General features: G+C 40.9%; 1 protein-coding gene across 2 annotated transcripts; it reads right to left on the reverse strand.

Moving 5' to 3' along the window:
• Positions 1–40,878: 40,878 nt before the first annotated feature.
• TPRG1 (tumor protein p63 regulated 1) lies at positions 40,879–235,276 on the reverse strand. 2 transcript variants are annotated; one of them, XM_089330863.1, is made up of 6 exons: positions 235,162–235,276; positions 165,047–165,276; positions 153,599–153,690; positions 122,994–123,170; positions 56,706–56,859; positions 40,879–41,249 (listed from the first exon to the last, which is right to left on the reverse strand). In XM_089330863.1, exons 1-6 carry the CDS (start codon positions 235,184–235,186, stop codon positions 41,055–41,057), a joined length of 873 nt encoding a protein of 290 aa, XP_089186989.1. In that variant the 5' UTR covers positions 235,187–235,276; the 3' UTR covers positions 40,879–41,054. The 2 variants fall into 2 exon arrangements, with proteins under 2 accessions (XP_089186989.1, XP_089186990.1); XM_089330864.1 differs by lacking the exon at positions 235,162–235,276 and adding an exon at positions 196,081–196,307.
• Positions 235,277–288,358: the final 53,082 nt, after the last annotated feature.

Genomic DNA, 288,358 nt, shown 5'->3' on the forward strand with positions numbered 1-288,358 from the left:
TTGCAGATCAAAACCACAATGAAATATCACCTCCTTCTAGGCTGATTGGCAATTATCAAAAAGACAAAACATAACAATGGTTGGCAAAGTAAGTGGAGAAAAGGGAAGCTTTGCACACTGTTGGTGGTAATGTAAATCAATGCATCCATTGTGGTGAACAGTATGGAGATTCCTTTAAAAACTAAAAATATAATTGCCATATGATGCAGAAATTCCACTACTGGATATTTACCTAATGGAAATGAAATCAGTCTGTCAAAGGGACATCTATTCTCCCAAGTTTACTGAAGCACAATCAAAAATAGCCAAGAAATGAAAAGAACCTAGGGAGTGGCGCTGTGGCACAGTAGGTTAATCCTCTGCCTGCGGTGCTGCATCCCATATGGGCACTGGTTTGAGTCCCCAGCTGCTCCACTTCTGATCCAGCTCTCTGCTATCGCCTGGGAAAGCAGTAGAAGATGGCCCAAGCACCTGGGCCCCTGCACCCACGTGAGAGCCTTGAAAGAAGTTCCTGGCTCCTGGCTTCAGATCAGCCCAGCTCTGGCTATTACTGCCATTTGGGGAGCAAACCAGCAGATAGAAGACCTCTCTTTGTCTTTCCCTCTCACTGTCTATAATTCTACCTATCAAATAAATAAATAAATTCTTAAAAAAAAGGGGGAAACAACCTGTCCATCCACTGATGAATGTAGAAAGAAAATATGGGTCAAATATACAATAGAATACCACTTACCCATAAAAATGATGAAATTTTGTCATTCACAACAACATGGAAAGAAGTGGTAATCATTATGTTACATGAAATTAGTCAAGCACAGAAACATAAATCTAACATGATCTCACTTATATGTGGGGTCGAATGAAAAACGAGGGTGATCTCATAGAACTTATAAGTAAATGGTAGCTAGTGAAGGCTGGGGAGGGAAGAGAAGGAATGTGGAAGCATTGATTAATGAGTACTAAGTTATAGCTAGTTAGCAGTAAGAAGCTATTGGATTCTGTCACCCAGTGATATAACTATAGGTAATGTACTTCATATGTATCTATAAAAAAACTAGAAGAATTTTGGATGTCTTCACCATAAAGCAATGATAAGTGTTTAAACAGATAAATATACTTACTCTGATTACACCTTCACAATTGACACATGTATTGAAAAGTAACATAGTGCCTCACAAATATGTATATGTCCTATATCTTTTATATTTTAAATAAAATTTAGAAAAAGAATCCAAAAAGAAAAGGTTTATATCAACACAATATTTGAATTATTTAAATGTTAGTTTTACAGAAACTTTTCATTGATTTTTCTTATTCCTTATTTATTTGAGATGCAGAGAGAGAGGAAAAGAGAGAGAGAGAGAGAGAGAGAGAGAGAGAGAGAAATTTATCCACTGATTCACTCCACAAATGCCTGCAATGGCTAGGACTGGGCAGGAGTCAAAGGAAGGATCCAGAAAACAATCTAGAACTCCCATGTGGGTAGCAAGAATTCAGTTACTTGAACCATCAATGTTGCCTTCCAGGGTCAGCATTAGCAGTAAATTGGAGTCAAGCACTAACGCCAGAGCCAAGACTCAAATTTGGGTACTCCAATAAGGGATGTGGGTATTTTACCACTAGGACAAACGCCTATACATTCATTGATTTTTAATGTAGAAAAGTAAAATTATTTTTCAATTATTTAACTGATGCCTTAAAATCTCTGTGGTCTTCTACTTTTGTCCATATATTTATTGGCCATCATAACTCTGTATTGTACATGTTTGTATATACACACACATTTTGATATGCATGCTGTTATAAAATGCTAAGTAGAAGCACTAATCAAAAGTAAAAAGTTCAGTAGCTGATTATCAACTTCTTCTTGTTTCTATTTATATGACCTTGGACAAGGTGTTTAACAGTTTTAGTCCTTGGTTTCTATGCCCATGCCTATAAAATGGACACACTTGTGATAATTTCCACCCCACCTCTTTATCACATTACAGAATTTTTCTAAAGATAAAAAGAAATCATTGATATTAAATAGCTTTGCAAAGTGCAAAAAATATGGTATTGTGTACATGAGGCATTTTTACTAGGATTATCTTCATTTTTTAAAATCTTATCCTCAATCCCTATTCCAACTAGTATGAGTCATCTGCTATCATATTATAGATTTTGCTCTCCTTAACTGCCTTCTGTCCTAAGAATCTATGACTATTGAGCTTGTTAATTACATGCGTCTTTTTGTATTACTTTCTCAGTTATAAGAATTTGCTATTCTTATGTCATTACTTCAAACATTAGACATTCCCAGTCCATCCTTATTTAAATGATGCAAGATATAATGTTTTATTTACTTATTAGTGATTAAATATAATTTTTATTTTTATTAATCCTTCTATTATTTAGGTAATTTATATTTTTATCAAAAACATCACAATCAGTATTTTAATCTGAACACAGCTCAAGCTATTTCATACAGCAGTTTCTATCCAGCATTTGAGAGTAAAGTTTTAGTCAAACCAAAAACAAAAACCAAAAAAAACAAATCCAAGAAACTTTATTTTTATTTTGAAGAGAGTCAGGGAAGAAGGAATGACTAAGGGCTACCTTAGATGTTTGCTATGACAGCCACCTTAAATCCACTATATTAGCAATTACACATATACATATGCAAAAGGTAAAATCATACCCAATGCAAACAGCCATTTCACTTTTACAGTAGTGGCAACTGTAAGATTTGGGGTAGGTCTTTCATCTCCATGCCTCAGTTTCTTAGAGTGAAAATGAAGTCAATAATATCCCGCATCGTATGCCTTATAGTTTACTGTCGGTAATGACTATAACGATGAATGTCAGCACAATTGATTAACAGGAGCAAGTTACGCACAATGAGAGAATCTCTTCCATGAATCTGTTGGCTGTGATGGGGTTTGCTGGTAGACCTCAGTTAGGGACTAGAATTTGCATTTGCAGTCCATGAATCATCAAACTCTCAGTCATAAAGTGCAAGGCAAGTCTAAGCTAGTCTTTGATTTGTTGTGGTTTTATGCAGCTTAAAGCCATGCCTCCATATATAGGAACCAAGAACTTTTGAGAAATTCATTTCAAATGCTAAACCATTGGACCCAACCCTTTCACCATAAGCCCATGTTGATTTTATTAACAGCTTGCAACTGGTTTCCACACTTGGCCTTACATAACTTCAGTGAGTCCTAAGTCAGTCTCAAAGTTTAATGAAGACAGAACCTTTCCCATCAGGGCAAAGAGGATCTGTTCTTACCAACCTCCAATCTGCACAGCTTGGACTTCCAAAGCTACACAAAAGATGCTCAAGTTTGAAGTTTCATCAATTTAACAACCAGGCAAAGGCACACAGATCCCACCCTAGACTCATTACCATAAGCAGGTTTCAGAGCACAGAGACAGCAAAGCTACTGCTGTGTGTGCTGCAGCAGGTACTGCACTAATGCCGGCCACCCGCATCACTGGAGGGCCAGGGAAATGTTACAGGGCATCAGGCCTGGGGTTGCCTTTAGGGGAACTACTGGAATGTTGTTTATTTTCAAACCACAACAACTGCTGCAGTGTTTCACAACAGGAAGATCTGTCCCAAAGCTCAGACATTGAAGGCTGAAATAAAAATACCACCCCCTTTTCTTCCACCTTCTATCTCCCCACCCTGCTGAAACCCTCTCCAACCAATGGCGCAGCTGAAAAAAAAAAAAAAAAAAAGAAAGAAAAAGAAAACACAGCCAGAGCTGTGACCTTGAAATAGATACAGCTTTCTGAGTAGCTTGCAGTTAACTTAATACGCTAGCTGAGATGGCAGACAGTGTGATCTAGGGGGACTTTAGGTGATAGGGAAACAAGAAACTATGTCTTCTTTTATTGTCTTCCTCCCTTGGCTCATAAAAATTAGCTTTTCTCACACAGCATCTGTGCTTTTAGTTCCAATATTTTCTCTATTTTATGAAAGAAGAGGATATGATTAAATTCTAATAGATAATACCTGTTAAGTTTGATTAAAGCTCTATGTGATTGGGGGACCCCATTTTTTAAAATCCTGGGAAGAAGCTGTGTTACTTTCCACAATTCAGTTAATGTCTCTTACACTCTATGCAAATATTCAGAGAAATTGTGAAGCCTGTATTTGGGCCATAGAGTGAGGAAGTTGTCTAAGCTTCTGGGATCTCTGGGTCTCCTTGGCAAAGAGCACAGAATTAGGCAGACTCTTGGAGGTTATATCCTTCAATGCAGTGGCATCAGGTCGCTGTTGAGAAGTAATCTTGATGTTCCAGGCTATGAGGATGGGCCTGCACTTTGGGGAGTTGCAAGAGGGAAAGGCTGGTCTGTATTATTTATGAACGCGTTCCATCACCACAACTACAGTTGCACAACCTACTTCAGCTCAGCTCTTCTTTCCTCTGAAAGAGAAAGAAAAAAGCTGTATTCAAGAAAAATTCAATTTTTTTTTCAGGATATGGTAGGATAGACTAGTATTTTACCTGAACATGGATGATTGTTTTATAATAAAAGTGTGCCTATTTCATTCTCAACTTCTTCTTGGTAACATTTAACCCTTAGCAGTCTGACAGGTCATAGTATCCCTACTTCTGGACAATCTGACAAATGAATTCATTCCATTACTCAGAGAGCAGTGACCACACCTTGTGTTAGGAATAAAATATGAAAATATTCACCTTTGGCACAACTCTAACTAAATAGAAATGCTAAAAAAGTCAACTTTAACATAAGGCAAAATAAAATACAGATAAAAGTAACGTGTCATGGTAATAGAATACAGAAAAAAAAAAAAAAAAAAAAAAAAACTTGGTTCTGGGTGTGGCCATTTGGCCTAGTGTTGAAGATACCAATTGCAACATCTACATCTCATGTCAGAGATCCTGGGTTCGCCTCCTGACTTGAACTTTCTGCTAATGTCGACACTGGGAGAAGTAGTGATGGCTCACTTAGTTGGATTCCTGCCGCTTACGTGGAAAATCTAGATTGAGTTCCTGGTTTTGGGGGAATGAACTAGTACATGGGAGGTCCCTCTCTCTGTCTCCCAAATTAATTAATGTTAATTAAAAAACAATAATTCTGTCTGTAGTTTTCAAGAAATAAGTGCCATTTGGCTTAAATCTTAAAGGACAAGCAGAATTTGATAAGGAGAATACAGGAGTGAGCTCTCATTTCAAGTTGACATCAACGTAGCAGCAAAAACAGAAAAATGTGAGAAAATAGGTGGTCCATGTGTAAAATGATGAGCAATTGAAGTCATCGTAGATGGCTGCCCATACCTTTCCCAAAGTCTGCAGAAGGACTTTGACTTTCAAGCCACCAGTAGCACTCATGAAGTTGCTGCATTCTTTTTGGGTGCAGCGTAGAGAGAAGATTAAACATACAGGCCCTTGGATTAACTGCTGGATTCAATCTTAGCTTAGGCAGTTATTCATTGTGCTACTTTTAACAAGTTGGATAACTTCTCTATAACTCAGTTTCTGCTTGGGTAAAATGCGGATAATCATTAGGCCTGCTACGAGAATTAAGTAATAAAATAATATAAAATATTTGTCATGGCCCTGGCATCAAACAAGGATTCAACATGACCATTGTTGTCTGTTTTGTCTCTGTCATTGGACAGGTAGTCCTAAACACCAAAGAACAATTTGTTATTATATTAACCTCTTGACCTAGAATCTAGAAGAGTTTTGTATCAAAATAACTTTTATAGCACATGATGAATAATTGAATTCATAAATAAGAAGTGGAAGTGCAAATTTCAGATCTCGACTTTCCTACTACCAGGATTTGGATTTGCCTCTTCTCACTGAGCTATGGATCCATCCAAAGGCATTTATGGTTTTTAGATGCCACAGGCATTCCAGTTGTGGTGATGGGAGCTCAAGTGGAGAGCGTGGGTGCCAAAATGTGGGCACAGCATCCATGGACTCATTGGTCTGCTTTAACCTGGACTTTCACTCTAAAGGATGTTTGGTCTATATCAAAAACAAAAATAATTACAATGTGCACTTAATAGGGTGGATTCATTTAGAGGACTCCCAAAACTCTCAGAAAAAGGCATTTGGTTACAACCCAGTTGGCTAAAGCAATGTCCCAGAATACCAGAGGGAAAGGCGAGAAACAATAACACTTTAAACAAGTAACCGTGTGATTTCTTATTTTCTGCCCAAATTTAGAACTATGACAAAGAAAGGTCAAAAATAGTAGCTGTGAATCAGTCAAAATGTTCAGACAATTATAATATAAAATCATAACTAGATACAGATATATACACAAAGTTAACTGGTACTTTCGGATAAGAAATTAGCTACATGAAAAGCTGTACTCTTTCGTAAATTTTCACACAGGCTAATTATTTATCCAAGAAGTAGAGTTAGAGACAGACATAGGGAGAGACAGAGAGGGACGGTCTTCCATCTGCTGGCTCATTCCCCAAATGGCCGTAAAGGGCCAGAAATGGGCTGATCTGAAACCGGGAGCCAGGAGCAAAAGATTCAGGGACCCAAGCACTTGGGCCATCTCCCACTGCTTTCCCATGCAATTAAGCAAAAAGCTGGATCTGAAGAGGAGCAGCCAGGACAGGAACCGGAGCCCATATGGGATGCTGGTGCCACAGGCAGAGACTTAGTCTACTACGCCACAGCACAGGTCCCAACATACAGGTTAATTAAAGAAGTTTAGAACCAAGGAGCAGTATATGATAAAGATGCAGAAGATAAACCTTGTATGAAAATTTTCAGAGGAATGGATGTAGTGAATTACCAAAACTGTTCAGTGGAAAATATCTTTGTAGCAATGGCTTTCAATACTTACGCAGACATTACTGCTGCGACATATTCTAAAGACTACAATTGCCAAATTTTAAAAGTTTGCAAATTTTTAAACTATAATAATTGTTTCCAAGTTGTCCTTCAGAACTCCTGTGGCAAGTTACACTTACTATCTTATGTGTGAGAAGTCCTGTCTCTGACCCCAAGGTCAATAGAGTCCAGCAGATTTTAAAGCATTCCCTTTAAAAATAGAGTAAGTCGGGACGGCGCCTGGCTCAATAGGCTAATCCTCCGCCTGCAGCACCGGCACCCAGGGTTTTAGTCCCGGTCCCGGTTGGGGTGCCGGATTCTGTCCTGGTTGCTCCTCTTCCAGTCCAGCTCTCTGCTGTGGCCTGGGAGGGCAGTGGAGGATGGCCCAAGTGCTTGGGCCCTGCACCCACATGGGAGACCAGGAGAAGCACTTGGCTCCTGGCTTCAGATCAGCGTGGTGTGCCGGCCGCAGCAGCCATTGGGGGGTGAACCAACAGAAAAAGGAAGACCTTTCTCTTTGTCTCTCTCTCTCACTGTCCACTCTGCCTGTCAAAAAAAAAAAAAAAATAGAATAAGTCAAACAGTGGAAAAAAATGTACTTTGCATCAGTAGTTTAATGAATCCATAATTTTTCATACAATCATATGGTGGATCACTACTCTGTGCTAATGTATGCAGCAATATGGCTAAGTCTCAAAAACATATACCAAGTAAAAGAAGCCAGACAAGAGGAATGTACTCCCTGCATGAAATCCTAGAAGAGACAAAGCAATTCTTAGTGACAGCAATCTGGGTCTGGAAGTGAATTTAGATTGTCTACAAAGCGGCACGGGAGAACAACTTGGGAGGATCGTGATTGAGGTGGTGGTTGCATGGGTGAATACATTTGTCAGAACTCTAATGGCATCTCTATCACGTCAGCTGAAAGAAAAAAGAGTAAGTCAGAGGGGAGAGCATATGACACTGGAATTTAAATGCAGCAGTTTAGATTATATCTGACCTTGTATTCTACTGTTTTTTTTTTTCTTATTGAAACAACTTCCGTGTTATTTTATTTTCACTTCCCACTATTCTAAATGCTGAAACTGGATTTGGCAACTTCATAATTACAGCCTTTGAATGTCTCCCATGACTTTCATAATACTGTTCTAACTCCTTGGATTGACATCCAAGGTCCTTTCTGATTGATCTGGCTCTACTGTAGCCATAATACCTTTTCCTAACCCCTGACCCTGTAAATCCATCAGACTTTTCCTCTAGCCAGTCAGAAATAGTCACTCTGTCTCCTATTTCATTCTTCCTTTCTTAACACACCTGTTACCTCCTGCCAGATACTTTCCTCCATTTTCCCCTTCTTTGCTTAACACCCAACTACCTCTAAACTTTGGCCCATCACCTCTCTAAAATCTACTACCACCATGTCCTCTCACACTTCTGTTGTAGAATGTAACACCTAGCACCCTTGGTGTCAATTTTCTGGATTTTACCTCCTACTAAGAGCTCCTGGAAGGCAGCACGTTGCCCTAATTAACCTATAATCCCAAATTGTCACTAATACAGCACTTAATGGTACATACTGAAAAAAAAAAAGCATTTATTGAACAAACGGGCATGAAATGCTAAATTGATGGCAGGAAAACATACAAAACAAAGCAAAGCAAAGCAAAACAAGAAAAGGAATGACTGCCCAAAATTCTAAACTCCAAATTCCACACTCAGAGTAGGATGGTATGCAATTGAGCTGAGATCCTGATTCTAACTTCTACATACCCATTAGTGGCATAACAGTAGTATTTTTGTTTGTCAAAAAGTGTCTGAGATCAACTCAAGGACAAGAGACAGTAATTTTGCTGTGTGGCTCTCAGCTGAAATCAAGATGCATTTGCATGAGACAATAATCACTTAACTGTCTTGCTGCTAAGAACACTAATATTCTGGCCCTTCCAGACAGGCTCTGCAATGTGATTAGGAGCCGTTTGAAAAATGACACCCCACAGTAAAATGGGGCTTTGTGGCCTCTCCTTCAATCCCAGCTGCTGATCCTTTAAAACCTCCTTTAGGAAATTTTTTCTTCTTTCCCTTTTCTTGTGTATGTTTGTTTTAGAAAGTGAGAATAAGAACTCTCTTCTGAAACTATCCCTACCTGCCAAATTGTCTATTACTTATTTAGACAACATTTAGCCCTTGTGTTTAAAATACACCTAAAATCTTTCTACTAAGTCAGCCAATAAAAGTCTATAGATTAAGTGGCCAATTATGGTTTTTCTTCGCAAACGTATATAAAATGGCTTCATGACTTTTGTCTGGGATTTTTATTTTCCCTGGTTTCTGCTGATGCTTCAGAGATGGCATTTGTCTTAGTCAATTACCATGCCATTGTTGGCAAACTCAATCCGAGGTTTAGGAAACAGCTTGATGCCACCCTTTCTATATAGTCCCTGCCAAATGACTGTGGAATTTCTGTTTGGAATCTCCCTTCAGAAGCACCCACACACTCCCAGAGGCAGCTCATCACATCTTCAAATAACACCGGCTATTTCACCTTGCAAAACCATTTCCTCTGAGCTTCCACAACGTTAGTCTAACCTTCAGAACCACAGAGCACAAATACAATCTCATCTCCACGCCAACTCTTCAGATATATGAAGATGACAAAGATAATTCCAGGAGAGTTCTCCAAGTTACTCCCCCACAGGAAGTCTCTGAAACTTCCCCAGATTGTCAATGGCACTCAAAAGTCCCTGGGTATGAGAGCTATCATCCAGATGTATTCTGACAAAACAAGGCCGGCGCCGCGGCTCACTAGGCTAATCCTCCGCCTAGCGGCGCCGGCACACCGGGTTCTAGTCCCGGTCGGGGCGCCGGATTCTGTCCCGGTTGCCCCTCTTCCAGGCCAGCCCTCTGCTGTGGCCAGGGAGTGCAGTGGAGGATGGCCCAAGTGCTTGGGCCCTGCACCCCATGGGAGACCAGGAAAAAAGCACCTGGCTCCTGGCTCCTGCCATCGGATCAGCGCGGTGCGCCGGCCGCAGCTCGCCGACCGCGGCGGCCATTGGAGGGTGAACCAACGGCAAAGGAAGACCTTTCTCTCTGTCTCTCTCTCTCACTGTCCACTCTGCCTGTCAAAAAAAAAAAAAAATGGGAGCAAGATAATTATATATTATATATTTCTCGGATCAACTGGACTGGTGCTCCACATCTATATCCTTGGTCTCAAATGTGCCTTCTAGTTTATTCTTTCATTCAGCTCATTCAATCATTATATTGAAATTCCTTCAACAATGCTGTTAAATTTAGCATGGAGTGGGTGTTTGAACTAACAGTATGTTGAAGGCTAAGAAGCCTGCCTCTCATATTTGTGTGCTTGGTTTCAGTTCCTGGCTCCAGATCCAGACTCCAACCTTTGGCTAAAGCTTACCCTGGAAGGCAGTGTTGATGGCTCAAGAGATCAGTTCCTGCCACTCATGTGGGAGACCTGGATTGAGTTCCAGTCTTCCAGTTTCAGAACCTGGCCTGGCATCACTGTGGGTATTTGGGGAGTAAAAGAGTATATGGGAGTTCTCTCTGTCTATTGCTTCTCTCTCTCTTTTTCTCTCCCTCTTGCTATCTCTCATCCTCTCACAAAATACAATGTAGCAATATGATATTTCCATTATGCAAAACAGATCCACAAAGAAAACTGTTATGTATTCAGGTATGTTTATTTAAGCCAGCATTCTGTCGTTGACAAAAAATAATTTAATTTTTGGAACTCAGGACTTTAGCAATTTTAAATTTATTCTGCCAATTAATGATTTACCTTCTGTCTTTGCAAGGAGGCAGCTAAGCTCAGAGATGTTTATGTTACATCACGAGAAATATATCTAGTCCTTGACTGTATTGACACAAACTGGCATTAGCAGAGATGTTTGCATTTCTACCTACCAACATCACTGCCCGCGTGCTCTACTGCCTTCCCTACTCACTTGTACACTAGACCCCACTTCCTCCTGAAAGTGAAAAACATCCTACCCTTAAGGTATTCCAGATGAAGCCCTAATGTCTCATGACCCAAACCACCTCTTTTCTCAGTCTTCCAAACTCTGTAAGTGGCACCTCTGTCTTTTGTTCTGGCCAAAAATTGTCAGGTTAGCTTTGACTTTTCTTTATCACAACCCACGTGTATTCTCTCATAAAATACTTTTTTTTTATTTTTAATTTTTTTGACAGGTGGAGTGGACAGTGAGAGAGAGAGAGACAGAGAGAAAGGTCTTCCTTTTGCCCTTGGTTCACCCTGCAATGGCCGCTGCCGCCCTCACACTGTGCCGATCCAAAGCCAGGAGCCAGGTGCTTCCTCCTGGTCTCCCATGGGGTGCAGGGCCCAAGCACCTGGGCCATCCTCCACTGCACTCCCGGGCCACAGCAGAGAGCTGGCCTGGAAGAGGAGCAACCGGGACAGAATCCGGTGCCCCAACTGGGACTAGAACTTGGTGTGCTGGCACTGCAGAAGGATGATTAGCCTGTTGAGCCGCAACGCCTGCCCTCATAAAATACGATTGCTTCTATCTTCCGAAAGTCATCCATAATCCAACCACTTGTATTAATTTGTGCTGGAGCACCCAGTTCCAAGCCACCTTCACATTTCACCTGGATTCTTGCAGTGGCCTCCTCACTGCAATCTCCACTTCCCCCTTGATCCCTACAGGCTATCTTACTCTAGACTACAGGCTATCTTACTCTAGACTACAGGCTATCTTACTCTAGACTACAGGATATCCTACTCTGAACATCTACAGTGATACCACTGTTGTCAGACCATGTCTCCCTTCTGTTAAAATAGTGAGAGGCTTCCTCTCTCATTGTGATAAGCATCAAAGATTGCAATGACGTAAGTGGCTTTCTAGGGCCTGGGCACATGTGACCTGTCTGACCTCATCATCCCCATTAAACCCAGATTTACCACACAGTAGCCATATTGGCATCCTGTTCCTTCCAACACTTCAAAACATACTCCTGCCTCAGGACCTTTGCACTGTTTGTGTCTAGGTGTCTCCATGGTTTTCTTTTCCAGCTTCCTCTCGTCTTTGCTCAGTGAGACCATCTGTGATTATCCTATTTAAAACTGGCCATTTCCCTTCAGCACTTTCCTTCTAACCATTTTTTTTCTCCATAGCATTTACCATCTTCTCCCCAATCTTTCACTGTGTTTACTTTCCATTCCTCTCCCTCCCCCATTAACAAAATACTTCATGAGGGCAAAGATTTTTGTCACTATTTTTCCCTTTTACTGTAATCCAAGAGGCTAAGACAGTGTTCGGCACACCGTCAGTGCTCGATAGTTTTTACTAACTGATGTCCCACGCTTGTCTTACCATAGGTTCTGCAACACTTTCGGCTTGGTTGTTGCCTTTTCTGACCATGAAATTTTTCCAGGCCTACAAATTACGATTCCCAAGCCCTCAAAGGGTAGCATGGAGAGTTCCTGGATCCCTTCCATGCTTCTCTGGGGTTGCAGTGACTTCCAGAAGATAAGTCTTCAATCCTTTACCCAAATACAATGTTGTCCCACTCCAGTGTTGCTCCCTTCTGCCAGCAAAGGGTACCCTAGGACCCCAGCAGATTCCATTCAGGAAGCTAGTTCTAGTTCACCCATAATCTCATATTGCACCATTTTAGAGACTCATCCCCCAATTCCTTCTTGCTAATCTCTGAGTGGGAAATCATTTTCTCACAAATTTTTGTCAGCTTCTTATAAGCTTATTCACTTCTCTAATTACATATTTTTATCTAGCTATGAAAACCCCTCTATGAAAAAAATCATGTCTATTGCTCCTATGCCAAAATCAGTTAATGCCAGAATTTTCACTGGTGATGTTTAAAATACTAAGGCTCTTGTAAGTTCTAAAGAATTTTCTTTGGAGGCTTTTATTTCTGCCACTGTCTTCCAAACGCCTATTTTGTAACTCAGAGGTGGAGTACTTCCTCCTTTTTTATGTTTGAGCATGTGCAGTAGCAAGTCAGTGTGAGGTCATGAGGTTAGAGAGAATAGGTCCAAGATCCAAGAAGCTGGAAGGTGGTGAACACATCAGCTAATGTTTTAAAAAATCTTAAGTTTCCTAAATAATAGATTGGCTTGGATTCCTTGCCAGGAAGGAAGAGTAAACAAGCACTTATAGTCAAGAATCCCCATATCCACAAACTTTAAGTCATCTTGGTGTTCCTGCTGCAGGATCCTAAGAGGCATGCTCAGACGACCTTTTAGAGAGATGCACAGAACTGTTTGTTTTATTATTATTTATGAGTCTCCTGGGCATGTGAAATCACAGGACTCATTATTCCAATTTGACTTATCTCCTGTCCAGGTGAGTTGAGATAATCATGTTTAGGTCACAAGAATTATTTTTGTTCCTAGGATCTGATTAATTGCCACTTGAGAAATATCGGGAAAGTCCCAGAGCCCAGGATGAATGGTCAGAATGGGAGAGACAACACAATGGCTCAGATGGGAGGGTACATGGAAGTGGTGGAAAAGAAAGCTCAGTGGCTGGAAGAGTCAAGAGGCATCAAGAAGGAAGTTTTAACATGGGGAGTGACTTTCATTTCATTTACAGCACATTCCTCTTTTGCATCCCAATTCGGTTATAATCCACTGTGAATTCAGGTAATGCGAACTCATTTTGATATCAGCAAAGGGGATTAGGAAGGTAAATCTTCAGAGGAAAATAATATCCATGATGTATTTTGAAGCTGAATGTGGTATAAATGATTTTTATATCCACTCTTTTGTATTATTCATGCCTCAGCTCCCCATCATGGCTGTGAATACTTGAAATTTACTAATGTTATTGGGTCCATGGTGGCCCAGAATACCCCCAGAAACCGAAGATCACTTGCAGCACTTCCAGGGACCCATAAAATGTAGATGCGAAAACACTGTAGTTAACCAAAATCAAAAGACTTCCACATCTTTTAAAACTCCTTTCATAAATAAAAAGAAACCACAGACCTACACTTAATTGCATTTGAAATTCAAAGTAAATTATAGATTGTGACAAAAGGCAAATAAGATCAGTGGAACAGAGTGTGCTCCTGAGTTTTTATACCACACATCTCCCTTGATCTTTTATAGACTCCCATCTGAGAACCCTGGTGTAGCTTAGGGATTGGAAAAACACAGCCCAGTGCCTACTTAAGTGTGAGCAAACAATGGTTTTTCCACATTTAAATGGCAAGAGGGAAAAGGAAGTAGAATACTTTGTGAAACATTTATATGGAATTCCACATTTCAGTGGCCATCAACACAGTGTCATTGAAACACAGCCACAGCCTCATATGTTGGCTGTGGCTGCTTCAGTTGCTGCTACAGCAGCCTGGGAAGTCTGTCATATCTACTATGTGGCCCTGGACAGACACAGGGATGTGAAGCATTTCATGCAATGGAGGGTATTGGGGAATACCAAAAAGGGAAGAATCTGGGAATGGGGCAGGGATTGAGCTCAATTTCTGCTTGAGGCTACATTTTTATTTTTATTTTTTTCCAATTGGCACGCGTCTCCTTTGTTTGGAATAATGGAGATAATTATACATTCAAGAGATCACAGTCTAAACCCCAGGAATGATTAAGAAATCTTATTGCAGGCAATCATGAGAAAATGTAAGGGAGGATTACCCAGAGAGATGATGAAAATCATACTTGTACAAGTTCCTTGCTTAGTGCACACATCTAATCACCATTCTCCTCCCTTTCCCATGGCCTACTTGTTGATACTCCAGATTTCTCTCAGGGCAAGCTGATTTGCACTCCTAAACCCTGATAGTGCAGTCAGAGGCCTGAATGGGTCACTACTGGGAAAATGCTGCTTCAGTGATTTTTAACCCCAACCTGTAAGGGCAACTCTAAGTGTGAAGGCTCCAGTCAGGAGCAAGAGGAAAACAAAGCTTTCGTTACCTTCAACCTGCAAGAGGCTTTGTGTCAGGAAAAGTGACTTGTAAATCATTCACTCAATCCAACACATCTTTGAGCAGCTTCCACAAAGTACCCCAGAAACTGGGAATTTAACTGTAAACAGGATAGAGTCACTGACCTGAGATTTGTCAAGCTAGACAAGGAAATAGGAAATTCAAATCTATGTCTTACTGCATGTGAAAAAAGTAAGCATAGATTTTTCTAAGGTGGCCTCAGTGAAGCTAAGGGACTTAAAGAGTAAATGGTATTAACAAGGAGAGGTAAGAGGAGGCATTTGTCAGGCAGCGAGGAAGAGTGTGAAGCCCTAGGATGAGGAAGAACACAGATTATTCAGAGAATCTAGATGGGGCTAATCAAGGCCTAGGAAGGGGATCTGTAGGCAGGTGAATCAGGAGGGAGAATGGCTATAGAAAAGTCTATAAGTACCAATCAGGAAGGGCCCTGTGAGCCATAGTCTGAGGATAAAGAATGCAGCCTTAGTATGAGGTGGAGCCTCAAAGTGTTCTGAAGAGTGACAGTGGTGATAGGATCAGATTTGCCATTTCCTTTTCCTTGTGACCATAAAATAACACCTCCCTCTCTGAGGACTATCCCTTTTTAACTACTATGCTGTCAGATTCAGGTCTAACAATAATAACAGTGGCAATCATAATACCGATAGTGTTGTGTTAAAATGTACTTGGCATTATGTTAAGCATTTTACCTATATTGTATCACATAATCCTTAACACTATTCTATAAATAGATATCATTATCTCTAATAGGCATATGAGGCTATTAAGATAATGTAAGCTTAATTAGCATACCCAAGCAATACAACTCTTAAAGAACAGAGGCAGAATTTAAATCCAACACAGTTTAAATCTAGACCTCAAACTGAGCAAGGGCCTGAGAGTGGAAACATCAAATTCAATGTCTAACTCTGATTCTCAGTGACCTGTGATCATGGGCTTCTATTGGCTCAAGTTCTGATGTTTAAATGAAAAGGATGGGCTACATAACTCCCTTCATCAAATTTAATATTAAGATATTTTATTTCTTGTAGATATCAGGAGAAAAATGATTCAGTTTAGTCATATGTCTCTTACTGTTTGAAAGGCAAGAAATAAAGTTAACTGGGGTAAACATTTGGTGGGGCCACTAGAGTGCCTGTTTTGAATCCTGGCTCAGTTTCTGATTCTAGTTTCTAGCTGAAGTGCACTCTGGGAGGCTGCAGGTGTTGGAACAAGTACTTGGGTATTTGCTGTCCATGTAGGAGATTTGTATGGCATTCCAGCTTCTTGCTTTAGCCTGGCCAGACCCTGGCTATTTGTGGTCATTTGGGGAGTGAATCAGCTGATAGGAGATTTTTATCTCTAACTCTATCTTTATCTCTACCTCTATCTCTCTCTGTCTGCCTTTCAAAGAAATAAAAATAAATAAATGGATTTTATAAGATTTTATCCATTTATTTGAGAGGCAGAATTACAGACAGAGAGAGGGAGAGACATAGAGAAAGGTCTTCCATCTGCTGACTCACTCCCCAAATGGCCGTAATGGCCAATCCAAAGCCAGGAACCAAGAGCTTTTTCTGGCTCTTCCAAGCAGGTTCAGTGGCCCAAGCACTTGGACCATCTTCTAGTGCCTTCCCAGGCCATAAGCAGAGGTGGATAAGAAGAGGAGCAGCCAGACATAAACTGGTGCCCATATGGGAAAGCTATGAACTAGTGCAGATCAGGGGCTTGGCCTACTATGCCACAGCACTGACATCAAAAAATAGATTAAAAAACAAAAAACAAATGAGCTAGCTGAAATCAACCCCAATAAAGGACATATGATTTTCCTGAGGAATCATTCAGAACTCTCCCTCACCATCACAGTCCTCTTCCCTAAGGCTAGAGATGAAAATCTGGCAGCAGAGTATGATTTCCATAAACACGTGTTGACTGTCAGGGCATCAGAAACTACAATATCACTGAAACCTCTCTGCTACACATCACTGTCATCAGGTTTTGTCTCCTTTATGGTCCATTGACAGTAACAATAATCCAGGCTCTGTTTTCTCTGTCAATTACACTTTAAGCTGATCAGGGTGAGACTTTTCATTAAAGAAAAATCAACAGTTCTGAAAAGGCAGGCATTAAAAGCTAACAAAAGGATTCAATGTGAAAAATGACTAATATTGCATTCGTTGTATTTGAAGTGGCCAATAGATGACTTTTCCTGACTTTTATACCACTATCGATATTAGAATGGAATTGTAATTGATGAAAAATAGCTAACGAGGGGTAGTCATCGCATCTTATTGTCCTCAACTTTCCAGAGGAGTATCAATATTCAGGTTGCCTTTTGATTCTGGAAACATAACTCAGGGTCTCAGTTTCAAAATATGTAGACTTCCTGGAACCACAGGTTTAAAGTCTTGGCAAGCATGAGTCATGGCTTCAGTCTCTGTCTCCTTAAAAAAAAATATGAAGAGTAAGTGATTTATAATATGTTATTCCTCTCAACTAGCCCTCCTCCAATCCATGGCCACAGCATGGAGGTTGAAATATGCCCACAGGGTCCTTTATTCAAGGACAATCTCTGAGTGCTTATTATTCACTTTACTAGGGTAGAAGCTCTTTAATCATTGTCTCCACATTTGCTTTAATCTAGAAACTGTCAATTTATTAGCTCACAATGTGCCTGAAGCTTCTCACCATCCTACTGGAGAAAAACTAACATAAATTTGGAAGTCGATTCCAAAAAAGTAAAAAATCGGTGTGAAATGAGGATAGAAAGAGACAAAATAAGACAATTATACTATAGAATTAAAGTTTGTTTTTAAAATAGAGTACTCCATATTTTCCTTCAAGTGTAGGAAGGGAGTTTTTAATTCCAGTCCATATTGACAATAGTTGAGAAAGTAAAGGATTATTTTTCACAAGCCCAAAGTTCTCAATTCCAAATTTTCAACACTTAAGTTTTTAGGAGTTACCCAGGGGGCACGTTTGAGAGATACTCTTGAGAGCAAAAGTGGTTAAGAAGCCAATCCAAGACCATAAAGTACATTAAAAATATTTTCATGGAGAACACTCAAGAGAATGTCAAGAAAATAATGTTCAGTATACATGGTGAGCTAAGGAGCCTGGGGCAGCACAAGACCAGGGCACTGGGCAGGGAATGTTCTAAAGAGAAGATGGCATTAAAAAGTTCATGGAGAAAGGACGGAAAGGATGACTTCACTCTGAAATGACACTGCAGGAACTTTGGCTTGTGGATGACCTACACACTGGCCACAATGAATCTAATTACTATAATCACAATGCACTCTTCCGATTATATTCCTGATCAGCCGGTGCTTATTTCAGGTTTTTCCTTTCAATTTTGCCTTATTATGCAGTAAAACATTTATCTTTCTTACAGAAGAAATCTTAGGATCACCTGGTTCAACTCATTCACTTTACAAATGAAGAAATTAGAGACTGAAGAGGTTTGAGTGAGTTGGTCAAAGTCATCCAGATAGACTAAACAGGACTAAAATCCTGAATTGTCCAAATCCCAAACCAAATTTCCTCCCAGAGCCCATTTTTCCTCCCAAGTAAGCACCACTTGCCTCTTAATCAAACTGGTAGTTTCTGTTAAGGCACAGAAATGCTGGACATGATTCTCAAAGGTTGTTTTTTTTAAAGCTAGCATTTTTGAACTATGTATCAGAAATTCAGAGGAAGATAAAACCATCACATTTTGTTTTAGATTTATTTTTATTTATTTGAAAGAGTTACACAAAGAGAGAAGGAGAGGAAGAGAGACTGAGAGAGAGAGAGAGAGAGAGAGAGAGAGAGGTCTTCTATCTGCTGGTTCACTCCCTAGATGACAAACAGCTGGAGCTGGCCCGATCTGAAGCCAAGAGCCAGGAGTTTCCTCCAGGTCTCCCATGTAGGTGCAGGAGCCCAAGGACTTGGGCCATCTTCTACTGCTTTCTCAGGACATAGCAGAGAGCTGGATCAGAAGTGGAGCAGCCAGAACTAGAACTGGTGCCCATATGGGATGCCGGCACTGCAGGCGGCGGCTTTACCTGCTCCACCACAGCGCTGGCCCCATCATCACATTTATTCTGAAGAGGGATTCCATACAACCTTTGAAGCATACTGGCTGAACATAGTAATTTTTTTCTGCCTTGCCAATTAACCACCTTTGTTGTTATTCTCTTACAATAAATTAAATTTGGATATTTAAAAGAACTTAGATATCACCCAGATCTATTTTCTATTTTATGAATGAGAAAGGTGAAGTTCAAAGTGGGTGCCTTACAAAATTCTGACTTTTGTAGCATTGCAAGCATCAATGAATAGTCAGCATTATTTTTAAATTTACAGAAACAGAAATACAAAAATAACTGGGTTTCCAAGTATTCATAATTGAAAAGTTCATATTTTGTCATAGTTACTTCAAACATTTTTATTTAAGAAACAAAACTATGCAACTACAGCTTAAATAATTTTCCAATGCCCTGGTCTTACTCCCTTCCTGTCAACCCAAGGATAGTCAGTATTACATGGTTGTTGTGAATCCTTGCAATCCATTTTGTGTAATTTCAGATGCACATATAAATGTCAATGAACCATACAGATTTTCTGCTGGCACCTGGGTTTTCAAGAGCCTTTAACCAAAACAATCCTGATCTTATGTGGTTACATATAATGGGGTGGGGGGAGGGAGTCAGAGGTTAAGTGATCTGCCCCAAGTAATACCACATCACCACCCAACCTCCAACTCTATGTTACTTTTTGGCTAGACAACACTGCATATTTGCTGAGTTCCTCCTATTTTACCTGCTGTGGATGTTTTTATTCTTCATGTTTAGAAAGCCATGTTTGTCCCCCATGCTTCCCTTCAGAAAGAAAAACAATTCTGGGGGGTTGAGAAATTTCATAGCAGAAACAATATACTCTTTAACTTCACACTTTGTTCTGAGCAGCAGGCCCAGCCAGGCAGACACCAGGCCTCACACACCATTATGAATCTGTCAGCAATTAGAATTCTAAACCTTATTCGGTTTTTACTTGCTTCAATCAACTTGTCACTGCCGTGAGGATTATCTACTTTCTCAACATAAACATCAACACAAGCGAGTGTGATGGCTTGCGTCCTTGGCGAAGGCACTGCCAGGGAGAATGTTAAATAACACACTCGGCAGACAGGAGGGATCTGGTGCCTTAATGGGCCATAATTAAAGGGGGCAGAGCCTAAACCACCTTTTGTATAAAACTTCAGAATGCTGCTCTCGGGAGATGCAAGGACAAAAAGAAGAAAATGAGTCTGTGCCATGTTTCCACCCAGAATCAAAGGGCATTGGGGATCACGTCCAACCCTCTCATCTGCAAGATTAGGACACTGAGGTCCAGAGAGGGAAGGGTGGTGGCCAAGGTTGAGGCTGAAGCAGAGCCCAGTGTCCTCTCAGCCTCATGCTCTTCCCATCCATCACACTACCTCCCGCAGGAAGGGTGGGAAGGAGGAGGGGAAAGGATTACCATCTCTCATAGCTTTCCAAAGCATCCAACGGTACAAAAGACTCGCAGCACAATACAGGAAGAAGTATGAGAACAGAGCAAACCCAGGGACCCATGTACATCGGCAGTGAGTCCAATTCCTCTTCAAATCCTTTGTGATGATGAAGAGTGTGTAAATACACAAGAGACACCAATATGATTCCGTTCTCCCAAGCCATTCCTCCCCTCCCCTCCACTCCCCCCCTCCCCTTCTCTTCCCTCCCCTCCCCTCCTCTCCTCTCCCTTCCCTTCCCTTCCCTTCCCTTCCCTTCCCTTCCCTTCCCTTCCCTTCCCTTCCCTTTCATTCTTTCTTTAAAAAAAAGCAAGATTTATTTGTCAGAGACTTCCTGCCAAAGTGGCCAGGAAAGGGGGGTGGGGCTCCAAGAAAGGCAAAACCCAAAGGGGTTGTTGGTAGTGGGACTTTTAACCACAATTTTGGGGAAAAATGACAATTGGCTAGCAACCAGTTACAAGGCAGGGACAAAACTCATCAAAAGACCTGATTTGTAATCTTATTTGCCCGGACTGGCTTGTTCATGATGAAACAAAAGAGGCATCAGAAGGATGGGATAGGTAACTTGTTTTCACAGTAAACTGGGAGCTCAGAAACATGGAATTATCACTCCCTTGCTAGTCTCCTGATAAAACTGGAAGCTCAAGTAGTGGGACCAGACACTTTTGTTTTGCTTAAGGCATCATTCAGAGAGAAACACACAGAGGGATTCAGCACTTTGATCTCGCTAAAAATAACTTTTAGGGGAAGCAAGCATTTTACATACTCTTAGAGGGATTCTCTTTTTCCTCATTTCCCACCAGGACCAATCTAACTGCCTATTGACCTGTCTGACCCCTCACATCCCCTCCCCACCCCCAAGAATGGACCCTAACTTTTGTTAGGAGTATGGGATAATGGCCACTCTGGCTTCTTCAAGCTGAGTAGGGCCGGATTAGAGATGGGCAGTCAAGACAGGGTTCTAGCAGGAGGTGGTCCCTCCAGGGGACCGCAGTGCCATCTAGCAGAAACCGCTTCCATCCAAGGTTTCTTGTACAGAGTCATCTAGAATTTCATTGCTTCAAGTCTGGACAAAGTGAATCTAAGAAGCAGATTAAATGCACAGGGTCTAATATGAAGGACAGTCATTATTAGAGGACCTAAGAAAGGTGCCATCCAAATAAGGAGAAAAATTCCCCATTGAGAGGCAAACAGAAACTGACAGGAGGGCCTTGATGATAGTCATTGGGCATTAAGGCCTGGCCAGGTATATGTGAGGCCCAGACCTATCTATCTCTTCACAAAGGGTACTGAAGAGGCATCACAAAGGGGATGTGACCCTCCTTGAGGAAGGCACCCTGCTGACTCCTTCTAGCTGGCTGGCCTGGGGAGAGAGCTGGCCTGAATAGCAGGTATAGAATAGGTGACATCTCTAAAAGGAAATGTATAGCTCTGCCTGCAGTGTTACTGACTAGGCTGTACCTCTGATGGCAGTGGTTACTTTAGAAGCTGGGCAGAGTGAAGGGCTTTTTCAGCTTAGGGAGGGCCATCAGGGTCTTCAGCACTGGTCTGGGAGTCCTTGGATCCCTGAGCAGTTCTATTCCCAGCGGCCCAGCTCTTGGCGGAGCTGACAGGACTCTTCAGAGGTTGGTTTCTGTCATGACAGCTCTTTGTCCAAAGCCCTGGCTTTCCATATTGAAAATCAGTACTGTTTGGGGTAGACTGGCCTTGTTGGGTCTCCTTCATGCTAATCATTGTGTAAAGTTGTTATTAATTGGCCTGCTACCCACCCTTACATTGCTCCTACTGCCTAGTTCATACCTCTTCCTCCTGGTCTGTTAAAGTAGACCATGGAGGCCATTCTTTAAATGATTGGCTAAAGGAAGCTACAGTTAGGAGAGTGAAGACAAAGTTTGGTATACTCTATTATGAATAATATTTAGCATTACATATATTAAATCAGTTAATTTTCAAAACCAAAATTTTTTTACTGCTTAGCACAATTATTATCCTTATTTTACAGATGAAGAAACTGAAACTTAAAGCATTATGCAACTTGCTCCAAATTATGCCCATGGTAATGGCAAAACTAAGGTTGGGACATCTGAGGTTTTGCTCTAGAACGTCTACTCTTTTTTTTTTTTTTTTGACAGGCATAGTTAGACAGTGAGAGAGAGAGAGACAGAGAGAAAGGTCTTCCTTTTTTCCATTGGTTCACCCCCCCCCCCATGTGGCCACTACAGCTGGCGCATTGCTGCCGGCGCTGCGCCCATCTGAAGCCAGAAGCCAGGTGCTTCCTCCTGGTCTCCCATGTGGGTGCAGGGTCCAAGGACATGGACCATCCTCCAGCGCACTTCTGGGCTACAGCAGAGAGCTGGACTGGAAGAGGAGCAACTGGGACAGAACCGGCGCCCCAACTAGGACTAGAACCTGGTATGCTGGCGCCGCAGGCGGAGGATTAGCCTAGTGAGCTGTGGCGCTGGCTAGAACTTCTACTCTTAACTGCAAAAGTAACATGACCAACTGTCTTGATTCACCTGGGACTGTCCCAGTTTTAGCAATTGAAGTCACATGTCCCAGGAAAACCTTCAGTGCTGGAAAAAGCAGAGTTGATTACCCACTAGATCACTCTCATTTGTCAACAAATTCTGGCCTCAAGAAGTGATCCAACCAGTCCAATTGCCATGCCTGTCTCCATACCCTTTGGAGGCATGTAAAGAAGAATTTAAATATTACTATGTAGGAAGCACTAGAACAGCAGAGTTTTCAGGCTTTGTCATTTTAATCACCACATGAATGAGTTATATAGATAAGAAAATGGAGGCTCTGAGTAGAGTGTGTCAGTTGTCTAAGGTTCCAGAGTAAGCAAGTGGCAAAATCAGAATTGGAGTTGCAGAAAGCCAGAATTTCTTCAGACTTCTTTATAGGGAAATGGATAAAACAGGAAAGTCTCAGAATCTGAAAATTATACTTACTTAGTATGTTTGCCTGAATACAAAACTCACACCTAGAAAGTTAGGTATAACTCTTTGAGAATTCTCTTTTTCTGAGTAGAGTTTTAAATTCCTCCTTATGGCCAACACTTTCAAAGTCTTTTCTTAACTCCATGATATATTTCCTCTTAGATTATCAGTCAGCTACCCTATATGCATGTAAAATTTCTTTCCATCCTTTAAAACGAGTTCAAATACTACCTCCTACTATGGACTTCTCTGGAGATCCTCGCTAAAGTAACCATCCTCTCCTCTTCCTTCCCTCTATAAACATTTTTTAAAGTTTATTTATTTCACATGCAGAGTTACAGATAGAGAGAGGGAGAAACAGAGAGAGATAGATCTTCCACCTGCTGATTCATTCCCCAGTTGGCCACAATGCCTGGAGATGGGCAGATCCAAAGCCAGAAGCCAAGAGCCACCAGCTTCCTCTGGGTCTCCCACATGGGTGCAGGGGCCCAAGCACTTGGGCCATCTTCCACTGCTTTCCCAAGCCATAAGCAGAGAGCTGGATCAGAAGAGGAGTGACCAGGACATGAACTGGTGCTCATATGGGATGCTGGTGCTGCAGGCAGAGGCTTAACCTACTATACCAGAGAGCTGGCCCCCTCTCTATATACGTACACCTGTTTTTTTTCCCAACTAACAATATGTGAGAAACACTTAAAACCTAGCAAATATATTTGTTTCTTTTTTTCTTTTCTTTTTTTCTTTTTTTCTTTTTTTTTTTTTTTTTTTGACAGGCAGAGTGGACAGTGAGAGACAGAGACAGAGAGAAAGGTCTTCCTTTGCCGTTGGTTCACCCTCCAATGGCCGCCACGGCTAGCGCGCTGAGGCCGGCGCACCGCACTAATCCAAAGAATCCAAAGGCAGGAGCCAGGTGCTTCTCCTGGTCTCCCATGGGGTGCAGGGCCCAAGCACTTGGGCCATCTTCCACTGCACTCCCTGGCCACAGCAGAGAGCTGGCCTGGAAGAGGGGCAACCGGGAAAGAATCTGGCGCCCCGACCGGGACTAGAACCCGGTGTGCCAGTGCCGCTAGGTGGAGGATTAGCTTATTGAGCCGCAGCACTGGAGCAAATATATTTGTTTCATCAAGCTCCCCTCCCCTAGATTTTGTAGCCATCAATGCTTCTGGCCTAAACCATCTTGACCATGATGACTGAAAAGTGAAGGCATTCAAATCTCAGCACTCCCTCCATATTGCCCAGTTAGCCCCAGCATTCTAACATGCGCAAGAAGTGCTTCTCCCATAAACTTACAGCTTTTAAAAAACGTATCTCAGTCTGCCATGTTCTACTCACAGAATGCAAGGGTGGGGGGGTATCTAGCCCTCTTGTTTTCTCAGTAATTCACTTTAGTATAGATAGCACCTGCACACATATGAATGCATCTGTGTATTTAATTATGAACTGTGATGTTTGTACATGGAGATTTGGACAACAAAAACAAATATTCAGATGTTTGTATACATCGGGCGATAATTCCATTGACACTTGTAGCCCATCCTCTATTCTAAAATGAAAGCAAGAGATAAAGGCAATTTGTTAGACGATTGTATCAGGTTCCAACTTCTACAAAATTTAAGCACATTCACAATATTATTTGGTGTTAGTAATCATTATTTTAAAATCGTTTAATGGAAATGAACGCATGACAAGAAATCAGCTTCCAGTTTCTTGGTTATCAGGCAGCTCACTGTGTAAACTTTCATCCTCTTTTTGCCCAAACTGTAGGGTAATGGTGGTAAAACTACATGCCTCCTAGAATCTCTTCTTGCTCTTCATGCCTATAATCCTGTAATTCAGATAAAGCGGGCAATTCTTCCTTTCACATGCACATTCTGTTCCTCACTAGTATAGCCTTGGCATGCAGAAAATACTGGATGAATAATAATAATGTCAATAACAAATTGCTAAAGAACAAATCAAGCCACTTGAGGAAGAAAAGGGCATTCTGGTTAAGGAAGCAAGCCAGAGATTCTGGAGGGATGTGATGTGTGAAATGCAAGCCAGGGCTTTAATGAGTTTAAGGTGCGAAAAACTCAAGCATCAGAGCTGCATTCCCTGGCAGCACTGGGCACGGCACGACATTTCTGCATGCCCTCTGTGGCCAAGTTCTATTTTAGAATGTACTCCGTGCCTGGATCCTCACATGCAGCTGTGACTGTCCATTAACTTTTAGGCACGGCCTTTCATTCACGCAAATGGTTCTTGGTCTTCTCTTGTCCGATCTAAGGAAAAGGTGGCTAGAGGAGGACAGGCTCAGAAACGGTAAGACAAAGAAGTGACAGTTAGGAAGGCTGAGGTGTAGCAAACTTAGGCCAATGGGCCAGGGCAGATAGAAGACCACCCTGTGAAGGCCAGAAGCAAACAGTGTCGGCAAGTCTCAGTGGACAGCCCTACTCACTGAGATGTCTCTTTCTGCCTTCGATAGTTCACTCAAGACTCCTTTGCTGTTACCATTCCGTTCTAGCTAGGACTTATCTCTTGAGACCTTAACCATGGAAAAAATGAGGATGAAGATGAGTTGTTTCACCAAGCTCCCACCCTTCTCCTTTGTGTAATCCTTCCAGGGCCCAAAGTGCAGAGCTGTCAAGTCCTGCCCTGCATGCTTTAGTTAAGTGGATGCCCAGCCCAACTGAGGAAGCTGTGTCAGAGTTGGGTTAATCTCCCCAGCTGCTAGGTAGGATAGACAAGGTCACCATGGAAACAAGCCCTTCATCAATCATTTGGTGACTCACGAGAAGATCACCAGGATGCAAAGGGAACTTCAAGGAAAGACTACACCCTTTTCCTTGAAAAGAGCTGCATCATTGCATTTTTAAAAGACAAAGTGCTGAATTTAGGCCTTGAGGCACTATGTCCTAAGCATGAGAGGAAGGGAGACCCTCATATGTACAGATTTTGCTACTACTGCCAATTCTCTCTGAACAACTCAATGTCAGAGATAGAAGAGACTCTGAGGTATTATATATTGAAAATGCTTGTTTTTAAAAGTAACAATTGAAGATTGGGAATGAATAACCTGCTCAAGGCCCATATATTGAGTCAGGGGAGAGCCAAGACCAGAATCATGGCCTCACACTACAAAGGTATTACTCCTTCCACCTTTCTGTAATCAGAATGAATTTTGCTATGTAGCTAATGAGGGTTTCAGAATACCTCCCTTTCTTGGCTCCTTCTGAGGCCCTAGGGAGGGCATTAACCATGTGTTCCTATGGTCATTTTTCTTTTCTCTCTTTTCTTAAATTTTCACAAGTAAAATATTTTAACTGCCGTTGATAAAGAATGCTGTTCTTTCCATTTTGTCTTCCCATCCATTACTCTTTCTTCCCTGTTGAGCATTAAAATGGTCATCAATATTTGATGATTTAAGGACAATTGAGTTAAGTTTCCATTTAGTTGGAGTTTTCTAGAATATAATTATGTGGTTCCTAATCACCTTCATGAAGAAGTAAGCTATTGATTAGGACTGGCCTCTAAAAATACTTCCACAGGAAAGGCAGAGTCAAAGTTCACCTTGTATGGAAAAATAAATGTGTCCTATGGCATGTAGCATGGGAAGCCTGACAGTAGTTTTAGAAAAATATTGTTGAAAATATATGGAGGCCAGTGCTGTGGCATGGCAGGTAAAGCCACTGCCTGCAGTGCTGACATCCTATATGGGTGCCAGTTCGAGTCTCAGTTAATTCACCTTCCATCCAGCTCCCTGGTAATGTGCCTGGGAAAGCAGCAGAAGATGGCCCAAGTGCTTGGGCCTGTCCACCCATGTGGGAAGACCTAGAAGAAGCTCCTGGCTCCTGGCTTCAGATGAGCCCCGTTCTGGCCATTGTGGCCATTTGGGGAGTGAACTAGTGAAGCACATAAAGATCTCTGTCTCTCTTTCTCTATTGTTCTCTCTCTCTCTCTCTCAGCAGCTGTTCCTTTCAAATAAATAAATAAATCTTTGAAAATATAGAAAATATACAGGGGCCGGTGACGTGGTATAGTGGGTAAAGCTACCACCTTCAGTGCCGGCATCCCATATGGGTGCCGGTTCAAGTCCCAGCTGCTACAATTCCAATCCAGATCTCTGTTTATGGCCTGGAAAAGCAGTAGAAGATGGCCCAAGTTCTTGGGCCCCTGCACCTGCCTGGGAGAGCCAGAGGAAGCTCCTGGTCCCTTGCTTTGGATCAGCCCAACTCTGCTGAGGCCATTTGGGGAGTGAAGTAGGGATTGGAAAATTTTCTCTCTCTCCCTCTCCCTCTCCCTCTCCCTCTCCCTCTCCCTCTCCCTCTCCCTCTCCCTCTCCCTCTCCCTCTCTGTAACCCTGCCTTTCAAATAATAAATAAATAAATCTTTAAAAACATATAGAAAATATACAAAACCAGGAGGTATTGTGTGGTGATTCTTCCAAATCTGGTATCTCATCTATGGAAGAAAGTTGACAGATATCCTAGCAAATTTGAAAATCATTTTTAAACTTATAATAACATTGCCAGTAATGAATTATGAATAATGAAACTTTCTTATCTATCAATAATAGTTTTATAAAAACATTCAACTAACTGAGAAAATACTAAACTATCTGTTCTTGTTCCTGAAAATGACAAATCAAGAAAATGTATCATCATATGAAGTGTTAGCTGACCAGTAAGTAGATAACAACAAGCATAAATAAAGCATTATGTATTAATTAATAAGACATTATGCTATTTTCTGTATTTTAAATTTTTTGTAATATTTGTTAGGCTTGTAATATCTGTGATTGAGATTTATTTTGTCTTTCAAAAATATTTATTTTTGTAGCCTAATTTCATATTTATAATATTCTGTTCCTTCTTCTTAGAGAGCTCTCCCCCTAGGTCATGTAAGTTTTAGGGTTCCCAGGCCAGTTTTATGGTATAGCGGGTTAAGTCTCCAACTGCGATGCCAGAAGGACCACTGCTGTGAGTCCAAGCTGCTCCACTTCTAATGCAGCTCCCTGCTAATGGCCTGGGAAAGCAGTGAAAAATTCCCCTGTACCTATATGGGAGACCCAGATTGATTTCCTGATTCCTGGCTTCTACCACTCTAGCATCAGTCTTTGTGGCCATTTGGGGAGAGAACCAGCACAAGGAAGGTCTGTCTGTCTGTCTCTCTCTCTCTCCATATCTATCTATCTATCTATCTATATGTATATATGCCTTTCAATTAAATTAATTAATCTTTTAAAGTTTTTAGGCTTCCTGTAATTTGGAACCACCCATCCCTTCAATATCTCTTTGATGAGTTTATATTAACCACAAGATTACTGAGAATCACTGGAAGAATCTTGGATGGGTTTTGTAGAGAAGGAACCATCTTTGTTACACAATCGCTCTAGCACTATCTTCACTGAAATTTAGCGATTTATGAGACTGTTCAGTGCCCTTTACATTGTGCATAGCAATAGTTCCTTAATGCCAATCCATTTGGGTCATTTCCATTGCCGGTAACAGGAACAAAGCCTTTTAATACTTCACTGTTACTCATCGGTATTATGCTTGTATAGTACTATCTCCCAAGCAACCAAACTAATTAATCCCACTTGATTTTACTACAATTGTCTTTTGGATATATATCTGGAGCACAGTTTATTCTACCCCATTTTACAGAAAAAAAAAAGACTTAATTGTTAAAATTTTGACTACTAAAGGCTATCTGTGATGATAGTCTTCTAAACAGAGATGCTCTGAGAAGTAAGACAAAGTATATAAGATATCCTAGTACAGAGGTTAGCACACAAGTGCATGATAAACGTTAGTTTAATGTTAGATGATTCTTGACCCATTGGTGAGCATTTGTCAACCTGGATTCATGAAGCACCAGATGCCTGAAGGCATTTCTTGAGTTCCTTGAAAGAATGTGTGGTCGCAGCACACAGCTTCGAATGTCTTTGCTTCAACATGCACTATGAATTGTAAATCTGAATCAAGAAAAGCAACCTGGACCTTTTTTTTGCAAACTTGGGTGGTTAGGAAAGCTTACAAAGAACAGATCTGGGAGGTGATGTGTCATCAGAAAACTTAACTGACTCTCAAGTTTCCAAAATCTCAGTTGCCTGAGGTTGGCCACGTCATATTATCTCTCTCTGTTTTGATTTTTTAGTCTACAAAATTAGGCTATTCATAACTTATAGACCTGTAGGAATCACAAAAAAATTAAAATGTATGACAGATGTTTGTCATCTGAAACATAAGACAATACATACCATCAACTTTTTTAAAAAGTTTATTTATTTATTTATTTGAGAGGTAGAGTTACAGTTAGTGAGAGGGAGAGACAGAAAGAAAGGTCCTCCATCCGCCAGTTCACTCCCCAAATGGCTGCAAGGGCCGGAGTTGCACCTATCTGAAGCCAGGAGCCAGGTGCTTCCTCTGGTTTCCCCTGTGGGTGCAGGGGTCCAAGGACCTGGGCCATCCTCCACTGCTTTCCCAGGCCACAGCAGAGAGCTGCATTGGAAGAGGAGCAGCCGGGACTAGAACCGGCACCCATATGGGATGCCAGTGCTGCAGGCGGAGGATTAACCCACTGGGCCACAGCACCAGCCCCATATCATCATTTTTATAGCATCAAACTCAGATGGAGAACTAAGGCAAACCAATGACTCATCAAAGCCTCACATACCTCCCTCCATCGGCTCCACCAGTAGCTACCTAAGAATCATTAACTGTAGACAAGCATGAAGCACTTCCTATGGGTGCATCACAGCATCACAGAATGCAAATATTTGCAATCTGGATCATGTAGAAGTATGTATGTATAAGATGGAGGGGTAAACAAATACATAAGAGTTGCTAGAGAAAAATCTAGATTTATATAACAAACATCTTTATTTCCACAAAAGCTAGTTGAAGTAGAAACTAGAGTTGATAGAGAAATAGAAGTGAAAGCATTATTATTTAGGTAACAAATATTGTAAGTAGTAAAGTGAGAATAATAAACATTGAGAGAGTGAAGGAGGGAAGTATACATTTTTAGTGGAGGCAAATTGTCTTATTCTTTCAGAAAAGGAAGTTAGTAGATAATATCTAATATTAGTAAATCCATGCTTTGAAAAATAAAAATAATTTTTAGAGTGATAGAAGTAACCCCTAGCAGAACCAGAAAGAAAGGTTCTTAAAATAAATTACTACTAAGTTGGAAATTGGAAGACATGGCTAGGAAGCTGTTGCTTTCTAACACAAACTAATTTGTATCATTTTATTTTTTTACCATTTGATAAAATAATAAAGGTTTGTGTTCCTGTGTGTCTTTGGAATTACCAAGATAACATCAGCCACTCAAAATTGCTATTATTAAGGATTTAATTCTCTGTCACCACTTCTCTTCATTATATATTTGTGTTGTTCAATAAGATAGTCTTTAGACATCTTAAATTTAAGCTGATTAGAATGAAATAATTCGGTTCCTAATTCCTATCTGCTATATCATGGCTACTTACTACTGTGTTGGAGAGTGCAGAACTAAAGAACTATAAAATTCTCCATATGTGCAGAAAGTTATACTGGGTAGCACTCTTTTATACCTTCACTCCAAGCAATTTCATACATTCTTGAAGTTTTAACTACTACTCATTCTTGCCTGATTTGCTAACCTTTACCTCTAGGCAAAGACACTGTCTCCTGAGCAACATGCCTTCACATGCTACATAGACAGGAACTTTTTCACTGAAGTTCCATAGCTCTTCAAACTCAACTTATCCACATGTGAGTACTGCATTTATTTCCTGTGAAAAGCATCGTTTTGTCCTACATTTCCTTCTTTACTGTTGAGCCATTATCTGGAAAGTCACCAGAGTCAGATGGCAGTTCACGCTCTCTGAAGCAGATAGCAGGCCAGGAGAACCTCAGCTTATCACCTCTTCCTGAGACACCTCCACCTCTTCTGTTCAGGGTATCTGCCCGGTCATCATGTTCTGCTCATTCTAGGTGTGCTGTACACTTCTGCTAACTGACCTCTGTCCTGAAATTCACAAGCTCCTGACTGACACCCTGGACATCACTCAATTAGCCTGTGTGATTTTGTTTTTCTCTAGTAACATGTCATTCTTCACTGTCTGTAGCTTTGATACATTGAGTGTGTGTATTTTTGATGTAACCACAGCAGTCTTTGGGAGAATGAAAAAGCCTTTGGTGCAATCAAAATACTATTTCTTTTGAAAGTCATGGAGAATGCCTAATGTGGTCTGCTGCTCTGTAAAACCAGACCACAAAAAGGCAGTGGTTTCACAGGGGCTTAAGCATGTGCTACTGAAATGGGTTGAAACCAAAATGCCTATGGCATCAATATCAAAAACACATTTACTGGCTGCCTAATACAAGTAAAGGGGTTAAGTAGAAATTGGGAGATTTTCAGAGAGCTCACAGGCAATCAAGGAGAAGTCATTTTAACAGTTATCTACAAGATGTCAGGTTGTGGATCCAATAGAACAGTCACCTCAATATCTTTTATACTGCAGAGGTTACAAAGCTAAATATTAAAATCCTTAGGTTCCTTTGTAGTTAGATTCTGGATGTGATTACATCATAATTTAGCCTAAATCTGCCTCCCCAGAAAGAATGTTGGCCAAGTTTCTTACCCTCATTGATATTTCACTTCCCTCATCTCAAAATCAAAGAGGTGGTATCACAATTACATTCTTGAGAAAGATATATGATGATCCATTGATACAACTAAAGGAAACATCTTAGCATGTTGCCTGATATCTAATGAGCACCCAACAAATTCTACTTCTATTAAGAGGAAGACATGAAATGCTCTTTCTTGGTCCTGCTTCAGTATAAATGAGGAAGGAGACAGATGTGCTACATCCAGTTTGTTGATGCAGATCTAGCAGGCCTAGTGTGGTTCTAGAACTGCCAGTTCTAACAGAAGCTCCTGATCATCATATAGTAGCTAAGGTGGTATAATCCTGGTGCTTGTTGGTGGGATAATGCCATTGTAATTGCCCAGCTTCCTGCACAAGGTAGGTCACCAATACTTTGTGGGCCAGTTCTGTAGTGTTGTTCTAAGAGTCACTTTTGGAAACCCAGTCTAGAGTTTTGCCTCCATTTCTAATAATACTTTAACTATTTGATTCATATATTAAAAATACCTTATGTTTAATATAGTGAAATCACTTACCTTATGTGAACTTGAATTCAGCTTGAGATAGTCAGAAGTTGTAACATGATTCTACCACTAGCTAGCTCTGGTAGCTGCTCAGGTGTGTATGGTAGCAATTATGTTACGTCGCTACTAGTTTCTTGATTTATAGAGGGGGTCCTACTCAAAGCTGACAACTTTTTGGGTTACTTGTTCAATGGATTCAAGTAACAGACTGAAATGAGTTATATGTTGGCTCTAACCTAAACAACACCATTAGGTTTTGAGGCTCTGCCTTAACCATGCAAGGCAAAATTTTTCCATCTGCCTTAGGAGGCACATACTGACATTTGCCAAATGACTGATTCCATATAAAAGTCCTCAGCGTAACTTTTAAAAAATTTTTTTAATTTTTTTTTTTGACAGGCAGAGTGGACAGTGAGAGAGAGAGAGAGAGAGAAAGGTCTTCCTTTTCCGTTGGTTCACCCCCTAATGGCCGCCTTGGCCAGTGCCCTGCGGCCGGCGCACCACACTGATCCGAAGGCAGGAGCCAGGTGCTTCTCCTGGTCTCCCATGGGGTGCAGGGCCCAAGGACTTGAGCCATCCTCCATTGCCTTCCTGGGCCACAGCAGAGAGCTGGACTGGAAGAGGAGCAACCAGGACAGAATCCAGCACCCCAACCGGGACTAGAACCTGGTGTGCTGGCGCCGCAGGCAAAGGATTAGCCTAGTGAGCTGCGGCGCCAGCCCTCAGTGTAACTTTTGATGACAAAAGCCCCAGAATTTTGAGGATATGGACTAACATGTATATGTCTTAGGTAACTAAATAGTTAGTATTTCTGCTTACTTGGTCTATTCAATATGCCATCATCAATGAAATGGACTCATATGATGTTTTATCAGGCAAAGAGGCAATCAAGCTCTCTGTTACTAGAATAGGATATAGCATTGCAATGTTGGTGTAACCCTGATGGTATTGCTGGTCCTGCTAGCCAAAAACGAACTGCTTCTGATGATCTTAACAACAGGTCATAAAGAAAGAAGAGGGAGAAAGTAAAGAAAAGTAAAGGGAAGAGAAATGAAGGAAAGGAAGGAAACAGAATGGGAAAAGGAAAAGTCAGTATTGTGGCATAGCAGTTAAAACTGCTGCCTATGATGCTGGCATCCCATATGGGCACTGGATTCTGTTCCAGCTGCTCAACTTTCAATCCAACTCCTTGCTAATGGCTTTGGAAACACACTGGAAGATGGCCAAAGAGTTTGAGCCTCTGTCATCCATGTGAGAGACCCATATGAAGCTCCTAGCTTAAATCTGGCCCAGCCCTGTCTGTTATAGCCATTTTGGGAATGAACCAGTGGATGGATGATTTCTCTCTGTGTCTCTTTAACTCTGATTTTTAAATAAATAGATAAGTCTTAAGAAAGAGAGGAGGCCGGCACCGCGGCTCATTAGGCTAATCCTCTGCCTGCGGCGCCGGCACACCAGGTTCTAGTCCCGGTCGGGACGCCAGATTCTGTCCTGGTTGCCCCTCTTCCAGGCCAGCTCTCTGCTGTGGCCAGGGAGTGCAGTGGAGGATGGCCCAAGTGCTTGGGCCCTGCACCCCATGGGAGACCAGGATAAGTACCTGGCTCCTACCATTGGATCAGCGCAGCGCGCTGGCCAAGGCGGCCATTGGAGGGTGAACCTATGGCAAAAGGAAGACCTTTCTCTCTGTCTCTCTCTCTCACTGTCCACTCTGCCTGTCAAAAAAATAAAAATAAAAAATAAAAAAGTTATAAAAAAAAAGAAAGAGAGGAAGAAGGGAAGGGAGGGAGGGAGGGAGGGAGGGAAAAAAAGGCAAGGGGGGGAAAGGAGAGGATAAGAGATGAAATGAATGGAAAATGATCTCCAGATCAATAAATTCATATGTGTGCCAGGACAACACATCTGCATTCACAACTGCAGTTGGAGTCAGTATCTAATTCAATGTGTGATAATTCATTCTCATTCTACACTATTCTTAGACTCATACTCAAAATACTAAAAAGTAAGTTTCAAAGTGTGATTCATGTGAAGGTTTAACATATCTCAAAGTATTGTGAAGTTTTTCCAATTTGTATCAACAAAACTGGAGAACTTGTATGTTAACTGATTCTAAGGGTTTTAGATCATAATGTTTGACCAGTTAAAATTTATTGATTATCATGAACAAGGCCAAGATACTGGATTCAATGTATCTGAGACACTGAGAGACTAATAGTTTACCATGTTCTAGTTAGTTAGAACATGGATCCAAAGGAAGAATAAGTGAGTGAAGTTGAAATGCTAGATGAAGTCATCCAAAGGCTTAAAGAATTTGAGATGCTAAAGCGAATTTATTATATAAACCTTCTCATCTAGACTCTATATACCCTAAGAAGATAGATGTAGAGATGCTTCCTGGTCCAGGAAAATAGAAATAGATTTGTGAGAAGAATCCCAACATCATGAACACCTCCATTGTGGTTGTTTACTGTAGGAAAGAACGACAGCAAAAACTGATGCATTGAGTCTGGACACTTGAATCCAATGACTATGATGGTATTCTGGACTGGCAGGTGCTGATTCAAGTCAGACTTCAGAACAGTTCTGTTTATACAGATGAATTAAGACTAGAGTGGATTGCCTATCTATTTTTGCCATTAGGACACCACAATTCATTAACTGATGACATCAAGCCATTCTACTATCAATTAAAATAATCATGCCCACTTCATCCTCTAGAGAGAAGACAGAAGAAGTCTTATTGAAAAATAATGCTGATTTCCAGATACTATGGAAGTCTGATACCAGCTTGGACAGAACTATAGGACAAAGTGTTAAGCAAATATTTTAGAAAAAAATTAGCAAAGTGTTTTTTTCTTAAATGCAATGATTCCTGTGAGTAAATACAGGTTTGCTAAGAGTAATTCATACCAAAGTGGTCTCCTCTGTTTCTTGAATGGGTTTACTAACTCATACAAACTATCCGTTTTCTAGAATATGAAGTTGATGTTAAATTTCAAGTGAAAAAGCAGTATGATCAAGAAAACCTAGATTTTATTACAAACATTAGTGGCAAACCAGAGAAAAACTACTCTATTGTTATCTGCATGATCCACCTACAGTTAAACTGTGAACATATTTTAAAAGAAATGTTAACCAAATAGAATAGTCCACAGCAAGAAACACACTTGATAAAGGCTCTAGATAATGAATCACCTGAAAACTGGTGTAGTAATTGGGAATTTTGTATCAAAAAATAAAAATCCTATCACTACCTGTTGAGAGAACATCAGTTAATTATATTTTTTTTTAAAGCTTGAGCATATGAAATAGGAAGCTCAGTTGTTTTGGGTGACTTCAAACAAAGCTCTAAGAGTAAATCAGTACATTTCCAGGGAGGAAGTCTTAAAGGGTACAGTATTCATAACAGACTTTTACTTGCTGCAGCTGCTTACTAATGGAATTAATAGCTTTAGAAAGCTAAGGGTTCTGGGCTCTGGGAAAGTCCATGCAGAAACTGGCTGTCCACATGCTATAAATGCCTCTGATGAGGGCATTCAATAGAGAGGAGGTTGAATTAGATGAATTCAAGACCTCTTCCAATCTCAGAGTCAACTGCTTCACAAAAGACGTGAAAAGAAGGAAAATGCACTTCTAAGATGCGTGGCATAAACGTTGTGGGCAGGACATGAGAGGCACACCGGTGGTTCAGAATGCTTGATCCCAATACATTCTGCATCCATGAAATACCATGATGAGCTCTCCTATCTAATTTAAAACACAAGATTTAATTAAATCAGACCTTCACATTCCATTTGGCTTCACTGAAAGAGAGATTTGTTAGTTGTTTATAAAGAACTTGTTTAAAATTGAGTATCAGATAGGGTACAAGATACAAGATGTACATTGAGAAGCAGCCTCATGACTTTATTCCTCATATTTCACACTGGCTGAAGCCCTGAAATGAAATACCGCTCACTTGTTTTGTCTTGGGCTTTGAGGATGAATTTTTAGAGGAAGATGTCATAATTTTTCCTCTGGCTACAGAATTATCCTAAGGTGTTGCCACAGTCAGGTGGAATAGGTTGGTATTGGTCAACTCTCAGTTACTTCCAAGGCCTCAAACCGAGTTCTTTTCTTAGCCTCTGGGGAACTGGTATCTGCAGGGAAATCAGGAGGCTTGGCCCCCTAACTGCCTTCAGAGCACATTGTGGGAGGTGTAGACCAAAGGTGAGTTTACACATCAGTGACTAAGGTTTCCTGCCACTAAGCATAAGAAGTCACTCATGAGCAGCGTCCCTAAACCACAGCTACAGGATGTGGGCACAAGCCCTTGTATAATTGTTGGCCAAGTGCCAATGAGCATTCATCCCTGTGCAAATACTTGGGCTTTTTTTTTGTTGTTGTTGTTAACCTTTGAAAACCACAGGCATTAGTCTCTCTCTTTCTTCCCCTTTGGCACAAGTCTTTTTTTTTTTTTTTTTATCCAACTTTGTCTCTTGTGTGTAAAGAATTTCCTAGGAGGTTTTAAGGCTAAATTTAATATCTTTGCCCTCCCCTCAACTGCCCCAGAATATGCCAGGCAGGGGTAAAGCTGCCTTACAAAATACCTGCTGGCTGTGCTGGCTTCCGCAGCTTTGTTTGGGCATTTTGATCAGATAGGAAATCACAGAGTTCCACGAGTGACCTTAGCCTTTAAGAAAGTCAGGGTAACTTCTGGAAATTCCCCCTAAACAACTATGATCCATTGTTTCCTCACCTCAGAACTAAACCAGCAACCACAGCACATTGACTCAGGTAACTTGCTTTTCCCCTTGAAAATGAAGATATTATGTTGGAAAGAGCAGTAGGCCAGGAAAAAGAATTGGAAGAGTTAGCCTGATCCCAGTATTGCCAGAAACTCTTATTTCTGAGACATTTCTTCCTAGTTTTTAGTTCTTTGCTTCATGTTCTATGAAATAAAAGTTTTAGATAAGATGGTTTTGGTGTTTTTGTGGCTCCAGGGCTCTGTTAATTGGCTTTCTTAGTAATGTTCCAGCAAAAGGACAATAAAAGTGGGTGCCAAGGCAAGATCTGAAAGTAGCCAACTCATAAGTTAGCTTCTCTTTTCTGCTTTAGAAGACAGCCAAAGGTCAGAACTCTAAAGAGGCCCAATTGACCCTGGCAGGTCAGGAAGGGTGATTTTTGACATGTCTCCTCATATAAATACTAGAGAATCCATCAGCCTTGCCTCTGTTCCCAAATGTCTTACATCCCACCATGGAAACCCAAGCCAAACTTACTCCAGATCATAACATATATTTTAAATGGAGATGGCAGACAGCTGTCACAGGTTCTATGTGAACAAAAGGAGAACTATCTATCAGAGCTGTCCAAGATGTATCAGAAGACTGTGAGGAATATGTCTATGGAGAAGTTCAAATGCTTTCTTTCACAAAGGAGCCTTAATGGAGATTTTCTATTGGGAATTCCTGAATAATATAAGGATCAGATGAAGAAGATCACCAACCATGACATTGTGTGGTGATTTTCTTTGTCCTTAGTGCTTTCTATGTCTAATCCTGTTTCTTATCAAATTTTTGATGCCCCTTTAGGAAATTCTAGTGGTACAGTTCAGATGATACCCTGAGGGAAAAACCTATGAATGTATGTAAGTTCCCCTTTGAAGCTTAAAACAGAGACCAAATGAGAATACCAAGTGTGAAGAAGACAATTCACAGTCAGCAGGACCATGGTGACCAAGATTTAATTACTAGAGAAAACTAAATTTCATTTCCTTGGATAATTCCTACAAAATCCACATCAGTCTGCAGGCAAGTATTTTACCTTGTAGTTAACAAAATAATTTAGGCCGGTGCTGCAGCTCAATAGGCTAATCCTCTGCCTGTGGGGCTGACACCCCGGGTTCTAGTCCTGGTTGGGGCACTGGATTCTGTCCCGGTTGCTCCTCTTCCAGTCCAGCTCTAGGCTGTGGCCTGGGAGTGCAGTGGAGGATGGCCCAGGTCCTTGGACCCTACACCCCATGGGAGACCAGGATAAGCACCTGGCTCCTGGCTTTGGATCAGTGCAGCACCGGCCGTAGAGGCCACTTGGGGGGGTGAACCAACGGAAAAAGGAAGACCTTTCTCTCTGTTTCTCTCTCTCACTGTCTAACTCTGCCTGTCAAAAAAAAAAATTAACTTTGCTTCATTAAGTCCTCACAGGACCTTTATGAACTAGGCAGAAGTGGTTATCACTCCCAATTTGGAGATAAGGAAATTAAAATTTAAGACAGCTAAAGTAAATATTCAGGGTCTTATTTAGAAAAAAAAAAAAAAAAAGATGTAATTATCTAATCATTAGCCACAATTGTTTGGAGAACCAGAAGGGCACTGGTCTTAAAGGAATATACCAATCATCTGGTCCCTCTTTTAACATGCCAAGTGATGGTGGGCTCATTATTTCAAGAGGCAAACCATTCCATCATTGGATATATGTAACTGTAATAAGTTCTTCTTATCTTGAGCTACTACTCAAATTCCTGAATTTCTTCACCCTGTGGTCATAACCTTGCTTTCTAGATCCCATTTAACAGTTCATGGAATGTCCAATATGACAGTCTTAGTGAAATGTAAAGATGGTTCTCACATCATCTTTGAGTTCATATGAAACAGTTTGGGTTCCATTAAATGCTTACCCTGTTGCTACAGACTGGATCTCAAGACTAAGACATCTCTCCCTCCTCCTATCCCTTCTAAGCTGTTTCCATTGATGATGGTCCATTGGGTACTTTAGAAGGTCATTTGGGAGCAGTCTGGCTTAGAGTACAAGGGGGACAAATGTGCAGAGAGAAGTCAATTGTCATGCTGATCTTAAATGGTAACTCCAAAGAATGTGCAGGACATTTCTGAGATTTCTGTCAACAAATGCCCTATCTTGAGGCGTGTGGGGGTTTTTTGGAGAGCAATATTATAATAATTTGCCAATAATGCCTGCTTCAGAACCACTGCCAAAACAATCCAACGACTTTTCATTCCACTACTGTTGACAGGACAGCTAAGGATTTCAACATTTCCTTTTACAGTTTGAATAAAAGTTCCCTGCCTTGGGGACTATAACAATATTTGCCATCATAAGGGTAAAAATCTGGAAGCTGTGAAGGGGAAAGATGGAAAGGAAAGAAGTATTAATGAAAGTAAATAAAGACAAAGTCAAAATGAAAGTTTTCAAGACTTAAAGTTTTGAATATCTGCATCAAATTAATGTTTATGAATGCATCAAAGAATAAACCCTGAAAACTAAGAAAAATAATCTATTTGAAGGAAATATTTTAAAGTAAACTTCAACTAAAAAACTAACTGGAATTGTAACATTAAATACCAAGGAGGGTGTCAAAGAGATATTGAATTTCAGAAAAGGCGAAAAGCTTACTGTAATAATGTTTATGGTATTCAAATTTGAAGCTTATTCCTCAATAAATTTAAATAACATAAAATTTTCACCTGAAAAAGAAAAGAAACTTGAAGAGACAAGAACAGAGGAGATAATGTCCTGAGGTTTTTCAAAATTAGATCTAACTCAGGAAGAGGGGGGTAAAAAGAATTAAAAGGAAAAAGAGAAACAGAAATAAAATGAGTTAAGACAGCATTTTTAAAATATGGTCATCAAAACTCTGTGAAATCCTTGGACACTCTAAGTGTTGCACTTCTGAGATCTTTTAAAAGAAGGAGGTTTTCCCATCTCCACTGCAAATATAGCGGTCCTACTTTTATCTGTTTTATATATTGGGCTTCTGCAAAAGTTTTCATTAGAAGAAAGTGGTCTGCTAATGAAAGAAATACTTGAGGGAAAAACTACACAAGGACATGACCCATTGAAAGTTCCTCCTTAGGGGTTGATACAATCAAATTGTGCTTTAGGAGATGGCAGTCAAGTGCAGGATGGATTGGAACAGGGATCCCAAGTAAAAATCTGTAGCAATAATCAGGTGAGTAGAATTAAAAACTTGATCAAATGACATAGTACTGAGAATGGAAAGGAGACATAATAAATGAACAATTTTAAAAGAACAATGATCTCTGAGTTGGATATCTGGGCATTGGGGTACATGTTAAGCCATATGGGATGTATTTGACATGGAATGTATTTGACAAAGAATTCAGAGAACTATGAATTGATGAGTATCAGGGATGGATTACTAGCACCACAAAAATGTTACAGGGAAATACAGGATTTTGAAATGTGAATATGAGGGGCCATTGAAAGAGTGATACGTAGATTACTGACAGATGAAAATGCAAAACTGAATTTTGGATAAATAGCAGAGATGAGCATGAGTATATAGAAGTCATCCCCTTATAACTAGTGGCTAAAATAATAAAGATGGTGGCACCTCAGTGAAACATTAAATAAGAGTACAGAAGACTAAGACCTGGAAAATGCCTACAATTAGGGAGCAGGATAAACTATAACTCAGACAGTCTACCTTAAGTTTGTAATAAAGTCCTCATGTGATAACATTTTTTTGATGGGCTCAGAAGTATTTATCTTCAGATTTTAAGGAAATTTGATTGTTTTATTTATGATCAGAAGGATGTATCTATCAATCAAGGTTTTAGATTTCCTGAAATATCAAATATTCAAAATCATGTAGCACTCTTTAAAAATAATCAGTCAGTCCAAAAATACAGTGGGCTGGAACATAATCTTCACTTATGATGGATAAAAGAGTCAAAAACCAATACTTCCACGGGCAAGGGAATACCCCAGTTTGTTGCGGTTTCCAATGAATGACATTAGGCCTGTGTAGGTCTCGATCACAATGGGTTCAGTTAACACCACCAGGCCCTTTCCTCTGCTGGATCCAGTGGCGTTCTTGTGGGCATTCTGGATAGCTGGAACAAGCTTAGACGTGAACCCAGACAACTGAAGAAGAAAGGGAGAAGGCACTGAGTTAGTGAATGCAGAGTAGGTCTAGGGACTCCCCTCCCCTCTGTTATTTATCTTTCTCCTAGAGCTGTAGTTTTCCTTACTTCTTTTTGTTTGTATGTTTGTTTCTTTAAGATTTATTTATTAATTTGGCAGGAGTTTCTTCCGGGTCTTGCATGAGGGTGACAGGGGCACAAGCACTTGGGCCATGTTCCATGGGTGGCAAGGACCCAAGCCCTTGGGCCATCTTCTGCTTCTTTCCCAGTCCCATTAGCAGGGAGCTGGATTGGAAGTGGAGAAGCTGGGACTTGAACTGGTCGCCATATGGGATGCAGGTGAAGCAGGTGGTAGCTTAACCTGTTATGCCACAATGATGCCCCCCTATTTTTTAAATTAATTTATTTATTTGAAGTCAGAGTTAGAGAGATCTTCTACCCATTTGTTCACTCCCCAGAGCCTGTAACACTCAGGGCTGGGCTAGGTTGAAACCGGGAGCTAGAAGCTTCATCAGGGTCTCCCACATGAGTGGCAGGGTCCAAGCACTTTAGGCATCTTCTGCTACTTTTCCCAGGTCATTTGCAAGGAGCTGGATCAGAAGTTGAGCAGACAGGACTCAAACAGGCACCCATATGGGATGCCAGCATCATAAACAGTGACTCTACCTGCTACACCACTTCTTATTTCTTATACATAAATTTATTTTCAGAATAGCTAACATTGCTTCTGCTAGTCTTTTAATAAATTAATCAGTTAAAAAGCTATGTACATAATAAAATTGCCTTCCTTGTCTTCTTTACTTTTCATTATTCATTATTTGTACAACATTAAGAAGTCAATTTAATAAATATTTGCTGATAATCTATTATTAATCAGACACTTCTTGGGTGCTGCTGAAGATTTCAAGTAAGATATAGTCTGCCCTCGAAGAAGATTCACTATAACAGAAAATCTAGAAATGAACTTGTGATGGTTAAACAAAGTCCACTAATATAAGCTGTAAAGAAAGTATTAAAAGGTAAAAGAAGTCAAAAGAGGGAGACATGCACATGGTTAAAGGATCAGAATTAATTCAAAAGCAGATAATTGATATGATCCTTACAAGAATAATAGGATTTCAACAGATAAAAATGAAGTTCAACAGGTTAGAACAGCCAAATGGATACCTGCTGTATTTGCCAGTTCAGCATCCTTTCCACGAAGAATATCTAGATTTCTCTTCAGAGACTTACCATCTTCCTCTTAGTTCAGAAAGTCGCATATCACCTAGCAGCAGGTATATTAATTTATTTCTTTTTTTCAAAAAGATTTATTTATTTATTTGAAACGCAGAGTTACAGAGAGGCAGAGAGAGAGAGAGAGAGAGAGAGAGAGGTTCACTCCCCAAATGGTTGTAATGGCCATAACAGAGCTGAGCTGAAGCCAGGAGCCAGGAGCCAGGAGCCTCTTCTGGATCTCTCAAATGAGTGCAGAGGCCAAAGGACTTGAGACATCTTCCACTGCTTTCCCAGGCTACAGTAGAGTTGTATTGGGAGTGGAGCTGCCAAGACTTGAATTGGTGCCCATATGTATTGGTGGCACTGCAGCTGGTAGCTTTACCTGCGTGGGCCCCATTAATTTGTGATAAATGCATCACTAGCTAATGTCATTTTTTGAACATAATAGGATATTCTCAACACAAACTAAGACAGCTGTAATGTAATCAATTAAGACAAATTTATGAGTCCACTGTTGCATATGTGATCCACTGCTGACTGAAACATTGTTAGGCAACACATCAACAGTTTAAACGAAGTTGATGTTCTCAAGCCTAACTAGAGAAATCCACTGGTCTGGTCACAGAGATTGATTTAGGTATGGGCATATGACAAATTTGGTTGTCAAACTGATAGAATATAAAACTGGAGGTTTATATAGTTATTTTTTTTTTCATATAGAGTAAACCTGACTAAGCAGGAAACCAACAAAGATGAAAGAACAAAGACATACAGAGAGATGAATTCTCGCAAAACTCAATTAAATTACTAAATGAGCTCACTCCTGTACTTTTAAGTTCAATGAGTCCTCCAAAATTATTTTTCAACGGGCCATGTTGCACTAAAGTTCCTTATTTTCCTTAAAAACAGGAGAGTAATTCAGGGAGAATTCCAGAGATGTAAACAAGGGTCTAAATGAGGAAAGTCCATCTCTTTGGATTTTCAGTAAGCCCTTTTACATCCATTATCTCATTCCGTGGCCAGGGAGTGCAGTGGAGGATGGCCCAGGTGCTTGGGCCCTGCACCCCATGGGAGACCAGGAAAAGCACCTGGCTCCTGGCTCCTGCCATCGGATCAGCGCGGTGCACCGGCCGCAGCGTGCTGGCCGCGGCGGCCATTGGAGGGTGAACCAATGGCAAAGGAAGACCTTTCTCTCTGTCTCTCTCTCTCACTGTCCACTCTGCCTGTCAAAAAAATAATAAATAAATACATCCATTATCTCATTCCAATAAAATATATCAGGTGAATCAAAAAAAAAAAAAGTGTCATCACTTCCTTGCTAGAAATGTAGAAGGTAAATGAGTTATCTGCAGTTACTCTACTTCTACATCATGGTGAGTAGAATACTAGGAATATTGGTCTTAGCCTATTCACAAAGAGACCCAATCTATTTCCTAGGCAATGGCTCTCTGTTCTAAATTAAAACAGAGTTCATTCCAAGTCCAACCCAAATTATTAAGTATTCTCTATAAAGAGATCATTGTTCTTCCTTTTTTCTTCACAAAGTGGCCAATTTTTGCTTTATGTGATTAACACAAGAGTATCCACTTGTGGTAATTCATTGAATTCCAGTAAGAGAAGCCTACAGTCTTTCCCCATAATGTATATTTTTCACATTGGTTTTATTATGATTTTTTTTAGTAAATTGACATCTGGTTCCTTGATAATGCACCTGAGAAAATCTTTGTCCTGGACCAACCCTGGCCATTGTGGCCATCTGGGGAGGGAACTAGTGAATGAAAGATTCCTTCCTTCCTTCCTTCCTTCCTCTCTCTCTCTCTCTCTCTCTCACTCTCACTCTCACTCTCTTGCTCTCTGTAAGTCTGCTTTTCAAGTAAATAAATATTTTTTATAAAAAGAAAAAAACCCTAAAACTTAGAAGAATTTATTTATCATTACTAGCTGGAATAACTCAAACGAAAAGAAAATGTCAAGCAAATGAAATTTCTGAAGCATACTAGCTGTGTGACATTGTACATTCAATTCCTCTTTTTGAGTCTCAGTTTGCTGTTTTGAAAAGCATTGAAATCATGGCTTTTAAAATAACATCAGAGGTAAAATAAATTAATTTTTTGATGATAAAATAAGATAGAATGTACTAGAGTACCTCAACATCTGTGAGTTCTCAAAAAGCAAAATATTTTCCCTCTCTATTTTATTTAAAGTGACATTTATATGGGTAACATTTATATGACATTTAATTGGGTAACATCTATGTAAAAGAGAAAAATTGGATCTTTAGTCATTAGAAAGCATCAGGCAAACCAAAATTGAGAGACATTCTAAAAAATAACTGACCACAGTCATCAGAAGCAGAAGGTCATGAAAGCAAAGGAATGTCCAAAGGAATAACTACAGATCCAAAACTCAAAAATTATATTCATAAAGTGTAGTTAGTAGCCTAAACAAGATAGGTTATGAGGGTACTTCAAAAGATTCATGTGCAATGCATATTATGAAAACCCATGCATGGACTTCAAATTATGTTTGCACCAAAATAAACATATCTTTTAATTCCATATTTCCATGATCTTTCTGAAGTACCCTTGCATAGGACAGGGGATAGAAATCAACAAATTGAGAAAAATGTTATTGAGCAAAGTATAGGGGATTTAATAGGTAAACTGAGAGTCCAAGTGTTTCAGAAATCTGTCAGTGTCAAATGATAAGGCAGCTGAGCAGTGGCTTGAATGTACATCTCCTCACCTAATCCCCAAAGTCCTCCCTTCTATACAATACTGCTATTATGAGCAGTACAATTAAAATCTAATACTTAGTAAACATAGTATTAAAATCTAATTTATGAAAGGACTGATTTTTTGTTGACAAAGAAATAGAAAAATGTGGAACTAAGTAGTTTTTTATTTTAAAAAGTTCATTTATTTATTCGAAATGCAGAACTACAGAGAAAGAGAGAGAGAATCTTGCATCCACCAGTTCATTCCTCAAATGGCCACAACAGCCAGGACTGAGCCAGGATGAAGCCAGGAGACTGGAACGCCAAAAGGACCCTAGTACCTGAGCCATCCTCCACTGCTTTCCCAGACACATTAGCAGAGAGCTGGATCAGATGTGAAAAAGCTGGGATTCAAATGGGCACTTCAATATGGGATACCAGTGTTGCAAGCTGAACACAAGATTTATTCAAAGTTTGGGTGACCACAGGTAATTTTTCATCCAAATCTTGATTCTTTTGAAAATAGAGAAGGTGTCATTGTTAATATCTTTGGAACAATTGGTACCTGAGAGTCTAGGAAGAGGATGTGGGAAGAAAAGGCAAAAGCCAAGCAAGTTACTTCTTCAATCCCATCAACCACATCACTGAGAGCTTCTCTCTCTCTCTCTCCCTCTCTCCCTCTCTCCCTCTCCCTCTCACTCTCCCTCTCCCTCTCTCTCTCCCTCTCCCTCTCTCCAGTTTATATGTTTTATTTCTGAGTAATATTTAATTTTAAAAGATTTTAAGATGAAAATCACTGGACATAGATTGCCTAGGAACTTCTAGCTCTAATAATCTATGATTCAATCTACAAAGATCTGTAATACTCATATTCCTATCCATCTTTCATAACCAAGCTCAAATCCTATCTCCTGCATAATGCATTCCCATATACTGAAGGCTAATCTTTCCTTTTAGTACAATTCATTTACACCTACACTTAAATATTTCATCCAGTTTTTTTAAAGATTAATTTATTTATATGAAAGGCAGAATTACAGAGGCAGAAGGGGAGAGAGAGATAGAGGTCTTCCATCTGCTGGTTCACTCCCCAGATGGCTGCAACAGCAGGAGCTGCGCTGATCTGAAGCCAGGAGCCAGGAGCTTCTTCTGGGCCTTGCAGGTGGGTGCAGGGACCCAAGGACTTGGGCCATCTTCTACTGCTTTGCCAGGCCATAGCAGAGAGCTGGATTGGAAGTGGAGCAGCTAGGACTTGAACCGGTGCCCATATGGGATGCTGGTACTGTGGGTGGCAGCTTTACCCGCTAAGCCACAGTGCCAGCCCCTCATCCAGTTTTCTAAAAGCTAGAGTCATAAATAGGACTGCCTTTATACCTCTATATGGCTAAGACAAAGTCTCCCCACCTTGGTACTATTGCTATTTGGGGGCAGATAATTCTTTACTATGGAGGAGAATGGCTTTACATGTTAGAGTGTTAAGCAGCATGTCTTGCACCTACCCACCAGATATCCATAGCAATCACACTCCAAGCGTGACAACCAGAAATATCTCCAGGCATTGCCAAAACCTTCCTGGGGCAAAATCACCCCCTCTTATGGACCACTGAACTTCAAGGTAGTGTATATTACATGATGTAACTTGAGTACTGGGATCACACACACCTGATCTTAAGTTGTAGCCGTGGCATTCACTGGCTGTGTGACTTTGTACAAGTTATTCAACTTCTCTAAATTTATGTTACCTTTTTCCATAATATAATTAAATTGATCACATAAAACTCACAGTGTCGGCCGGCGCCGCGGCTCACTAGGCTAATCCTCCGCCTAGCGGCGCCGGCACACCGGGTTCTAGTCCCGGTCGGGGTGCCGGATTCTGTCCCGGTTGCCCCTCTTCCAGGCCAGCCCTCTGCTGTGGCCCGGGAGTGCAGTGGAGGATGGCCCAGGTGCTTGGGCCCTGCACCCCATGGGAGACCAGGAAAAAGCACCTGGCTCCTGGCTCCTGCCATCGGATCAGCGCGGTGCGCCGGCCACATCGCGCTGGCCGCGGCGGCCATTGGAGGGTGAACCAACGGCAAAAGGAAGACCTTTCTCTCTGTCTCTCTCTCTCTCACTGTCCACTCTGCCTGTCAAAAAAAAAAAAAAAAAAAAAAAAAAAACAAAACAAAAAAAAACTCACAGTGTCATTGTAAAGATGAAGTCAACTAAAGAGTTTGTATGTAAGTTATATGTGTCTGTGTGTGTGCGTGGCTGTGTGCTCATGTATTGCAGGAATGGAAGTAGAATGAGATGAGACTTGAACTGGGAGTCATACAGCAAAGGCCATGAAGGAAGCTTTTGTCAATAACCAAGAATATTAACTTTGCGGGTTTTTTTTTTCCATAATTGATATCATTATCAGCATCATTGAATCCTGATCTCCTAAAAACTGCAATTCATCTCAACATTTCCATAGCCAACATGATCTGAATTATCAAACTGCCTTTTCACAGATCCACAACTGTTTGTCACATTGGATTATTGTATGTTTTTCATCATGTGCTCCATTTCATGAGAATCCTTTGTGGCCTCAAAATCTAAATGCTGAGAAGAAAAAGTTGACACTTCTTCACACTCAATGAACTTGGCATTTCATTAGAGTCAGATGCACTTCACTTCCAGTCATTTCTGGGGTGCGTGTTTGGGGCGGGAGGTGGGGGACATGCTTATAGAATAAGTAGTGCACTGAAGGAGGGGCAGACAAAAGGCCAAGTCCCCAAGCTGGCTCTTGGAGCATTTTAAGCACCTGAACTCAATCTGTGTGACAGGAACGCTGTGTCATCTGATATGAATGCCACCAGCCACATACTTTTCTCTAAAAGCTTTTATACACCCACCTCTGGCTCCTTCTTTTATTCCAGTTTCCAAAATGGGGGGTTAAGTTTTAACAACTCTGATTACACAGGGGCTGGGTATTGGTTAGCGTAAAATATAGCAGTGGGCATGGGGGTGGGGGGTGGAGTATTCTTGACTTTAGAGCAATTATTTACCAGCTGAGTGCCTGGGCCCCTGGCTCCTTCAGGTGCTGTCTGCCAACAGTTCACTGCCTACAGTCTCAGTTTTCCTTATTACAACCGTCATTTGCTTCCTGTTTACACTGGGCAAAGGGACTAGGTTTCATGCCTGCAGGCTCACATTCCTCTGCTGAGCAGGTTTTCTAAGCCTTCAGGCTACAGGTTTTCAGCTGCCTTGTGTAGAGAGGAAAGCATTCTGAAATCGAGTGCTCACCCAGTACTCAGTATTTGATTCTCCTTGGGAAGTCACACTGCAGGATGAATATATACACTATCCTTGCACATACTCCCTGGAATTAGCTTTGCTAAGATACCATGAGTGTGGGTAAATTCAGGTGTGTAGAAGCTACATTTTTCCTACACAGGAGAGGTTTCCAAACATCATCCTACCCCACTCTTCAATCCTTCAATGAAAGTGAGCCAAATTGTTAGCAAACAAATTAACTTTATATTCTTGCTCCCTTGGTTTCATGATCTCCTTAAGAGGACAGGTCAAAATGTCAGGAAAGAAGCTGTAATCCATTCATGATTATTCACCAGCTTTGGGCTTGGTCACCAGCTCTTCCCTGCAATATTGCCTACATAATCCAGGAATCCAGCAAAACTAATGATTTAAAAAAAAAAAAAAAAGGAAAAATAAGGCTACAAGTTGCAACTGCAAAGTAGATAAAATAACTGAAAAAAGTTGAGCCAGGTTGCAATGCATAGTATCATACCACATCAATAAATATGAATACACACATTAGTCTTTCTCCTGTTTTCTCTTGCATTTACAGTCACATACATACATTCACATACAAAATACACCCAGACTTATACCCATTTTCCTGCGTATTAGCAAACTATTTGAGTGTGCATCTAGGGCTATTATTGCATGGATTTACTCAATACACTTAATCCCTATGATGAAGTGTTTTCAATTTTAAAGCAAAGATAGGAGTGGGTATTTAGTGCAGCATTTTAGCTGCAGCTTGGGCTGCCCACATCCTTTATCAGAGTGCCTGGTTCAAGTTCCAGCTACTCCATTCTAATCCACTTTCCTGCTAATGGGCACCCTTGTAGGCAGCAGATGATGATTCCCACCTATGAGACAGAGTTTGAATCAAACTGATTCCTGGATATTGGCCTGGCTTAGCTTTGGTTGTTATGGACTTTTGGGAAGTGAATCAGTGAATAGAACCAACAAAGTGAGTCTCTCCCTCACCATTTTGCTTTAAAAAAATAAAAGAAAAAGAAGAGAAGAAAGAGAAATAGAAATGTTTAGAAAAAATAAAATTCTATTAGAAAAGTAAAATGAAGATAATTATTTTGATCTTCTAGTGTTTAATTGAATTAAATGAAAATATCAATTTGTAATCCATAAGTATAAAGCTCAAGAGAAGAAATTTATTTATTGTTACAGTAAAATCAATACCAAAAATTACTATTTTATGATTTTATAATTGTTTTATGACAGTAACCTAAGAGCCAAGCAATGTGGCATAGCAGTTAAAGCCGCTGCCTGTGATGCAAGCATCCCATGCGGGTGCCTGTTAGACACTGGTTGCTCCACTTCTGTTCCGGCTGCCTGCTAATCCACCTTGGAAAGCAGCAGAAGACAGCCCAAGTTCTTGGGTCCCTGCACACACTTGGGAGACCTGAATGAAGCTCTGGCTCCTGGCTTCAGCTCTGCTCAGCCAGAGCCATTGCAGCCATTTGGGGAGTGAACCGGCAGATAAAAGATCTCTGTCTGTCTCTCCCTCTCTCTCTGTAATGCCTTTCGAATAAATAAAAAAGAAATATTTAAAAAAGAAAGAAAGTAACCCAAGGAATATGTGTGGACAGATAAGCGCGACTAGAAAAAGGCCATTTAGCTACTCTATTTGCCAGATGTGTGAGGAATACAGAGTTCATGAAATGCATAAGGGGAGAAATAACACATTTGAACATTGCTGCACAAATTTGAGAGAGATTATGTAGAGCAATGTTGAAGTTTAGAAATAAATAAATTTAAATTTGAATGCAATTATATGTGTTGATGCTCCTTCCTTGGGTACTTTCCTGAGCAAGCAGCCCTATAGTTCAGCTCTGACCCATTGTTACATGGCCTGAAGCTGAAACTTCTAGCTCAGCTGTCCGTCCTGAGCTCAGACCTACTTGTCTAACTGCTTGACAACCAAGCCAACCCTGTGTTCTATGGATATTTCATACTGCAAAATGTCCTCAACTAAACTAAACCCTAACCTATTCTTTTTCTCGTTTTAACCATTTCCATTTAATGGAATCACTCTCTTTCTAACCCAGAACTCTATCAACGTTGACTTCTTATCCAACACCTTCTAGAGCTTATCAGTTACTTGATTCTATTAATTCTATATCTTGAGTAACTCAAAATTTCCTTACCTTTGTTCCTTTCTACTCTCCCTAACTTAGGTTAGGCTCTTATTTATCTGTTTTGTGAGCTCTTATAATTACAGTGAGGAATATCTAAGATAGAACTTTAGTTATTATACTTTATACTTTATCTATAAATATTCCATATACCTTCATGAAGATGTATTTTCACTTGATCCAAACCTTTGTTTTAGACAGTTAGTATTCTTTTTCCTACCATTTGATTTAAATGTGTCTCTTTTTTAAAATAATTGTATCCACAAAGGCAAAACTATTGTATTGTTTATGTTTGTACCCTCAACAATAATTCTTTTTTTTTTTTTTTTTTTTTTTTGACAGGCAGAGTGGACAGTGAGAGAGAGAGACAGAGAGAGAAAGGTCTTCCTTTGCCGTTGGTTCACCCTCCAATGGCCGCCGCTGCAGCCGGCGCACCGCGCTGATCCTGGCAGGAGCCAGGAGCCAGGTGCTTTTCCTGGTCTCCCATGGGGTGCAGGGCCCAAGCACCTGGGCCATCCTCCACTGCACTCCCTGGCCATAGCAGAGAGCTGGCCTGGAAGAGGGGCAACCGGGACAGAATCCGGTGCCCCAACCGGGACTAGAACCCGGTGTGCCGGCGCCGCAAGGTGGAGGATTAGCCTATTGAGCCACGGCGCCGGCTAATAATTCTTTTTTTTTTTAAAAAAAGATTTACTTATTTTATTTGAGAGAGAGAGAGAGAGGTCTTCCATCTGCTGGTTCACTCCCCTATAGGCCGCAATGGCCAGAGCTGTGCTGATCCTAAGCCAGGATCCAGGAGCTTCTTCTGGGTCTCCCACGTGGGTGCAGGGGCCTAAGGACTTGGGCCATCTTCTACTGCTTTCTCAGGTTATAGCAGAGAGCTGGATTGAAAATGGAGCAGCTGGGACTCAAACCGACGCCCATATGGGATGCTGGCACTGCAGGTGGTGGCTCTACCCTCTACACCCCAGTGTTGGCCCCAACAATAATTCTAACAGGTGTACTTGGTGAGTGTCAGAAAAGCTTTGTTGACTAGCACTTGTTGTTCCAGGTGCTATAGAAGAAAGACTCTGGGTAAAAATAAGTTTGAATATTTTTATTAAAGTTACTTATGCATTTTTATTTATTTGAAAGGCAGAGTGACAGGGAGAGAGAGAGAGTAAGAGAGCCAGTGAGAGTTTTCCATCTGCTGGCTCACTCTCAAATAGCAGCAGCAGTCAGGGCTGGACCAGATCAAGGTCTGGAGCCTAGAGCTCCATCTATGTTTCCCACATGGGTGGCAGAGACACAAGTACTTCATCCATCATGAGCTGCCTATTATGTGGAAGCTGAATTTGAAGCAAAGCTGGATTCTATCCCAGACGCTCAGGTATGAGATGTGGCATCCCCAGTGGCAGCTTAACCCACTCATCACAGTGCCTGTCCCTGAACACTTTAATGCATTCCATTAGATTGCAAATAATTTGAAAAGGTTGTCTGTGTGTAACTGAACTCTACATCATTCTTTCATCTCTACAACAATAGGTTTGTTAAATTTAATTAAATTGTTTCAGGTATTTGGTTTAATTACATATTTCTCCCCATATTCTTCTACTTTTCCCTATTTCATTCATTACAGAGATGAAAAATAAAAGTTTATAACACTGCTTTAAAATCTTATGTTATATAAAAACACTCACATAAAAGGGAATCTAGATCTCCCAAATTATCGTCTTATGTATTTATTCTTTTACATTAATATAACTGGGTCTTAATCAAAGCCAATCTTGGAAAATGTCCTAAACACAGATAATATTGTGACATATAAACTAACAACAAAAAGGAAACTAATACTCTAAGAACTGGATCAAAGTACTTATCATCTCACATCCCAGATGGAGATCATTTATTTTCCTAGAGAGCTGGGACTTGGGGTGGCCTTTGAATAATAAATGATTTGGCAAGTGAAAGTGCCAGACTGCTGCCAGGAAGGAAAAAGAAAATCTGGAATAATAATTGAAGGAGAAATATTTTAAAGGAAATATACTTAACAGACCCACAACATTCATTTGTCTGAAAACTAACCAACTAGCCACCCATCCGATTCACATGCATGTGTGCACACATACCCCTGCTCTTCCTACTTCTATCCGTTAACAGCTAAAAAAAAGTGCTAAGATTCCCTTTTAGCCATTGATTTATGAAGGTAAAGATAAAATTAGTCTACTAATTATATTCATTGATATTTGGAAAATAATCATTCCATAATTTCTTTGATACTTTATTTTCTATCTTATTATTGAAATTATTGTAATTAAATGTAGCATTATCAATCAAAGCACTATCAGATATTACGAGATTGTGGTATTTCTCTGCAGTTCATAAAGCTTGTTCTTTTTTTTTTTAACTTTTATTTAATGAATATCAATTTCCAAAGTACGGTTATGGTTTACAATGGCTTCCCCCCATAACCTCCCTCCCACCCACAACCCTCCCCTTTCCCACTCCCTCTCCCCTTCCATTCACATCAAGATTCATTTTCGATTCTCTTTATATACAGAAGATCAGTTTAGCATACATTAAGTAAAGATTTCAACAGTTTGCTCCCACACAGAAACATAAAGTGAAAAATAATAGATGATTTTTTAAATGATGATGAAATCAGATCAGACCTATTGTCATGTTTAATCCCAGTGAGCGTCAAGTTGGGAGTTGATAATTCCTTCTTTTTTTTTTTTTTTTTTTTTTTTTACAGAAGATCAGTTTAGTATACATTAAGTAAAGATTTCAACAGTTTGCACCCACATAGAAACACAAAGTGAAATATACTGTTTGAGTACTCGTTATAGCATTAAGTCTCAATGTACAGCACATTAAGGACAGAGATCCTACATGAGGAGTAAGTGCACAGTGACTCCTGTTGTTGACTTTACCAATTGACACTCCTGTCTATGGCATCAGTAATCTCCCTATGCACCAGTCATGAGTTTCCAAGGCTATGGAAGCCCCTTGAGTTCTCTGACTCTTATCTTGTTTAGACAAGATCATAGTCAAAGTGGAGGTTCTCTGCTCTCTTCAGAGAAAGGTACCTCCTTCTTTGAAGACCTGTTCTTTCCACTGGGATCTCACTCACAGAGATCTTTCATTTAGGATTTTTTTTTTTTTTTTTTTTTTGCCAGAGTGTCTTGGCTTTCCATGCCTGAAATACTCTCATGGAAAGCTTGTTCTTAACTCTCTCACCCTGAACTTCTTCCAGCAAAGGACACTCGGGGAATAAGTACCTAATGCACCAGGTATGATGAATAAGAGAAAACTTGGCCCAGGAATAAATGGATGTAATAACCAAGGCAGTTGGTATTTATTTTGACTTATAATAAAATACAATTACTATTAATTCAATAATATTTATTATTTTAACGGTTAGAACCAGTTTTCCTTTATAGAAGGGAAATATCTTTGGGACAAGATGTTATTAAGCTCTTTCACTTGGATTAGCAGATGTTTTAATGAAAAACAAACTGCTCTATATTGTTAATAATAATAATAGAAGAACAAAAGTTTGTGAGGGACAACGGCAGGAGAAAAAGGAGAGAGAGGATTATAAAACAATGTGTCAGAGTACTGTTATTAGTTAGAAGTTTTAAAAACAGGGAAATCTGATTTTGCATTTGAAGTTAAGGGGATTTGTAAAATGCAAACTCACACATTCTCTCCCTGATGTTCTCAGTGAATGTATTCTCACATAAATGCCTTTGTGCAAGTGTTATGGTGTCCTTACTGGTTGTCATTTTAGTTTGTTTTCTTGGCTTTGGATTGTGAAGCGTTAGGCAAGCGGCTGATGTAGACACTTCTGCGGAGGCATTGTGCAATAGCAGTATCACATGAAGAGTAGCAACATGACCCACACACTGAGCTAATTTAGTGTCGGCAGTAGCTTGGAGCTGGAGGTAACCCATGGTACCGTGAGCCTCTGCAGACATTAGCGTACTTTTTGAGAGGACCCTGGACTTATTCCGGGAGGAGAATGGTATTCGAGGCATACTTACTTCTATATTAACAGAAGTGAAGATCCTATCTAGCCTCTAATCACATATAGGTTGCCTTGAATTATTTTTAAAGATTTATTTATTTGTTTGTTTATTTGAAAGGCAGAGTTATAGAGAGGCAGAGAGAGAGAAGTCTTCTGTTCACTGGTTCACTCCCCAAATGGCCACAACGGCTAGAACTGAGCTGATTGGAAACCAGGAGCCAGGAGCTTCTTCCAGGTCTCCCACTCAGGTGCAGGGGCCCAAGCACTTGGGTTATCATCTACTGCTTTCCCAGACCATAGCAGAGAGCTGGATCAGAAGTGCAGCAGCTCGGACTTGAACCGGTGCCCATGTGGGACGCTGGCACCACAGGCAGAGCCTAGCCCCCTATGCCACAGTACTGGCCCTGAACTCTTTTTAAAATAGGGGGATTTATCAATTTAAAATACATATTTTCATTAATATACATACCCTGGCATGAATAGGTATATTAAAATAATACATGATAGCGGCCGGCGCCGCGGCTCACTAGGCTAATCCTCCGCCTAGCGGTGCCGGCACACCGGGTTCTAGTCCCGGTTGGGGCGCCGGATTCTGTCCCGGTTGCCCCTCTTCCAGGCCAGCTCTCTGCTGTGGCCAGGGAGTGCAGTGGAGGATGGCCCAGGTGCTTGGGCCCTGCACCCCATGGGAGACCAGGAAAAGCACCTGGCTCCTGGCTCCTGCCAACGGATCAGCGCGGTGCGCTGGCCGCAGCGCGCCGGCCGCGGCGGCCATTGGAGGGTGAACCAACGGCAAAAGGAAGACCTTTCTCTCTGTCTCTCTCTCTCACTGTCCACTCTGCCTGTAAAAAAAAAAAAAAAAAAAAAAAAAAAAAAAAAATACATGATAGCCTATCAAAGAAAGAATTACAAAATTTTATATTTATAGTAAGTAAAGAGCTATAATATTCTGAAGTAAACAACAGAATATAAAGGCAGATACCAAAGGATCCAGAAGGTAAGGGTTTCTAGGCTTATCAGTGCAATCTCACGTGCCTCTGTTGTTTTGTTGTACCTGCAAAGATTGACCTTTTTTTTTTTTTTTTTTTTTTGGACAGGCAGAGTGGACAGTGAGAGAGAGAGACAGAGAGAAAGGTCTTCTTTTTCCATTGGTTCACTCCACAATGGCCGCTGTGGCTGGCGCACCGCGCTGATCCAAAGCCAGGAGCCAGGTGCTTCTCCTGGTCTCCCACACGGGTGCAGGGCCCAAGGACTTGGGCCATCCTCCACTGCACTCCCTGGCCACAGCAGAGAGCTGGCCTGGAAGAGGGGCAACCGGGACAGAATCCAGCATCCTGACTGGGACTAGAACCCAGGGTGCTGGCGCCACAGGCAGAGGATTAGCCTAGTGAGCTGTGGGGCCGGCCCAAAGTTTGATTCTTTACTGAACCTTCACTTCCAACTGTTTCACTTCCTGACTACTTAGGGTGTCCCAGCACGACTTAAGATTTCTGGGGAAGATGAAAGAATGAACAGTAGAAGTTACTGTCCTGGCCACTAATGAGTTTAAAATATGCTTGAAGAGATGAGACTTTAGGATATAGAAATAATCCTAATTGCTTTACCCTTTGTGGACAGTACTTATGAGCATGCTATCAAACGTACTAGACCCAACAAAGCTGTGAGGAAGAGCAGTGTTTACCATCTCCATTTTAGGGATGTGGATACCAGGATGTAAAGGAGAGAAATTACTTAAACATGACCACAGAGCCACCTCTGACTACACATAGTTTACTCTATTCTACATTTCTTCCTTGAATAAAATTATTAGGATGTACTTATAAAAACTACATATACTCTATAGGCAATACATGCAATCAGACAACATGCAATTTTCAAACAATGTTACATTAAAGGAATTTTCAAGGGAGAAGCATCATGCTACTTACATATGAGTAAAAAACAGCTCCGTTGTTTACTAAAAATGTCCACATACTTCAGGATTTTGTCTATAGAAACCCCAGGTTGTATCTTGTCTTTTTTGTTTTATTTTAACTGCACACATTCTAGAACAACCAATAAAGCTAATCTAAGAGTAGTGCCCCACCTGCTTCCTACCTTACAAATTTCGAGGAATTTCTCACTGGTGTATTTCATAGGGTGCTCAGTGAAGGTAGCATAAGGAACCTGAGTGGACCATGGGTTCCAGCGTGATAGCAGTGACTGGTCCTCTGGACTCCCCCAGTAGATCCTAAGGCCTTCTCCTTGTCTCCTACAAGGAAAGGATTTTCCATTAGTCATTTTCATTAGAATTAAAGCAAAAAGAAAAGGGTAGGAGGAAATAAATGCAATACTTCAGTTAGCCTTATATTGCAGCTGGAATAAGTAAGTGGTTTATTGCCCATCTAGTTGAATTGTTCAAGGGAATTTAGGAAAAGAGGAAAAAAAAGAATGAATCTGGTTTCAACATGGTGAGTTCAAGATATTACAAAGAAGTCTACGTGGAAATGCTTAGAAATATGCGTGCAGGACAGTGGCCTGAGCTGGAAATATGGACTTCATGTCCACATCCTGATGGGAACAATTAGAAGAGAAAGAAGACAGGAGATGTCAAAGAGGTGGACAGGAACAGTCAAAGTGGGAGGCAGTTTTGAGAATAAAGGAGATGACATGGCTACAGTGACAATTCCCACAAAATAGTCAACATAGCCAAGAGCTGATGAGAAGATACATGAGACTTCCTAAATGGCAGGTCATATGTGATCTCCAAGAGGAATGGTGATCGCTTCAGAACCTCCTGTAACCTCAGCTTCTGTATCTCAGTGTCCTCTATTCCCTGCCCACATTCCATCCAGTGAAATTGTAGCAACAAACATGTCAAATTTCCTAAGCAAACTGTGTCTTCTCTTTGCCAGTAAATTCACAATCATTGCCTACAACATATGGGAGGACCCAGATCCCAAGAGCCTAGCAAAATGAAGTCAGCTTAAGAGCGTAGGAAGTATGTTATGGCAGACGAATGTGGCTGTGCTGAAAAACAAAACTGCCATCTCTGTGTCTTCTTACAGATATGTCTGGAAGAATGTATGGTTTGTGCTTTTAGACATCTCTGAATGCAAGTAGATGCCTGGAGGTTAAACCAAGCTCAGGTGACTTGCATTCATTCAGCTTTAAAACTGCATTGCCTGTAATTCTAAACAGCCCTATGGAACATCACAGGGGTTTGATTTTTTTTTTCTAGAAATTAAATCCTGGATTTCTAGAATGAAAAACCAGAGCTTAATTGTGGTGCCTTTGCAAAGCTGTCACTTCCTGTATTAAGGAAGGATTCCTTTGGGAATGCTATTGTGGTTTCTGAATGTTTATCCATGGAGAGATGTGTATAAACACAACCTCACACATGTGCATATAATACCCACTCCCGCGTCGGCTGATCCCTGAACTGCGTCTATCAAAAGGAATGTAAGAAAAGAGCCTGGCACACTCTGCTGCTCAGTCCTCAGATTTTTCATGATTATATTTGACACCCAACTTTTTTGTACTTAATCCTTTGCCCAAGAAGAATAAAATAAAAAGAATAGGAAAGAAAATAAGAAAGAGGAAGAGGAAAAGAAAAATATTGTATACATGGCTAAAGTTCCCTTCCCAGCCCCTCACCTTCCAGGCTGCCATACTGACATCTGTCATCCTCTATTCTGGATTTTCGTGCAGTCTTTTACTTTTTTGTCCTGACACCCTAAATTCAATGAATATTTCATGTGTGCTGGTTAATAGATCCTTCCTGTTTGAGTCCATTAAAACAATTTGCACAATGAAATTATTTACTGCTTCATATCTCAATTTATGTGCTGGGTGTAATTTTCTATTTTATCCAAAGGGGATGAAAATCTGCCAAGATAGCTTCTCTGTTAAGTACACTTCACATTTTTTTACCAAAGGGAAGCCCCAAGTGAAATTTAAGCCTGAAATTTAAGAACCCTGATTTCTAGAGAAGCAATCAATTTGACCATAACAGAGACCTTTCTCAGAGATATCATAAACTTGTAAATTTATAAGTTCAGTCAACCTTCTTTCCTGAGCTCCTGGGGTAAAAGGCAGGAAGATTAATCTAAAACTAAGTAATGTCTACAAGAAGAAAACAAAGGTGGGCCTCTCATGCCCTCCTGCAAAGCCTTCAGTGTAAGAGGGCTGTTAATCGTCATCTCTTTTATCAAATGTCATTGCGACAATTGGGAAGACAATTGATGCTTTTCTGATCTTCTGAGAGGGAGAGGGAGAGGGAGAGGCAAAGAGAGAGAGGGAGAGGGAGAGGCAAAGAGGGAGAGGGAGAGGCAAAGAGGGAGAGGGAGAGGGAGAGGGAGAGGGAGAGGGAGAATCTTCCATCTGCTGTTCACTCCTCAAATGGCTGCAGCAGCCAAGGCTGGGGCAGACCGAAGGCAGAAGCCAGAAGTTTCATCCAGGTCTTCCATGTGGGTACAGGGACCAAAGTACTCAGACCATCTTCTGCTTTCCCAGGTGCATTAGCAGGGAACCAAATCAGATGCAGAGTAGCTGGGACTTGAACCATTGCCCATATGAGATGCAGGTGCTGCAGACGGTGGCTTAACCCACTGTGCCACAGTTCTAGCACTGCCTTCTTTCTATAGATGAGCAAATGGAGACTCAGAAGATACCACGGCATTCCATAACGCTCACTACCAGACAGAAATGAGCTGATGAGAGTTGTGGTCTCCTCAAACTTTATCCAGGTATCTTTTCCTCATTCTGGGTTACTGTTACCAAAATGTTTGACATTAAAGTTCTTCTAGCACACATGTAGTCTTATTTCCCATAGAAACAAAGTTAAAAGAATTATCCTAAGAAGTCTGCCATTAATTATGAACAAAATACTTACCCAAGAATCCCTGGTAAACATCAAAAACAGAATCTCTCTCTCTCAAAATGACTGGATTTATATATAGACTCAAATTAGCAATTATGAGATACTATAATATAAAGTAGGATTGACAGCTAAGTGGGAAACTATAAACAAGTTACATGGTCAGGATAAAAGGACTGGATTTTTCTCATGGAGTTACAGTGTTAATCAAATGGGGATACAGTGCTAAGTCAGAAATGCTAACACAAAATTAATAAACAAGGAAAAAATTGGCAACTTTCTTTCTGAAACCATATCTGGGTGTTACCCATGACTGGCACTAGCTCTGTGTCTTTGGGCATTTCACATCAACTTTCTAATGTTTAGGTTGCAACAACTCCATGAAGACCGAGAGGAGAATGCATGTGTGCTATAAAGCACTGCCCAACCAACAATATAATAGTTAGAGTCTACTATATACTATAATGCCTACTATACTGCCAGTGATTTGATACTTTTAATTAAGTTATATAGGAACTTTTTATCTACTTTGGTAGACATAGAAGTAGGTACAGGAAATTAGATACAGAATATGACCAGACTTTATGAGATTACCAAGAACCACTGGTGAAAGAATTAAAAAGGGGAAGGGGAAATGGCATGATCCTTGGACAAAGATCAAACAGAGAAGCAAACTGTAGCACAAAGGAAATTCTAGGAGAGTCTTTGCTTGTCTTCAGCTGTTGATCCCTCTCTTTCCATCTGATTCTGAGTCCCAGGATACACCTGTGTCCAGCCTCTGTTTTCCATCAGTATTTTTAGATGAATGATTTCCTACTTTAAGTTCATCAATGAGATTTCCATTCAGATAGTTCAAATCAGCCCTTAGTTCTCTTTTCTTCAGACTGAATAAGCATAGCTCCTTAATTAGTTTTTGTAATGAGTTAAAAAATCATCTTTTCAATCCCTTCAGAGGTGGCATCCCAAAACATTCCCGGGTTCCCTTTCTTCAATTCCACCATTTACATCACACATTCTCTGTGCAGGGTATTATTGGAGGCAGAGAAATGGAGGACAATCAGTCCCTGAATTCCGGAAGTCCATGACCTGATGACCTCTGAACCAACTTGACAGACACCACTTTCCCATACCTCAACCTGCTACAGAGAGAAAATTGCAGTTCTCTTCACACAAGCAGAGGAGCCTCTGTGGCATCGTGATTTATTCCTGCACTCTGTCCTCAAAGAAACCAGCTGTATCTAGCTCCCACTTCCAGTGTGGAAGCAAGAAAAGTAATGTATTCTTCAGTTAAAGTTCAAAGCCACTGAGAAAGAGGCAGAATCAGAGGAAGGACTCCATAAGGATACGGTGGAAGGAGATTTATAACAGGAGTTTAGGATCATAGACTATGTAAGTTAGGAGACCTCTTAGAGGCCAATGAGCATTTTAAAAATTTTATAGATGCATGTATTTATAACCGAGGATCAGCATTTTCAAAGATCACAGTTGTTGGTTCAGTTATGTTAATTGCATGTTGTTCGCAGTGACTCAGACTCAGAATTCTACTCAAACACAGTAGTTGGCAGGATGGAAGGCCCAAGTAATTACTACATTAAGTCATCATAGCAGACCCATAGAAGGTTTGCCTTCCACACCAGAACAGTAAAGACATGCTGAAAAGATGAGGCCGCTACAGAAGACGCTATTCAAGTGGCTAAAGATCTGATTGTGAAAAATAAATGTGTTTGAACAATGCACAAAGTTGCTCCCAGTGGAGTGGAGGAAAACTTTTGTGGATGATAAGGTTTTTTAAGACCAGATATTATTTCTTCTGGAGGGACCCCTTCCTTGAAGACAATTTTAGCTGCTAGCTGGTCCAACAGTCTGGGTGAATTTGCTCTTCCCGTCGGTTCTTCTTTGTGCAGAGAAGCCAAGCAGCCTTTGACCTGGGACAACACAGCCAGCTTCCTTCCCCGGGCCACACTCTCCTGCTAACCTGCATTGGGAGTGTTCTCTGCAGAGCTTTCAACTCCCTGTTGGCAGAGCCGAAGGAGCACATGGGCTCCAGCAGGAGGAACGGCAGCCTCCATGGTTGCCTCTCAGCCGCCCCTCCTTTCCACTCCTCTCACAGCTCAAAGCTCCACCACAGAATTAAAAACATAGCTCGAGGCACCACGCAGAGCTTTATGAGGAAGCACAGACATTCACTCTTGCTCTAAACCCAGGGCGTGTGCTTGTAAGTATGGGTGAGCAAACAGAGGGAGGCCACTGGGGTTGGGGAGGTGGGGAGGAGAGCGTGAGGGGAGGAGGAGAGCGCAGTGCAGAACAACACCAGGTATTTTCTTAACTGTCTCCTTTTTCCCCTTCCTTACAGCCTGTATTGTTGAAAGGCCAGCCTTCTACCCCCCATGAAACGCTAGTCCCTTGCTTATTTATTCTGGACAAAAGCAGGGACAGAGTTGGCACCCTGGAGGGTATTCAATGCTCCTTTGCTCATTGAATGACCTCAGACGAAATATTTTCCTGGACAAGAACCCAAAAGAGGCTGGCACAGAGTCAGACAATAAGATTTGCAGAATGTGTTTACATTCTCTCATGTCCCCAGGCTGTTCCAAACCCATCGGGCAGGTGCTGCCTTTATCTTCTCTCTTTGCTCACCTGGCTCCCTCCCAGAAGTTTCCAGGGCCTTGGGCTCAGTGAGATTAACCATTTACTGGCATGGGTAATGAGAGACCCTGTGGATTCTATTACTTGAAGGGTGAGTTAATGATGAAGTAGAATGGATCCATAGTGTTCACAGGACAGATTCATGCGTGCTGTGTGCCAGGGGGTAAGAACCTTCAGTGGAGATTGGGAGACATGGGTTCAAAAGTCACTAACTTGCTGGATAATTTAAACACTTCACTTCTTCTCTGTGGGCTCTACAGGTCTATCTAGAAAGCCAGACGTTTCAAACTAGGTCATCTCTAGGATACTTTTCTGTTCCCAGCAAGGCCCAAATAATTTGTTATACTCACTAGATAAAAAGCCAATGGATAACTTACTGAATATGAGAAATTCTTAGAAGGAGAGGAAATTATCTTAGCCTGGATTAGAAAAGACTTAGGGTTAAATAAAAACAGAGGAAGTGAGAGAAAATAATTGGAAAAGGCTTCTCAGAAAAGACTATGAAACCTCTTGGCCTGCAGGTGCTTAAAGCAGATGGTCATCTGTTTCAAAAGTGTTTGTTGAGTTTGCCCTACAGGTGCTCATGCTTGTGAGTGAGGGGAGGAAGACTTAGGTCCAGAACAAAGACCCAACCTGAGACTTCACGACGCAGTGACGGATGTGCTTGTGTGTGCACAGAAAGCGCTTACAGTGAAACATGGGCACTGACAATACCAGGTTCATTGTAACCATAATGCATCCTTCTTTAATGAAGATGGATAAGAGCATGAATTCCTAGACCAAGCTAGTGTGTGAATTTCAATGCCATATTATCCCATTTTTAGAATGAGATGTCTTCCAGTATGAAGATTGCTGGACTGGTAGACAATAAAACCAGGATCCCATCCTAGCACTTTTGTGACTTAGATGTAGGTACATTGCTGGGCCTCCATTTTCCTACTTCTAGAGTAATAGGGTTCTTTAGAAGATGATCTAACTTCTTCAAACTAACACTTCTGACCACCAGACAGGAGGATTACCTGCTTTGGGTTTCGGTTAAATAACACACAGGAGGTTTTTAGTTCGTTTTGTTCTTTGTTTTCACAGAAGCCACAGGGGTGGATTATTTGAGTAGAAGTCATTTCTTAAAGATTATTTATTTATTTTTTTGAAAGTTAGAGTTATACAGGGAGAGGAGAGGCAGAGAGAGAGGGAGAGAGAGAGGTATTCCATCTGCTGGTTCACTCCTCTATTGGCTGCAATGGCCAGAGCTGTGCCAATCCGAAGCCAAGAGCCAAGAGCATCCTCCGGGTCTCCCATGCGGGTGCAGGGGCCCAGGAATTGGGCCATTCTCTACTGCTTTCCCAGGGCATAGCAGAGAGCTGGATTGGAAGTGGAGCAGCAGGGACGCAAACCGGTACCCATATGGATACCGGCACTGCAGGCAGTAGCTTTACCCGCTATGCCACAGCGCTGGACCCAGAAGTTATTTTTAAATTTGCATATTTATTTCCTTAAGTAGATTTTACTAAAAAGAACTATATATTTTACTATTTATTATAAGCTATCACAAACCTCATATTTTAAGACCTGGAAGAGATTTATTACTCATCACTTATATCCTTTATCACTGACCCCCTTAATTTCACCAAAACAGAGACTAAAGTCTAGCATATTATTCAAATTACTATCCAAGTACATTTTAGTGCTTTCTTATACTTGAATACTTCCCTTTATGGAAAGCTAGCTGATATATATGAAGAGTAAGACTATTTGCCCACAGCTCTAAAAGATGCTTGATTGCTAAGTTTATTAGTTCTTATGTCAGCACCCTTCCATCACCATCAGGATACTATCAACATTCCCAGCGCTGGCTGCTGTTGTGATTTGCTTTTTCCAAACAGAGAAACTGGGCATGTATTACCATAAGGGTTGAGGTCAAATAAACAAAAGGTCCTCTTTCTCAGGCTGTTTCCTATGATGGAAATGCATCCATTTTTCTGGTAAAAGCTTTGGTTTTTCAGACATTATGTAAATGGACAGTTAATCCAGTGAAGACAATGATAATTAATCTTTGGAGAAACTTTATGGTTCTTTTAGTCACGAGCATCTAAATGGCTCATTGGAATCTATGACTGACGGAATAGAATAAATGTGATCCCAGGATTAAAAAGGGATAGCCTCCTCTGCTCTGATGGGCATGACATGAAATGCTGTCATTACTACTGTCGTTCCTGGCAGACACGGGCTTTGTCACATTTGGGAAAAGGAACCTCCTGTTCTGATCCCTTCACTAAATCTTTGAGGGTGTAACTCCCAAAGCATTTAACAATTACTGCAGTGGCAACATTCTAAGTAAATCCCTGATACCCTCCTTTCGGAGAACCCAGAGAAACAGCTCTGGGTAAACCCGAAGTGGGAGCAGCCGTTTGGCCTAGTAGTTAAGTTGCCTGCATCCTATGTGGAAGTGCCTGATTTTGAGTCCCAGCTCCAACTCCCAATTCCAGCTTCCTGCCAGTACAGACTTTGAGAGGCAGCAGGTAATGGCTAAAGGGGTAGGGTCCCTGCAGCCCATATGGGAGACTTGGCTTGAGTCCCAGCTCCTGGATTTGGCCTGTCCCAGTTAAGGTTATGGCAGGCATTTGAAGATTGAAAAGCAGCAAGTGAGCTCGTGCTCTCTCTTGCTCTCTCTTTCTCTCCTTCCTAGATAAATTACAAAATAAAAAGAAATAAAATTGTTTACTGACCTTCAACTTCGTAGAAGTTGCACTGTGAAAGAATCTGGATAGAAACATAACAAGCCCCAAGGGAACTCATGGGACTCTAGTGGCTTCATAAACAGAAGGTGCCCTCTTAGCTGGAGTTTGATGGATATGAAGATTTTGACAAGCTGAGAATATGATTGGAAAAGAATAGCATTGAGTACACAAAAGAAGAAACAACAGCAGCAAAGGCCCAATAAGATAGTTTTTGTTTGTGCCATGTTTCATGAATTGTATTTTCATGATAACTGCATTTGTTTCCATCTGGGTTACTTTATTTAATAAAGATTTTATTTATTTATTTGAGAGGTAGATTACAGACAGTGAGAGGAAAAGACACAGGGAGAGGTCTTCCTTCTGCTGGTTCAGTCTCCAAATGCCTGCAAAGGCCAGAGCCACGCCTATCCAAAGCCAGGGGCCAGGAGCTTCTTCCGGGTCTCCCACATGGCAGCAGGGGCCCAAGCACTTGGGCCAGCTTCTACTGCTTGCTCAGGCCACAGCAGAGAGCTGGATTGGAAGAGGAGCAGCTGGGACTAGAACTGGTACCCATATGGACTGCTGGTGCTGCAGGCAGAGAATTAACCTACTGCACCACAGTGCCGGCCCCCAGCTGGGTTACTTTTGAGCTGGCAGAGTGGAGGTAGACAAGTCAGAAGTCTACAGAAATTAGTGGAATTTATTGTTGTGATTTAACAGGGCAATGAATGAATGACCTGGAGTAGCCTAACCCTAACTTGGAAGCAGGTGGGAATCCCTGGAGCAGCAGTCGGGAGTGGTTTTGAACTGAAGGACTTTTTCTCTGACTACCAAACTCAAAACTACAGAGGCCTGGGAGGAGTGGGAGGCCTGGCTCTCCCAGCTGCCCTCCTTGGGCCCCAGGCCACGAATAAGACTGAGTCTGGCTCTCTGTCAACCTCCTGCTTAGTGTCAATAAGAAGACTAGCAGGCGCTGCAGCTCACTAGGCTAATCCTCCACCTAGCGGCGCCGGCACACCGGGTTCTAGTCCCAGTTGGGGCGCCGGATTCTGTCCCGGTTACCTCTCTTCCAGGCCAGCTCTCTGCTGTGGCCCGAGAGTGCAGTGGAGGATGGCCCAAGTGCTTGGGCCCTGCACTCTCAAGTGGTAGACCAGGAGGAAGCACCTGGCTCCTGGCTTCGGATCAGCACGGTGTGCCGGCCGCAGCGCGCCGGCCCCGGCAGCCATTGGAGGGTAAACCAAGGGCAAAAGGAAGACCTTTCTCTCTCTTTCTCTCTCTCTCTGTCCACTCTGCCTGTCAAAAAATTTTTTTTTTAAAAAAAGGACAAGACTAAAGGCAAACAAGAAAAAGAACAGAATCGAAGGTGGAGAGTAGTCTATGGCCCTACCACCCTGAACATGCCTGATCTCATCTGATCTCAGAAGCCAAGCAGGGTCGGGCCTGGTTTGTACTTGGATGGGAGAAGGTGGATAGTAGTGATGGTGATGACAGGAGCAGAAAACAAAAAGAGAAACAGCAAATGAAATATCATCTTTATCTTGAACATATTTAATTGTGGTTGTTACTTAACTGTATTAGTATGTTTCTCAATGCTACCACATCTCAATTTTCTCTTCTGTTAAATGGGGATTGTGACACTTTTAAAAAAAATATGCCATGCAGATTAAATGTAATTAAAATGTAAAGTGCCTAACTATGCTTGGTACATTCAACATTTGCTAGTTGGACAGTGCCATCAAGCATACAAAACATTTTCTTAACCATTACATTGTTATTCTCATCCATTACATTTCTCATCAATCACATTGTTCCTCAGGAAATTGTTGTCACCTGAAAATTAAGAAAGGAAATGTGAAATACCTGGAGACAAAGAGCTGTAGAGAGCTGGAATTCACACATGGATATTTCTGATCCAAAGGTAGGACGCTGACCCAGCCTCCCAGTCCAGAGCCCTGAGCTGCATTTGCAAGTTACGAAGATCTCAGTGCTGGTTAGCAAAGGGGGCATATAGTGGGCATTGCTGGTGCAGGTTGCCCACTCCTTGCAGTGCTCAGAGCACAGGTGTGGACCAGGGCTATGTCTGCACTGAAGGAAGAAAAAAGTCAGATGCAGGGATCCAGAGCTTATCTGGTCCAGCTCCAGTTCTCTTTGCAAAAAGAAAGGCAAGTTTGGCAACAGGAAGAATAAAAACTTAAAGAAGCACAACATTAATCCCGCTTCCTTTCCAGTCCATTACCCTGGCACTAACCCTAAGTGGGAATCACATAAAAAGATTGAAACAAACATTCTAGAATACTCACACTATTGGTAGAACTATGGGATCACTTCTGTCTTCTTGGGAAAAGTTTTGCTGTGAGGGGCATGTATGTTTTACATGAAAAGCATAACCTTCATGTTTAATGTACTGTCATCCCTTCTCAGAGCAAGGACTAGGAAGTGTCCAGCAGTGTTTTGGTTCTTCTGCGCTCGATATCCTGAATCCTACTACAAGCTCACGAGAGGGATAGAGATATATGTAATGTCCATTTCACAGATGAGAAACCTGAGATCCAAAGCCATCAAGCAGTAAGTAATGAAGCCGACTCTAAAATGTAGGCCTCTTTGATTCCACATCCCCTCATAATTCCATGTCTCCTACATCTATATAGGACCACGATGAAAGGAAGCATTTGTACCAATTGGTCATTCATTTTCCGGGTAAACAGATGGAAAGACAATTCAGAGTCCCCATTTCATAGTTGGTTTATCTTTCCTTAAACCAGTCGTCCCTCTACTTCTCTCCATATGGCTGATTCAACCAGCTCAGAAACCCAAAGAGCTTCCAGTTGCCAAGCCATCTGAGAAACACTTCATCAGCCTGCAACTTCAGGCCTGCCAAGTACAATTCTAGCGCACACTCCCAAAACTCAGAACCACAACTCTTCATGGCTCCCACCAAACAATTCCACACACCGAACCTGGGTTCCCATTTGCATTGATATCATCAGTGTGAAATTATTCTAAATACTTATTTTCTATCATCAAAGGAATGGTAAGTTGGTCAAGACAAGGCCCATGCCCACATCATGTCGACTGTTCTCATGACGCCATTTTGTAGTACATAGCCAACAGTTTGAAATGAGTAGACTTAGGATTGATTTCTATAAAAATACACAATTCAAAGCAAAATATAAGTGCTCAATCCTTAGACTAGAGCAATCTAGTTGCTGTTGCTTTTTTATGAGTCTATGTTCTGAATGCAAAGTTTAAAAATCAGTTTGAAGTGTTCCCTGTTTGTTTAAAGGGGAATGGGAGAGATCCTTTATTAATATTGAGATCTACATGAAATCATGTTAGAGAAATGCCCAGGAAGGAAGTGGCTGTATCTTTGCAGGTAGCTTGTCTCTGACTCTGTTGCGAAAGCATTTTGCTACAGATGCTGGCATGCCCATCTACGGGGAAGCTTTCTATGCCAAGAGGTTGCCAGGTGGAGAGAGAAGGTAAGTCTTGCAAAGCTACCAAGAAAAATGCCACACCATGAAGGACACATTTGGAGGCAACTCACTCTATTATGAATTGAAACATTTGGCAAATCACAAGAGCCTCTGATTTGTGTATGCTTGTGTCTCCCCTTGTAAAAGGAAGTAACTTTTGAGTGCCCCAAATAACCAAGTTTCAACATGTACAGAGTACCTTGGTTTAAAAAAAAAAAGCCTCTTCTGTGAAAAGCATTTTTCTGACTCTCATCTGTTCCCATTTCCGCTCAAGAGAGAGTCAGGGTAGAAGGCCTGGAATACGTACACAGGCAATTAGAACCAGAGCTCCACAAACTCTGGCCCAGCTCCCCATGGCCCTGGTGGAAACAGCCAGGATTGTGTAGAAAGGTGGTTTGTAGAGATGGTTCTGAGACAAATCAAGAATCCAAGTTTTCTCTCCCAACACTTTCCTATGGATCATGCTCTTGAGGCTAAAAAGATGTTTACTCTCCTCACGTTGGAGGAGTTTGAAATAGAAATTTCAAGGGATTATATGTGATGGACTATTTTATTTTTTCTTTTAGTTTATTGATGATATTTCATACCACAAGTTATATAGACAAAGCAAAAATGCCCTTCTATAAGTTCTACATGCAAATACAGTCCACAATTAACCTTTTTCCTCCTGCTATTGGTCAATGGGAGTCATTGAAATGATTCTGTGAGATTCAGATGCCCCATGGCTTATCTTCTAAATAGCAGAGGTAAAATTCACACAACAAAAAGGCCATGCTTCATGTAGGTACACTGCTACAATAAAAGAAGTTGCGGAGTTCAGAGGATGCAGATGTGGGCTTAGATCTCAGTGCTCATATTCCTCCATGACATTACAGAAATCCCTTTAACCGAATTGAGCAGACCATTGTAGGGCTGTGTGTGGAATGCCTGGAACCACTAGAGTAGATTTAAAATGCTTCACCAAGCACAACTCGGAAAAGCAAGTCAGCAGAAAAGGAATTTCTGAATTCTTTTGCACTCCTGGTAGCTTCTTTTGCTCTGACCAAAACCTGCCAAATCAGAAATTGGGAGGGTGTAGGGGGAGGCTGAAGAAGGAAAGTGATGTGAAATACCAAACTATGTACAAAGTCAGGAAGTTTCATACATTTCCTGAAATAGAACTGATTCACCTACATTCCACAGTTTTTATTTGCTTTGGGGTAAGTAAGATAAAGTTTACTCTTTTTTTTCTCAAGTTGTTCTTGTTTTTTAATTTATCTTCATGTGGCAGAAGTATTGCTTTGCATATACATGGGTTTGGAATTTTATGATTTTGCCTTTATTGGTGATTTCTCTTTGTCACAGAGTTTTGCGTCTCCAACCCAGGCCCAGAGCAACAGCATCAGTAAATGCTGCGATCCTCCCTTTCTTGCCCAATCCTAGTAGCTTTTATCTCAGTGTGGCAGACTTTGAATACATGAGTAATAACAATCAACCATATTTCTACATTCCTTCCGGAGGTCCACTCCACAGATGATCACCTGTCACCCCTCAGGCCCAGTATATGTGCATCAGCAACTCAGTAAGCTCTTGGAGGGACAGACTCATTGAAGAAGCTCATACAAGCCCTGAAAACAGGGGCAGGGCCATTTGGACAGGGAACTTCAGGATGTCAGGTACTCAGCATGGTATGGAACAATGCTTGATAAGCATTAAAGTGCATTCGAATCACCCTGGCCCTTGCATAAATTCTGATTCAGTCAGTCTGGAGTAGAACTGGTGGCTCTGGACTTTATACTTCTAACAAGTTCCTCCTGCTACCAGTTCTAAGAACAAGTAGCTGGCAAGGGAGTAGTGTGGGTGCTGGGTCAATGAACCACTTGGTCACTGAGGGCTAGCTCCTCACACTATAGGGATGAGCACAATTAGAAAATGATCAAAGAAGGGCTGTCTGAAGTGTGGGCCCAGGCATAGGTCTTGGTTGACTAATGAAAGGCATGATGGTTGTTACCTGATTGTAAACTTAGAATCTACACAGGACAGGTTTCTAGCACTGAATTACTGTTTCAGGCAAAATTCAAAGGCTTTAATTCATACAACTTCCCTAATCTACAGTAAAATTATCAAATAAAATTTGTTTCATTATTAAAGCACACTGAGGTTTGCTTGATGATTATTTAAGTATTTAAAATGGTATCAATATTTGTCTTATAGTTAGTCCTTCTATATGCATGGTATGCATTTGTATATCTGGGTATATACCCTGCTTTATTTTAAAAAACAACAACAACTACAACAAACACCTACTTCCTTCAACCACTCCTCAATTGACAAGGTTCAAATCCCTTCTCCAGCCAGGTTCCCCTCTTCTGAACATGTTCTAGTTTTCTGAAGTCCTTATTAAAGTATGTGGCCAAGCAAGGAAAACAATATTCTAACAGCGATCCAGTCATTGTGGAGTATGCCATGACGACCTCCCCCTTCCTTTTAGAGGCTGCATGTGTGCTAAGCCAGCCAACAACAACACTAGCTGTGCTGGTGAATTAAGACACTGCCAACACACTTCGTGTTCACCATCAAACACATTTTCAAATGTCTTTTTAAAAAAATACTATCAAATATAATGGATTATACAACAAAGGATGTAAAATAGGAACTGCAGGAAAAAGTTTTAAGTCTTTGTCACACCTACTGCTGCTAAACTATATCATGAAGAGTTGATTTTCAAACTGAGATTTGGAGAAATTAAGCAAGGAAAATATAGCTCATAGTTAAATTCCACATTTGGCACCTGATCTTTCATAAAGAAGCTTTTGATCAAAAACTAAAGGTAGAACAAACAAACCCTCCCAATGACTTATTTAGGCTAAATGCTCAAGGCAAACGCAAGAGGAATTGCATGTGTAATATCTTAGTAAGACAGGCACTGAGTTGCCAGCTCATCAGCAAGTGTGCCTCCACATAGTTCTTAAATTAAGGGAGATAAAACCCCAAATGAGTTTTTAAAAATCTATCCTGGTCAAAGTTTAAGAAATGGCTCATGTGTTTTAAAAAATGCATCTTTTAAAAATGAAATAAAATAAATCCCCTTTTCACAACATAATTTAGTAGGAGAACATTTAGAGTCTAGCAAATTAATTCTATTTACATTGTAAATAGAATTATCCAAGAGACTATTAAGAGCCAAAGAGAAAATTTGAGCATGACCTTTTCTTAATCCTGCATCATGACCAGTATAGCAGCATGTACCACTGGGAACTAACTTCTGATCATTTAAATTAAAGGTATTTGGGTACAAATGAAGACTTCTTCAACCACATCCCCACATATATTCCCTACAGACAGCAAAGAAGAATTGAGTCTTAGAATATCAAAGAGGCATCTTCATAATAGTCTAAATGGGAAATAAACCAAGCGCTCCTTTGCAAGCTCTCTTTTGCAATCTGAGTAGTGGGTAACAGAGTTTATGTTGACTAAAGTTCTGAATACTATGCAAAAATGAATTCTTATTTAAAGGCTTAGAGTTATTATTTAGCAACAATATCATCCATTCATTCATTCAAATGTATGCTGAGTGGAATTTTATGTTAAAAAAAGATCTTCCATAGGCAGTGTTCATTGGAGATGAAAAAGGAAATTTTTCTGCATTCAGGGTGCTCACAGTCTACTAGGAAGATATGTGTTCTAAGACAGGAGGAGAAAACCACAAGAAGCAAAGTCTGTATTACAGATGGGGAGACTCCTTGTGAGTCTTCAGAGTTAGTTAATCACTAAAGAAGTGACAATTTCATTGGAAAATCAAAATTTAATAAGAAGTGGGTATTGAAACACTAGGCAAAGGTTATTGCTAATAGAAGGACATATGGGAAAGTGTTGGAGTTTTTCTACATCTCACCCTAGGCAGAGTGAATAATGAGTGTCACTCTTTAAAAAAAAAAAAAAAAGATTTTAATTATTTGAGAGGTAGAGTTACAGACAGTGAGAGGGAGAGACAGACAGAAAGGTCTTCACTCCCCAAATGCCTGCAAAGGCCAGAGCTGCATCCACCCGAAGCCAGGAACCAGGAACTTCCTCCTGGTCTCCCACATGGGTGCAGAGGCCCAAGCACTCAGGCCATAGCAGAGAGCTGGATTGGAAGAGGAACAGCCGGGACTAGAACCAGCGCCCAAATGAAATGCTGGTATAGCAGGCATAAGATTAACCTACTACATGCCAGCCTCGTGGCTTAGAGGGTAAATAAAGCTACCACCTACAGTGCTGGCATCCCATATGAGCGCTGGTTCAAGTGCTGGCTGCTCCACTTCCAGTCCAGCTCTCGGCTATGGCTTAGGAAAGTAGTGGAAGATGGCCCAAGTCCTTGGGCCCCTGCTGTACCCGCAAGGGAAGACACAGAGGAAGCTCCTGGCTCCTGGCTCCTGGCTTCAGACAGGCACAGCTCTGGCCGTTGCAGCCGGTTGGGGAGTGAACCAGTGGCCTCTCCTTCTCTCTCTGTGTAACTCTGACTTTCAAATAAATAAATCTTAAAAACAAAACAAAAAAAAACAAAACACTGTACCACAGTGCTGGCCCAATGAGTATCACTCTTAACCTTCAAATTTTTTTTTTTTTTTTTGACAGGCAGAGTGGACAGTGAGAGAGAGAGACAGAGAGAAAGGTCTTCCTCTTCTGTTGGTTCACCCCTCAATGGCCACTGCAGCCAGCGCACTGCGCTGATCTGAAGGCAGGAGCCAGGTGCCTCTCCTGGTCTCCCACACGGGTACAGGGCCCAAGGACTTGGGCCATCCTCCACTGCCCTCCTGGGCCACAGCAGAGAGCTGGACTGGAAGAGGAGCAACCGGGACAGAATCTGGTGCCCCGATCGGGACTAGAACCCCGTGTGCCCGCGCCACAGGTCGAGGATTAGCCTAGTGAGCCACGGCGCTGGCTAACCTACAAATCTTATTAACAGATTCCTTCTGCTTCAAAGAATGGGATGGGAGAGGGAGTAGGAGATGGGATGGTTTGCAGGTGGGAGGGAAAACCGCTATAATCCAAAAGTTGTACTTTGGAAATTGTATTTATTAAATAAAAGTTTAAAAAGAAAAAAAAGAATAATGATGATATTCCCCCTGGCTTTCTGTGTGTGATTCTAAATGTTTGGCATATGAAAATGGGCATTCATATTCTGCCTGTAAGTATACAGCTTACACACAGCACACTTCCTATGGTAGTAATGTCCTTGTATGACAAGGCACAGAGGTGATATTTATTAATCAGCCACTTTACATTCATTATCTATATATCTTGTAGTAATTTGCAAACAGATACTGTTTTCTCTGTCTTTGAGTAAATTGGAGTTCAAAGAGCCTACTCAAAATTGCTAACGAATTATTTTTGGTCTATTTGATGCAAAGCTTATGTATTCCCCCCCACCCATAATACAGGTTTGCCATCTCTCTAAAAGGGACAGATGAGATTGACACTATAAAGGCACTTCAAAAAAAGCTTATAGGAAAACGAAATAAAAATATGAGTAGATATGGATGCAATAGAAAATGAAATCTATGCATAATATTTTATACACATTTTCTATGAAAGTTTGAAGACCCGTTCTGTTTTTCCAGAGAAACTTCCACAAAAAATCTTGTAGAACATAGAGTATGTAAATAAACTTGTTTCATCATTCTTTACCCTACCACATTCTCTTATACCCAAGAAGCAAAGTGGGACCCACGCATAAATTTTATATGTCTCCTGTGTAATGTTATACCCTTTATAGGATATTACATATCACTGTTGAGGCAAAATATTTTCTAAATATGTATTTCCAAATCTTCTTCACTTTTATCATTCCATAGAATCTTCAATTTCAGTCTTCAAAATCTCCAGTCCCCTACAGGCATAAAAATCTAGTGGTATACCAGGAGGAAGTTATGTTAAATGTTCTAGTTGACTTAAACTTGGTATCCGCGGGGGAAGAATTCATCCAGAAGGTTGGACAAGTAGATTGCAGTCAATAATAGATTTTGAAATCTAGTCTAAGCAGTGTATGCTTATTCTGTAAAGTATTGTTCTCTAACAATAGGGGACTAAGGAAAGCTTTCAATAAAGGAAGAAATGTGAACTTGACCATGATATGTATGTATGTATTTATGGGGCAGAGAGAAAAGATATAGACAAGCAGAGAGAGCTCCCATCTGATTCACTCTCTCTGAATGCCCACAATAGCTAAGACTGGGCTGAGCCAAAGCCAGTATCTGGTATCTCAACCCAGGTCTCTGATGTGTGTGGCAAGGGCCCAACCACATGGGCCACTGCGGCGGCCTCCTAAAGTGTGCATTAGCAGGAAGCTTGAGCCAACAGAGCTGAATCTCAAACTCAGGTACTCTGATATGGGACACAGGTGCCTTAACCAGTATCTCAACTGCTTGTCGAAATGCCCATCCTGAACATGGCTTTGTTTCCCGTAGATTGAATGATCACAACTTGAGAGACAGGATGGATTTGGGAGAGTACAGAGTAGTAGAGAACAGTTGGAAGCAGAAAAACTGTGAAGACCTGGAATATAGCAGTTACAATGAAAAGAAAGAGAAAGGTTGACTTCAAAGTAAAAGATAATAGGGTCCTTTTTTTTTTTAAGATTTTTATTTATTTATTTGAGAGGTAGAGTTACAGACATTGAGAGGGAGAGACAGAGAGAAAGGTCTTCTATCCACTGGTTCACTCCCCAAACAGCCACAATGACCAGAGCTATGCAGATCTGAAGCCAGGAGCCAGAAACTTCTTCCTGTATCCCACGCGGGTGCAGGGGCCCAAGCACCTGGGCCATCTTCTATCTGAAGCCAGGAGCCAGGAGCTTCTTCCTGTCTCCCATGTGGGTGCAGGGGCCCAAGTGCTTGGGCCATCTTCTACTTTCCCAGGCCATAGCAGAGAGCTGGATTGGAAGAGGAGCAGCCGGGACTGGAATTGGCTGCTGGGCTATGGGATGCTGTCGCAGCAGGCAGAGGATTAACCTTCTGTGCCACAGTGCCAGCCCCAATAATAGGGTCTCAATCTTTAATTGATTGTCTCTTTGGAAAATCACATCATGTACCCTTCTACTCCATGATTCTGAGGTTCTATTCATTCGTGAGTGATAAGACAGTGGTGCCCCTAACTAGGGCAGTTAGCACAGGTTTGAGAGGGCAGATGACTTTATTCCTGAACCTGCTGAGTTTGAGGAATCTGTAGCAAATCCTCTTCTGATGCTTTCTGCTTGCTTTCCTTCCACACTTGCCCCCACCTTCCTTCTGCCAAACCTCCAGAGCAATGAAAGAGCTGTTTAGCTATTCCAGAGCCCAATCAGGAAGGCTTCAAGTTGAACCCAGGAGACACAGAGTGTCTAGCCCCTTCAGCTGGGTGCACCAGTGCTGTTCCTGATTTGCCAAGGTTGGGGTGGGCGGTGAGGGCCTCCCAACCAACCAGCCCAGGCCTTCAACTCTGTTGAAATTGGGAGCCAAGCTAAGGACACTGCCAGAGGAGCCTCTACATCACCTGCTTTCTAACTGGAGGAGCAACAAAACAGATATGGGTGGTACGAAATCTCTCCCCACAATCTGGCATCGAGTCACCAACTTTAAAGAAAAGAAATTCCTGATGAATGACATAAACCAATTAGAGAGCTGCCTAAACGGAGCCTAAGCTCCCAAACAGAGAGACTGCAGCTTCCTACTAAGCAGTGCGAGCTGAGGAAGGGCCAAAACAAGCACCCAGCAGGACCCTGAAACGTCCACCTTCTGCCCTGTCCCGGAAACTGCAGAGGCCTCTTACCTGTTCCTCACCTCCACGGCCATCTTTGTAGACAGTGCTCCCTGGCCTTCCTTTTGGGAGAATCTGACCATGCTTTTCTGCCTGCTATCATGTAGCATTTAGTTATAAAATCTTGTTAGAGCTGGTCATCAAACAACACATAAGGAAGAACTGAGATTTGGAATAACGGCTCGATTAAAGATTTTGCTTACATGATTTACAAATTTCTATGGTTCTTCCCATACAGAATTTAAAACCACTGCTGATTTTTTTCCCCTGGCCTAAAGCTAAGAACAAAGAGATATGAATACTGGTAGACCCATGGGTATGCTAACTGAGCACCTATCATATCCTAGGATCTGTACATTCAATGATTTCTTGCTACCTCCCCATAATTCTACAAACTGTGTACTATTATTATTATTTCCACTTCATAGATAAGAAAATTGAAAGTCAGGGAGGCAAAGAAGTTTTCCAATGTTCCCCAGGTAGTAAGTGGAGAAAATACGTGCTAGTGACAGTATGGTACTGTCACTAACCTAATATAATCACTATTTTTACATAAAATGTAATGGGAGGAAAAAAATTGGTAGAAAGTACAGATAAGGCAAAATTAAAAAAGGGAAAATTATATATAATCTCACCAACCAGAGGCAATCACTCTTACTGTTCTATGTAAACCCTGTAATTGCCAACATTTTAATGGTCTTTTTTAGAGTTCCTACATAGATGCTGTAAAAGTTTTAAAACAGATTACAAGTTCTTTTTTTTTTAAAGATTTTTATTTATTTATTTGACAGGTAGAGTTACAGACAGTGAGTGAGAGAGACAGGGAGAAAATGGCCGCAACAGCCGGAACTACAAAGCCAGGAGCCAGGTGCTTCCTCCTGGTCTCCCATGCGGGTGCAGGGCCCAAGCACCTGGGCCATCCTCCACTGCCTTCCCAGGCCACAGCAGAGAGCTGGACTGGAAGAGGAGCAACTGGGACTAGAACTGACACCCATATAGAATGCTGGCGCTGCAGGCGGAGGATTAACCTAGTGTGCCACAGTGCTGGCCCCTAAAACAGATTACAAGTTCTTATTGTAGAAAAAATCATAAGGAAAGAACATGGAAGATGTTTTCACATTTTTTAAAGGAATGAGTTCAAGAGGCAGTCCCCAAGTCCCACGGCCTGCCATCTAGAGAATCAGAAAGTATTTGTGTTCTTTGAGTGCCTGGCCTTCAGGAGGTCCCTTGAAATGACAGCTAGCGGTAAGCAGAAGTCTGGCCACAGCTCTGAGGAGCTGTGCAATAGGAGCTCTGAGAGGAGCCCTCCATAAGAATCCCAGGCTTCCTGTGTGAGCATGGCCAGAAAACAAGGTCCCCAGCTTCAGTTTACCCATTTCCTGGTTGGTGATTATTTCTCTTGCCTTGTTTAATAATCAGGGTTGTTCTTATGAGCTAATGGGATGAACATTTGCCAAAGTCCTTTGAAATGACAAAGAACTATGCAAACAAAAGATGATAGTTAAAATCAGTAATAATTAAGGCCATAGCTTCTAAGGTGCAGAATTTTCCAAGGGGAAAATGATTCTACCCATATGTAGCCCTAAATTTTAAGTTGGTGTTAAAACAATAATCCAAATGCTACCTGTCGCTCCCCCTCTTCGTGGAGGAACGACACTAAGCCCTGCCTAGGCTTCATATCCGAGTCACGGCACCATTATGTCGCTCCCCGTCTTCGTGGAGGAACGACACAGGACCCTGCGCTGTTCTTTCGTCTGCTCGGCCCTCCCCGGGTTTGCTGCTGGTTCTTCCCGGGTTGGCTACTATCCCTTCCACCTCCGTGGAAGGGCAGTTCCCCCTGGCCACATTCCCCACTTCCGCAGGGGAGCGGCACACCGCCGGCCGGCTCTTCTCGGGGGCTGCACAGGTGTTCCTTCAGCTAGATGTTCCCCTTAGATGTTCCCCATAGATGTCCCTGGTGCATGCCGTCTCTCTCCTCCTTTATAGTCCTCCTCCGCCAATCCCAACTCGGCTGCCCACACGCCGAGTACGCTGCTTTCCAATCAGGAGCAAGTCCTACAGTTTATTGGTTGAACTGGAGGCAGCTGTGCGGAAGCTGTTTACTTCTCTCCTAGCGCCATATTGTGGGAGAGCAGATGCATAGAATAAGTCTTAATTCCAGTAACTCAGTCCAGTCCGGATTGCTCCCCACACTACCCTAATGATATCATGCCCTTTTATTGTTGAGGAACATGAATAATTATTATAACAATGATAATAGTCGTCTCTAATATGAGGGTACTTTAAAATTTGTGGAGAAATGGGATTAAAAAATAAGCTTATTTTGTTGCAACTTATTTTGAAATACATGCATACTTTTTATAATACAAATTTTTCACAAAAATTTAAAGACTTCTTGTATATACAATTTCAAGTTTTTACACACAGATAACCTTATCATTTAATTCTATATTTTACAAACTTTTTTAATCCCCTCATACTTATTCCTTTGGGCACCATATTTTTTAAAGATTTATTTATTTATTTAAATGACAGAGAGAGGGGGAGGGAGGGAGAGAAAGAGAGAGAGAGAGAGAGATATCAATCTTCCATCCTCTTGTTCACTCCCCCAAATGGCCACAATAGCCAAGCTGACGCCTGGGGCCTGGAACTCCATTTATGTTTTCTATGTGGGTTTTAGGGGCCCAAGTAGTTGGGCCATACTCCACTGCTTTCCCAGGAGCCTTAGTGGGGAGCTGGATCAGAAGAATAGAAGCCAGGACTTGAACTAGCACTTCTACAGGATGCAGGCATTGCAGGCACTGGCTTAAATGCCTATACCACAACACTAGCCTCTGGGCACCGTATTTTCAAGTACCTTGTAAATGCTTTGAATACTTTCGCGTTTATTTCTCAGAATAACTCTGTGAAGAAGTATACTATATTCTCCTTCTCACTGATAAAGAAACTCTATTAAAATTTACAAAGTGCTTTTATATATGAACAGATTGCTTCATTTGATTCCCAGATTAATTATTATTTCTGTTGGAGCTATAATCTAGAAAGGTAATTCCCCTCAGGTCACAGAATTTGTAGAAGTCAGGTCTGGGTTTAGTAATGGGTCTAAGTAGGTTTTCTTGCTGCAGTTATTTTGTTTTGTTCTAACAAAACAACAACTGTATCAGTATTCAGTCACATATTCTTAGAAAACTTCCCCTCTAGTTACCTCTTCAAAAACCCCAATGTCTGACTTATAACTGACTGTTTTGAGAATGGCCTGCCTACCTTAACCTTATTCTGTATAATCCAAAAGACATTTATAATGGTCTTCCAAAATGGCCTCATCCCAAAACTCTTCTATACCTACTCTTGTCTTCAATAAACACAACCAAGCTTCTCTGTCGAGAAACTATACAGTCTTTTCCCTTCACAAAATATTACTCCTTCCACAGAAGATCAAAAACTTCTTCGCTGATTTTGTTGATGCAAGTTTATCTATGTGCTCTATTTATCCCTATGGAGTTTAAGACAAAGCTTTCTACATTTAGGTGCTCAGTGAAAGAAACCTGCAAGTCGTTGTCCAGATCTCTTAACTCTGTCACACTCTACTAATTCATCAACAAGACTTGGGCTTTAAGACACGCATGAATATAGACACAGAGCATGTGTGAGTGGGGAGATGGATGTGTTGTTTAGGACAGGGAAAGGAAGAAAGCACATGAGTTCATTTCACTGGCAGAGGCAAGATAAAACATATATGGGAAACATCAAAGTATTTGATTCCATAAGGTTATGAATTATACAAATGAAACACAGGGCTAGACACACTAGGAAAGTATGTTTAGACCATGTCACAAAGGCCTTAGTGTAAAGCTGTGAAGTAGAACATATGCTTCTTACATTTTGTCACTAGAATATTCCCACTTGGTGCCTCCCACAGGGCCAAGGTCACTTGTCATAAATGTATACAATCTCTATTTTATCATTTAATTCATAACATTATTAATATAATTATGCTTCCTACTGCATTTCACTTACATTGGCTGATTTTAACATAAAAATAATAGTCTAAAATATAAATTTTTAACACTCATTAAAATTCACACTTCAGAGAGTTACAGGATGTTTCTGACTTCTCATAGTCGCTATCACAACTCTGTCACCTGAGATTTCCTTGTAATATAGTTTATAAAGCATATGTAGATACTGGGGCATCAGTGGCAAAATTTCGAGCATAGACATGAGTTGATCAGAGTGGTGTTTATGAGATAATATGATAGTGTTAAATTGAATGATTTTGCAGATTGCTGGTGATGGTGATAACACGCTCTAATAATCTCATAGTAGGTAATGTTTATTTAGTGCTGTTATAGACAAGTTAGATAAAATAATCTCAACTACAATCTACAATCCTATGAAGTACAATCTATTACTACTCCCATTTTACAGGTGATGAAACCAAGGAAAGAGAGGGAGGGAGAGAGAGAGAGAGAGAGAGAGAGACAGTGAGCGAGCAAGTGAGCAGTTTTACAAAGATTGAAAAAATTGCTGAATCTAAACTGGAATCAGTGTAGCCTGACTTGAGAATCCAAGCTCATAACCACTACATAGCAGCACAGTCAGGAAACCATCATAATCATTGCAGTGCGAGGTAACAAAGACCTAAAGTCATGATAACAAGAATAGAAAGGAGGCATGAGGCAAAGATAGACTTGACAGAATTTGACAACCTGATTAGATGGGGGAGGAGTGAGAGGAAGACCTCAAAGACAACTGAGCGACTGAGTTTTCAAGTCTGGATAATTGGTAAGATAATGAGGCTGTCCTCATAAATAAAGGACTACATGAGACACAGGTTTGTTGGGGAAGCAAGAGATGGGGGAAGATGATGAGTTGGGTTTGAGATGCCTGTGGGCATACAGGTGGAGACAGCCAAGGGGAAGAAACGCAGGTGCGGTGTGTTCCCCATCACTCAGCCCCCAGACTTGTTAAAGGTCCAATCAGTTTTTGTCAGCCTAGGTGTTCACTCTTTTAGACTTATGTCATACACAACATGTTGGTGAGTGACAGAGGATAAAATTTTCCATAAACGCTTCCATAAAAAGTAGGGGAAAGAGTTTGCATACAGATACATGTACCCTTAAACTCCACCAGCTTATAACAAGCTGCGGTCTTTTGCAATACTGTCGTAAACTGCTTACTTTCAAAACTCATAGTATTAGGGACAAATCAGTGACCTGAGGATGGATGCAGTAACAGATGAGTAATTCCTTTTTCCCTGAAGCCCACTGCATTTGTAAAGGTTAATTTGCTCCTGCATGATAATGAAATTTGTTTAGAGTTTTTGAAACAGCAAGTAGGCTCAAAAGGATACTGTTTACCCAGGATTTGGCCTTAGAGGACCTCTGACCCAACTGAGATGGAGGAGTAAAGGAGACATTGAAGAGAAGAAGAGAAATGCACTGCAAACCCCAAGTTACTTTACAAAACTGAATCTGTTATTAGGGATTTTTATGAGTATGAGACTGATTGAATTTTACCCTTCTAAAAAGTAAGCAAATCATCCCCAAATTATATGGCTAGCAGTATATAATTTTTCTTAATCATGCTGTGTACTATATTATTCATTCCTTTTCTCCTGAAAAATGTATGTTGACCTTTAGAGCTTTGTTTTACTTCCTACTGCAATCTCACTACAGATTTCAGAAATAACTATACAGAACATATAAGCTTTGCTTTCTCAGTTTATCACCATGGCATCATCTGCTTCTTACATACAATATGTTACTCAGTTTTGAAAAGAGAAGCAACTACATTGTTGATCTAAACTGAAACATTATGGAAACTAGTTTTATCATTTAGCCAAAGTTCAGAAGTTTGCACACACATAGATACACACAGGCCCACATTATTCTCATTTTTCTTTCTCTTTCTATATAAAAATGCTAATTTCTGTAATTCTATAGTTGAGAGATAAAGTCAATTTTATCAATGTAGACTCAGTTCTTTTAGTCTTTTCCCAGATTCCAATCTAAAATTAGTTTTCTTTAAAATTTACACCTTAAATTTCAGGACAAATGTGGAAAGATAAACATGTGAGTTCTGCTTAAAGAGTGTACCTCTTAGGCCGGCGCAGTGGCTCAATAGGCTAATCCTCCACCTTGCGGCGCCGGCACACCGGGTTCTAATCCCGGGTGGCGCGCCGGATTCTGTCCCGGTTGCCCCTCTTCCAGGCCAGCTCTCTGCTGTGGCCCGGGAGTGCAGTGGAGGATGGCCCAGGTGCTTGGGCCCTGCACCCCATGGGAGACCAGGAAAAGCACCTGGCTCCTGCCTCCTGCCATCGGATCAGCGCGGTGCGCCGGCTGCAGCGGCGGCCATTGGAGGGTGAACCAACGGCAAAAGGAAGACCTTTCTCTCTCTGTCTCTCTCACTGTCCACTCTGCCTGTCAAAAAAAAAAAAAAAAAGAGTGTACCTCTTGTTGAAAATGCTGATATTTTAAGCAGTCATTACAAAAGTCTGGTGAATTTTTCTGGGAAATACAAGTATCAACTCAGTATCTTCAATAGAAATAATGATACTGTGTTCACCAGCTCCTTCTCCTTTGCTAACCTCATATGGGAATCTGAAAAAGCCAAAGTACTTGATTGCTCTGCCTAGAGATGGCCATGAGATACTGGATGGACAACAAACTATAAGCAGTATTCCCGGAGGGAGACTTTATCCCCAAAACGAAAAAGACAAAACCTAAACAGGAGAACTCTCTGCCTCTTCCTGCTGTCTGATCTTCCGTCCGAAATGCACAAGTGGGACCAGGAGGTACAGCACCGTCTTACAACCAAGCAGTGACAAGTATGGAAGCCGTGGTCCTTAGGCAAAGTGAGTACAATGGAAAGACTAAAGCAGACTGAGGCCCTGCTGGCCCGTGAGCCATCGCTGGTTGTCAGTCCTGAGATTTAAGGCACTGTTTGTCCTAGCAACTATATGCAATCCTTACAACTAGCCCACTCCAACTGACCTCGGTGAAATTGGGGAGTTCATAATGAGACAGCTCCCAAAAGCGCATAGAGAAATGTAGCCTTGCTTCATACATAGCAGACAACAGAAAGGAGAAAGCTGACCTGGAACCCAGACAGCCTTTCCGTCTCTCACAATCCCAGGCTTCGGGGTGTCTAATGACTAAAACCTCTGCACAGCTGCACCATGGTTTTCTCTTTGACAACAAATTAGAAACATTCCTCTGTTTCCACATGTGTGCAGCTGGCCTGTAACTGTGAGGTTCCATCTTCCAAAAGCCTCCTTCCAGCCTTAATTCTTCATTCTCAACTGGTGTGCCTCAGTTCCAACTACAAACACCTGGATAGGAGAATCCGCCTGCTCCTGCTTGGTAGAAGCATCTGCTCCCAAAGTCTGGGAATTGGAGGTGACATGGAATAAACGAGGACTTACTTATCTGCACTCAGCAAATACTTACTGAGCTCCCACTCTGGGCTTATACCATTCTAGACACTTGGGGATGCCCTGTGAAGCACAAGTGCTTGCTCTCACGGAGCTCACCTTCTGATTCATGAACACAAGGAGGAAACAAATACATAAGATGTGGAGAAAGATGTGGTATTGAGAAAAATAAACCAGGGTAAACCAAAAGACTTAATGTGACAAAATTACTATTCTGTTTTTTTTTTTTAAAAAAAAAAACACAAAAACAAAAACAGGGTTCTTGTAAGGTAACATTTGAATGGAGATATAAACAAAACAAGAGATTGTTCCATGCACTACTGGGGATCAGCTTTCTAGGCAGACAGAAGAGCAAATGCAAGGGCCCTCAAACAAGAGCATTTGCTTGGCATTTTTGAAGAAATACCAAAGAAGCTACCATAGCTGCAGCAGAGTGAGCTGGGAGGCAAGTTGTAGGATGTCATTCAAGAAAGGGGTCAAACCATGGCTTCTGGGGCTCCGTCTTGCATAGCGTCTTGCATAGCGGTGACCCCAACTAGGCATGATAAAAGTGGAGTGGACATAATCACTGATGTCAGACATAAGAGTGTTAATTGTCAAATTGACAACAGGAGTCACTGTGCACTTGCTTCCCATGCAGGATCTCTGTCCTCAATGAGTTGTATTGTAAGAATTAATTGAAAAACTTGTTCTCAAACAGTGTGTGTGTGTGTGTGTGTGCACGTGCAAATTGTTGAAACCTTTACTTAGTATAGAGTTGGTCTTCTGTGTATAAAGTTAATTGAAAATGAATCTTAATGGAGAATGGGACAGGTAATGGGAGAGAGAGAAGGATGTGGGGTGGGAGTGGGGATGGGAGGGCGGGTATGGTGGGAAGAATCACTATATTCCTAAAGTTGTACTAACAAAATTTGTACTCATTAAATAAAAGGTTTCTTTGGGGAAAAAAATAACGTCAATAACTATCTCTTTCTCTTTAAAATAAAATGAAAACAAGTTAAAATTAAAATTACTTTGTTAAAAATGTTTTAATAAAACATATAATAAAAATACAATATCCCAAAACCCAAAGATAATGTATCTGCAATAAGATGAGTATTATTATAACGCAACTACTTTCAGAACTTCCAAGTAGAATGACCTCATACTGTATGTGATTTAATTTCTAAACTCAAATCATTATGGTGAGGTTTTACTGTATCTCAACTCCATAAAATGGTAAATGTATATTTTTATAGTATGGATATGTCTATAAAGTTATGCAATTACTAATACATTCGAAGGAAATATAAAAAGGCCTATAAATAAAAAAGAGTAGATAACATCTCCCAAAATAACTACTAAAACTGATGCAAGAAGACTACAGTACTTAGAAAGGAGAAATGATCATGTATGGAAACATCTGTCCAGGGACAGCACAAGGCAGGGATGCATAAGGGGAAGATCACTGGCTTTGTAGTCAGCAAGACCTGAATTCGGATTCTAGCTGTACCATTAGAAATATTAGAACCCTGAATAAGTAAATTAGCCTTTGACTCTCAGTTAAAAGAGTTAGTACCTGCCTCAAAGATTCACTGTGAGAAAGAAATAAATTAAAAATATGCACAGTGTGGGGTCAGATGGATGGCACGGAGGGTTAATCTGCCACCTGAAACACCGGCATCCCCTATAAGTGCTGGTTCCAATCCTATCTGCCCACTCCTGATCCAACTCCCTACAATTCACCTGGGAAAGCAGTGGTAGATAGCTTAAGTACTTGCCCCCCACGTGGCATCACCCATGTTGGAGACCTGGATGGGGTTCCTGGCTCCTAGTTTCAGCTTGGCCCAGCCCTGACCATTGTGGCCATTTGGGGAGTGAACCAGCAAGTGGAAGTACTCTTTTTCTCTCCCTCTGCCCTCTATAACTCTGCCTTTAAAACATATGTACAATGCCTTTAATATTTATGTAAGAGAGTCTATGAAGGCAGAGTTCTGAGCTCAAAAAACTTTGAGAAACACTTTTCTCTTTCAGACATTCACAATGCACATTAGTTTAATGATCTTGAATTGCATCAGTAAGAAACCTAATGAAATTTATGCAGTCTGGTATTTCTTCCTTTTCTTGGAGCACTGAACATTATATTTATGTTGTGTGAATTCATAGGACAAGTGCAGCAGCATGGATCCACTTTACCTTGATCTAGGTGTAGCAGGTCCTGGGGAGAAAGTTTCACAAGTTGAAGTCCACCAACGTTTTCCAAACTGCTTATAACATCCTTATAACCACCTTATAACACCTACTTCTCTCAAAATGTAGTAACTAATACTGTAGAAAAATAAGAAGTTCATTATTTAAAACTTTTTAAATTCAATTTTCATTTTATTTGAAAGGCAGAAAGACAGAGACAGGGAAAGAGAAACAAACAAAGATCTCTCACTTAGTACTCACTCCAAAAATGCCCAGCAGAGTCAAGGCTGGTCTAGGAAAAATCCAAGAGTCTGGAACTTTAGATCTGACATCAGTGGCAGGGAGAGTACTCAAGCAATTACTTACTGCCTACCTGGGCACAAAATAGCAGGAAGCTGGAATTTCAAGTGAAGCTTGGACTTGAATCAGGGGCACCAAAATGGGATGCAGGTGTCCCAAGAGTTGTCTCAACTTCTGAGTCAGGCACCCACTCCATGAAGTGAATTTGTAAGAGGAAATGAGAAATTTGAAGAGGAAGGGAAAAATGAAACAAGGGCCCAGGCAAGAAATATTATTCCTCAAATTAATGGGGACATATTAAGTAAGAGCTAGGGTACTTGGATGAGACTACATTAGATACCTGACTGTAAAGATCTATGTATCCATTTTTGTAGACATCAGTGACCTGCCCTTGCTTTAAAAACAACTTGATCATAGGAGAAGGGAGAAGTCTGTAAGCATCTTGTTTGTTGCATAATACAAAAACGGCCACATATAGATTGTTAAACCCTATACCCAGGCCTTTGACTGATTTAAAATGATTCAGATTTGGATCCTGGCTCTGCTAGTTACTAGCTTTGTGGTCTAGAGAAGTAACGATCTTCCCAAGAACCCTTTGTCTTCTTTTCGCTGTTTTCAAAATAAGACAACAATTTTTGCCTCCTCCAAGGATGACATAAAACAATGAGGGTGACAATCCCTTGGCACCCTCTGTTTCAACAAAAGTTCAAGCACTGAGTTATTATAGCAAAATTTTCTCTCGGCTTCCATGAATCCATCCCAATATTATATTTCAGAGGAATTGTTGAAAATGTCAATTTTGTAATAAAAAAAAAAAAGCCCTAACTGCATTCAGGTACTTTCTATTAAAACATTTTCATTATAAAGTATGAGGGTCTGGCTCTGTGGCGCAGTGGGTTAAAGCCCCAGCCTGCAGTGCCAGTATCCCTTATGGACACTGGTTTGAGTCCTGGCTGCTCCACTTCCAATCCAGCTCCCTGTTAATTTACCTGGGAAAGCATCGGAGGATGGCCCAAGTTCTTGGGCCCCTGCACCTAAGTGGAAGACCCAGAAGAAGCTCTTGGCTCCTGGCTTCTGGCTTCAGATTGGTTCAGCTCCAGCCATTTTGGCCATTTGGGAATAGAACCAGCAGATGGAAGACCTCTCTCTCTCTCTCTCTCTCTCTCACTCTTTTTCTCCATCTCTCTCTGTAACTCTTTCAAATAAATAAATATTTTTTAAAAAGGTAAGTATGCTATTTCATAGAGTCAAAGTCTTCAACAAATCATGACAATCTTGTATTGTTAATTTACTTCTATTAATATAAAAGGAACAGTGGAGGGCATGTGGTACACCAGGTTAAGCTGCCCCTTATGATGCTCACACCACAGACTGGAGTGCCAGTTTGAGTCATGGATGCTCTGCTTCCAAACAGGCTTCCGACTAAAGCACCTGGCAAGCAGTAGATAATGGCTCGAATGGTTGGGCCTCTGCCACCCACATGAGAGACTAGGATGGAGTTCTGGGCTCCTAGCTTCAGCCTGGCCCAGCACTGGATGTTGACGATTGACGATTCTCTCTCTCTCTCTTTTCCTTTCTGCTTTTCACAAAAAAAAATTAAATAAATCTTTCCAAAAAACAACAAATATTAAATAGTTTGTTGGCTTTTTGGAAGAAAAATTGAATAAAACTTGAGTCGTGTAGCAGGCAGTTCCAGAACTCCGCCAGGAACTGAATGCTATTTTCGCGGATCTGAAAATTATCTCGAGTCAGTCAGATGTGGGATGTTTCATTGCTTTGAAAAAAAAATAGTAAAAACATGAGGAACAAATAATTGAGGTTCTATACAAAAATGAAAATGAATGGTCAAGGAAACTCTAAGCTTTTAATAATTAATACATAAACTTTCTGACAATTTAAATTATGGGCTAGGTAACTCAGACCCAATACATTAATTCACCATGAGAGTAGGTTGATTTAAAGTTTCCTTTTTAGCTATGCATGGTTTACTCAGTAATAATAACAAAAGAAAACCACAAAATTCCACCTATACAGCATCACTCCCTCTAACCAGCCTCAGCATGCCTGGTTGCAGAGCACTTAAACCCACACACCAAGAGTGTTACTTGGGCTTGGCTGGGGACTTGGATGAGACTTTCACTATTCAGACACAGAAAATATTAATTATCATCAGATCTGTCATTATCTTCCCATCCCCCCTTCCACATCCTCATCTCGCCTATCTGATCCTTTCTCCCTGCAGCCAGCAAAATGAAAAGCAGTGATTTGCTGAGTGGATTGTGGTTTTACTCGAAAAGAAAAAGGGCCAGCTGTGTATGCCTATTTGGAGTAATCAAAACAGGGAGCTGGAAAGGTATTTCTTGAAGTGCCCCAAGGCAGTTTTGTAGAAAAATCCAGAAAATATCAGTTTATTAAAGCAGCTACAAAGGAAAGTCAGAGAATGAAGGAGGGAAATAAGACAGGTGGAGAGAGAGACACACACACAGGGAGACAGAGACAGAGGGACAGAGACAGAGAGGACCAGAATGTAACTACAGAGAGACGGGGGAGAAATAGGTGCAATGATAAAAAAGAAGTACAAAACCATGTGTTTAATGCCCTCTCTCCCAATTTCTGTGCCATTTGATCTGCATGTCCAGGCAGATGCAAGTGTTTGTAGAGTGTGTAGAAGCAGCAACCAGAGTTGGCTTGGCTTGCCAAAAGAACAGTCAAACGCCTACAACATATGACTTCAGGAGTGCCTGCATGACCCACTGCCCAAAATAACACCACTCTATCCACTGCTGATGCCTACAATTCCACTGTTCGTGCTTCATATTTGTTGAAAAGTGCTGCAATGCCTTTTGTCATTGCCCTAGCTTAGGAAACTCTTTCAGACTGTTTGCAGCCATTTAAGATCATCCTGGAGGTACCTTTCAAGATCTTTCCTGTGTAGGACCAGCCCTTGACATAGCAGGTAAAGCTGCCGTCTGCAGTGCTGGCTTCCCATATGGGCACTGGTTCAAGTCTTGACTGCTCTACTTCTGATCCAGCTCTCTGCTATGGCCTGGCAAAACAGTTGAAGATGGTCTGAATCCCTGGGCTCCTGCACCCACATGGGAGACCCAAAAGAAGCTCCAGGCTCCTGGCTTCAGATCAGCTCAGCTCCAGCCATTGAGGCCATCCGGGGAGTGAACCAACAGGTGGAAGACCTCTCTTTGCCTCTGCTTCTGCCTCTCTGTAACTCTGCCTTTCAAATAAATAAATATTTTTTAAAAAGATCTTTTCTGTGTGTTGGAAGGACCCTGATGTAACAGAAGAAAATGTGAAGCTAGTAGGTACCTGAGCAAGACAAAATGTCAAACAAGAAAAGTCATTAAGGACAAAATTTACTTATCCAAGTGGCACACAATTCTGGTGAAATCAGGCTTACAATGGACATTTAGTTCGTATTTAGACATTCAGAAAGGTGAGAAAATACCAGTTATATTTTGGTTTTATGGTTATAAAATTATATCTGTCAAATTATTAGGATAACTGCCCCAATATCTTCCCCCCTCCTTCCCTCCCTCCCTTCTCTCCTTCCCTTCTTCCCTCCTTCCCTCCTTCCTTCCTTTCCAATGAACAAGGCAAGATTATTGACGTCAGAAACCTGCTGCAGCAGCCAGCAGGAAGGCTTCAAGAGAGAAAGACCCCAACTGTTTCTATTTAGAATGCAGAAGGGTATAAGTGGTTGTTAGGTAGGCAGTCTACATTGTCTGCAATGTGTGTTATATACATTAGTGTTTATTATAACCCTCTGATTCAGATAGTATCATCCCCATATTACAGGGAGAATCTAAGACTCAGAGAGGTTAATTAATCTGCCTAAGGTAATAGAAATAGAAATTGTAGGGTTGGGTTGTACTTAAATCAGACAATCTGCCTGCAAGTCCTGTGTTGTTCCATTATGACAAGCAGCTTCATGGTTATGGAAGGCCTAAATTTCTCACATGCTCCGTTTGTATGAGTTTCCTCTGGTCCTACACACAAAAAGGCTTTATATTCTGGTCTCAACTGTACAGTTTAGAGGAGTGGAAAGATAGAAGAGGATATGGGTAAGAAGGCATAAAGGGGCCGCTGCAGTGGCTCACTTGGCTAATCCTCCACCTGCGGCACCTGCACCCCGGGTTCTAGTCCCAGTTGGGGCACCAGTTCTGTCTTGGTTGCTCCTCTTCCAGTCTAGCTCTCTGCTGTGGCCCAGGAAGAGAGTGGAGGATGGCCCAAGTGCTTGGACCCTGCACCTGCATGAGAGACCAGGAGGAGGCACCTGGCACCTGGCTTTGGATCGGCACAGCGCACCGGCCGTAGCAGCCATTTGGGGGGTGAACCAACAGAAGGAAGACGTTTCTCTCTGTCTCTCTCTCTCTCACTAACTCTGCCTGCCAAAAAAAAAAAAAGGCATAGAGGGAGATATGAATGATCTGATTCCTATTATAATACATGTGTTAAATTAACTGTATCTCTTCTCGTTCATGATGCTGATATGTTCAACCAACATTCTCCCCTATACAAGAGGGACGAGGGACACCGTGTTAAATGAGATACAGTTTATCATTTGGAATATCTTCTAGTCTAGTGTGGTAATAGTCCTGTAAATAGCACTTGCTGATATGAGATATATGTTAACAGGAAAATCCCTAATTAGCAAAAGAGAAGGTCTAGGATTACTAGTTCCTCCCATCCAACCAATAGTAATTTATCCAACCATACAGTTAGTGAGAAATAGCTATGGAACCAGTTCATAAATCTTCCAGCTCTGGACCTGTGATCTATTAGAATATTCTAAGTTACTTAGAGACTGCTTCCTCTAATTCTTCTGTCTGTCTAAAGGATTGGATCTAGTTTATCTTTTCATTCATAAACATATTTATTAGAGAGAGAATCATATCTCTGTACTGTTTTACCAAAAGTCATAATCTATAGCATGATAATGAGGTTCTTGACACAATCTGAAGTCATGGTCAGGGAACTCTGTCTCTGTGTAATGAATCAGTTTATGTCATGTCTCCTCTAAACCAGCCATTTGACATGCTTTGCTTTGGTTCTTAAACCTTTCACTACGGTTGTACTATATGGAAAACATTGTACTAGATTATATATATATGTATTATATATATAATTTTATATATGTAGGGTTACAGTGTGTATACACGTACATACACAGGGTTATAGTTTTGTAATTTGTGTATACACACACACACACACATACACATATACATACAATCATTACAGTTACCCTTGAAATAGGTTATATTATGCTAATTTTCCACATGAGGGAAGTATCAGGTAAAATGAATATCTTGTATAAGTTAACAAGAATTCACCTCAAATAGAAAGGTGTCATTTGAATGTGGTTCCCTCTAACCCCAATGGCAAGACATTTAACCACTAGATTAGATTTGCCTCTTTCTGTACCCTGATTGCGTCACAAAATATGTCAAAGAACATTTGTGAGGAGGTACCTTTCTCTGAAGGGAGGAGAGAAATTCCACTTTTACTATGACCTTGTCTAAATATGATCAGAGTCAGTGAACTCAAAAGGCTTCCATAGCCTTGGAAACTCATGACTGGTGCATAGGGAGATTACTGATGCCATAAACAGGAGTGTCAATTTGTAAAGTCAACAACAGGAGTCACTGTGCACTTACTCCTCATGTAGGATCTCTGTCCTTAATGTGCTGTACATTGTGATTTAATGCTATAACGAGTACTCAAACAGTATTTTTCACTTTGTGTTTCTATGTGGGTGCAAACTGTTGAAATCTTTACTTACTAAACTGATCTTCTGTATATAAAGAAAATTGAAAATGAATCTTGATAAGAATGGAAGGGGAGAGAGAGCGGGAAAGGGGAGGGTTGCGGGTGGGAGGGAAGTCACTGGGGAGGGGGAGCCAATGTAATCCATAAGCTGTAGTTTGGAAATCTATATTCATTAAATAAAAGTAAAAAAAAAACACACACACAAAGAACATTTGTGACTTCTTGAAATCTGCAGTTTTACCAGTTGTGATATTTTCCTTCAAGTTAATCATGCATAGAATATTGAACAGCACAGAGCAAGATCTTTCTACAAGCTAAGGACTACCCTCCACTGTGTTAAGTTTCCAGCTTCTGGGACAGGAGTTGACAAACTAGGGCCCACTGAAAATCTACTCCACTGCATGTTACTGTAAGTAAGGCTTTACTGGTAATTGCATTTATTTAAAAATTGTGCATGTTTGTTTTCTGTCTATGACTGTATAGTTGCGTATTTGCAATATATACATTATGGTCCAAAAAGTATATAGTATTTTACTACCTAATCCTCTAGAAAAAAAATTTGCTGATGTCCAGCCTAGAACACCCCTGACCTCAAATACATACTAACAGGTTTGAATTGTGGATATTTATTATTTTATGCCATGTATATACTTTAAGAACACTGAGTATAGGTACTTTAAGCTGGAATTCACATACTGGATATGTCTTCTAGTCCATGCCTCTTATTTTAGCAAGGGAAGGGTATAAGAAAAACAAGAACACAAGTTTGGAAGACAAACAGACCTGAGTTCAAATTCCAGAAGGTGGCTATTAAGTAGAAATAATTATATTTGTGTTACAGCCCTGTGAACATGATTGTCATACTATATAGAGCACCAGCATAATTCCTGCACACAGAAAATAGGGATTTGGGGGGTCAGCATCATGGTGTAGCAGGTAAAGCTGCCACTGTGACACCGGCATCCCATATGGGCACCTGTTCATGTCCCGGCTGCCCCACTTACAATTCAGCTCCCTGCTAATGGCCTGGGAAAAGCAGCAGAAGATGTCCCAGGTGTTTGGGCCCTGCTATCCTCATGGGAGACTTGGAAGAAGCTCCTGGCTCCTGGCTTTGGCCTGACATAGTGCTGGCCATTACCACCATCTGGGAGTGAACCAGCAGATGGAAGATCTCTCTATCTCTCTCTCTATCTGTCTCTCTCTCTCTCTCTCTCTCTCTCTGTAACCCTTTCAAATAAATAAATAGGAAATTTTTTTTCAAATGAAACAAATTATTAAATCTGATACATACAGGAATGAGAATCCACGTTTCCTGAGTCCTAGGCACTTATCTTATTCCCCGTTGACACAGCCAACCCTACCTAATAAGTACATGGACTAAAAAGAGATGGATAGGAACAGGACTTGTTCATAGTATCACTTACTCCACGACTGAGATGGAGCATTATAGATCTGGGTGAGCAATCCACTCCATCTGGGAAGCAATCTGCTTCCACGCATCAATTCCAGCACTGTGCATTGGGCAAGAAGACTCGGAGCTGTGAGAACCCAGGCCCCTCCCAACTTCTAGACCCCTGCAGCTCTCTCCTCACCAGGAGACTTTGCTCATCTTGGGAAGACTCAACCTGATGATCCAGGCATTAAGTTACCCAAGCCCTCACTGCTCCTGAGTCCGACAGTTATATCACCACTTTAAATTCACAAAGATGTAATACTGTGAAAGACAAACCACCAAGCCTAAATCAAGCAACCAAGGGTACAATGAGGGTGCATGGTGACAGAGCTCTTTGTAATGAGTGTATATCCCCTGTGAAGAGGGTCAATGAGCCTGGACACACACACACACACACATACATACACACAAACTGAGATAGGAAATAATCCAATGTTCATAAATCTGAAATGTGGTTATGGATATGAGGAAGTAGGATTTTATGTGTCCACAGGGGCAAAACAAGCATGGGTGGAGAAGATTTGGAAAAACAGAAGTTTCTAAGTTATTGCTCATTAAAAATAAATAAAACAGGCTACTTGAGGAGACAACGAATTCCTCACTCCTGAGCAGGCTGAAGCAGGAATTAGTTTCCCCTTTGTCAGATTTAGTATGATGATTCCAACAAATATTGTAGAATAGGACTAATAAAGCTGTAAATTACATCCTAATTCTTGGATTGACGCTGCCAAGCTCCTCAGTATGGTTTGCTGCTGCTGTTACTTTGAAGTTGCCTATACATATTTTTCCATCAATGGACCTCCCTAATTGATTGATTGACTTTCAGAACTTCATGGCCATACATTTTCATTTAGTCTTCTATATTCTGTACACTGGCCAACCATGTGCCCGCTGCAAAATCACAGTGAGCGACACTTTTTGATTTGGGGACGTTTGAATATTAAGTTAAAAAAAGAAAACCCTGCTTCAGATAGACTAAAGCTGCATGCATTCCCATTCTTAACTTTATCCTATTTTCTGCATTCTTTTCCTCCACAAAATTATCAGACCACCCAAATCAATTCCTCTTCTTATTTTGAATTTACTATTTTCTGAAATAGGTATGCGGTTTTGAAATTCGCCTGGGATCTTGGAATATGAGCTGCTACATGTGTTTAAGGTGCTTCCTTCATAGCCTGATAATTATATTTGGAGCAAGTGCAGCATATGAATTTATCTTCTTCTCACACTCAATGCTTTAAAAGCCCCAGGATGGCTGGAAACTGTCAGGGAAGCTGTGTTGGTTGGGCAGAAAGCCACAAAGCTACACATTTCACACAGCCCTCCTGTTACTCCATTTTACTTCCTCTCCGTCCCTGTGTTGCCAAACCACTACGGTTCAGCTAATTCCTCCCCGAGTAGTGTCTCACCCAGCACTGCAATTATAGTGGAGACAGAAATGGAGTTAGAAATGAAGTAATAAGGAGGCAAAGAGAGGAGGCTACCATGATTCATCCCTAAAGCATGTGGGGGTCATTAAAAATATACATGTGGTCCAGTAATCACTAATTTTACTAACTAAAAGAAAGGAGGAAGAAATGGAAATTAAATGTTTTCAGAAAATCTACCTCTTTTGGTTTCTTCCCAAGGATGTAGCTTGTTTAAGGGGGCATTTCTATGTTCCAAGCAGAGCGCCAAATCTGTCATCATAAATAATCCCAAGGCATTATTTGAAACAGCCACAAGGCAGGCCAAGGAAGAGACTAGGAATCATTCATAATGTCTGGTTTTTAAACTTTATGGTTAACACACAAGATCAACTAACCTTTTCCTAAACTGAAATCCCTTAGACACCAATGCTTTAAAGTATATTTTAGGCAATAATTTGATATTTGTATTATGGTCTTAATTTTTCCAGGAGAGAAAAGGAAGAAACCATGACATCATAGCCCTGGAAATTTTGCTCATGAGCCAATTTTGTAGAAATTCATTTGTTCTGCTTTCTAGTAGTTACTCAGTACTGATTTCTGCACATTTCCCTTGAAATAGGATTTTCTTAGCTGCTGCATTCCTCCCCAAAACATCTTGCCTCACAGAATTTTAGCCATAGCCATTTTAACTTTTTTTTTCATGCTCTTTCACTTCTGCACTTGCTACCCTAATACCCACTTTCCAGCATCAAATCAAAATGTGCTGCTATACCTCTTCCAGAGTGGTCACCCCCTCTTTATGCTTACATCATCTCAAGAGTTCAGGTTCTCATCTTCTCTTACCTATTCTATTGTGCCAGCCTCCTAATTAATATCCCTCTCCCTTTCTCCTGGCCTCCCAGTCAAATCACTCCTTCCAGTGCCCCTTGTGCTGTCAATCACATAAGCTCTTTCAAGTGACTTATTGGAGCAGAATTTATCAACTTTCCACCTAGAAAACCCTTATCCAATGATTAGGATTTACTTCTTTTAGGTAGATTTGCATGATCCTCTCATTATCTGAACAAGACCCCCCCTAAATATCCAACATTTTAAGGAAATAATTATTTGCTTCTCCATGCTACCAATGTCTGAGGCATAAGATGGTCTATTTTCCTCTGAATTCTCAACAGTTTACATAGTGTCGTAGTGATGGAGGGTATATCAAAAAATTTTAAACTTGCAGGGCTGGTGTTGTGGCGTAGCAGGTGAAGCCTTTGCCTGCAATGCCGGCATCCCATGTAGATGCCAGTTCTTGTCCTGGCTCCTCCACTTCTGATCCAGCTCCCTGCTGGTGGCCTGAGAAAAGCAGTAGAGGATGGCTCAAGTGTTTGGACACCTGCCACCCATTTGGAAGACAAGGAGGAAGTTCCTGGCTTCTCCCTTCAGCCTAGCTCAGCCCTGGCCATCTGGGGAGTGAACCAGTGGATGGAGGACCTCCCTCTGTTTCTCCCTCTCCTTTTTCCTTTCCATCTCCCTCTCTCTCTCTGTAACTATGACTTTCAAATACATAATCTTTTTTAAAAATTTAAAATTTGCTAGATGGATATACTTCATTTAAATTCAACAGTAGCCTTAATACCACCAAGTATAAATATTTTACCCTGCCTTCAAAGTCTTTCTCCTTCCTCTGCCTTCGTTTCTAGCTTTAATATCCACCATGCATTAATTATACTTAAGCAACACTTTATCCACTCATTGTTCTCTGAGTTTCTTTCCTGACTGTGTGGTTTTGTTCTTGCTACAACTTCCACCCAGTAAAGCTTTTTCCTCTAACTGTCTCTTCCCATCCCTACTGCCCAGATGGTACCCATCCTCCAAAGGGCATGCCATATATTATTTCCTTTATGCTGCCCATATGTAGCCACAGCTATAGGAATTTTCTCTTCAGTGTCAACCCATTTGCACTGTTAGACTCTTATTAGAACTTATAATAAAGCTATCTATATACTTGGTTTATACAATAAGTACTGTTTATAGCATGGATTGTGTTACATAACTCTATATGATAATACAACATGCAAACTAGTCATATGCACACATTCATGCTCAATGCATACTTATTCTATTTGAACAGATTGCTTAACCTGGCTTGAAGATTTACTTCTATGGGCATGCTGCTTGGTGTCTAATTCATGTTGTCAAGTAGAAGATTTATTTGGAGGAATTAAATCAAAATGGAAAACATCTCAGAACTCTCTATAGGTGCCGGCACACCGGGTTCTAGTCCCGGTTGGGGCGCCGGATTCTGTCCCGGTTGCCCCTCTTCCAGGCCAGCTCTCTGCTATGGCCAGGGAGTGCAGTGGAGGATGGCCCAGGTGCTTGGGCCCTGCACCCCATGGGAGACCAGGAAAAGCACCTGGCTCCTGGCTCCTGCCAGGACCAGCGCGGTGCGCCGGCTGCAGCGGCGGCCATTGGAGGGTGAACCAGCGGCAAAGGAAGACCTTTCTCTCTCTGTCTCTCTCTCACTGTCCACTCTGCCTGTCAAAAAAAAAAAAAAAAAAAAAAAAAAAAAAAGAACTCTCTATAGGTGATACGTTTTCCATTCCCTCCTGATAGCAATCAAAAGGCATAAATGCTTGCAGTGCCTTGACCTCAGTAAATATTTAATAAAAATGCAGCTTTTTGGATTATAATTATTATAGTCAATAACTACTTTACATTGTATGTATATTAAAATTCATTAAATTACCAAACTATGATATGATAAAACAATGCATAGAAAAAGAGCATAAGAATTAACTTGTATACTATAAAATATGATCAAAATCAGTCAACTATTTCCAAAAGCTTTAAGTAAATATCTTTCAATTGCATTTGCCACAAACATATTTATTTGTTTGTTTATTATTTGGGGAGGGAGGAGAGAGAGAGACTTACATTTGCTGGTTCACTCACCAAATACCCCTGAAGTTTGGATCTAGGGCCAAAAGCCAGAGCCAGGTTGCATGGATGGAAGGGACACAATTACTATAGTCATTGCCACTGCTTCTGCGTTAGCAGGAAGCTGAAGTTAGGAGTGCAGCATCAAACCCAGATGTTTTATATTAGCTAACACAAGCTCCCTCCAAATGTTTTTAAATTGCTAAGAGTTACTGAATGCCACCTAATTTCATTTTATCTATAGAAAAAAAAGAAAGAAAGTAACAAATCCTGGGGAATGTTTTATAAAAATCTGAATCAGTGATCAAAATTCCACTGAAAATACATCAGAAAATCTTGCCCTAAAATCAGAGTCTTTGAGAATGCTCAGTTCTACTACCTGGGCCTAATGCCTCAATTCCTACTTTCTTATCACACACAGGAGGGTCATTCAAAATCTCATCAGTGAGGTCCCTCTCCTTTTGGATCTATGATATTATTTATGTCCTGAATAATATCAAAACCCCAAGGGTAAAGTGACTTTGACATTGAAATTGATGCAGACAAGCTGAATAAATGGCATTTTCATTGTCTTTCAAATATAGAAAAATAATGTTTTATGTAATTGGACTTGGAGTCTAGATTCTAGATTTCATAGTTAAAGGATTTCCCTCCAGTGGTTGTAAAACATCTCACTCATCTGATAGTTTCATTTCACTTTATCTACAAGAAAAGTAACAGAGGTTGGCTGAAACAGGTGGGAATGATGTCCGTCTGTTTTTAACAGTCTCTTTGTATCGCTTAGTTTAGAGCCATTACCCCTTTACCTGAAAATTCCTACGTGGGATCAATGAAAAAAAAAATAGAGCACAAGAATTTTAGAAATAAAGGATTTGAAGCACCAGGACATTTAGAGTGCAAAACAGCTTGTCATTGGGCCATGTATTTTTCAATGGCTTCCAGACAAAAACAACATTATTTCCACATAGGAGTGGGCAGATACTGTCTTAGTCAACCTTTTCTATGCTGGTCAATGGAAACATGCTGGGGGCAACTTTCGATGTGCCTGGGCATGTTACACATGTCTGTGGGTTTCTGTAGGTGTGCTTTTCATTTAATGGTCATTGGGAACATTGCAGATGTAAGCAAAGGGATACCCCAGTACAGGTCCATGGCACAGAAAAGGGGACACACCAGGACATGATAAGGCTAGGACGCAAGGAAAAAGAATGATTTTCTACTTACTTTAGGCTAATCAGTGAAAAGTAGAAATGAAGAAGAGGGAAATACTGAGCCAGATCCATCAAATAAGTGCATCCATTGATGTGTTAGAAACGACAGGGACAAAACATGACAAAGGCTGCTATTTGCCTTCTCTAGTATAGGAAAGAAATTGATTTGTCTTCTGTCACATACAGACAATGGCAACAAAATTGGGATTAGAACTCAAGTGTCCGCAGTCTTTCTATTATTTCCAAAAACACAATTTCTTTCACATCCTACAAATACAATTAGCCTACAGAGGATGGAAAGAAGGAAGACATGAAAACTTGATTTTCAGATTTCCTGCTATTTCTTTCCTGACCCCTTCCCTCAGCTGAATGAGGTGCATTCTGCTACATCCCCACAGGACCTTGTGTTTACATTTGGCAGCACCTGACACATCACACTAATTGCTTAGAAAGAAAGAAAGAAAGAAAGAAAGAAAGAAAGAAAGAAAGAAAGAAAGAAAGAAAGAAAGAAAGAAAGAAAGAAAGAAAGATGTCATATGTCACCCCTCCAGAATTAAGCCCTGGAGTGCCTGGTATACATTAGGAACTGAATAGTTACTGAGTGACTGAATTGACTCTTGATTCTGTATAACTACAGAGCAAAATACTAGGACCAACAGGTGACAGCTTCAAGAGGAACTGATTTCAACTCAGTGCAGGACAGAGCATTCTAACCAGAGCCTTCCATGCACGGTCAAGCAACCAAGCAGGAGTTTGAACTCACTTTTACCCCAAGCCTTTGAACACAGCTAGATAACCACATGTTACTGGTTACTGGAGAGAATATACCTTCTTTGGGTGGTCTCCAATTTACTGACTCTGATTCTTCTAGCCTAGACACCAGGCCTCATCGTTAATCCGAGGGAACAGTCTCTAGCACCACCTTCCTGTAACCTGGGGAATTTATGAAGGTCTGTCATCTTCTGAGCTGGTTAGTGGACTTAATGATCCTATCTAGTATTGAGGCTCTGTAGGAAAAGAAATGGAATAGCATCTTAAGTCTACTACTAAGTTGATTTGAATTAGAAAAATGACATTTATTCCTACTCCATGAGAAACATGATAGAGACATTAACTGGTGTTTCAATATATGTGAGGGAGAAAAATTTGTTGCAGAAGTGGGATTAAAGTGTTAAGTTAATTTTGGTGTTAAAAAAAGTCCTAAAATTCATGCACAGTTTTTCTTATGATATGCATTTCCATGAATTTTTGAAGACCTCTTGTATTAGTAGAAGAAAATCGAGACAAATCAAATATGAAAACTAATCAGAACCTCATAGCTCTTCTGAGCTATCATATTTAGGCCTCAAAAAAGAATCGTCTAAAATCACACAACTAGTGCCTGGTAGAGTTGGCACAAAATTCCGCTGATTACAAGGCCAGAATTCTTTTCATTACCCAATGCTGTGAAGCCCACTATAATATAACACTTAATTATACAGGTTTAGGAGTACAAGTCAAAGCAGATCCCAGATATAATAATAGATGCTTAAACTACATATGAGAAAAGCATGCTGTAACATGGTTAACCTATGACGTGAATAAATTATGAAGGGATTTATTGCACCGAATTTTTCCCATCAAGTACTGAGTCGTACTCCTTTATCACGTAGGTCATTTGTGCTGTAAACTATAAAACACGTGATCTCACTAGAATCAAAACCACACTGGGGCATCAGGGTATATAATAAAGGCAAAGGATACAAGTACTATGTTCAGCTTTTTAATATATTAGCCATTTAGACTGGTCAACTACCTTGCAAAGTTGTTGCTAATATTTTTATTTTTAAAATTGAGACCAGGGCTCAGAGATATGGAGTGTTAACCTGTTGTCATAGCATCAGGAAACAAGAGTCAGGGTTCAAACCCACATTTGTTAGCTTCCCAGGCCCATGCATTTTTCTAAGGAATCAGGATTCTTCAGCTTCCATGTCCCTGTAAATGTGTTTAACTTTACATAAGTCATTTGCCCTCTTTGAATCTTAGATAATCTCTTAGGTCCCTTCTAGTTCTGGGAATTCCTCTGATGCAAATAGTCAAGATTTGAAAAGAAGTTCTTGTATACATTCTATCCAAAAATAAATAATGTTAAACCTAAGCATGCACCGTATCCAGGCTATCTGGATTCCTTTCTTTCCTATTTTTTTTCTAGGGTACATTTATCCGGGTTTGTTGGAATGTTGGCACAATCTGAGGGCCTTCAATAAAGCAGCAACATATTCACAGTTTCTTTATGTGCATGTGGGCAAGCTTAAGTTAGATATCTACTATGTGCAGGATTCCGTAAACAGCTGCAGCTTAAGCAGGCATCATCATAAATGTAGGCAGGAATCAGTGATGAAAGACAAGGGCTATCAAGTGAAAGGAGACCATCTCAACCCTGCACACTGTCCTTCTCTTCTGTGTCAACTAATTGTATCAGACTTCTCTTATAGGAAATACAACCCATCTTTTCAAGGCACTGTATTGTGGGGGGAAATGTACTAAGTGGCCCAGGGATCCAGAGCTCCAACTCTGCCATTATTTACCTAGGACTCTGGTAAGGTGACGTCACATCCAAGCGAAGCCTCAGTTTTTTCAACTGTGAAATTCAGAACGAGCCACCTGCCTGCCTACATTATTGAAGTGTGTGTGTATCCAATCAAATAATGAATTTACAAGGGTCTTTCCAATTCTAAGATGTTAAAATATTAAGATCTCATATTGTTATTCTGTCTCTAGCCAAAATATTTTCATTACATTGGTTCACTCAGCACAAAAACAGAAATGAGACTTTTGTCTTGGCTTTATCTTTTTTGGAGTAACCTCGTGTTAGGAAAGGCATGAGATCTTGTGTCATACGGATCCGTATTTTCTCCTAACTATGCCACTGGCTAGCCTTGCGGCCTTGAGTGTATGTTTGTTCATCTTTCTCTGCTTCAGTTTCCTTTTCTGTAAATGGAGATAATATCTTGATAGAGGTGATACTGAAATTGACAATGATGCATCTGAAGAGCTAAGGCAGCATCTCATCTTCAGTGGCTGCTTAATAAATTGTAGTAGCTGGCCAGTGCCATGGCTCACTAGGCTAATCCTCCGCCTGTGGCGCCGGCACCCCAGGTTCTAGTCCCAGTTGGGGCGCCAGTTCTGTCCCGGTTGCTCCTCTTCCAGTCCAGCTCTCTGCTGTAGCCCGAGAAGGAAGTGGAGGATGGCCCAAGTGCTTGGGCCCTGCACCCGCATTGGAGACCACAAAGAAGCACCTGGCTCCTGGCTTTGGATTGGCGTAGTGGCCATTTGGGGAGTGAACCAACGGAAGGAAGACCTTTCTCTCTGTCTCTCTCTCTCACTGTCTAACTCTACCTGTCAAAAAAAATAATAAAAAAAAATAAATTGTAGTAGCTTCTGTAATTATCCTGTAACCTTTCCAAACGTCCAGTTATGATAGAAAGGAAACCTTTCCCTCACCTACAAATCCCAGGCCTAGCAGCCTCTTATTTGCTGCAGGACCTGGGAAGGCATTCAGGACTAAGTGAACCTAAGAACACTGCAGCTCTGCCATCCTGCAAGATCCACAGACCAGGCCTCTGCCCGAGCACTTTTGCTGCCACCCAGCAATTGCCCAGGGGAACTGCATGATTTTCACACAAATAGAAGAGAAAGGCTTGGTTATTTAACAACTAAGAAGCCATGAGGAAAAACCTTTTTCGAAAGTCTTTTCCCCAACACTGACAAACGACAAAGTTGTGAAGGTTGCATGCTGGGAAGGGTCACATTGAAAGTTCCCACCTGTGACACCCAGGCAGGTTCCATGCCATACAGTACAACATTTTTTTTTTTTTTTGACAGGCAGAGTGGACAGTGAGAGAGACAGAGAGAGAAAGGTCTTCCTTTTGCCGTTGGTTCACCCTCCAATGGCCGCTGCGGCCGGCACACCGCGCTGATCCGATGGCAGGAGCCAGGTGCTTCTCCTGGTCTCCCATGGGGTGCAGGGCCCAAGCACTTGGGCCATCCTCCACTGCACTCCCGGCCACAGCAGAGAGCTGGCCTGGAAGAGGGGCAACCGGGACAGAATCCGGCGCCCCTACCGGGACTAGAACCCGGTGTGCCGGCGCCGCAGGCAGATGATTAGCCTAGTGAGCCGCAGCGCCGGCTAGTACAACTTTTAACAAGACTTTTTTTTTTTTTTTTCCTGTTCAGCATATCATTATTACTTTTTAAGAACAGGAGCCAGGTAACCATTTCGAATTATAGAATGTTAGTCTCGAGGTGAACCATAGGATAATGGCTGGATTGTGCTCTCACTGCTTTACAGATGGAAAAAAAATGCTTTTCTAGGGCCGGTGCCGCGGCTCACTAGGCTGATCCTCCACCTTGCGGCGCCGGCACACCGGGTTCTAATCCCGGTCGGGGCGCCGGATTCTGTCCCGGTTGCCCCTCTTCCAGGGTGTGCAGTGGAGGATGGCCCAAGTGCTTGGGCCCTGCACCCCATGGGAGACCAGGATAAGTACCTGGCTCCTGCCATCAGATCAGCACGGTACGCCAGCTGCAGCGGCCATTTTGAAGGGTGAACCAACGGCAAAGGAAGACCTTTCTCTCTGTCTCTCACTGTCCACTCTGCCTGTCAAAAAAAAAAATTAAAAAAAAAATACTTTTCTAAAGTCAAGAGAAGAAAGAAGACAGCCAATGCCAAGAATCCCATTTATGAAAAAGTCAAAACTTCCCACATCTACTAATTCCACATACTATCTATACCTTCCATTCCCCAGACACTTCTAAAGGGCAATTTCTGTGTTTTCTGATGATCTAAGGAGAAAGCCTAAAAATGCCAGAACTTGTAGATTTAGGCCAATAAATGGTCTCATTACTTATTTATCAATCTTCAACTTCTATCCTCAATTTTGGCACTGGGGTTCTTGACTATGGTCCCTAATACTAATACTAAGAGACATTGAACCAAACATTCAAAAATCCCTTCCAGATCCACAAGATTTTTTTTAAAGATTTTATTTATTTGAGAGGTAGAATTATAGACAGGCGAGAGGGAGAAACAGAAAGGTCTTTCCTCCACTGTTCACTCTCCTAATGACCGCAACAGCCAGACTGAACTGATCCGAAACCAGGAGCCAGGAGCTTCTTCTGGGTCTCCCACCTGGGTGCAGGGGCCCAAGGACTTGGGCCATCTTTTACTGCTTTCTCAGGCCAAAGCAGAGAGCTGGATCATAAGTGGAGCAGCTGGGACTCGAACCTGCACGCATATGGGATGCCGGCACTGCAGGTGGCGGCTTTACCTGCTACGCCACAGTGCTGGCCCCAAGCTTATGTTTCTTATCACTCACTTTCATTTATTGAGCCATAGTAATAATAACTTGGAAGAATTCAAATACATCATAATTAATCGGTTTTGCTGCAATAAATCAGAAGGAAGAAATCCTGAACTCTGATGTTGTGCCAAGCCTGCCCTAGCCCCCAAGCCATTACTTCAGCTGAGTTTTCTCTGAGACATACCCTGCAATGCCCTGGGTCTTATTCCAATCTACTGAACCCACCTTTTCTCATTTGTATTTAAGCTGGTGTACATGGGTTAGGTCTCTCCTATGTCAGCGAATATTATGAAAACCCCTAGTGAAACAGGGTCCAAAGAGTTAGAAACAAAAATCACACGTGGCTGATGATGAAGAGACCATTAACATGATTAAGAAAATCATGGGGGAGGAGAGTCACACTCTGGGAGCTTGAGATCACACATTGTTATGGAGTTGGGGTGGATTTTGATAAGAGGACTAAAAACATTGAAAACTAAAATGATGGTGTTTTTGCCTTATGTGCTTTCAATCTTGTTTTGCTATATTTTTCTTTTCTAAAATGCTTTATTTTCATAAGGGGAACAAATGTCATGTATTTCATAAATTATAAACAGTTTTACAAGCATAATGATACTTCTACCCTCCCCTCCTTCCCTTGCTTCCACCCTCCCTTCTTTATTTCTTATTTTTCTTTTAATTTTTACAATGAAATATTTTCAATTTACTTGGTAATCACAAGCTTAACCTTCCACCAAATAAAGAGTTCAACAAGTAGCAGTAGAAAAACCATTGATCCTCAAGAGTATAAACAAGTGCTATAAAAAAAACAATCAAATTTCCACATGTAAATTTCACTCATATACATTACATATTTTGTACTCTGTATATTGGCTACCACAGGAGGGAAAACATGATATATCTCTTTGGGAAGCTGGCTTAGTTCACTAAAGATAATGGTCTTCAGTAGTGTCTGTTTTGGTAAAAGACAGGATTTCGTTGTTTTTTTTTTTTTTTTTTTTTTTTTTTTTGACAGGCAGAGTGGACAGTGAGAGAGAGAGACAGAGAAAGGTCTTCCTTTTGCCGTTGGTTCATCCTCCAATGGCCGCCGCGGCCGGCGCGCTGTGGCCGGCGCACCGCGCTGATCCGATGGCAGGAGCCAGGAGCCAGGTGCTTCTCCTGGTCTCCCATGGGGTGCAGGGCCCAAGCACCTGGGCCATCCTCCACTGCACTCCCTGGCCACAGCAGAGAGCTGGCCTGGAAGAGGGGCAACCGGGACAGAATCCGGCACCCCAACCGGGACTAGAACCTGGTGTGCCGGCGCCGCTAGGCGGAGGATTAGCCTAGTGAGTCGCGGCGCCGGCCCAGGATTTCGTTTTTTTTTTTTTTTTTTAAGATTATTTTACTAGAAAGGCAGAGTGACAGAGAGAGAGAGAGAGAGAGAAAGAGAGAGAGAAATCTTCCGTCTGCTGGTTCACTCCCCAAATGGCCACAATGGCCAGAGCTGGACCAGGTCAAAGCCAGGAGCCAGGAGCTTCTTCTGGGTCTGGTATGTAGGTGCAGGGGCCCAAGTACTTGGACCATCCTCTGTTGCTTTACCAAATGCATTAGTAGGGAATTGGAATTGGAGCAGCCAGGGCTCGAACCGGTGCCCATATAGGATGTTAGTGATGCAGATGGTTTTACCAGTTACACCAAGGCACTGGCACCAGGATTTCATTCTATTAACTGGGGTATTTCTAAAAACAGGTGATCCTTAAACAGTTATAAGATTTCATTGCTAAGTTTTAATAATCCCATTCACTGAAGAAAAATATGTAATAAGAGCTTTCTCCCCATAGAGAAAATTGAAAAGTCAACATTTAAACAATGATCACAAGTAGAAAGAGCAAAGTCAGGACTACCTTATGGAGAACAGTCATGTAGCCTAACATTACAATGTCTGAGTATCATATCAGATTGCTTGGTTTGGTACCCAAGCCCAGCTCCTGACTTTAGCCAATGCAGATTCCATGAAGCAATAGTTAATGCCTTAAGTAATTAAGTTTCTGCCACTCATCTGGGAGATCTGAATTGCAGTCCAGGTCACCACGTTTAGTCTCAGCCCTGCCTAGCTATTATGGATATGTGGTGAATGAACCAACAGATGAACACTCTCTCTCTAAAAGAGATAGATAGATAGATAGATAGATAGATAGATAGATAGATAGATAGATTTCCAAGACTCCATGCTTTAGATTCCAGAAAAGATCATTCTGCTTTTTAGAGAATGGATTTTTCTCTTTAAAGACAAATCCTTGATTGGATTCAATTTGTGCTTCAGAATCCTGCCATTATGACAATAATGACAATAAAGACCAGGGGCACTTGCTTAAAATATTGTATTGTCTCTTACTCTGATGAGTTTTCTTGTTATTCAGAGAGACAGGCATTCACAGAACCGCAAAATAGGGAACTTGGGCCCACATACTTAGTGAGGCAGTGTAAATTTGAGGGTAGTTCCCTGGCATTTCCCAGCAGGGATGGGATCCTGCCCTCTGCAGGAATTCCTAAGCAACAACTTCCTATGGAAGGATTTCTCATTTAAATATAACCTCTTGGCAACCAAATATTTATCTGGAAGAAATTGGGAGTGGCCTTGTCCAATCAGCCACCTGGGTTCAGTCCATTACTCAAAAATAACAGGATTGTGGCATTTGGGGAACGCCTCCCCCACAGAGGTTTGCCAAGAAATAGTTCAGCAATGCTCCACCATCCACCCGTCCTTGTCAACACGCCTCCCTGGGCATTATGAGTGAGTGGACAGCACCACACCCAAGATCATGTCCAGGGCATTCTTGGCATAAATCCCTAAAGGCAAAGTCAAGAGTGTACATGACAAAATCCTTGCCTGCTGCCCTGTTCATCACAGCATGTGATCTAATTTGATCCTTGCTGAGGATGGTAAGTCCATAAGCCCCAAGGCAATTTTATTTGCAGACTTTATCTTCATCCAAGCAAATCTCCGGTGATTTTGCTCCATTGGATTCTGAAGACCATTAATCGCTATTGCTCACAAAGGACAATATGCAGAATTTCATATATAACCTCCCCTTTCCACACCAAGATTAGGCATCTAACACCTCTCATCAGGACTGACTCAGACCTGACTATATTTGTCAGCAATCTAGTCTATCCACGCTCTGTTCTAATCATTTCCTCACTATCAATTGAAAGTAACCAGCAATGTGCCCGCCACATACTGATGTTGATCTACAGGCTGTAGGAACACAAAGCTGTGCAAGGCCTCCATGCTCTAAAGTATTTATGACTCCAATTGGTCAACCAAAACAAATAAAACTTCCTGTTGTGTATTCAATACTGTCCTTGCTGTCCCTGAATACCTTCTCCTTTTCCTACTTTTCCTATGTTCTAGTCATGGTTTCCAAAACAAATTTTCACCCTTTGTATCACCATTTTTTAAAAATACTTCCCCTTAGTCTATGAGTCACCTTATTTTTCTCTATCAAAAGTTATCAATCTGTTGTCTTTTCATCAGTAGTTCCTATTCCTAAAGAAGAAAAATGAAGAGAAAGAATTGGAGGAGTAGAAGGTGGTCTTGTCTATGCTTCCACATTCTATCATTCCCATTATGAATTTTGGGTTTGTCATGCTAATATTTATATGAGAACTAGTTTTCTATATATTTATTCTCCTAGTCCCTCATTCAATCTCAAGCTATTTAAAGGGAGGACCAAAATATAGCTCATCCCTCTTTCCCTACAGAAACTATTGGGCCATTGTGCACTATTTGCTGAATCATAATATTAAAACTATTACAACTGGGGCCAGTGATGTGGTGGGGTTAGAGCATTGGCCTGTAGTGCTGGTATCCCATATGGGCACTGGTTCGAGTCCCAGATATTCCACTTCTGATCCAGCTCTCTGCTATAGCCTGGGAAAGCAGTAGAAGATGGCCCAAGTCCTTGGGCCCCTGTATCTGTGTGGGAGACCCGGAAGAAGCTCCTGGGCTCCTGGCTCCTGGCTTAGGATCAGCTCAACTCTGTCTGTTGCAGTCATTTGGGGAGAGAAACAGTGGATGGAAGCCCCCCCCATCCCTCTCTGTCTCTCTCTGTCTCTAACTCACTCTGTAACTCTTTGAAACAAATAAAATAAATCTTAAAAAAGAAAATTATCATGACTAAACTTTCTTTCTAGGATATGTGTATGGCAATATCCAAGTTATCATAAAAGAGAAAAGCACAATGAAAATGTATAGTGGTAACTATACGAAAAAGATGAAGCAGTTATTTAACTAAAAAGACCAAAGAATATCAATTGCTTAATGTTTTTAAATAAAAGTCATGTTCTTTGCTAGAGTCAGCATACTCTGGATGCAGAATACAACCACTGGTGCATTAGGTGGCCATGTACTAGTTTTACAGGACACTTCTCTGTGTGTGTTACAGAGGCATCACTTGTTATACACACCTACCATGCAGTCTGAGTCAGGAAATACCATCTTGTTCATATGAGCATTTTCCTGAATATTTTCCTGGTCACACCTACAGATATATTAAAGCCCATGAATAGGGGTTAGGCTTTCTTAGACCAACTGTCAATTTCTTCTTTCCATCCAAAACTGGCTCCAGCTCTCCATTATTTTGTTGCTGAGTAACAGCCCTTGAGTTGAGTGCATGATTAACAGTCTTTCCCCGCTAAACTCATCACACACCTGCAGTCCTGACTGCCCAGCTCTGTGACTCAATGGATCCTCAGGGAGGAGCTATTTATTAGCATTTTGCAATACCTTAAAGGATACATGTAGGGTAACCACCATCTTCATAATAAAGGCAAAACAAATTAGAAAGCAAGAGGAAGCTAACCATTTTGGAGCACCTAGACCAATCACCAGTTCAGCACTTATTTATTCCTCACAATTCCATGAGGTGGATAGCATTAATGTCGTTCTAGAGATAAGAACAGAAGTCTCAGAAAAGTTAGATAGTAAAGCAAACAAGTGACAGATCTGGAATTGGAACCAAGGCACAAAATCCTAAACAATACAAACATTCTACAAAATGAAGCTTTAAACTTCACCATCCCCTATCTTCATAAGTTGGCAGAACCACTTCTCTTCTTTTACGGATCTCTTCATTAGGATTAGGCTTGACTGTATAGAAGAAAAACCCATCTAATGATGAACTTCTGATCTCTTCTTCCAGTAAAATAAGGTAAAAAAAAAAGTTGGATTGTATAGGAGTGGAAACAAGACTCCATAGAGCAAGTAGGAGCCAGGATCCTTCCAGTCCCTCACTCTGTCATACCTGGGTTGGATCCTTGCATTCGGGGTGGAGAATTATAGGTAGAAGAGAGAGGAAGTGAAGAGGGACAGAAGAGTGCTTGCTTGTCTTTTTTCTTTTGTTTAGTTTGTATTTACTTGAGAGGTAGACAGAGGTGGTGGGGGGCAGGGAGGGAGACGGAGAAAAAACTCCCATTTCTCCCATTTGCTAGTTCAACCTCCAATTATCCACAATGGAGGGGGTTGGTCCTGCTAGAAGCAAGAATCCTGGAACTCAAATCAGGAATTCAGGGGATAAACCAGCATGCTGGATCTCTCTCTCTCTCTCTCTATTTTTTCCCCTCTTTCTGTTTACATTTAGTTGCCCCCAACTTTGTCAAACAGACAAATTTGGTTTCAAAACACTCTGAGATACACTGTGTTTCAGTTAGGTATATGACTTCTCTCAATAACTCCAGGACACTGTTAGAATGTTACTGAGAACCAACACCATGCCATTAGAATTCAGAAAACATTTTTCTTATTCCAAAGATGAATTTAAATTTGTAATGACACTTTTCTGGATGTGATGTAGAAAGGAAAATGTTGTAGAAACAGAAAATTGGACCTTTTTTGTTTATGTCTGAAAACAATCTACAGAGAAGCGCAGCTGCTGCTTCCTGTCTATTGGGAGAAGATGGCCCAGTCATATCATGGCTCTTGAGACAAATCCACTACTGAAAACAGCAGACATGGTGTACCATCAATTCCACTACTCACGCACTGGGACAGCTTACTTAGGCTCAGTGACCCCCAAAACTAGAGAATGTGGTTGTCCTCCTGTTCCTGTACAATCCAAATGCAAAGCATCCCAAACCACAAACAGGAGCACTTTCATGAATGCTAAAAGTAAAATAGCTTCTTTCTAGATTCAGATATTTCAAGATTTTAAATAAGGACTTTTTTTTTTTGGTAGCCATGTTTTTCTGCCTGTAGCTTTCTGCCTATTGATTAAACAATCAATGTTTACAATTTTTTTGAATGTTGGTTGCTCCCAGGGCTTTTTAATTGGAACCTTATAGGTTGCAGAAATGTTTCTGTAAATAATGATTATATTAAGGAGACAAATCCTGTCTCACTTAATACTATTTTCTAAGAGAGCATCTCGTGAAAGAAGGAATAAAGAAATTAGGAAATTATTCTGTGGGAAAACCAACATTGTAAGCTCTTGTCCAATAACCTCTTACTCAATTTCCAACTAATAGGAAATACTTGCTTTGTGCTTACAAAATATATTGTTTGGTAATGCAAACACTCCATTGGATGGGTAATTCTAGTAGTTAGAAACATCTAAATGAATAATAATTCAGCCTCATTCATACCTGGCTGGGTGTTTTTAAAAATGAAGGGACAGAAGAATGATGTGAAAACAGAAATATGAACTATATGCTTGGGTTCAGGGGATGTGGACAAAAAAGAACAGGAGAGAAGAAAAGAAGTAAAAGGAGAATATGTGAGTTGTACTGGAAAAATAGATCAACTACCAAATCCAATCAATCTTTCATTCTCCCATTCCATTCTTCCCTTAGATCTGCAAAATAAAGGCCCAAATGCTCAAATTCTGCTATAAATTGTAAAGCTTCCCACAATAAAAACTGTTGTTGATCACTATACTCCCTGCTTACTGACAAAGAGTCCTGATTTACTCCCATTTCATGGGAGTAAAATTAGAAAGGTTGTAAAAATATTGTTTAACCATTGACTCAAGATATGACAGAGAATTTAATATCATCTAATTTAATCCCTTTCATGTTACAGGGGAGTGAAATTGAGGCTGTAAGAGAGGAAGCAACTTCCTCAAGGACACGCAGCAAATTGGAGGGAGAATTGGGACAAGAATTCAGATTTTCCTACTTCTGGTACAGTGTTGGAGGCTCCATGTTGCATTTCTAAGTAGTTGTTCTCATTTAATCAGGATTAACAAGGACAAGATACTCTTCTTTATCACTGGGAATAAGCTAAAAGAAGAGCACTCCCAAATTTCCACCCTGCTTTTCCATAACTGTACCCCTGCAAACTACGTCCCAGTACTCTACAGTCTCTAGAACTCATGTGAACATCATGGATTCCTTAGTTTGGAGTAAAAATGCCATAGCATCAACGTTCTGCTGACTTTAATCCCTCAAATCTCTCCATCATCACTGATAAAGCTCTGTGTTTATATAATACTTTCCCCCCAAGAAACCTAGGGTGATTTAGGGACATTATCTCATTACACAGCAAGTAATTATCCTAAGAGATAAGTGGGCAATTTTATTCATTTATACCCTGAATCAGACCCATCCCCCTGCAGTTCAAGAGACGGTCTCACAGTTTATGGAAAGGGTTTTCAGACTAGTTGTAAGTGTGAACGCCACTGCAAGTGACAGATGAAAGCAGAATTATTCTAGCTCCTCCAAAATGGCATCTTATCAATCTCTAAACACACAACTCATCATTTCTCTGGCATCCTTAGGCCTTTCGTTTGTAGCATGTCCAAATCCCATTGGCTTGTTTATAGGTCCTCAGAGGCACCAAGTTCCCTCTTGTTTGCATATGTTCTTCCTTATTCCTGGAACATTCTCTCCATAACCTTCTTTTTTTTTAAATTTTTTTTTTTTTTGACAGGCAGAGTGGACAGTGAGAGAGAGAGACAGAGAGAAAGGTCTTCCTTTGCCGTTGGTTCACCCTCCAATGGCCGCCACGGCCAGCGCACCGCGCTGATCCGATGGCAGGAGCCAGGAGCCAGGTGCTTTTCCTGGTCTCCCATGGGGTGCAGGGCCCAAGGACTTGGGCCATCCTCCACTGCACTCCCTGGCCACAGCAGAAAGCTGGCCTGGAAGAGGGGCAACCGGGTCAGAATCTGGCACCCCGCCCGGGACTAGAACCCGGTGTGCCGGCGCCGCAAGGCGGAGGATTAGCCTGGTGAGCCGCGGCGCCGGCCACTCCATAACCTTCTTAACCTTGTTAACTCCTATTCATCTTTCTGATACCAGCTCCAATACTGCTTCTGAAGAGAAGTCTTTCCTGATCTCCCCCCACCAACCTCTAATTTATGTTCAAATCCTGTAATGAAAGCTCTGAAACCCAGTATGTTGTGGGCTGACTCTAAGATGTTCTCCAATAATGCTACTCCTTTATTTTCAAGTCCTTGTATAATAGCCTTCCCTTGAATATGGGCTGGACTTAGTGATGTACTTCTAGTAAAAAGAACATGGCTGAGGTGATCTTAGAGGATCAGGCTACAACAAAACTGGCTTGCCTTTTGCCCAACTTCTTTTCTCTCTCTTGTTCTCTCCCTTGCTCCCCCTAGGGGAAGCTGGCAGCCATGCTGTCAGTAGGATTGACACAGCAAGGAACTGATCTTTGCCAACAACTACACGTGTGAGTTTGAAAGTGACCCCCGCCCCCCAAGTTGAGGCTTGAGACGCCACACCTCCTGTAAAACCGAGATTTAGGCTTTGGCCAAGGACCCAGCTAAACCATGTCCATATTCCTGGTCCCAAAATTAAGGAATAATAAACATTTGTTGTTTTACACTACTTGGTCTTGAGGTAAGTTGTAACATAGCAATAGATAATTCACACAGTCCGTCAAAGCATGTATTGCTGTTCTAATTATGCACTTGTCGGTATCATTATTTGATTGCTGTCTGCTTGTACCTTGACTGTGAGCTCCATGAAAGTAGAAGCCCTGACTCTCTGAACACTATGGTATCACAGTAGCATCCAGCACAAAACAGTGCCCAGTAAGCATCACTTGAATGAATAGTTTATCCCAGTTATCATCTTTTCTCATACCCTCTCAGGCACCCTAAATAACAAACACGAACTGCATCCTCACTTGTGGGCTCGCAGTCTATGTCTCCTACTTCTCTCACATCACAGAAATCCAATCCAGTCATCACATGCCAGAGAGCCACCTTCTGTCAATTCTTCTCACACCCATGCCTTCCTTTCTCACACACCTGCCCAGTTCACAAACTATAATTTCCCAATGTCACTATCACAGCCTCACTCCTGGAGCAGGTCCTTTCCTCTAGTTTCTCTTCTATGGTTCTCCAAAACACCATGACCACCCCTATCTTCCTGAAGCAAAATGCCAATCATTTACTCTCCTACCTGATAACTCTAACTCAAACTCATACTCATACTCACTAAAAACCACTCAAGAATGAGTATTTGTACAGTTGGTTAAGCTATCACATGAGATGGTGCATCCTGTATGAGAGTGCCTGATTTCAGTCCTGGCTTCTCTACTTCTAATCTAGCTTTCTTCTAATGCCCCTAAAAGGCAGTAAATGATGGCTCAAGTACTTAGACTCCACTACCTATATGGGAAAACTGGATGGAGTTCCTGGTTACTGGCTTTAGGCATTTGGGGAGTAAACCAGTAGATGAAAGAGCTCTCCCTCAGTCTCTCTCTCTCTGTGTGTCTCTCTTGCTCTCTTTTTCTCTCTTCTTTTATTCTACTTTCTCTCTCTCTCTCCTTCTCTCTGTTTCACTGTGACTCTCAAATGCCAAAATAAATCTTTAAAATCACTCATGAATTTCCTCCATACCTTCTGAACAACTAGGCCTCAGCCACGTGGAAGACTTGGCATGATCTTATTAGGAGGCACAAATCTGCTTATGCTTAAGACTATCCTGCTTCTCACTCTCTCTCTACCCAAACTCCACTCTTCCTATAACACCTGCTCAGATTCCCCTCTTCTATAAGACCTTCCCATCCCTCCCAGTGGTAATTCTCTCATCTATTCCTGTGCCCATGTTGGCTCGTCAGCTGGAGCCCTAAGCAAAGCTAAGCATGTCATACAAGTGCCAGCCTCCCTGTTGACACCGTGAACAAAACTTGGTGGCAGAATCCAGGTCTTGTTACTTTTATCATGCACAATGCCTGATACATGGCCAGAGTTCAGGAAGGATTCACTGAGAGTAATTGAATTGCTCCTTGGAAAGAACATATATTTAGAGAGTCTCTTTTTATTTTCAGAATGCTGCTGGGAGGGCAGATTATTAAGTCAGTGCTTTTTTCTTTCTTTTTTTTTTCTAAGCAAAGACCACAAACCACCTCTGAAGCCAAGAAAAAGATGTGATTAGAGGGAAATACATCGGTACCTTTAATCCTCCACTGAGTTTGGAAAAACAACAAAATGCCAGCTTCTACTAGATCATTTCTTGTTAATTAAACGTTAGCCATATTCTTTTGGTGCACTCAATTTTCTGGTCAGGTCAACAAAATGTAAGCAACACCATTCCCGCCCCCTCCCCTGACTTTCCAACCCCACTCCTGGAGTTATGCAACCCTTGGGGGCGGCATACACTTCAGCTATTTGCCCTGCGCTCATAATTAGATTGTCTAGACAGGAGATGTTGCTGGAGCAATAGGAAAATATTTTACGAGGTGTTCCGCAGAACCACACTTATAACAGTGATTAGAACGCACTGACAGACGCGAAGCCAGCAGAATCGGCCTGGGCTATGAGCTGGTTTCACCCAGAGCAGAGGCCCTTTGAAGCTCTCATCTGAGGAAGAGATGCCAAATTAGAAAGCTGAGGGCACGGAGCAGCTCTCTGGACTTGGGATCCAAAGGAGCAAGACTGAGATGACAGAGTAATGTCTGAGATGCCCTCCTTCTGCCCTCCACAGAGCTTTTGTTGGCATATCAACACGACAGCAACATCTTCCAGCAGAAAACCTCTTCAGTGAGACTTTTCGCAGGAATAATTGATTAAGTAAAATCGGGTTATCACTTTAAGATGAATGAACTGCATTTGTGGGTAGAGAGCTTTAACACAAAATAAAAGAAGCTTCAGAGGTTTTTTTGATTCAGCAAGAGGAGATTTAGCAGAGAGAAGAGACGTGTATCAGGGAAGTGGATCAGCACCCAGGTCCTGAACCCCCAGGGTCTTTCTCCAAACATGTTGTATGTGCTTGTATCACTCCAATGCTTACCACACATCAGATCGCTTTCTAAACACTTCACACACAGCATCTCACTGAACCTTCAGAAACCAACTAGAGAGATACTATTATCCTTCTGCTCCCTGCTCCAGGTTCCAAGCAAGGTGACTGGGGTATGGATCGTTAATTAACTGGATCTAGGTCACCAAAGGCAAGATCTGGGACCGGCTCCTTGTAAGCCTGACTTCAGAATCTGCTCTGTAATCCCAGACTGTCTACATTCTGTCTCTGTCACAGAGCTCATGTTGGGGCAGGGGTAAAGAAGTGAGGTCCGTTTACCTTTAAAAATTACAACACAGGGCAAGTGTTTGGTCCAGCAGTTAAAGTACCAGTTAGGATGCGTGTATCGCATATTGGAATACCCCAGTTTGAGTCTCTGATGTGATCCCAATTTGAGCATAATGCTGATATGTACTCTGGGAGGCAGCAGACGACAGCTAAAGTAATTGGGTCCCTGTCACACATGTGGGAGACCTGGATTGAATTCCCGGATACCAGCTTCAGCCTCACCTGGCTCCAGTCATTATGGGCATTTGATAGAAGTCCTTTCCTCCCCTGCCCCCTCCCCTCCCCTTCCCTCCCTTCCTCTCCCTCCCTTCTTCCCTCTTCTCCCCTCTCCTTCCCTCTCCTCGCCTCTCTTTCTCTATCTTCTTTGTCTCTCAAATAATAAATTCAAACAAAAATAGTGAAGCATTTGAAAAGAATTAAGAAGCAGATGCATGACAAAGTGGATTTGAAATCAGAGGATTTTCAAATCTTAACCCCATCTGCTTCCATGATGGCAAAAAAGTCATTTGACCAGTCAAAATCTCAATTTCCTTATTGTTATCTCTTTTAAGCCTTAAAAGAGGGAACAACTGGCAAGTGAATATGGATTTGTTATAATTTTTAAGTAAAATTTTGTTTTATTTCAACCTCTTACAATTTGCAAAGCTCTTTTATATCTACTATTTAAATCTCTGATGACCTCGTGAATTAAACCTAGAAGAGACTTTTATTGCCAACATTTTATAGATTTGAAATTGAGACCCCCCTCCAATAACTGAAGCAACTTTTCCAAAATCAAAGGGCAACAAAATGCTGTAGTTACATTTAGTCATCACCTTAACCCTATGGTTAACTCTCAGGGAAGCCTTCTTCCCCTTCCGCTTCCACTTTTCTGGGAGGTTATGGACACAATAAGATTAGAGAAATTGTTTTTTAATTAAACTCTGGGAATGAGTCCAATTATGATAGCAATAAGATTTAGGATCCCATCTCAGATAAGGACTGATAACAAAAGATGCATACTAACAACAAGGTATCTTGGAAGACAACCAGGTTTTGCCTCTGGTAAATGATTTAATCCAAAGAGACTTTGCCTTCTTCTCACAAATAAAAGAGCTATGGCCTTTGGTCATCTCTTACCGTCACCCTTTGCCTTCACATTAAGCAAAAGGAAAATAATAAAACAACTCTGATTTGTCAGCATCAGTAGGTGGGATATGTAGACACATGTTCTGCTCAGTACTGGTAGACTTCTAGCTGCCCAGGAACAGCAGAAGTAAACACTAACAGGAGAGGTTATCTCTCCCTAGATGGACAGAGGGAGAGGAGCAAAAACAACAAAACAGAGCTAAAGAAAGAGGGGGTGGGGGGAGGATCTGAAGGAGAAGAGTAAAGGAAAGAGAGGAAAAGAGAAATAAAATATTATTTATCCAAAGAAAATGTGCCCTGGACAGGGAGTCTGAAGAATAGATTCTGAGACTTAGCTTTCATACTCTGATGATAACACCTGAACCCATGAACCTTCCCATGTGTAAGCTGCAGTCAGTGAACCACACATGCTCCCTGGCATCACAGGTCAGCCTGCATAGGGAAGGGGAAAGCCCTTGATAAACTGCGTCAGCATGACCACCCACAGCCAGTGGCTGCCAGTGAGAAAGCTGTGTTTTCTGTCAACAGCAAAATTGGCTCAAACCCTGCCCAAGACTTGCTCTGGAGTTGACTTGCTATTTAGTTGCTGATTTTCCCCTACCTCCTACTCTTCACTCTCCCTGTTACTGCCTCCCCTCTGACCTTATAATGATGACTTAATGCCTGAGAGGGGCCAACTGACTTGGAAATAAAGATAACACTCAAATTAATCTACTTAGTTCCATGTTAACAAAAGCTTTAATCTGGGAAAAAAATCAGAACTTGTCCGTGCTTAATATCTATGAGACATATTACCAAGCGTTCTCGAGTGATATCATTAGAATCTAACAATAAGACTGATAATGCAGCAGAATGACCATTGATATAACCTTTTAATAGGTGCAGAAACAAAAGTAATGTCGTAAAATTGGATCTGGAACCCAGGACTCCATTTCTAGTCCACGCAAGGACTCCTTCCTCACTTTACTTCTTCCCTCTGGGTGCCCAGAGAAAGCCCTTTAGCATTTAACAGCATGCCAGCTGCTGGCACAGGCTTTCTCACTCTAACCACAGGATGCAAATCTGGATAAAACTGCACAGGTTAATTAGGAGGGCTGGAATTACATCAACTCACAGTGGTAATAATTGGGTGCCTCATGGGAAATAAAACAAAATATTCCATACAAAATAAAATGTGTCTGGTAAAGCTAATGAAAGGAAAGAGGTGAAGGATGAGAATATGCGGGAATAGTTCAAAGAGCAGACTTCTCTTTCTTCAGAATGAAGATTTAGCCTCAAGTAGTAATGTGTTATTTAAATAAACAACCATTAAAGTAACTAATAATGATCACTATAATCAATTTTTTTGAAAAATGAATTATGTACAAACAGGAAAAGAATAAGAATGAATTTGGTTTTACATGGAAACAGATTTGTAATAGGAAGTCATAGATAGTATTAAAATGTATGGGACTAAGAATACTATGCTGTTTCACTGACAATCACCAGTACACAGAGCAACAGACTCCAAACCTTCTTATGCATGTTAGAAAAGACATACACTCAGTGGGAAGCAAATATAGACAATATGGTAATATATTTTAAAAGTACAATACTACAAAAATCAATTTGGCAGAACTACCATATCTGTTATATCCATGTAGGTAAATAGGTTAATCTTATTTGTTAAAAGAAAAAGGACACCAAGGTTGGATCAGAAAGCAAAATTCAGTTAAAGAAGGGGGCTGCAAAACATTCATGGGAAAATGAAATTAAGATACATTTATGTTGGTGCAAAAAAGTGAAATCTATGTATAGATTTTTCATAATACATATATGCTGTGAACTTTTTGAATCCCTCTCAAATATGCAAGTACACATAGGCAAAATGAAGAGACTTGAGAAGTTTAAAGTACTAAATTGACAAATATATACAAAGAAAATTCAAAACAAATGAACATTTTTGTTGCAATAACCTACAGACAGGGTATCTCCCCCAAAGCAGGCAAGGTAATAAAGGAGATAATTTTTATATTTTAATTAAATTTATATTTTAAAAATATATTTTAATTAAAGGAGATAAATTTTATAATGGAAAATATATTCAATATCTATAAATGTTTCTACATAAAACAAGACAATGTAAACATCCATGATGTAAGTCACAAGGTAAAAATTATCATAGTCATAGCAAAATGTAATGTTCCTATCGACAGATCAAGTAAAAAAATTAATACCAGGTAAATAAGCAGAGATATAGAAGATATTAAAAATAACATCATGATAGTGATCTAAATGCCATACATCAAACTCTGCAGAAAGTGAAGACAACACATTGAAGCATCTATGAAGTTGTCAAAGAAATGTTTACATCAAAGAAGGAGGCACCTTTCTCTGAAGGGAGGAAGGAACCTCCACTGTGATATGGCCTTGACTAAACAAGATCAGAGTTGGTGAAGTCAGAAGGCTTCCATAGCCTTGATAGCTCATGGCAAGAGCCTTGGGTGATTACTGACGTCATAAATAAGAGTGTCAATTGTTAAATCAACAACTGGAATCACTGTGCACCTGCTCCCCACGTAGAATCTCTGTCCTTAATGTGTTGTACTATGAGAATTAACGGTAAAACTAATAGTTGAATAGTACTCTGTAACTTGTGCGGTTGTGTGGGTACTGTCTGTTGAAATCTTTACTTAGTATATACTAAGTTGATCATCTGTATATAAAGATAATTGAAAATGAATCTTGATGAAGAGTGGGATGGGAGAGGGAGTGGGAGATGGGATGGTTGTGGGTGGGAGGGAGGTTATGGGGGGAAAAGCCACTATAATCCAAAAGTTGTACTTTGTAAATTTATATTTATTAAATAAATAAAAATGTTAAAAAAAAAGCCCAAAGAAATGGTTACTTTAATGTAAACATATTCAGTAAAGTCCAAAGAGTAAAAATAATTTAAAAAAACATTTTCTGTTTCTAACCATGTATAAAAGTCAACCTTAATAAAAAAAATTAAGGGGATTAAAATAACCCAACATTCAAAAGAAAAGTTCTGATGTCTGTAAGGTTATCCATTAGAGTTGCCTGCCATTTCCCCCCTTAACTCTCACTAAAATGGATGACAAAAAAGAATAAAGAACCATGTTACAACTGGAGTGACTGATGAAGCACCCTGAAGGCTAAAAATAAAGTGGCTACGTCCAGTGGCTAACACCACAGAGAGGAGAGCAAGGCATTTTGCCTTTTCTCTCTGTTTATCCCACTTGGATTCTGCCAATTGTGGTAACTTGGTTGAGCATAGAGGAGAATATGTTAAGTAACATAAATCAGGCACAGAAAGAGATATATTCATATGTGGAAGCAAAACAAAGTTGGTCTCACAGAAGTTGAGATTAGAATAGTAGTAAGCAGAGGCTGGGAACATTAGGGGTGGGGCATGGAGAGAGGACAGTTAACATGAACAAGGGTGTAGTAGGATAAGGGAAACTACTTCTAATGTTCTATTGCATAGTAGGGTATCCATGGTTGACAACAATTAATTGCATTTTTCAAAATAGCTAATGGGATTTTCAATGGTCCCAACACAAAAATTGGTAAGTGTCTAAAGTGATGGACATGCCAATTCCCTTAATCTTAACATTTCATGTCATATACATATATTGAAAAGACCATACTCTATTATATAAATATGTACAATGACTATGTGGCAATTAAAATTATTTCAATCCATTCTCCAGGTAAAGAGGAACCAAAAATAGTTGGGTATATGAAATAAAATAGAACACTTCTATGTATTTGCAAAAGCAACATTAGAGAAAGTTTAAATACATAAAGCTTACATACCTAACAAAAATGACTGTAAGTACATAAAAATTAAACTAAAAAAATTACAGGGCTGGCACTATGGCATGGTAGGTGAAGCTGCTGCCTGTAGTGCTGGCATCCCACATGGGCGCCAGTTCGAGACCTAGCTGTCCCACTTCCAATCCTGCTTTCTGCTATGGCCTGAGAAAGCAGTGAAGGATGGCCCAAGATCTTGGGCCCCTGCACCCACATGGGAAGACCCAGAGGAAGCTCCTGGCTCCTGGATTAATTGAGGAGTGAACCAGCGGATGGAAGACCTCTCTCTCTCCCTCTCTACCTCTCCTTCTCTCTCTGTGTAACTCTAATTTTCAAATACATAAATAAATCTTTAAAAAATAAATGAAGTGAAAAAGTCACAAAATGCATAATACACATACAAATAGAGCAATAGGAAATAATACATACAAACATGCAAATTAATGAATGAGAACAGAAAAATTCTGTTATGAACAAAAAGCAGTATTTTGAAATTCAACAACCAACTACTTGCTAACTGAATTTTCACACAAGAAAGAAAAGTATACATACAAAATAATCTTTCATCGCCATTTTAATCGTTAATTTTCTTGCATTCTCAATTTAATGAATACTCACCAATCTGATAAAAACTAAGTGATTTTTCTAGTAAGAAAAAGATGATAGAAACTGATGTCAAAAAAACAGAGAAACATCAAAGGCTACTTTCATACTTCCTGGGAATACCAACTGATGCTACCAGTTAGGAAGACAATTTGACACTATCTGTTAATATTCATGGACTTTAAACTCTTAATGCCACTTCTAGAAATCTACAGTACAGTTAGTATCACACATTTGTGCAGCATTTTCCTACTAAAAAATGGTAAAAGTAAATATCCATCAATAAAAGACTAGATAAACAGATTAGACTTAATACAGAATATTCTGTACTAAAAAAACTAGTAGTGATCTCTACCTGGTTATTTAAAAAAATCTCTAAGCTATAACATTAGATAATGTAGCACTAGGCAGGGCAATTTGTGACATGTACTCCCCTTAGTTTAAATAATATGTAACAAATATATGTGGGAAGATACTTAATTTTAAATGTGTATAAGTAGATGTATACTTACATGCATAAGTATATAATATATATAGTCAGAAACTTTTTTCAATAAGAAACATTTTTATTCTTTCATATTTATGTATTATTTCTTTCAAAAAATACTTAAGAATTTGTTATCACCTGTAGGGATTGTACAACCTGTAAGGTTGTAGGTAAAAAAGAGAGGTCTTAAAAATAAATGTTTTGTTAGCAATGTTTAAATATATTTTTCCAACATCCAAGAGTACTTCAAACAACTTGTGGAAAAATAGATTTAAAAGATAAGTTTATTTAGATGCAAAAATCTTGAAACCCATTTCATAGTTTTTCATAAAACAAATTTTCCATGAAATTTTTGAAGCTCCCTTATCTCTATCTATCCATGTCTAATTGAAAATCTTCTAATTTTAAAATTTAATAAACTAAGTCAATTAATCACTCCCTGCATCCTTGAAAAGAGTAAATAAAAAGTAGGTTGTTAATATGGTAAGCTATGAATAAGGAAAAGACATCATTTGCTCAGGGTATGCATTTTTTCCCCAGTGTCTTAAAAAAATATCTCGCTTTATGCCAGGCCTGATGTCAGGTACCTAAAGGACAAGGAAAATAGCACATGCTCTCAAGAAACCCATACTTCAATGAATGTTGTTCACATTCAATCTTAGAAGACTCTTGTCTTTCTGGCTTAGATCAAAAGTGTTTAAGAAAAGCAGTTCCTTCCAATGTAATAACAGGAACTAGTTCAGTTCTGTAGTCCTCCTCTGCAGTCTTCACCAAGTTTCTTGGTCAATGTGAACATCTCAATGACAGTTTATACCCCCTCCCAATAAGTCTCCAGGGACAACCTCAAAGAGACTTCTTGTAAGAAGCCCTCTTAGCCCTCGTGGGTTCTATCCACTGGGCTTTCCACAGTAATTCAATTCTCAAAGGCATAGTAATTTCCCCCCTTTCATTCCCTTGGTTGTACTGTTCCTTCTGCCTGGAATGTCTTTACAATTTTGTTCTCTTTCTTTGGGAAGCTCCTCCCTAACATCAAACATTGGCTCAAGGGCTTCACAAAGAATATTTTCTGATTATCTGGCACATGAATAAGGATGAGACCATTTCTTTCCTGTTTTCATGGTTCTTCTATCTTTGTATTTAGCTATTTACTTATCAAGTTCTCACATGAAAGTACAAATTTATTTTGCATCCCTGATGCCTGACATAGAGTAAGAACTCAATGAAGTTTCATGAATTCAACTGTCAAAAGTCTCTGTTTTCCTAGCTTACAGTACTGAACTAAGTTTTGTGATCATCCTCCCTGCACGTCCCACCCTATTGTATCACTTCCCCGGGTCTAAGGCATCATACTCACCTGTCCAGTGACATCCCAGGGAAGGCAAACTTGCCCAGGCAGATGCGATAGACAGCACTCAGGGGAATCCGCTGCAGCTGCACACAGCTGAGCATGATGAAGTCATATTTGCAGATCAAGAGAGTCCTGTCTGTGATCAGCAACAACCTTTCCTTCTCATTGTTCCAGTGGTCTATCCTATAGGAAGCATCAGAGAGAAGGCAAATCAGGGATGTATATAGGCTTTCCAAGTTAAAGATAATGGCATTCACTGAAACACCTCTGCTAGTGCAGAAGATCATGAGGTTTGATCACCTCCAAAGAAAGAGGAGCGGAGATACAGCTAATTCTACTCCTCTGTCCTCAGACTGGCCCATGACTAAGGAAGAAGGGAGGTGGAAGATGACAGAGAAATGTTTTGCCATCATGAGCTCCTATGATGGAATACCGTGGGGTAATACCAAGTCTGCGTCCGTCGTCAGCTGGTTCACATGTCTCCACCTCTTTCTGGTTCTCTAGGAAACATTCAGAGTATATGTTCCTCCAAGGACACCTAATATATCTCTTTGTTCTAACTCAGTCTGCACCACCACAAACTAGTTTATGCTAATCTCCAAAGCTCACATTGTTTTTACTGAAGATAAAATGGGGGTGGAAACTTTCAGTTCTGTCACTTAGTGACTGTAAGACTGGACTTTAAACCTTCACATGGATCAGGTTTCTTATCTATAAAATGAAGACAGTACTAGTCCTTACCTCTGTGATTCTAGGGAGAGGGTTAAGAGAAATGAGTCTCAGTCATGGCTCTGTAAGTTAGCCAATACTCTTGCTGGTAGGGACTCAGGATACTGAGTGACTTTGGGTAACTCAAAAAAAAAAAAAAAAAAAAGCCACTCCTCAGAATATTTTAAATACTGACACACAAGACAAAGTTGGGAGTTAGGAGTAGGAGTTGAATGCATGTTCGGAAGAACAGAAGGAGACATGAAAAGAAGAAAGAAGATGAAGAAGAAAATAAGAGGTAAAAAAGGAGGAGGAAAAAAAGAAAGAGATCATTGATTGAGGCCCTGGTAAATGCCAGTCTTTATGGTCTTCTAGTATTAGCTCCATATCTCTCCACAACACTTAGAAGAAGGTTACACCCAAAGTCATTTGCCGGAATGCAATAGCAGAGATAATCAGAGAGTGGAAGGAAACAGCAAAAGGTCCAAGAGATGTGGTTTAAATCTGCTGCTGTGGTTTCCATCCACCCCTGTACATATTGAGATTGAATTCCTATTGCCTTGTGAGGAAGAGTTCTTGAGCCATCCACACAGCATTCAGTCTCAGTCAGAAAAACACAGAGACTGCCATGTCTTATCAGATATCTATATAGGTTCTCTAAATAGATTGCATCTACTTAGCAGTAAGTTATAAGCTGCTGCCTAATAAACCAGACTTGTTTTTAGTCTACAAACACTGCAGCTTTTGGTTGAATGGTTTTACTGAAAATGTCAGCACTCCATAATGAGATTTATTTTAAAAGGTAAAGGATTCCGGGAAAAAGAATTCTTTTTAGGAGCCCAAAGTGCTCTGCTGTGACACAGACTCTGCATAATTTACAAGTCAGGAATGTCTGAATTCAAGTAAACATAGGCCTATAAATAGTTTGGGGCCACCATCTCTAGCTCCTGGGTGGTATATTTATTTATTTAGATTTCAATCACACCATTTTTTTCCCAAAGAACTCTTGGAGAAAACATTGAATTGCATATTCCTGATGTTAATACCATTGAAGTTTGGGTGGTAATAATAAGAAACATAGAAATAGCAATAATAATAATATAGAATGTTTGTACAGTGCCTGGAAGTTTACAAAGTCCTTGAATATCAATGCTCTCAATGAATCCTTACAGTAATGCTTTGAATTAAACATCACTTTCAGTTTAAAGACAGGGAAACTAAGGTCCACAGAACTGAATGATGAAATGGCCAGTGTTTCACACAGAGCAAGCAGTAGTGCAGGGAATTGCAACAAATGTGGAGTCAACAAATCCATGCACAGTGTTAGTTTCCTCCCACTACCCGGATGAGGACCCTTGAGCATGGTGTGTCAATCTGATAAAAGTCACCTCCTGGAGGGAGCCACTGTGATGGCACAGACCACTCCTGCAATTGCTTTCTCTAGCAAACTTCCTCCCGGAAACAAAACTCCACTTCCCCTTCTAAACATTGTCTTCATAGTGCTCCCTCTCTTGGGGAAGAACTCTCTTTCCAAAGAGTTAGGCCAGCTGGACATCATCCTGGCTTCATTACATTTCCTCTCTTACATTCCAAGATCTAGAGGTTTTATTTCCTAAAAGTCTCTCGAAACCACCTGCTTCTCTCTATTTCCACCATTACTATCCTAACCCTGTCTTCTCCTGTCTTCTGCCTTGGCAATTGCAATTACCCTCTCGGACTTTGGCTACCAGCCACCTCCACCTTGTTCACCCGTACCTGCTCCTGTTCCCTCCCAACTTCACCCTACTGCAGTGCGAAGTTTCTTCTGAGGACATAAACATCATCTTCCTCTCCACACTCCGATTAAAATACTTCCCATAGCTGTTATGAGAAATGGCAAAAAGTCTGAACTGAGAGGCTCTGTCGGTCCAGATCCTACTTACTTTTCAACCTCATCACAGGACAAATCTCCCCATCCCATTCCCCTCGCTCTTCTTTCAGTTTCTATGTTACAGCCACATGAGGGCCTTAGCACATGCTGCTGCTCCTGCTGCGATCTTCTTCCTGATCTCCCTCAACTACTTCATTCCTATAGACCTGAGATGCATTTCCCCTTCCACCAGCACCTTCCCAGGTCTCTGGAACTACTTCTCTTCTTTCTTGTGTTCACTTTGCATATCCCACAATGTCTCCTTCATTTTCATACCCATTTCTATGAATATATATGCATACACATATATATTTGAGAGATAGAGATTTCATGCCTATCACCTCTCCTATATTGTCAATTCTACAAAGAATTAGGTCTTGGCATGTATTGCCAAGTTCATTGCTATTCAAAAAAATATTTCTCAATTGAATTAATAAAGAATGAACCATCTCTTCTCTGTACAACTTTATATGCCTTGACTCATGCTGTTTGGGGAATCTAACCCTCAGGTTTACCCCCCTGGAAATGCTCCCTATAAAATGACATGTTTTCAAAAAATAATGATCAGTAACATTGAGGGAAATGCCCATGTCATATAATAGTAAGAAGAAGCAGAATACACAATGTTGCATATAGTATGCTTCCAACTTAGTAACAACAGAATGCACCCATCAAAATGTCAACACTGATTTCTGAGTGTTAAGATTTCAAGGGTCTTTTGTGTCTTTCCATGACTTTATTTGCCAGAGTTTATTTTATAATGAGCGCATTCTACTTTTATGATAAGAAGTATTTTTAAATGAAAACTCTCACTCATCCTTCAAGTTCCCAGGTTAACCATTGTGTATTCCACAGAGCCTCACCTTTCCTTCCAAGGGGATGTCATGTCTCCTTCCTTTAAAGACCTCAGAAGTGGCCCTATTCCCATTGTTCTATATAAGATAGCGATTTGTGTACTTGTTCCTCCACATCCTCCCCCACCCAAAGTAGGAGCCCCTCTGGTGCAGACAGTGCCTTACTCCTATCTGGATCTCCAACGGGCAGGGCACAGAATAAAGAAGAGACCACAATAGCAATGCTCTTGGTTGAGAGGGTCGGGCTCCTCCTGCGGAGCATCCTCCACATGTCTCCTCTGCGTTTGTGCTGTGCTGTGCTGTGCTTCCTTACTTGAGGGACAAGCCCAGATCGCCCCAGGTAAGCAGGCACCTGGGCGTCTGTAATTTCCTTGGATGACAACAGTTTCACCAGCAGAGGGCAACAGCGAACCAGCAATGACAGGCTGAAGCCACTGCAAATTTCCAGGAGCTCCAGCTGCTGCTCAAATCATCAGAGAGGTTGTTCCAGCCACCGCAACTCCATGCCCAACAATATAATCTTATATCCTGTGTAATCTTATACTCCTGTGTAAAAATCTATTTGCAGGTTGGAAATGATTTTCTTCCAAGAATTATTTTCTTCTAAAGTTATTCATATTCTAATACCTCCCCCCTCCATGGGGGCATCTTTCCTGATATTAAATAGTGACTACCTTTGATATGTTCATCAATTTTATTGTACCCCCCAAACCTCTTAGTATAGCCCAGCCCTTGAAGAAGAAGGCAATATCTTAGCTAGCCAGAAATCAGCCACCCAAGAGGCAAACACTGAATCATTTATTGCATGTAGTCCCTGATCACCCACAGGGTTCTAAGCCCTGAAGAGAATCCAGCTTGAGTTTTCCCTTCAAACACAAACAGATGAAAAATGCATAGCATTAAAGCAAAGCAATTTCCCTCATCCTGAGTTAAGTGGAGCCTTCTAAAACTGTTAGCTACATAATCCGCATACATTTCGTTCAGTCATTTGGTTACTCTTGCCCTGGGTCTCTCCGGTTTCTGAAAAATAGAGGAGTTTCAAAACAAATGCAGTATTCTAATTAAAGCTCTATGTCCACAAAACTTCCATCTTTGCAGGTCTCCTCTGGGTTCATTTCTCTCTCTCTCTCTCTCTCACTGTCTCTTCCCCCCATCCCCCACTATCTTACACACCCAGCCAGGTACCAAGCTCTGTGCACTTAGCAGGCAGACTAAGTAGATCTTTCAACTCTTAAGTAGTATACAGTTCACTAAGATGTGAGGAGAAACGCACAGGGAAGAGGAATGCAGGCCCCAAAGGTGGGATGAGGCCCCAGTGCAGAGTGCAGAACAATAAAGAAAAAGAGCCAAAGAGCCCCCAGGAACCTATCTGATGCGTTTGAAGAAGGTTTTCAACACTTTCATTCCTGCTTACCTGAAGTCATTCAACCAGAAGTTATGGAACTGGAATTCAAACAAAGGGAGTCTGCCTCCAGAGTCCACGTTTGTAATTAGTGAATTTGCTCCACTGAAAGTCATCTAAACCCACCTGAGAAGTCAGGCAAGGCTCTGAGTGAAAGGTGTTTGAAGAGGGTTTTAAAGGATAAGCAGGATTCGATAGCTTGATGCAGAATGGTTAATTTATAGAGAAGGTATAGCTGTGCAAACACACAAAAACATGTGCAGAATAACGTGGTAGATAAGATGTGTTTGTGTAATTTATAAATGAAAACTATAATAATGAAATCACCTTTTAAGAGTAAGATAGCCCTCCCGGAAATTCTAATTCCAGGGAGCTGAGATGGAATCCAGGCATCTTTAGCCTTTAAAAGGTATTCAGAGGCAGGACCAAGGTTTGAAAAACCAAGGCCTTTTCAGGAGCTATTCTAAGAATGTGAGCCCTACCTAGTAGCTTTGGACCACCAGAGGAGGCCCTCTTGGAGTTTGGACCTGAGGAATTTGGGGTAACACTGGAACATTTGTGAATCAAAAGAACTAATCCTGACTGCCCTTACTTTATTGCAAGTTCTAGAAACTTCAGGAATAAATCTCTCCAGCTTTTTTTTTTTTTTTAAGATTTTATTTATTTATTTGAGAGGTAGAGTTACAGATAGTGAGAGGAAGAGAGAGAGATCTTCCGTGCACTGGTTCACTCCCCAAATGGCCACAATGGCTGGAGCGGAGCAGATCTGAAGCCAGGAGCCAGGAGCTTCTTCCAGGTCTCCCACGTGGGTACAGAGGCCCAAGGATTTGGGCCATCTTCCACTGCTTTCCCAGGCCATAGCAGAGAGCTGGATCGGAAGAGGAGCAGCCAGGACTTGAATCGATGCCCATATGGGATGCCGGCACTGCAGGTGGAGGATTAACCTACTGTGCCAGAGCACCGACCCCCTCTTCTGCTTCTTACTGCCCCAGGCATGGTTCTAAGATCAAAGAGCATCATGTAACCTGGCCTGGGGCAGAGAAACTCTTCTGTGAATGCCAATTTCTTTCTTTCTTTTTTTTTTAAGAGCACATCAGATTCTAAGGGTTTTTTTTGTTGTTGTTGTTTTTTGTTTGTTTGTTTGTTTTAATTTGAAAGGCAGTCACAGAGAGGAAGAGACAGAGAGAAATTATCAATCTGCTGGTTCAGTCTCTAGATGGCTGCAATAGCCAGGATTGAGCCAGATTAAAGCCAAGAGCCAGGAATTCCATCCTGGTCTCCCTCATGGGTGACAGGGGCACAAGTAGTTGGGCCATCTTCTGTTGTTCTTCCAGGCACATTAGCAGGAGCTGGGTCAGAAGCAAAGCATCCAAGACTTGAATCAATGTTCTGATATGGAATGCTGGTGTTACAGGCAGCGGCTTAACCCACTGTGCTACCAGATCCGCCCCATCAGTTTCTTTTATAATGCTTCTTCCCTGAGAATGAAGTAGGCAGGCATACAGGTTAAAATTGATCAGATTTGTGAACTGGAAGACCACGCCTTTGCCACGCCCCTGTGTGGCCTCATTCCCCTACCTGGCCACACCTGGGTGCCCACCAGCCAATCAGGTTAATTAACCACTCCCCTTTGGAAGTGGGTTAAAAGCCTGGGGCACAGTGTGTCCTGCCCTGCTCTTTTTCCCTGGCCTCTCGCTAGGAAGTAGCTTGCTGTAGCCCCGCGCCTCCAGGGTGCATGACCTTCGGGCCATGTGCTCTAGGCTTCCTGGCCTAGATACTCATCCACGTGGCTGGTTCCTGGTGCTTGGTATGAACCCCTATTTACCTCTCTCTCTCTTAAATAAATCTCTCACTCTCCTATAAATCTTTCTCACTAAATAAAAGCTTAAAACATACCATGCTGCCTCATTTATCTTTGCCGGTATTTACAATTCTTCTGTAAATATTAGGCAAGAACCCTCTTGGGTTTATTAATATCGGGGATTTAGTAATAAGCCCATGGTGAAATCGTAAGGCACCCCAAATTCCGGTAGCATATGTGGCACCCTGGATAGCATTTCTAGAGAACTTTAAGGGACCACATTTTAGTGTAAATTTTAGGGGGTCTTTTCCGATTTCAAGAACAAATCGCACTTGACCAACAGTTTTGTCAAGATTCTTAAAAGCATTTGCTGTAACCAATATTCCATCTGATCTTCATCTCATATTTCAAGTGTTAGATTCTTGAGAAGCAATTGGCTCTCTATCTCACAGACCTGGGGTTGGAAATGCAGTTCTCCCACTTCCTATCTCTAAGATAGCAGAAAAATTAATTTTTCTAAGATTCAGTTTCCACATCTCCCAAATGAAGGTAATAATTATATATTCTTCAGAGGGCTATTGTAAGGGCAAGAAATATTTTATATAGAGAACTTCATGCAGCACAAAGCACACATAAAGTATTCAATTATGACTATGGGGACCAGCATCATGGCACAACAGACTAAGTCTTCCATATCTGAGGGCTGGTTTGAGTCCCAGTTGCTCTGTGTCTAATCTAGTTTCCTGCTAATGTACCTGAGAAAGCAGCAGAAGATGGATCAAGTACTTGGGTCTCTGAAACCCATGTTGGGAGACCTGGATGGAGGTCCTGGCTTCTGGCTTTAGACTGGCCCAGCTCAGGTCTTTGTGGCCATCTGGGAAATGAACTAGTGAATGAAAGATCTCCCTCTCTGTATCTCTCTGTCTCTCCCTCCCTCTCTGTCATTCTACCTCTCAAGTAAATAAAATAAATATTTAAGAAAAGTAAGACAATGATGAAGATGACTCTTCTAAATCCTTTAAGTGCTTTTGGAACACATTGATTTTTTTTCTAAATATTTATTTATTTATTTAAAAGGCAGAGTTACAGAGAGAAAGGGAGAGACAGAGAGATCTTCCATCTGCTGGTTCACTCCCCAAATGGCTGCAAAGGGCAGAGCTGGGCTGATTTGAAGCCAAGAGCTTTTTCTGAGTCTCCCACGAGGATACAGAGACCCAAGCACTTGGGCCATTCTTCACTGCTTTTGCCAGGCACATTAGCAGGGAGCTGGATTGGAATTGTAGCAGCAGGACTTAACTGGCTCCTATATGGGATGCCCATGCCACAAGTGGCAGCTCTACCCACTACACTACAGTGCCAGCCCCAGAACAATTATTGAGTTAATAAATAGTGACTGAAGCAAATTCACCTTAAAAAAGCTCAAGCCTACAACAATGTTCAGATATATTAAATATTTGTTTCAATTTCCTAAAAAAATTAAGAGTAGTCATTAATCATAAATGTATTTTATATATTTATTATATGCTATTAATTATAAATATATTTATATGTGGAGAGAGAGGAAGAGAGGATTGGTTATGTCTGTTTGCCTGTTTTTTGTTTTTCTGACCCAGCTGGGTATTTTTAAATTATATTGGATGCTCTGAATTACTGAGTATTATATGTAAAGTTGTCTTTGCTGGTGTCTACTGTGGGACACCTTAGAAGAAAAAGAACCTGGAGCGGTTGGAACAAAGGCCCAATAGGAAACAAGCAAGCATGCCAATCAAGAAGTCAGCTACGTTCATTTAGATACAGTAACCAGAGAAGTCGATGGCTGATTCAAGTGTGAGCCCAGGTCCATGGTCACAAGGGCAGCGGTTCAGGATTGAAGCTCCAAAGCAAATTGATTTTTATTGATTCTCAATTGAACTTCGCACTATGTGGCATAAAGAAGTATTTCTTTAGATTCGCAACACTAGGTAACTAGGCCAGAAGTAATCAATCTCCCTTACTCCAAAAAATATTTTTGAACCATTACATTACAAGCTCTAGTGGCACAGTGGTGAAGCAAACACTCCCCTGTTCTGCTGGCACCTCCCCACCTTCCGGAACACAGACAAAAGGAAAAAGACACCTAAATGCAGAGCCCAGGAACAAGGGACACAGAGGAATGTCACAGGGAAGAGTATTGCAGGAAAGAGATGTTACACAGGCCTCCAGATGGGATCCAGCAAGAAGCACGAGATGGCACGGACGTCAGCACCATGACAGCCAAGATACAAGGAAGAGAGCAGGGGAGGCTGAAGCAGAAGCACATCATATGCAGGAAGAGCAACAGCTTCTCTGCAACTCGGGAATATTCTCCCCATTAATTAGTTATGACCTCCCTCCTGACAACTGAGGAAGCCAAGCCTCAATAAAGGGACGCGGACACAGTAGTAGTGACAACATCAAGGCCAGCATCCACTTCCCAGCTACTGACATTCCATTAGGCTGCTCTCCCAATGGTTTCTTCTACACAGCCAGCCAATTTTGCTCTCCCCACTGCACCACCATTGGTTGGAGGATATTTTGGAAGTTACGCAGAAGCAAAGAGGCTGGGCACTCCCTGTCTTTCTCTCCATCTCACAAAATAGCTGAATAGCTGCTGTACAGCCCAGGTCCTCCGCAGTGCTCCCGGAGCTAACGAGAGGCTCACCCCCGGAGGGGCCCTCTCTTCCCCTGAAATTACTTTAAGGGGTGCACTTGATGGGAAGCCAAGAAAGCTGGAAGGAAAACCAGGCTCAGCTGAGAGGAGGCAGCATAGAGGGAAGAGGAGAGGAACAAGATAGCGCGCCGGCACACACCTTGCCGCCTCGATCGCTTATTAGTTTGCAATGGGACTGCTGTACGCTTTCTGCACTGGCAGTGACGGCTCCGCGGGCACAGAAGATATAGTCCAGATAAGGCAAACCCACGAGGGTGAGAGATGTTCCAAAAGTACTCTGAGGAATCCCACAGAATTCTAAGAACAAGAGCCACGCACAACTGGGCTTTGCAGAACCTGCAAAGTCACGAGGAACAGAGGCTGTTCTCAGGGTGGTTTCTTCCCTCCGCATCTCCCTTTCCTCCTGCCTGGTCGGCTCCTCCCACCTTCTGCCAATTCTTCGCCTCTTTAATTGCACCTTGCCTGCGACCTCTCGATGTATATTTACTCCTGGCTGTCCGTGAATTTTCAGATGCGCTCTCACAGCTAGCTGGAGTATCGCTGTATCTCCCAGTTCAGATTGTCATGAGAAATTCTGTTAGTCCAAGTCACCTGCTTTGAGCTGCCCCTTCAAGTCATAGGCTGCCTAATAGATTAGCCTCTTTTTGTCTAATTAGTTACAGCCAATGGCTGCAGTTTCATGGTAGAAAATACGAAGCGCCAGTGGGGAGAAGTTTATACTTTGTTAGGATATTTTAGCCCTCTAATTTCTTCTTCTTCTTTTTTTTTTAATAAAAATTCTGGGACAGATTTGTCTATACCAATGAAAAAAATCTTGTTGTGATTTCCATCGGAATTGTTCTAAACATGTTTATCAGATTTTAAGAGAATTGATGCATTCACTATGCAAAGTCTTCCAATCCAGGAACCCAGTATGTCAGCTGATTTATTTATGTTTCCTATGACTTTATCTCTGCGTTTGGTAGCTTTCAGTATACAACTGCTGTATATGTTTTTGATAAATTACTCGTAAGTATTTCTTTTTGGTTGTGTGTGGGGGGAGAGAGACAGGAAGAGAGAGGGAGGGAGAGAGAGAGATTATGTTATTGAATTTTTCATTTTGATGCTCACTTCTTCGTTGCTATTATATACAAATACCATATGTTAATTTACATTGTTCTTATGGCTTGAAATCTCATTAAATTCTTATTAATTATAGGAGTTTGCTTGTTTTATGATTTTTGTTTTGTCTTGTTTCATTGTAATTTTCAGCTTAGATTATCATGCCACATACAAATCAGACTTTTTTCTTATATATACACACTGTATACACACACACATGTATATATGTGTGTAAGTATATATATGTGTGAATGTGTGTGTGTGTTGTATGTGTGCTTTTTTATTTCCTTTTCTTTCCTTTTGCTGGTTAAAACATCCAATACTATATTGCATAGCAGTAGTAAGAATGAAGATCCTGGGGCTGGTTCTGTGGCATAGCAGATAAAGCTGCTGCCTGCAGTGCCACCATCCCATATGGGTGCCGGTTCAGTTCCTGCTGCTCCACTTCCAGTTCAGCTCCCTGCTAATGCACCTGGGAAAGCAGTAGCAGATGGCCCAAGTCCATGGGCACCTGCACCCATGTGGAATACCTGGAAGAAGCTTCTGGCTCCTGGCTTTGGAGCAGCTTAGCTCTCACCATTGCAGCCTTTTGGGGAGTGAACCAGTAGATACAGGCTGTCTCTCTCCACCCCTTCTCCCTGCCCCTCTCTCCCTCCCTTTCTCTCTTTTTCTTTTTCCCAATCTTAGCATTAGTCTTTCTCCAATAGTATGATGTTTCCTTTAGGCTTTGTCCTTTATCAGATAGAGGAAAGTTTCCCTCAATTATTCCTCTAAGCACTTTTAAATCATGAATTCATGTTGAATTTGTCAAGTGCCTCTTCAGCATCTATTGACATAATCATTTGATTTTCTTCTGTTAATATTATATTATATTGATTTATATATTATATATATTATATATTATATTGATTTATTTTTGCAATAATGAATCAGCCTTGTATCCTTGGAATAAAACCATTTGTCTATGATGAAAATATTCTTTTTATATGTTACTTGATTCTATTTACTCTTATTTTCAGAATTTTTATATCTAAATTCATGAGGGATATTGGTCTATATTTTTGTACTGTCTTTATCTGGTTTGGGTATCAGGTTATATTTACTTAAGAAACAAGTCAGAAAGTGTTTTCTTCTCTTTTTTCCAGAAAAGATTATGTAAATGGACCTCCATGGTCAGTAAACATTTCATAGAAGTCTCCAGAATAATCATCTGGGGCTTCACATTTCTTTTGAGGGAACTTTTTTTTTTTTTTTTTTTTGACAGGCAGAGTGAACAGTGAGAGAGAGAGAGAGAGAAAGGTCTTCCTTTGCTGTTGGTTCACCCTCCAATGGCCGCCGCGGCCGGCACATCGTGCTGATCCGAAGGCAGGAGCCAGGTGCTTTTCCTGGTCTCCCACACAGGTGCAGGGCCCAAGCACTTGGGCCATCCTCCACTGCACTCCCTGGCCACAGCAGAGGGCTGGCCTGGAAGAGGGGCAACCGGGACAGAATCCGGCGCCCCGACTGGGACTAGAACGCAGTGTGCCAGCGCCGCAAGGCGGAGGATTAACCTAGTGAGCCGCGGCTCCAGCCTTGAGGAAACATTTTTAATTATTTATTTATTTTATTTGACAGGCAGAGTTACAGAGAGGCAGAGAGAGAGAGAGAGAGAGAGAGAGAGAGAGAGAGGTCTTCCATGCACTGGTTTACTCCCCAGATGGCCGAAACAGCCGAAGCTGCGCTGACCCGAAGTCAGGAGCCAGGAGCTTCTTCCTGGTCTCCCACGTGTGTGGAGGGGCCCAAGGACGTGGGCCATCCTCCACTGCTTTCCCAGGCCATAGCAGAGAGCTAGATCGGAAGTGGAGCATCAGGGACTTGAACCGGCACTCATATGGGATGCCAGCAGTGCAGGCTTTACCCACTATGCTATAGCGCTGGCCCCGAGGGAACTTTTTAATTACCAATGCAATCTTCTAATTTGTAAAGGGTTATTCAAATTTTTAAGTTCATGTGGAATGAGCTATTGCAGTTTGTGTGTTTTGGCACATTAGTCTGTTTCATTAAAGTTGTCAAATTTACGTGAGTTGAGTTTTTAGCTGCAATTCCTTGGAATCTCACGGATGTCTGTAGGGTCAGTCGTGGTACCCTTGTATCATTTTTGACACTGGTAGTTTATGTCTCCTCTCTTTTTTTCTTCATCAATCCTGCTAGAGGTTTGTCAATTTCATTGATTTTTTTTTCCACAGAGGATCACTCTTTATTAATTTTTTTTGTATTGTGTATATTTTTATGTCTTCAAATTATTTATCAGGAGTGACTGAAATAAAAAAAATGTAATTGAGTCCCATCATCATCATCATCATCATGGAAATGGCTTTAAGAGAAAACTGGTCAGAAGAATATTATTGCTTCCCATTTTCAACCAGCACATAGTTGCTTTTGATAAGACAGACAAGAGCCTGTCAAGAATGCTCAAGATTATAATACAACATGCCTGTTTACAGGGAAACAAACCTAGGGAATAACTTATGTGAACTTCTTGATTTCATCATACCAGACAAGCACAAAAGCACCACCCATGCCTCTGAGGACGTTGAACCATGCACCCTTGAAAAACGCTTCATCACGAGCAATCTTCCTCCAGCAGTCAAGTGTGCCTGTGTACATGATATCAGTTCCTTTACGCCCCGACTGTATCATCATGCTAATCCTCCGCCTGCGGCGCCGGCACCCTGGGTTCTAGTCCAGGTCAGGGTGCCGGATTCTGTCCCGGTTGCCCCTCTTCCAGTCCAGCTCTTTGCTGTGGCCCGGGAGTGCAGTGGAGGATGGCCCTGGTCCTTGGGCCCTGCACCCGCATGGGAGACCAGGAGAAGCATCTGGCTCCTGGCTTCGGATTGGTGCAGCACGCCAGCCACAATGCACTGGCTGTAGCGGCCACTTGGGGGGTGAACCAACAGAAAAAGGAAGACCTTTCTGTCTCTCTCTCTCTCACTGTCAAAAAAAAAAAAATCTGTATTTTGCATCTCTTTTGTTTGGTGTATGCACATCTAGGATTGCTACATCTTCATGGTAGACTGATCCTTTTTTGGCAAGATTTCTTTGTTTACTTATTTGAGAGGCAGAGTGACAGGGAGAGAAGGAAAGAGACAGAGAAATACATTCCATCTGCTGGTATACTCTGAAATGCTCAAAAGAGCCATTGGTGGGCCAGGCTAAAGCCAGGAGTCAAGAGCTCGCTGGGGTCTCCCACATAGGTGGCGGGAATAAAAATACTTGAGCCATCATCTGCTGTTTCCCAGGAGGGTTACCAGAGAGTTGGATTGGAAGCAAAGCAGCCAGAACTCAAGCCAGCACTCTGATATGGGATGCAGATGGCCCAAGTGGCAGATTAACCTGCTGTGCCACAACACCCTTCCCAAGACTGATTCTTTTATCATTATCACTCCTGTCCCTGAAGATTTTCTTCATTCAGAATTCTACACTTTTATTAATTCATGTAGCACAGCACTTCAGAAACCACAGCAACTCTTGGACTGCAACTCTGTCTACTGAACACATAGTAGCTTCCTCCCCTTCACATAATATACTCTCCCTAAGCCCACCCCACCATTCCTACAACAGGACTTCATAGACTGGGGACAACGGACTGTTTGTGAATGAAGAAGCATGTTTATTCCTAAGAGGTTATAATGGTTGTTTATATAATGACTGTGGTGCTGTAACAGTGTGGACAACCTCAATATGAAGACTAGGTTCTTATTTGCTCCCTTTAATGAAACATACACTGATAGGCACTTGAATAACCAAGATTAGATTTAAATTATCAGAGGTACTTATTTCTGGAGTTTAATGCCTTTATAATAACATCAATACCTTATTTGATATCTTTCAGTAACTTAACACAGAAATGCCCACAAAGGTTATGAAGGAAACATCAAGACAATGGCATGCTCTAACTACTAAATAAGTTCTAAAATAATAATTATGATCATGATGTCATGATTTTATTTTATTAGTATAAATGACTATTCTAACTGATTTCAAGAAACCAAGCAGAGAAATTGGTGTTGTGCACAGCTGCTCCACTTCTGATCCAGCTCTCTGCTAATGCACTGAGAAAGCAGCACAGACGGTGCAAGTACTTGTTCCTCTGCCACCCATGTGGAGACCCAAATGAAGTTCCATGCTCCTGGCTTCAGTTCAACCTGGCTCAGCCCCAGCCATTGCGTCCATTTTGGGAGTGAACCACTGCATGGAAGATTTCTCTCTCTCTCTCTCTCTCTCTCTCTCTCTGCAACTATGCCTTCAAATAAATAAATACAAATTAAAAAAAAAGACAAATGGGTATGTGGTATGGTGGGTTAAGCTCTCTCTTGAAACACCCACATCCTATTTTAGAGTGTTGCTTCTAGTCCTGCCTCTTCCTCTTTCAATCCAGCTCCTGGTAATGTGCCTGAGAAAGCAGTAGATGATAGCCCAAGTATTTGGGTTCTAGCCACCCATGTGAGAAACCTTGATGAAGTTACTACTCTCTGCCTTCAGCCTGGCTTAGGAGGAGTAAACCAGTGAATGGACAATCTCTGTGTCTTCTTCTCTCTGTGTCAGTCTGTCTTTCAAATAAATAAAGAGGTCACTCATTTAAAAAGATACCAAGGTGAAGTCACTGAACTTGTAGTTGGAAGAGATGCACACAGTTGCTTCTCTTGAGTGGGTAAGAAGGGCTGCTTTGCATACATCACTGCATCCAGGGAATGAGAAAGCACTAGGTAAAGGCAATGGGGAGTGGCAAGGTGTTGGCAAACTGGGAGCACCTATTCTATCTAGTGTCATTGAAATAAAAATCTTAAAGAAAACTAAGTGGCGTGGAAATAGCCTATGGACTTCCAATTTGTGAATATAGTAGAAAATGTGATCCAAATTCTTTAGCCTAACATTCAAAATATTTTTTGGACTCTTCCTACCCTTCTACCCTGTTTCTTTCCCACCTTGTTGCTCACTAGAATCCAGTCATACGTAACTGAATCTAACTCTATTACTGTGCACATATTCTTCCCTCCTTCTGGAATGTTCTTTCCCATTATATCATTTAGGAAATCTCTCCCCCTCTTTCTTTTTTTTTAACATTTATTTAATAAATATAAATTTCCATAGTACAGCTTATGGATTACAATGGCTTTTTCCCCTCCCACCCGCAACCCTCCCCTCTCCCACTCCCTCTCCCATTCAATTCACATCAAGATTCATTTTCAATTATCTTTATATATAGAAGATCAATTTAGCATATATTAAGTAAAGATTTCAACAGTTTGCACCCACATAGAAACACAAAGTGTAAAATGCTGTTTGAGTACTAGTTATAGTATTAATTCACATTGAACAACACATTAAGGACAGAGATCCTACATGAGGAGTAAGTGCACAGTGACTCCTGTTGTTGACTTAACAAATTGACACTCTTGTTTATGGCATCAGTAATCACCCTAGGCTCTTGTCATGAGTTGCCAAGGCTATGGAAGCCTTTTGAGTTTGCCAACTTCGATCTTATTCAGACAAGGTCATGGTCAAAGTGGAAGTTCTCTCCTCCCTTCAGAGAAAGGTACCTCCTTCTTTGATGGCCCATTCTTTCTCCTGGGATCTCACTCACAGAGATTTTTTTGCCAGAGTGTCTTGGCTTTCCATGCCTAAAATACTCTCATGGGCTCTTCAGCCAGATCTGAATGCCTTAGGGGCTGATTCTGAGGCCAGAGTGCTATTTAGGACATCTGCCATTCTATGAGTCTGCTGTGTGTCTGGCTTCCCATGTTGGATCGTTCTCTCCCTTTTTTATTCTATCAGTTAGTATTTGTAGACACTAGAAATGGACACTATGAGAAACAATGACTTGATCAGCCCTTGTCCTGACTGTTGATGAACAACTTAATACTTTATCCATTTCAGTATTTTTTTTTTGTTCTACTTAATACTATTGGTTGAACTCTGTAATTAACACACAATTATTCTTAGGTGTTGAAATTTAACTGAAAAGTGATGTCTATTAAATATAAGAGTTGGAATAAGAGAGGGAGGAGATGTACAATTTGGGACATGCTCAAGCTGACTTGCCCCAAATAGTAGAGTTAGAAACATGCCAGGGGATTCCAATTCAATCCCTCCTCTTTCAGTCTTGGATGTTCCCTTTACTTGATGCAACAATATACAGTAAGTTCTGTGTTTCTATGGAATTATTTGTAGGATTATACATCACATGAATTACACTCCTGTGGCTTCTTTTACATGCCCTGTATGTAAAAGACTTGAGATCCGCTTAAAGATAGAAATCTTTGGTTGTTTGCCTCTGTATTTTCATCATTTAGGGATGTGCTTGGCCTAAGAAAGCAGTTCAGCAAATACATAAATGAATATACAAATGAATGAATACAAGTAAATATTAACAACAGTGGCTTGAAAACCCACTCTTATATGGTACATACTATGTAACAAAAAGTGTTGTAAGTATTGGGCACACGTTGGCAGCTCATGACAAGTGCCTCGGGTGATCACTGATGTCATAAATAAGAGTGCCAATTATTAAATCAACAACAGGAGTCACTGTCCACTTGCTGCCAAAGTAGGACCTCTGTCCTTAATGTGCTGTACTATGCAAATTAATGGTATAGCTAGTACTCAAACAGTACTTTATACTTTGTGTTTCTGTGTGGGTGCAAACTGGTAAAATCTTTACTTAGTATATACTAAGTTGATCTTCTGTATATAAAGATAATTGAAAATGAATTTTGATGAAGAATGGTATGGGAGAGGGTTGGGAGATGGGATGGTTGCAGGTAGGAGGGAGGTTATAGGGGGAAAAGCCACTGTGATTCAAAAGTTGTACTTTGGAAATTTATATTTATTAAATAAAAGTTTTCTAAAAAAATAAAAATTAAATTAAAAAGTATTGGGAATTAGTTAATTAATTCAATCCTTAAAACGGCCATATTAATATCCCCATTTTATAGATTAAAGAACTGAGGCCCAGAGGATAAAAGACATTTGTACATCCAAGGTCAAACTGCTAGTAAATGACAGAGCTGGGCATTTAGCTGCATCAGACTTTTTTCACCTCTTGACCCTTCCAAGTCCTCTCTAACTGGTAGCGGTCATGGGAAAACAAACACATCCAAGTGCGTTTGTGATGGCAGTAACTAAATGCCCTCACTGTCCTGTAACACAGGTCACTCGGGGACCATTAGCTATCTGGATGAGGTTGCTGCCATGGAGAATTTATAGAGAAAAGCAATGTGTTTAATTAAGTGGTTGTCGAAAACACCCACCCAGTATAAATGAATTCTGGCAACAGAGGTGCTTCAGCTGCTGCCAGAGTCTTGCCACAGGTCATTAACATCTTGATAGATTTGAAGCACTTTTCAGGCTGAATGCTTTCCCCCAAGGACAGAGCAAGTCTTACTGGGCTTTGAGTTGCTTGGAGGCCTGGGGAAACGGAGGCAGATCTCAATGGATGGCCTCTGCTTGTGTCAGTAAAGAGCTTCAAACAGTAGATGACTCTTTCAGAATTAAATTTGGACCAAGTCCACAATAGGTTCTGAGCCTTGCCATGGGCCACACACTAAGCACTGGAAGGTGGGCAGACACAGCTTAGATAGAAGTAGATCAAGATCATGCCTGCCTTGAGGAACGTTTTCTTCACAATGTGGACAATGAACCATACTATGCGGTATCATGTGAACACAAAGAAGAGAAATATGCTGACTTTTGTTGAATTAACATGGAAAGGCTTGGCTCATCAGGAAGGAAAGAAACACACAAAATAGAGGAAACTGGGTGAGTACAATCATGAGGTCAAGGCGTCAGTCAACTAGACAGTTCAATTTGAATGATGAAATTTGAAAGGTGTATATTGGTAACAAGGCCCAGAGAGAGAAATTCAGAGAAGACATTCAGGGTTTTGAGGATGCAACAGAAGAATATGGAAGCTGTGAGGACTCACAGAATTCCCTAGACCATGAACATGAGAGTGATCTGGACCAGCGCTCACAAATTCCAGTGTCATAGGAATCAACTGGGGATCCTTTGAAAATTCAGGTTCAGTGGGTCTGAGTGGAGCCTTGTGCATCCTTATTCTGATAAGCTCCAAAGTGCCACTGATGTTAATGACCACAGGATCATGATTTGAATAACAAGGATCTAGAATACTTGCAAGTATGAAAAAATGGACATGGTTGAAAGATGCAGTTCAGAATGTTAACTTAATTTTCATAGTGCTTTTACCCTTAAATTATTCAGGACTACAGAAAATTAGAAATCTCAGCCTTCAGGTCTTTGGTCTTCTTCTAAATTATTTGTAATAGTAGCTTTCATTACAGAATTAGTTTGGCAATACTTACAACATTAGGAGACGGTGACAAGATAAAAGTGGGATTGGCTTTGATCTATCAATGTCACCCATCATTCCCTAGAGATTTCTGACTTTTGCAGTTGTTTCTGGGCAAAGAATAAATGAAGTCAAATGAATAGCACAAGCCAGAGACATATATGAAGAGGAAAATGTCTCTGAACCTGCCCAGTGGACCTCTGACCCTCCTCCCTACAAATACAAGACAATCAACAAAGAAGGCAGTCGCAGGCACAAAGATCATTTAACCAATTTAAACCGCAATGATCGCTGTGTCGGGAGATGAGAAAATCACAAAAGGCAGCAGGAGCAGTGTAATGAGAAGACAACCAGGCAAGGAGAGCTGTGTCATGAAGTCAAGCTCTCCCGTGACCCTTAATAAGTGGTTGCCCTTGGACAGGTCATTCAATCTCTGGGCTTCTTCATCCAGAAAATAGAGCTGCTCCTTCCTCCCTGCCTCCCCTCCTGGGTCTGTTTCAGGACATCAGGTGTGAGAGTGAGCTCATGCAGGGATGCTTTGGGATCCAGGGACTCCAAAGAGGCAAGCCTGGGCCTGGGAAAAGCTACCTGGTCACCTTTCCCTAAATGTTCATTTGTTCCCCAGGCTGCCTTGCTTTTTCATTTGAAGATCTGAAAGAGCTCTTCCTTCTGGGAAACCTTCCTTCCACCTACCCCACCAAGTCCAAGAAACAGAATTCTCAGTCTTTGAAGCGTGTGTCTGCCAGAGGAACCACCGTCAGCTCTTCTGGGGATGGCAAATCTGAAAAAGGCAGTGCTTGCTCAGCAGGAGGCTACGATACAGCAGCAAGGCACAGGTGGGATCTTTGCACAGTTGTGCAAAGGCTATTTTAGCAAAAGTCAGGGCAGCATAGTGAGTTGGAGCCTTAAGTCTGCTACTTTAGAGCTGTGTTACTCTCCTGAGCGTTGATTCCCTCTGCTACAAACGAGGGGCAACGTTTCCCACCACAGACTACTGCTAAGAAGATTGAAGAAGAGCACTTTTAAACTAGAAGGTGCTATAAAATATTTCTTATTTTTATCAAGAATCAAATGGGGGTGCTTCATATATTTTGGTTTCTCTTCCAATCATAAAGTGTTACTCTGCTTCGCTGATAGCTCTTACTTGGTGCTTCAATTTTGAAATAATAATAATAACAATACACTTTTTTTTTTTGGACAGGCAGAGAGGACAGTGAGAAAGAGAGAGACAGAGAGAAAGGTCTTCCTTTGCTGTTGGTTCACCCTCCAATGGCCGCCGTGGCCAGTGTGCTGTGGCTGGCGCATCACGCTGATCTGAAGCAAGGAACCAGGTGCTTCTCCTGGTCTCCCATGCGGGTGCAGGGCCCAAGGACTTGGGCCATCCTCCACTGCACTCCCGGGCCACAGCAGAGAGCTGGCCTGGAAGAGGGGCCACCAGGACAGAATCTGGCGCCCCGACCAAGACTAGAACCCGGTGTGCCGGCGCCGCGAGGTGGAGGATTAGCCTATTGAGCAACGGCGCCGGCCAATAACAATACACTTTTAAACTCGTGTAGTCAGAGTTTAGAAAGTCATTGTTCAATAAAAGGTGAGTGATTGAACAACTTTACAAAAAGCTACATGGTAACAAGGAAATACACAAGAAAACAACTGACAGAAGTACCATTTAGGGAAGAGCAGCCAAACTGCAAGCATTATACTCATCTAATGGCAAATGCATACATAGATAGTACATTTGAAGTATTCAATAAATGTTGTTGTTATTATTAATTCATAACAATCTTAGGCAAAATTGTAAGGAAAAAAGCTGGAATACTAAGAATTAATAGTAGGTATGCTACTTTCAAGATCAATGAATCTCTAATGGACCAAACAACATCTTACAGCAAATTCACTAATTAACAAAACAAAGGAAATTCCTACCCAGGTTCATCCAGCCAACTCATTATACAGAGCAAATCCAGGATGCAAATCCAGGTCTCTGAATCCAAATTCGGGCATCCTTCTATGGTAGCAGGCCACTTCTTCACCATCATTTTTATTTTGGTATATTTGACATGGGCAGTTAGTTGGATTTCACATATGTATTATGACAAAATCCTGACACAGAAACAGGGTAGATGCCGGAAAGTAGACGATGTAGCCGACTCTAAGCATTGCTTACAAACATGAAGAACAAGAACTACTTGATCCCAGCCACCAGAGGCAAGTCTTCCCATTTAGGAATAAGAAGAATAAGGACAACTCTCCCCCAGCACCACTTCACACTGATGTGTCAGAAGGGGAGGGCCCATCTCCTGCCTCCCTACCCACACAGATAAAAGCATGTTGAGTACATCCTGCAGAAGAGCCACTCCACTGCCATCATATCATATTCCTAAGACTCCAGAGAGGGTCGAGATGTTCTTCTTTGTGCTGACTTAATGGCTCACTTCTCAAAGCATGCAGACAATTTCTGTAAAAAGTCCTTTTACAGAAGGAAGGAACAAGAGTGTGAGAGGAGGAGGCAAGGTTGACATAAGCACTCTCCTGTCTTTATAGCTGTAGAGACACATAAAGTTCCTGTCTGGGCTGGGCTGGAGGCCAGGATCCCAGCTGGAAACGCCTGAGTGTATTATTCACGGTTTTAGCTGAACTGCAGTCTAGCTGGGGTTTGTGGCTGAACCTCCCGGTTTACCTCTTGGCTTCTCTGTTCATTTTCCTTGTGGCCTCTTCCAGAATGTCTTCAAGCTCACGTTTCTTATTTTACATAGTAATACATTACATAGTAATACATTGCTCTCTATGTAAAACATTAGTTGTTTGGCAAATGGCTTTAGTGATCTAAATACGGTATTTTTTAATGCCCTTAACTTCCTTTGAAAGTGCTATAAGAAATAAACACATCAGAATCACTGTTCCTTTTGTTTTTTAAAAAATAAATATTTTATTTATTTATTTAAGAGGCAGAGTCACAGAGAAAGGGAAAGACAGAGACAAAGGTCTTCCATCCACTGGTTCACTCCCCAAATGACTGCAACAGCCAGAGCTGGGCTGATCCGAAGTCAGGAGCCAAGAGCTTCCTCTGGATTTCTCAAGTGTGTATGGGGGCCCAGGAATGTGGGCCATTTTCCACTGAGTTCCCAGGACATAAGCGGAGAGCTGGATCAGAAAAGGAGCCGCCGAAATACATACCGGCACCCATATGGGATGCTGGCGATGCAGGCCGAGGCTTAGCCTACTATGCCACAGCACCGGCCCCTCACTATTCCCTTTGAAAAACTACTTTCGAAGATAGTAACTCGACTCATATATATGTGTAATTACTCACTCAACATCTCCATTTGGATGTTCTAGGACACCTCAGAGCCTTTTTTCCCAAAAAATGTGCTCAACCAGGTCAGTAAAAGGTGAGTGACAAGATTTTTAAGAAGATTAAGTCAGATTATGTGCACAAAGATTTTTCCTCGATGTTTATCATGTATTGGGTTCTTGTTAAAGTAGAATTATCATTTCCTTGGAAACCTGAAATGGTGGCCCAGGCAACCCTCCCGTTTCCCAGAGCATACTCAAGAGTTACCATGGATTCTCCTCACATACAGTTAAACACAAAGATTTGTAGGGCCCGGTTGTGTCCATTACCGATTTGCTGCCTCTCAGGTCCAAATGTACCTTCAATATATGCTCTGTGGAAGTCAAAGGAATCCCTTTTCCCCTCCCCCTTTAACGTGGGCACTATCTTAATCTCCTGCAGTATAGACCATCAGAGGGATAACTCTAGGAAGAAGAGGTTTTCTATGACCTCCAGCCTGTACCAATGGGTCAGTGAGGAGCTGTGAGGCCAGCCAGTGGAGTCTGACAAAGCACAGACCCACAGCACAGTCCCTCTGCAAACCGTAAGCCTCTCTGCCTGGCTGCAATAACCTTCCCAGTGTCACCTTCTATTCATCCACCAAAAAGACAGCTGCTTGAGGAACTGGACAACAGTGTTTGAGGACCAGAATATTCTCTCATTGTTGCATTAATACAATATAAAAGCTCCAGGCATACACACTTTTAGCTGTATTGTGAACATATTCTCCATTACTTTCTTAAGTTTATACAATCAACAAAATAAGAAATTAAGAAATCAAGCTCTAGATTTCATTATGGTTGGGGCATAATGAAGTTGGCCTAGATTTTCACTTGCAGCATAAAATGAACAACGTATTTGTTGTTTTACTTTTCTAAAACCTGAAAATTTTTTGATTCTGATTCACAAGTGATCCCAACTATTTTAGACAAGGAATTGTGGACCAATGGTGATCTTCACAAAATACAGCCGCATTTTCCCCATACTTCTCCTGTCATCACCTATGAGATAGAATTCAGGTTCTTTTATAAGGCCCTTGAGCACTTTTCCAATATCCTACCCTGAAAACCCTACCCGACTCTCTTACATCAATTATTTTGAGGGATCTGACTCGCTATGAGTAAAGACTGAACTGAGTGCATCAATCATCCCATATCTGCATATTATACCTCTTTGGGGGGAATCAGAATCCAGCCAACCTCAAGACTGATACAGGTGTGCCGTCTTTCTTCATTCCCTACTACTTATACCATTTTCATCTGGCCATTTCATGCTCTCCAGCCTCTATTTCTTATTAGTAAAATGAGAATCATGGCCCAAGTGTTTGGTATAATGGTTAAGACGCCACCAGAATGTCTGGGTCCAACACCTGGCTCCAATCCCCCATTTTAGCTCCCTGATGCTGTGCGTTCTGAGATTCAGCAGTGATGGGTCAAGTACTTGGGTCCCTGCCACTCATGGGGGATACCTGGATTAGTCAGTCCCTGGCTTCTGGCTTCAGTATGACTCAGTCACAGCTATTGAAGGCATTTGAGGAGTGAACCAGCAGATGGAAGATCTCTCTCAAATAAGTAAATAAATAAATAAAAATTTATAATGAGAATCATATTTTATTAGTTTGAGCCTTTTCTCCTTTTTTCTTATTCTAAAGGCTTATCAATTTCTTTAGCTTTTAAAAAAATCAATTCTCATGTCATTAATCTTTTGTATTGGTTTCTTTGTCTTTCTTTTTCTTTCCTTCTACAGAATTCTTGCTTTCCTCGGCCCTTGAGATACATTGTTAGATTGTTTATTTGATATCTTTCTCATTTTTGTTCGATGTGGCTGCTTATTGCTATAAGCTTCCCTCTTAGTACTTCTCTTGCTGTATTTCATAATTTGGGGTATGTTGTTGTGCTCAGTTTCATTCATTTCAAGGAATGTTCCAATTTACCTTTTGACTATTTAAACAGTCCATTATTCATTCTGAAAAACATTATCCAGTCTACGTATATTTATATAATTTCTACAGTTTCTGTTGTTATTTATTCCTCTGTGGTCAGAAAAGATACATGACAAAATTTCAGCTCACTAGGCTAATCTTTCGCCTGTGGCAACTGTACCCCGGGTTCTAGTCCTGGTTGGGGCACTGGATTCTGTCCCAGTTGCTCCTCTTCCAGTCCAGCTCTCTGCTGTGGCCTGGGAGTGCAGTGGAGGATGGCCCAAGTCCTTGGGCCCTGCACCTGCATGGGAGACCAGGAGGAAGCACCTGGCTCCTGGCTTCGGATTGGCACAGCATGCTGGCTGTAGCGTCCATTTGGGGGGTGAACCAATGGAAGGAAGACCTTTCTCTCTCTCTCTCTGTCTAACTCTGCCTGTCAAAAAAACAATTTCAATTGCTTTTTACATTGGTTAACACTTGTTCTGTGGTCTAATGAGTGGTTTATCCTTGAAAATGTTCTGTGCACTCATGAAAAGAATGTATTCTCTGCAGCTGTTGGATGGTATGTTTATAAATATCTGCTAGAACCAGTTGGTCTATAGTGCAGTTTAACCATGAAATCGGCTGATTTTCTTTTTGCCTGGATGATGAAATTAGCATGTTGAATATTAAATCTAATAGTGTTTGTTTTAAACAACTGGATGCTCCAACATTTGATATATACAAATTTACAGTCACCAAAACTTCCCTTTGAATTGATCCCTTCATCATTATGCAGTGATCACGTCTGACCTTTTTTGGTTTTTGTCTTAAACTCTATCTGTCTGTCATCAATATGGCTATTCCTACTCATTTTTTTCAATTCTATTTGCATAGAATATCTTTTCCCATCCTTTCACTTTCTTTCTACGTGTGTCTTTAATGGTAAAGTGAATTTCTTATAGGCAACATATCCTTGGAACTTGATTTTTTAAATGATTTTTTAAAATTTATTTGACAGGTAGAGTTATAGACAGTGAGAAAGAGAGAGAGAGAAAGGTCTTTCTTCTGTTGGTTCACTCCCCAAATGGCCAATATGTCCGGTGCTATGCCGATCTGAAGTCAGGAGTCAGGTGTTTCCTCCTGGTCTCCCATGCAGGTGCAGGGCCCAAACACTTGGGCCATCCTCCACTGCACTCCCGGGCCACAGCAGAGAGCCAGATTGGAAGAGGAGCAACTGAGACTAGAATCTGGCACCCATATGGGATGCCTGCGCCGCAGGCGGAGGATTAACCAAGTGAGCCACGGCACCGGCCCCAGAACTTGATTTTTCAATCCAATCAGCTAGTCTGTATCTTCAATTTTGGGAAGTTAGTCCACTTACTTCAAAGTTATTAATTATTAATAAAAAGCATGAAACTATTGAGGTATCGAGGGTGCCTTGAGGATAAAGCAAGTTCATGAATTCAAAAATACCCTGTAATGTGCTTTATACATTAAAAAAGACTTTTATTCTCATCATTTTGAACCTGGAATTTTTTATTAAAAGCAAACTTGCTTCAAATTACCAGATATTCAATCAAGGTGTCTCATCTCTATGGAAGGAACTAAATGTCACCGTGATGAAGCCTTGTCATTTGTTACCCACATTTAAGTGTATTGCATGAGGACAGTCTTGTGTGGTTGGTGGGATTAGAGGAGCTTGTTTGTATTATAGCCCCAATAATCCATAATATCTAAAGGAATAGGTCTCCTTTGATTATTAAAAAAGAGGCATTGGGGCAGGGGAACCCCAGGCTGTCACCTTTCTGGGCCAGGGTGTTGATTTTATTGATTTTGCTGTTGTTGTCTTAGGTAGATAGGATTAGCTTGTTGGTTTTCTTTTCTTTTGTTGTCTTTGCATTTCCCTACATTTATATATTATAGTCTTCAATTAAAAAAATCTGCAAACAGACTTGAATGTGAAAAATCATCCAAAGCCTCCATCAATACTATTTCTGACAGTGGGCCTCACATCACCTGCTTGAACATCTACATTGATGAGAACCTCACCAATTTTGTCATCTCTTTCCATTTCATAACATGTAATCAAACGATCTATAAGGTTTAATGACAAAAAAAAAAAAAAAGAAACTGGCAAATTCTCACTATGCTAGAAATGACTGAAACCAGAACTTCTATGGAGAATGACCTTAAATGGGGAAGAGGAGTTGGAAGATTTTGCCAGAGAGGAAGACCAAAAAAGCACTATCATTTAAAAAAGAAAAATGGATTCCAAAGGGCAAAGGAAGAAATGCTGAAAACAAACAAGCTTATGAATGCATTAAATTCTATATTCACAGGCTACATCCTTCACTGTTATCCTAAATTTAAATGTGGAAGAGAGAGAAACTAGAAAACTAGAATCTCCTAATATACCCCAGCAATACTGAACCTTCCTATCAGTTTCAGAGCTCAGAGCTCGGTTCAAAAATTGTGTCTTTGAGGGCACAGCTGTTCACATTTATCTGAAAACTACTTGTTTTACTAATTGTTCTAGTTGATGCTAAAATAACAACAGAGAATTACGGTGCTAAGCTTCAATGTAGATTATACAATTTGATTTTTGTATGGAAAGCTTATGACTAAAAGTATTTATAATCACTGAGCAAAAGCAATCAAATGGATTCCAAAAAGACACATTTCTATACAAATAACATCAAATAATTAAAATATGCAATATTAAAAAGATCACTGGCTCTATTATTTGAAAACAGCCACAGTTGGATTTTAAAAGACCATATTTTTCATTCTTCTTTATAAGGGAAATACATTGTACAAACAAATTAGATAAATGTTCACTTTTTTACTTTTTCATGTTAATGTGATATTAATAAAAATAGAACAGATTCAATGGCAGTCATAGATATAATATATATATATAATATATATATATAATATATATATATAATATATTTTTCTCTTTTTCTTTTTTAAATTTTCAGATAACATATTTTAATTTCTCATTATAGTCAAACACTTAATGAGTTCAAGATGGAAAAAGATGCTATTTCAGCTGAAATATAGGCAAAGTCTATAAATAATAACCAAATGAAAAGGTAACTTTTCTCTCTTGTACAGATTTTAAAACAATCACAGGTCATTATAACTCTTGTAATATATCATTCTTAAATTTTACTGGACAGAGTCTTTGTAGACATCTGTCCTAATAAAGATAGATTTTTCATGTACATAAGTCAAATTTTACTCTGTGATAAGGAGTGGAAAGTAGGGAGTAGGGAATGAAATGTTATTTAGTAAAAGTGACTTCATAAATCCTGAATTACAGACTTTTCTTGTGATTATTTATTTATTTTCATTTTATTTGAAAGTCAGAGACATAGAGACACAGAGACAGATATCCATTGTCTTCCCCAAATGCCTCCAATAGCCAGGAATAGACCAGACTGAAATCAGGAGCCTGGAGCTCAATCGGAGTCCCCCAGGTGGTGGCAGGGACACAAGCACTGGGACCTCATCTGATGCCTCCCAGGGAGCACATCAGCAGGAAGATGGATTGGAAGCAGAAGAGCTGGGACTTGAACTAGGCACTCCCATAAGGGATGTGTGTATCTCAAACAGCAACTTACCTGTTGTGCCAAACACCTATCCCTAGACTTTACTTTTCATAGGAGATAACTCTGAGATAATAGAGCTGGATAGGAAAGAAATGAAGGCAGAAGCCACCACCACCAAAAACAGCAAAAAGCCTTTTACCAATATTTAGTTCTTAGTGAGTAGAAGAGAAACACTGATTGCCCTTGAAAATCCACTATGTGCTAGAAACTCTGCTAAGATTTTTACCAATGTTGCTTCATTTATTCCTCTCAAGTTTTCATATATACATGTGTATATATATGTATGATATATATGCATACATATATGTACATACACATGTATACACATATATGCACATACATATGTATGCACATATATGTATGTACATATATAATATATATCACTATCTCTACTTCAGGGATGAAGAAAGATTCAAAAATGATACGTTAGTTTTCAAAGGTTCATTTTCATTCAACTCTTGGAACCCATTTGAAACAATAATCAGATGAACTCACATGTGAACTGGCATTACATATAATTGATTGAAGAATTTCTTATGCTGGTTGTGTTATGGTTAAACAATCACGTGTGGGGCCGGGACTGTGATGTAGCAGATAAAGCTGCTGTCTGCAGTTCTGGCATTCCATACGGTCACTGGTTTGAGTCTCAGCTGCTCCACTTCCAATCTAGCTCTCTGCTATGGCCTGGGAAAGCAGTGGAGGATGGCCCAAGTCCTTGGGCCCCTGTAACCATGTGGGAGACCAGGAATAAGCTCCTGGCTCCTGGCTTCAGATTGGCACAGCTCTGACAGTTGCAGCCACTTGGGGAGTGAACCAGCGGATGGAAGACTTCTCTCTCTCTTTCTCTTTACCTCTGCCTCTCTGTAACTCTGCTTCTCAAATAAATAAATAAATCTTTTAAAAAATAAATAAATAATCAAGTGTTTGAAACATAGTCAAGAATGTTCTGCCCATGGGTAAGATGAAATGAGCCTTCACTCTATGTATAGGGATCATTGAGCTTCTCTGCTGGATCCTTTGGTGACTGGATTTCCAAGCCAGAGAGCAGAACTTATAGGACCCCATTAAGCATCTGAGGTGGATAGTCTAACAGATTATCCAGTAATGAGTTATACAGTAAACATGAGTAGTCCTCTTCCCATATTATGTGGATATTTTACTTGCCATTGTAAAGATTAGGTAACTACTAATATTAACCTAGTGGATGAAGAAAGGATCAAAGGTCAAACAGACAATAGACTCTCTGGGCAGGCAGAAATGAAATTATCATTTTCATAGCACCAATTGCAAAGAAAGCTCTAATAGTTAACATAAGCTTCGGGGATGTATACAATTATTAAAGCAATAAAGACTTCAGTATTAGAGTTGATTTTTATCCTAATTCCTGACAGGTATGCTATCTTCTCTATGTTGCCTAATGTCTCCACTTTTGTTGTTTATATAATTGCACATAAAATATAATTCAAATTTTCTGTGTTGACCTCATATATCCTCTTTCCTATCATTCCTTTCCACTGCACCCAGAACAGCATAATTGGTAGACCAATGTAGTAAAAGGCAGAGTGCTTTTTTTTTTTTAAAAAAAAGAAAGCTTTTATTTAATGAATACAAATTCCACAGGTACTGCTTTAGGAATATAATGGTTCTTTCCCCCATACCCACCCTCCCACCCCCACTCTGTCCCCTACCCCAACTTCTATCCCACCTCCTACTCCCTCTCTCATCCCATTCTTCATTAAGATTCATTTTTAATTATCTTCATATACAGAAGAGCAACTCTATACTAGGTAAAGATTTCAACAATTTGCACACACACACACAAAGTGTAAAGTACTGTTTGAGAACAAGTTTTACAGTTAATTCTCATAGTACAACTCTTTAAGGACAGAGGTCCTACATAGGGAGTAAGTGCACAGTGACTCCTGTTGTTGATTTAAAAATTAACACTCTTATTTATGACATCAGTAATCACCCAAGGCTGTTGACATGAGCTGCCAAGGCTATGGAAGCCTTTTGAGTCCAAAAACTCTGTCAGTATTTAGACATGGCCATAAGCAAAGTGGATTTTCTCTCCTCCCTTCAGAGAAAAGAACATCCTTCTTTGATGGCCCCTTTCCACTCGGGTCTCACTCACAGAGATCCTTCATGTAGGACATTTTTTAACCACAGTGTCTTGGTTGAATTCTTCATTTAACATGGAATTAATCATAGATGTATAAAGTCAATTGAAAATAGATCCCAGCAAAAACAAAGTGTGGTAATAAGAGAGGGAGGAGCTATACGGTTTGGCACACATTCCCACAGACTTACCTCCAGGGTAAAACTAAAAACTTGCCATGGGACTCCAAATCCTATTAAGCAGGGTGGGTACTAATGCCATCTTATGTGTTAAAGTGATCATAATAAGTTTGTAATTGATCATATAGGTAGGATTAAGTGTCAAAGTGATCACATAAATAAGACCATGTGTCTGGTAATAACAATAGAGAGAATCAAAAAGGAGAGAATGTTCCAACATGGGATGCAGACCACACAGCAGATTCATAGAATGACAAATGCCATAAACAGCACTCTGATCGCAAATTCAGCCTTTAAGGCATTCAGATCTGGCTGGAAAGCCCATGACAGCATTTCAGGATGGAAAGCCAAGACACTGTGGCAGAATGCTTTTAATGGAGACAGATTGGAACTAGAGAATTAAGAAGCTAATAAAATCTTTGAAGTCAATAATGCAGGCCTAACCTAAAGTTGTGGAAGTGATGAGTGAGTGAGTGGATCAGTCCACAAAAGAGTTCTAGGAGTCAAATTTGATCATACCAGGAAACTTGACTCCATACCTGTGTAAGTCAACCATGCACTTTTATATAGCAACCAGAGGAAATTCCATCTCCTATTGTGCTATAGTAGCATCAAGGAAAATACTTTGTCCTTCACTTGGCCATTACTACTCACTCTGTCAAGAGCCAGAATCCTTGAATTGTCTCTCCAGAAGTCTTAGCTATGTGGCCTTTCAAGTCTTCCATGGCAGTCTCAATGGCACCTGGCTGAGTGGAAAGAAGACAACACATAGTTAAGAGAATATATAGCCCTATTCAAATGTGATCAGTTAGTATATTACAGAAGCTCCTCCAGAAAGCTAATCAGGAAAGATATAATTCTTTTTTCTCTCAAAATATTTTATTTATTTTTTGAGAGGTAGAGTTATAGACAGAGGGAGATACAGAGAGAAAGGTCTTCCATCCACTGGTTTACTCCCCAAATGGCTGCAATGGCAGGGGCTGGATGGATCCAAAGGCAGGAGATAAGACCTTCTTCTGGGTTTCCCACATGGGTGCAGGAGTCCAAGGACCTGGGCCATCTTCTACTGCCTTCTCAGGACATAATCTGAGAGCTGGATCAGAAGAGGAGCAGACACAATCCAGTGTCCATATGGGATGCCAATGCCACAGACAGAAGCTTAGCCTACCACGCCACAGTGTCAGCCCCCAAGACATAGAAAACTTAGTCTTGAACTCTGTTACTTACCAACGTGCTTTCTTGGGTGGAGCAAAATTGATGCAAATCCTGACTCCTATAACCTTACTCATACCTTTTCATAGAAATGAAGACAGCCATTTTTCAGAGCACTAAATTCACCAAGAAACATATTTATCAGGAAGTTCAAAACATTTAATAATTGTGCATTTTCCAATCAATCTTTTTCTCTCTTCAGAAAGTGCATGCCATTAAAATACAGAATAATAGCCTTCCAATTTTCTGGATGTAAATATAAACTGGAAAATGAGCACTTCCTGTTTCTCCACCTCACTTTCTTCATTCTTCCCCTACTTATGGGCCGAGCTCAAGGATACCCATCGATACCCATCCCAGTAAGTTTATAGACGTTATATTTCAATGACTCTTACAGTGCCATGCACATCAGAGTCATCTGAAATATGTGTTGAAGCAGATTTGTGTTACCATTGTCTGAGTTTCTGATTCTAGGATGAAAGCTGAGATTTTTTTTATTTCTAACAACTTCCTGGCTGAAGCTGTTGGTGTGGGGCTGGTACTATGGGAAATATTGCTCTCTAAATAGCTGTTCACAACCTGAGCTGCACATTAGAAACACTAGGGAGTTTTAAAAAACCTGAACATGCAGTCTGTGCAGCAAATTGAAACCTAGTGAATGACACTCACATTTCAGTACATCAGGAATTTTTTTTTTTTTCCAAAAGAGGCCAGCGCTCTGGCATAACAGGTAAAGCTGCTGCCTGCAGTGCCAGCATCCCATAAGGGTGCCAGTTCAAGTCCTGGCTACTCCACTTCCAATCCAGCTCTCTTCTGTGGCCTGGGAAAGCAGTGGAGGATGGCCCAAGTGCTTGGGTCCCTGTACCTGTGTGGGAGACCCAGAGGAGGCTGCTGGCTCTTGGCTACAGATCGGCTCTGCTCTGGCCATTGTGGCCAACTGGGGAGTGAACCAGCGGATAGAAGACCTCTCTTTCTTTCTGTCACTTCTTTTCTCTCTGTGTAACTCTGACTTTCAAATAAATAAATAAATCTTTAAAAAAAAAAAAAAGAATTCTTAAGGTATCTTAGATTGTCCCATGGGTAGCAAAGTTTGAGAACTACCACAGTCCAGGGTTTATGTAGTCTAAGTCATTTCATTTTGTCAATGAGGAAACCAGGTAGTTTCCTCAGGTAGTTTGAGAACTACCATAGTCCAGGGTTTATGTAGTCTAAGTCATTTCATTTTGTCAATGAGGAAACCAGTTACTATAGGAAGTAACTTGACAAGTTCACTTAAATAAGTAGTGTTAAAGATGGAAACAGAAACCCCTTTCACTTTCTGACTACACTAATAACAGACAGATTGCAAGATCTCATATATTCTCCGTATACTAGTACCTTAATGCCAACACCTAACTTGCTATAAAAACTAACATTTGTATTCCTCCCAGTGGGAGCTAGTCTCTCACAAAAGAGAACAAGGACAGTATCCTGGCAAGGACTCATTCAAAGGCCACTTTCTCCCAGGGGCTGGGTGGTTGTAGGATTTTTGTTTGCTTGCTTCTCAATCTGTGATAAAAGGCTTTGAAAGATTTTGGTCACAGTGTCTATAAGAAAAATCTTATACAGGACTCCTTACAATAGACACTCAAATGGAATGAGGCTGCTTCAAATCAAGTGAGGGCAAATGGAAAAGAGCTTAACTACTTAGCTCTCACCCTTCAGTTCATTCCAGGAAATGGATAGGACAACTTCCAAGCAGGGTGGAATGACCTGGGTGCATATTCCACATCTATCATGAATTCATTTTGAAACATCCTGGGCCTCTATTTCCATATTAATAGGACAATTGACTGATCTAAACCAAAACTTCCTGAGACAAGTTGATAACCAAAATGTCCTGAAAATCAAGGAAATATGATCATAGCACCAAGAGATTCTGAGTCTGTCCTTTCAACAAGTTTCCTGTTGAGTTGGATTGTGGGCCAGCAGATTAAATGATTGCTGATACTGTCATCCTCTGCTGCTGATGAAAGAGTTGTCAGTAAGCTGAGGAGACACTGCATGCCTGCTGAAGCCTGTGGGTCATGAAATTAGAACTTCTGGCATATCAATCAAATACACTTGAACTTCTGCTACAGAGAAGGGTGTACCAATATCATTCATTTCCAATCCCCTGCCTGTGGGGCTAGAGTACCCCAGAGGGAAATTCCTTGCGATCCCATGACAATTGTCCCCTCACCTAACCTCATTTCCTTGTCAATTTGACTCTACCAGGCACACTGGTCAAAGTCCTCTAAAAATAATGTTTTCTTGCATGACTCAACATGAATCTTTTTTGTCTCTCTGTTCTTGTATTCACATACTTCTGGCATCAACAAATATAACTCAGTAATGAGACCCATACTTTTCAGAAGAAAATATTGTTAAGTAGAGTTAAGAGAATAATGAAATAATACTTTAAAAAGCATTTTGTTGAATGTTTTTATGCCAGGCATTTTGCCAATATATAACAATGAATATAATAATGAGTTTCCCAAATCTTACTTGGAAATGGAAAGCAATGGGTAAAATCTATCAGAATGAAAAGTGGTCTATCCTTTGATCCAGACATTCTACCTCTGTGAAGTTATACTATGGAAATTCTTATGTTTGTGCAAAATGACACATGTATAAAGTATTATTTGCACCATTCTTTAAGTATAATAAAAATTTGTGGAAAAAGAAACAAATGTCTATCAACAAGTTGCTAGTTGGGGGGCTGGCGCTGTGGCGCAGTGGGTTAATGCCCTGGCCTGAAGCACTGGCATCCTATATGGGCGCCGGTTCAAGTCCAGGCTGCTCCTCTTCTGATCCGCCTTTCTGCTACAGCCTGGGAAAGCAGTAGAGGATGACCCAAGTCCTTGGGCCCCTGCACCCACATGGGAGACCCGGAAGAAGCTCCTGGCTCCTGGCTTCGGATCGGCGCAGCTCCGGACATTGCAGCCATCTGGAGAGTGAACCAGTGGATGGAAGACCCCCCCTCCCCCGCCTCTCCTCTCTCTCTGTGACTCTGACTTGCAAATAAATAAATAAATCTTAAAAAAAGTTGCTAGTTGGATTTATTATAGGATAACATTCATACAATGCATTATGAGACAGGTATAAAAAGAATGAAGAAACTTTTGTTAATATGAAATTATTTAACATATATTATCAAATAAAAGAAAAAATAATTGGAATAGAGAAAAAGTATGTCATCTTCCGTGTAAAAAGGGGTTGGGGAGGATAAGAATAAATACTAATGCTTGCTTGGGTCTGCCTAAACTGATTCTAGAAGGATGTATAGAAACTATTCATAGTGATTGCCTATAGTTGGGGAAGGAAGGTGATGGCAATAGAGGGTGGAGGTGATATTTTACTGCAGCTTTTTCCAAAACTTGAATGCTGAAAATAAAATGTGTTTTTCACAGAACGGAATGATAACCTCTGGAACTCTATCAGCGTTCCTATGGGGCTATTCTTACTTACAGTAGAAACATTGATTAAGCCCTTACAGAATGTAGAAAAGAAATCTACCTCAGTAGAGAATTTTACTCTCTTCCATTTTATTATCATTGCTTACTATAACAAATTAACTTCAGCCACTGAGTGTCAAAAATAAAAAGTGTGCAGATACTTTGACTTGTGTTTGTCACATCAAGGTTCAAACCTCAGGCTTTTTCATGGCTGCAGGATTGATAGTAAGTTATCAATTCATTATGTATCAGTTTGCTCATTTGTTAGATGAATAAGATGGTAATATCAATGACAGAGCTATTGTCAGATGCCATGAAACACTGTTTAAAATATTATTATTTATTATATTTATCTATATTACATTTATTTTATTTTTATATTTATTTATAATTATTTCATATTTTATTATATTTATTATTACTTATTTATTATCATTCTCAGTATTGCTATCATTAAATTGAAGGGAAATAGTCATACCAAATTGGGGGGATCAAATAGTTACTGTAATTGAATCATTAGTTCTGAGATTCCTTGCAGCCTAAGACAAATAGGAGAACATTATGAAATAATATGTCCACATATTGTGACATAGAATAAGGGAATATGGAGTCTTAAAGTATAGCATTAAATTGTTTCTGGCAATTCAAACTACTGAAGGGATGTCTTTCTTTAATATATTTTTAAAATAGTAATTTTTCATTTTTAAATGTATTTTAAAGGCAGAGAAACAGAAAAAGACAGTCAGAGGGAGATATTTCATCCACCAGTTCACTCCTTAAATGCCCACAACAACCAAGACTGGGTCAAGCCAAAGTCAAAAGCTGGAAACTCAATCCAGGTTTCTGGTGTGAGTGGCAGAAAAACTCAACTACTTCGGCCATCATTTGCTACATCCCAGGGTGCACATCAGCAGGAAGCTAGAATTAGGAATAGACTGGGATTCAAACCCAGACAATTTGATATGGGATATGGGTGTCTCGAATGACATCTTAAGTGTTGCACCAAATACTCTGACCCGCTGGAAATTCAAAGACATGTGTGTCTACTTCCTTGAACTTTCTTGAGCTAGACCAGCACAGGGTCACTTGTCATAAAAACAATACCCATGTCCTTGCTAGTTTTTACCAAGGAGTGAGCTCCTTAGAAAGATGGTAAAAGGAAGGAGTGAGATAGAAAACAATGTCCCCAGACACTCAGCTCTCTCTGTCACAGCCAGGCTGGATTGCTTTGCAATGAACATGTAAGTTGAGAAAGTCAGCTCTACATCAGATTCGATTTGTAAAGTCCAAGCAAATGTGCCTTTCCCTGAAAATGAAGAGAATGCATCTTGTCACATTATTGTTCAGAGTCAGCTGTTACAAAGAAAAACCATCTTTATCACTTCAGCATAAAGAAGGAAGTTGAGAAGCCTTTTGACTGGTGAGATATCTATTTTCTATACTAAAAAAAAAGCTCACGCAGGGTATAACAATGGAACTAATAAATGTAGTTGTCCCCAGTGCAAGAGCAAGACACGGGGAACCCTATAGCAAGAGAAGAGGGAAAGGGAGAGAGTATGAAAGCCAAATTAGTGTCATGGAAGCAATGACAACTTGCTACACAATGGGAAGTCTTGAACCTGCTTATTAAAGTCTCGTTGCTCACAATAGAACACAGGCTATAAAAAGGCCATGGGGAACCATTAATTAAATATTAAAAGATCAAATAGCTTTAGTCCCATTAGTTTGTATGTAATTTACATTCTCAAGTATAAATTTAGAGATAATTCCCTATCCTGAATCTCTTTCAACTTTTTGATAAGGTATCTGCAAATATAGAGTCCTACAGGGAGTTTAAAAATATCTTTCCCCATGTGGATTAAGTATTGTTCCTTTCATGAGAAGTTGCTTTTGAATATCGGTCTCCACAACTACGATGATTATGATAATATACCTCAAGTTATTACCCTTGAGGGGTACTTTTGTTCAGAGAAGGCGAGAGGCCTTTTTTAGATATGTCTAAGCAGTAATAGCAGAGGAACAAAAACAAGAGGAAAAGGTTATCCCAGCGGAATGATGACGAGGGGTTTGGCCCTTCATTTCTGTGACCTCTCATCGATTTTCCAAGCTCAGAGGCAGCAGAGTGTGGTGGAAACTGGCAGGTGTCCTGAATTCCAGGCCTTCCAGTCCCAACACGACCCTGAGCTGTGGTTGACCTTGGACAAGTCACACCTCCTTTGTGTGCTTCAGGAGTTGGATTAGATGTTCCCTAAGAACCTTCTAGTTCTTAGAAAAACGATCCTAAGCTATGTTAGAAAAGCACAGTTTTAGTTCATAAAGAGTAGACTGGAACCTGAGAGAAGGAAGTGACATCCCACATAAACCTAAGAGGTTGAAGAGGCCAGCCTGACTTCTCTTAGAATCTGGAATTCAGAGGGGGCTTCTAACATATCAGGTAATCATGCCATCATTGCCTCTTATTTGTCAAGAATTTATATTTCCAAATCAGTCACTCCTTTGAAAATTCAGCTTGATACTCATATAATGTATTATTCTTATTACAATAGCCTTGGCTGTCTACCCTTGGCCTCTCAGAAACAGTGTCATCCTGCCACAGAAAGCCAAGGAATAGCTTTCCTTTCCATTCTCAAAGATACAAACAGGAAATTACCTGCATATCCTCAAAAGTTGAGGAAATTGTAAAACAGTCCCATAGTGAGATATCCTGGCTCTTTTAAAAATGATGTTGCAACATAAGAAATAATATTTGCTATATAAAACCATTTTATATGTAAGGAAAAAGTAAAAAAAATAAACTCCAAGATGTATAAAAGCACATTCAATACTACATTTTGGCTAACTTTAAACAATGGGATTATGGTGACATATTTTATTTTGCTTATTTATATTTTTATATTAGTCTTCAATAAACCACTTCCTGTACAATGACTTTAAAACTTTTTAAGTATTATGTTTTTATTTATTAGAAAAGTAGATATATATACAGAGAGGGAGACAGAGAGACAGAGAGACACAGAGAGAGAGATTTTTCTATCTACTGTTTCACTCCCTCAAATGCGTAAAACAGCCAGAATTGGACCAGGCTGAAGCCAGAATCCTAGAACTTCACCTAGGTGTCCCAAATGCGGGCAGAAACCCAAATACTTGAGCTATCATCTGTTGCCTCACCAGGTATGCATAGCTGGAAGCTGTGATTGTAAAGAAAGCTGGGATTTAAACCAGGGTGTCTGACATGACATGTGGGCATCCCAAGCAGTATCTTAACCATTACACAGAATGTTCACTCCTAAAACCTTTTAATAAAATAAAATGCTTGGCTGAGAAAATTCTTCCACCCAATTACTTCATATCCTTCTGACTCTGCAATGTATATCCTTTACACGCTTGCTGTGCCCTATGGTTTGAATATGGTTTGCCCTCTCCAAAACTCAAACCAGCCCTTTGAAACAGGAGGTATGTATCCCATATTGCAGCTTAAACTGCTGTGCTACAATGTCTACCTCAAGAGGATGGAAAGTTAATCTTATTATGCTGTTGAGAGGTTAACCCCTTTGAAAGGTTTATCGCATTAGAGAAGTTTATCAAACTGGAGTCCCCATGGCTGAATACTAATGCCTTTACAAGAGAAGCCAAAGGAAACACACATACAAACACACACACACACACACACACACACCCCTATATACACACACTCTCTTGTCATGAATGCCCTGTGCCTCAAAACTATGCCATCGAGAATGCCATCGCTAAATATGGGCCTTCGAAATCCTGAAACATAAGCTAAATAAATTCTTTTTCTTTAAAAACTTACCCAGCCTCAAGGATTTCTTTATAGTAATGCCAAAACAGACTAATAACCTATGTAATAAAAACATTTCTTTTCATTGTTATATGGGATAAAAGAACTATGAAATCAGAGTTGGGAAATTTGGTTCTAGCACCTTCTTTGCCACTTAGTCTGTTAGGCAAGTCAACCTTCATTACCTATTGTGATGGGGGAAGCAAGCTCCTTCTCTCTAGACCCTTTTTATCCATCTGCAAATGAGCATTTTGGTTGGTGCTCAGCATGTGCTCTCTGGTCACAGAGCAGCAACCTTGCCAAAGAATTGGTGGAACTACACAATCTGACTTGTTTTCTAGCTAGATTGAGAAGCACTGAGCTACAGCATCTGTTTCATTTAATTTCAGCTCTGATAAGAGGTACTTTATGATAACTATTTCATAACATCAGAATCTTGAAGAGTTATGGCCTTAGTTAATTATTCCTCAAGAAAATGAACTAGCTTCCTCTTTCCTGCCTCTGACCATCTACATGTACAATGATACCTCAACTGTGAGATCCGAGTGAGTCATGGAAACCTTAATGTCATGACCAAGACCAACTGTAGAAATGTGAATTTAAAAATAAAGAAAAAAAGAGACAGAAAGTATTTATAATAATAATTAGATGTCATTTAGGAAATGCTTATAGATATGCCATGCACTCTACTAAGAACTTTAACAGAGTTAGTTCATTTGAACCTCCATTAAAAAAAGCAGGTAAGGCCGGCGCCGCAGCTCACTAGGCTAATCCTCCGCCTTGCGGCGCCAGCACACCGGGTTCTAGTCCCGGTCGGGGCACCGGATTCTGTCCCGGTTGCCCCTCTTCCAGGCCAGCTCTCTGCTCTGGCCAGGGAATGCAGTGGAGGACGGCCCAAGTGCTTGGGCCCTGTACCCCATGGGAGACCAGGATAAGCTCCTGGCTCCTGCCATCGGATCAGCGTGGTGCGCCGGCTGCAGCGCGTCGGCCGCGGAGGCCATTGGAGGGTGAACCAACGAGAAAGGAAGACTTTCTCTCTACACACACGTGTGCTCCCCTGCATTTTCTCAACTATCCTTACCTCAGCAGATTCATACTTTACAAGTTAGTAAAACTGAGTTATTCTTCTACTTGTTAAAAGTTTATTGTCATAAAAAACAATAATTATTCTATCATAATTATTATATTTATTAGTATAAATGTCAATTAAGCTAACAATGTGATTTCACTTTTCTTGCATGCATTAATGTACACTCATTAAACTCACAATGCCAAAAGATCTCTTCACATTATGTGTCTTAGTCTGAAGGAAAGCAAACGTGGAGCACCTGGGAATTTCATCCTCCCAACTCCTAAACCGTCTTCTGGCCCACTGTAGTCTAATAAAATTAGAAGGTATTTCCTCATAAGCTTTTGAGAATGTATGGTTGTTATCCATAAACCTGATGATGAAATTATTTTTCACACTAATTGAAGTCGATCATTGAAAACCCTTATAAAAGGGCTATAAGTTCAGGTGTGCATGGTAGGAGGAGCCCTAAACTTGCAGACAGAATCTAGCTGGAGCTTTTCTACTTATTTTATGTGACTTGGACAAGTCACTTCTTTCTTCTGCAGCTTCAATATGGACACCCTTAAAACAAGGATGATGACCTCTCCCTGGCCTACCCCATAGGGAAGCAGACAGAGAAGGGATCTGAGTTTACTATGTAAACCATGCACAGACACACACACACACACACACACACACACAAAATCATATAAAGAAAGACAAATATATTAGTGGCTCTGGGCTGTGTCAATTTAGGTAAGATAGAGCTATATTCTCTAGAATTACCTTTCTTATATGTTTGAAAATTAGGATTGGCCACAACAAACATCTGTGGAAGATTCCAAAGGCAAAAATGAAACTTCAGTCATTTTCTTTGGTAAAGATCAGAGCAAGTCAAGATGCACTAGAGTAGTTTTATGACAATTAATCTCCTGTTTTACATGCTATCAAGGAGTAGCATCTGGACCTGCATCTCCTTTCATTATGGTCAGACATCCTTCTTAAGGTTCTGTAACCCCTGGACTGGTTAAGGTTGCCACTCAGTGAAAAAAGGTGCCAGTGTGTATGTGTGATTCACACCAAGAAAGGTAGAGTTGGTGGGAGATAGACAAAGGCTCAAGTTTTTTCTCATGAATTTCATTTTGTTAACAGGAATTCCAGTTCTTCCATGCAACTTTCCCCTATTGCCAATTCCCTCTTCTTTTTCCATAGACACCAACTATCTGTCCTATTCCAACTTAAGGCCTATCACCACATGCACAGACACTAGTTTTGTATAGGCTTCTCAGCCAACTCTCACAATAATACCAACCCCCAGTGGTAAACTCCTTACTCTATATCACCCAACGTTGTTCACTCATTGAACCCTGACATTATCAATGTTAAAGATAATAAGCTCTATGTGATGCTTTGATTTCCTTTGCAGCTATATCTTATGACTTAGTTTGCATATTGAATAAAGTTCACATCTTTTGAAAACAAACCATATGTTCTGCATATGCAAAAACACACACGTAGTATAGCACCTACCAGAGCACATTGCATGTGAGAGTATTTATAATGTTTAAACACACAGACATATACACATACATCACTGAGTTTCTTTAGTTAAAACTGTATCTCAACCAAATATATGCTTTGAAAGCTACCAAGTCAGGATTCATCAGTTAAAGTTTTTAAGTAGTCACAAACCATTGGCCCCATTTATTTGTGAGAGTGAATTGAAGAATATATTTTTAAATAACGGAATGTCCCATGTATACATGAAAATCAGATGAACTCTGTTGTCACAATGCTCCCCTCACCAGTGTTTTCTCCAGTTGACTGTAGCACTGTGAGCTAACCATTATTGTGTTAACAAGAATGTTGGAGAATTGAGTAAAAAAAAATCTGAAGTTGGAAGGAGCGATCAAGAGAGAAGGGTATGAGAAAACCAGAAAGCACTCTTCATTTGCTCCAAATGCTAGAACTTTATAATATTGCTTTGTTTTATCTAGATATAGAAGCCCCATCTTCATTATACCCATCACTGCTTTCCATTGAACAGGTAGAGGGCTCAGCTCTAGGCTGCAGTTACAGGTTTGAGATTTAAAAGAACTTAACCCCACATTGTAAATCCACTGTTCGAATATAGATCCTTGAGATTCAATCCATTCTTGGCAACCTTTCCACTCAGTAATCTCTTCTCCAGACAAATAGTGAACACAGGGCTCACAGTTCTGCGCTATGGTTGTTGTGCTTCTTTCTCCATGTAACATAAGTTCTTTGAGGCCAGGTTTAGTAGAAACACAAGTGTGAGGGACCAAAGACCCAGGGAGGCTGGAGGTTGGGGTGGGGAGGGTCTCCATCTCCTTGATATTATGTTGTGATAACAGACCTTTAACTGCTCTGAAGTCCAGATCCCTCACCTGGAAAATGGGGATAAGAAGGCCAACTTCATGATTATTGTTACCATTACACAGGTTACAAATGTGAACTTGGTAAAATGTGGGCCATATAGAATATTGAGAATTTATTTCTAAAGAGAGGTTTTACATAGTACTTAAGAGAACCAACCAATTTACCCGTGTAACGAAGTACTTTCGTGAGACGTAAGGCTGGTGATATGGATTGGGGTAAAGTGTTGATTCAGTTACACTTGACTGCCTTGACATCGGCCTTGGCACTGGGTCCTTGCCTGGGCCCTCTTCCTCCAAAGACAGGTGATCAGTCTCAGAGGGCTGCTCATCTCCCTCTTGCTGCAGGGACACAGGCTGGAATTCTTCAAGGCTCCCAATTGTTGACATTTCTTCAGCTTAAACCAAGGGAAGAAAACAATCCTCTAATCAGAAAAAAGTCACGGTGCATCCTGGATATAGCAAATAGTCTATGATAAGCAAATAACGTTCCTGAAACTGGCAAATACTCCACTCATGAACTAAACAGAAACACTGATGTCTGTAGCTCAACACCACAGACTCATCTGCCCCCATGATCCGGCAGGACCACTTTAACATAGATCAGCATAGGCCCCTGGAGCTTGTGAGAGGTTTCAGCTGCTCATCTCTAATCCCAGCACTCCAGATGCTGAGCAGTGGAAGAGAACTATGATAATCATTGTCAGACAATTTTCTTTTCAAGACTTCACAGTATTTTTACTTAAAAAACCACCAGATTGGAACATTATTTAAGAGTTAAAAGCAATGATAATGCACCTTATTGTGTATTTCTTGGTTTGGAACTGAACACAAGTGCCCTTAGAACTGAGCATATTTTTTAAACTAAAAAATTCCAATTCTAAGGAAATAATATTGACAAATGACCAAAGACATTTAATCTATCTCCCTCTCCATAAACACACACACACACACACACACACACAAAGGCCTTCCAATAGTTCATGAAAAAATGGATATCATGATAAAGCTATGCATGGATTTAAACATTTCTTAACCAAATAAACACATTTGAATTTCATTTTCCATGAATTTTTTGATGAATCTGGCTAGGGTAGAACAGCAGTTATAAAATGTCTGAAAATGAGTAAAATAAAATATTAGCAATAGTTATTTCCAGATGAATAGCATGGGTGATTTTTTTTACCATGTATCTTAGTGCTAGTAGTGATCATGAACAATTTAAAATAAAATGATGATTGATTTCCATTTTGTAAATATAAAGCAACAAGAAACAAAACAAAGTAGGGGGCATATGCTAGCCTAATGACTTGTGTACCTAAATCAGGCAGCCATTTTTATAGTGAGGCAGATGGTCAGCCATCCTATAGTAGGCATGAAGATCACGCTACATGGAACAGGGTTGCAAACCCAATATCACCATGTAATTGGGAATGCCATCTGATTCTCAGAGCGGTCTCTGTGTTATTAATCAAACAAAAGTGGGTTTACTTCCATTTCCTCAGTTCTTAGGAAATACCAGAAAGTGAAAAAAATCCCTTACCCTCAGTAGTTTCACAGTTGAAGCTGGGATTAACTAGAGTATTCAAGAGAGATAAAAATAGTATGATCATACAGTTTATTACCTAAATCTGGAAACTTTGTCATAAAAAAGGTACTATCAGCAATTATGCCAGGATGATAGAAGTAAATGGAATAGTTTCAGGCAAATATAATACACACACACATACACACACACAGTTACCCTAGGGGGTTTGCATGTAGGCGGAAATACAGTCAGCTAAGAGAACTCACAAGGGGAAAAGTCTTGCAGCTCGCATTGTATTTTACTCCACTGCCATCTTTAGTAGATGGGACCTATCTAGGGGCACTCTTGGATAGTTGTGACAACCTGGACTTGCAACCATGCGTTGAGACCAGCGAGCCCTCCATGGATCCATTAGTTTGTAAGCCATTTTTTAAAGTTAGGTGTACAAATGCAGAAATTGGCCTATAAGAATACAAGGAGTGAAGAATTGGGGAAATTGTGTTGTGTGTGTGTTGTGTGTATGTGTGTGTGTGTGTGAGAGAGAGAGAGAGAGAGAGAGGAGACACTGGTGAGGCCTTTGGCCTTGCTGGCATCTCTGTGCTCTTCCTACACAGGCCTGCCATTTGTAATACAATGGGTGTTGGAAATGCACTTCCAAAGTTTTCCAGAACCTGGGAAGGCAGGTTTGTGTCACTGGAGAAGGAAAGCCTGCTTCTGTATTTGCTCACTCTGTGAATGCACGCCTAACAACAGACATCTGCGAAGGCTCCTGTGCCTGGAAAACAGAGGGAGGATTTAATTAGCACCACTTCCTCTCCCTCAGGCTGTCTTCTCTGGAAACACTTGGGGAAGCGCAGCACTCAGAGACCAAGCTGTTTGAGATCCAGGAAAGCAGGAAACTCAACTCCATTAGATTGTTACAGCCATAAATGGTGGGAAAGTTGAGCTCAGCCATCCCAGTGCAGAATGACTGCAGCTCTATTCCCAGCAAAGGGACATCCTGGAAGGACAATGAATGTAACTGCTTCAACAACATCTCTAAGAGAAAAATGCTGTGTTTTTGAACTTCCCACACTATTCCAGATCACCCACATGGATGGTTTATTCAAAATTCAATTAAAATATCCTTCTTTGGGACACATATTGTGGCACAGTGGGTTATGTCACAACTTAGGACAGCTGCATCCAATATCAAAGTGCTGGTTAAACCCCAGATATTCTAGTACTAATCCAAATGACGGCTCAAGTGCTTGGGCCCCTGCCACCTGCGTAGGATACCAGGATGGAGTTCCTGGCTCTTGGCTTTAGCCTGGCCCAGCCCTGGCTCTTTTTTTTTTTTTTAAGATTTATTTATTTGAAAGTCAGAGTTACACAGAGAAAGGAGAGGCGGAGAGAGAGAGAGAGAGAGAGAGAGAGAGAGAGGTCTTCCATCCAGTGGTTCACTCCCCAATTGGCCAGAATGGCCGGAGCTGCGCCCAACCAAAGCCAGGAGCCAGGAGCCAAGAGCTTCTTCAGGGTCTCCCCACATGGGTGCAGGGGCCCAAGCACTTGGACCATCTTCCACTGCTTTCCCAGGCCATAGCAGAGAGCTGGATCAGATGTGAAGCAGCCGGGGTCTTGAACCAGCACCCATATGGGATGCCGGCGCTTCAGGCCAGGGCATTAACCCACTGTGCCACAGTGCCAGCCCCCCAGCCCTGGCTCTTGTAGGGATTTGGGGAATGAATCAGCAGTGGGAAGATTCTCTCTCTCTCTCTCTCTCTCTCTCTCTCTCTCTCCCCTTTCCTTCTCTGTTATTCTGCCTTCCAAATAAGTAAACAATTTTTTTTAAAAAAGTCCTTCTACCTCAGTCTAAATAGACTAAATCACTGAAATACTAAAAACATATTAAGATCAGAAATGTATCTAGCCAAAATCAAGGGTTCCATTGCTTTCACATAGATAAATGATACCTTGCAACAGATCCATGGAGAACCATTTAGAACTGTAAAGGACTACTATTTCCCAAGATTCCCCTCAGTAAATTATTCTTAGTATTTAATGCTCAAAGGAGTAAAAGTAGCGCAGTTTCACAGGGAAGCATGAAGTCAAGGCTTAGAAAAACAAATGCTGGTCATAATTTCTGACTTCAATTCTCATCCCAAGGAATTCTTGTAATGAAAATTTTCTGAAAGAAGGAAAAGACTACAATATTAATTGTTCATTCTGGGCAAGAATAAAAAATTGAAAACCAACTGAACATCTAATAGTCAAGGAATGACTAAGTATAACCAATTAATACTGTGCAGACATTAAATATAATGTACACTAAATTTCCAGCTGCATACAATTACAGGTTGTATCTTCTAGAGTGTAAAAAAAAAGGAGAAAGCAAGGATGGGCATTTGACCCAGCTGCTAAGATGCTGGTTACAATGCCTACCTCTCACATTTGAGGACCTGGGTTCAACTTTCAGCTCTCGATTCCTGATTGTTGCTTCCTGCTAATGTGAACCCAGGGAGCAGAGGTGATGACCCAAGGAGTTGGGTTTCTGCCATGTACATAGGGTAACAGTATTCTGTTCCAACTCCCAGCTTCATTGTGGACATTAAGAGTTAAACAATAGATGATGAGCTCTCTCTTTCTTTCTCTCAAGTACTTTTTTTAGAAGAAAAGGATAGAAGAAGTCATCCAATTTATGCCTTGGTAAACTGCAAACATTTATGCCAGATATCTGAGGCTGGTCTGCCCTTGGACCAGAAATACAGCCCCCATGAAGGAGGGCTGATTCAAGCTTCCCCTACATCACCAGCCCCAGAATGAGTGTCACTGGTGGAAGCTATTACATACAGGAAGTGCAAGTTCTACAAAACATATAGAAGTTTATGAAATGTTTAACCTGATTTTAAACTCAGGAAGAAAAAAAGTAACTTTTAAAGTCCAAAAGTCCATGAAAATGTTTTAACTTTTTCTCACATGAGAAAAAAAAGTGAGATATCTAAGGCACACAAATCCTATTATATTTTGCCTAAAATAACAGAAGATACAAAATACTGAACTATGTAAATGTATAGAAAAATAAGTTTAATATTAATATTATGATGGTGGAGAGACTCACAAAAGTGAAAGGGTTTTAGATCTACAGAAGTTACAAGGTAGCCCGGACTCAAATCTGCATCTCCCACCTACGTTTCCCAATTGATTTTCCATTCTGCACTCCATCTTTTGCCATGGGCACTAAAAACATCCCCAGTCCAGGGCTTTCCCATTTCCTTATCACTGCAGATTCTTTTCCACCATGTTTTAAAAAATTTCTGTTCTGTAGACAACTGCATCATTTAAGATGATTCGGTTTGCTTTTCAAAATCAGAGACAGGTCCAGCATAGCAGGCCCCAGTAGATATCTACTTCCCTGGACAGTGGATGGATAACTACCCACACACTTGAAAACAGCAGTGAGACACACTGAAGACCTGGACATGAGTCAGAGGCAAAGAAAGGGGACTTTGGAGATTTTTTGCTCTCAGAAGAGTTCATGAAAGAACAGCTCAGGTATAATAAAAAGCATCCTAGTTTACAACAAGAGTGCAAGGTTGACATTTAACAGGCAGGCTGCTAAAATTCAAGGCTGTTACATGGTGAACCTCTCCCCAGCACCCAATCCATTCTCCACTCCTTCAGCCCTGCCTGCCCTCTTCTTTCTCTGATGTCTATCAGGTCCTTCTGTGTCTGTCCCCTCTGCTGAGCCTGCACAGCCACTCACTCCCTTGTTTTCTTCACTTTCCCTATCTGTCTCCTGATGCCTCTGTAAGTCACACAGGATTCTTTTAACCCCTATTTTAGGTTTCTGTGATACTCAGCAGTTTCAGATTCCAGCAGCTTCTTAATCATCCCCATAACTTTATCTCTGGATCTTTGGGAAGACAAGTTGCCATGCTGGCAAACCCTTGTCTATTGAAATCCCTGCTGTCATAATCCCTTCATGCTGCCGTAATAAATATCTGAGACTAGGTCATGCATAAACAGCAGAAATCATTTCTCCCACTTCCGGAGCCTGGGAAGTCCAACATCAAGGCACCAGCAGACCTGATGTCTGCTTAGGCCTCCTCTGTCCTCCCAAGACGGTGCCTTGAATGTTATGTACACAGATGAACACAATCTCCTCATATGGCAAAAGGGTAAAAAAAAATCTAATTCCTTACGGTCCTTTTACAAGGCACTAATGCCATGCATGAGGGCAGAGCCTCCTAATGGCTCTACCTCTTAATACGGTCACTAGGGGTTTAACTTTAAACATGACTTTTAGAGCAGACACAAACATGGACCATCACATACACCTGTGACAAATGAAACTGATGCCCAGAAGGACTAAGTATCTCCCTTGAGTTCTTATTTAATTAAAAATTGAATAAAGACAATATAGAATGTGTGGCTCATTAATTGTGACAAATATATTAATCTGAGGTGTTAATGATAGAGGAAGTAGGGTGAGGGGTATGTGGGATCTCTTTATATTACTACCTCCCAAGTTTTGTTTTGTAAATTTAAATCTATTCTAAAATAAAATGTTTTTTTTTTAAATGGCATTTTGAGTACCAAAGGATTAAAAATCGTATATGTGGGCAGACTAGAAACAGAAATCTGTGGCTTGTTAAGAAGAGCTATTCCCCTTTGGCAGGTGGTGTGAGGATGGGGGTGAGGATGGAGCACAGAAATTAGTTCCTGTGGCCTGGGCTCTAATCAGAGATGTCAGCTGTATTTTCTGATGGTGACATCTCTACCAGCATGAAGGGGTTAACATCCTCCAGGCACATACCTAAAATAAAAATCTACTTTTAATTTTGACATTTTGTAAAGGTAATTTATGTGAATTTATGTGTGCAGCCTTTCCTGAGTCTGAGAACAGCAGAGGGATGTGTGGAGATAAACAACAATACTCTAACACCTCATAACTCTCCAACAAGCCTGCTTCTGTGCCAGTTGAGATAAGAAAATTGGCAAACAAGTCTCCACAATTTCACATTTTGTACATTAGTGATAACACGCCAGCAGGGCTCCTCTATGTCCTGGAGGAAAGTGGAACTGATGGAGAGTCTCTCCTTTCAGCTCTGCCTAGGCTAGGTAGAAACCCTGCTCTACTACCAGGGTTGTGAGTCACAGGGGTGTGGAGAGGATACAGGGCCAGGCCAAGAGGTATGACCCTGGGAAAGTCACTTCCTCTCCTCCCCTTTCCTCCTTACAGGTTGCTCTACAAAAGGAGGGGCCAGACTTGATGGTTTGCAAATGGTGTTCCCAGAAACCACTGCTGGAGGCCCTGAGCACTGAATGGTTGGGGCCTCAATTCATCTAAAACATTTCGGTCAAAGCAGTAACATTGGCCTGTTATTGGGCTTCTGAAAAGGCTTCCTTTAGCAAGAAAAGTAAATTGGTCAAGTTTGAAAGCTGTTGAACTAAATTATCCCTAAGGTTTTTTCTTACTCCGTGACTCTTCACTATTTGACTAATTTTTCACTAGTTCCCAGTATCTTGAATGTTGAATCCTGTGAGAGGTTGCTCATGTATTTGTATGGTTTTTCCCATCTTGTCTTCATCAAGGGAACTCCAACTGAGCAAATTTCCTTGTAATTCAAATGCTATGTGATCAAAGGGAGAAATCGCCATAAGTCCTAACACTGGATCCCTACTATGGAGATTCTGGAATGTTGTGCTCTAGTTTTCTTCGAAACCCTATGCAAGTCCACATCAAGCAGATGTGCAAGAACATTGACAGCTGAGCTGGGAATCTCACACAGACCAGAGCCAAAGACATTCTAGAGCCTCAATAACTATTCTTACACTTATGAAGGAAAGATTTTAGAGGCCTGGTTATCTCCTCTTATGAGGTGTTAGGTTTTCAAAATTTTTTATTAGTATAAAGAAAACAGATTTCATGTATCTCATAGGTACAATTCTTAGAAGATAATGATACTTCCTTCTCTCCCCCTTTCCCTCTCCCAAATCCACTCTTTCCTTCCTTTATTTTTTCTTTAATTTTTGCAAAAAAACATTTCAATCCACTCTATAACTAGAGTTAATGAATGGCTAACCATAATATGCAACAAGCAAAAGGTAGAAAGACCACAGCACCACAGGAGTTAAACAGGGATAAATACAACAGTCAAATCACAAAATGCCCATTCCATTCCTGTGTGTATTTTTGTATTCTATATTAACTACCACATATCTGAGAAAACATATAATATTTGTCATTTTGGAACTGGCTTATTTCACTAAGCATAATGGTTTCCAGTTGCATCTGTTTTGTTGTGAAAGACAGGATTTCATTTTTTTTGTGGCTGAGTAGTATTCCATAGTGTAGATGTACCACATTTTATTTATCTGATCATCAGTTTATGGACATCTGGGTTGATTCCATGTCTTAGCTATTGTGACTGGAGCTGCAATAAACATGGGGGTGGGAGTTAAAAATAACGTTCATATGCTGATTTCATTTGTTTGGATAAGTTCCCAGGATTGGGATGGCTGGGTCATAATGTAGACCTATTTTCAGATTTCTGAGAAATCTCCATACTGTCTTCTATAATGGTTGTACTAGTTTACACTCCAACCCATAGTGTATTAAGATATCTTCTTCCCCACATCCTCACCAGCATTTAAGTATTTTTAAAACTTTGGTGTGATAGCCATTCTAACTGGGGTGAGGTGAAACCTCATCATGTTTTTTATTTGCATTTCCCTGATGGCTAGCTATCCTGAGCATTTTTTTCATGCGTCTGTTGGCCATTTGCATTTTATCCTTTGAAAACTGCTTGTTCATTTCCTTGTCCACTTTTTTAACTGGATTGTTTATTTTGTTGTTGAATTTCTTGAGCTCTTTATAAATTCTGGATATTAAGTCTTTATTAGTTGCATAGTTTGCAAATATTTTCTCCCTTTCTGTTGGTTCCTTCCCATTTTATTCAGTGTTTCCTTTGCAGTGCAGAAGCTTCTTAGCTTTATGTAATCCAATTTGTCTATTACTTTTATTGCCATGTTTCTGGGGTCTTTTCCAAGAAGCCTTTGTGTATGCCAACGTCTTGCAGAGTTTCCATGATATTTTCCTCTAGTAATTAGATGGAATCAAGTCATAGATTTATAGCCTTGATCCATTGTGAGTTGATTTTTTGTATAAAGTGTAAGGTGGGGGTCCTGTTTCATACTTCTGCATGAAGAGATCCAATTTTCCCAACACCATTTGTTGAAGAGTTGTCCTTTTTCCAGGCATTGGGTTCAGTTAATTTATCAAAGATTAGTTGTTTTTACCTACATGTAGTAGTCTCTGGGGTTTCTATTCTGTTCCATTTTGTACACATCTATTTTTGTGCCAGTAGCAGGCTGTTTTGATTACAACTGCCCTGTAGTATGTCTTTAAATCTGGTATTGTGATGTCTCCTGCTTTGTTTTTGTTGTATAACATTGCTTTAGCTATTCAGGGTCTCTTGTGTTTCCGTAAGAGTGTAGCATAAGAGTTTTAGTTTAGTTTTTTTCTAGATCTGAGAAGAATATCTTTGGTATTTTGATTAGGATTGCATTGAATCTGCACAGATATGGAAGATTTTCACATGCTTGTGTTTTCTTCTATTTCTTTCTTTAATGTTTGTAATTTTCATTGTAGAGATCTTTCACATCTTTGGTTAAATTTATTCCAAGATATTTAATTTTTTTGTAGCTACTAGTGGGACTGATCTTACAGATCAATGGGACTGATATTACAAATTCTTTTACAGCCATGGTACTGTTTTTTTGTATACAGAGGTTATTAATTTTTGCGTTGATTTTATGTTCTGCAACTTTACCAAACTCTTATGAGTTCCAATAATCTCTTGGTAGAATCTTCTGGTTTCCCAATAAAAAGGATTGTATCATCTGCAAACAGGGATACTTTGACTTCTTTCTTTCTAGTTCATATCTGTTTGATTTATTTTTCTTGCCTATTAGCTCTAAAACTTCCAGAACTATATGGAATAGCAATGGTGGAAGTGTGCATCTCTTTGGCTCTAGATCATAGTAGAAATGAGTCCAACTTTTCTGCATTCAATATGATGCTGGTTGTGGGTTTGTCATATATTGTGTTGATTGTGTTGAGGAATGTTCCTTCTATATCCACCTTGCTTAAGGTTCTTATCCTGAAAGGATGGTGTATTTTACTAAATGGAGGAGATTTATTTAAAAAGGATAAATAAAAGAATTGATAAAGAGGGATATTGACTGGAGAATCTTGTGAGGTCATAGATCACTTGAGAGTCATTTTCTTACATATTGAAGACAACAATTGAGTCCCTGTGGCATTGATAACACTGTTTTGTCAACACAATTTCCTTTTGTATGTTTTCTATGAGCAATTTTAGAGCAAGAATTATGCTATACTCATGGTCCAGCATTTAGGGTGGGCATGATCTAGAGTAGGGATTAAGGAGAATTTCCTTAAATGGGTGAGTGGACATCCTGCTTGTTTCTCTTCAGTGTCAGATGTGAACCAAAAGGTTCATATGTGATTAATCTTTCTTTGCATATCACCTCATAAACAGTGAGTGCTCAGAAAGTGAAATTCTCTGTGAAGGCTTGAACAGGAACATCTGTACACACACATTCATACAGACACTCATAGACCCTTGTGCCACGGTCTTTAATCTATGGAAGCTCTTGGTCTAGTGGAGGTGGCAGAAATACAAGCAAACAATTGCAGCCTTCTATGATACATAATAGGATATTATGTGCAAAATACAGTGGATACAGAAGATGAGAGTAGCATGAGTAAGTGAGTGGAGAGCCAGGGAGGCAGTATGGGAAGTTATAGGCATGAAAAAAGGTGCCTCATAGATGATTGCATAGTAGGGAGTGGGAGGAGGACATTCCTGGCAAAGGCATAGGGGTGAGAGGAGGGTGTGTTACAAAAAGGGCAGGTAGTACAGTGTGTGTTACCAAGATATCATCTACTCATTCCCAGCCCCCAGCTCTTGAAGAGCTGGTTCCACTTGGTGAGAACTACCCACTCTTTGATGAAACAAGTGTGTGAAATTACTCTGTATTCCCTTCTGTCCACTCTCAGCCCTCCATATCTGCTGGCACAGTTCCCTCACAGTCAACCCAAATGCAGAGTCTAGGCTTGGCACTGTAAAGATTCCACTCAACTTAAGAATTTCACGGGGATAACAACTTAATTAAAGATTTAGAGGCCCTGAAGAGGTGAGTCCCACTGAGTGTGGTCCAGCATTGCCCATTTCTCCCTCTTTCTGTCTTTCTAGAGTATCAATCTCTTCCTTCTTTTAATATGCAACTGTTCATTATTATAATTTGAAATACACATCTATTTCACCCATATATCTATGTCTCTAAAGTTTTTCCATTCACATTTCCCCCCAAATCATGAAGTTACCCCACTAATTCCAGAGGTTTATATTAATATAAACTCAAAAAATAATTTGTGAGTTAGAAGACAGTAGGCAAAGGATGCATCTGAAAAGGTTGAAGGAAGCCATGCTGTCAGTGGGCCATCAAGCTGAAAGGAAGAAAGAAAAGCAACTTGCAAGAAACTGACCAAGATAAAGATGTTGGTCCTGATCTTATTCAGAGAGTCTGCAATGATTCAAAGATTCTTTCTAAACACAAATTAAAAAAAAGAGCAAAGAAGAGCAGAAAAATCAGAAAATTCCAATCCATTGAGGCCAAAATAATCAGACCTACAATAGTCCCTGGTCTTCTCGCTCCAAAGACAACAGGATCCCTGGTTTTGAAAATGCTGATTCAAGAACTAGATCATAGCAGTCCTTAGAAATTGCAACCAACTTCTGTCCCAGCATTGGGGTCATCCATAAGAGTATGTGAATTAGTGCCTAGCAGGAATTACTACCCTCTTAGCATTAAGCCTTGAGCCAGGCAGGAACAGGAACACAATTTCCATAGTCAGATATTCCTGGTAGGGAATTTTATTCAAGAAAGTCATCTAAATCTAGATTTTCTTTTAGGCCAATTATGATTTCTTCCATTCAGATTTCATGAGATTTTGGGAAAGGCATTTATCCAATGCTGAAAATAGTTTTTTATCCCAAGAATAAAAATTATAGCCTTTATTTTAATGAGGTTTTTATTACTATACATTTTATTGAAGTATGGCATGCACTCAAGGATTATAATTGTACAGATCCATGAATTACAATAAAACAAACACACCCAGTTAACAATCATACAAATAAAGAAATATCAATCTATTGGTGCCTTGACAAGACTATCCTTGTCAAAGTGAGTGTTCTGTTGGTTTTGTGTCACAACTCATTTTACAAATAAAAACAAGAGCTTCAGATGGGAGTGGAGTACTGGCTTATCTCAGATCTAAAAGCAAACTAGAGGAGGAACATGGGCTCAAGGCTCCTCTTTCCTGTTCTGATGGCCTCACACTCCTGGGAATGTCTTAGCTGCCTACAGAGCAAGATAAACCTGTTCTCCTTGATGACTCTTTTTTTCTAGGACTCTGAAATCACTTATCTCCTATCCCCATAAACTCAGGCTCTGAGGAGCTGTATGAAGACACCACTTAAAATCTTACTCAAATCATCACTTTCCTCTTTTGGGGGCAATTTGGTATATTTCAGACAAATGGTTAAATACTTGTTATGTGACTTAATGAAGAGACACTGATTTGTATCACAGATGATTTTTATTCTCCCACTTCCATTTCAATTATGAGACTGGGAAATTTGACCCATGGCCTGTGAAATGACCTTTTATATTTCTAAAGGAGTTATCAAATGGATGCTGAGAGACCTCTAGGGACCACTAACTGTGCCATATGAGCACCAGTAGCACAAACTGGAGAAATTCAGATGAGGAGAAAGAAAATGTAGATGACACTGATCACTCTCTTTCAATGTCTAAGGCTTTCCAAGAGGAAAAGAACACATTCATTCCATTTGGCTTAGAAAGTATAAGGATTAATAGATTTATTGTTTCTGGTGATCAAATTACCAAAACAACAAAAATCCACCTTGCTGTAGGCCATTAATACCTTAACATATAGAAATCTGCTTTTAGGTCCCAGTATATATTTCTCACCTAAATTCTATAATTGAATCCAGTTGATTCTTTCTATACTTTATCCTTTTTGACTTCTTTGATACAGTTGATTGTTTTAGTATTTTTCATGAAATTCTAAGCTTCTTCTGTTCTTTAGAACTTTAGATCCCCAGTTGCTTTCTTTCTACTTCTTTGTGCACAGCTTATAGTTTCTTTCTTGGAGGTCAATTTCTCACATACTGATGTTTCTCAAGTATACTCTAGATGTTATCATTGTCTAATCATGCTCTATACTGTGACTCTCGCACCTGTATGTTCAGTTAGATATCTCTTCCAAGCTACAAATCTATCTATAAAATTCTCAACTAGATATGTATCCTAATGAACCAAGTCATCATATCCAAAGATGAACTTACAATTTTCTTATGTCCTCATAAACTCATTCCTCCTTATTCCAATTTCAGTGGATGAAGTCACAACTAGTAAATTTCCCAGGCTTACCTTGCTTACCTTACCAAACACTTGGTCATGTAGTTTTTAATTTTTTAATTCCTTAATATCTACTTAATTATCTACTCTGTTCCTTTGATTCATTTCCTGAAGTTCATTATGAAAGTTCTCTAACTGTTGTCCCACAAATCTTATGCTCTCTAATTTGGCAAAACACACAGGAGGAAGACAAATCCTCCAAAAATACAAATCATATCCTGTTGGTACCTATTTGACCTTCATTGAACCTGTTGAATTCAATGACTGCATCCTGCGAAATCCCTGAACTCCTAGGCGACATAATAATTGGCAATACCTCCAAGATATGAACCCCACTAAACCTATAGGGGCTCTATTTTGTTAAGTCTCTCCCTCTCTCTTTTCTTCTACCATGTGCTCTGCCCCACATTACTGATAATCTATATTTTAGCCATATAATTATTCCTACAAGTTCACCAAACTCCTCATTTCCTTTACCCTTGCCATTCTTGTCTCAGCTTAGACAACAGCTACAGGCTTCGCTGATCAATCTCTTCTCCTAAGATAGGTACCTCTTCACTGTTTTTCCTCATCTCCATTGAGTATTTACCATATTGCAAACAGCTTGCCTTAACTTTCATGTTCTCCCCAGTAGTACATGAGATTCTTTAGGATAGGGATGAAGTTTTGCTCACTTTGATATCCTTAGCACAAGCTAACAAAGTGTTCACTATTCAGTAGCTGAACAAAGGAATCAGTAATAAATGTCTTCACCAGGTAGAATGCTCATGACATACAATGAAAAGAGGATTCTGCTCAGAGACTCTCTTCCCAGGGCTGAAGGGATCAGACCTGACAAGAGAATGTAGGAAATATTATCTTCTGGATCCAACTCCAGATTTACCATTTCTCAGAATCTTAAACATGATGGTAATTTAGAAAAGCAACGTTCCTCTGCTCTCCAGGCACCATGATCTTCTCCAAGCCAGTTCTTGAGTCATTACCTGTGACTGGGCTCCCCAGGAGGTGATTGTGAGCTTGCCGAGGGAAGGAATCATGACTTCTTCTACCCTTATTAGATGCCCACAGAATGCATCATCTTTGTGTATCATAGTGCACGCAATTGTGGCAGATATCGCAGTAGACATTGCACCACTAGTGGCCAACAGAATAAGGAAGTACTTCCTTGCCTGAAGCCTCTCTGAGAGGGAAGCCATGACCACCACAGCCTTTGCTGAGAGCAGGGCTAGGGATGCAGGAAATGGAGGGAGGAGATGCTTATTCTGAAAGCAATGGGCGATATTTTGAAGTGGTATCTGAAAAGAGTGGGACAAGACCAGAAAGAGGAGCCTAAGCCTAAAAAATAGCCACTGGTGACCTGTCTTATTGGACATTATAATTGAAGGACAATCTGTGTTTTAATAGTGAACTATACATTAAGCTTCTAAAATGCTGAATACTAATAAAGACATGCAATCAGACAGAATAATTAGAAATAAAAATAATTCTAAAGTTACTTTGAGTACTTTTCACTCCACCAAGGAAAGGATGTTAACACCTGGAGTCCAGCATGTTCTACAAGATGCCAGGAAAAGTTAAGTGGATCTAGAAAACTCCACCCAGAGAGAAGGAAAGCAAGAGCTAGAGCAATAGTGATAGCTCTCATTAAAATAATGATGTTCAGGGCAGAAGTATGGACAGACGAAAGTCATTCCATTTTAAGATTTATTCAGATTTATGCTAAGATTATTTTTTTAGAGTTGATGGCTCAGGATGTTTAAGAAATAAAACCAAAAATTTTCACATTTTCTTGCTGAAGCCTGTTAGATAAGAGACACAAATGACCTTCTGTTTTTCTATATTTCAATAAGAAAACAAAACAATTAAAATATGGTTGTGCAAGAAAATATAGTTATGTATGTATAGATGTGCATAAATATGACCAGAAAATCAGAAAATAGGGTTAGATGTGCATTTATGTGTGAGCTGCTGGAACTACTGTTAGTGCCATGAGCGATACTAGCCAGCGCAGACAGGAAACATCCTGAGAAAATCAAAATGCCCCTCCAAGCTTTTCCAATTTCCTTGCTCTTCTGAATATGTACGTGAAGGCTAGTTTATGAGGGAGGTTTGATGTTTGGTTTTGATCAGCCTTTTTGTATATGTATGTCTTCAATCTATTAAAATGTTTTATGGATATCTGTCATATTAGATGATTTTTTGGTGAAGATCAAGTGAAAATAGTTGACAGTGCTTTATAAATAGTAAGGCGTCTTGGGGCTGGTACTGTGGTGCAGCAGGTTAAAGCCCTGGCCTGAAGTGCTGGCATCCCATATGGGCGCCGTTTCTAGTCCCGGCTGCTTCTCTTCCGATCCAGCTCTCTGCTATGGCCTGGGAAAGCAGTGGAAGATGGCCCAAGTCCTTAGGCTCCTGCACCCGCATGGGAGACGTGGAAGAAGCTCCTGGTTCCTGGCTTTGGATCGGCACAGCTCCAGCTGTTGCGGCCAGTTGGGGAGTGAACCAGCAAATAGAAGGCCTCTCTCTCTCTCTCTGTCTCTACCTCTCTCTGTAACTCTGTCTTTCAAATAAATAATATAAATCTTAAAAAAAAAATCAGTGAGGCATCTTGATCATCCATGTTTGAAGAGCTATTTGCGTGACTTTCACAGAAGTAGGAGGCACTAATGTAATCTAAGCAAAGAATGTTGGCGGTGCCTCCAGGATGCCAAGGGGAAAGAGGTTTCCTAATGCTTTTAGGGAAGATTCATTCCTGTCATGATGAAGTCAAGGCTATTGGCAAGATGTGGGGGTTGATTGGGAGGAGATGCAATGTCTTTAGACCAGGGATACATCAAATGTTCCCAGAGGGCCTTTGTTTCACCTGGGCCAGGGGACAAGATACATACTGCAGTCCACAAGGCCCAAACTTGATGCTGTCTGTGTGGCCTGTGTGCATGCTCACTGTACTGATTCCTGCCCCCACAGAGTGTCCATCCCTTCAGAACATGAAAGCAAAGAACATCTGTACCTAGAGAATCTGTCCTCTTTATGAACATAAAAACGTTCCCATTCACTCTTCTTGTGGGTATACAGGTAAGTCCACAGCACTCTTACTTGGCAGCATTTCTGAATCTAAGAACTTCATTGTGACACTGGATGGTATTGAAAGAGATCACTGAATTGTTTGACACGTCACCATAATATCCCTGTTATCAGTGAGGGAAGCTTTATCTTCCCATTTTAATGAAACAGGTTAATCTGTAATACTTAGTATTACATCTACTTAATATTCATTACTTACTCAATTATATTCCACTTAAAGCAGGTGATGTCAGGCTCCAAATGCCATGAGTGTTTGTGAATCTTTGTACTTCTTCTGCCAAAGCCCAACTAGTCAGATAAGCTAATTAGAAAATTCTGTAAATAGTAGCTAAAGCCAGCTACCCTATTGGGGGTTACTGCATATAGAATCTTCAGTTCAGGAGGGACCTGGCATGTGCTAGTTCAACACCCATGTTGTACAGGTATCTCAAGGATTATTGCCCTAGTTTACTAAATATTACCTAATTATAGATGCAGGTGAGCTTCCCTTCTGTTCTCAAACCACAACAACCAACACAGAAGATGGGTGTAACCCCAAAGGATGTGGGGACTGTTCTCCAACAGCAGGCAAGAAATTTATTCTGCAGCAGGAGATACCTGCTGGTATATCTAAACCAATTATGTTCTAACACTGTGTACCTAGAGCTAGAGCCCTCAGGTGGACTGCTCAGTCCCCAGGAAGCCTCCACACTCTTTAGATGTCAGTCACAAACCCCAGGTTATTATCTGTCTTTATGACTAACCAGTATACATTGGAGCTCACACAACCACTCTGTTGCGTTCCATTAATTTGCTCAAATGTCTCATAGAGCTCAAGAAAATATTTCTGTTTACTGGTTTATTATGAAGGTGGGCATGGGGCAGAAGCCCTTCTGAAACAGAGGTCTGGTGATCACTAATGTGCTCTATGACAAGCTAAGACAGAAAAGCGGGGAACATTGGAATATATTTTTCTTTTTTATGGTCCACCTTGAGGAAGAGGAATTCTAGCTTCTATGGTTGGCTGTGGTGAGAAAAAGATACCAGTGAAAAGAGAGAAGAAGGTGAGAAAGAGGGAGGAAGTGGGAGAGAGAGAGAGAGAGAGAGGGAGAAAGAGAGAGAGAGGAAGAGAGAGAAAGTGAGAGGAAGAAAGATTGAGAGAGAAACTTTGCTTTCTGAGGCCCGTTTTGGGGTTCTAAAGTGCTTAACCATTATTCTAGTCATTTTGTAAATAACAAGGAGAAACGAGCCAGGAATCATAGATGAAAAACCAACATATATAATAACACAGTAGGTCTCATGATAAAGAAAGTGGGGTAAACCAGCAAATATTACAAGCAGCATTGATGTATTTGAGCACTGCAAAGAGAGGTATCATTTGCAATAAGTGTTGTCTACTTTCAACTCATCATCTTCCAGTAGCAAATCCAAATGCACCTTTTATGCCTATGTCTTTTTAAAAAATGCAATAATATCTTATTAATAATTAATTTACAATGGCAAAAACCTGAACATTAGACATAGTTTATGTGGGATATAATTTAGCCTTTAAAACTAATATTGTACAAATATAATAGAAATCCATCCATCATACTTTTTTTTATTAAGTTACAAAGTGGGATATAACAAATGGCATGATCTTAGGTTTTATAAAAACATAGTTATGTATAAAAAGGGATTTATAAGGAATTTCACTATTGTGTTAAAATTGATCTTCAATGGGTAGTAGCATAGTATATTTTTTCTCAGATATATTTTATAATTTTCCACAATGGAAATGAGAATATCTAATGAGAAAAAGTATTTCCATCAAAATATTTGAAATTTCAAAAGCATCTGTATTTTTACTGAATCTCTGTACTTCTCCTGCCAAAGCCTAAGCGATAAGATAAGCTAATTAGAAAATATCACATTTTCATCATCTACTTCTCTTTCCTGAGTACCCACCATTAAGGGGAATAAAATCATCTCATACAGAAAACATACCAAAGTTTGAGCTTCCGAAAATTTCCAAAAATTAAAGTCAGAAAAAGTTTAAAATTAATAAAGACTATTTCCTGTGTGAAAATAGTTGTGTTATTAGGCAATGTTTTTATCTGCTCACTGATATGCAAAGGCTACATTTAGGAAATAAATCAAAAGACATATGGAGAGATGGAGACAGTGTCTGTTGGGCATAGCTTATATCAGAAGTCATGAAACTGTGATGCAGGCCAAGAAGTTACAACCCTGTTATGTAAATTATATGAGGAAAGCGAGAGTGGAGAATGTTTGCTTAGATAAGTTCAAGGCACTTCCAGTGAACAGATCCTCTGAGAACAAAGCCCTTAGTTACAGATGGACTGGACAGAGGGAGTTGGCAAGAGTTACAGTCCTCACAGCAAAGGTCATACTTAGCAAGTGGTGTGGAGGAGGAGAGGAAGAAGTGTGAGTGACCAGTTTTAAAAAGAAGCCTTGGAGAGAGGGTATTAAAGGGGACAGTCTAGAGAAAAGAGTCCACACTGAGCTGATCTAGACCTTGGGCCTCAACCATAAGTAAGATTGGTCTGAAACAATCAAGTGAAGTAATTTCTTTCCTCCTGTATTACCCCAGAGGTGAAGAAATAATAGCATAACCCAGCTGTCTCTGAGAAAAGGTCAAAAGAAAATGGCCAAGAGAAATCCATGGCTCAGCATATCCTAGATATTCCTCATGCCTGCTAACGCTTCAGCAACTCCCTGGTATCAGTGCTGCTCCCTGAGAGGTGTGTTTACTCTTAAAGAGATTTCTTACATAGTATTGAACAAGGTTTTTCTTCATCTCTTGTTCAATTTCTACGACTTTTGTAAAACTTCAGTTCTTGTTTGTCTTCCGCTGTTGAGACAACATCCTATTTGAGAACTCAGCCAAACAGCAGGAATGGCCAAGGCAGACACTGCGCTTCCTTCAGTGGAGCCTGAATGATGCCTTTATTTTGGTTTAACACAACTTTGTGGTTGATGGGTCAAGATCATTCACCTACCACTCAAGCACACAGATGTTTGGAGAATTAATTAAGTCAACCCTTTCACAAGATAATGGACAAGGGGCAGTACAGATATGAATTGATTCATTTCATGTAATCAATATCTTTATCAGGAAGTAGACTGCATAGCGATGAAAGCCCTGGAGTCAGACAGACCTGGGCTTGAATCCAGACTCTTCAATTTACCAGCTGCTTCTTATTCTCAGTTCTCTGAAACGTGAAGTAGATGCAGCATGTATCTTACAGACAGTGTAAGAATTAGAAGAGCTAATGCCCTATCAAAATATCTAAAATATAGTAGGCAAAGCATTGCTTTTAAAAGTTTGAGAAATGACTCAAGGAGTCTAATGGTTGGCTAAATACATATGAGAGAAACATAAGCAATGGGGGATGGAGTAAATGACATGTAGCCATGTGAAAAGACCTAAAAAGATGGTGGGGAAAGGCCTAAAAGCAAGAATCAGGAATTCTGGGTTCATCTGTAAGTCATTTCTTCCTTTCTGGGGAATCTTTTTTTTTTTTTTTCTATAGGTACTAAGAAGGTATTGAGCTAGTTGGCTCCTAAGTTTCCATCCCACTCTGCTAGCCTCAGACTCTATGGGCCGAGTGAGGAGCCTCCATTCTTTTTTTTTTTTTTTTTTTGACAGGCAGAGTGGACAGTGAGAGAGAGAGACAGAGAGAAAGGTCTTCCTTTGCCGTTGGTTCACCCTCCAATGGCCGCTGATCCGAAGGCAGGAGCCAGGTACTTATCCTGGTCTCCCATGGGGTGCAGGACCCAAGTGCCCTGCACCCCATGGGAGACCAGGAGAAGCACCTGGCTCCTGCCATCGGATCTGCGCGTTGGGCCGGCCGCAGCGGCCATTGGAGGGTGAACCAACGGAAAAAGGAAGACCTTTCTCTCTGTCTCTCTCTCTCACTGTCCACTCTGCCTGTCAAAAAAATATATTTTTTTTAAGAAAATTAAATGTTGGTTAAAAAAAATCACATAATAGCAGCAAGTGAAGAGTGGGATCCTAAGCTACATATACCCTATGTTTTATTTGCAAAACCTGAAGTCTATGCAAAAAGCAAAAAAATACTAGAAATTAACATATTGAACTGTTAAAGGGGGCTTAACTCTGGGAGAAGAGGGTAGTAAAAGATGTTATAGAATAATCCGGTAGATAGATATTTATTGATATGAAAAGATTTTATTATAAAATAAAATGTAAATTATAAAATATTATATAAAAATGTCCCACCCACACTTTGGAAGCACATGCACTCCAATGTTAAAGATGATTAACTTTGCATTACCAGCTTGTGAACGATTTTACACTTTTGTTTTTAAGATTCATTTATTTATTTGAAAGTCAGAATTACAGAGAGAGGAGGAGAGACACAGAAAGAAATCTTCCATCCATTGCTTCACTCCCCAGATGTTCACAATAGCCTGGGCTAGGCCCAGCTGAAGCCAGGAGCCAGGAGTTTTGTCTGGATCTCCCACATGGATGCAGGAGCACAAGCACTTAGACCATCCTCCACTGCTTTCCCAGGTGCATTAGCAGGGAGTTGGATTGTAAGTGGATCAGCTGAGACTCAAACTGGTACCCATGTGGGATGCTGGTACTCAGCCAGTGGCTTTACCTGCTATATCAAAGCACAGGCTGATTTTTATGCTTTTCTAAAATGTCTAGTGCTCTTTACATTGAGTAACATTGTCCTTATGATTAAAGGAAAGAATATTATAAACAGAATCTCGAAGTAAATCAAGTGTATAAAAACACGGTTGTCAGGATATATGTACAAAAGGACTTGATTGGAATAGCAGAATAAAATTCTGGCACCCTTGAAGGTAGTAGGTAAACAGGTAACAAGTAAGCAAGTAACCATAGGAGAAATCCTGTCAAAAGGTACTGGTGACCCAAGAAGCTGGGAGGGGCTACATCCAGGTCAGAGACTGCTGTATGTGTGGGACAGAGAAATACACTTGCTTTGTGAAATCTGCCAAACGGGGACCATGGGCTGACTCAGTCCTGCTTCCTTACAGACTGTTTCCATAATCACCAAATCCCTCTAAGGGGCAAAGGAATCTCTTCAATAGATGGAACAATACGAACCCTGTAAGTGGCTTTTCCCTCAATTATCAGCTCCTCTAGGTAAGAAGCCATCCTTGGCTCAGCTTTGTCTCACTACCACTGCCAACATGGAGTGTTCAAATCCTAAAGACGCTTCATAAATATTTACGATGTGCACTGCATGTGGAATGGCACAGGAACAAGGGCAGAGGAACATGAAAGTAATCAGCCTCACTTGGTCAAACACGGGTCCTGTGTTCTTTATAACCATGGTGTGAAGAGGTGTCAGTAATTTGACCACGAGGATAATTGTGATGATAGGCAAAGAGATGCCACATCTATAGATACTAATATTTAGGGGTTGATGTTAATCATTATTTGGACCCATTTAATTGTTCTTATTATGTTGTAGATTGCACACAAAAGAAGGAAAACAAATTTTTTTATTTTATTTTTTATTTTTTGACAGGCAGAGTGGACAGTGAGAGAGACAGAGAGAAAGGTCTTCCTTTGCCGTTGGTTCACCCTCCAATGGCCACTGCGGCCGGTGCGCTGCGGCCGGCGCACCGCGCTGATCCGATGGCAGGAGCCAGGAGCTTATCCTGGTCTCCCATGGGGTGCAGGGCCCAAGCACTTGGGCCATCCTCCACTGCACTCCCTGGCCTCAGCAGAGAGCTGGCCTGGAAGAGGGGCAACCGGGACAGAATCCAGCGCCCCGACCGGGACTAGAACCTGGTGTGCCAGCGCCGCAAGGCGGAGGATTAGCCTAGTGAGCTGCGGCGCCGGCCAAGAAATCTTTATTAAAACCACTATACAGGGAAAATGAAAGTATATAATTATGATATATATATATATACACATATATATCCTTTAGGAATATTCTCTATTTATTTCTTCATAATCCGATTTCTCTACTTCAAAACTAGAGTTGTATTGTAGATGCTTTGCCAAATGTCTTTATACTTGACATGAAAAGGGACACTGATAGCAACAATGGCAGCTGTGCTCACTAAGCACTTACTTTGTGCCAGCTACTTGGCTTTACCTGCATTGATTATTTGAGACTCATCAGGGCCCTATGGTTCAGAGACTGTAATTGTATTCATTTTGTAAGATAGGAAACTGAAGCTCAGTTAAGGGACTTGCTGAGAGTCACACAGTAAGAGGTAAAGCTGTAAGTTGACCAATGGTCACTCTGCCCCTTAAACCCTGTTTCCCACAAATAATAGTAGTAGTAGCTACACTATTTAGTTAGTGAATAATTCCTTTCTTGAAAATTGTGACGAGAATAGATCTTATAGTTGCATAGCACACACACATAAAATAAGTAGTGAGGTAACAGATATGTTCATTAGCTTGATTGTAGTAATTATTTTACATTGTATACATATGTCAAACTATCGTATTTTACACTGAAATTATGTAGAATTTTTATTTATCAATTAGACCTCAACAAAGCCAGAAATAAGCAAATAAATAATTTCCTGCAGCACTGTATTCATGGGTTTTGTTGTACAAATAAAACTATCCATATTTGTTAAATTCATTCTCTATTGTTCGTTATTCATGTTGCTTCCTTTTGACTTGCTTTTTTTAAAAAAAGCTTTTATTTATGTATTTGAGAGGTAGAGTTACAGACAGTGAGAGAGAGAGAGACAGAGAGAAAGGTCTTCCTTCCCTTGGTTCACTCCCCAGTTGGCTGCTACGGCTGGTGCTGTGCCAATCCGAAGCCAGGAGCCAGGTGCTTCTTCCTGGTCTCCCATGTGGTGCAGGGCCCAAGCACTTGGGCCATCCTCCACTGCACTCCCTGGCCACAGCAGAGAGCTGGACTGGAAGAGGAGCAACCGGGACTAGAACCCGGCACCCACATGGGATGCCGGTGCCGCAGGCAGAGGATAAACCAAGTAAGCCATGGCGCCAGCCCCCAGTTTGTACTATTTTTTAAGTTGTGAGATTGAACGTTGGGGGATATATATTATGAGTTTCATATGTCTTCTTAATTGGTATGAGTTGTTCATAAATTAAGTGTACTAAAGAAAAAGCAAAATTCTATTATATCAGCAGATGTTAATGATTATAATGATACCAAGGAGGGTTATAGGCCTTGTGTAATGATGAAGTAATGAAGAGAAATTTTCAGAAGAGACACATCAATTATACAAGCTCATATGTCCCTATAAATAAAGAGCAAAACGAACCACACAAGTTGGCTTCCAAAGCTATAGATTAGACTTGCATAATTAATTAATTCTCCATAAAAGAATGTGTTGAACTTGGGTACTCCACTTTCTTTCCTGTGTGATACAAATTAACTTCCCCTGTGAAACTTCAAGTGACATGAAAGAAATTCAAACACAATCTTGGGGAAATCTCTTTGGGCCAAGCTTTGTACTAGGGGAAAGAAAGAAGTAGAGAGTAGAAGGAAACCTGAATATATAATTTCAGTCCTTGAGGAGAGCATTGTCTATGAAAGAATCAGATCTGCTAATAATTATAAGTTGGCCAGGTAAAACACTAGATGGCAATCTACACAGAGTACAATAGAAGGATTCTTGAGGCCCCACAGAGAGTCACACTGAGCAGTCTGAACACCTATGAATTTAGTAATTTTTCCACAAGGCAAACCACTAGAGGACACCAAGGACCCAGTACAACTAGCTTTTGGAAGACCAAGGTTCTATTTCACTCTAGCAAGTTGCCTCTAGGTGCCACCAGTGATGGGACAGGACAGCCACCACTGTGGGAGTGACATACAAGGTGCAAAGCTTTCTAACCTGGTCAGGCATGGCTGAGTCAAAATCATACGCTTCAACTTACCCCTGCTTAGAAAGAGTAGCTAGGTCTCAATTAGGAGTCAGGTAACTTTGAGACCAGAAATGTCTCATTGGAGCTCCAGGAAAGAAAGAACCCTAACTGTGCATCACCTTCAAGTGGACAGAAACTATCACTCAACATAAGAGTATATCCGGGCTGGCACTGTGGCACAGTGGATTAAAGCCCTGGCCTGAGGCGCTGGCATCCCATATGGGTGCTGGTTCTAGTCCCGGCTGCTCCACTTCTGATCCAGCTTTCTGCTATGGCCTGGGTAAGCAGTGGAAGATGGCCCAACTCCTTGGGCCCTTGCACCCACGTGGGAGACCTGGAAGAAGCTCCTGGCTCCTGGCTTCGGATTGGCACAGTTCCGGCCATTGCGGCCATCTGGGATGTGAACCATCGGATGGAAGACCTCTCTCTCTGTCTCTACCTCTCTCTGTGTAATTCTTTCAAATAAATAAAATAAATCTAAAAAACAAAGAGTATTTCATAGGTGTAACTACACAGACACAAATTCACTGTAGGAAGAAACTGATGTCAGAATAAGTCCAGGAGCAAAGGCATGAGAGATTGAGTCCACAACTTTTAACATACATGTAATTCAATCTGTGTTTACCCTACTTGGAAGAGTCTTCCAAGTTTTTGTTGATGTACACACTGAGTTTAGTTCCTTTCTAGGGATCTAAACAGCTTGCATTTGTTGTAGAATCACTATCAGTTCAGGAGACCTGCGGAGAAAAGTGTGAGCTCCCTGTAACTTACGAAAGGTCCTTAGTTGCTTAGTGAACGTTTTATAGAAGATTCTAGAACCATAAGTGATCTCTTAAATTATCTAGGTAGAGTAAGGCAATGAAGAGAACCATAAACTCTATCAGTAGAAACCAGGATGAGTGAGGCTAATGACCTCAACCCCCTGAGTCTCATTTTTCTTACCCCCCCCCAAAAAATGTGAACTAACGCTTATTATGAGAAATACTTCACAGAATTGTAAGAGAAAGTAAAATGTTCTATTTATGTGTGTCAATCAAGTCACGCTCTCTACAAAATCAGTTCTATCATCTTTCGCACCTTAAAAAAAAAGTCTGTCTCTTTCCATTTCTATATTTTAGTACATTTTCTAGTATGGTTAGTACTGTTTTCTCTGATTCCCTTTAAAAATAAGCACCTTGAAAGAAACATCTACATGCACTATCTCCAATTCCTTTTCTCCTTGTCTGTCTTGAGCCTACTGCAAATGCATGGCTACATGTTCAGTCCTCAAACATCTTCTAAATCCAGCTCTTGGAACCACTGTCTCTTTGATGCATTCTCTCCTCGGTGGAAGTGTTCACTTGGCTCCTAGGGCACACCTTGTTCCCCTAGTGCTTGCCCACCACTCTGTTGCTTCTCCATCTCCTCTCCCAGCCTTAGTAGAAGCAGAGTAAAGCAGAAGGTAGAAGGAGTGGTAAGAATGGTCTGCACAGTGTAGACAATAAGGATTTGCATTGTCTATAGAAAAGTAAATGAAAAATTCTTCTCATTATTACCATTGACTGGGAATTGTAAATAATTTTAGTGCTGGCCTGACTGCAACCCACATTCTTTTTCCCTTTTGTGCACTATTGAATAGGCTCTCCTAACCTCCCCAACCCTAAAATGTTATAGCATCTCACTTAATTTCATTGTTATAAATGTCATGTATATATTGATGACTCCCATTTTAAAATCTTTAGCTAAGTTATCTTCCCTGAATTACAGATTCATATCTTAACACATTATTCAACATCTCAAAATTAACCTGTCTAAAAGTAAGCACCTGATATATCTTAACAGTCCCATTCCTGGAGATGGGTGTTATGGCACTGTAGGTTAAGCTGCCACTTTGGACACTTGCATCCCATATCAGAGTGCCTGGTTCAAGTCCTGGCTACTCTACTTCCAGTCACATTTCCAGTTAAAGGATTTGGAAGGTAGTGGATGATGGTGCCAGTACTTGGACCCCTGTCTCCCACTGAGGAGACCAGGATAGTGTTCCTACATCCTGGCTTTGGCTTGCCCAACCTTGGCTGTTGTGAACATCTGGGGAGAAAATCAGCAGAGGAAAGATCTCTCTCTCTCCCTGTCTCCCACTGAGGAGACCAGGATAGTGTTCCTACATCCTGGCTTTGGCTTGCCCAACCTTGGCTGTTGTGAACATCTGGGGAGAAAATCAGCAGAGGAAAGATCTCTCTCTCTCTCTCTCTCTCTCTCTCTCTTTCTCACTGCCTTTCAAATAAATAAATAATCTTTTAAAAAATTGTTTCTGGGGCCGATGTTGTGGGGTAGTGGGTTAAGCCATTTCCTGCAGAGCCCTCATCCCATATGGATATCTGTTAGAGTCCTGGCTGCTCCACTTCTCATCCAGCTCTCTGCTAATGCACCTGGGAAGGCAACAGAGGATAGCCCAAGTGCTTGTGCTCCTGCACCCACGCAGGAGACCTGGAATAAGTTCCTGGCTTCTGGCTTCAGCCTGGCTGAGCCCTGGCCACTGTGGCCATTTGGAGACAGAACCAGAAGATCAAGACCTCTCTCTGTGTGTCTCTCCCTCTCTCTCTCTCTCTCTGTAACTCCATCTTTCAAATATATAAAATAAATCTTTAAAAAATTTTCTAGGCTGGCACCGCGGCTCACTAGGCTATTCTTCCGCCTTGCGCTGCCGGTACACCGGGTTCTAGTCCCAGTCGGGGTGCCAGATTCTGTCCCGGTTGCCCCTCTTCCAGGCCAGCTCTCTGCTGTGGCCAGGGAGTGCAGTGGAGGATGGCCCAAGTGCTTGGGCCCTGCACCCCATGGGAGACCAGGAGAAGCACCTGGCTCCTGCCATCGGATCAGCGTGGTGCACAGGCCGCAGCGCACCGGCCACAATGGCCATTGGAGGGTGAACCAACGGCAAAGGAAGACCTTTCTCTCTGTCTCTCTTTCTCACTGTCCCCTCTGCCTGTCAAAAAAATTAAAAAATTTTAAAAAAATTTTCTTTACAAAATATAGAACAGATATGTGATAAACTATACCTAATGAATGAACCATGAATAGATGTTTGAACAGATGCTCAATAAATGGTTTTTAATGGATAAATTTTATCAAATATTTCATCTTACTCTACATCAGATCACCTACCTACTTCCCATGAAGCACAGACCTTTGAAGACAGGTATAATTCTAAAGCAGTTCCACAAACAACTATGCTATAAAAATGAGAAAAAACATGATTATTTTGGGGGCTGATGCTGTGGTATAGCAGGTAAAGTTCCATCTGCGCTCTGCCATCCCATATGGGTGCCACTTCGAGTCCTGGCTGTTCTGCTTCTGAACCTGCTCCCTGTTAATGAGCCTTGGAAAGTAATGCAAGATGGCTCAAGTGCCTGGGCCCCTGCACCCACATGGGAGACCAGGAAGAAGCTTGCGGCCCAGCCCTGGCCATTGCGGCCATTTAGGGAGTGAACCAGCAGATAAGAGATCTCTCTTTCTGTCTCTCTCCAGCTCTCCCTCTCTCTCTGTAATTCTGACTTTCAAATAAATAAATAAATCTTATTTTTAAAAAAGACAAATTGGTTATTTTCCAAATACATTGGGCTTCAGGGTTTTGTAAACCCTTCTCTGCTGACCAAGAGAGCCTTTTCAGGATGAGAACCTTCCTTCCAACTGACTAGGAATGCTGTGAACCTCAGTAGAGCACACACATATTCATGCTATTTTCCAGTAATGTTCATTATGGAAGAGTTCAGGACAGGTACATCCAAGGAACTTCTACAATTATTTCTTAGGGAATAATTGCTTCCCAGACAAAAGCATGAACTTGATCAAATAAACAACGCTCCATACCACAGAAGTTCAGAAGAATTTATGCAACATCACTTTTCTAACTTTCAGATAACTCACAGAAATAAACAAGAGAGGGCAGAAGAAGAGAGAGAAAATCTTTATCATATGTTTAGAAATATTTCTTGCAAATTGCTTAATATATTTAAAAATATTTTACCCATCTTTTTAATTCCACTGTATAATTCCTCCTAGCCTCCGTCACTTAGAATCTGATGTTGTCCACTATATTTAGAAGTGCTGTATACTCCTTTTCTTTGTTTGTTTGTTTCCCTGCTAATTCTCCTGAAAGAGTTAAAGCAGTTGGAAGGTACACCTATACAGATGTTCTGCCTCTGCCAAATTATAGACTTAGATAGCCATAAGCTTGGGCTAACACTTGGTCAATAGCTGTAAGCCTCACCAGATTCACTAATCTGAAACCCTTAGTCAACACAGTATCCAGAATTGTATACAGACCTAGGCTTCCAGTCTTATTCCACTTCAGTCCCACTGTACCTAAATGCAACCACAGTGAATGTTGTCCAATCCCCAAGGACACTGCAGGCAGCCCTGACTTGTGGCTTTGAGTGAACTTATCTCTCGCTGAAAACTCTTCTTGTCTCTAACTTTCCAAAGTCCAGGTCAAATGCCATTTTCTCTTCATCATCATAGTTGCTGTAAATATCTTTTTGTTCGGGAAAACAATAGCATTTATTATATTATGTCCTGAATTAGTTATTGGGGTACACACTTTCAAAAACTGGATGGTAAGCTCCACTGGGGAAGGTTCACTACTCTTCTTCCCTAGATTTCCAAGCTTCAGTCCACAAACACTGTAAATGATCAAGAACTGATTATTATATTATTGAATGAATAATAGAAAATTTATAACTGAATTAGTTTCTAGGATTTTAGCAAGTTGTCCTATATTATTTGGAAAGACAGAGCACTGTGTTGCCATCCATGTGCTGTCATTTATTTTAATTTCTTTTGTCTTTGATCGCTTGAGTAAAAGGCAAGTGTCAATTTTCCTTCCTATTCTCTTGTAGGCACCCAGAGATTATGTTGGAGCTGTGTCAGTTTGCTTAATACTTTAGCTTTTAAGTCACAGAGTCCTGATATCTAGCTCACAAAATATTGTTGGTAGGTGTCAGGGCAAATGGAAAGTTCTGTTGAAATCATCATATCTCCTTTTACCACTCATGCATTGAGAAGTCTGGTCCAAGGAATTAACTTTACCTCCTCCCTGATGACATTGTTCTGTGGCATGGCCTAGTTATGTAGAACTAAGTTTCCCTGCAAAAAGAAGGATTTCAAGGAACCCTAACACCTCAGAGTTTATAAGAGATCAGTAGTGACAAACTTAAGTACCTGGTAGCCTAACTCAGGTACAAGATGGGGGCTGTGGAGGATTGGAGAATACTTGTTCCACCCACAGGAAGCAGATGCTACCCAGACCCACCCACTGTGTTATCCATGTGGGAATGTGGATCCATTATTACCAGATATCCTGATCTTCCTGAAAAACAAGATATTTAGATTTTTTACAAGAAATTTACTGGGTATTACTTGTAACAAGTTTAACACTGTAGCAATTTAAGAATTACATTTGCATGCTGGATGCACCTGTGGATTACTGATCTGCATCTCTGGATTAAATGAAATCTAAGGCTCAGCCATTAGATTCTACAATGTTGAATAAAAAAATCAACATGCATTACAAATGCTGACTTGAGTGACACCTTTTCAGGAGGATCCTAAAAGTTGCAAAATTCAGAATGGATGAAGAAAGTGAGGGCTCAAGCACATGTTGCCCATTGCTCCATCCAACACTGAAGCAGCACTCCTAAAATCTGACTGAAACAAATATTCCATAAGGACCAAGCCAATAAGCACAGAAGTTTCTTTAGCAAATTCCTCTGCTCTGTGGGGGAGGATGACATTTCCACCGAATGCTAAGGAAAGGTCAAAGTGCTCTGAAATATTTAATTGGAGGAAATCTTAAAGGACATCTGGGTACAGTGCACAAAATGACACAGCTAATGCTATCATTTTGGGATACCTGGTACCATTCATTACACAACACATAAGTGATCTGCATTGGACTCCTAACTCCAATGACGCCTGGTTATGTGACCTTACACACCAATTCATCTTTCTGGGACACTGCTTCTCTATTTGGGAAAAGGTAATGAATTAAGTGATTTTTTTCCAGGACTCATACAGCCATAAAGACACTAAGAATATACACAAGATTGCCAATAGTTAGATATCATTGCACCCCACTGCACTGTTGTGAGTCCACATGGAATAAATTGGTGCTGTCATAATGTTCTCTTTTTCTTATTCTATCTCTCTCTCTCTCTCTCTCTCTCTCACACACACACACACACACACACACACCACAAAACAGAGGAAATATTTCCTTCTACAACTAAGAATCGCATAACCTTTTAAGCATGAAAGGAACAATAATAGCTAAAATTAGCATTTTAAAAAATAAACTACATAATCACTGAAGATGAGATTTTCTTGAACACGTAGAACAATGAGGTAAGATGATAGCTGATGTAAGAGAAGAAATTGCAGGATTCAATTTGGAAGGATTTAGGGGTGCCCCCCCCTTTAGACTGAAAAGCTAGACTAGTCCCCCAGGGCCTTTGTGCTGTGTACCTCATAATGCTGCTGTTGACAATGGGAGAATGGCATTCAGCCCCAAGTTAAAACTTTCTCATTCAAAGATCCAAAGCAAGTTTCAGATTCCACAGGGTCTTCTCCCTCACATTTGCATATCACTCCAAGGCCTCTTTATACACAGATTCTCATTTGTTTTCCAAAAACAGCACTATTTGATAGACCCTATGTGTCATTACAGACTGTCTCTCAGATGAATTAAAAAAAATATCTCTTCTAACAGGAATAATCACCTTGTGTTGTCCATCTGGCAATTTAGGAGGGCCTTTCTTAATGTCTGTGTTTCGGATTATGGTATGACCTGCCTTGTGGGACAGCAGAGGAAGAAAAAGGAGGGATCTAATCTAATCTTGGCCTTAGTCTGCTAACCAACTTGAACAAATCACTTCCATTGAGTAAGCGCCATTCACTAGGGGACTGAATGGTGAAAATTATACCTATCCTACCATACTTACAGGGCAGTTAAGATCAAAATCAGTACATATGTGAGCATGTCTAATGACGTTATAGGCAGAAAAATACCGCTCTACAAACCTCATCAACCCGGGGCAGTTAGGAAGAATCTTACATGGTGATGTAAGACGATGAGCCTACATCAACTGCAAGTCAGAGGTGGAAGCAATCAGAAATTCAGCCTAGAAAACAGGAGCAATCAGCCCGTAGAGACACCCCAGCTCTTTGCAGAACCAGTGACAAGCCTGCTGGTCTTACCTCACTAGACCTGTGGCACCCTAGGTTCTTGTTTCTCTTCCTTGGCAACAAGTGCCAGACTACAGCGGAGGTGTGGCTGGCTCCAATGAGGCTGGCAGGAGAGTGCCCTTGTGCTGTCACCCCACTCAGTCTGAATCTCTCCTCACCAGGTGGGCTGAGGCTTCTGCGCTCTGGTCAGAGGGGAGGACTGAGGATGTTTACAGGGCGGAACACAACCTGTCAGAGACAGGGAATTGGTTTGGTGGGCGGGGCCTCTCCCATTCTGCAATGACATAACTCTCCCTGCTGTCCTCCCCTGCAAGAAGCTCTGGATTTCTCTGCCAACTTCCTCTTTGATGAAAACTGACTGGAGAGAGCAGGAATGGCCTTCTGCCCATTCTCCCATGGCATCTGTATGCTTACAAATAGCTATAAGAAAGCTGAAGACTGAAGCCTACATTCCTGCTATTAATGCTTTCTATGATGATGTGACTTCTTGGATATTAGTGTTTGTAAGCATCACCACCACTTTTGCATCAGAAATACAGGAGACATGTAGAGTAGGATGCTCCAGTGAGAACAAGAACACACAGACACAGGCTATCTGGTCAGTGTTCCTATTAAAGTACAGGACATTGTTTTCTATGCGGTTTTCCTCTCATTAGACTGTGAGACCCTTCAGGGTAAGGACCACATCTTCACCTACTCATTCTCAAACAATTCTCTGACTGTAGTGATAATTAATTCATATTGAATGGATAGTGATCAAATAATATCTCTAATGAATCTTGATCTATCACTTACTGGCTAGTTATCACTTAATGGCAAGTTAAAATTCTGCCTTTTTGAGCTTTTGCTTGTTTTTGTTGTGTTCTGTGAGTTATTTATTTCTTTATTTTTGATATCTGTAAATTGGAAACATAATTTCTCTTTCAAAGATGTAGATAAAACTTGAAAGCCACATACAATAACCAACCTAGAAAAAAAAATCCAGCACAGCAATTGGGCTAAAAATGAAACAATCTTAATGAATACCTTTTTTTTTTTTTTTTTGACAGGCAGAGTGAACAGTGAGAGAGAGAGACAGAGAGAAAGGTCTTCCTTTTGCCGTTGGTTCACCCTCCAATGGCCGCCACAGCCAGCGCGCTGCGGCCGGCGCACTGCACTGATCTGATGGCAGAAGCCAGGTGCTTCTCCTGGTCTCCCATGGGGTGCAGGGCCCAAGCACTTGGGCCATCCTCCACTGCACTCCCGGGCCACAGCAGAGAGCTGGCCTGCAAGAGGGGCAACCGGGACAGAATCCGGTGCCCCAACCGGGACTAGAACCCGGTGTGCTGGCGCTGCAAGGCGGAGGATTAGCCTAGTGAGCAGAGGCGCCGGCCAATGAATACATTTTGACATCCAAATTAGTGTATTCTATGTAAAGAGTCAGAATGAAATGAAATATGAACTGCATGAGCAGGTGAATTGCTGGAAGAAAAAAAATTAAATACATATGATTAAAATTCAGGTTTCCATTCTAAATCCTATAAATCCATTCATCAGACTCTAACTATTTATATTTATATTTATTTGGTGGCCAGAGAAACTGGCGTGCACTGAGGAACTAGTTTGGTTGGATTCAATTTAGAAGGAAAAACAACTGATGTACATCCACACTTTCCCCACTAAAAAATTGATGTACAAAGTTCCAGGCAAACGGAGGTCATAAAGAGATTATACAGAAAATAAGGTACAGGTGGATAAGTGCTCGATTTTTTCCTATGGCTCTCATTCCACAGGCAGTTAACTGAACAACTGCCTTGGCCATCCTCAGTTGTCCAAGTAGACAGAGATAGAAAAATGAATGCCACACAGCCCTGGCATACAGAGTTTAGGAAGATGAAATATGTGAGTGAATTCATATCACACCATGTGGAAAATGAAGGTGGACATAGACATAATCAGAACCTGCACTGTGGGAATCCAGAGGAGGAAGTAAGTCCACAGAGGCCTTACAGAAGGAAAGGCGGTATTGGATCTGGGCTGCTAAGGAGAACCAGGGCACAACAGATGGTAGAGGGAGAGATAAGGGTTATCTCTGAGCTGGACTAAGCCACTGTCGCATGATTTCACTGCTTGATGCCCTCACTCCCTAATACAGACCCTGGGCTGGAAAGAGTGTTTCACAAAACTGGTATCTAGGTCACACCACTCAGACACCACAAAACTACAGGGCAATTAGGAGTAATTGTGGGACAAATACTATTCCCACTCAGCTCTAAGTGTCTTTTTGATGGCTCAGGGTGGGGGGCAAAAAAGGAGCAGCAGAACAGAGAGAGGCTGGATTGTAGCCACCGAAGCCCTGTGGTTTGAAGCACATTATATTAAAAGGCAAAAGTTTTGAAAAGATGCCCCTTGTTCACATGGCAGCCACCAAATTTTCAGGTTTCTTGGGGCTACTGAACCCTTCTCCAGGGTAATCCTGAGCTCTGATCACAATCCAGCCTACTGTAACTGGTGCAGGAAACAGTACATCCAGGGTGAACACAAATCATAGAAAGAAAACCCATGAGTGGCTCCGCCACTCACTGGGATCAGGGTGAGCAACTCAGTCACCCCCAAGTCTCAGTTGCCTCTTCTGCACCAGGAGAATTATAATCCAAATCCCATCTACCTGCCTGGGCTGTTGGCGAAGGATAATGAGATGACAGAGGTGGGAGAGCTTTGAAATTCTCAGCACTGGCATGAATAAGAGGCGCTATTATCACAGAACATGTGACTGAGTATATATGGGAATTCACTTCATGTCTACTCTTGCCAGTCCCATCAAAGGCTATATATAGACAAAAGACGACATACAGACAGACAAAAAGCCTGTGTATGACATGCTCAACAACCAAGAGAAGAGAAACACAAAATATTTTTTATTAGATATCCATTTAGAGATGATTTCTCTCTGATGTTTTACCCCTTTCTCTCTTCTATGACAGCCTTTAAAAAGTTTTTCTCTTTCTTCCTCTCCTTCCATGCTAGTGCCAGTGAAAAGGGATGTAGTGTGTTACTTATCTGGGTTATTATTACTTATCTGGTTTTATTAGACTTGCTGCCATTTTCCAGAGGGGGACAGAACGGCTTGTGGATGGTCACACAGATAGCCTCAACAGGGCTATTCTCTTACCTTCCACCTGGAGAAGCAGATGGGTAGAATGAAATGCCAGTGGTGGTTCCTGGCCAGGTAAGAACCTGACCAACTCAATCCCAGGTCTTCCCTGAGTGGATCATGCAGAGAAGAATTGGTATGTTGACTTGTATCACCAAGCCCGAATAGGTGCTATCTACAAAATTCCCACATCCTGCCTCCTAAGCAACATCCCTCTCTCTGGGAGTCTTCTGGGAAAGAAGAGCCCAGTGATAATCAATAGATACTGGCAGCAGTTGGTGAAACTAACAGAATATGTAGGCAGGTTATCAGCTGAGAAATTTAAGCAGTATGAATTTCTCCTTAAGTTCCAATAGCACACAGCATACATCACTAGAATTGCACTCTGTTGTGGTTGGTGTCTCTTCTGATACTTGGCTGTCTGCCCTCTTTTAAGGTGGGGCCATGCCTTGCAGCTAAAGAGGTGACATGTTAGAGAAGGAGAAACAAGGCCCCTACTGATACAATAGGGGACTAAATTCAGCACAAAGCATCTTTTCTCTTCTCTTTATTTACTGTGGACAATCTGTCCCTTATCAGATGAGCCCAAGGCTGCTTGGAAATGTGCATATTTTATTTGAAAATATCCACTCCTTTCCCAATTTGTTTTGCTGCAGAGATATTTGTCTGTGTTGCTGTATGTTGTGTATCAGACAGGACTCAAACTGCTTTGGCTTTCTTAACTGTTTTGTTTTCTTCGTTCAATTATCATTTCTCTCATTTCCTTTTATGAATCTCATTCTTATACCTAAGTTCCAATTTAACTCACAATGAAAGGGAATAATTTCATACTATTCAACTTTCCCAAGGATTGGAAAAGGAACCGAGACAGAAGTTAGAGAGTCAGACTTAGTTCCCATTTTGCAAAACAGGCAACGTGAGCCGCAGTGGATCACCTCCTCTATTTTGGCCTCTGTATCTCCTTCGCTCTTGCTTTCCACAGTCTCTTGGTGCAAAAGCTTGAGACTGAACACCTAGATGCAGTACCTGTTGCACCACCTTTTGCTTTCATTGTATACAGAGAATAATTCTTGTCAATTTGGCTTTGGTTTGAGGCAATCTGGCGTGAGGTGACTCAGTGAGTTTCCTCCTTGCTCTCCACCCTGTCTTCCATCCCACTCCCTGATCCACTCCTCCCCTGCCAAGGTGGTTTCATGAACATGCACTCTGTGTAGTTGGACTGGGCCCTATACACTGAAGGCCTCAAGTTTGGTTTCATTCTGTTCACCATCTTGAAATCCTTGATAATTTGTACCTGCATTTTCATTTTGTACTGTGTCCCAAAAACTATGTAGCTGGTCCTATCCCTAATCTTATATTTCCACTCTCATAAAGCAATCTAGAACGTAGAAGCACTGGGAAGAGAAAAATGATGATGTGGCTTTGCTAACCATAAAGGGCAGAGAGAAGGATTCCATGCAGTACAGCCTTGCCTTGGAACACGCTTTCTTACAAGTCTAAATCCAAAGAAAGAACAAAGCCAGAACATGAAACTTGCCAAAGGCCCCACCTATATCATCTATCCCCATCTTGGGTGGATCAGGCATCTGACTCACACTTGGGGTTTGGCTCACCACTCCTACTAAGCACCTGGGCTCCACCCTGCCCACAGGGCTCAGGAGAAAACATGGCTTACCCTATAGTGAATGTGGGACCCATTTAGTTGCCACCCCACACCCAGAGCTGAATGGCATCTTACACAGACCTCATGAAGCCATCACAGCCCACCTTCATCAGAGAAACCACTATTTCTGGTTAGAGTTCACATACCAAACATGTCAGTTTTGATGCCATCAATTCTCTTCTGGATTATAACCTCCTTTCTGCATGTTTGGGATCCACAGAAGAAAAACTCACGGCCCTATCATACAAGTAAAATAGTCCTGTTCCCAGGGCAGATTCTGTTGCTTAATATATGCTATCAAATTAAGTTGAAGATGATCTTAATATTTTTAAAAACTCAGTAAAATGAAATGATTTTTACTGGCTCTTTTCTCCTATTCAAAGGCCTGAAACATTTCACAAATCTCAGCAGGGAATAAATCCAAGGACGGAGGTGAACCCTGACAAAATTTAAACATGTAAATTAAGAGTGTGTGACAAATTACAATGTAAATAAGACAAGCCTTGGAAACACTGAGACTCTAAGGAAAGTAAGAGCACTAATTAGGGTAAAAGGTGTCCTAATGCATCTGTGGGTATGTATGGAAAGTTCCTTAACTGGTTCACTAACTCTTTGGTGTCCTTGAGCAAGTGCAGAGTCTTCAAAAAGTTTGCAAGAAATGCATATTATGAAAAGGCTATCTATGGGCTTCAAAAATCTTTTCCAACAAAATTTTTAGTTTTATTTTTCCATAAACTTTAATAGTCCCCTTGTGTATACTTGGGCAAGTTTCTCTTTCTGGCCTCATCTACAAAAATAAAGAGGTGTCAATGTGCTCAAATTGAGGGCTCCTCAATGGCTGGTGTTCTGTGGTACTAAGTTTCAAGCTATTGTCACCTGCATAGTGATGACTTCAGGACTAATTTTCAGGTAAGACTTCACCTAGGATATAAAGCAAAATAATGAGAGCCACAAGACAACTCAAGAAAAACCTTGTGTTCTGACTCTAGGAGGTGACCTAGAGAGGAAGTTGCTGTAGAATTCCTCCAATGCCAAATGGAGAGGGTGGCAACTCTGTGGCTAAAGAAGGAGACTGGAGTGAGCAGGAACTAGTCACCTGGCAGAGAATCTCCTCTGGACCAATGAGGTCCCCTCCCTCAAGGGGCTGCATTTAGCCTGGACCTCACCCATACACGCCATCACTTGGCCACACATTTGAAGACTTTGAATGTTCTAGTCCATTGGGATATCTGAAGAGTGAAGAAGAATTGCGGACTCTAAAGCCAAGGCCATATCACTGAGGGTGTGAAATACCTCGGAAAAAGTTTGTACTTGATTTTCATCTGTATAATGCATTAGGGGCCATGCTCAGTGATCCTATCTTGGAATTAGATGAGTTCCTGTGAACTGTGACTGAGTTTGCACACAGATAGCCCAAATTACATTGGGAGGGGGATGACAGGGTAGATTCTTTTGTCTTAGTTCTTGACCAGCAACATCCCTCCTCTTGTTCTTGGAACATACAGAATCTTGCGCAACAGTTAACACTATATGAACACCTGAATCAAAGCCAAACCCATAGTTTGGGTATTATGACTCCAGTCTTAGCCCATACTTTTTCATTCTTTAGTGTAAAAAACATCCAGAAAAGCAAACCCTCCCCTTAAAGATGTGTGTGATGTGCAGGCAGTCCTTGGGCCACCTGCCTGAGAACAGCATGTTAAATTGCACATTCCCAACTTTACTGACTTACACTCTCTGGGAGTAGGCTCAGCACCCTCCATGGTATTACTGGTCAGAAGGCTGCTTTGCCTATACCAGTTTGAGAACCAAAGTGTTACATGTTCTTAATCTACTGCCATAACTATTCAGAAAGCCCTGATGTAGAACTTGTTCAAAAACCCAGCAATAAGATCTTGAAGGATGAAACAGCCCTACTGCAAGGAGGCAGCAGGGACACCTGTGTCTGGAACACGGGGGGTAGAGTGGGTGGAGTGTGTGATGAACCTAGAAGGCAGGTAGTTTGTGTATAGGTGAGTCATCACTGTTGTCTCTTTTCCATGATCTGAGGAATCCTAAGTACACCCTGTGTTTCAAAAATCCTTCCGAAATTCTTGTAGCTGAGTACCCTTACTCTCTGATACATTCTACAAAACAAAGTTGTTTGTTTAGCGATAGTAACAGGGGGAAAAATACACAGGGACAGGGTCCAGAGCTGAATTCACAATAAGAAGACCCACAAAAGAGAAATCATGAAGGCCCCTGTGAAGGGAAGGAGTTCATCAAAACCCATGTCCATTTTCAGAATGTGCCATGTCGTGCAAGGGGTTGTGGGGCCAGGAAGGACAAGCTCCAGCTCCCTAGAGTTTTCTTAAAGCACGTTTGTGGCTCCAGGTGACAGGGGAGTGCTGAGGGAACCTGCCACACAACATGCCTTATCCGTTTTCGTTTTCAGAGAGTGTCAACACCCTCCTTCCCACACCTGCTGTTCCCAAATATCACAACCTGATTTTTTTCTCCAACCTCCTGTCTTGCCGCTGATGATTAAATATTCATGGAATGCTGTGATGCCAGCATACTTTGTGAAATTTCAGATACCTTTTTTTAAACGGAAGCTTTTTTTTTTTTTTTTTTAGTTTATCTCCATTTTAAAGAGAGGTAAAAAGAATGACAAATGCCAGTGACTGGAAAAGTAGAAATCAAGCAGAAGCGTTAGCATCCTAAGTTTTCGCAACTGTGTTTTGAATCAAATTTGTCCCACTTTAAGAAAAAGAGTGAAGCACAGGGGTTGTAAGACATGTGACAGGAAGATCAGTTGTTCACATCACAGGAAAAAATGTTCATTTTGCCATGGGGAAAAAGGTCCCCAAGACCACATAAAAGACAGGTAAATATACAAATGGATGTATTTTTATTTGTTTTTTTATTATCCAAAAAGTTTTACCACATTCAAAAATATGTATTTTTTTAGGATCCCAGACTGTTGTTTGCAAGTGTGATCTTTCCCAGGTGTTTTCAGAACAAGTCTCAGTGGGGTACCTACTGAAGGTGTGTCTGGGCTGCATGAGACTAGAACCCAAGATATTACAGCTCATGGGGACCCATCCCAGTTACTCCAGGGTCACTCTGCTGCCTCCCCGGTGTACACTGAAGGTACCCAAGTGTATTTAATTTTAAAAAGTCATGGGACAAGTCATCCCAATCATATCCACAGAAGTCTAATATCTTGATTTTAAATTTTGGGAAATTAAGACACACAGAAAAAGTAAGTGACCTAACATCATACACTGAATTTTAACCTCAGTACAATATTTCCTTTTCTACTATGCTTTGTTGCCACGTGAAACTCTCATCATTTAATTAAAGAAGCTCTTTTCTTAATCCCTAAGAAATGTTAGGGGTTAAACCTAAAAGTAGGGGCTGACACAATGGTATAGTAGGCTAAGCCTCTGATTGTGGCACCCACATCCCACATAGGTACATGTCCTGGCTGCTCCTCTTCTGATCCATCTCTCTGCTATGATCTGGGGAAGCAATATAAGATGGCCCAAGTGCTTGGGCCCTTGCACCTATGTGGGAGACCTGGAGGAAGCTCCTGGCTCCTAGTTTTAGATCCACCCAGCTCCAACCATTGCAACCATTTGGGAAAACCTTTCTCTCTGTCTCTCCCTCTCTCAGTAACTCTGCTTCTCAAATAAATGAAACCTTTAAAAATAAAATAAAATAAAACTATTAAATCTTATTTTGTGTCATATATTGCATAATTGTCTATGAAAATTATCACAAACTAAAGGTGATATGCAAAACATTTGATGCACCAGCCTTGCATTCTCAAAGGTTCCAGGATTTGCTGAATAGTGTTGTGTGTTGATCAGGGCTCTGCCTTGAGACATAATCACAGATAACTTGAGCTGGCACATACCAACATTTCACTTAATATATCAACTAAAACAAGGTGTTATAAAGGTGAATCCATGCCCTAGTGAGAAGTAGTCACTCTGAGGAAAAGTTATTAGTAACTCTATGTTAGATCAACCTTCTTCCTGTGTTTGTTTCTAATTGTTTAACAAATATATAGAACATATTGTGTGTCAGAATCTGTTGTAAGCACCTTACAAATATTAATCATTTAATCTTTGCAATATCCCTGTAAGGAGGTACAGTAGATTTTTGTCTTTTACCGGTCAGAAAAGTGGGCACAATGACAGATTTGGTCATCTCTCCAAGTTCCCCAACTTATATTTGATGTTCAGAGCAGCCCGGTTAATCTGTTTGCAAAGGTCCCCCAGGCTTTCCCACTTGCATGTCCTGATCCTTACTCTCCTCTTGATTTGGAGCCTGGGATGACATCTTCCTTTCCCCCATGCCAGCCATCACAGACTCAGATACCTGTCAGTACCTGACTGCAGCCGGAGTTGCCAGAGTTCCTGAATCAGACATAAACCCAACAGCTTCTGAATTGTGACCCCGCTTATTGCATCTTTGTTGTCACATTACTAACCCTCGTGCTCAGAAAAGCTCTCAACCTTTCGTTTCCTCATTGAAAATCAAACTGAGTACAAAATTATAACTCTGTCATTAAAGACTCAACAACAATGCCTTGCCCGTTTTCCACACTGTTTTCCTTTGTGTATCTTATATCCCAGTCAAATTAACTGTCATAAATCCCAAAATATGTCCCCATGTCTTTCCCACATTATTCCTTTTATCAGGATGTATCTTCTTCCTGGAGTCCTTCCTCACCACCACAGCTTACGAAAAATTTTCATAGCCCTGAGTGAAATAAACCAGTCCCAAAGGGACAAATATCATATGTTCTCCCAGATTGGTGACAACTAACTGAGCACCAAAAAGGAAACCTGTTGAAGTGTCATTAGACAATCAAGATTTTAATCCCCCGTAGAAAAATACACTTGAAAACAAATTGGCCCATGAACATGGTAGAGCAACACCAGTATCCCAACACTTCCCTCTGGGCTTTTGCCTTTCCCTGGAGTTCTTTTATTTTGGTTCCTGTTGCCACCACTAAGCCTAGTCTCCATTACCCAGAGTTGGGGAGGACAAGGAGGATGAGAGACATACTATTCCTATTTTGTTCTCAGCTCATGGTAAACACATTCTTTCTCTGTTTTGCTTAGCACAAATGAGACAGGCTGACACATTCAAAATGAAATTTACCAAACATTCAGAAAAACTAAATGGAAATTAAGAAAATAACAATGGTAAAAAATAGATGGTTGATTCCAATATTTCTAATTGGAGAAAGGCTTTCCTGAGAATCAAATTCTACCATATTCCCCCAAATGAAGATCATCTGAAATAAGTTGGATGCAGCAGGGCTTGGGTTCCTTCATCTTGATTCGCATGCAAGATCATCATTTTCCCATCAAGAACAGGAGATCACTCAATCAAATCTAGAGAGTCAACTAGAATATTGACTAGGCTCCTTCCTCTCAGTTCCATTGTTGTCTTTCAGAAGAGTCAACTCATAATCCGTTTTCCAAGAGGTGCCAACTTGCATCCTTAAGTTCTAGTGAGATCAGGAGCTAATCCCAGACCCCCAGGTTACATCTTCCACATTCTCCCCAGCATTCCATTGACTTCCACATCCATCCACTCACTCATGCTCCTCAGAGACATTCCTTTAGAATTTCTATTTTAGAACCTATTGTGATACACAGATGGCAGTCTCTGAGAAGACCACCTCTCTCACGTCTTTCAAATGCTCAAAAAGACTTATGACAATGGATTTTTGCATTTTATGAACCACTCACCCACACACACATGACAAAAATATTTCATCAATATATCATCTGCTTTAAGAAATCTTACCCTATATCTGTGGATATAAGTCTGTAGTTCATGAATTAAGCAGATGTCCAGTTTCTCAGTTCTCATTCCACTACTAATACTGAGAACAACATACCAGATCATTAAACCACACAAGCCATTGAATGAATTCATTGCTGTCTGGCTGACTTCAGGTTTTAGATAATAACAAAAAAAATGAAGACAAAACAACAGCATCATCATGAGCAAACACTGCAGTGCCTTAGTACAGTATTCAATAGTTTTTTGACGGCTTTCCCACTTCATCTGTATTGGGCCTAAGGTCAGTGAGATCAACACGACAGGGGTGATGGCTCTCCTTTCCAATTCCAACCTTCTCCTGCAGAGTCATCTCCCACCTTCCTTTCATTTCCCCTTCCCTGCTACCTAGACATGGTGCACGTGTTTCTGCTTCTCTGACTTTGTATGTCCTGTCCCCTCTACCTGAAATGCCAAATTCATTTCCTCCTTCACCTAATAGAAAACAACATCTTCCTAAGACCTCTTCCTTGTGAAACTGGAATTGGTTCTGTCTTTGCATATATATCTCTTTATTTTAAAAGCTGGAAAGAAACTTTATCCTTTTTTCATGTGTATGGCTCAGTTTAATTACCATTCTGAGCATTTTTTTTAGAAGTATTCTAAAATTTAGCATTGAAACAAAAAGTCGTGAGCATAGAATGGCACAGACCCAGGACAGCAGGGTGTAAATGTGGTGTAAGAGGAGCACATTTTTATCATTGTTGGAATAACTGCCAGCATCTCAGAAGAAAATCCTGGAGACAATAAACTTTGCTATCTAAACAGCTTTCACAATAATTAGTTTTAAGAAGAAAGCTGCCGTTGGGGCAAAAAGAAACAATACCTTGACGAGCTCTCTGGATGGAAGTGTGCGTCTGAGGACGGTTTAGCAGAAGGTGAAATTTTTTTTTTCACCATCAATGGTGAAAATTAATATGGTTTTATTCCTCAGAAGAGAGTGTGTGGAAAGGAGAAAACAGCTGTAAAGGCAAGGCCAAGAGCCACGACCCAGCAAGATCTAGATAAAGTGCAGCAGACAGGCTAAGCCAATGGAACTCCATGATTAGAGGAATCTTAAAGGGCATTTGAAGAACAGTGATCCCTGCTTTTCCCTTTGGAAGCTATTAAAAGGCCTTAGGTCCCACAGTCTCTCAGTTTCTCCAGCTGCACAAAACCTAGTACACAGGGCTGTTTGGGGAAATACAGAAGAAAAATGGGGAAAGAACAGCTTGAATGCCAGAAAATAGTGGTGGTTACTATGACTTGTGTGAAATAGCTTGAGGGACCCTCAAATAGTGATGGTAAATGTCTATGATGTTGACATTCAATAGCTTCTTGAGTATAAAAGGATTGGCCAGAGTTTGTTTTATAAACACAGCCCCTGGAAATCAAAAGAATGATGTAACATTCATAAAATGCCACGGTAAATAGATAATGTCCCCTGAACCCATTTGCTTATTTATTATAGCCTTTACAGGTCTCTCTGACATGAATGGCACAGTACATGACACCAGTAATTCAGGCTCTGAGGCTACTTGACAGGTCATGTTCACAAGAGCCAGGAAGGCAGGACCCATGACACTCCTGTCACGTAGGCCCAGCAGCCCAGGGAGGAAGATGGGAAAGCATTCACACTGTGGATTTGCCATCCTCCAGGGATACAACAACACAATGTTTTGGTTTTTGTTTTTATTCTCATGGAAACTTTCTCCCAGAGGGTCAAGGATGCTTGCTACACTCCCTAAACAGATACTCATTTCTTTCTTTGTTGTTGTGTTTTTTTTTTTTTTTTTTTTCTGTTTTTCCTTGACTTTCACCCTAAGCGTCATCAGGCAAACCAGAACAGGAGGTGTCCAGAACCTGGCCTATGTGTCCGTCAAACAGAACTCCAAGTCAGAAGGAGGGTGCCACTCACTGAGCTCCTAGCATTTAATGTTCAGCCTGGAAAGGAAGAGTGACCATCTGCCATGGCCTTTCCCAGATGGAATCCGCTCTCACTGCTGTGTCCTGTGGACACGTAAAGCAAGGGGCAATTGGAACAGAAGCACAGTATCTGCGGCCTAAGCAATGACAAACCCAGGATCAGAATAAAGCTCAATAGGATGGCAAGGAAGAGAAGGCAGGAGAAGCAGGTCAGTGCCTGTTCCTCAGGACCCAAGACAGAACAGTGCTGGGATGCTGATGGCTGAACACTCATTCAAGCTTCTCTCGAAGACACACGACCAGCACCAGTGAGAACCAGGCCCAAGAGGGCATTTGGAAAACATTGGTGCTGCCATTCTCAATGTACAGGTATGGAAGCTGGGGTTCAAAAAGAAAGAATGGCAATGGGTTAGCAGGAGAGCCATGGTCCAAATCAGGTGCTCCAGGCCCACAGCCTGTCTTCTTTCACTACACTGAAGTGCCTCTTGTCCTGGACTGAGGTTGGCCAAAAGAGGAATATGATGGTCGTAAGTAACTGTCTTGGTGCTCATCCACGTAAGGACTCTGTCCCTCAGTCTGAGAATCCCATCCGCAGACAGTCGACAGGCCTCCACCTAGTGAAGTTAACATCAAAACAACTTTCATGTCTTCAGTGTTTTCTCAACTGTGCCTTAAAAGAAAATATATGTGCCTAATTTCATCCAGCTCTGCACTGCCTGAGGCCATAGGTGAACAGCAAGGGAGTGCCAGCCAGGAGAGGCTGCAGGGAAGATGTGGACTGCTGGGCAACAAGGGGAAGCAGTGGGGCAGAGAGAAACCCTCTGGCAGAGAAGCTGGGGATATATCCCAGGAGTGTTGTCCAGGCTCAACCTCTTGGTGTAGTTCAAGTGGAAAGGACATGAGCAGGTGGACTTGGACTCACTGACCTCCAGAGCAGGTAGAAGGCACTCCATCCTTCTAGCTGCTCCTACACAAAGTCTAAACATTAGCTTTTGTTCTCTGCTTCCAAACCATCAGTAAGTAGGGTTGGCACTAACTCCATTATATAACATGTATTTATTTCTTCTGGCTACTACTACAAATCACCCAAAACATAGTGGCTTAAAACAACACACAATTTTTTCTTACCATTGAGGTCAGAAATCTGTACAGTTGCATTGCTTTCCACTGGATCTAGGAGAGAAATCTTCTCTCTTCTCTTTGATTCTTCAGTTTCTAGAAGCCAACTACATTCCTTGGCTCATGGCCCTTTTCTAATATCATCAAAACAAGGCGTTTGCACTGTGGCATAGTGGGTAAGTCCACTGCTTGCTATGCTGGCATCCTGTATGGGCACAGGTTCGAGTCCTGGCTGCTTCACTTCAGATCCGGCTCTCTGCTGTGGCCTGTGAAAGCAGTGGAAGATGGCCCAAGTCCTCGGGCCCCTGAACCTGCCGGGGAGACCAGGAGGAAGATCCTGGCTCCCGGCTTTGGATCAACACAGCTGCAGCTGTTGCAGCCATCTGGGGAGTGAACCAGCAGATGGAAGACCTCTCTCTCTCTGCTTCTCCTTCTCTCTCTGTGTAATTCTGACTTTCAAATAAATAAATAAATAATTTTTCTTAAAAAAATCATCAAAATAAGGCATGGAAGCTTCCCTTCTCCCTGCTTCCTCCATCTTCACATCTTCCCAACTTTGTTGAAGTATAATTGACAAATAAAAATCATATGTTTAAGGAACATGGTGTGAATGCTTTGATGTTGGTATGTGTTGAGAAGTGGTTAGCACAATCAGGCATATAATACAATATGGTTACCTATAGTCACCATATTGCCCACTAGGTCTCCATAACTTATTCACTTTGCACCACTGAAATTTTGTAGCTTTAGACAAATACCTCCCATTTCTCCCATCCCCTAAACCCTGCTAGCCAAATGATACTCTCTGGTTCAAAGAATTCAGCATTTTTAGATTTTACATAAAAATGAAATCAGACATTATTTGCCTTTATTTTTCTGGCTTATTTCACTTAACATAATTCTTCCTCCAGTTTCATCCATGATGTTGCAAAGGACAGGATTTCCTTCCCTGTTCAGACTCAATGGTATCCATATACTATAATAAATAATCTATGTAGTATAATAATATATAATATAATATATGCAATATAATATTCAGTTGTTGATTCCATATCCTGGCTACTATGAATGATTATCTCTCTTACTATGCTGCTTCCCTCTTATAAGAATCTTTGGGATTACTTTTGACCCATGCAGATAACTTAGGATAATCTCCCATCTCAAAATTTTTAATTTAACTACATCTGCAAATCACCTCTATCGATACCACCATAATCACAGCACACCCCCCACATTACTCACCTAGCTTATTACAGTAACCTCTTAACCAGTTTGCTTGCTTCTTCTTATGCTTCTACCCTTAGACATGTAAGTCTGACCATGTGATTCCTCTGCCTAAAGATCTTTATGATCTGCACCAGCTGTCCCCTGGATCATACCCCCCTCCGCTGCTCTCTTCCTGGCTCCCTCTGCCCCCACCACACTGGCCTCACATGGATCCTCAATCATGACAGCTGTGCTCATTCTTCACAGCATTTTGAACTCGTTATTCCCTCTGCTTAGGACACTTTTCCCAGATAGTCACATGGCCATTCCCTTACTTCATTCAGATCTTTGCTCAAATGACATGGTCTTAGCAAGGCCTGCTTTAATTATCTATCGCAGAATTGAAACATCATAGCACAGTAACCCCCTGCTCCCCTTTCCTGACTTTTCTCTTTCTGCATTTGGCATCATCTGATACACTACATGTTTTCTTTACGTGATATTTTCTGCCTCCCTCCCACAGACACCAGAACACATAGAAATACACACTGTATGAAGGTAGGAATTTTTACCTATTTTTCTCATTGCTGGATCCCCAACACTTAAAGTGCCACACTTGTAAATGCTCAAAAACTCATGATTAACAAGGAAATGTAGTCATTAACCTCTTGGAATCCATGAATGAAGTCACTTTTCTAAGCTTCAGTTTTCATAACTATGAAATGAGGGTTATAATATCCACTTTTCAAGCTTTTCAAGAACTCTTCTTGGGGTCAGCATTGTAGCACAGCAGGTTAAGCCACTCATCCTATATGAGTAGCAATTCAAATCCCAGCTGCTCCACTTCTAATCCATCTCCCTACTAATGCACTTGAAAAAGCAGCAGAAGATGACCCAAGTGCTGGGGCCCCTGCAACCCACATGGGAGACCCATATGAAGTTCCAGGCTCCTAGCTTCCACCTGGCCCAGCCCTGTCCATTGTGGCCATTTGGGGAGTGAACCAATGAATGGAAGGCCTCTCTCTCTCTCTCTCTCTGTAACTCTGCCTTTCAAATAAATAAATAAATCTTTTTTTAAAATAGAAATATTTTGGTAGTCCCTCATGTTTTCTTGTCTAGAATTCAATATATATAACATATATTATATATATGTTATATATACACATGTTGTATACATACATATACAATTATATACATAAATATTTCTGAAGGCTATACTGTAATGTGAGATATTAGAGAGATGTGATGCCTTTTTCACATTGAAGGAAAAAAGAGCCATCTTATACTCTCTTCACTTCCAGGCATAGAGATGATAGACGCAGGACGTGTATTTGGTTAATCTGGTGTTTTTACCAAAGGTACAGGCTTTGGAGGAACAATGAAGATTCATTTAGAATGGATATGGCAATGCCTGGTGACATTCAGTCATGATGTTTGTGTTTTAGCCCTGACCAATCAGTTGTGGCTGGAAAACCCTCACTGTAAGAGAATCCTCTAAGTCTTGGTACCCTAAGACTGCCTTAGCTTCTACTCATGGTCTGATCTTCTTGCCTCTGCTCAGATCAGTCAGTGCTCCATACTTTCCAATCAGTTCCTCTTTTCACTTATAGTAGCCAGAATTTCTGTTGCCTGCAGCCAAGCTCTCCAGAGAAAACATGCAGGGGTCCCTGTAAATGCTGTTGCTGCTCTACCCTGATCCCAAAAGCCACTGGGGCATCTATCTCCCAACCACTGCAGGTGCTATAGCTTATGGCTTACATACTTGATCTTGCAAGAACTTCCCGGGCTGATGACAGTGGACTCACCACACATTCAGTGATTAACTGATAATGGGGTAAAAATAATATCTTGGTTCAGGTTGGGACAACACTCAGCATGAGTTATACTCCAGGTTTCTCCTGAATCAGAAGGGTATGTGTTACCTGAGACCACATTATTGCCCAGCTCTTTCCTTCCTTATTCTGTTTTCCTGATTCCCTAAGAGATGTTTCTAAAGACATGCCCTCAATAAGCCATGTGTACCTAGGGCCGGGCATTTGGCCTAGCAGGTAAGCTGCCAGTTGGGATGCTGCATCCAATATCAGAGTGCCTGGGTTTGGGTCCTGGCTCAACTTTCAATTCCAGTTTCCTACTAATTTATACCCTAGGAGATGGCAGATGATAGATCAACTAGAGGGTTCTCTACCACCTACGTGGGAGAACTTGGTGAAGTTCCTGGCTCCCAGATTCATTATTTAATTTAACTTGAATGGGTTTCTCTTTCTCACAACCCAAGAAGTGTAACACCTTTAGTAACTAAGTACAAAGTAATACCCAACTCCAACGCCCTTTGAAATACCACAGTTTTGGCTATATTTAGGGTCAGATTTGTGTTTCCAAAATGTATCTCCAAAATACTCAGCACATAATTTTAGACTATGAAGTGAGAAGACTGTTGCTGGGATATCAGCTATATCTCCCGACTCATAACAACCTTTTCCATGCTGTGAGCTCCTAATAATATAGCCCTCTACGCTTACAAAACCACTTGCTTTTCTGAATGCCTGAGGTTCCTGAAGCCACAAGAACACTTTGGAGGTACACGTGCCATCTGAATTATTTTCACAGGTCTTTACCCAGGCACTTTCAAAAACAGAATGAATGCCAGCGCCTGTGGCATAAGCAGCTGTGTGCAGTGCTGGCATCCCATACGGGCGCCAGTTCGTGTCCCTGATGCTCCACTTCTGCTCTAGCTCCCTACTGATGGTCTGATAAAGCAGCGGAAGATGCCCAAGTGCTTGGGCCCCTGCACCCACGTGAGAGACCCAGAAGAATTGCAGCCATTTGGGGAGTGAACTAGCAGATCAAAGACCTCTCTATCTCTCCCTTTCTAAAAGCACCCAAACAAACAAAACAAAACAGTACAATGAGAACCAGAACTGAACTCTAATTCTCCATTTATTGATTGGGTCTAATCAATCATCCAGAGTCGGGTTTTTTTTTTTTTTTTTTTTTTTTGTCAATGAGGCAAAAACCAAATGAATCCAAGGCATTGTCAGAATAAGGAATTTCTCATTTCACAGACAGGAAAACTAGGACCCTACAAGGAGAGACTTGCACAGGTCACACAGCCAGGAACTGGAAGAGTCAGAGATACCGTCATCCATCTCAGGCTCTGGGCACTAACATCCCCTCATCCCTGTCCTCAGAGAACTCTGGATCTGGTCATACAACACGAGACAGCATGTGAGTAGCGCTGCTCGTGCTCACTATCTCACTGACTTACATCCAGGATGATTACAGAAAAAAAGTGGGCTTGCAGAAATCTTACTGAGGTTCCACTTGCCTTCAGTACTCAGATGAACCCACATAGCTACTTGGAAAATGTATGGGAAAATACTTATTGATCATGCCCTGTGAGCTAGTTCCCACACCAAGCACTGTAGCTTCCTTCCTCCCAGGAGCTCACAGTTTAATGAAGCAAGACAGGGACAGAAATGAGCAGTGACAACTCAACAAGGGGAGTGAATGGTAGGCAGCAAGTACACAGACACTCCCATCTTGTTGTTCTTTATCAAAGGCAATAGGCGAGGTTATATTTCCATTTTGTCTAATAAAACAGAGAACAGCTGACCCATTAGTTCTAACGTGTGATAGCCACTCAGTTAACATTTATTAAACCTGGCATTAGGTACACAGACTGACACTGGTTAGTGTGCTCTCAGGAAACTAGCAATTAACCTAGGTAAAGCAGGCAAGAATCCATGTTAAAGTAGTTATTCAGCCATGTGGAAAACACTATGTACATAATAAAGCACTGGGAGGAGTCAGAGTGAAAGCTAACATCTTTTTGTAAAGGCCTCTAAGAAAAGGTGGGGGCCTGCGTTGGAATGACGTGCAGATGTCAGCCGCCAGATGGAGAGAGGGAGGCAGTTCCGGACACAGGCTTGAAACAGAGAAGTTAGTGTGGGAAAGTGAGAGCAAACTGACCCCATCGTGCAAAGAGAGTGGGCAAGGCGTGAGTAAAGACAAGGAGCATGAGAAGCAGTAAGAGGAAACGCTGTTTGGTGGGTGGAATTTGTGTTTTGCTTTTGAAAGTGGGGATGTGAAGAGGGCAGAAGATAATCATGCCGGCTGGAACAAAACAGCCCCTGCCCATCAGGGAACCGGTTACTCTTGGCCAGTTCCTGGGCTGAAATCTCTCCTCTTGTGGCAAATACCATCCAGAGGCTACACGTCCTTACAGAATAGGAAGTCCTACAATTCTTCCGGAATTCTTAATAAGTCAGCCACTTATCAAAAGGCTCTTGAACACTTTCCCACAGCGCAGGTCTTAGAATGAAAGCAGCAGTTTTCATGCCATTGATAAGAGCCAAATATTTCTTCTCCTAACTCTATTCTAGATGACTGGTAGTTTGAAGATGACTTAAGTGCTGTAGATACTGAATGTGAATTAACACGTGGACAGCACACAAAAGATATTTAATAGACGCTTCAGAGATGGCTGGTCTCCCACCCCCCAACATGTATCCTCTAGCAACATAAAACTGAGAGACAGGAGCAGGTGATTTGGCTATGTGTTTGGCAAAGTTCATTTATGAATAAAACAGGTCTCCAGAACTGCAAACAGCTCCAGCACATGGGCTAGGAAAAGATCTGGAACCTATTTTATGAACATCTCATGTCGTAGGAGGGACAGGATATAGTTAGCTCTAAAACCAGAGCAGAGATGGCCATCTGAGGTAAGGAATGCTCCGTAGCAGCAGCCACCAAATGAGTTTCGACTGGACCACTGGTGTGGCCCAAAGCCCCCTGCAGGTAGCAAGGATGGGAGAAGTACAATGGGTGACTCTTCTCCAGACTCTGAACTCTCATTATGTGTTAACCAGAAGAGCTACAGTTTTGCCTACTTCCCATAATGGGTTTCCATAGGCAAATTCTGGTAATGAGGGGGTTTAGAAAGCCTATGTACAGAACTATTATCTATACTGCTTTAACCCCTAAATCTGATCCTATTACCTGAGAATTATCCAAATCTGATCCCACTGCTGCTAAATATTCTTGAGTAGACTCTTCATTTTGGTCAGGTATTTAAGGCCTGGACTGGCATTATGTCTGTATCTTCTGTCTCCTACTCCAGCTAAACTTACACATGTACTTGTGTGTGATATTCCCAGTGTTTAGAATGAACTTCCTGCTCCCTGTTATGGTGTTAAACAAGGCATTCTTTAAAACCCAGCCCAAAGGTGATCTTCCCTAAGCACCCAGTGAGAGAGGTCATTCATAGCTTTTTCTTAAAAGTGTGCTTATCAAGTAGTAATTATTTGTTGACATGTCATTATCTTCCATTAATATATTGTGAGTCCCTTAGGGCATGAAACCATGTTTTGTTTATCTCTGCTGTCCTCCTGGCCGGCAGCAGGTCAGTCCTTTCTAAGTTTGTTGAGTGAACTTTCTCATTTAAACTGCAGTGACTAGTAGTGGCCACCAGATGGCAGTGTGTGGATAGTTTTCTTTTACCAATCAGGAAGGAGGGGTAGGGTTCTTTAGCATGTTGCCTTTCATCTCTGTCCTTGCAGACAAACAGAAAGACACCAAGAAGTTTGATGGCAATGGAATTCACGACCTTGATTTAGAACCCCAGGCAGCTAATGTGTTCCGTATACACCACTGCTTTCGGAAAACGTTCTTCCAGTAGGCTGAGAAAGGATTAGAGGACATTCTGTGTCCCAAGACAGAGGAACTTGGGTTTGACTTTATACTTCACAAGCACAAGGTGACCATCTTCTGGCCAGCAACACCCACTGATTGTAAGCATCTGTCACATCTCCCTAACTTCCTGCCCACCCCCATCTGCCAGACCCAAGGAGCTAGCAAAAGTCACACAAACATGCAGGACCTACTTTTCCTCCAGTTTTATTATTTTTATTGACTCATAATAATTGGACACATAGATGGGGCATGATGTGATGTTTTGATACATGTATACATTGGATAATGATTAAATGATATTTTTACCATATCCATTACCTAAAATATCTATCATTTTTTTGTAGAGAGAACATTCCGAATTCTCTCTTTTAGGCATTTTGAAATACACACTGCAGTGTTGCTAACTACAGCTGCCCTATTGTACTGTAGACCACCAGAACTTATTCCTCATATCACAGTCTACCTGCCCTCCCTAATACCTCCCCAACACTATGCGAACCACTGTGCTATGCTTTCTTTCTCTGAGACCAGCTTTTTTAGATCCTACAAGTCTAAGTGAGATTGTGCAGCATTTGTCTGTCTGTGCCTAACTTATTTCACTTAACAATGTCCTCCAGGTTCATCTTGTTGCCACAAATGATTTCATTCTTTTTTATGACTGAGTAGTTTTCAATTATGTATATGGACCACATTTTCTTTATTCATTCATCCCTTGATGGATACTTGAATTGTTATATATCTTGGCTAATGTGAGTAGCGCTGAAATGAACATGGAAACAGCTATCTCTCTAGTATGCTGATTTCATTTCCTTTTGATAAAAACCCTAATAGTTTAGAAGCCAGCACCTTCCCTGGGCTCTGGCCTCCTTCCCTACTTGAGAGCACTTTGCTGGCTAGCCTGAAAATCTATAGGTCATCTTTCCTTCTCCAGGCTAGAAAACAGTTATGCCTAAGCATAGAACCCCTGACTTCTTTGCCTTTGTGTCCTGTGCTGATCTGTGAAGCTCCTCAGAAGCCAAGGGACTGCCAGACAGAAGACATCCCAATCTAAGTGCAGAACGAAAAATTGTCCAAAGGACTTCCCAGACTAAAATATGCCCAAAGCCAAAAAAGTCCTTGGGTTTTCACTTCTTTAAATCTTTTTATTGCTATTTTATAATCCTTGTTCTCTAACCAAATGTTGAAATTGCTGGTATAGCAGCTTATGGAGAGAAGGGAGAGGGACAATTCTCCCCCTGTCATCATGATAGTCCAGCCCTTCCATACTTAACCTATTCCTGAAGACATTTTCTTTCTCCATGCTTGAGCAGAGGTTACATTAGAATTTGAGACCAAATTTGGCAGAGCTCAACTTTTATTTTCCTTTTTTTTCTTTTAAAGAATTATTTATTTTTTGAAAGTCAGAGTTACACAGAGAGAGAAGGAGAGGCAGAGAGAGAGAGGTCTTCCATCTACTGGTTCACTCCCCAGTTGGCTGCAATGGCCAGAGCTGCGCCTATCCGAAGCCAGGACCCAGAATCGTCCTCTGGGTCTCCCATGCAGGTGCGGGGGCCCAAGCATTTGAACCATCCTCCACTGCTTCCCCAGGCCACAGCAGAGAGCTGGATTGGAAGTGGAGCAGCTGGTACTCGAACTGGCACCTATATGGGATGCTGGCACTGCAGGCACAGCTTTACCTGTTATACCACAGCGCCAGCCCCAAAACTCAACTTTTCTTAACCAAACACAGTTCTTTTAATTCTAAAGGGGTTAGTGGGCAGAAAGTTTACCCTAGAGAAAGGACTCACTGGATAACCCTGTCCTCCTCTGGTTCAAATACTGCCTTCCATGGCTAGTGTAGTAGTTAAGATGTAGGCTCCAGGGGTAGGTGTTTGGTATAGTGGTCAGACCACCACTTGGGATACCTGCAACCCATATCAGAGTGAGTAGATTGGAGTTCCTGCTCCACTCTGCATTGCAGCTTCCTGCTAATGCACACTCTATGAGGCAGGGGAGATGGTACAAGTAGTTGTGTCCCTACCACCCTCATGGGATACCCAGACGGATTTGCCCGATTCCTGCTTCAGCGTGGCCCAACTCTGGCTGTAGTGGGTATTTGAGAAATGAATCAAAGATAGGAGATATTTCTCTTGTTCGTTCTCTTTCTCTCTCTCTCTCTTGCTCTTTGTGTGTGTGTGCATGTGCATAAACATCTGCCTTTAATTTTTTGAAAAAAGATTTTTAATGAAACAAATAAAGAGAAGTTCTGGGGTCAAACAGACCTAGGTTCAGGCTCTGGCTCTATCACATCCTGACTCCGTGACCTTGGGCAAACTAAATAGTGTCTCTATACCTTAGCTTCCTCATCTATATACAATGCAGAAGATATATACATTCCTGAGAGGAATTCTGTGCATATTAAATGCTGAAGTAGGTAAAGCATTTATCATGGTGCTGTGTACAGTGCACTAAGTAAATATTAGAAGTTACTGTTAGTATTAGCATTTGAAGGAGTACAGTGAAGAATGCACAGCCCCTAGAAGTAATTCTTGATGTTACATTCAGCACAAATTCATAAGAAGCCTCTAAGAATCCATGAGCTCTTCATAAGTCATGCCAGGACCCATCCTTTAAATGAGGGCTGTAGCGCTTTCATCTATTTATTCTTTCATTCTCTGGGATTTATTGAGTTCATAAGCTGTGGAAACTTAGAGTAAGAAGTAAAGATACAAGGATGTATAAAACACAGTCTCTGTTCTTGCACAGCTCACAGGGTCCGGGGGACTGACCCAGGTGATTATAATATGGTGGATGGTGAGATCAGAGCTCTGACATGGATGTGCACAGGGCACAAAAGATACATAGCTTTCTTCATTCCTTGCAGACCATTGCCATATTTCATGATCTAACCCTTCCCTCCAGGTAACATGCATTCATTCCTAGAAACATAATTTTTTTGAGGGACTGTGAGATAGAAGGAGAAAGATAGGGGAGAGAGACATCACATCTAGTGTTTCATTCCCCAAATGTCCTTGACAGCCAGAGACTCAGTCAGAGTTTCCTGTGTGGGTAACAGGAATTCAAACACTTGGGGCATCAGTACTACCTCCTGGGGTCTGCATTAGATGGAAGGTGCAGTCAGGAGCTGGAAGTGGGTATCAAACCCAGGTATACCGACGTGCGATGTGGGTTTCTTAACTGCTAGGCCAAATGTCTGCTGTTAACATTAACAGTCTTTTGAAAATCCATTATGATGTCTCAACACTCCAGCTTTAACTCTGCTCTCTGAGTGCAATCCCTTCCTTCCTGTAAAACTGCTGCCACTCCTCCAAGTCACACTCAGCTCCCTGAAGGAGACTTGGGAGCTACTTCTTCCCGTGGCTGCCATCTTACTGAAGGTGGGGGCGCATGCGTACACTTTGGCCAGCAGAACCAAATTCAACAGCCAACACAGTGATGGCGGAGCACAAATGAAGTTTCCCCACACCCCTCATGCAATCAGTGCTGCCTGCACTGCAGTCAGTACAAGGAAAACCAGCGAATCTGACAAAGGGTCTCTTGTCTCTCAACTACCCAGATCCATTACAGGAAAGCCCCCACTGCTACACACGTTCTAGTATCATTAAATTTTCTTTTCTTTTGACTTCCACCGATTTTAGTCAAGTTTAGCTCTTTAGAACAATGCAGAATAAATATACCCACACTGATTTCAACACAGCAGTACTTCATATACGAAGGTCTTTCAGAAAGTTCATGACAAATGGAATTAAAAGTGTACTTTGGTACAAAAAAGTATTTGATATATGGATATAGTTTTTTTTCATATTATGGATTTTCCATGAACTTTCTGAAATACCCTAATAAGTGAAGACATTAGATTGACATAGTGTTGATACAGATTCCTCTATCATGTTTTCATTTTCAAACATGGTGGGCCAATCAAGCCATCATCAACACACGTTAATGATTGATGTGTGCTAGGTGCATCTCAGAAGCTTCAGTGTCATAAATTCAGTCCTGAAACCTTTAAGACCATCCTTACACATATATCATAAGATATTATTTACCTCATTGTGTTGGCTTCTGCCTAGTGCTCTAGATGCTATAGATAATTTTAGTTATGAATCCTTTGTTACTCTTATTATTTCTATTAATTTGTTGAAAACTTGCACTAAACATGATACTAGTCTGGAAACGCTAGTTTTTTAAAAAAAAAATTTTTATTTGAAAGTCAGAGTTACAGAGAGAGGGGGAGGAAGGGAGTGAGGGAAGCAGAGAGAGAGAAATATTCCATCCACTGGTTCACTCCTCAGATGGCTGCAACAGCCAGAATTGGTCAGGTCAAAGCTGTGAGCCAGGAGCTTCATCCAGGTCTCCCATGTGGGTCGCAGGGGTCCAAGTACTTGGCTCATTTTCTGCTGTCTTCCCAGGTGCATTATCAGGGAGCTGGATTGGAAGCAGAATAGCTGGGATTCCAGCGCTCATGTATGGGATCTTGGTGTTGGTGTCACAGGTGGTGGCTTAACCTACTACGGCTTAACACCAGCCCCTGGAAACACTTATTCTTAAATGCTCATATTGATCTGAGAAGCCAACTTATTGCTACTTTACAGGTGATGAGATAGCCCTCAAAAGAGCTTCAGTGCTCCCTTGAGTTTGAGAGTCAGAGACAAATGACAAGAGCAGACCCTTCCTCCTCCAAGTGCAGAATTCTCGCTGCTGTACCACACTACCGCACAGGGCCAATATGTGGTATTTGCTTTTTATTTTAGTTCAGTATCATCTGAAAATTTGAGCATTCCCTCTTCTACATAATCTCTAAAAAAAGTAATTTAAACTATTGAACAATGAAAATAAATGTCTTCTTGTTCTTACACCAAAGCCCATGCGTCATTTTTGCTCATTCAACTATGAAACCAGGAGATGACAAAACCCTGTTCAGATTTTACCATCTGAGGTACAATCACATCACAAGAGGATGTCTCGAGTACATGACTGAAACTTCCTCATCCTGCTACCTTCCTAATTTAGTGGCAAGATTAAAAAAAAAAAAAAAGGAAATTGGGTTATCTGACACAATCTATTTGTGGTAGACTTGCATTAACTTCTTTTTTTTTAACTTTTATTTAATGAATATAAATTTCCAAACGACTTATGGATTACAATGGCTTCCCCCCCCCATACTGTCCCTCCCACCCACAACCCTCCCCTTTCCCACTCCCTCTCCCCTTCCATTCACATCAAGATTCATTTTCAATTATCTTAATATACAGAAGATCAGTGTAGTATACATTAAGTAAGGATTTCAACAGTTTGCTCCCACACAGAAACATAAAGTGAAAAATAATAGATGATTTTTTTAAATGATGATGAAATCAGATCAGACCTATTGTCATGTTTAATCCCAGTGAGAGTCAAGTTGGGAATTGATAATTTCTTTTTTTTTTTTTTTTACAGAAGATCAGTTTAGTATGCATTAAGTAAAGATTTCAATAGTTTGCACCCCCATAGAAACACAAAGTGAAATATATTGTTTGAGTACTCATTATAGCATTAAATCTCAATGCACAGCACATTAAGGACAGAGATCCTACATGAGGAGTAAGTGCACAGTGACTCCTGTTGTTGACTTTACAAATTGACACTCCTGTCTAATGGCATCAGTAATCTCCCTATGCTCCAGTCATGAGTTTCCAAGGCTATGGAAACCCTCTGAGTTCTCCAATTCTTATCTTGTTTAGACAAGGTCATAGTCAAAGTGGAGGTTCTCTCCTCCCTTCAGAGAAAGGTACCTCCTTCTTTGAAGACCTGTTCTTTCCACAAAAAAGCCACACTGTTTTCTGACTTTAGTGTTCAGTCCTGTGACAATAAGCAAGTAATCCCCTTTACTAAAAGGGGAAGCCCTTTAGAACCTCCTAATCTATTGCCCGTTGCTAGGGCTATTGAGAAACACTCACATCCATCCCCCCTGTGGTATTTTAATGCTCCACGGGACAGCAAAACCACTCGCCTCCTTCTTTTGAAGTGTGAAATTACATCAATTCCTATTTCTTGTACCTTTTCCTCTTTATTGCCTTTATGGAGGTACTTCAGAAAGTTCATGGGAAAAAGTAATGAGAAAATTTATATTTTGGCATAAAAATTTAAATCCATGTGTAATTTTATCATAATATGCATATTCTACAAAATTCTCAAAGCCTCCTCATATGTCACCCAGTATTTGACTATTCCTAACTTTCAAATTAAAAATTAAAAGTGCCTGGAAATCACAGAAACAAATGATCACCTATGAGGCAGGTGGAACCCTGATGTCTTCTCTTAGGACCAAAACTTTTGACCACAAGCCTGTTAAACCCAGGGGAACATGGGTGGTATCTGATGGTTCACCACTATATTCCAAGTGCCAGTAGTGCAGTAAGAGCTCAAGAAGAAATTGTTATGAAGAACATCAAGATGATGACAATGAGAATTAAAAGAGTGGACCCGAAGTTTTAAATTCATACTAAAACATCTATGACTGATATGAGAACCTTTCTAGAAAGCAGATCTGGTCGCAGGCTTTGGGAGGGTTTCCTGCAGACTTGTAACGCAGGAGAGGAAAGCCACATAGAGGAAAGGGAAGAAGCAAGAAGGCTTGAGGGAATGCTCTGGAAATGTGGAGTCAGTCCTGGCATTGGCGAGAAGGGCCCACGGTTCAAGCCACCAGTGGTTCTCTATTCACTATTTGCCATGGAATAAATCTCACCCCATAATGGAGTCCCATTTCCCAGTGAATGTGACAGATTGAAGAATTCAAATCTCACATAGGTTCTGCAGGCATCAAGAGAGGTAAAGAATTTGAAAGCACATTATCCAGTTAGGATCGTCCACACCCAAACCTGCTCGGGGTCAGTCTGAACAGAAGAACAATGGAGTATAACAATAGATTTCTGATGGATTGGGAGACTCATTCCTAACTGTAGGCTCTAATGCTAACCTGAAAGGATTCTGACTTGCTCCAGTTCACTAAGTCAGCAGCCATTCAGCCATTTTCAGAGAGCCAGCTGTTCCTCCTAGTACCCCTAATCTGTTAATGACGAGCAGTACCTCAGGTCACTTGGGCCTCGAATCTGTGTCCTCAGTGTCAAAGCTGGAAGCATATAGCTGCCACCCTGAGAGACCCTTCAACTACTCTGAACTTCAATATGTTCATCTGTATAATGGGGATAATATCACCGCCATCTGTCCTAGCATCGTTTGAGAATCAGCTGATTGATTTAAAAGCTTTTTGAAAACTATAAAATGCTATAGAAAAGGTGGTGTTAATAATTGCGGTATGATAGGACTGAACCTGAACTACTGTGCTTGTCAAGTTGGTACACAGATAATTGAGTCTAAAAATATCATATTTAATAATTCTAAAAGATACTGATCAAAGGATTGTGACCACCACTTCAATAGTTGTTCTACTTGGTATCTAGCTAAATATCTTGAATCTATGGAGTTTGGAAGCTGAAAGAATTAAGAAAATCATTCCCACATTAAAGGTGCAAAAATATTTTTAAATATATTATGAGGTAGTGGGAAGTAGGCTTATATTAAAGTTGCTTTGGAAGTGTTTGACTCTCTAATTAAATTGAGCTAATGGGTTCCTGTCTGAGTCTGAGCACTGGGTTGAACAGTAACAGGCCTGGTTCCTGTGATCTTTAGAAGGAATGGCCAAGTGGCAGTGGAAAACCATCCCATCACGGGGTGATTCATCCTGCATACTTTGGGTGAAACCTTCTTGTCAACAGGCAGGAGTAGGCTACAAGCACTGCAGTGGCTGATGTTAGAGCTTCTGAGGTCGTCAGACCCTGCTAACCCCTCACATCCAGGGACCATAGCATCGTATCACTACCACAAGGTGCAGAGAATCAGCGTTCACAGATCACAGATCTCAACTGGGAACTAAGGGACAAGGAAGAGCTAGGACTAAAACAATAGCAATTGGGGGCCAGCACCATGACATAGAAGGCTAAGCCTCTGCCTGCAACACCAGCATCCCATATGGGCGCCAGTTCGAGTCCCAGCTGCCCATTTCCATTCCAGTTCCTTGCTAATGCACCTGGAAAAGCAATGGAAGATAGTTCAAGGCCTTGGGCCCCTGCACCCACGTGGAAGACCTGGAGGAAGATCCTGGCTTCAGATCAGTCCAGCTTCAGCTGTTGTGGCCATTTGGGGAGAGAACCAGCAGATGGAAGATCATTTTCTCTGTCTCTCCCTCTATCTGTAACTTGCCCTCTAAAATTAAATAAATAAAATCTTAAAAAAAAAAGCAGCAATTGAAGATGGATTGGGGACAGCATACGGAGATATAGAAGACATGCCTTTGTCCTCTTGAAGTTCACCAATGAGTTGGATGATTAATACTTTTTTTTTTTTACAAAAAAAATAAGACAATTTATAATCTAATTAGTGGTTCTGTATAGTCTCCAGACATAATCGATTCCTTGATGCAGTTAAAGCTTCCATTTCTGACCCTGGTTAGCTCCCTCTCTACTTTTGGCCACTAATCCTTGACCATTTCACCTCCTTACACAAGGGATGGAGCTTTTCTTAAACCCACATGTGTCCTCTTGGGCCCCTGGCCTTCCGTGTATGTTGCCTCTTCTGCCTGAAACTCCCTGTCTTTCCCCTGCACTCACTAAACCTCCACAGTGGAATCACTTTTTTCAGCCTGCTTCCTATCACTCTGATTCCCCCAATTCCTCAAGTCTCCAAGCTTGATTCCTCTTTCATATCTACACATGCGCATTCCCTGTCTCCCCCATTCTTACTGCTATTCATCTCCAGGTCTCCACCTAAGTGCAACCTAGAGAGGCATTCCTTGATATCCCACCCACATCCAAATCAGGGATCCATTTAATTTTCTAGCACTGGTCACAGCTGTTAAATATAATGTGTATGTGTATGAAGTCCACACAGATGAATACTTGAGACTGTAACTTTGACAGATTTCAAAAAGGAACTGTTCTGTTCTTCATTGCAGGTCTACCACAATTGGGTGCTCAATAAATATAAGGGTACTTCAAAGTGCTTGTGGAAAATTGTGCCAGGCATTTGGCATAGCAGTTAGGCTGTGTGCTAGGATGCCAAATTAGAGTGTCTGGCTGCCAGTCCCAGCTCCATTCTCAAGTTCATCTTCCTACTAATGTGCATTCTGGATGGCATCAGATGATAGCTCAAGCACTTGGATCCTTGGCATCCAAGATCAAATTCCCAGCTCCTGGCTTTGGTCTGGCCCAGCTCCAGGTAGTTCAGTCATTTGGGTAGTGAACCAACACATGGGAGATTCATTCTCTCTCTCTCTCATCTCTCAAATAAAATTAATAGCAGTGATAAAATGTTTGTGGAAAAACAGAATTTAAAACTAGTTAATTTTGCTACAAAAATTTTGGGGCCCATGCATAGTTTTGTCTTAATATGAATTCCCCATGTGCTGTTTGAAGACCCTTCATGTGAATAGATTTTTGAATTTTTTTTTGCACTGAAATAAAGGTATATTTTAATTTTTGACAAAGATTTTGAAGTACCTTCATTTGTTGAACAAATTTTCTCCTTAAAGTACTCAGAGCCATTTGTACAATCTGTGAATATAATACTACTTCTGGCTAAGGCACCCACTTCCTTGCGTATTTATCCCCCTCTATGAATTTTAAGCTACTCAAGATTGGATGAAGTGACCCCCTGATCATCTGCCTGTGGCACCACCACTGATCCTATTACCTTGTATCTTAATCGGCTTTAACCTGTTTGCCACCTTGTTGGTGGCAGGATAGACTCATCAGACCCATCCCTGGGGCCAAACATTCTCTCTGGTACATAGTTTTTAAGTCAATGAATCAATATGAAGCAGAGTGCTTTCCTCATCATAACTGAAGGGGAACCACTGTGTCAGAATTCTTCCATGTGTCCCAGGAGAAAGGCTTGAAGGAGAGGTGAGGCTTGTGTTTAATATAAGAAAATAACTGTTTATCAGGGTTTTATGGAAAAGAATGGGCTGTCTCTGAAGGGACTAATATCCAGGACACCAGAAGGGTGCCAGAAACTGAGGCATTGAGTGTATAATGTTGTGTGGGGTTTTTAAGCATCAGAATTGAGAATGAGATTGCAAGGAAGAGGTAGTTAATACAAGTGACAATCATTGAGACAGGTGTCATGATCAGACATGTAATCTCCCACAAAATCTTATGTAGTGAGAGTAGCCTTATTACCATACATTACAGAGATAAAGAAACTGAGGCACAAAGGGTAACGATGGGGCCAAAGTCACCAAATCGAGGAGGATGAGGTCAGGATTCAAGTGCACATCCAACAGACCCAGAAGCCTGCGCTTTTAACTATGAAGACCAACAAACTCCTACCCAACTTCAACATTCTGGGACCTCCAATAATGAGATACCAAGAAAAAAATAAATACACCAGTCTGAAACATAACTAAAGAGCCGAGCCTTCACCTTCTCTTTTTCTTTTGTTCCCCTGTGTAATTCTTATGCTTGTAACTACAGAGCCTCACCCCAGTTTTCAAGTTTACTGTATCTCTGTGTGTATGTGTGCATAGATCTGACAGGGCTAGTTCATTTCAAGTAACCAAGTATGTCTTTGGACAGCTCTTGTCAAGATCCAATAGAAGAGCCAATTCCAAAAATATGTTCCTTTAGTGGTTTTTTAGGGTTCTCTGCTCTGCACGGATTGACAATGTGGTAACAAGAGACATTCTGGAGACTGGATTTAATGCAACCATATGCTAGACAGAATGAGAACCCATATTGCAGCAGACCAGCCGGTACATTTCCATGTTAACAGAAGCTTGATTGCAAATTACATTTAGTCTCAACAGCTCAGTTCACTGCACACAGATGCCATGGGGGACTGTAAAGTTAGTGAGATGTGGGGGAGTACGACTAACATTTAAAAAAATCTTTCAGCTGATAGAATGCCAAGGAGCATCAGCGCTGATGCTGAAAAGAAAATGCTGCTATATTTGTTTTGCCAGAAGACGAAAAATAATCATTGCCGCGAGTTGTTAGTCAAATTATGAATACGAGCTCAGCTGGTAATTGTCTGATAATACAAACAGTGATATTAGGCTTGTCAGATGCTGCACGCGCTGCTTGACAGCTAACACATACGTGCTCTCTGAACAAGGAGTTGGTTCACTGCCTCCAAAAGTCAGGCAGACAGAAGTGTGGGTAATTGAGAACTTCCCTAGGGTCCTGCTTTCAGGTCCAGGGCTGGATCAGGATAAATTTCTCAAAGTGAGGTCAGTATCTCTCCCACTGCAGAGAAGGAGCTGTAGAATTGTGGGAAAGCACACTTCGAGTTTGAACTACAGATTCAACTCTTCCTTGCTATGCGATCCTGGGAAAGTCATTCAACCTCTCTGGGCATTGGTTTCTCCATTTGAAATCAGGGCTAATAATTCCTCCTTCTGGGGTTATTGTGAGTGTAGTTCAGAATTTTGTATGTAAATCATACAGTGCTCTACAACATTGGGTGCTGTAAGTTGTCTACTTGGTTGAGTTTCTTACTGTTCCCATTTTAAAAGGTGAGCTGGAATGATTTCTTGACAATTTTCTCACCATCGTAGCAGATTTTTTTTCTTATTTGGGTATAACACCTGTCAGTTAGAATTATGCATCTTCTTCTGAGAGTATGGCCACAGGGCACCTCTCATCTAGAGCCCTGCCTGACTCTTTTATCATGTTTTCCCCTTAAGGAAACTTCTACAAGACTTTCATCAAGTCCTATCATGTATTGTAAAATGCCCTGATTCCTCCACTCTCCACCCTCCTATTCTCCAGACTCCAAGCTGTGGTAGATACTGTTGTGCTCAACAATGCATATCTTCCCCCTTAGCCTTTCATTCTCAGGACCCTTTGTAGTTAAGTGTGCCATGTAGCTAGGTTCTGAACAGAATTGAAGAACTCTACTTCCAATCTCACCTTTTAAGCTTCCTGTGCTCACAGTCCTCATTCTCTTTCCCCATCCACAATCTTAATGACAAAGACTCTAGGAACTAAGGGGAGAAAAGAGGCACAAGATGGAAGGAACCTGGGCCTCTGCATGACTGCCTCTGCCATATCTCCTCTCCCGACTTTTCCAACCTGCACTGGGCTTGGAGGTGAGCAATAAATAAAATTCTACTCTCTTAAGCCATTGGAATTAATTGGGTGGGTTTTTAAAGTCGCTAACCACCTTAAAACTCAAGCCACCATAAACTATTCCTCATTAAACACAGTGCTTTGTTACCAGAGACACAATCAGCATCTCACCAAGCACTCCCTGAACACAACTTTCACTTTCACAGCAAGCCTTTGCTTACATGCAATGTTTTCCCCTCTTTCTCATTTTCCTGACAACCTTAGCTATGTTGTCCTGCTGAGCAAACCCTAGCTCCAAGGCACCCACCCAGATGGATTGTCTCATTCTCCACTGTACTTCCACAAAACACGGAACTATAATGGAATCGTGGCTTACAGCTATGTCTCCTCCTCGTGACGCAGGACTCTTATTTTATTCAAGCTCTTAATGAATGTCTAAGAGAACTCACACTCTTCTTTCCCCTTGATGCTTGCCCATCAGCTGAAAATTAGGTGTCCTGAGGCTACACCTTTCTACTTTAACAAGGAAGAGCATGGGGGCAAACATAAATACTCATTGGATTTAACTTTAGAGGATCTTCTATTACAGCTCAGGAGAAGGAAGACCATACCTTCTTTTCTACCTGTTTTACAACCAAGACCTGCACTTGCTACGTACAGAGATTTGAGGATGGGGAGGGTGCCTGCTTAAGAGAAGTGACAAAGTGTTGTGGCTTGGAGGACATCCCTATTAAAGATGCTGCTTCCCTCTCCTGGCCCATTCCCTCTTGGCACCCCACCGAGACCCTATCAATCATCCTCAAGAGGCAAGAGGCAAAGCTGTACTTCGGGCTGTTTGCATTTGAGAGCAGCGCAGCCAGTGAATAAGGGCTGAGGGCAGGACATAAATGTGGAGTTCTGTTCACAGCTGGAATTGGATGCTCACATCAAACACTGCTTTGTACAACTTAAGGATACCTGCTGGGTTCTAGATTTGAGAAAAAATATATTTTATGATTTTATATTTCATTTTCAACTGGCAGCTGCTGTCATTAGTTGTTTTGGTTTGGGAGCTTCCCCACCCCAACACACACACACACACACACACAATTTGGAGTTTTCAGAAGCTGGTTTATTTAGTTGCTTACTTAGTTTTCATATTTTTGGCCACTATATTTGCCACTTTGACATTCTCATTGGTATTGGCTTTTCTTTTTATTTTTTTTAGTTAACTCCTAGATGGTGCTCAGGGATTTGCCAATGGTTGTAAGGCAAGATGGTGGCAAAATTAGAGTTCTAGGTTGGGAATGGAAAGCTCATGTTTGATTTCTGGCTGTATACCACCTACATGGGACAATTCATACTGCCTTAGTCTCTATATCTAAAAAGCAGAAAGAAAAAGATGAACTCTGGGGATAGTGCTGTGGCATAGTGGGCTAAGCCTTGTCCTGTGTGTTGCTCCCCCTCTTCGTGGAGGAACGACACAGGACCCTGTGCTGTTCTTTCATCTGCTCAGCCCTCCCCGGGTTTGCTGCTGGTTCTTCCCAGGTTGGCTACCGTCCCTCCACCTCCGTGGAGGGGCGGGCCCCCTGCCACTTTCCCCACTTCCGCGGGGGAGCGGCACACCGCCGGCTGGCTCTCTCGGGGGCTGCACAGGTGATCCTTCAGATAGATGTTCCTGGTGCATGTTGTCTCTCTCCTCCTTTATAGTCCTCTTCCACCAATCCCAACTCTGCTACCCACAGGCCGAGTACGCTGCTCTCCTCCAATCAGGAGGAGAGCAGCGTACTCGGTTATTGGTTGAACTGGAGGCAGCTGTGTAGAAGCTGTTACTCCCTTCTCAGTGCCGTATTGTGGGAAAGCAGATGCATAGAATAAGTCTTAATTCCAGTAACTTAGTCTAGTCCGAGTTGCTCCCAGTTGCTCCCCACACTGTGGAGCTAGAATCCCATATGGGTGCCAGTTTGTGTCCAGGTTGCTGTGGCCTGGGAAAGCAGTGGAAGATGGCCCAAGTGTTTGGGCTCCTGCACCCATGTAGGAGACCTGGAAGAAATTCCTGGCTCCTGACTTCAGATCAGGCTCAGTTCTGGCTGTTGAGGCCCTCTGGGGAGTGAGCCAGCAGATGGAAGATTTCTCTCTCTGCCTCTGCCTCTATCTGTAACTTTACCTTCCAAATAAATAAATGAAACCTTAAAAAAAATATGAACTCAGTCTTCTGGACTGTCAGTTCTACGAGGACAGGAATCACGTTCATTTTGGTCAAAATTTCATCCCTATATTTATCCTACCATATGGTATATTGTAGGTCATCCATAAAGATTGTTGAATGACTGAATGGGTTTTTTGTGGAGACTAAATAAGTTAATTAACATAGAAATACTATAAATCCTGGGGTGGTATACACAGGGAGGCATAATGATTTCAGATGAGGAATACCTGGACTGAGGAATTGCTTAAACATTTTTGGATCCTGGAAGATACTTTGGCAAATATACATAACATCAATGGTGTGGCCCAGAGTTGTGATGCAAATGAGAGTCAAGGAAGAGAAATGAATATGTTGCCTTACTAGAGATGAAGAGGGGAGAAGGCAGCAGGTGTTAGAGATGTCTGGAATGTTTCTAGGGAGGAAGAGTTACACATATGAGAGGAATCTTATGCTTTCTTAGTATAACAAAACAAGTTTTATTGACTGGCCATGGGCATTGGAATCCAGAGTTGGAAAAGAATTTCCCCATGGAGTCACTATTTCCCAAGACGTTTTATATTTTTTCTACAATCCCACCAAATCTGAAAAATGACTTAATGCAGAAATTGTCAAACTCGACCACCACAGCTGACATCTGAGCCAGTCAAGTCTGTCATAATTTAGATGAAAGACTTGGGGGAAATGATGTTTCCGAGGTAACTCAGCTACATGTGATGTTCACTGCAAGTCACATACCTGACACAGTTTTCCAAATCACAAATAGCTACAAACACAAAGAATGCAGGTGACTAGCAAGAATGATAAAAACAGCTTTACAGAAACAACAAGGACAAAGCAAGACTACTTCCTAGGTCCCATATGGCTCTCCATCCTCTGGTCCTTCTCAGTTCAAACACAGATGCTTCTGTGCCCTTGGATTCTGATACCCTTATAATCTTTTTTTTTTAAGATTTATTTAGTTATTTGAAAGTCAGAGTTACCCAGAGAGTGGAGAGAGAGAGATCAAGATCGAGAGCAAGAGCGAGAGCGAGAGAGAGGTCTTCCATCCGATGGTTCACTCCCCAATTGGCCGGCTGGAGCTGCGCCCAACCGAAGCCGAAGCCAGGAGCTTCTTCCAAGTCTCCCACACAGGTATAGGGGCCCAAGGATGTGGGCCATCTTCTGTTGCTATCCCAGGTCATAGCTGAGAACTGGATCGGAAGAGGAGTGGCCAGCACTAGAACCAGCACCCATATGGGATGCCGGTGCTGCAGGCCAGGGTGTTAACCCACTGTGCCACAGTGCCATCTCCCACCCTTATAATCTTAAACTAAATTTCATTTTTTTTGTTCAGCTAACAGCATTGGTTTCCATTAACAGTAATCAGGATTCTTTATTTACCAAGACTACTAATTAGAAGCTTTTTGAAGGTTCATGTGTCCCTAAAACTCCCAACACAAAACCCTAAACAGATGATATTGAAGCTTCAGTCCACTGTCCTAAAATTGTAAGCTTGTTTGTTGCATGAAGTGCATGATGCATCAACCCCAAATTTCCCAATCAGTGTTGAAGGAAGTGAAAGAAGACAGAGACAACATTCTAGACTCTGGCCACAGAGATGAGTAACATATAGTTCTCAACCTTTAAAGAACTTAGAATTTGCTGGGAGTTAGATACAGACACAAAATTTGAATATACTTTAAATATTATAATAGTCTCAAGTACACTGTCCTCTGAGAGCTCAGGGGTTATGCTGGGTCATGAGATCAAAGAGAGTAGGAGACACTTGAATTGGGCCATGAAACAGGCGTAGGATTTCCACAGATGGCAAGGATCAGGAAGAAGGGCATTCTAAGCTGAGGAAATAACAAGTTCAGTGACAAAGAGGGTGGACAGATGTGATACTTATAGGGAACTATAATTCATCAGGAAAGGCTAGATCAGTATTTCCCAAAAGATGCCCTAGGGGGAAGAGCAGTAAGAAGATCCCATGGTTGATAAATTTGGGAACTGCATCCTGCATTTCCATTTAGAAATTTAAAATGCAGATTTCCCTACTAAGGATCTGATAAATCAGTTAGGAAGCTCATAGACACTCCATGGAAGCTCCTATACAGCCAGAAGGGGGACAATGGAAGTGAGTACAAAAGAGAAGGGAGGTACAGAGATGTCAGAGGAGGAAGGAACAGGACTCAGAAAATGCAGAAGAGGGTGGTTATGAAAGGAGCAATGACTAGCTTGTTGGATTAAATAGGTGGCAATGCAATCTGAGAAGAAAAGAGAAGTATTTGGGGAAGGTAACACAGGTTTTGCTTTAGTCATAATGAATTTGAAGCTGACTGTGAGGCCACCATGTGAAGACGTCAAGAGAAAATTGACAATAAAGAGCTAGAATCCAAAAGTTATGCAGTTCATGAAGATGCTGCACAGCCATTAAAACCACTATGGAAAGATCAAGCCCTGGGCAGGGAATTAGATTTTATGAGCCCCAAGGTCCTTTTCGGTTCAGCGCTCTTACAATTTTATGGTTACAGACACCCACACGAAAGAGTGCAGATGATCCAGAATCTGCTTGCTGACCATATCCAAGTGCATGACCTCTTCAACTGGTCATTGAAGTACTGACCACAAAGGCGAGCTCAGTATCTGCACACATCCCAATGAAAGGAAGCGGTTTAAAGGAATGCATTTATCCAGTACAACTTTGCAGTGACCCCAGTAAAGTGATTCCCTTTCTGTTGGTCTGATCTTACTCAGGAGAAACAATGAAAAAGTATATTCCAGAACAAACATGGGAAACTGAGCACATTTCTTGCAACACTTGAACCTATGCACATGCATAGCCTGATAGGATGGGGAGAGCCCTGGATTGGGGGTCAGGTGGCTGAGCTTCTTCTGATAAGATCACTGTATCTCTTTGTGAAAATTACCTACCTTTTCTAGGTAGTGCTATTACATCTGTGCATTGTGCTTAAAATAATAATACCTGCACTGCTTATTCCTAGGTTTGGCAGGAGTGGTCAATGAAACAAGTTTCTTTTGAGAAAGATAATGTTAGTAAAGGAGGTTGCTTGTTCTACACATATACCCTTAAACAACTGGCAACAGGGAGGCCCCAAGATGCTGAATAACATAACATGCTTGTTTCACAGATGAACCATGGCCACAGAGGGCAGGTGACTTGCTAAAGGTCAGACAGGCAGCAAGAGTGGAGCTCCCAGAGAGGTGGTGGTTCTTCTTCCCAGGCATCACTACCTTCTGAAGACCATGATCCGGGTCCTTGGCAAGAAAGAAATAATAGGCTGGAAAGGAAGTATGGGTTGAGTAGCCAGCCTGTGGCCATCAGAACCCCATGTAGCAACTAAAACCTTCAGTGTGAGTAGTCTAGCAAAAACTATTCACCCCCATATCTCTATAAAGTGAGCAATCTCCATCTGTTTGTGTCATCTGGAGGTGGCACCGTCTTCATGGCCCCACATCCACCTCAGCCCACTGACTTTAATACACACTAAACCATTCTGTGATGGTGAACATCTCATAGTTACATCCTCACTGAATAGATTAGATGCTAAGAAATGGTAACGCTACGGTCTCCTCTCTACCTCCATGGGGACGTTTCCACGTGAGGGCCCATAATTAATTTCTTTCCTGTATTTTAACTGATCTTAGGTCTTGCTTTCCCCTGTGATACCTCCCTAGAGTTGGCCCTGCTATCTTCGCCTCGTGTCCCTGCTCCTTCCCTTCCTGTCTCCACAGCATCCAGGATAATGCCCAGAACCTTCATCCTGGTGTTCAGTCCCTTCAGGATCTGGTCCCAGCATAACATGCCAAGCTAAACCCAAACTAACTGCTAAGTCCTTAGGACACATAGGCCTTCCTCACACTAGACCCTCAATCTGGAAGACCATACATCAAGATCTACCTCTGTTAGCCTCATACCTGCATGAGCTCATTTTTTCCTATTTTCAACACATATTTCAGTTCGCAGTATCATGCATGTACTCCTCCCACTTCCCCGTGAGATGTTCCTTACAATGATTATCTCTCCATCTCTCACAGAGCTCAGCTCAGTGCCTAGACAGCAAGTTTCAGCCAGCAAAACAACTATATTATTTGCTGTAAAATGTATGCCCCATACTGGAGCTGAAGACCACCATACTGAAGAACCAAAAGCAAAAAGATAAAAGCATTTCCTGCAGCCTCGAATCAGAATTAAGAAGCTGGTTCTTGACACCAGCACTTGGAAAAATTGTTTTACCTGTTCTCCCTTTTGTCTGTTCCATTGCCTAAGTTGCTCTGAAGTCTGTAGCATGGCCAGTATCTCCAATCAGAGCAGTGTTTCCTTTCTAGACAGGAAGACTGCTGCTAAGAAGAGAGGCCACGCTTGTTTTTGTGGTCTGACTGCAAGGGTGACTCACCCAGTCAAGCCAGAGGCTGTCTGTTTTGATCTTTCGCTGTTGGAGCATATTTACAGTTGTAATTCATTCTCTCTCTCTCTCTCTCTCTCTTTCCTTTCCCAGCCCCTGTGACTGACTTAGTGGAAGGGTTGCACACATTTGACAAATGGAACCTGTATAAGAGACAGAGCACACACAATTGAACACAATTTCAGCTAAAACCCACGAATGAATGCTTGTGTTTATGTCTCTGATGATAGGGTTCTGGTTATGACTTGGCGTTTTCCTCCTTGATTGAATATTCCCCTGGGCCTGCCAGTCTCTGCTCCTGTTATTTAATGAGGACATTGGAGCACAACCTCAAGATGTCTGCAAAAATGACCTTTTCTTTGGGCTCACTCCAAATACAAGGAAAAGTAGAGCCCAAGTAAGACAGCGTGGTTCTGGAATACAGCTTTGCGATTTGCTCATTCTCCCGAAGCCCCAAAGCATGGAATTACACACTATCAGAGCCAGAGCCAGTCGTGGGGATGATCCTATTAAAAGTTTGCATTTTGTAGAAAGATAAACTGAGGCCTAAAGCAGAAGGCAAGATGCCTAGTTACATGGCTCAGTCACAACAAACCTTAGGCAGTGTTCTTTTGAATACTTGAGATGGAAATTCACAACTGGCTAAAGGTTTTCTTTAAGGAAAGGAGAACCTTCTTTTAGTTTCTCCTGTGCTGTTATCTTACTTCATAAGATGAGACAAGGAAACAAGCAAAGGAGATGGCCTCGGCTTATTACCTCAGTACCACTCTGTCAGCTTGGAAAGCCAACACAGGGTAAATGTTGGCAATAAAGGATCTCCACAATTGGGCATTATTACAGTGTTTAAATGAGAAAATATAGTCTAAAAGCTTAGTAATACAAAGTTCTATTCTTCTTGTGAGAAGAATTACTGTAAATGTTATGGAACTCTAGCTATAGGTCTTGTTTACTTCAACATGGAGATCCCTTCTCCCATTTTGAAAGAGAATAGTTACCCTAAATGAGAAACTTTAAAGATTATTCTTGGCAATACATATTGCAAACACTCATTGAGGACCATTTTTTTTAAACTTTTATTTAATAAATATAAATTTCCAAAGTACAGCTTATGGGTTACAATGGCTTTTCCCCCCCATAACCTCCCTCCCACCTGCAACCATCCCCTCTCTCGCTCCCTCTCCCATTCCATTCACATCAAGATTCATTTTCAATTCTCTTTATATACAGAAGATCAATTTAGTATATATTAAGTAAAGATTTCAACAGTTTGCACCTGCACAGAAACACAAAGTGCAAAGTACTGTTTGAGTACTAACTATAGCATTAATTCACATTGAACAACACATTAAGGACAGAGATCCTACATGAGGAGTAAGTGCACAGTGACTCCTGTTGTTGATTTAACAATTGACACTCTTGTTTATGGCGTCAGTAATCACCCAAGGCTCTTGACATGAGTTGCCAAGGCTATGGAAGCCTTTTGAGTTCACCAACTCTGATCTTATTTAGACAAGGTCATAGTCAAAGTGGAAGTTCTCTCCTCCCTTCAGAGAAAGGTACCTCCTTCTTTGATGGACCGTTCTTTCCACTGGGATCTCACTTACAGAGATCTTTCATTTAGGTTTTTTGTTTGTTTGTTTGTTTGTTTTTTGCCACACTGTCTTGGCTTTCCATGCCTGAAATACTCTTATGGGCTCTTCAGCCAGATCCGAATCTTTGATATTCAGGAAATTTTTTGCTAACAGAATCAGAAAAATTTTGCATGAAAACTGGCTTATGTTTCAGTTCCATTTTCCCATACACTTCTTAAAGTAACTTCATATATATTGAAAATATAATACTTAAATTTAATGCATTCTAATGTTGAAATATATATGCATATGTATATATTAGAATGACATATATGCATATATATAAATGTTAGAACATATCCACACACTATTTTATAATGTGTAAAAAATTTCACAAAAAGGCAAAATCATATGACTTATCCTAACTAAATATATATGTTAAATCCTTTCCTTTATATTCATATATCAAATACCTGCATTCAATAGGATAAATTCTTTTCTTCTTTTTCATGTTAAGATAAATTCTCCAGTTCACAATTGATCATAATGATAGGACTAAGAGTCAAAGGGATCACATAAACAGGACTAATGTCTGCTAATACTAAATGATAGAATTAAAAAGGAGAGAAAAATCCAACATGGGAAGCGGGATACACAGCAGACTCATAGAATGGCAGATGCCCTAAACAGCACTCTGGCCTCAGAATCAGCCCTTAAGGCATTCAGATCTGGCTGAAGAGCCCATAAGAGTATTTCAGGCATGGAAAGCCAAGACAGTGTGGCAAAAAACAAACAAACAAACAAACAAAAAACCTAAATGAAAGATCTCTGTAAGTGAGATCCCAGTGGAAAGAACGGTCCATCAAAGAAGGAGGTACCTTTCTCTGAAGGGAGGAGAGAACTTCCACTTTGACTATGACCTTGTCTAAATAAGATCAGAGTTGGTGAACTCAAAAGGCTTCCATAGCCTTGGCAACTCATGTCAAGAGCCTTGGGTGATTACTGACGCCATAAACAAGAGTGTCAATTGTTAAATCAACAACAGGAGTCACTGTGCACTTACTCCTCATGTAGGATCTCTGTCCTTAATGTGTTGTTCAATGTGAATTAATGCTATAGCTAGTACTCAAACAGTACTTTGCACTTTGTGTTTCTGTGCAGGTGCAAACTGTTGAAATCTTTACTTAATATATACTAAATTGATCTTCTGTATATAAAGAGAATCGAAAATGAATCTTGATGTGAATGGAATGGGAGAGGGAGCGAGAGAGGGGATGGTTGCAGGTGGGAGGGAGGTTATGGGGGGGAAAAGCCATTGTAACCCATAAGCTGTACTTTGGAAATTTATGTTTATAAATAAAAGTGAAAAAAAATTCCTGAATATGAAAGATTGAAGCTCAAGTTGAAATACATATATATACCCCAGAATCAGAAAATTTGGGCCCAAGATTGAGATTCAACACTGTTAGCAAAAAATGATCCATGGGGGCCGGCACTGTGGCACAGTAGGTTAATCCTCTGCCCATGGCACTGGTATCCATATGAGCGGGGTTCTAGTCCCAACTGCTCCTCTTCCAATCAAGCTCGCTACTGTGGTCTGGGAAAGCAGTGGAGGATGGCTCAAGTGCTTGGGCCCCTACACCCATGAGGGAGACCTACAGGAGGATCCTGGCTCTTGGCTTCAGATAGGCTTGGCTTCTGCCATTGCAGCCATTTGGGGAGTGAACAAGTAGAAGGAAGACCTTTCTCTCTGTCTCTCCCTCTAACTGTCTGTAACTCTACCTCTCAAATAAATAAATAAAATAAACAAATAAAAAAAATGATACATGACCGTGATCTCCATTTCCTCATCTCTAGAGTGTAGAATTTTCCCTACATCTGGAACCTATCTGCACCCTACCTTAGGTTAGTATGTGCAGTTGAGCAAGAACGTACATGAAAGCCTGTTAGAACTGGAGTTAGCCCTTCTGTAGGAAGGATTTCTCCTTATGGTGTTAGTGTAATGGAGATTGTTACTCTTTACAATAGCATGCCTCATAATAGAATCTCTGCCTCAATATATAAATGATTCCTTGATAATAGACCCTTTGCCTATAGAAGAAGAATTCTCAATTGCCAGTGCTGGCATCCCACTACACTCTACTCCAAGGGACTACTGATGATATTCTCATGAATGTTATTTTGTTATATTGATTAGATTACTAGTTAAATTAATAGCCTATGGGACCAATGTTGTCATGCAGTGGTTAAGCCACCACTTGCAATGCTGGCATACTATATTAGAGTGTTTCTCTTGTCTTCATAGTTCTGCATAGATTGCCTGTATGGAAGTATTTGGCCAATAGTAGTGAAACAAATTATTTCCGGTCCCTTTCTACTTTGCAACTGAAACCATCCTGCCTTTACAATAGCTGAAACTCTCACTTTGTGTTTCATTTGTGCTTTAGAAAAAGGAACAATACACTCAGAATTTAACAAACTGAACAGTTATAAAAGTGGTAAAGCACCAACTCTTTCCCACAGAGGAATTCCAGGTACTAAATGCAGAGGAAATGATGAAAATAGAAAGGGGTTGTTGGGAAACTAAAATAACAAATACAGCAAGAAATATTCACCATGAGATGCTAAAATCAGTGAAAGTTTAAGTACAAACAGAATATTGCTATCATGTCAAAGTATCCCTTTTCAAAATATTTACTAATAACAAAGAGAAAATAGATAGTGAATTTACAGTGAAGAAACCCAGCAGATGCCATCTTATCTAAGAGATCAAGGTTAATGTCACCAATAATATGTATCAACATGATATACCTGATATCATGCCCTGAGAAGGACACGTCCCCTCTCGGCTATCCTCCCCCATACCTTCAGTATAATAATGGAAAACCATGAAAAACTGAGGGGCATTCTACAAAATAACTCATCAGTTCTCTTCAAAAATGTCATGATCATAACAGACTAGGAAAAACTGTGAGAAGTTGTTCCAGATGGCAGGAGACCTGACAACTAAAAGTAATGTGAGACTCTGAAGTGGATCCTAGAAATGAAAAGGGGGCATATGTGGAAAAATTGGTGAACTGTGAATAAAGTCTGTACTCTAATGAGTAGTATACTATATCAAGGTTAATGTCTTAGCTTTTATCCTTGTTCTTTGGTTTTATATCAAAATTAGGAAAGGTTTATAAAAGGAATACAGAGACTCTAAAAGGTTTTATAAATCTTAATTTTTTTTTCAAAATAAGAAATGTAAATATAACTGAGCTTAAGAGCCACACTGCTAACTATTAGTGGCATGACCTCAGAAAAGTCAACCTAAGCTCTCTAATCCTTACCTTTCATCATCTCTAAAATTAGAAAATTGGCACTGACCTTTTGTTGATATGAGATCAAATTGAGATAAGGAACATGAGGACTCTGAAAATGAGAAACTCTTTTAAAACATATTTTTGTTATGATTAACCCCCTTGATCTTTATTGTCCAATTCACCTAGGGTTACCATATAATATTTGTTTATCTAAGATTTAAACTGAACTAGGTCTCTTGTATTTTTATTTTCAAGATCTGGCAAGCCTGTGTCCACCAAACTTCCAATACTTTGTGCCTTGCTCTCTCTTCCATCCCTCCTTCAGCCTCTACTCATACAACATTGGCAGTTTTGGCACAATGATTCCATCCAAGCACCATGACAGCCCATGCTCCAGGAAGAGAGGCAGAGAGGTTAGTCAGCCATGAGATTCCAGCAAAGTGAGTTCATGGAGAGTGCATGACTCAAAGGAATTTTCTCATTGTGCAGTTGTGTAAAACCTACTCTACTTTTAAAGGGTATTTGTAGTACCTACCCTTTAAAATAGCCAACGATAGAAGGGCTCTGCAGAATTTTAAGCTGCAAGGAAAGAACCACCAACAACCCATAAGAAGATCCTTAGGAGACCAAGAGTCAACCCACGTCTTGAGACCTGTGATGTGGTTTGGGGAAGGAGATGATAAAAAAGAGGGAAGATTTGAGCAAAACACTTTCACACAACCAGCTAAACCTAGAGGGAATTATGTGTAGCCTCACTTTCCTGTTAAGAAACTGAGGCCGAGAGAGGGTGATGACTTAGACTTCCTCTGCCTCATTAGGAAATGAGAGTCTTTTTATTCTTGGCTATCATTGCAAATCCTTCTTTCTCTTCCATAGCTTCTGGTCATCAGAGTTCCACTCAAAGGTCACCTCGTTTTTGTTTTTCCCTCAATTCTCTAAACCACTTATGGTTTTCTTTCCTCTGAATCACCACATTATTTTAAAAAGACTTAAGATTTTCACCTGAGGTTCTAACCACTGGTATCCATGTATTTCCTCCTTTTTTGGCCTTGAGGCTAAAAAGATAGTCCTGTGTTCATGTCAAGATTTCCTACAACACCTCCAAAGGAAATGTGATGAGAAAGAAGAAGAGAGCCCCAAGTCTTGGTTCAAACTGACCACTTACTTGACACATTGCCAATAGCACATATTGTTGCAGGTACATTTGTGACTCTGTTGGTAGATTCCATTTTTCAAGTATGCCATGACCCAGATAATCTCTGAGATCCTTTTTGTGCTGACATTCTGCCCTCTGGAGCCCTGGATCCTGAGGGAGTCGGTGTGTGGGTGATGGCCTTGTGGTGCTACTGAAAACAACTTCTCGTGGGTATCATTATTTTCCCATTTGGTTGAAACTCCCATATTCCCTTCTCTGCATCACAGAAATGGACCACAAATATTATCAAAGATATTCCTTAGAGGATGTTGCAAACTCTGAGGATTCCAGCACAGCAATGAGCTTCCTGTGAATCAACAGCATCAACAGCATGAAACCTCTGGACATTTTCAGAAATATTTTGCTTTCAACAGAGGATGCAGTCTTAGACTAACTCACAGAAGTCACAGGCGTAAAAAATATCTGTTGTTTTACATCATATTCCTACTTTATTTAAGTCTGGAAATTGGATTCAAGCCCCAGAATACCCCTTTACCATAGAATAACACATTCTATCTGTGCTTCTACTTACCTATTGTTTTACAATGGAAGCCACATAAATAATACTTTCCTTCTTCCCTCACAGGGTTTGTAGGTATGAAATAAGATAATAACTAACAAGGACTTCTACAATGCATACAACAGGTACTGACATTAAAACTTTCACATGCAGCTTTCAATCCTTCTTATGTCCCTGTAAATTTGCTACTGCAGATCCTATTTGAAAGATGAGGAAATCTAAGTTCAGCAAGTTTAAGCAAATTATACAAGGTCACAGAGCTAGCAATCTTCAGAAATCGGATATTACTGTCCCCAAACCCACGCTCTTAACCACATGTCCCTCCATTTCCATAAGAAAATTCAGGAAGTATCATGCAGGAATGACCATTTGGCATAGTGGGTAAGATGCTGTTTTAGGGCAATAACATCCCATATCTCAGTACCTGGGTTGGAGTCTCAGCTCCACTGCTGATTCCAGCTTCCTGATAATATACACCCTAGGAGGCAGCAGGTGATGGCTCATGCAGTTGAGGACCTGCCACTGATGTAAGAGACCTGCATTGAATTCTGGACACCTGGCTTCTGCGTGGTTCACCTGGGCTTTGTGGGCATTTGGAAAGCTAACCAGCAGATGGAAGACTCCCTCTCCCCCTCCCCCTCCCCCTCCCCCTCCCCTTTCCCCTCTCCCTCTCCCTCTCCCTCCTTTCAAATAAATTAAAATTTTTAAAGTATTTTAAAAATCAACTTTAAGAAAAACAAAAGCATCATGCACATGATCCAATTCTCATTTAATCTTCACAGCACACCAGGAAGTGATAAGGCAGGTATTTTCATCTCTCTGCTTTATAAATAATCAGTGGTCAGTCTCAGCTTTGCATAGCTAATAAGTGGCAAAACTAGGATTCAAGCTTGTTTTCTTCTATGATCAGATTCCTTTGACTAAAGAAAGAAGCATAGCCTTCAAGTTCTGTCTGAAAGCAGAAAGGTATTTTTTTATACTAGAAGAAGGTCATGTCACCTTACAAGCGTGTAGCTCTACCCTCCATGTGTCTGCTGAGTCAAATTGATTTATTTTATCTGGAACAAGGAGTTTTCCCAGTGTCAGCACCTCATAGCTCCAAATGGACTTTTCTCTGTCTCATGCATCATCCCCCAAACCAAAATTGCCAGCAAAGTCCTGCTTCCAGAATTTTTATTATCTATAATGATGCTGTGAATGAGGGGAAAGAACCCAGTTCACTTTGAAGCATCAGTAGTGCTTATGGTGCTGGCAGGGGGAAATCTACCTTTCACTTTGTCAGGAAAGTTAATGTGATATGAGACAACAAAGATGGAATGCCATCAGTGTGATGTTCTTACGGAAGCATCTTTCTCATCACTTAAAACAAAAACAGACCAAGGGGAAAAAACCCTGCAGCTCCATTTTGAGTAGGTAATGGAACCTCACAATGAAGAAAAAAAACATCTGACATGAAAAATTCTGCAAGGAGAAAATAGTCTTTTCTGAGATCTGAGGCCCTGAAGCTGCCAGAATCCTAAGGTGGGCTGGAAGGTGCCAGTTCATTTGGGCCTTGTAATTAAGACATAACTAGAAAGACCAGAGAAGGGTCAGTAGGGGAGGATTTGTCTACATGGGAGCCACTCCGGTTTTTTGTTTGTTTGTTTGTTTGTTTGGCTAATTCCCCATCTCTGTGGATCTCAGAGGGGTAGAGGAGAAGGTGAAGAGGACTTAACTGACTATAAACAAACACCCCTAGAAGATCACATGGGCTGACAGGCCCAGGGCTCAGTGAATAATGAGCACCTGCATTAGAGTGGCATTTTATAGTTCATTGTGTTATTTTAATTAAATCACTTCCTTTGATCTGCAACAACAGTAAGGGAGGTCAGCTGGGATTAAGAGCCCCATTTTATACCTGAGACAACTGAGACCAAGGGGGGAAAAAGAGCTTGTCCAAGGTTCCTCAGCTGGTTTGTTGCAGAACGAAGATTTGAACCACATCTCTGACCCTACAGTACAGAGTTTCCCCCATTATGCCAGGTGATCATCACAAAGCAAATGTTTAAAACTGTACCAAAACCATATTGTTTGAATATAAAGCAGACTTCTTTATGTATTTGTCTACAAATGAATTCAATGGAAAAAATCAATCATTTTCATCTGAGACTAGAAAACAAGAAATATAAGCAAGGGGGTTGGTGCTATGGCATATGGGCTAATCTTCTACCTGTGGTGCCAGCATCCTATAGGGCGCTGGTTATAGTCCTGGCTGCTCCTTTTCCTATCCAGCTCCCTGCTAATGCACCTGGGAAAGCAGTGGACGATGGCCCAAGTTCTTGGGCCCCTGCACCCAAGTGGGAGACCCGGAAAAAATATCCTGGCTCGTGGCTTCAGATTGGCCTGGCTCCAGCCATTGCAGCCATTTGGGAAGTGAACTACCACATGGAAGAACTCTGTCTCTCTCTCCCTTTCTCTTTCTCTCTCTCTCTCTCTCTCTCTCTTTCTCTTGATCTATAACCCTGCCTCTCAACTAAATTTTAAAAATCTTTAAAAAAAAAAGTATAAGCAAACATTTAGAATAAACGTTGACCTAAATTATCACCTACTAAACTGAAAATAGACAAGGTTAAAGGGAATTTCTTGGAATCTCATTGTAAGATATCACAACTTCAGTAGAAAGTCTACTGGACATTCAGGTTAGTAAAATAAATCATAGGTTATTGTATGCAAACATAGGTGCAGTCTCTGCCATCATTTAACAAATATTTATGTTGCTCCATGCCAGCTGCAGACCATCCTAAACTGAAAGTGAAAACATTTCAATTGTTTGGTTTCATGCACTGACCATGAAATAATGTCTATGTAAGATAAATCATTTCCTCATACGTGAAACAGAGAACATTGCCTCCTGTTGCCAAGATTATTAGAACTTTAAGTAAGTTCTAAAGATACATATTGATTCCCATAACTCTCATGGGAAAGATGTATATGTGAATCAAATGAAAGAGGATGTCCTTCCCTCCAGGGAGTCTGAGGACAAGAGACATCCAAACCCTCCTGGCCACCTGTGCCTCAGCTTTTCCCACCCCACCCGGCAGGTCTCCACAGTGCCTTACAATTACAGAAGCCACAGCTTTACTCCCAAACAGGAGGGGGCTCTCCCCAACACTCCAGAGTTCCCATTGCACTTTGCAAGGCCTCTGTTCCAAGCCACCATGCTTCACTGTCACGAGGGACTCCTCTCCTGCCCACCACCCTAGACCATGACTTCTTGAAAACAAGCGCTAAGTCTTCTTCTGTGTACCCACTCCAGGGACCTCCCATGGCCAACTCCAGCACTCTGCACGTCATTAACTAATGCATTTGGAGTAAACGTGTGAGCTAGTGATGACATGACCCATGACCAGAGAGTATCTTTAAGAAGTAAACATTCTTGAAAAGGCTGAAGAATCTCAACAAATCCAAATAAGTATGGATTATACCCTGTTGCTTTAAAGCGTTTCAAAACTATTTTTAAATGGAGGTGATGCCAGCCTTGATGGGACTGGCAAGGTCAGCAAGTCAGGATAGGCGTGGGAGGGACTCAGGAACATATTCCCAGGCACACACCTAACCAAAGGAGACTCAATCCTGTCAAGCTCACCAGCCAAAGCCTCCTGATTACTGGAGGTCAACAGCACATGCAGCAAACCATTTCTCTACTTGCTTAGGCCAAGTAGAGGCTGGATAGAGTGCCAACAAGTACAATGAATGTTTTACCTTACAAATGCTGAGGAGACAACATGTTCCTTTTAGCATTAATTGCTTCATTCAGAGGAAGGCATTTAAAATCCGAGTCTGGTCTTTTTCCTTGATGAGCAATTTCAGGCTGCCTACCAACGCTTTTGTTTGTTGGGAGAAGAGAGGAAGAGAAAGCATTTTGCTAAGGCATTTTAATTTTCATATTTAATGGAACAGATTGGGTAGCAGGTTCCTTTGATTTTTATTTTTCTGTTCCCTGAATACCTTCTTGTATATTACATATTCTGCTGGAGCTTCCTGCAAGAACTTTTCTACATTTCACAAGTTACGGCTGTCAAATGTTACCCACTGAATCAAATATATTTCTTGCGCCAATATTCAGTTATTATTATTGTAACAGACCAATCATAAATCTCAGAGCTGGAGAAAAAGGGAACATGTACTGATGTTTCCCCATATTCTCTTGAGCACATAAAATTATATAACTCAGAAGCCCTCTTTTTATTACTGCATCTAAAATGCTTTGCATTCTTCACAGGATAAATTCTTTAAAGAAGCTATTCCTCTTTAGGAAAGAAGAATTAATCAATCCACCAGCAATTTCATTTGTTTTAATTAATTAACAAAGATGTTACCACTGGGTTGTAATCAGGAGGCAAATTCGTTCATTTTGGCTATTTATTAAAGTATTTTTTCTCTTATTTCTCTTGATAAAAGAAGGACAGCATCTTTATTTCTAAAACAAAGCTAGAACAATGGTTGGCTCCTAACAGGAGTTCAATCAATATCTGTGGAATAAATGAATACAATAGCCAACTATTTGACTTGTCTGGGAGCTGGAGGCCTTAATTTCACCAGTTGTTAAAAAACTGGAAGTATTGGTAACAACTGTTTTTTCTTACCTCAGTTATTGTAAGAATCAGATAAGATAAATGATAGCTTGGTGAATTATGCACATAATTTAAAAAGCAACATCATCAGTAGTAGCAGCAGATCTGTATCTACCCAGTGTGACCTTGGCCAAAACAATTCAGTATTCTGAACTTTTGTTTCCCAAACTATAAAAAGGAAATGATTGGACTACGTGAGCCCTAAGTTTTCTGCCAGCTGAAACCAACTAAAGTATTCAAACCAGTCAACAAATACCCATTTAGTACCTACTCTAGGCAAAATACTTTTCTAGGAAGAAACATCAAAGAATAATCCAAGAGATTTCAAAGAAAAATAAAAAACCAATGACTTTTCGAAAATACTTTCTCCTGGTTTTATTTTGAAATACAAAAGAAGGCCATTAGGGAAAAGTATGGTGAGATGTGAAAAACAGATTTCACAATAAAAGTCATTTGGGGAAATCAAAAATTGAGTTAGTTTCTGGTATGCAACTTGTGAAGATCATTTTGACCTTCCAAACTACTTGTGTAACAAACTTGGATCTGGCATCTGGTGTTGGCTTTTATGATCTACCCAATGAGAAATATGTTTTTAAAAGAGTGAAAGCATGCTATATTGAAAGATTCAGGACAAAATGTGCCAGGGGATTCCAATACAATCCCATCAAGGTTGCATGTACCAATCTCACTAGTCCAAGTGATCAATTTCAGTTCACAATTGATCATACTGATAGGTCTAAGAGTCAAAGGGATCACACAAACAAGACTAGTGTCTGCTAATACTAACTGATAGAATCAAAAAGGGAGAGAACGATCCAACATGGGAAGTGGGATACACAGCAGACTCATAGAAGGGCAGATGTCCTAAACAGCACTCTGGCCTCAGAATCAGCCCTTAAGGCATTTGGATCTGGCTGAAGAGCCCATGAGAGTATTTCAGGCATGGAAAGCCAAGACAATCTGGCAAAAAAAAAAAAAACAAAAAAAACAAACAAAAAAAAAACCTAAATGAAAGATCTCTGCGAGTGAGATCCCAGTAGAAAGAATGGGCCATCAATGAAGGAGGTACCTTTCTCTGAAGGGAGGAGTGAACTTCCACTTTGACTATGACCTTGTCGAAATAAGATCGGAGTCAGTGAACTCAAAAGGCTTCCATAGCCTTGGCAACTCATGACTAGAGCCTCGGGTGATTACTTACGCCATAAATAAGAGTGTCAATTTGTTAAGTCAACAACAGGAGTCACTGTGTACTTACTCCTCATGTAGGATCTCTGTCCTTAATGTGTTGTTCAATGTGAATTAATGCTATAACTAGTACTGAAACAGTATTTTACACTTCATGTTCTGTGTGGGTGCAAACTGATAAAATCTTTACTTAATATATACTAAATTGATCTTCTGTATATAAAGAAAATTGAAAATGAATCTTGATGTGAATGGAATGGGAAAGGGAGCGGGAGATGGGAGAGGTGCGGGTGGGAGGGAAGTTGTGTTGGGGGGGGAGCCATGGTAATCCATAAACTGTACTTTGGAAATTTATATTTACTAAATAAAAGTTTAAGAAAAAGGAGTGAAAGCAAAGAAAGGAAACATGTGATTTAAACAAGTAACTTCATGTAGGTGTGTGGACAACTCAAAACAGTTCCAACACAAAAGAAGAATCATTTCCACAACTCTAAGGGGGAATGCATGGATCAAGATTCCTCTGGAATTCACCTGAAGGAACTTATAAACAAATACAAATGAGGTACAGATAGGATATATGAAAATTAAACATAGGAGGCCATGATGCTCTCCATCAAAGATATTTATGAGATCATCCATGATATAATGCTAACTCTTCTTCTGACATAATATACCCAGATTTAAACTTATCCCTTTAATCTTCAAACCTGCCCTTTTTCACTAGGTCTATTTTGAAAAAGTGCATCTTGATCCATCATTATTTTTATACAGACTAAAAAAACATGAAAACTTTTATTGATTCCTATTCTTTCACTTCCTATGTCCAGTAAACCATAGAGCCTTATTATCACAAACGACCCCTACCACATGCAAAGGAGGGCATGGGAAGGTCTCTAGAAGCATGTGTGCATCGGACAGAGCCAATGGGAGTCTATTTTGGTGAACAAATGACCCCATAGGTTGCTGTGGCTTAGCACGCAGTTACTTGTTCGTATTACAGTTCTTGTAAGCCATGACAAAAAGATACAACTTGCTTCTGCTACAAAAAGCATAATATTGTCTTCCAAAAAGAGAGAGGGGTAAGCGAGATATTGTTAAGGACCCATCTTGGAAGCAGTCTACTCACATTCTCTAGGCCAAAACTCAAATCATATAAAACTGAGCCCTAAAGTAACCTCTAGGACACTCAGAAACATTGTCTTGTGGAGGATCCTTGAGGAGGAAACAATTTGTTGAACACAGGGCCTTGTCCCTGTCACAAAGAACAATGCCCAAATTAGATTATCTACCCTATTTAAAAAAAATTTTCAGGCAATAAAGTCTATAGACTCTGACAAAATCCACTCATAACTAACCTTTTCTTACAATTCTTTTGGTTTCCTCTTCTATGAAAATAAGCACAGATCTATGTCTTTTTTCAATGTCCTCAACCTCATACTGGGAGAAAAATAATTTTTGCTCAGTGCAGTGCCATGCCAGCTATGAATTTATCATTAGAATTCCCACAGGCATCTTCCTTTCCTCTTTGATAGACTAAGTGCTTTACTATTCATAAACATTTTCCCATTCCCAGGATTTTCCTTTGCAACTGTGGAGAAACTGACAAGACCTGCACTCAAGTGGGATGTGTGATTATGAGAAGAAATTTAGATCTTCAAAACTGAAATTGTGAGGAGTCAGATGGGTTTATAGGTAGTCAGGGTGGTCCCAGTAGAATTTGGGGTATAAAACATTTGCTTCTTCTCCCAAAATAATGTCTTTAGCAAGAACAAACAGGCCACCCTCCTTTCTTCAGAATCTCCAGATTTACCCTGAGACTAGCCAGGGAGCTCTTCCTGAGGTCACAGCTTACTGCGAAAACCAGTTACCTGTCCCACCCTTCTGGATGGTTTTTGTTTTATCTTGAGCAGGCCAGACAGGATGCAGAATTGTAAATCAGGTCTTTTGATGGGTTTTGTCCCCAACTGGTAACTGAATGCCAATCTGATTGTCAAGTTTTTCTTCCTTTTAAATTATACTTAAAAACCCCAGTGCTATGAGGCCTTTTTGAATTTTTTTTCTTCCCTTGGAAGCCCCCCTCCATGCCACTCTGGCTAGAGGTCTTTGACTATAATAAATCTTTTTAAATTTCTCTGCTTGTCTGCTTGGAAATTCTTCTTCCATGTAAGGCAAAGAACTGAGGTAATCCTAATAATAACGTCTCTGCTGCCATTTTCCAATAATAAAATCACTTGATCCACATCATTGAGGTTGATCAGGTTTGCCATTCAGGTATAATTTGGACAAAATTTCTCAAATGCTCTGAACCTTCTAGCTTCCCCGGCCCCATTTAGTCAACCAACTCTCCCATTCATTTTTGAGTGGTAAACCTAGATATCACTGATAGTTCTCCAGAAAATGTTCCTGGTTGGGTGTCCCTTTTATATGAATCCAAAGTACATAGCACCACCTATCTTTCTCATAGTACTTGACACATTTTATGGTAAACACAATTTTTTAAGTGACCAATTCTCTATAAATGATAAATTCCTCTACACAAAGACCAACTTCTTGTGATTGTGATTATAGTTGTTGTAATTATATTCCCATTTCCTAAAGCCATTTAGATCCTCAAATTCATACTGGTGGAATTAGCAGATGAATGAATGAAGAAAGGAGCAGTTTAAATTTTTCAGTTATTAAAACAGGGAAACCAAACAATGTTGGAAACTGATGGCAACCTATCAGAGAAGCTGACGTGGATGAGAATAAGAAATTTTATGAAGGATTAATTCTGTAAACATAGGTGAACTTCAAAACAAGCTTGAGTGTCACTTGTTTCACAAACCTTGCTCTGGTCACTCCAACTGAAAAGTGCTCATGCTCTATAATCAGAGCACCCATAGGGCTTTCAATGCCTCTTACATCAATGACTATGTGTGATCTGGAGCCATAGTGGTCTTTATCATATGGTTCTAACCAGATGATAAGCTCATGCAGATAATGACTGGTCACTACATCAGTATAATTCTCAGTATTGAGTTTACTGCCTTGCATTCAATAGGACTCCTGAATATGTATTATACCCATAAATGTATGTTTTATTCAAGTATATATACAACATAAAGCAGAATTTTATACCTGGACATATAATAGAATTTTATATCTTCAAAAGAAGTCATGCTGTCCATGTTGATTCAAATCTTGTTTTAAAGTCTCTGTTCCTAGTCTGTCTCTAACCTTATATTATTGTTTAGGAATATCAACAGCAAATACTTCACACAGCAAAAAACACATATATGACGTTGGGCAAACCCTTACTTCTTGTATCTTATTTGTGTCCTCTAGAAACTGAGGATATTAGTCCCTATCCTGACTAAATCACAAAGTGGTACGAAACTGATATTCAATAATACTGATTTTTTTAAAAAAACTTTTGTTTACATATTTTAATTTTACTTGAAATGCAAAGAGATAGACAGGTAGAGAGTGATTTCCCATCCACTGGCTCACTTTCCAAATGTCTAAAGTAGCCAGGGCTGGGGTAGGCCAAAAGCAGAGCCTGTAATTCAGTTCAGGTCTCTCACAGAAGTGGCAGGGAATCAAGCACTAGGATGTGCATTAGCAGGAAGCTGGAATCAAAAGTAGAGCTGGGGGGCCGGCGCATTGGCGCAGTAGGTTAATCCTCCGCCTGCGGTGCCAGCAGCCCATATGGGCGCCAGTTCTAGTCCCGGCTGCTCCTCTTCCAATCCGGCTCTCTGCTGTGACCTGAGAAAGCAGTGGAAGATGGCCCAAGTGCTTGGGCCCTTGCACCCACATAGGAGACCAGGAGGAGGCTCCTGGCTCTAGGTTTCGGATCAGTGTAGCTCCAGCCATAGCAGCCATTTGGGGGGTGAACCAATGGAAGGAAGACCTTTCTCTCTGTCTGTCTCTCTCTCTCACTGTCTGTAACTCTACCTCTCAAATAAATAAATAAATAAAAACTCAATAAAAAAAGTAGAGCTGGGACTCAAACTGTGATACTGGGATATGGAATGTGGCTATCATGAGGGGAGATCTAACCACTATGCCAGACGTCTACCCTTTAATAATGTTAAAATCACACTTGTAAATGGGAAAGACTTGTAACCAGTTTTACAGTCTTCATGACATTTTACCTGGAGGCAGACTGGTTGTCCCATTTGGAGGAGGAGACAGGCTGTCTTATAGGAGTAACACAAACTTTATCAGATAGTTTCCTCCAATAACCCAACCTGTCTCTCTGTGTAGTCTCCTGGGACCAAGTTGGAGAGCTCACTCTTGCCTATAAAATATGCAAAAGTAGAAGTGTAATTCATACTATACTCTGGACCATGTATCTTGTTATAGATCATTTCCATTCAGTTCATTCAACATGTATGAAGACAATGAGATCAAATGTCAGAATAAAGATACTGCAAATAAATCAATAAAAATAAAATTTAAAATAGGCAAATTTGAAATACTCATATTCCAGACTTGAACACTAATAATTTTATCCCATTATCAAATTTTCTAGGAGGAACTGAGGTCCAAGATTAATATCCTTCCCCATTGTAAGTTATGCGTCAAGAAGGAAATTTCTCCTTAGTCCTTTTTCTCTTTCATTTCAGCCACAGGGTCACAGACAAACCCTGTCTCACCTCCAGTCTGAGCTCCCCATCAATGGGATAGGAAAAGTTTCTTAAATAATTTTCAAATCAAATAAATACAGTCAACCCTTTTTTATATCCCACTGGTTAAAGAAACCAGGAATTTAAATAAATAGTTATACTAAAGCATGATGCATACTTTCATTATCTTAAAAACAAAAACCCACAAGTAAATCCCCAGCCTCTTAGATTGGCAATAAATGTCAAAATGGTACTCTCAGATTTCAACTTCTGAAACCTACAGACCCAGAGATGTTGCCAAGACCCAAGCAGACATCCAGGAGAGCTTAATAAGAGAGAGAAACAGTCTCCATAGCTTTTAGCTTTGCCAGTGTACCAGTCTTTGTCTAGAGTGTACAACGTGGAAATGAAACTTTCTGAGAAGAATATCTTTATCATTAAATTAATTAAAAAAGGATATTTCCCATAATTACAGGTTGGGAGAATTCCCTTGAGCATATGCTTAACTTCTTGCCTCTGTTCAATGTTTAGACGTTTCAGTGATGGAAGTCATCAGTTCTGTATTTAATATTTATTTTTAATTTATTTAAAAGGCAGAGTTACAGAGAAATTGGGGAGAGAGACAGATTTTGCATCCACTAGGTCACTCTGCAAATGGCCTTAACAAATGGAGTTGGGCTAGGCTGAAGCCAGGAGCACAGAACTCCATCCAGATCTCCAACATGGGTAGCAGGGATCCAAGTTGCTAATCCATCTTCCTCTGCTTTCCTGGCAAATTAGCAGGGAGCTGGATCAGAAGCAGAGCAGCTGGGTCTCAAACCAGTGCCTTGAAATGGGATGCCAGCATTGCAAAAAGCAGCTTAAGCTGCTATGCCACACCACTGCCCTCCAGGTCATTCTTTGGTTGATAAGTAGGTTGGTTGGTTTCTTCCATCAAGAAAATTGAGCCTCTAGGAATTTCCAGTCCCACTAAGGCCTGTGTTGAGCATTGGCTTGACAACATCACAGCCTCCAGCATAGGCACTCTCAGCATACAGGTATTGCTGCTGCCTCCACAGATAGTGTCATTTGCAGCATGTTTGTTACAGCATTGCTGCAGCTAAATTGCATCATCTCTTACAGATTTACCGTATTTTCCTTTGTGTGTCCCTGTTTAGGACACAGTTAATATGCCCCTTAGATCTGATAGGTTCTCACCTATCTCCTAGATAACTCAGTCATTTGCTCATGGAGACCTCTTGATGGCACAAGCAACCCCAACACCCCCAAACCTGCAGGGACAGCCTCCGTTGTGCAGTCTGTGACTATCCATACAGCAGCTCCCACAGCCAAGCCAAAGAACTGGGACCCCACCATATGCATAAAGGTATGGGCTCTTTCTACAGACTTCTGGACTTGGAGGAAGTGCTAAAACTTACAGGGCATGCGCCCTAGCCTCCCCAGGAACTATCTCTATTTTTAAAAATATGTTTAATACATAAAAATTATATATACTTATGAAATACCTGTTGACTTTACAATTCATGTGGATATATTATGTAATGTTCAAATCAGAGTGAGTGTACTGGGATATTCAAAAAGTTCGTGGGAATGAGTATTATGAAGAAACTATTTATTGTTTTCAAAAAGGCTTTGTATCAAAATGAACTAATCTTATAATTCTACCTTTCCCCAAAACTTTTGGAGTGCCCTATTATCCATTTAACTATGAATCATTTCTTTGTGGTGAAAACATTCAGAATCTTTTCTTCTGTTTTTTTTTTTTTTCAATTAACATGCAGTACTTTATCTATAGTTACTCTACTGTGCAAATAAAACACCAGACTGACTATGCTAACTTCAAATTAGTTATCTTTTTAAGGGGCCAGGTGATGTCGCTTAAAAGTGTAAGGGAGAAAACTCTTTACAATGAGAGGTTCGACCATTGAATGGCTGACAAATGAGGCTGGCAAATGAATTCCTCTCTCCTCCTTCCAGAAATGACCCATATGACCTGAGGAACCATCCATGATGCTTTATGGACCTGTGCTCAACTCAAGGATTGTACTACCTTATAATACCCTCTTTCCCTCTCAGCTCTCTTTTTGCCCCCAATCTCCCTGCCCTGGGATTGCATCTCCTGGTAAAGTATTTGTATTAAACTCTGGTTCAGGTAAAGGAAGAAAGATTTTTTAAACAAGAGAAAGAGAGATTACTTTAAAGCAAAATTTGAGTTATTGGAGGACAGGCAAACTGATATGACAGGAAAGGGGAAAACAGCCAAAGCTAACTTCTCTTTGAGAAGGATTTTTAAAGTATTTTTTAATAGTTTTATTTTTAATTGTGGTAAAATATGCATAACAAAATTTACCATCTTTGTCACTTTCAAGTGTACAGTTCGATAGTGTTAAGTACATTCACATAGCTGTATAACCAGTCTCCAGAACTCTTTCATCTTGAAAATGAAAACTACATCCCCATTAAGCAAATCTCCATTCCCTCCACTCCATCATCCATCAACCATCACTCTACTTTCTATCTCTACGTATGTGACAACTTTAGGTAGCTCACGAAATGAAATCACACAGCATTTTTTTTTTGACAGGCTTATTTCACTTAGCATAATACCATCAATATTCATGCAAGTTGTAGCATGCATCTGAGTTTTCTTCATTTTAAGGCTGAAAACCATTTTGTTGTATGTATATAGCATATATTATTGATCCATTCATCTGTTGACAGATACTAGGTTGCTTCCATCTTTGGAATGTTGTGAATAACATCTCTATGAACATAAGTATATAAACATCTATTTGGGACCTTGCTTTCAACTCCTTTAGTGTTTTGCCCAAAAGTGGAATTGCTGTATCATATGGTAATAATATTCCCAATTTTTTGAGGAATTACCATACTGTTTTCCATTAGCACTACATAATTTTATATTTCCACCAAAGTGCCCAAGGGCTCCAATTTATCTACATCTTTACCAACACTTACTTGCTATCTTCCTAATAGTAGCCATTTTGTTGGATGCGACATAGTATCACAGCATTTTTATTTTGATTTGCATTTCCTTGAGAATATTTTTAGAAGGCTTTTTTTTGTTATTTTGTATTAAAATAGATAATAAACCCAAAGAAGTCTCTCAGAAGAAGAGAGGGGTTGATGGTATGATTTTAACCTTCTCCTTGATTTTCTCCTTCATCCTATGACCTAAAACACTTCCAAATAAGATAAAGAGTAATAGAAACAAAGCAGATTGCTTTGATGCTAGCTACTAATACCAAATAAAATTTAAAGTCTATGTCTCAGACACTATAATGATGTGTAATCTAGTTTCAGCTCTTGTAATTTTTAGTACCTTTTACAAATTTTTATTTTCATTTGTATTTTATTTGGAAGGAAGAGGAATAAAGAGAGGTCTTCAAACTGCTAGTTCACTTCCCAAATATCTGCAAAAGCCAGGGCTAGCCAGGAAATCAATCTAGGTCTCCCATGTGGGTAGCAGGGACCCAAGTACTTGAACCATCATTTGCTGTCTTCCCAGAATGCACATTATCCAAAAGCTCCATAGGAAATGGAGCCTGGATTTGAACCAGGTACTCCACATGGGATGCAGACATCTCAAGTAGCATTTTAATCACTGTGTCAAATACACCGATTTCTATAGCTTTAAAGCCCAAGACTCAAATCTTGGTAGAACAACTGGCCAACCACTAATACATTTTTGTTTGAGGGACAGAGAGAGAAAGACAGAGAGATATGCAGAGAGAGTGAGACTTCTCTTCTGGTGGTTAATTCCTCAAATGCCCACAATGGCTAGGGTTGAGGCCTGGCTGGAGTCAGGAGTTGGGATCTCAATTCAGGTCTCCCACATGGATAGTCAGAATACAACAATGTGAGCCACCACCTGATGCTTCCCAGGGTGTGCATTAGCAGGAATCTGGGAGTAGGAGCAAAGCTGGGATTACAATATGGTATGTGGGCATTCCAAGAAGCATTTTAACTATTATGCCAAATTCACAGCCCTAACCACTAACACTTTAAATGCCTATGTAATAAAGCATATCTTCACAGGACTTCCCTATGTCTTCGAGTCAAAGTTAACTAGAACATTTTATATTCATTAAAATCCAGCAGACAAAAGGATAGGCCAATGGCACTCAAAAGGTCAAATACCCAAGAACAAATGACCTATTAAAGTATCAGAGCTTGCCTCAGCTGTTGTGAAAGGCTAAACTTCTCTTGTATTTTGGTCTCCAAATAGTTCTCCACATTCCCAGCCCGTCTACCAAGATTGTTGAGCTTATGGTGGGAGGCAATAAATAATAATCTTCTTGTATCTCAAGTTCTGGTCCATTTGAGAAATAACACAGGAATCAGAGAAGATCAAAGGTGTAGTTTAACCCCATAGAAAATGGTTTCTTTTTCTCAATTTCATGCTCCACTCTCTGAACTGAACACATACACACTCTACCATCTGCAGAGCTGAGCAATACAATCACAAGCTCCTACCTGGCTGAGTTCATGTGTTCCTGGGATCAAGCCTCCCCAGCAATGGGAAAAGTGGTGTAAGGATGAATATTACCTTCCCTTTACTTTCACAAAAGCAGAAATTTCTACTTTGTACAATAAAAGAGATACAATAGGGGCAGAGTCCTCTTTACTTCTTCCTACAGCCTCAGCTATGGTTTAGCTCACAAGTTCTATTGTAGTTCATATTTTCTACGAATCTTGCACCCCCTCAAGCTGTAAATGAGGAAGCCAGTCCATGATCTACTTGACCATTTAATATCCCTAAACTACCTACATTTCCTTTCATTCACCATTCATGGACCAAGTAATGGGAATCAAGGTTAAGACAAAGTGGAAAATGGAACCTGAACTCGCAGACAGGTCCTGCCTATGTCTACTATCAGCACCAATAGTTCTTTTATTCCTGAAAGTTGGTCAAGTCCATTTTTGGGAGAAATTGGTGGGTAAAAGCTCTTATTCACTGTATCACTCATGAAATAAAATCAATGATCTGAATCCTCTGGACTTTGAGTCCAGTTATTTAAAGAGATTGAGAATTAAACAATACCTGTGTTTTACTTCCCCAAAATATTGTCTTTGCTTTTGGCTTTCAAGAACTAGAGCTTATTTAGAACTTAAAATTTGAAAAATTGTATCCTGTTCTCTCTGCATCAATATGATCTAGGAGTAACAGATGAGAAAAGTTACCTCTAGAGGCTGGCATTGTGTTGCGGCAGATTATGCCACTGCCGATAGCATGCACCAGTTTTTGAGTCCTACCTGCTCGACTTCTGAACCAGCTCCCTGCTAATGCACCTGGGAAAGCATCAGGAGATGGCTCCAGGACTTGGGCCCTTGCACCCACATTCCCAGGAAACCTGGGAGAAGCTCCTGGCTCCTGGCTTCCTCCTACCACAGCCCTGGCCATTGCAGTCATTTGGGGAATGAACCAGTGGATGAAGGACTTCTCTCTCTGACTCCCCGCCCTGTAACTCTGCCTTTCACATAAGTAAAATAAATCTTAAAAACAAAAAGTTATCACTAGTATTGGAATGACTAGGAAAGGGTTCTAGAAAGCATAACAGAGAAAAAAAAAACCTCCCACTTTAATATCTCCAAATAGTATTTTGCTGCTTGCAGATAAGACTAGAAGTCCCTAGATCATAAAATGCATAACTTATTATTTTTATTTAAAATTATTACAACAATGATATATTGTCTTTAAAATCAGGAAACAACATTAAGGTTTTTTTTTCTTTAAATAAAGTGTAGTGCTATCATTTGGCCAAGTTCAAATAAGAAGAATTTACCTAGGTATCATGAGGTACTCTTTTCTCACCTAGGAAGGTATGAAAGATATTCTGAACACATAGCACTTGAGTGCCTAGCACAAAGGATGTATCCAATAAATTTGTTTTCTTCCAAAGTCAGCATAGTTTATGCTAGAGCTGGAACCATTGAAACTGCATTCACTATATGTAACTCAAAAACACTCCCCCCAGCAAAATTATCTTCATAGTTGCTCCCTCATGGAATGAAAGATTTTGGTATTTTAGATGCATGCTAAAGTAGAATCAGTTTTTTAAATTTCTTCATGAAAAATAATTCTTAATCAGGAAGTTATATCAATTATAGACAAAGTCTTCAAGAATATAAAAGGAATACTTTTTGATTAATTTTGTGAGGCCATGAAGCCAGCACTAGCTAATACCAAAATAAAACCAATAAAAAAAGAACATTATAGACCAATGTCTCTTATGGACAGAGATACAAAAATATTCACAAAATACTAAGTAAAGTAAAATAATACAGCAGGTTATAGATTATATAACACATCATGACCAAGTCGAGTTGATCCCCAAATAGTAGTATCAGTCAAATGTAACATAACATATCAGTAAATGCAATTCATAGCATCAACAGAAGAAGAGGGGAAAAAAGCAACTTATCATCTCAATAGACACAGAGAAAGCCTTTAATAAAAATCTGACATTCTGTAGCTGATGTTGTGGCACAGTGGGTTAAGCTCCACCTGTGACATCAGCATCATTTATGAGCATTGGTTTGAGTCCCAGTTGTTCCATTTCCAATCCAGCTCCCCCAAATGCAACTGGGAAAGAATAGAAGATGGCCCAAGTACTTGCGCCCCTGACATCCACATGGGAAAGCTGGATGAAGTTCTAGGCACTTGGCTTTGGCCTGGTCCAACCCCAGCCATTGCAGCCATTTGGGGAGTGAACCACTGGATAGAAGATTTCTATATCTCTCTGTCACTCTTCCTTTCGAATAAATAAGCAAATGTTTTAAAACCTCTGACGTTCTCTCCCAATAAATAAACAAGCAAAAACTCTCAGCATACTAGGAATAAAAGGAAATTTCCACAATCTGATAAAGTATACTCTCACAAGAGCTGTTAACATCATACTTAATGATGGAAGACTAAATGCACTACTCATAAAATCAGGAGTTAAGACAAAGATGTCTACTATCACCACTTCTGTTCAAAATTGTATGGAAGTCCAAGCGAGTACAACAAGACAGGGGAAAACAACATGTAGAATGAAAAATGAGAAATAGAACCATTTCTACCCATAAATAACATGATTCCCTTAAGACAAAAATCCCAAAAATTTTACAAAAAAAAAAAAAGGTACTAGGACAAATAAGAGTTCAGCAAGGGTGGAAGAGATGTAGAAAATCATAATTCTATATACTAGCAACAAACACTCAGAAACTGAAAACATTTAGTTTTAGTTGGGGCTTTTTCTTAATTTTTATTAATATAAAGAGAGCAGATTTTCATAGATACCATTCTATGAATATATCCATACTTGCCTTCCTTGCTCCCTCCATCAAACCTCACTCCCTCTTTCCTTTATTCCCTTTAATTTTTGCAGTAAACATATTTTTTGAGTTTATATATAGAGTTTTTAAGAGCATAATGATACTTCCCACCATACCCTCCATCTCTCAATCCCACTCTCCCTATTCCTTCCTTTCTCATTTTTCTTTTAACTTTTGTGATGACATACTTTGAATTTTCTTTATAATCACAAGCTTAACCCTACACCAAATAGCAATTTCAAGGACTAGTAAGTACAAAAACACCATTCTCCAGAAGTATTGACAAGGGTTATAAACAATAATCAAATCTCAGGGCCAGCATTATGGCATAGTGAGTTAGGCTGCCACCTGCAATGCCAGCATCAGGTGCCGGTTTGAGTCCTGGTTTCTCTACTTCCAATCCAGTTCTTTGCTAATGACCTGGGAAAGCAGCAGAACATGGTGGAAATCCTTGGGCCCCTGAACGCATGAGGGAGACCTGGATGAACCTCCTGTCACCTCACTCCTGGCTTCAGCTTGACCCAACCCTGTCTTTTGAGGCCATTTGGAAAGTAAACCAACAGATGGAAGACTTCCTCCTAACTCTTTCTCTGTACCTTTGACCTTCAAATAAATTTAAAAAAATTTTTTAAAAAATACAAAATGTCAATTTTGTTCATATATATATATTAATTTGTTTATACTCTGTACATTAGTTATCACAAATCAGGGAAAACATCTATTTGCCTTTTTGAGATTGGCTTGTTTTACTAAGCATAATGATCTTCAATTGCATCCATTTTGTTGCAAAATACAGGATTTCATTTTTATTGGTGGAGTAGTATTTCTTTGAGTATATCTACCACAATTTCTTTATCTAATCATCAATTGAGGGATATTTGGAGTAATTCCATATCTTAGCTATGGTGAGTTGAGCTATTTTAAACATGTGAGTACAGATAACTCTTTCATATGCTGATTTCATTTCCTTTGGGTAAATTCAAAGAGTAGAATGGCTGGGTCATATGGTAGATCTATTTTCAGAGTTCTGAGGAATCTCCAGAATTTTTTCCATAATGGTTGTACTAGTTCACATTCCCTTCAACAGATTATTAGGGTACTTGTTACCCCACATCCTCATCAGCATTTGTTATTTTTTGACTCTCAGATGATAACCATTCTAACTGGGATGAAGTAAAACCTCACTGTGGTTTATATTTGCATTTCCCTGATGGTTAATGGAAACTGAACATCTTTTCATTTGCCTGTTCGCCATTTGTATTTCATTTCCTTTGAAAAATGTCTGTTAAATTCCTTCACCTATTTATTAACTGGATTTCTTATTGTGTTGTTGTTGAGTTTCTTGAGCTACTTATGTATCTCTATATTAATTCTTTTTCAGATGTATCATTTGCAAATATTTTCTCCCTTTCTGTTGGTTGCCCCTTTACAATCTCGAGTGTTTACTTTGCTGTGCAGAAGCTTCTTATCTTGATATTAGCCTTAACAGCAGACTTGGTGAGGCAAGAATATCTGAGCTAGAAGACAAATCTCTGGAAACATCCAGAAAAATAAAGAATAAAAATGTGGAAAAACCAAAAATAGCATTTTATCTTTATGGAATACTATCAAATGACCAAGCATACATGTCTTAGGAGTTTCTGAAGGTATGTAAAGAAGGAATGGATTAGAAGACCTACTCAGTGAAATAATAACTGAAAACATTCCTAATTTGGAGAAATATAGGGACATTAAAGTGTATGAAGCATGAAGAACCCTAATATACATGAAAAGAAAAGATCTTCACCATGACACATCATAGTCAAACTTTCAAATGGAAAACATAAAAAAGAGATCCTAAAATGTGCATAAGAGAAACACCAGATTAACTTCAAAGGATCTCCAATTAGATACAAGCTGATTTATCATCAGAAACCCTATAAGCTAGGATGGAATGGCAAGACATAGTCTAAGTCCTAAAAAAACAAAATGTCAACCCAGAAAATGATACCCAACAAAGCTCTCATTCTTAAATAATGGTGAAATAAAGACCTGCCAAAACAAACAGAAACTGGAAAAATGAGTTACTACTCGTTTAGCCATTTAAAATAATATTTATTTATATATTTATTTGAGATGGAGAGTCACAGACAGAAAGAGAGAGAGACAGAGAGAAATGTATTGCATCTGCTGGTTTGCTCCCTAAATGGCTGCAATGGCTAGAGTTGGGTTGATCCAAAGCCAGGAGCCATGAGTTTCTTCAGAGTCTCCCACATGGGTGCAGGGGCCCAAGCCATCTTCTACTGATTTACCAGGCCATATCAGAGAGCTGTATTGGAAGAGGAGCAGCTGGGACTTGAACCGGCACTCATATGGCATGCCGAAGCCAAAGGTGGAAGCTTAGCCTACTATGCAACATACCTGCCCCACAATTCAGCATTACAAGTGATACTTCAGGAATGGAGAAAGAGAGCATCATGAAAGAATGTGAATGCAGAAAATCAACTCACAAAAGTACAAAGAAAATCCAAAACAAACCATAAGAATATTTATGAGAAGATGTCAGGACCAAGTTGATACTTATCAATTAACCTTGAATGTAAATGGCCTAAATTCTCCAATTAAAAGATACAAACTGGCTGAATCGATTAAAAAAAAAAAAACAAGACCCATCTATTTGCTACCTATAAGAAACACACCTCACCAACAAAAATATACACAGATTAAAAGTGGAATGATGCTAACAGAAAGCAAAACCAAGCAGGAGTAGCCAATCTATTATCAGACTAAATGGACTTTAACAAGAAAAAAAACTGTTAAAAGAGACAAAGTAGAGCAATATATAATGATTGAGGGATCAATTCAACAGGAAAATGTGCCTACAGTAAATGTGGATGCAACCAATGCTAGGGCACCTGGCTATTTAATTTTTTGTGCATGTGTTTTAAGATTTATTTTATTTATTTTAAAGGCAGAGTTACAGAGACAGAGAGGGATATATATAGAGAGAGATCTTCAATCCACTGGTTTACTCCCCAGATGACTGCAACAGCCTGGGCTGGGCCAAGTAGAAGCCAGAAGCCATGAGCTTCATCTGGGTCTCCCTCATGGGTTCAGAGGCCCAAGCACTTTAGCCATTTCTCACTGCCTCCATTAAAAGGGAGCTGGATAAGAAGTAGAACAGCCAGGACTTGAACAGATTCCTATATGGGATTATGCTATTGCAGGTAGTGGCTTAACTCATTATACTATATTGTTAGCTACTTAAATATTAATGAAACTAAAGGGAGACATGGGCTCAAATACAGTAGTAATGGGAGATTCAACACCTTACTTTCGTGAATGGACAGATAGACAAAATCAACAAAGAAACAACAGAAGTAATCTACACTATTGACCAAATAGACCTAATTCATATCTATAGAACATTTCATCCCACAGCTGCAGAATACACATTATTTTCATCAGTGCATAGAACTTTCTCCAGGGTTGACCATATGCTAAGCCATAAATCAAGTATCAACAAAATAAAAAAAAATTGAAATCATACTATACATCTTTTCTGAACACAATGGAATGAAACTGGAAATCAAAAACTTAAGGAATACCAGAAAATATACAACACATGGAGAGAGAACAACATTCTTCTGAATTAACAGTGGTTCATAGAAGAAATCAAAAGTGAAACCAGAAAATTTTTAGAAACAAATGAAAATGACAACACAATATATAAAAACTTATGGGGTACAGTAAAAACAGTGTTAAGAGGAAAGCTCATAGTAATTAATACCTACATCGAGAAACTAGAAAGGCATCAAATAATCACATTGCATCTCAAGGATCTAGAAATACTAGAAGGAACCAAACTCCGAATTGGTAAGAGGAAAGAAATAATAAAAATTAGAGAAAAAGATACTCAAAACTTGAAAACCAAGAGGCAATATGAAAACATATTGTTTATCATCACCACGAAAATCCTAAAATACTTATGTATTAATCTTACAAAGGTATCTGTAAGATTTTTTTTAAATATTTATCTGAAAGATGGAGTTACAGAGAGAGAGGAGATCTTCCATCCACTGGTTTACTTCCCAAATGGCTGCAATAGCCAGGGCTGGGCTAGGTCAAAACCAGGAGCCAGGGGAAAAGCACTTGGGTATCTTCCACTGCTTTCCTTGGCATATGCAGGGAGCTAGGTTAGAAGTGGAGCAACCAGGAATCGAACTGATGCCCTTATGGGCTGTCGGCATTGCAGTTTGAAGCTTAAGTTGTTATACCACAATGCTGGCCCCTATAAGATCTTTATGCTGGAAACTAAAATATGCTGTTAAAAGTAGTCAAAGAAGACCCAAATAAATGGAGATGCATACTATGTTCATAGATCAGATGGTCAAAGATTATAAATGAGTTCATTTTCCCAAAGTTTGCTGTAAATTCAATACAATTCCAGTGAAAATCTGAATAGGACTTTTGTTTTTAAAAGGTGACAAGTTTGTTCTAAAATTTACAAAGAAATGTAAATAAACAAGAAAAATTAAAATAATTTTGAAATAGAAAACAAAGTTGGAAGATATATGATACGTACTTTTCAGACTTAATATAAAGCTATAATAGTATATACTCTGGTTTCTCTTCAGATCGTATAAATCTTTCACCTTTTACTAAAGATATAAAGCTATAATAGTAAAAACAGTTGGTACTCATATTTGAGAAAGGTCAGATATTTAATCAATGGAACACACTAGAGAATCCAGAAAGACTCATACATGATAAATTGAGTTTTCATAAAGATGTGAAGGCAATTCAATAAAGAAACGGTGGGGCTGGGATTGTGGCATAGAGGGTTAAGCTGCCACCTGTGATACCAGCAACTCAAATGGGCACTGGTTCTAAGACCTGACTGTTACACTTCTGATTCAGGTCCCTGATAATGTATCTGGAAAATACAGCAGAAGATGACCCAAGTGCTTGGGAACCTAGCTCTGGACTCCTGACATCAGTCAGGCACAGCCCCAGTCGTTGCAGTCATTTGGGGAATAAATGAGTTGATGGAAGATCCCTCTTTGTCTCTCTGCAAATCTGCCTTTCAAATAAATAAAAATAAATCTTTTAAAAAATTTTCCATCCACTGGTTTACTTTCCAAATGAACATAACAGCTAGGTTGGGCAGGCCAAAGCCAAGAGCCAGGAGTTTCATTTTGATCTCCCACATGGGTGCAGGGGCCCAAGCACTTGGTCCATCTTTCTGCTGCTACCCCAGGTGCATTAGCAGGGAGTTGAATTGGAAATGGAGAAGCTGAGACTTGAAATGGCACCCATATGACTTATTGGCCTTACAGGCAGCAGCTTAACTGCTATTCCACAGTGAAATCCCCTAAATCCTTTTCTTTAAAAAAGAAAGGAAGAAAGAAAGATGGGGGGAGAGGAAGGGAGAAGGGGGGGAGGGGCTGGCACTGTGGCATAGCAGATGAAGCTGCCGCCTGTAGTGCTGGCATCCCATATGGGCACCAGTTCAAGTGCCGGCTGCTCTATTTCCTATCCAGCTCTCTGCTATGGCCTGGGAAATCAGTGGAAGATGGCCCAAGTCCTTGGGCCCCTGCATCCATATGAGAGACCCAGAAGTTCCTGGCTCCTGGTTTCAAATTGGCATAGTTCAGCTCCAGCCACTGCAGCCAACTGGGGAGTGAACCAGTGGATGGAAGACCTCTCTCTCTCTCTCTCTCTCTCTCTCTCTCTCTGCCTCTCCTCTCTCTCTGTGTAAATCTGACTTTCAAATAAATAAATAAATCTTTAAAAAAAGGAGGAGGAGAGGGAGAGGGAGTGATAGACAGAAAGAAAAAAGAACGAAAGAAGAAAGGAGAGGAGAGGAGAGGAGAGGAGAGGAGGGGAGGGGAGGGGAGGAGGGAGAGGGGAGGAGGGGAGGGGAGGGGAGGGGAGGAGAGGGGAGGAGGGGAGGAGAGGAGAGGAGAGGAGAGGAGAGGAGAGGAGAGGGGAGGGGAGGGGAGGGGAGGAGAGGGGAGGAGGGGAGGAGAGGAGAGGAGAGGGGAGGAGGGGAGGAGGGGAGGGGAGGGGAGGGGAGGGGAGGAGAGGAGAGGAATAAGGAATGAAGGGAGGGAGGGAGGGAGTAAACTGTTCCCTGGAATGTTGGATGTTCACTTAAAAACAAAGTAAGAAAAGAAACTAGATCCACACTTCATACTTTATAAAAAACTGAACTCAAAAATGGAGCACACACCTAGAACCATAAAATCTCAATGTAAAAATTACAAAAGTCCAAGAAGGAAAAGGTGGGGGTGGCAGAATAATTTTTAACTTTGGAATAAGCAGAGTTCTTAAATGTAATACCAGAAGTCTAAATCAACAAGAAAATTTGATATATTACACTTTCCCCAAAGTAATAAGACAATTTGTTCCTCAAAAGACACTGATAGAACTGTCCAACACAGAGATTAGGAGAAATTATGTAAAAATGATGTATGATTATGGATTTGTAACCAGAATAGACAAGTATAAAAAACTCTATAATTCAACAGCTAAGTAAGAAAAACCATAAAAATAGACAAAAAATGAACATCCATCACAAATATAAAAATGACAAATAAGCCGTGTAATTTAAAAGCACAATGCAATACCATTCCATACTTGTAATAACAAACTTAAAAACAGACAGTGCCAAGTGGAGCAACTAGAACTGCTCATATATTGCTGCTAAAATTGTAAACTGTTACAGTAACCTTGGAAATCATGGTAGGAGCTTACCAGTTTAAACATACACCATAAAATGCAGCATCTCACTCCTAGGTATTTACTCAGCTGAAATAAAAATTCCTGTTCACAAAAGTTCCTGGATGTTTATGCTTATAGCAGCTTTATTTGTAATCACCAAACCTGGAGACAACTATGGTACATCCATACAAAACAACTATTACTGAGAGATACAGAAGAATAAATCGCTGATACATATGACAACATGGATGATTCATGAATGCGTTATTCCAAATTAAGAGAGGCTACATTAAAAAGTCTTCATAGTGCCTGATTTCACTTATTTGACTTTCCTACAAGTGAAAACCATAAGAACAGACCAGCAGTTTCTAGGGAAGGAAGATTAACTGTAAGGGGAGTTAGGGTATGAGAGAAATATTTGCATCATGATTGGGATGGTGGTTGCAAGATAGAATGTTTGCCAAAATTCACAGAACTGCATACTTAAAGGGAGTTTTACTGTATGTAAATCTTACCTTATTTTTTCTGAGAGGAAAATTGTTCTTGATTATAACCAAGTATGACTTTTAGTGCACATGTTTAGCTATATTATATGTATTGATTTCCTATCGTTCAATGGCATATTTCTTCCTGAGTGCCTATTTTGCTAGATTAGTGGGGAGACAGATTTATCTTCAATTCTTCCCAAGAACTCTTCCTCATTTCTGCTTCCTCCAAGTTCGTGCCACACAAGTCACTGCATCTGGTGTCCTAGCCTACATGGCCCACTGTATCTGGCAACTCCCATTGTTTATGCATCCTTCTTGGGGAAGGGAACTTTGTGTTATAAGACTGGGGTGTTATCAGTTTTCACACGGCAGTTTAGGCTCATGGCAATCGTTTCCTCCTCAGGATCTTGATGCTATTCCATCATCACTGCTGGGAGCAGAGACAGGATCCTCTGCTGTGAACTATGAGGTCTCTGACTCATGTTTCTGAACCCTCACCTCTTCCCTCCTCTCTCCTTGTCTCCCACCTCCCTCCTACACAGCCTAGTGGAATGTTCTACTCTTCCCCCTGCTTGCTTCTGGCCAAAACACTTTGTCCATATCCTTAAATATCAACCTTTTACCTTTTTTGCAAAACTCTGTAAGTTCTCCAAAGGGCTTAGACTTTTCCAAGACAAATGTCAGAAAGACAAGCAGGCTATTTCTGAATTCAGCCCTTCCACTGCCTCCCCTGAGGCAGTCAAATACAGAGGTAACTACAGGGGTGCAGGAAGAGCAAAGCAAGATGGGAACATTGGCAAAAATACCAGATTAATATCTTAAAATACGCATTCACCTCATCTGGATGACAGTGTTTGCATTTTGCTGTACAGGCAGATGAAAATACCTGAACAAAGTATCCAATCTCATCAGGTATCCAAGTGGTGGTTGCTGATATGACATTGCTGGAATTATGGTTTTATGTGATAAAATTATGCTAATTCTCTGGAAAGCAGAAACAGAAGAATTTTTAGTATAAGCACTAATGTGTGAACAAAGTGAAAAAGAATGTGCATAAAATCATACTAAGAAAAGTTGTGGGTCTATCAGCATTTTGTGCAGTTGTTCTGAAGTGAAAAAAGAAAAATAGATTCTGAAAAGTAAAATTTATGGAAACTCTGCTGCCAAACGTTGGGTAAAAAATAATCAGTGAAAAAGAGTAATTAATTCACAAATCACATATTCTACTTTTTAAATCCTCTACTATGGCAATCACATACTTTTGAGGGGGACATCTGGAAACCTAAACTCATTTAAAACATTCTCTCTCTAGCAAGCAGCTAGCCAGGAATCTCCTCATTCTACAAGCTGCTGTCAACTTGCCTCTGCCTCCAGCCCCAGATGAAGTCAGTCTGCCTTGCTACCAGTTAAAACAACCACAGGGTGGCACCAACCACAGAGCACACCTCTAGATGTCCAGCATGCAAAGAAGGTCGGGCATATCATCCAGCCCTAAAGGAAGCCTCTTAACTCCCAAGCCATACTTAATTGGAAAGACAGCCAACTTGGTTTACCCCTGAGCGCATATAGAAGTGAGGTGTTGAACCCCAGCAGAAGGAACAGGCCATCAAGGAGAGAGGCGCCTTTCTCTGAAGGGAGGAAGGAACCTCCACTGTGATATGGCCTTGACTAAACAAGTTCAGAGTTGGTGAACTCAAGGGGCTTCCATAGCCTAGACAGCTCATAGCAAGAGTCTCGGGTGATTGCTGACGTCATAAATAAGAGTGACAATTGTTAATCAACAACGGGAGTCACTGGGTACATGCTCCCCACGTAGGATCTCTGTCCTTAATGTGTTTTACTATGAAACTTAAAAACAATACTACTAGTCGAACAATACCCTATACCTTGTGCGGTTGTGTGAGTGCAGCCTGTTGAAATCCTTGCTTAGTATATACTAAGTTGATCTTCAGTATATGAAGGTAATTGAAAATGAAACTCGATGAAGGGCAGGATGGGAGAGGGAGTGGGAGAGGGGAGGGCCATGGGAGGGAGGGAGGTTGGGGGGGGGGAGCCACAACAATACACAAGTTGCACTTTGTAAATTCACATTTATTAAATAAAAAAAATAACTATATAACAAACAAAAAGAAAGAAAGAAAGAAAGAAAAAGAACTTAATACTTTACCCTTTTAGTATTTTTTATGTTCTACTTAAAACGATTGGTTGAACTCTGTAATTAATACACAATTACTCAGGTGTTTAATTAATGCTATAACTAGTACTCAAATAGTATTTTACACTTCGTGTTTCTGTGTGGGTGTAAACTGTGGAAATCTTTACTTAATATATGCTAAATTGATCTTCTGTATATAAAGATAATTGAAAATTAATCTTGATGTGAATGGAAGGGGAGAGAGAGTGGGAGAGGGGAGTATTGTGGGTGGGAGGGAAGTTATGGGGAGGGGAAGCTATTGTAATCCATAAGCTGTACTTTGGAAATTTATGTTCAAAAAAAAAAAAAAAAAGAAGTGAGGTGTTGAATTCTCCACTCTACAAAGTACTCAAGAAGCAACTAGATGACATTGGAGAGCATATTGCAGAACAGATTCAAAGGGAGTTGGTCTGTATGACATATAAAATCTGCTACTGCAAGACTATGATCCCACAAAATTATCTTTTTGCCACAAAGAAAAGAATACTATATTATGAGAAATTTCTATTTTATAATGATTGAAACCTGGCTGAATCCACAAAGACATAAAAATGAATGATGCTATATTCAGAAATTGAATACCCTGAGATATAAATTAAAGGTAATGTGGGCTACAAAAGAGAGAATGTTTTAAAAATTTATCTATCAGCTCAGTAAGCTACCTGTAGTGATACACACAATTTTTCACTTAAAGCAGGCTTGTGCTATATGACTACATGGGGAGGAGAAGTCTATGTTTTTTCTGGATGCAGGTGAATGAACAATAGACCTTACCTACTGGGAATAATGAAAGAAGATCAATGTGATTTTGTGAGGGGAAAAGGTTAATGTGGAATTTCTCTAAGCAGATGATGTTGCATTGCTTTCAAGTCTATCTGTTGTTGCAAAGGTGATGAATAGTAAACTGAAGTAAATAGATTAAAAAAAACAGCCTATTTCATAACAGACATGGGATGCAGCAAAATATATTTTTGAGGAATTTATGTTTCTTAAGCCATTTGGTATGATAGAAACTAATACTTTCATTTTGATCAATTCCTCTCCTAAGAAAATATATTGAATGTGCTCAGATGGAGAGTCTTTCCTGCCTTAAAAGAAATACATGAGGGTACTTCAAAAGACTCATGGAGAATGGAATTATAGGATTTTTGTTTTGGCACAAAATTTTGAAATCCATACATAATTTTTTCATATGTTTTCTATGAACTATGAACTTTTTGAAGACCCCTTGAATGAATGGCTTACAAATTTTTATACCAAAATAAAACTAGTAATTAGTTCCATTTTCCATGAACTTTTTAAAGTTCCCTCATATGTTATATACAGCCTGTCTGATATCCTGAGGTACTCAACAAAATGGGATTAAATGAGCAAGATCTTCCCATCATATTCATAAATACCAAGTCAAAATCAGAAGATTGCAGGAGGTAAGTGGGAAATCTCTGTACTTTCTGTTCATTCTTGCCATGAACCTAAAACTGTTACCAAACAAAAAGTCAGGTGATTATATTTTATGTAGATCCTTCTAGGAAACACATACAATTTTTCCCCAATATAAAAAAATATGTTATATGCACTCAAACTATTTCCTAAAGAGACTTTCTAACTTTATTTTTTAATGACTAATGGAAGGGATACTACAGAGAGTGAAAGTGTATTCCCAGCTCTAACTGCATCTCCACTGATCACCAGCCAGCATCAGATAGAAGATGAGACAAATAAGGATCTTTCCCTACCTGACATGAAACAAACTCTTTGAAAACCACAAGGCAATATACAAATGAAAACAGAGAAGAAAGAAAACAATATGCTATTATAATCCTTCTTTCCTTCATTCATCTAGCAAACATTATGTGAATGGCAGACACAAACCAGTCCTTCTGCCAGGCATTGGGGATATTCCACAACAAAACAGATAACTGCAGTGTTCCTGAACTTCACAGTCCAGTGAGAAGACGGGTACTAAGTAGTCATGTAACTGCCTATATCTTTAAAACTATGTTTGCCGCAAGGAAAAATAAAGGACAGGGAGAAAAAATGTGGTGGATGACCTGGATGAGACTAGATCTGGAGTAGGCAGGTAAGGAAAGGTTTCTCAGAGATTTAAATCATAAAGAGTTGGTATGACAAAATTTGAAGAGAAGAGAAGAGATTGCCAAGAATATTCTCTGAATGATGGGAAGCACATACAAAGGCCTTGAAGAAAAAATGTTTGACATCTTGATGGCACTAGAAAAAGGCCAGGATGGTTGTCAATGGATTTCATTCATGCTACAATGAGATGATCTCATACTGCTTTTGAGAATAAGCCAGAATATTCATAAATATTGACAAAGTAATTTTGATTGAGCCCGGACTTTATATTAAATGATTTCTGTTTAGAAAATCTCTATATCCAAAGAAAATTTCTAATCCTGATACACATAGTAATTATTATGCCTGAGTGATGTTTTGGATATCCTCTGTTCTGTAGACTTCAAAGGAACTTTACATTTGTTAAAATTAAGAATTGTATAAAGAAAGTTGATAGACTAGAATAAATCCTGAGAAAAGCAAAGTAGACCTACAGCCAAAAATGGAATATTCCAAGGCTGTTGGGACTGGAAGATGGAAAATTAAGGGTATGCCATCCTGTCCCCTCTGATCTACATGAGCCATCATTTGGAGAATGAAGATTCTTTCTGTCTCTAATGGATACCCAAGGGACTCATCATGGTTAAAGTTTGAAGGAAGGTAAAATGTTTCTCGAGATGTAAGAAAGAGCTAGAAATAATGAAGTTGTCTAATTTGGCAGGGCAAAAAAAATAGGCATTCTATTAAAATCACAATATTCCATATATTACTTCTTAAAGATACTTAGAAAACAGGCAGGTGCTTTTCAGGACCAAAGTAATAGATGAAGTTAAAAGTTTCCTCTTTGTTGAGAGATGCCATTGAAAAATGCCTTCTTATCAGAAGAATATGTGAGGCTATTCTCAGTAAAAGGGAACTTTCTTTTTTAAAAAATTTATTTATTTGAAAGGCAGAGTTACAGAGAAAGAGAGTGACAGAGGGATCTTCCATCTAAAGGTTCACTCCCAAAGACAGTTGCAATGGCTAGGGCTGGGTCAGGCTGAAGCCAGAAACCAGGTGCTTCATCCATATTTCCCACAAGGGTGGCAGGAACCCAGGTACTTGGGTCATGGTCTACTGCTTTTCAAGGCACATTAGCAGAGATCAGGATAGGAAACCAGTGCTTTCAAGTGGATGCCAGTGTCATAGGCAGTGGCATAACCTGCTGTGCCACAACACCTTCCCCAGTAAATGAGGACTTTCATTTTCCAAAAGTAATAACCATTTGGGAAACGTGAGTTACTATCAAGAGTTGTATAACTTTAATAACAACACCAGAGAATTGCAGAAAACTTTGTAAACTATAAGCAAGCTTTGCAAAATTTTCATGTAGAATGTTTATTAAAAAAAACCATATGGATTCTCTGATCTTATTTAGACAAGGTCATAATCAAAGTAGAAGTTCACTCCTCCCTTCAGAGAAAGCTACCTCCTTCTTTGATGGCCCATTCTTTCTACTGGGATCTCACTCGCACAGATCTTTCATTGAGGTGTTTGTTTTTTGTTTGTTTGTTTTTGTTTTGTTTTGTTTGCCAGAGTGTCTTGGCTTTCCATGCCTGAAATACTCTCATGGGCTCTTCAGCCATATCCAAATGCCTTAAGGGCTGATTCTGAGGCCAGAGTGCTGTTTAGGACATCTGCCCTTCTATGAGTCTGCTGTGTATCCCACTTCCCATGTTGGATCATTCTCTCCCTTTTTGATTCTATCAGTTAGTATTAGCAGACACTAGTCTTGTTTGTGTGATCCCTTTGACTCTTGGACCTATCAGTATGATCAATTGTGAACAAAAATTGATCACTTGGACTAGTGAGATGGCATTGGTACATGCAACCTTGATGGGATTGTATTGGAATCCCCTGGCACATTTCTAACTCCACCATTTGGGGCAAGTCAGCTTGAGCATGTCCCAAATTGTACATCTCCTCCCTCTCTTATTCCCACTCTTATATTTAGCAGAGATTACTTTTCAGTTAAGTTTAAACACCTAAGAATAATTGTGTGTTAATTATAGGGTTCAACCAATAGTATTAAGTAGAACAACAAAAAATACTAAAAGGGATAAAGTATTAAGTATTTACAAATGCAATGAGCTTCAGGAGGCCCTGGCATTTAAGAGATTACCAATGGTCCCCTATTCCAAATGCAAAAGTAAAAGTAAGAAAAGAGACAAGAAAAACTATGAAGTAGGGAAATAAGAATAAGTCAAAACAATACTTCAATTCTAAGAAATCTGAACTTTACCCTAAAAGATAGTCATTTCAAGCAGAGCAGAATAGACATCATCTTCTTTCTCTTTTCTTTTAATGATCTCACCAAGCTATGAAAAGTAGGACTGGGGATTCCAGGTAGGAAACAAGGCAGTTGTTCATATGTGAAGTGATGAGTGCCTGAATCTATGCAAAGGAATGAATTTACATGCTAGATTCAACAGGATCACACTTAGAAGACATGTCATACATAGGGCCAAAAAATGAAATTGGATGAACAAAGAACAGTCAACAATGTTGGAGTGCATGGGATATAATGAGTACAGTTTGGCACATGTTGAGTGTGAGACACCTATGGGTCATTCAAGTGTATATGTAAAAGGAGAATAAACAGATAGCTATAAAGCAAGATCAGTTTTTGACATATAACTGCTTACCACATATAACCTAAGAGGCAGGCATGGTCACTATCATTTCACTGGAGTGAAAACTAAGGTAAAATAGAGGCCAGAGATTTTTTTTTTGACAGGCAGAGTGGACAGTGAGAGAGAGAGACAGAGAGGAAGGTCTTCCTTTTGCTGTTGGTTCACCCTCCAATGGCCGCCGCAGCCAGCGCACTGCGGCCAGCGCACCGCGCTGTTCCGATGGCAGGAGCCAGGTACTTCTCCTGGTCTCCCATGGGGTGCAGGGCCCAAGCACTTGGGCCATCCTCCACTGCACTCCCTGGCCACAGCAGAGAGCTGGCCTGGAAGAGGGGCAACCGGGACAGAATCCGGCGCCCCCACCGGGACTAGAACCCGGTATGCTGGCGCCGCAAGGTGGAGGATTAGCCTAGTGAGCCGCGGCGCTGGCAGAGAAGTATTTTTTTATAATAACTGTAGCTGGATTTTCATCCTTCAGCCTAAATTACAGAATTAAGTATTAACTGAACATAGGAGCAGGTGACAAGGTCATTTGGAAGGAGTGTATAGGATGAGAAGAAAGGAGCACAAAGGTTGAAACTCCAGGAACAAATATCTCAAAGGGAAAGAGCATGTAGATGGTTGATGGTTATATCCCCACAGTAGAGCCAGAATATCTGAGCTCAAGTCCCATATCAAGTGCTTACCAGCATCTTCTAGAACTGAAAAAGTCTTTCAGAATCCTCTTTCCCTTAGTTTCCTCAATTTCTTTCTTTTTTTTTTTTTTTTTTTTGACAGGCAGAGTGGACAGTGAGAGAGAGAGACAGAGAGAAAGGTCTTCCTTTGCCGTTGGTTCACCCTCCAATGGCCGCCGCAGCCAGCGTGCTGCGGCCGGCGCACCGCACTGATCTGATGGCAGGAGCCAGGTGCTTCTCCCGGTCTCCCATGGGGTGCAGGGCCCAAGCACTTGGGCCATCCTCCACTGCACTGCCTGGCCACAGCAGAGAGCTGGCCTGGAAGAGGGGCAACTGGGACAGAATCCGGAGCCCCGACCGGGACTAGAACCCGGGGTGCCAGCGCCGCAAGGCAGAGGATTAGCCTAGTGAGCCATGGTGCTGGCTCCTCAGTTTCAAAATGAGAATAATACCACCTCCTTGAATTATAGGTAGCAACTAAAAAGATACATGTTGGGGGACAGCACTGTAGCATAACAGGTTAAGCCTTTGCTTGCAATGCCAGCATCCCTTATGGGTGCTGGTTTGATTTCTGATCCAGCTCCCTTTCAATAGCCTGGGAAAGCAGTGGAAGACAGCTTATGTGGGAGACCCAGAAGAAGTTCCTGGCTTTGGATAGGCCCACCTTCAGATGTTGTGTCCATTTGGGAAGTAAACCAGCAGATGGAAGACCTCTCTCTCTGTCTCTCCCTCTCTCTCTCTCTAACTTTACCTCTCAAATAAGTAAATAAATATTTTTAAAAATACATGTGAACACCTAATCATTCAGCTTGGCAGACAGAGCACTCAAACTATGCATTTACTATTGCTAACATAAAAAGGAAACAGAAATAAAAAGTATAATAAGAAAAGTAGAGGATAGTACAGTCATAGGAACTAAGGAAATAGAAACTTCAAGAGATAAGAAGTACCTAAAGCACCAAATGAACCATTTGGTAGTGGTGTTGAGTCTCGGTGAGTGTCTAAGTTTAAAGTGTTGGCAAATACTAACTCAGTTGCTGTCAATAATGACCCTTGGATGCTTACTGATCGCTTGCTGTCTTTGGAGGTACCTGATGCACAAAGAATGGACCTTCACTCCATCATATTAGGATTAGAATAGAAGCCTTGTCACAGGCGGACTGTGTGAGCTTGGACAGCTTGCTTGACCAGTTCAGGCACCAAATAATGTAGAGTAGTTAAGAAATATGGGCTTCACAGTGGTTTATATATTTCCAGGCTATGTGTGCAGTAGTGCAGGGTAAGCCTGACCATGACTTGTTGAGGAGAGGTGGGGAGTCAAGGAGTATAGTCAAAAAGTGCACACTTTCAAATGGCTTGTTTATGGAGGAAGCAGAAAACTGTCATTGGGGTGTTGTTTTTTTTTTTTTTTTTTTTTTTTGTGGTTTTGGGTACTTGAGTTGAAGAAATGAACTTTTTTCTTTGCAGAATGACAGAAGCAAGTAGAGAAGATGAGGTTGAAGATACAAGTTCAAGGAGAACTGATAGAGCAAAGTTGTTGTGGAAGAAGTGGTGATAAGATCTAGAATTGAGAAGGAAAGAGCCTAGAGAGACACCATTCCCACAGGTTAGCTGTAGAAAAGATGAGGAATGGAATGGTTACAATGACAATTCTCATCTGAAAATATCAAGATCACTGTGAAGCAGCAGACATGATCCATTCTTGAGAGTGAAAGAGCTATAGGATAGTCCATTTGAGCCTCTAGAAGATTCTAAAATGTCTGTTGTAGAGAATAGGAGAAGAACCAGACTCTGGGTACATGAAAGACCTCTAGGTGACACTGAGAGCTAGAATGAGTTGCAATTGTGGATTTACAGGGGCTCCAACGTATGTGGTGGTGTGAATTTTCCACAGCTGATTCCATGGTGTAAGTGCAGAAGCAGAGGAAATGGACAGTACGGTTGATTCAGAATGTGCAATGGCTAAGGAAAGAGATGTTTGATACAGGCAAGAGAAAGACCATTTAGGCCAGAGGAATTAACAGGAAGATAGGGAAAGACTGTTGGGTGGAGGAATGTGGGTACAGGAGCAAGGTGTGAAATACACAGGACCTGGATGGTTTAGCCAAAAGCCATGTATATTTAAGAAAAATAGGAAGTTGCAGGAATAATAATGGCCATGTGGGGTACAGGGACAAGTCTCACTGTTCCACTAGTAGAGTAAGATGAAGAAACATGCATTAGAGGCCCATGAAAGAGAGCTTCCAGACAAGTAGTACCCCTTGGAGAGACCAAGTTCCATTTAAGATAGAAGACAGATAAAGAGTTGCACAAAAAGACTAAAAATGTGAGAATTTGTCAGCATAGAAGGCAAGCTCAAGGGTGTTACAAACAGTTGGAAGGAGTAGGAGGCAGGTGGGAAAGAGGAGAGGAATCAAAGCAAAACGGATACAAGGAGCAGTTATGACCAAAAGGCAAGGCTACCAAAAAGAGCTGAGATGTGAAGCCTGGCAGAGAACACAGCCTTCAAATTTTAAAAATAAGAAGAAAATAAATAAAACTTTGGAATAAAGTTGTTTTGGTGCTAGAAAACCATGGCTTTTGCTCAGGATTCCAAACAGCATGTTGTGAAAATATGCTGCCTCCAAAACCATCCCTTTCTGAGTGTGCAGGGCAGGATTTTCTTTTCCCAAAATCTTAGCTTGTGGTGGAAGTCACAGGGGCTCCACTCAAGGATGAGAGAGCACAGATGTCTCTTGGTGGTGCCAGCTGCTGCCTGAACTGGTCAAGCAAGCTGTCCAAGCTCACACAGTCCGCCTGTGACAAGGCTTCTATTCAAATCCTAATCTGATGGAGTGAAGGTCCGTGCTTTGTACATCGGGTACCTCTAAAGACAGCAAGCGATCAGTAAGCGTCCGAGGGTCATTATTGACAGCAACTGAGTTAGTATTTGCCAAAACTATAAAATTAGACACTCACCGAGACTCAACACCACTACCAAATGGTTCATTATAAGACAGTTTAAGAAATACACTAAATCCAAAATACAGTGTGGGGTTGAGACAGGGAGCCAAGAACCACGGAGAGTGAATCGGCAAGGATTCTTGGAGGTGAGATTGCAGCTGGCTCTCAAATAGCATCTTTCATTTTCCAAAAGATACCTTTCCTGTAGATTCTCAGACCTACCCTTCCTATCTCTATTTTAAGGTAGCAGTGCTAATTTGGCCTTCAGTGGGGAATGAGGAGGAAACTGCAATGCCTCATCTTGCCGCATGAAGCTGCTGTGAGTAGACCAGAGCCCACCCACCCCACATGCGTTGTCTTCCCTTGCGAAAACAGCCCTTGCCGCTCCAGCGCTGCTCCTGGGGCCTGACCTCTCTTTCAAGCCTGTAGTCAGCCGGCTTATCGGGCCTCCTCCAGCTGGATCTTGTTTTTGACTTGGCTGCTTCTTCTCATCTGTTTTCATTTCAGGCTCTGATCCTGATCCTTAAACTTGAATGTTGCCAAACCCCTTCTTCCTGCCTAGACCAAGGCTTAGAGATTATATTGAAGGACCATGGACCTAGGTGGGACAATCGTTAGCGTCCACCATTGGACTTCTGGCAGAGACTGCACTTGGGAACAGCTGAGCCTCCTCTAGGAGTCTGGGGTTGAAAGGAGCAGAACTAGATAGCCCAACATGCAGAACAGCGTAAACGGCTTTCCCAGAGCAATGAGGGGCAAAGTCTGGAGGTTGCAGCCCTTGCCCTGAGCGTCCAAGGTGGACTTTCTTTCTGAATGTTGAGCTACTCAGGGGCTCTAAGTAAAGCTCCAGTTACTGCACAGCCTTTATCCAGCTATGAGGCTCAGCATTCATGGAGCTGGAATTCATCCCCTCCCCCGTGACAGAAACTTCTCCCCAGATTTCTTGGCCATGGATTTGAAGGTGTGCCTCCACCTCAGAAAGCAGGCAGCTTCTTGGAAGGCTGCAAGGGATGAAAAAGTAAGATTGATTCTCCCTTTTGCCCATTCTCACGCCACTGCCTAGCCTGCCCTTCCCTCTTCCCACCCACAATCCCTCCTATTCCCCAAGGGCTGCCATTTTGGAGCCAAAATCCACTTTGTCAGCTCAAGAGCAGCCCTGCCTTCTCTTGCTCCACACACCATGTGACCCTGGAGAACCTCCAGGGCATATTTCATCTGGCATCAGCAACTAGAGGTCACTGTGACCCAAAACTTCCTGCATTCTCCGGCCTGGCAGCGCCTGCCAAAGCCAGCCGTGGCGGGGGAGGGAGAGTGCCACTGCGGGGTGAGGGGCGGGAGCTGACCGAATGTGGTGTCGGCCGCCTTGCCTGCCAGCAGACATCAGCGCCGGTTTTCCACTGCCGGCCATTCATTGGACTTGGCCAGCTTTGTTCCTTCTCTGGGACCAAGTCAACAAGCTGAGACCAGAGGAGCTGTGACTCTGGCATGCAGGGTACAACCACTTCTGTTTGCATGCACATCATGGCCAGCAGCTGTGCTCTGTTGTCCCCAGAGACAGCGATCCCCCCACCTGTCCCCAGGAATTGCTGTTCCATTTGTTTCCAGCATAGGAAAAAACACATATTGTTATTGAGGCCAGAGACTTCATCTTGAGATTCACTCAGGGTCAAAGGCAGTGAATGTGAAATCCTAACGCTGGGAAACTATTTTAATATCAGTTTACAAGGGTCCCCTTCCACACAAGAATCATAAAGTTTCAGGGCTAGAAAAGATCATAAACCATCCAAGCCAGTGGTTCTTCATCCAGTTTGGTAAAGAGACCTTTTGGTAATAGACAAAAACAAACCGCTCCCGACCCTGGGAAAAAGCCCATGGCCACACATGATTCTGCCCACGGTTTGCGGGGTGCAGGGACTCAGGAAGCTCATCTGTGGAAGGCTTGTCTGCTTCCACTACGGTATCTTGCCTCTCTGCCTTGCAATTGGCAGAAAGGAGAATGTGAGGCCGGGAGAGGATGTTGCCTCCTGCAAAGATCAAAGCTGGGTGCATTCCTGTAGAACCCAGATCTCACAGCTCCCAGCCTCCCTTGCAGACGACACAGGGGCCCTTCCGCCAGAGGCCCCTGGCCCTTTGTCTTTACCTTTATTGTCCCTCGTTTTTCTTCGTTTTTCCCCTTCCAGCTCTTTTCCCCTTAGTTCCTTGCTCTTCTCGCAGTCTTTCCCTTCTCACTTGATTTCCTCTAGTACTTTCTCCCCCCAATTCTCTTCATTTTTGCACTGAGCCTCGCCTGCTCTGTATATTGATGGGTCTTCAGCTCTGTGGCCCCCTGAAGAGGGCACTGGCTGTTGCTGAATCAAAAGACACAAGTGCTAAAGCAAGGATGGAATGAGATTGCAGAAAGCAGTGACATAAAAGAGAAAACCCTGTCTCTGTCTTCACATTTTCAATATGTATTTAGCACAAATGGGCCGTTTTACCCCTAGTAAAGAAAAGACGCCTACAGAAAGAAAGGAGCAAATCCCAGAAACCAGTTCCGGAGATCAGAGGCTCCTAATGAGTGCTCCAAATACCCCCCTGAGAATGGCTTAGACCCTTTCAGGGATCTGCAATGTCAAAATTACTTTCAAAATAATGTTCGGATACTATTTTCCTTTGCACTATAATGCTGCACTGATGATTGCAAAAATGGTGGCACGTAAAACTGCTGAGGCTTTAGAATGAACGCATCGAGGCAGTGAAGCCAAATCACACTGTATTTTTTCACTGCCATGAACAAAAGTTTAAAAAAACGGAAGTTTGCCTTTAGAATGCCTTTAAAAGAGCAGTCAAAAGTCATTGTTGATTAAATTTAGAAGTGGGCTACATAACTTTTTACATTCCATGACAAACAGGAAATGTGCATAAAGGACCTCTGCTGTATATTGAAGAACAATACTTATTTCAATAAAAAGTAGTTTTGCAATAGAAACCAAATCAACCACTTTTTTTAATGAATCACCATATTAATTGGGAACAACTGAGAGACCAGCTGTGGTTATTTAAACCTGGATATGTCCAAAATATTTTCTCAGTAATATGCAGTATAAGCTGCCACTTCAAGGGCAAAACCAGGAATACCTTTTGACAATCAAAAACCTCAAGCAGTCCATTAAAAATCGGAATGCCAGAAAAGATGTATTCAGCACCATGAATTTAACAGCTTCCCAATCTTAAAACTTGTTGATTAGATTGATGATGTCTTGAAATATGTGAAATTTTCGTTTTGAAATAAAATGTGCCAAGGACTGGTAGAATTCAGTGAAGGAATACTTTCCAACTGACCAGTGCATAATGTTACAAAACCATTCATGAGAAAAGTATCCATTTAAAATGCATGATAGGGACCTGCTATGTGGCATAGCAGGTAAAGGCGCCGCCTGCAGTGCTGCCATCCCATAAGGGTACTGGTTCTATTCCCAGCTGCTCCACTTTCGATCTAGCTCTCTGCTATGGCCCGGGAAAGCAGTAGATGGCCCAAGTCCTTGGGCCACTGCACCCACGTGGGAGACCTGAAAGAAGTTCCTGGCTTCTGGCTTCAGATCAGCTCAGCTCCAGCCTTTGCAGACAGATGGGGAGTGAACCAGCAGACAGAAGACCTCCCTCTCTCTCTCTTTCTCTCTCTCTCTTCCTCTCCTTCTCTCTGTGTAACTCTGACTTTCAAATAAATAAATAAATCTTAAATAAAATAAAATGCATGATGGACTGTGGGATTTAAATATAGCTGAATATGAAATGCTCAATAGTAATGTTCCAGGGTTCTACAATACAGATGAATTGTAAGAAACTACCACTTGCTGGGGCTGACGCTGTGGTGTGGTGGGCTAAGCCTCTGACTGTGGCGCCGGCATCCCATATGGGTGCTGGTTCATGACCTGTCTGTTCCTCTCCCAATCCAGCTCTCTGCTATGGTCTGGGAAAGCAGAGCATGGCCCAAGGGCTTTGGCCCCTGCACCAGCATGGGAGATTCAAAAGAAACTCCTGGCTCCTGGCTCTGGATCAACAAAGTTCTAGCTATTGTGGTCATCTGGGGAGTGAACCAGTGGACGGAAGCTCTCTGTCTCTCCCTCTCTCTGTCTGTAACACTGCGTCTCAAATAAATAAATAAACATTTTAAAAAAAGAAACTAGAAACTACCACTTGTTGAGTTTTGATGTAGTGGCAAAAGAAAAAGTCTACAACTATCTGATTATGCAATTAAAATATCCCACCCTTTTGTAACCATATATCTGCAGAATTTCCTTCATTTACTTCAACTAAACAACAACTGTGGATGTAATATAAAAGCATATATGAAAATCAGCATCTTTAATCAGGCCAAATTTTAAGGATATTTACAAACATAAAATCACACTATTTTCCCCATGGAAAATATGTGAAATAATAATTTTTTAATTCCTTTGTCCTCATTTCTCACTCAGTAAATATAAATAGATATAACTCACAAAAGCAAAAGCTTTTTGGAGTTCCCAATAATTTTAAAGCATGCAAAGGAGTTCTGAAGCCAAAATGTTTGGGCACTAGTGCTGTGCTGTAGACTGTTCTAAGGAGGAAAAGATAATCAATGCAACACACTCTGCAGCTAGTAAGGATGAGGCTCAGTGATAGGCACTGGGAGGACTCCAGTGCTTTCGGAGTCTCCAGTCCCAATCACTGCCCCACGAGTACAAGAGAAACAGAGGAAAGAGAAAGAATGTGCTACCAGAGCGCCACACCAATGGAGGAAAGAAGGACTAGGAACGTCCTCAGAAAGGAGGTAACAGTCAAGAAGGCTTGGGAGGGGTTGGTGCCTGCCATGCCTGGAAAAGAGCGCAGGACAGGAGAGCAGAGGCAGTATAAGGAGCAGGCATGCCACAAGGCATCTGTAAAATCTTGCAGGAGAAGGTCCTTGTAAAGTTGCTGCCCGATAAATGTCTTCCAGATGCATCCGTGTATGAAAGCACTGTCCGACTAAGCCATGGATGGGCTTAGCTCTGCCTTATCATCTGCATTTCCTGCAGGATTTGTGAGGAAAATTCGTGGATAATGAAACTGACAAAGGCCAAGAGAAGTGAAATGATTCATGCCTGGTGCACATCAAAGGCAGACTGGGGCCCTAGCCAAACTGCCCACTCCTGACTCCAAGGCCTCCTTTGCCAGACAAGTTCCTCTGAAGGCAGGTCTTGGCTGACATTCCTTTGTCCCAACTGGAGAAGGACACTGAGGGAACAAGGGGGAGGCAGACACGTGCCTTGGGTGTCATCACTTGAAGCACTTCTTCTGAACAGCGGTCCCCATGAGGGGCAGTGGGATTCAGAGATGAGACGTTGTTCTTGTGCTACAGTCTCATGAACAAGTTGCTCAGAAAGCCATCTGACCGTGACTCTGACAGCACAGCGCTTCCCTAGGCACAGATCCCAGAGAAGAGCTCCACCAAAGTGGTGAAGCTTCCCAGAGGGCTTGGAGAGGATGGGAGAGGGATGCCGATGATTTGTAGATAGAGATGGATGAAATCCAGAACACTAATTCTTGATTTCAAAGGCTCCTGAAGGGTAGTGACTGTGTAATTTGCCTCCGCATCCCCAATACCCAGCATGGTGCCTGCCCCAGCAAAGACATTCCATAAATATCTGAGGAGCTACTCTGAATAGAAAGATAAGGAAGCGATCTGTGGCCAACACAATTTTCTGTTTGTGCTGCAACTCCACACCCTCCTTTTGCCCCCCATTGGAACTCTTGCCAAACTTTTGTCCCCAGTCTATCCTAACAGACAGCTTCTCCTGGACTGGTAATCAAAAGGTAAGGATTCCTGTTTCATTGCAGAATGAGCTTTGTAGGTTCCCATCATAATGAGACCACAGCCACTAAAGATCACATCTCCTTCAACTTTACACAGCCTGTCTCTCCTCCCTCTCTCTCAGCAAACAGGAACCAGAAAAATTGCATTGGTTCCCTAATCGTGAGCCAGCCTCTCCATGAGGAAGGTTACAATCAATACCCATGACACAGACTGATACGATGCTGCAGAGCTCAGGGAGCATCTGCAAAACTGATGCCAATCATGTCCTAAGGTCGTGCATCCTGCTACTCCAGGATAGATGGGTCTGCTCCCTGCCTCGACCAGGAGGAGGAAAGCTTCATGATGGATGACAGCAAGGGGATTATCACCCCTAAAGAAGAAGTGTTACTAGTTCTTGCGCTTCGCCCATCAGCACTGACAGGCACAGCATTACTCATCATCTCTAAAATCACCCAAATTTAAGATGCTTCCTCTTTGGGGGATTGGCTGCCAAGACAAGTGTCACTGAGAGAAAATTAATTAAGCCTGGGTGAACCTGGGTGCCATAACTCACAGAGCTGTGTTAGAACAAATGATGTAAGTTTAGTATGCAAGCAAGAATCCATGAGCAAGTGGAGAGATTTCAACAGGACAAATAGCAAGTCGAAATCGAAGCTCAAGGGCTTGACACAGTCCAGTCAATCTGAAACTACCTAAAGAATCATTTAATCGGAACTCTCAGAGCATTTTGAATAGGTGTGTTTTGTTCTTAATAAACAAAGCTTTAAAGAAGGGATGCAGAGGATATTGGAATGAGGAGAAGGAAGTGGAAGTAATGGAGTATATGAGGAAGATTAACAAAGGGCAAATGTAACTGGAAGCAGAGATTTGTCTTCTGAGATCCAAGCAGAAGGTTGCTTCTCCCGTAGAATCTGTCTCATTCACCCCTTAGGCTAGATGAAGTCACCTGTCCCCTCACCTCACATGATGTCCTTTACATGGCCTTGTTACAGGGTGGGTCCTTCAGTTACTTCATTGAAAGGACTGGTGTTGTAGTGTAGCCCATTAAGCTGTCACTACAGATACGTGCATCCTCTATTGGAGCAGTAGCTTGAGTCCCTGCTGCTGTGCTTCTGATGCACATTCCTGCTGAGTGACATGGGCACCTTCCACCCAAGTGGGAGACACAGACAGATGGCTTTCTGGACTCTCAGCTTCAGCCTGGCCCAGCCCCAGCTGTTGCAAGCATTTTGGAAGTTAACCAGTGGATGGAAGAACACTTTGTCTCTTCCCCTCTGTCACTCTGCCTCTCCAATAATAAATGAATAAATAAATAAGCTTTTTTTTAAAGTTCACAGAAAATTAAATTAGAAGTTTATTTTGGGGCAAAAAATTGAAATCCATAGATTTTTCATAATACATATTTTCCATGAATTTTGCAAAGACCCCTGAATTGTATATTTTATCCAGTTTCCCAGAACGTCTTGCTATGGGACCCTGATGATAACTGAGCTCATATATTTCATAGAATTAGCATGGAGTCCTGAGGCTTCAGCCTACAGCAAGGCCCATGACAGGAGCTCAGGGCATTTTGGGGCCTTTATTTTTAGTAAGATTGAAGTGACAAACTGAAAAATGAACAATTAATTAAAAATAGATGTAAACTCAAACAAGACTGTTGCCCCAAGGGCTACTCTGACCAGGCTCTTTCTGTTAGCCCGCTTTTGTAACCCAGAATAATGAGGCTTGATCTTAATTGAAGACAGTTAGGAAGGTCCATGCAGACATGATTAACTCTAAAGAAACTGATTTTGATAATGGAGGAAATTGTAATTGTGTTTTTCTTTGCAAAGCAAATGCTTTAACCACAGGGGAAATATTTTTAAGAGCACAGCTTAAAATTTCCCAGAACTCAACATACTGGAAATCAGTGGCCTGTATCACAAATGTAGATTGCACCACCTGTCTTGCCTTTGTCCATCCACCTCCTGTGAGTTAAAGGAAAATTCCCAGAGATGAAAGGCCACATTAAGCTGCAAACTCGAATCAGTCAGGTTCCAAGATTTAAGTGGCTGTTTCTTTGGCGTCTAAATAAATATTACTAATTAAATCCCTGTAAGCCTGTGAAAAAAGAGAGCATTTTATCCAGTTCACAGAAGCAATCCATACAACACAGAACAAGTTGTCTTGCCAATAAATTTCTGAAAATCTTTGGAAGCCAAAATTAATATTCCTCCTTTCTCCTGGGTCAGGTCTGTAAGGTCACCACAGCCAGGCTCCCTCTAAATGTTGAAGGCTACTCAATTAATCTTCTTGTTTGCAGAGATTTGAAAGCATTTAAGGAAGGTCAAAAAATAATCCCAGCAAAACGCAGCTGAATGTCCACTGTTGTGCAAGCCTCACCTTAGCTTATTTTAAATTCCCTTTTCCATTGTCTATCTCCAAATTTTCTTTTATTTCTTCTCTCTCTCTTTCTTTCTTTTATTCTTTATTTACTCTGCCTCTATTCTTTTTCCAGTATACAGGGTTTGGATTTGAGGGATCACCCAGTTACGCTGGAATATCTGGGCTATTTCACCCAGATAAGCTGCCACATCTTTAGCCTCCTTCTGTTTACTCACAGAAGACAAGAGAGGAAAAAAAGGATATAGTTAGAATAAAAATAAATTATATGAATCAGTTAAACAAATTAGAGCACAACAAAAAATCATATAGAAGAGGAGTTGATATGGTTTAGATTTTGAAAAGTCTTTGACAAGATGCATTCATTAAACTGGCTAATAAGTATACAACACCTAGGACAGTGCCTTGCATGGAGTAGACATTGAAAATATTAATGTTTTATCATCATCATCATCATCATCATCATCTCCTCTGCTGCTCAGCTCTATTCCCTAGATTGTGATAAGCAATTGAGGACAGAGGCATTCCTGCAGACAAAAGAAGTGTCAGCTCTGAAGTTAGGACAGATATAGAATGTCCAGTTCCCCGAGCGCTGGGAACAGCCTGCCTTCCCCTCACCCCAAGTCACAGGAACAGATGAGCAACAGATAACTCTGACAGTGAAGAATTTTCAAAGCCTGTATTGAGGTGCAAGGGTTAAGCTGCAGCTTATGACACCAGCATCCCATATTGGAGTGTCAATTTGACTTCTAGCTGCTCAGCTTCCAATCCAACTCCCTGCTAATGCACCTGGGAAAGCAGCAGATCATGGCCCATCAACTTGGTTCCTGCCACCCACTGTGGGGAGCAACTGGGAGCAACTCGGACTAGACTAAGTTACTCGAATTAAGACTTATTCTATGCATCTGCTCTCCCACAATATGGCGCTGGGAGAGGAGGAAACAGCTTCTACACAGCTGCCTCCAGTTCAACCAATAAACAGCAGGACCTGCTCCTGATTGGAGGAGAGCAGCGTACTCGGCCTGTGGGTAGCAGAGTTGGGATTGGTGGAAGAGGACTATAAAGGAGGAGAGAGACAACATGCACCAGGAACATCTGAAGGAACACCTGTGCAGCCCCCGAGAGAGCCGGCCGGCGGTGTGCCGCTCCCCCGCGGAAGTGGGGAACGTGGCAGGGGGAACCGCCCTTCCACGGAGCTGGAAGGGACGGTAGCCAACCCAGGGAGGGCCGAGTAGACAAAAGAACAGCGCAGGGTCCTGTGTCGTTCCTCCACGAAGACGGGGAGCGACATAATGGTGCCGTGACTCGGATATGAAGCCTAGGCAGGGTTTAGTGTCGTTCCTCCATGAAGAGGGGGAGCGACAACCCACGTGGGAGACTTGGATGGAGTTCCTGGCTACTGGCTTTTGCCTGACCCACCCCTGGTTACAACTAGGGGTGGAGTGACTCAGCAGATTGAAGATTTGTCTCTCTCTGTCTTTTACTCTCTCCAATACTCTGCCTTTCAAATACATACATATATACATACACCTTTTTTAAAAATGAAATTCAAAAAGAAGAAAAACACTTGAGAAAAACAAACACAAGGAAGGTGAGATCACAGACTAATACAAGAGAACTGCAAAAGTTTTTGAAAGATGTAATTAAAAATTCATTCTGGTGCAAAAGAAATTTGTAGTCCACACATAGTTTTTCATAATACACATTTTCCATTCACTTTTTAAAGATTTCTTATATAAATATTAAAAACTTAGCCGGCGTCGCGGCTCACTAGGCTAATCCTCCGCCTTGCGGCGCCGGCACACCAGGTTCTAGTCCCGGTCGGGGCGCCGGATTCTGTCCCGGTTGCCCCTCTTCCAGGCCAGCTCTCTGCTGTGGCCAGGGAGTGCAGTGGAGGATGGCCCAAGTGCTTGGGCCCTGCACCCCATGGGAGACCAGGAGAAGTACCTGGCTCCTGCCATCGGATAGGCGCGGTGCGCCGGCCACAGCGCGCCAGTTGCGGCGGCCATTGGAGGGTGAACCAACGGCAAAGGAAGACCTTTCTCTCTGTCTCTCTCACTGTCCACTATGCCTGTCAAAAAAAAAAAAAATTTCATTCTGGTGCAAAAGAAATTTGTAGTCCACACATAGTTTTTCATAATACATATTTTCCATTCACTTTTTAAAGATTTCTTATATAAATATTAAAAACTCAATTAAAACTGTAATGGAGGATGCAGGGGAAGATTTTTAAAATAAAGATTAACATATTTGGGATGATTAAAAAAGATATAATACCCATGAAGAATGGTAGCTAGCTCTTTGCTACTTAAAGTGTGATCTGCAGGCCAGCAGTATCACCATCACCCTGGAGACTGTTAGAAGCCCAGAGGGGCTAAAGCAGAATTTGCCTTTAACAAGACCCATAGATGAAGTGCATGTCCCTTCTCACTGGAGAAGCACTTTAGTAGAACTGGCATTTGCAATTTTAATTACCGAAAAAAATTATTGACTGATTGAAAAGCAGAAATAGCATGTGAATTGAAAATTAATGAGGGGCCAGCGTTGTGGTGTAGCAGGTAAAGCCACCACCTGCAGTGCCAGCATTTCATATGGGTGCCGGTTCGAGTCCTGGCTGCTCCAATTCTGATCCAGCTCTCTATTATGGCCGGGAAAGCAGTAGAGGATGGCCCCAGTCTTTGGGCCCCTGCACCCATGTGGGACACCCAGAAGAAGCTCCTGGTTCCTGGCTTTGGATCAGCACGCAGC

The sequence above is a fragment of the Oryctolagus cuniculus genome, chromosome 4 (assembly GCF_051225735.1).
Source record: "Oryctolagus cuniculus isolate XC-2025 breed Fujian yellow rabbit chromosome 4, ASM5122573v1, whole genome shotgun sequence".
In the NCBI taxonomy this organism is placed as follows: domain Eukaryota; kingdom Metazoa; phylum Chordata; class Mammalia; order Lagomorpha; family Leporidae; genus Oryctolagus; species Oryctolagus cuniculus.

Coding starts and splice junctions, on each gene's coding strand:
- TPRG1 (XM_089330863.1), bottom strand. CDS start 235,186: ATGGAACAGACAAAAGGGAGAACAG. Junction 153,691..165,046: donor GAAAGTACTTCGTTACACGG/GTAAATTGGTTG, acceptor CTTTCCACTCAG/CCAGGTGCCATTGAGACTGC. Junction 41,250..56,705: donor AATTCCTCGAAATTTGTAAG/GTAGGAAGCAGG, acceptor TTTCTTCTTCAG/TTGTCTGGGTTCACGTCTAA.